Below are 284,267 nucleotides of genomic sequence, written 5' to 3'. Positions count from 1 at the left end.
ACTCCATCATTATCTCTGCTTTTTCCTCTTATCCATCTTATTTTCCCTCCTGCTCCACCCTGCTCCTTCACTTTCTTCTCTCAGTCTTTACTCCACTCCTCACATGGGTGAAAAATCCTGATGGAATAGGCAGGATGCTGCCAAAGAGGCAGGAGGAACTGGCAGAGGATAACTGGATGTACAGACAACTTCAGGCTGTCACAGTGCTGCCTGTCAGCAAGTGGCAGGGAAGCAGGGGCTGCATCTCATGGCAGGGTAGGAAAATGATGCTGTACCCATGAATCCCAGCCAAGGCTGCCAAGGCTGAACTGAAGAGCTTCAGAACACCCACGCTATCAAAGGGGTCCCACTGAATGATTCAGAAAGGCAAAAAGCTCTCAGGCTTGACAAATAAAACTGCACAGAGACATCCGTGAGAATTGACAAGGCTGAGTGCAGCGTCTGGAACTTCCCAAGGCTTTGCTTGCCCTGCTCCTGGGGCTCTGTGTGTGTCACCTCCCTGAAAACAGCGAGGCCCGTGTGAAGCAGGAGGCACAGGGCAGAATAAACATTTGTATAGAGAGTGACTCACACAGAAACAAAACCGTTCTTGCAATTGAAGCCCAGGAAAGCATCCTAAATCCCTTTGACTTAAGCATCTCAGGATACCCAGTGCAGGCTCGATAAGTGATCCATGCTGCTGACTGCAGGCACTGGGCTGCTCTGTGCATCCAGCCTGCTCAGTGCTCCAATAGAAAACTTGGAAAAAGCATCACAGCTTTCCATTGAGAGACTTCACATCTCGCTGAGAAGCACATTTACATTTTTAACCCCACTGACTGTTGACGTATTTGCTCTAATAGTGCTCTCAGACAGACCTGGGAAGCTCGGGGGCGCAGAGTGCTCCTGATTTCATGTGGATTGCTGAGGCTTTGAGCAGACATTTACCAGCAGCTGGGAGCTCGGAGATACAGCATCCATTCTTTCCTTTCACATTTGCCTACAGAGCTGTAAATGTCAAAGCCTTTCAAGTGCCCCTCAAACAAAACGAGTTAGTAAATCAGCAAATGTGGCACAGCACACACTCATGTGGTGCATGTTAAGCTACTGTACTTCATTCACTGCTTTATCCCATGGCTCCGTGAGAAACGGAGCTCGCCCAGGCGCCGAGATGCCTTAGTCATTTTGTTTGTTTTTTCACATGGCTACTGTTCTTGTTTTGTTTTTCTCCCAAAAGCTGCGTCAGATGTGCTTAGCATTCAACTCAACTCGATACATTGGATGAAAAGGCCATTTTCTCTTCACTGATGAAATATAATTGAGCCCACTTATAATGAACTCACATACCAAATAATGAAACTCCATTTGTGTGACCGGGGCTCTTTTCCGAACCCCACAATTCCCAGTCCCCTAAGGGAATGTTTTATGTGCTTTTCCACCAGTTTCACTGAGATCACAGTTTGGCACATCGGCTTTTTGCTTTGTTCTTTATTGTCTCTATACCAGAGAGAGGCAAGTTTGTAAAAAGAAAAGACAAAGAGTAGGAGCGGTTTAATTAGCAATCAGTGTTGTTTGAAAACCATCTCTTTAGCGCACAGTTTTTCCCAGTCCTGTGTTTTAGCATTCCACTTTGCTGCAGCTCGTGGTTTCCTGGGTGTCTTCTTCACCTTCAACCAGTTTTAAGCTATCTCCTGCAAATTCTGCAGGAAGCTGCCAGTTTTGGCACAGCCCTGCAATCTATTCCCTTGAAAGCTGTAAGGACCTTGTTGTAAAGGCTGTAAGGAGCAGGGCAGCACAAGGCAAACACTTGTATTGTGTCTCTGGGGCTCCCGCAGAGATAAAACTCTGCCTTTGGTTCAAATATGGGAAGATGTCCCCAACCTCCTTTATGTGCAAACATCATGGATAAGGAGGGTACTTAGCCAAAAAGTCTCTGTCTGACCTCATGAGTGTATCTGGAGAATGTCAGAGCTGCTGGCTGAAGATAAGGAAAGAGGGCTCAGCCTCAGACAGGGAAGATGTGGAAGGAAGGGTGGGCTACACTGTCTATACATGCTGGGTTTTAGGAAAAATAAATTTATTGTGCCTTTTTAAAAATCTGACTGGCTAAAGCCAGGCATTTCTTTTCCTCTGATATCTGCCCCAGGGGAACTGGTATGTGAGGAAACCAAACCAACTGAAACAGTCTTGGGTTTTAAAAGAAGTGATGTGAGTTTTCTAAGGCAACATTAACCTGGAAATTTGGAAATTTTTTTAAAAAATCACTAAGTTTGACCACACTGCTACTGTCTGTTGCCAGCTGAGCATTTCCATCAACAGAGTGGCTGATAATCCTGGGTAATCTGGGAGGGAGTTGCCACCAGAGCCCAGTGGTACAGCAGAGCCATGGGACTTTATCATGGGGTCATTTTGGGAGAGGTCCTGATATGTGGCTGTTTTCTGCCTTTGGTCTCACATAGGAATCGATCGGTTTGGTTTCATGCATGCTGTTTAAAATCAGCATCATCACCAGGTTTATTTGTCAGAACCTCATGTGAACATGATGTCCTGAGCAGCCTCACCTGGCACCTCAGCCCCACCTTGGGCCCTATTTAAGCTCAGCCCAAGGCCTTTTCCTGTGTCTGAGCTGTGCTGCAGTTTGGGTGTTGTCTGTGATTCCTGGGCTCTTGCTGTAAGTAGTTCTGAAAGGGGCATAATTTTTTTTAACTGTGAGCCAAAACTAGTAGATAATGATTTCTGTTATTATGTGGCACTTCATTCCTGCTCTGAGAGAGTCATTCTGGCACAGGCAGGGTCTCTGAACACTTTTGTGACTTGTCACCCTGCTTTCACCGATGAGTGACATTCCTAACCATCTAACTGGGGTTTTTTTTCTGTTATAAAATTTACTGTTGGCAAACAATGCTTTTGTAGACATTGACTTTAAATTCTGGAGTGAGCAAATAATTCTAGTTCATAGGAAAGTCCTCATCTTCCCAACTGAAGCACACACCTCTATGACTGACTCCTAGCTGTGGGTCTGGCTGGTGACAAACCACATCTGTCAGGCCAAAGGAGTGTCTGTTCCCCTGCTAAACCACCGTGCAGGCTGGGGAGAGCTGTTGTGAGTGTGTGCCAGCCTGAGAGTGGAATGGGAGACAGACAGAGGATGGGAGGTGTTTGGGAAGTCCTCCCTCTTCCTGGCTGTAGTCTGGGGAAGTGGGTGGCTGCTGGATGCTGTTTTTCCAACACCTGGGGCTCCAGCACTAGACAAGACTCTTCTGATTTGTTTTTCATGGGCTCCTTGGCTTTTCTGAAGTCTCATTTGATTCGTTCTGTGTCTAGCTGACCCCTCAATGTGCCGAGTTTCAGATAATGTTGAGGCAGCTCATGTCCCTTATTTATCACTCTCATCCTCCTTTGGGAGCTGCTGAGAGGCTGAACTAGGTGAATTAACACCCAGCTGAATTTGCTCTGCTGAGTGAATTATTCCTAATATCCATGGAAAGAACTTCTTGGAGGTGCTGCAGAGATGATGCAAATGGTGTACAAAACAGAGATGAAGACAGAGGCAAAGCCTGGCAGAGAGCTGTTACCTGGGAGCAATAATCCAGCAAGGTCTGTGCCTGGAGCTTCCTGGTTTCAGCTTCTTCCTACAGTTAAATAGAATTTCAGCGGAAATCCTGATGGCAGCTGGTCTGGATTTGGTGAAGGCTGGCCTTTTTAAAATCAGTGCTGAGCAGGATATCAGCTGCTACTGCAATCAGCAAAGAATTAAAGTGTGAGAGTGGATAAATATTGCTCATTCCTTAAAATGAATAAACTGGTGCTCTGGAGCCCCTGGGGCTGCAGACTGGTTCCCCTGCTGATGTGCAACCCCCTCGCTCTTCAGCAGGACCTGGAGTGGCAACTCTCACTTGAGTTTGAAAGAAAATTGCCCAGCACTTCAAACTGGGAGCTGAGAGTGAGGATGGAGGCTCTTGGTTGTGGCTGTGATGAAATTAATCCAGTCCTGAGGAGGATAAAGGGTTGCTTAGCAATACTTTAGCAGTGACTAACAATGCTCTACGAGGCTTTTACTGTTGACTAAGTCTTTAATAGTGGCTCAGTGGGCTTTTTAGTGGAATGTCTTTGCTATTTTTGTAATGGTCTCTCCTCTTGAGAAACTGTCAAACTCATCACGTATAATGAACAGCCAGCAGTCAGCAAGCATTTGATTGCTGCTCATGTGTTGATTTTTGGCCTGGCCTCATTAAGATTCCTTATCTCTACCTTCTCTTTCCCTGGGAGTTCTTAAATTAGCTACAGAGATTAGATTATTTAAGTGCTTTTCATACAAATGCCTCCTACTCTGTTTGTTTTTCCTATGACACCCCCATGTCCATGTGGAAGCTCATTTTAGGTCTTAAAGCTGAGATGTAAAATGGTCTGAACTAGTCCAGAGTCACACCTTGTAGAAAACTTTATCATTGTGTTCTGTAAAGCTTGTTAGCAGGGAAAGATGTATATTGTTCCACTTAATGACTTTTAAGAAAAGTTGCCTTCTTGATGGCAAGAGGCTGCTGCATGCCATATCAGTATATTAAAATAATTCTCATTAAAAGGTGAACTGAGGGCTAAGTGTTCTACTCATGGTTTTGGGGTTCAGTTGCACCACATAAATGCCTTTTCCTCTTTGCTGCTGAGGTATCTGAGTCATGGCTGTCACTGTAGCAAAAGTGTAGCAGTGCTTTGAGGAAAGGAAAACGCATTAAGGCTGAGGGCTGCATCTGGATCCTTTAAGAATTCCCCATGGCCATATCCATGCTTTGGAGTTGATGTTATCAGGGGAAGCAGTTAACAGCACAGTAATCCCCAGCAAAACACAGCTCCCATTTTAGCTGTGCTCAGAGACTACTGTGCAATGAGTGCTGCTGTGGGATTCCCTGTGCCTGTGATGAGCCCCCAGCACCAGAGCCAGAGCTCTTGGCTCCAGCTGCGAGCAGGGATCCCCCTCAGTCAGTGCTGAGGGCCGTGAAGGGCTCGTGGTTTCCAAATATTGGTGGCCAGTGTTGATCCAACAGCCAAATTGGAATTCTCACCTCAGGAGCTCTGCAGAGAGCAGCATCAGGGCTTTAGCAAACACACCAGGTGGGACACAACAGCCCTGCAGAGGGTGTGAAATTCTGAATAACTGTGTCTCTGCAGCCTTGTGAACATTCCACTGTTATAACATTGATTGCTGTGAGATGGGGTGAGTCTCTGCTCTTGTGAACACCAGAACAATTCCCAGGATTCTGGAGGATGCTGCCCCTCAGTCCTTTGGCTCCAGTCTGTGCAAATTGGGAATGAAGAAGAGAGAAGCTCAGCACATTAATGGCAGCTCCTGGTGCTTGCTGTGTTCTGAGATTTGCTTTTTAAATTATCACAGGAATTTATGTATCTGTCACTATTCAGCTTGGAACACTGCCATGGAGAGGGAGAAGGGCAATGGCCTTTGAAGTCAGAATTCATGTTTTGGTTGTTCCCAGCCCTAACATGGATATTACCCCAAAATCCAAAGCTTTCAGATTTGTCAGAAATTGATTGAAATCTGAATATTGACCACTAAACCCACGAGTTAACCACAGGAGTGCCCTGGATAAATGTCATCTTTGATCCTTTAACAATATTGTCAGAGCCTTGAGCACAGTAAAGAATTAGCAGTGACATTTCTGGTATCTGAGTCTCCTCAAGAGTCCTTCAGGCTTTTTAAAATTGGAAAGACATCTTCCAGGTTAGATTTAAACAAGACAATCACTTTACCACTAACCTCATAGGACTGTTACTTAATGATGTGTGCTTTGTGTATCAACACAGACATTTCACTTGTATTTTATTGCTGGTATTTTTATAAGGTATTTGTCTAGCTATCTGTGGGAATCCTTCAGCTCAGAGCTATTCCTGCATGTCTGTTTTTAGACAGTCTCATGAAATCAGTGTTTTGGTGCTTTCTTGGTGTGTGTAGTCTAATAAAATCCAGCATATTCATCTTTTCTGCTCACTTTTTCCAAGCCTGTCTTTCTCTGTGGCCTTCAGTGAGTACAGATGTCTGACACTGGAGGTTTATCTGAGGCTTTTCTAATACCCTGCTGTAGCTGACTGCAGTCATTCCACAATATTTATTACCTGAATGTAAGCCTTAGCAGCTGTGAGAGGAAGGGAAAGCCACACAATAACAACAGCATGTGTGAGACTTAGCACATTCCCACCAAGTGCAAACTTCCACTTTGGAAGAAGGATGAGGATTCCTCATAAAAGCAGATTTGGGCTCGGTTTCCCAGTATGAGCCTCCTGTGATAATCTGGGAAGCCTCACTTGGCAGGGCTCACTAACAGGGGTGTGTGCAGGCACGTCAAGTTCAAACTCCTTTTGGGTTCTGGGGCTTGTTTTTCTGTTTTCTGTGCCCTCCCTGGAAGTGTAAAGAGAAGAGAAAAGTCTGCACCTGGCACAGGGTAACAAAAGCATCCCTAACCTTTGGGGATTTCCTTGGGTGGGGTCACCAAACTGTTGGAAGCTGCTGAGGTTTAGCTAAGGGTGCCAGGCTCGCCTTAAGCTCTTTATTGACCCCCACATGAAAGGGTTGAGAGGCTGATTTTTAAATTAAAAGGGCTTTTCTCTGAAGTATTTGTAGGAAAGGCAAGAAAAGGCTCACAATCTTTCCAAGAGAAGCAGGCAGGTGAGGGAGGAAGAGTCAGGAATTCCCTCACAATCGAGCATTCATTTTTTTATGGGAATCTCCTAAGCACATAGAGGAACACTCTTCAGAGCAGGGGACTGGACACACAGGGAGGCATTTTAATCCCCCAAAGGTAGGAAAATGTGCCTGAGGTCTGTATTATTTGTCTAGGTTTTTATATTCCAGGTCCTGGCCAAGCTGTGCTTGTTTTGGAGCTGGCCCACGGGCTGTGCACGTCACGCACCTCTGTGCTGTGGCTCGGAGCATGGGCAGGAGCCTCCAAAAGCACATGGATGAATAGTTTGGATGGTTTTGTGAGCTGAATCATCTCACCCAGGGGTCAGACAGGCAAGGTGAAAGCAATGTGGTAGGAACAGTTGAGTTGGACCAGCATGAGCTGTGCGGGTGACACTGAGATGTTGAAGTGACTCAGGTACACCGTGACACCCTTAGAGACAAGTGCTGGAGCCAGAACAGAGGGAAAGGCTCAGACACCAAATATGCAGGTTCTGATTCAGACCAGGAGTCTGTGTGGGGCTCAGCTACTGAGAAGAAAACAACTCTACTGTGGCTGAAACCAGGAGAATATCCTCCTGCTCCTGTGGCTCGGCATTTGGGGCTTTGGGCTTTCTATGAGCTAAATGACTTCTGCTGCACACGGGGACTCCAGCAACTTGGTGTTACTGGTGTAAGTGGGGATTTGCCCTGGGAAGCAGACACCCCTCAGCCAGGCATCACTCATGTTGGCATCTTGGTCTTCTGACAGGTCTGACCCTCCATAACTGGGCCAATCATCAGCTCAGGGAAGGCAAGTGGAAGACTTCAGCAGGATTGAGCTCAATCTCTCAGCTGGCAACTTTCAGGAAATAGAAATTGCTAAGCCAGCTTTGCCATCATATTGTTGTGTCTGTAGCCTTTGAGGAGAGGGACACACACCTACTCCACAAACAGGGAAGTTACTGTAACAGTTTATAAAAGATCTATATAATAATGCCATTGTTTTGAAATTATTTTCTGAGTGTGCCCGAGTATCTTGTTTCAAAGGAACTTTATAAGAATTGGCTCATTGGATTCTTATTCATCAGCTATTGCCTTCACAGACAGGGCTTCTCTTTTTAAAAGAAAATATGGCCATTAACTAATGTCTTTACTTTTCTTTGATCTTTGCCAGCAATTTTTTTTTCTTGAATTTCTTGTGTAGTCGTTCTCCCATGTACAGCTTGTGGCATGCACACTTATTTGTTCTTCAACTGGTTCCCAATTAATTATCAGAGGCAGTTATAAAAATTTCCATCCAATATTATCAAAAGGCATTTTTTTAAAGAGCTGTAAAATCAGCCACACTGTTTCCTTTCATGTGGTTTGACTTTAACCTGCACTGCCCTGAAGGTAAGAGATGAGGAGATGAACTGCTCCCAAGTTCTGACGGGCATTTGCAGTCGGATGTTACCACAGAGCAGGAAGCACTTTGTCAATAATAAATCAGCTGTCCCAAGGAGGAAAAGCCTGACAGGGGCTTCAGTGGTGTTTTGTCTCCTTATTAGTACCTGCACAGTAGGACTGATGCCTGGTGTGGTGTTTTCTGAGGTGAGTCCAGTGTAAAAGCTCAGAGTGGATGGAAGCATTGGGGTGTGCTCAGCAGGCAGAGGGGTTGGTGGTGGAACATCCCCACATCCCCAGCACAACCATAGGGGAATGTGAGCTCCTATAACCTCCCTGCACACAAGGAAACATAACTGCACTTCACATCCTTGAAAACATGGCCAATATTTCCAAGTCTTCAGTAAAATATCTTGTTTGCTGACGACAGCTTTCTTAGTGCTTTTCCTGTGTAAGGATTATTTGGCTTTGTTTATATGCATGCTGTATCATCAGAATTAAACCTCTCCATCTGTGTAAGGAGCAAGTAATCTCAGGTCACTGCTCTGCTCTGGACATGTGTCGTGGCAATTGGATCCAGCCCTTCCATTCATAAACACTTGTCACCCTTCCTGCTCTGCCATTGGCATTCATACAGTTGCTGGGATGTTTCAGAAGCCTCTTCCATTTCTCTTGCTCTGACCACAGCAGGACCTGCCAGCACTTCATTTTTACTTTCCTGCTACCAACGCAGGTGACCATGGTTGATGAGGCATTCATGAAAACATGAGTTTTCATTAAATTCATGAAAACACCACCCAGAGACACTCCAGCATCCAGTGGAAAGCTGGAGTGCTAATGATTTCCTCCAGATGTGATAAACAGGATTTTATTGTCAAGAATTACACCTTTAGTGCCAAAGGTATTTTTTTAAGCAAGCAAAATAACCTGTGTCTCAGTGCTGTAGCACTATTTAGATTCTGATTTGTCCTACTAAGCAGGAATCAGGTTTTTGAAGAGCAGGAAAAGGGTGGCAGGCTGGTCATGTCACCTGGAGCTGCTGTGGCATCTTCATTAGAGCCCTGGTGGTATTAATTACCCAGAAACTCCATTTGTGGGCACTGACAGCTCAATCAGGAGGCATGCTGAACTGAGATGGACATTATAACACTTGCAGAGAAAATGGCTTCTGTGAGCTTGCTGCCCCAGGGACAGCAGAGGTTATGGGGCAGGGTGTGCTGATTACCTGCCATAAACCCTCCCCTCAGCTCTGCACTCCATCACCTGCTGCAATCTTGCCTGACTAATGATTATGGGTTTAGGCTTTAACCGTGCCATCTGCTCTGTGTGCAGATGGACACCTGCACTGGCCGCTGCTGGAGCAGGACCCACACTCAGGGATGGTTTCTGTTTCCTAAAATGCCTCACAAATTCCTCCTTTCTGTTTTGGTAGAAATGTCTCTCAGCAGATCTAAGATTTATCCAGTGACTATGACAGCTCAAGACTGTAGTTTACCAAGACCACTGAAAAGAGCATTGCTGTTTCCAAAATCTAAGTAACGTTAATGTTTCCATAAACACCACACAGCATTTCCTCACAGTTTAGAAACTGCAGCTGAATTATGGAGAGTGAAATTGTAACACAGGCTTACGTAGGTCATTAGCTATCAGGGCTTCCAGACTTCCCTTGTCTGGCTGAGATAGTATCTTGGCTTGAGCTGTAGTTATTGTCCCTCTGGGCAAAAAGACCTTGGGAGGTGAGGCTGGCTGAAGCTGCAAGGAACTTTCCTTTGCATTTCTTGTTAGGAGCTGGTGGATGGAAAATCTAAGTAGTAGGATAAAGGATTCCAGGGTGATGCTGACCCTGAGCCACAGGCTGAAGAGTCAGGGAGGGCAGATTGGGGTGATGTTTGTGTGGGAGACAGGATGAATGAAGGTGATGGGCTGTTTCACAGAAAATGAGTCAGAGCTGGGAGGAACCCATGGTCAGGAATGATGTTTGGAGCTGCAGGAGTCAGGGACACAAGTCTGTGATCTCATGCCTGGAAGGTGGTGCTCATATCTGATGGTGTAGAAGCATCAAAATGTGAGGCAGTGACCTGGGACTTGAGTCCAAGTGCCAACCTTACACCCAGAGATAAAGGTTTTCTTCCTGAAAGTAATGCAACAACCCAGATCTTTCTACTTTGCTGCTGTAACTTAAGGTGTTTTCTGGTGTATAAAAAAGCCAGTGTCTGAGCAGGCAATGGGAAGACTGTAACTTCATTGCTGAAGTGATGTACTGACATTCCCAGATGAAACCCACAGTTTTACAGCACAGTTGCATTTTAAATCCCATCCGCCTTGCATCCTGATTGTCACCATTTTTGTTACAGTGCTTGTGTCATGCTGAGCCCAGCAGCATCACCTCTGTGTCTGCTACTGGTCTGTGCTGAAGAGTTTTGTGGAGTCAGGGCATTTACACCCTTATTTTTAGGCCAAGCATCTAATTTTAGGTGTTTTACCACTTCAATGTATTTAAGTGTCTTCTACCTCTGCATATCTGCATAATGTAAGTTTGGTAACTCAGTAAAATGGACACCACCTACAGTCAAATTTAACAGCATTGAAATCAAATAGTAAAATAAGTTTTTCTGCTGAGAACCCTTAGCATCAGGGTGAGATAAAATTGTGCGCAGCATCTTACCTCCAAGTGGTGGGAGTGGATTAATCCATTCATTTTTGCATTGAATTCAACTGGAAGAACCTGTAGGATCTAGGCCTTGCTGTGGAGGACATGCTCTGTCTCTAGAGTCTGTATCAGCTACAATCACAGATTTGAGGATGTTCTCCCTGTCAAGGGCAGGGTATTTCAATTTCTGCCCTGTACAGAGCTGCCACAGTCAGTGCTGCCCTGTGCAGGTGTCAATAGTGACATTAGGCTGTGAGGTTTCCCTCGTTGCTGTATCTTCCTGAGGCAACCATTAAATTAACAGCTTCCTCTGAGGGAGCTGGAGGTTAAGAGGATGTCAATCCATAGAAAACATTTTCTTAATGTCAGCACAGAGCCTTTGTTGTCCCTTTTAGTCGCAGTGCCAGGACAGAAAGGTGTTTCTGCTCACAGGTGATCCCATCCCCAAACTGGTGTAACTGGTCAACACCCTTCCACTGATTCCTGTGGCTTTTGGGATCAGCCTTTGAGCATGGAACAGTTTGACCCTCCTGACTAATGCAGAAATCATGTTTGGGAAAGCTCTGTGTAGAGCTGATTCCATGCTGGTGTTTTTTGCCTGTGTTTATAGCTATTGAGCATTTTAATACTGGTAATTATTAAATAGGGTCACCTGGAAAGGCACAAGCACTCCAGCTCTTGCCAACAAACCACTTAAGCGCCTGCTTAGAGATAAGCACACACATTAAGGTAAATGAAGTTGCTTCTGGGCTTGGTGTTCAGCAGATGTTTACAGTTTCTGGATTAGGTAAAACTTGCTTGAAATCATCATCTTTTACTTTTAATGAGTGGAAATTAGTTTCTAGTAGGAGTATTAATTTTTATTAACAAAATATAAAACTCTTCCTGTGCTGAAAAACTAGATGGAATAAGGTAAAATTAGGTTAAAGCTTTTCCATGCAGATCCTTAGAACAATGCCATTCATTAGGAGGGAATGATGTAGGGAGAAGTTATTGCATGTGCACGTCAAAATACCTTGTTGGAACTTAAAATATCCAGGTTTAAAATTACAGAGCTGCTTTGGATGTTGCAAAACAATGTATGGAGAGACAATATCTCACTCTGAATCATACCTGACCTTATCCTGCTGGGAATACTGCAGGAGTGTGCAAAAGCTGAGATGGAGGGAGCTCCTGGGTTAGTGGATGTCCTAAAGAGAAAGTTAAATGGCAGAAAACATTCTGAATCCTGCTTCTCCCTTGGAACACCACTGCTGTGCTGAAATGTGTCAGCATCAAAACAGAGGAAAGATCCTTCCAGTGAAATCCAGCACAAATGAGCATTCCCACTGCACCCAATGGGAAACTTTATAACCTGGCCCTTCTCTTGATGGCTGTTTGATGTTTTCATAGGGGGGTGTCCCCAGTTGAGGCATGGACACTGTGTGCTGCCATGTCCCCTTGAGCAAAACTGAAAGAAAAAAAAAGTGGGAAAACAAATTATCATCAGATCTTGTGTGGGAATTATTTTGAACACTGAAGATGATAACCTGTCTTTTCGGGAGGCAGGCAGAGAAGGGGAGGGAGGGCAGTGAGTTGAGCAGCACTTGTGTTACAGGGTTCTGTAGGCTTTAAACCAGCTCATTAAAATCTTGGTTTGAGCTGTACCCACAGTGATGGAGGAAAGGGTCTGCCCTGCTCACACAGGCAGATGAGGATTTTCAGGACTAGAGCTGAAACATTTGGCAAGCGAGTGCACAGAGCTGAAGGTTACCTGTAGGCAGCTGCTGCTCAGCCTGGGGTGTTTTTATGGCTATTTAATTGCATGTTGCTCAGTGCTAAATGAGTGAGACTTACATGAACAACCACAGCAACCCAACTGCTGCTGCCTCTGAGATAAAGGATCTTATTTGAGAAACAAATGCTTAACTAATGGTACCCCAGGCCCTGTGCACTTTTAAAAGTCTGTACTTATCTCTGATAGGAAAGAAATGGTCTAGTTCTTAAAAATAAACCTAAAAGCATTTGAAGGATGTTTTTTCCCCCCTTCCATTTTTCTATTCTTTTCCCAGGTTGCAAAAATAACATGCAATAATGAAATGAAAACAAGCTGAGAGGTTACATTCAGTGGAGGAGGGAAGAGGTAGTCACAGACAGCTGGAGCATGTCTGGGCCAGTGTCTCAGCTCCTTTCTTTCTGCTCCTTCAATGCCCCTCCAAGAATGCAGACAATGCTGGCCATGACTGTTTCACATTTGATTTCCACACTTCAATCTGTGCTTGTTAAGTGAAACCCCATTGTCAGGCTGGCACCATCCACCCTCTGCCTCCTTGGGTGCCACTGCAGGGCCTGCTGGCCGGGCAAGGCTCCTGCTCAAATCCTGGTGAGGATCAGGGATGCAGAGAGCACTTTTCTGCTTTTGTGCCGCTTGTGGCATTGCAGCAAAAGCTTTTTGGGCTCCTCTTGCAGCCACATCCATGGATTGGCCTCATAAATCTTGGTCTGAGGGCAGACAGAGTGCTGCAGGGAAGGCATGAGGGTTTGGAGCTGCCCCAGGAGGGGTGGATCAATGGGGCTGGAGGCAGTCTCTGGGGAAGGGGCTGGGATAAACACTTGGCTAAGCAGGGCCTGGTCCTGCAAAGGGCTGATCCCCTGCCCTGCTCAGGGAGAAAGCAGGGATGGGGATGCTCTGGGCCTTGGTGAGGTCCCTGGGTGTGAGAGTGTTCACAGGGGTTCTTGGATGATGGAAGAGATGAGAATGTTGACTCCATGTTTCAGAAGGCTGATTTATTATTTTATGATATATATTAAAACTATACTAGAAAAATAGAAGAAAAAGTCTCATCAGAAAACTAGCTAAACTAAAAATTAAAAAAAAAAAAAATAACAAAAGCTTCTGTTTTGGACAGAGAGTCCAAGCCAGCTCACTGTGATGGGCCATTAATTAGAAACAACTCCATGAGACCAATCAGAGATGCACCTGTTGCATTCCACAGCAGCAGATAACCATTGTTTACATTTTGTTCCTGAGGCCTCTCAGCTTCTCAGGAGGAAAAATCCTAAAGAAAGGATTTTTCATTAAAAGATGTCTGCGACACCAGGGTGCTATGCTGGACCAGGACCATCGGGTCCAGAGTTTTGCTCAGTGTAGGCAAGAGAAATGTTGTGTGTTGGGAGCAAAGCAGGGCCTGAGTGACAAAGAATCCCTTCATATCCCCTGTAAAACACCAAGGAGGGCATGAAAATGATTAATATGATTAATAAGCTTAGGGGATTATAAAATGCAACAGCTGCCCAGGCCTTTGGGCTGCAGGCCCTTGTGGCCTTGCTGTGGTGCCATACCTGCCCCTGTGCAGTGTCACTTGTCACATCCTCACTGTGCCAGGGCTGCCACAGCAGGCAGAGCTCTGCCCCAAGCCCTTTGCAGCACCAGAGGGGAGAGGATGTGGCTGTGGTGCCACGGGTGTGATGCTGGAGCAGAGAAAGCCCTGGCAGTGTTTTGATTCCTCAGGTGTCCCACAGGAGGCCACTGCTGGGCTGCTGTTATGGAAACACTGTTATTTTTGGGGTTTTCCCGACCGGCTCCAAACAAAGGTTAAAAGGAAGAAAAGCCCTGAATGGTGGCATGCACAGAAGGTGAGATTTCCCTCAGCACAGCAAAACTTGTCATTAAATGACCCACCACAAGCCCTCCAAGGTGAGTGGGCTGCAGGAATGACAGGGCTGGAGATCAGTGCCATGCCTCATCCATTCCTCCTCCTGCACTGTCAGGGTGCTCCTGCCCAAGGCTCTGCCTGGAGCAGAGGTGCCACAGGCTGAATTGTGGTTATTTTTCACACCTCTCCTGCTGTTGGTGTCTGTGTGGCTGTGTTTACCTCAGAGCCAGCTCTGTGCAGGTTTGGATGGCTCTGGGTGTTACTGGCAGAGCAATGTTGACAGTCACAAGGAAGAGCAGAAAGGAAAATGTTCAGGTTCTGCTTTCTGTAATGCCAATAGCAAACTGTGTCATTTCCATAAAATTTTGCCAAGCCTTTAAATTCAGAAGCCCAGGCTATGCATGCAAAAGGTGAAATGGGGCTGAAGGGCCAAATAAAGGTTCATAAGATGATCTGAGGGCATGAACCACACGCTTCAGGGGTACTTCTGATCCCAATGTGAATTCATTCAGGACCTGTCCTGGCCCAGCCATGCCACTCTCCTGGCAATCCACCTTCCCAACCTGATTCTTATCTTTAAATGTGCAAATTGGAGCAGCTTCACAAAAATCTTCACAAACCCCAGAATTGCACAGAACACAGCCAAATTCAAGCTGGGTCCAGTGTTTGCAGGGTGAGGTGGCACCACTCACAACATGAAGATGTTTGCAGAGATTTGGGAAACCAGCGCAGGGAAAAGGAAACAGGACTCTAACCTAAGGGGCCCATCCCAACCAGGGAGCAGTAGCAGGATGGGCCAAGGAAGGGAAGTAACAGCAGGAGCAAATTGCACTGGGGCTCCCATGATGCTCAGGATATTAAAGGCAAAGCTGGCTTCCCACTGAAATGGAGACAAAAGCATTTTATCACTTTTATGACCTGCTGAGTGATTATTTATTTTTAAAAAAACCCAAAAAACAACAACCTCTTTAAAGAGTATTTTTGTTTCTTCATTTCCAACTTGGATGAACCCTCTTTTAAAAAATATATTTAATCTTCTTTATTCCATGTCCAAAAAAAGGATTTGAGGGTAAAGAAAATTAGTAGCTTGAATGTCATGAACTTATTAAAAAAAAAAGGAGATTTAAACATTTTTTTTACAGGGAAGACCAAATCATTGAAACTATATTTTACTAAGAATACCAGAAGAATAAGTTAGAACAGGTATGCAGCTTGTCATATAGTGTTTAAGGACAATGGGTGGCCTTTAAAATTTAAATTGCATACTTGAATGGAAAAAAAATTTCTTGTTATAAAACAGAAGATGTGGTAGGAAGTGGGAGACTATGCTGGTGGGACATTTAATGTGCAGCCTCAGTGAGCCCTGCAGAGAGCATGTGACCCACAATATTAACAAAAAAAAGTTGTTTTCTTTTCAAATGCATCATCCAGGTTGCTGCTCCCTTCCTGCCTCCTGCATGTGACACTCCTGGACTTGTCCCCCTGCCTGGTGGCACCCCTCCCCTGCCCTCAGCAGGATTTTGGGGTGGCTGAGCCCAGCTCTGGGGTGGGTGGGTGAAAAGCTTTGCTGGGTGCTCCGCTTGCCTGGCTCTTGTGCCTCCTCCTTGTCCCAGCACATCCCTGCCCCGGAGGGGTTTGCTATGGAGCCAGTTCCACCCTTTGTGCCAGCTGAGAGGCCTCTCCATGCTGGGGGAAGCCTCAGAAGAGCTTTTAGGAATAATTTGAATGTGCTTTGATCCAGCAGGTAGAACATTAGTGCTGCTGGAGCAGGCAATAGCTGGCTGCTGTGCTGGAGCCTTGGGGAGCAGAAGGGGCTCTTCTCTGCCAGGCTGGAATGGCTGTCCCTTGTTCCTCCCCTGTCCAGGGCTCAGGGAGGCCTTTAAAGGGATTGGATTGAGCACAGAAAGGGCAGGACCATGGTTCTGCTGGGGAGCATTCAAAGCCTTGGAGGAAAGGCTGAAATTCACCTTTTGTGGACTCTGACATGGCACTGCGTCCTTGCTGTGGTCACAGAGAGGGTGTTTACTCTTGGCTGCCAAAAGGCCACTGAGAACTGTCCTGTGCTTCTCCTGCCTTTGCTATCCCATGCTCCTGAGTGTCCTGACCCTGAGGAACCTCAGGGGACTTGGAAAGACACAGCCATCCCCTACAGGACACCTCCCGCACCACCACACTGGCACTGGCCATCACCACACACCAACCTTAGTTCTCATGCTGACAAATGCAGAGCAGGAAGGAAATTCAGGATGCCACAAACTGAAGGAAACCCCGGGCAGTGCAGAAGGAAGGTTATTAGGTTATTTCAATTTCTGCTTTATGCTGCTTTTTTCACTCTGGGCAAAGAGTGAGTTTGGGGTTGGTTATTTTTCCTGAATGCTGCCAAAGGCCCAGCAGACACACTGTGTTATTTACTAGGTCCCCATCAGGGCAGGGTATGTTTCATCCTTGTCCTTACTTCAGAGCCAGTTTTGTCTGGGGAGAGTATCTGTAACTCAGGGAATTGTTCATTTAAATACAGCAGCACTGGCTCTGCCTGGTAGGGTGGAATCTTTTTCCCAGTGAAAGCATCTTGGACCCACGTGTGTCTGTGCTCCTGACTTCAGGCTGTGCAGGGGAAGAAGAGCTGAATTTTTTTGTTTTTTGAGAACAGCACAGTCTGGGCTGTGATTCCTGGTTCAGTGTAGGAGACTCTACCAACACAGAGCATTGACAGCATTGTCCTGTGGTTGTTTTCCATTCTGGCATGCTAAAATGCAGCAAGACCCAGGGGGGTTTTTGTGGCACTTTCCATTTTTGATTTAGGGAATTTGAAAAATACTTGTCTTGAGGCTGAGCCTGAAGTTATGATCTTGGCATGTCCATACCATTAAATTCCCGTGGATAAAAGCAGAAACATCTGGATTCATGAGTGGATGTTGGCTAAATCCACCAGAAAAAGAAAAAAACCAAAACCCTTCAGGGGATCCTAGAGGGTTCTAGCCAGGATAAATAATACAACAAAACAAGAGTGCTATTAAGAGTAATTGTAATACTGAAGCTGAATTATAAGATGAGGGCCAAGCCCTTTACACAATCTGCTTTTCCAGCAAAGAGCCCTTCAATTTACACTTAACACACATGTGGCTGATGGAACAAAGGAAAAGTTGAAGGAAGATGAAAGGGGTGCAGAGATTATTCAGTCTTGCTGGTTTAGCTCCAGGCACATCGTTTAAATGAGTAGATGATCAGTTTCCAGTTTGTTTTAAATTTTTCTGGCAAGAAATTTTACGCTCTATCCCAAAGTTGGATGTGCTTAAAACTCTTGTGTTTTTATTTTAGGAGTCTACCATTTTTTTATTTCTGAAGGCAAGACTCTGGAAGTGCTCTGCAGGATGCACCTGAGTGCTGGGGCTGGAGGGGCAGCCCAGTTGTGTCACCAAGGGGGCCTTGGCCCTGTTCCCATCTCCATGGGAACCCTATGGGGGAACAGTTTCTCCCCTTCTCCCTCACCTCTGAGAGTCTGAGCCCTGCCATCCTGAACCATGTGCTGTACCTGAGTGTCACAGCACCCAGAGTCCATGGAAGTGACCAAAACTGTTGCGTCCCACACACTTGCCGCCTCTTTGGCTGCACCCTGCTGAACCAGCACTGCTTGCCTGGTTTAAAGCTAGTGGATGCAGAAAAGTTTGGACTCCTCTCCCCTTACATCTCCTTTTCAAGTTTGCAGGATTAGAACCTGCTGAACAGCACAGCCTCTGCCACCCAGCCCCTCCTTTGTGGGTCTCCTCCTTGCAGCAGGTCTCCAAAGCTGCCACCAGGCCCAGGCCGTGCAGGAAGTCTCCCTGTGATGGGGTGAGTGACACTCATGGCAGGGGAATAAAAAGTAAATTGCATGTTCCTGAAAATGCCCCTGGAACGTGAACTCTTCCCAAACATGACAGCCAGAGCTTCTTATGACCTGGACTTTGCCCATGCAGATCTTTCCCATCACCCTTGCCCATTCCTGGAAAACCTTGGATCTTTGCCTGCTCTGTCTTCAACCAGTGCATCTCAGGGTGAGTTACTTCATTATGGAATAAAATGCCCATTGGCCACTCCTTGTCCCATCCTCCTCCTCTGCTGTCCTGTTCTTCCTGTTGTCCATACCACAGCTGACCTGGGGGAGCTGATCTGTTGGTTCTGTCATGAAATATTACAAGGGGCCATGTAATATTGCGCCATATCACATGGCCCCATGTAATATTACACCATATCACATGGCCCCATGCTATATTACATGGCCCCATATAATATTACGCCATATCACATGGGGCCATGCTATATTACATGGGCCCATGTAATATTACACCATATCACATGGGGCCATGTAATATTACATGAGGCCATGTAATATTACGCCATATTACGTGGCCCCATGTAATATTACATAGCCCTACGTAATATTACGCCATATCTCATGGCCCTATGGAATATTACATGGCCCCATGTAATATTACGCCGCATCACATGGCCCCATGCTATATTACATTGCCCCATATAATATTATGCCATATCACATGGGGCCATGCTATATTATATGGGGCATGTAATATTACGCCATAACACATGGCCCCATGCCTTATCACATGGGGCCACTGTATATTACATAGGGCTGTGTAATATTACACCATATCACATAGGGCCATGTAATATTATGCCATATCACATGGCCCCATGTAATATTACATGGCCCTATGTAATATTACACCATATCTCTGGCCCCATGGAATATTACATTGCCCCATATAATATTACGCCATATCACATGGGACCATGCTATATTACATGGGGCGATGTAATATTACGCCATATCACATGGGGCCATGCTATATTCCATGGGGCCATGTAATATTATGCCATGTCACATTGCCCCATGTAATATTACATAGGGCCATGTAATATTGCGCCATATTACATGGGGCCTCGCTATATTACATGGGGCCATGTAATATTACTCCATGTCACATGGCCCCATGTAATATTACATGGGGCCAGGCTCAGGCTTTAGGTTGTCCTCCATGGAGATGTTTTTAAGCACTGCTTAACGCTCCCTGAAGGCTGCTGGGAGGCTCTGAATGGTGGCACACACATTTAGGGTGAGCAGAACTTGAAACATGACTGGGAATGCCAGTGATGCACAAATGATGACGTTTAGGCTGCCATATGTCCCACAGAGGGAATAATCTTGTTTACACTGCAAGGAGTGGGAGTTCAATCTGCCTTAAAATAGCCTCAATGTATCTAGGAAATCCATAAAAAGGATACACCAGCATTTCTTAGGACTTTATTTTCAGCAGCTCTTGTTATTTATTTTGCTGCCAACATCTGTCATTTCCTGCACTATTTCCCAGCACCCACAGGCTGTGTCTGAACTGAAAGCTGACAGGACCTAACACTAAATAATGGAGTGCTGCTTCCCTTCAGCATCTCGGCCATCAAAGTGAAACAGGGTAATGCTTCTGCTCATGGCTGTTGCAAAATATTTGCTTTAGATTAGCTGCTGTCCCTGCCACAGTCCACGTTGGCAGCTGTGTCCCTCCACTCAACTGGAAGGTCTGCTGGAACTGCAGGGCTCTGGGCTGGGGGAAAACAGTTTGAGGGATGAGGGATGGAGCAGAGCTAAATTTAGAAGCTGAGATAAGAAAATACCTGTATCTTCACAGTGCACTGTGGTTTTATTTTGGAGGCACAAAGCACACCTCGGTGTTGCAGGGCTGTTTGCAGATCGTACCAGCTCAAAGGAGGCTTGTGGGAAAAAAGGCTTTGATGTCTTCAGTAAACAAATAGCGGTGTTAAAAGATCTTCAGTTCTTGTTAGCATGCTGCAAACAGCTATGTTTGAAGAAAAATAAACATCCCAAGGTTGATGGAAGGGTAGGGAAGCCATAAAGTACTGCAGTGATCTCCTTGGTAAGAAGGCAGCAGCAATGACAATGAATTCTTTGTCCTTTTGGGTTAAAAAGAAAAGAATTAACTGTGTCAAGGCTCACCAGTTAGCCGGTTGGGCGTACATGCGTATAAAACCCTCTGGCTCAATCACTGCATTGAAACCACAAGAATAACATCAAGTGCCCTGGAAAACCAAGAGTAGGATTCCCCTGGAGATCCTTTTCCAGCTGTTGGGGTGAGGTGGAGAAGATGAACCTTTCCTTCAACCCCACTTTGATTCTGCCTCCTCAGGGCTTTTCCTGTTGCCACAGGGCCACCAGCCCCTCTGAGCTCCTGCAGCTGTGGGGCCTCATCCCAAAAACCTCACCAGTTTCATGCTGGGCAAAGAGGCAGTGTCCAGGAGGAGGCACCAGGTGTGTGTTGTAGCCTCAGTGAGGAGGATGAGGATCCCCCAGCCAGGTGCCCACCTGAGCTTTTACTGCTTTAAACTTGTTGTGCTTGTCCCACTGCATCACTTAAAGCATCCCTTTGGAAATGCAAAAAAATTAGGCAAAGGACCAACGAAAAGCACTAAATAATTATCACATTAACAACTAGCACAGCCTGAGGGATCCTAATTTTCCTTTATACTTTTTTAACAATCCAAATCAGGGTAAGAAAGTGAAAGTTTGGAGGTTCTCCGAGAAGGGAAGTCAAAAATCAGCAGGTCATGATAATAATCAATATGCCAATATTTACTGAAAATTGAAATCTTATCAACAGTCCCAAGGGAGCCCATTGCTCTAGTTTCATGTAATTCTGAGCATTTCTCTGTTTAAATATATTTCACAGAAAGTAGAAAATAGATAATTCAGACAGTTGACTTTTTAATGCCTCTGTAGGATCACTAACATCTTTGATAACACTTTTGTTCTGCCTAGCAAAGGTCCATTCTAAATGGGTCTGCTGAGACTGCATCCAAAGAACCAGAGCTTACATGAAAAAACACAGGAGAAAAGGCAAAAATCCAGGGGGAAAAAAAAAGCCTTATAATCCCAAAGGTAATGAAAATCCCTCTGGCAACTCCATGCAAGCTCTTCCTTTCCTTGTGAGCCTCTCCCTGCTGGGTTTGCAGGGAGGGTTTGTCACTAAGGCCGAGGCAGGGATGGCTCACAATAAACAGCAGCTCCTTAGAGACCGTAGCCATGGCATGCAGGAGCTGTTTACCTGGCACCACCAGCACTATTCTGTTTGTCCTCAGATGTTCCTACAGAAACAGGAGGTTTTACACTCTGGTAAATAATATTCCTTCACACCCAGAAATGTGTGGTTTTTTGGTTTTGTTTTTTTTTTTTTTTTTTTTCCAAATGTGCTGTTCTTCCCTGTCAGCTGCAGAAAGCCCATCCTGTGATTTCTGGATTGCTCTTTAACCAAGAGAAGAGACTGCTTCTCAGTGCAGAGGGACAGGACTTGCTGATTAGGACTTGCAGGATTAGAGCAGGGCCCCTCCCATTGCTGGAACACTGTTTCTCCCTACCTGCCGCAGCAAATATTTTGATTGCAGGATCCAATGCAATTGTATTCTTTATCACCTGCAATCCTATCCTCAAACTCATTCCAGACCCGTCAGCTGCAGCTGGGTGCTGCCATCAGCCAGGGTGACGCTGGGCACAGCCACGTGCCCCAGAGCAGATCCTGTTTCTCTTAAAGCAGACTGGAATGGGATAATTGTGCTCCAGGCCAAGCCTGTGTGCACAGTGGTGGCACCTCAGGCTGCTGAGATGACAATGTCCCCCTCTGCATGCTGGGGAAGGCAGGGTGACAAATTTAGTAGGAATTTTGTAATTAAACTCACACTTCTGAAGATCCCTTTATACCAAATTGATCCCGTCAGGAGGAATCCAGCACTGAGCTGATTTATGGTGGAGTGTGTTTGTTCAAATAATACCAGCCCCTTTTACCAAGCACTGTTTTATTTCTAGTTGAATTAAACACACAATCAGCAGGGCTTGCAGTTCTTAAATGTGCCTGTTCCTCAATGAAATTAATATTAATGTGTGTTCAGGGTGCAAGTCAGTAAAGTGACACATGGAAAATTGCACATTCTTGACTCAGCAAGGCAGCTTGGAGGATTACTTCATGGCCCTGAATGAGAGGATCAGCATGCCAGATGTGCTTGGTGCCTGACCCCTTTAGAGGCTCTGAAAGATCACACATCACTTTAAAATGTCATTTCATGCATGCAGCAGGAAGAAAGAGAGTCTGATCTTGCTTCATGTTACTGAGCTACCCGTTTAATTTTGTTAGGGTGCTGTGAATGTCTTAATTACATGAAGCAGAGCTCTGATCTCTGGTCTGGCTGTGTGTTTCCAATAGACACCCTGATGTCTTTTTCAGGGCCAGAGTGGGTAACAATCTGTGTTTTCTTGCTATTAATTATAAGCTGTATTTCATACTGACTTTGAATGCCTTGCAGTATAGCTGAAAAGCTTGAAGTCTTCCCTTCCAGTCAGGCACTGAATTCTGCTGAGTTGTTTTTTTCTTGAGACAAAAGCAGAAAATAAGAGCATAGAATTAATACCTTTTAAAATTGTGATTGTATTTCTAAGCCACAAAAGTCAGGTGGTAGCCAGACTCTCCTGCTATTGGCCCCATTCTCTGTGATAGACTTGAATGTCCTTTCTTTTTCCTTGCCTAACTGCTTGCTCCCAAAATCCTCCCCAAAAGAATCCAGAGAGTGATCCAGGTCTCTGTAATAATCACGTTCCCATAGCAAATTATATAATGGAATTTTGTACACTTGTATTTTTTCCTCTCCTCCAGTGCATTCCATGCACCTACGCAGTCACGCTAATTAGATCATGTAATAAACTTAAATGTGGCAAAAAATCTGTTCACAGGGGGTTGCAAGACAGCTGGACTTGGAAAGCAGCCAGTCATTAATTTTGTTTTGTTTGAGAAAACCTAAAGGATGTTATCTTACTGAAGATGAAGCAAACTTCATGTAGTAGGAGCTGTAGACAAATTATTTCATTTAAATAGTCCACAGTGAGTGAATCCTGATGTAAAGGTTTGCTTATACAAAAAAAAAAAATCTATGAGAGTTTAACAAAGTAATTAAAAATTAAACTAAAAAACTAAACTAATGTTAAGTTAGACTTGATTAGCTTAGTCAATTTTGAGTAATCAAAACTAAATGAATGCTCATCCATTATGTATACCTACAGAGGAGCTAAGTAGCAAGAACTTAACATTGAGCCTCAAGTGTCTTTTAAATAAAAAGAGGTGTCTGCATGAGAGATGCACCTCAATAATTATATTTTTTTATAGACTGTCTTAAACTGTGCATAATAGAGTAATCCCTGCATTTGTGGGAAATACAGGAGGGTGAAAGCAGGACCTGCTCTAAGACGCCACTTTACACTTGCACACTCATTTCTAGGGCAAGGAATAACTTTGAGTGCTTTGCCAGTTTGACAGCAGCATTTACTGGTAAAGGGATCAGCTCTGAGGTAGGAGTCACTTTCCTTATTTCAGTTCAGATGTCCAAAGTTTTGGCCACGGTAGTGCTGAATTGTGTTTAAGTCTGTAGCTTTATTTAACTGGTGCTTAAGTAGAAGCCCAGTGATTCTCCTGATGATCCAGGCAGACTGGGAGCATTCCAGGTGTCTGCACTTCTGCAGAGCTAACCCAGGCAGTGACAAGGAGCTGACACAGTAGGGAACACAGGGGAGAAGGAGCTGAGGCTGGCCAGTGGTGTCATGGTCCAGGAAACAATTAATTTTTTCAAAATACCATTAACAAAGCATGCGATAACTTCCAGCTATATTCCTGATCAACACTAGATGTTGCTGTGCTGCTGCTCATAGAAACTATACATTAGCAAGGTTTTAAATGGTATTTACTGCAATTTCCTCTTTCCTGTTTCTGTTAGTCACTATATCCTGACACTATATGCTGCGGAAGCAGCAACTTTAATTTACTTTGCCTTCAAAGTTTCAACTTTATTTGGATAATATCAAGTTTATGATTCCCCCTCGAATGCACATGTAAAACTTTACAAGATAAAGAGACTCTTCAAGTGACAACATGAAGCAACTCCTGTATGAATGTCAAATATTTACTTAACTCTGCTTCTGGATTTTTTGCAATCCAAGGGGAATGACATTGTTAACCGGACGATTCCGGGAACAGACTGACAGCTGCAAGGCCACGGAGGGAAGTTTGTTTATAAGGGGACAAAAAAAATATTAAAAATAATTGAAAAAAAAAGTTTAGTCCTGCTGGGTTTCAGGCTTTCTACTCCCACGTGTTTGAGTGGGAGAAAGGACAAATCTTGGGACGTTGATTTCCCCATGGCAACAGAAAACGGAAATTACTTTAACCCCATCTAGTGACAGATGACTCATTGCTCAGCCTGCTGCTATGTTCCAAGCACTAAAACAATACAGCTGCAAAGAAAAGGCCAGCCTGAATTATCTCATAGGCTGAGCACCAGGCTCGTGGGAGAGGGCAGTTCTCTGGCTGCCTTTCTGTCGAAGAAAGGCAGAGCTGGAGCCTTTTGGTTGTTGTTTTATTGTGTAAAGCAAACGTGCCCGTGTGCTCTCCAGCCCTGTGCTGCTGGAAGGCAAACCCAGGGTGTTCCCAGGATGAAGTGATGCAGCCTGGGATGAGCTGCTGATGGGTGTCCTATTGCTCAGTCCTGCTCACTCTGGATATCATGGAATGGTTTGGGTTGAAAGGGATCCTAAAAATCCTCCCATTCCAAGCACAACTGGACCAGGCTGCTCCAAGCTCCATCCAACCTGTCCCTGGCCACTTCCAGGGATGGGACAGCCGCAGCTCCCCTGGACAGCCTGGGCCTCACCATCCTCACAAAGAACCTTTTTCTAATACACAGTCTAAATCTCTGCTCTTTTGGTTTAAAACTGTTCCCCTTTGTCCCATCTTGCACCCAGGGATCTCACAGGACATGGCCATGCTTTCAGTTTAAATACAGCAATGACTTGTTCCCAAATGCAGCCTGGTGAGGGGACAGCAGGGATGAGCAGGGTTTCCAGGTCAAAAAGGTATCTGATGGCACAAGTGCATCCCGTATTGCTGGGGAAGTCATAACAAACTCCCCCAGAGTGTGCTGTAACAGTAATATTCATCTTTGAAAGCTTATTATGGGTGAAAGGCTGGTACCCTCTCCTCCTGCTGGTTTTCCCAAATCCTAGTAAGCATTCTGTAAGGCTCAGAAGTGAGGCTGGTAAGGCTTACTGAGCCTAAGGTTCATTTTGTGCACAAGATACTGCACCATTGCACAGGGAAGGTGTAATGCTACCCCTGAGATGATAGACTGAATAATTGGTCAGTTAACATCACTTCATTCACCACAAACTGGGATCAGACGTCACAGTGTTAGGAAATCCAGGATCCCAGGCAAACTGCAAGGTGGGATGGGATAAGTGAATCATTTTCTTTCTGGGAAGGACAGGCCGAACTGCTGGTACAATAGCTGAGACTTTACTCAATCTTATCATTTGTGTGCTGGTATGATTACCTTTCTCTTTCTAATGGCAGAAAATCAGGTCCCCAAGGTTCTGTTTGGACAGCATAACTAACAAAAAGAATATCTCCATTACCAGGTTGGTCTGGAAACCAAAATCTGCCTTAGTGGCACAAAAACTATCTTCCTGCAGGAATCAACACATACCCACGTGAGCTGCTGGCTAAACCCAGACCTTGACTGAGGGCTCCAGCAGCACATGCTATCTGTTTATCTGGGAACACCCTGGGGCTGGCTACAGCTGTCCCAAAGCCCTCATGGCAACAGCAGCTGGACAAGGCTGCTCAGGCCGGCACTGATTACTGGAGAATGAACCACCCCAGTTCTGCTGGGGAGGTGCTGCTGGGCTCCGAGGTGCTATCTCATTCTGATAAGATTTTCTTACAGTTCTGCTCAGTGCTCTCCTACAATGCAAAATATGCCCTCCCAAAACTGTAAGAGCCCTGTGAAAGTGCCAGCTGTGGGGAAGGAGAACCAGAGATCACTGAGTCCTACTCTTGAAACAGAAATTATGACTATTCCTATCTAAACTTACAGCAGCCTAGTAGAGCCAGAGAAAGATGCAGGAAATCAGATTAAATTGCACCTTTTGAGACTCCATCCATCAGCATTCTGGTTTAGAAGACCATGAGTTAGGACACTGAAGAAAAAGACTGTTCCTTTCAGAGAAGAAATGATTGCCAAAATGTCCATGTAGAAAATGAGAATAACAGTTCTAATATTGTTTTTTTTTTTCTGCTTTGGTGTTCCCTGAGCTTCTTTACCTAGAAAATTGCTATATTACCTGGAAAAAAAAATTTTTATATTTTGCTGCTTGAGGGGGAGGGAGCTAATTAAATTTGTAAAAGTGGAAAATAATGTTAAGAGGTCTTTGTAGGCCTGTGGTTCTGACTGCTGGTGTCAGCTTTACTGCCAATATGTGCAGATGGTAATGAATGAGCTACCATCAAGCTTCCTTTATTGTCCTAGGGCCTCACTCAGCTCATAAATGTCTTCACTGGTTATTATTTCCAGTTATTTAGTGTTCAGCTGGTGAGAGCAGCACTCCCATTGATGCTGCACCCCAAAGCACCAGAACAGGGTAAGTTATGGCAGTTTTTCAAGCAAGCCCTCTAACCCAGCTCAGAGGATGCGCTGCAGCAGGCACACTGAGCCAAGGTCAGTATTGAAACCAAGCCCTCCCCAGCTGAGCTGTTTGTACAGAATATCACTTTCTAGCAACAGCCTGGGCCCCTGGGACATGTGGGGCACCAGGCCAAGGCCAGGACAGCCCCAAGGGAGGGGGACAGAGTGCAGGGCTGCAGCTGTGCAAGAGGGATGGAAGGTGGTGGATGTCCCTGTGGGCTCCAGGACTTTTGGATAATGCATTTAGGCTTTCCACAGAACAGGCTGTGCAGAATTTTGCATAGCCAGAGGACGGCATTTCTTCTCACAAACAAGGATGTAATAGCCTTTTCTAGCATAAGAATATAAATGACTTTCCCTATAACAGCATTTGGAGCTGTGGGCAAGAGCAGTGTTGTCTCTCTGATTTACCAGCCTGACAGCCGTGCTGGGTTCAGCTCTTGTTTCTCTGTCCATAGAAACACTTCCTCTGCCTCTTTTAGCCTGCAAACCCTGCGGTGGCTTCTGGAAACCACAAACAACCGCTGTGCACTTTCTGTCAGTAATTCTTCGTTCCTACCAAGGGCTTCATCTTCCAGCTGTATGCGTATTCATGCTCTGCCTCACACCTCATCCCCAGGCAAAAGCAGCAGGATGAGCAGATCTCCTCTGCCAGGCTGGTGTAGATTGGGGTTGAAAGTCTCCATCTCCATTTTGCAAACTTTCTTCAACCCTGGCAGAATATTTTCATGCCTGTTAAGCCATAAGGCTCAGCTGTGCCTGGCTCTCTGGCCAGCCAACGCTCCCTCCTCAAGCAGCCTTCAAACCTCTCATGGAACCCCAAGGCTAGTTTCCCTATGACTAGGGACTCCAAGAAATACCACCCTTTTCCAATCCTCATCAGGGCAGAAAGAGTTTCTTTCATGGTATCTAATTCTCCTAAACATGTTCAAGTTTTCCTGCTAGAGGAAATTTCTGCTAATTTCCAAGCAGAGTTGCCTGTAAAAATTTCCCTCAATTTCAACACATTTTCCCTTGCACTGGGGCTATGGAAACAGCTGCAGGCTGCCAGCTTTCCTGGCTCACCTTCCCAGGAAGGCTGCAAATATGTGTTTCCTGGGACTACAATTCCCAGAAGACAATTTATCTTCCCCCAAACCAGGAGCCAAGGCTTGCTGGGTCTGTTGCATGTTTTGAAAGCCTTCCTCCTCCCATGAGTAAGGAAAGGATGAGCCTTCCTGCAGCAAACTGGGAGCAGGAGGGGAATGTAGGAGGGGGCAAAGCATCCTTCTCAGCACAGCTCCTACCATGTCACAGCTCTGTGCAGCTAGGGGAGAGCATCTGAGGTCAATGCCTGAGGGCACTGCTTCCACTTTCATAGAACTACAACACCCCAAGCAAAAGTGGTGATTAAAGGGCTGGCTGGTGTTAATTTAAGTGGTTTTGGGACTGCCTGAGAATGTTGGAAATGCCCTCCTCAGCTGTGTGTCTCCACTGAAGTAATATTTCAGCATGTCTGCTCTTAAGAGACCACAAAATCATTCCTTGTAGCCTCTGATCAGACACGTTTGTGGTTCCTCTGCAACGGTGATGCCAAACACCCCAGTGGCTTCTTCCTCCCAGGGCAACAGGCTTAGGAAAAATGTTTAAAGGAAGGACTGAACTCCATGGCCCCAAGCAATCTCAGTGCTGTTCCTTGTGATGTGACTCAGAACTGTACTTGGTCACTTTACGACTCTGAGTGTTGCTAATTAAAACCAGCCTTTGCCCAGGCTATCATTGCATGGGTGCTGTCTCCATCAGCTAAGTCATTAATAGTGACCCTAAACAACCCTGGTTGAATGGGGGGCTGTAATCTCCTGAAGGAATCCCTGGGTCTTTTGCAATCAGAAGGCAAAGGTGCTCCTTTTACAACATTCTTCTCAAGATTGCAAGCTTCTAACTTTGGAGTCACAAGCAGCCTCCCAAAAATCAGCAGAGTGTGTCTCTGGCAGGTTAAAAGGTCCAGGCTGGTGTTTGCAGTGCAGAAAGGCCAGGATGGGTTTTCAGCAAGCCAGAGGGGCTGGGTAAAGAGCAGCATCATGTGTTCAGTGCTTTAAAAATGCAGCAGGATTTGGGGTGAAAACATGAAAAAATCAGCCATGGTGTTTCACAAGGACACTTCTCCCCCTGCACAAGGCAGGATGACTCAGCTGCTCACTGATAGCAAGTTTGCTGAAACAAATACTGACCTTCAAACAGTCACTGTATATTATCACTGATACAAATACCAGCCTGAATACAATAAACCTAACCCTCGCCTTTTTTTTCCCCCCACTATTCTGTTTCCAGGTGATTTTTTGTTTAGATCTCTCCCAGGAGATCTCAGCATCCCTTTTCATCCTTACTGGAGCTTAAGGAGAGCTCTGTGAGTTCAGCCCATCAAAAGAAAAAGGAAATGGAAAAGAAAAGCCATTCAGAATAAAGATGAGACAACCTTCCCAATACTCAGATTGAAGCAATTCTGAAGAGTTTATAAGACATATCCCCGCTTGCCACCTGTTTGCACAAAAATCAGTATTTGGACACCTAAATATGCCACAACTGTCTTGCTCAGTGATTGTGGAGTGTGCTCCCTCCTCAGTTTGTTCCTAGGAAGAGCTGGCACTGTCTGTCCCATGGGAGAAGATGCTGTGAGCACCTGGCTCCCCTGGGACCAGACAGGCACCAGCGACAGCAGAAGAAAAGCAGAGCCATCCTGCCAAGATATTTTAGCAAATTTGAAACACCCCAGTGGTTCCATACCACAGGAGCACACTGTACTGGGTGTTCTGAGCCAGCACTTACAATCCTGAAGCACCTTTTCCTCAGCCTTCACTGTGCAGTCCCTCACTTGCCTGCTCCGTTCACCCACTTTTAAAGCAGTGTGAGTGTCCTAACAGCACAGATATACCACAAATGATGAAGAATGGCTCGCCAGGGTCCTAGCCTTGCCTAGTTTTCTGAAAACTGCAGAAGATTTTTTTCCTTTCCATTTAGCAAGCTTAGATGCAGGAATATTATACAATTTTTTTTCTCTGAGATAAAAAGTCACTCTTCCCACATTTAAAACAATAAGAATTGGACTACTTATTATAGAAGAAGAAGAAGAAGAAGAGCCATGAAGCACTTGCTGTTGGTCCTTCCGTGTAGCAGCAGTGACGTTGGAAGGAGGAAGCGCCTCGGAGCTGGAGCTGTGCCGGGTGATCCCGCGCTGCACCGCCGTGTCCTCGCCCGCTTATCTCCCCACTTCACCCACTCTGGGCCCTCTGTGGCCCAGAGCAGAGCTGCTGCCTCACAGGTCCTCTCTGGAGGGCTCCACAGACAGCTGTGTGCACAGCTGGCATCTCAGGTTTCCCATGGATTAATGCCCAAGCAGAGCATTCGCATCATTCCTGGAGGCTCCGCAGGGAGTTCAGCTCAGATCCAGGTAAGTGCTGGCTGCCAGGAGCAGGAGTTTGCTGGGGCTGCCTCAGTGGGGTACTCCTTGATGGCATGGTTGGTTTTGGGAATCCCACAGACAGCAGGAGAAAGTGCTGTGAAGTTGTCCTCTGCCTTGTTGGCTTGATTTCATGCCTGGCTCCAAAGCGTAGTTTTGCTTTAAATGGGGGAGGACCAGCACTGCCAGAGATAAGGGTGTTTGGATCTGGGATGGGCAGTTTGCTCACAGCAGCCCTTGGGTTGAGTCAATACCAACACTGACATGCAGCTGTGAATCACACCCAGCAGCAGCCTCTGCTCCCCTCAACCAACCTGGAGATGTTTGGTTATGGGGAGAACCCAAACATTTGGAAACATCTGGCATCCTTTGAAGCAGCTTTTCAGTTACACATTAATGCAAATTTCAAGTAAATGCTGGTCATTTGCATAAGGATCTGCCTGGACTTGACTCATTTATTTGAGTGTGACCCTCAAATAAATGCCAACCCCTTTAGGAGCACAGAAACCTCCAGTGTCCTCAGCTGGAGACCAAGGGATGTGAAGTAAATGCCAACTAAACCCCTCGAGTTCATGGCATCTACCTACATGCAGAAGAGCCAGAAAATTCCAGCAGTGATCTTCCTCTGGCCTCTCTGAAATAACTGGGTGTCCAGGTATGCATTAGGGACTGATAGAAAGTTACCCACAGACTGTTTAAAAAATAAAGTAAAAGCTAAGTGTTCCCATTCTGGGTGTGCTGCTGTTTGTGATCCTTACAATTAAATTTCTGAAGAACCGGTTCTGGGTCAGGTTCATGTTCCCTCAGTAAGTGTGGCAGAGGGTAAAATGGGAATCTGGCACTTCAGGGCCACTTTCATTTGAAGGTTTAATAAAGATTAACACCTCTGAGGCTGTGTGCCCCTGGCTGCTCAGTTTGTTACTGTTGTTCATGTTTTTGTTCATAATTGTCAGAAATCTACAGTGGAACACCGATTGGCAGCTAAGGGGGTGCAAAAACTGGGTGAAATGCAAAAATTGTCAAAGTTTTTTCTTTAACTTTTCTCTCTGCTTAAAGAGGACCTGATGGGTTAGCTGTGCAAATGGGTGATTCACTCTTATTGGTAATTACCCTTCTTAATTACTCCACAAGCTGATCCCAGCCCCATCTGTGTCCAGTTATTGCCTTCAGAAAGGTTCCACGTGAAGGCAGCTCATCCTGTGCTGTACACTTGGGTGTTTTAATCTGTTGAGCATGCTGAGATTGGGAATGCTCTGCTCTTGCCAGATTTATGGATGGAGTTAGAGGAGGGTGAGAATATCTCTCCAGCTGAGGTGTTTTGTGAGGGCTGTGCAGCCCTGTGCTGGTGAGTACAAACAAGAGAGAATGAGAAATGAATGACTGGACTCTGCTGGGGCTTTGTTTGTCAGGTTCTGTCTTACTTTCATTGTTTTGTGGAATTTATTTTTCACTTGTTCTTCCTTTTTCAGTTTTCACCCCATGGCAAAGCCTGGTTTTACATTTCTTATTTGAACTGTGCAAAACAGCTGGAAGCTGGGGAAAAGAGAGAGGAATAGAGAATTATGCTACTGGTTTTAGTGGAGGGCCTGAGCAAAGTGGGAGCAGAGTGCAATGAACTGGGGCTGATGGCAGCTTTGTGCTTGGTCTAAACCCTGGAAAGGCAGTGCTCAGTGTTTCTGATTGCCTTTTATGCATGTATGCTTGGCAAATAGGAAAATTACTTTTCTGAGACTAGCTTTATGCTTCCTGATGGATTTTAAGCAGGAAAAATAAAACCTTTCTTCATGGGCCTTGAGTTGGGGGTGGGATCTGCTCCATCCCATGTTCCCCTTCCCTGTGTGGTTTGGTGCCATGGTGTGTCCAGTGGGTTTTTCCAGCTCATGGTGTGTTAAAAGCCTCATGACTCATTCAAACCCATTTTTTTTTTTCCTATTGCAATCCATCCAATGGGCCACCACGTAAAAATCCTCTTTCCTGTGGCCTCCCTGCCCCTGGGCTCCCTGTAGACAGTGTGTGCAGCCTTGTGGGGGTCAGGGGGGTGGCTGGAGGGGACAGAGCTGTCCTGGCTGCCAAAACCCAAAAACCCATGGCCCCAGCATGGGGACTTCAGCAGAAACACTCACTGCTGAGTGTGTGAAGGAACAAGGGCTGGGAGATGCCTCTGCCTCCCCAAACTCCTCTGAGAGAGCCAACTTCTGATTTACAGGAGTCACAAGCTGGGAGGACACTAAAGCAGCAATAATCATTGATAAAACACTCCTTTTCCATCACTAGCAGGATTGAGCGCAGTTTTCTAACAAAATTTTGAACAGGAGGGTTTTGAAAGTTATAAGACAGCTCAGATACAAAAGAAAGCAAGTGAAAGCAGCTGCATTATTGACCTGTGGGTGAGAAGTGGCTGTCTCAGCAGGACTGTAGGAGAATTTTGAGCATTTGAGAGCAGAAGCAGCAACTCCCTTATCTTGTTTGACCATCTCTCTACCAGATGCAGTTGCAGTTTGTCCGGATATTTGTAAGTTTTTCAGCATGAATACCAGAATAAACTCTTCTGATCATCTAGTCTGACCTGCAGTGTCAGGCAAACCACAGGATTTATGGTTTCCTTGAACCAGTGTAGCCTTTGGAAAGAAAAAACCTCCTGTCTTTATTGAAAGTATTTTTAATGATGATGATTTTACTTTACCTGATGAAGGACTGGTTCAGTGTTTGGATTTGTGTCAAATTCAACATAGCCTGGATCAGATTCTGACATGCAGGTGACATTCAAGAAAGCATTTTCATTTCACAAGAGTAATTTTCCAACAGTATGAACAAGGATGTGAGGAACCTGGAAAGTGGAATATTGCAAAAGCATGCAAATAAGCTCATTCCTGTGATAATGAAATATTTAAGTGATTAGCTAATTCTGAGCATTTTAACAATGTGAGGGAACAAAGCTAGAGTTTAAATGAAAATATTCAAAACTAATACTCCCACTGCTTATAGGCACATGTAAGCTGACAGATTGTTTTAGGTGCAGAGCATAACTGGAATACACAGGGCTAACACCAAGCAAAAATAAGAATATAGGACAAAATGCAGCTGTGGAGACTTATGTGCGTTACAGAAAGAGATTTTGTCGTGCCTTCTCTGTATGGGATCAAATACAGTCAGAGCAGCAATGAAGAATAAAAGAGGTGTTTACTAAAGCAAATAAGGAAAATAAATTCACAGGAGAAAGAACATGGAATATTGTGAAAGAAGCAAACAGTAGCTCTGAGGATGATATATTTGCATATTTTTAACTAAAACAGAGGGGGAAGGAATAAAGGGGGAAGGTTGGAGCAGTGCTGGATCCAGAGACATGAGAGCAATGCAGAGTTGGTGTCATGCTGGGAAGCATGGGATAGCTCAGAAGCAAGGGAGATTTACACCAGATAAAACCAAAATTATGCAATGACTAGCACAATTCCTAACCCCCCTCCCCCTGCTTAAAACCTGATTTAAAAATAAAACATTAGGAGAAACTTCAATTCAGAAACTGTTGCTTTTAATGTAAACAAGGGAACATGGGAACACAGAGATATCAGATCAGGGGAAAATGACTCAGAGAACAGGCACATAAGTAGAGCAGTATTATATCCTTGATATTCAGGGGGCTGGAGCACCTCTGCTCTGGAGCCAGGCTGAAACACTTGGGGTGCTCTGCCTGGAGAGGAGAAGGCTCCAGTGAGACCATGGAGCCCTGTCCAGTGGCTAAAGAGGCTCCAAGAGAGATGGAGAGGGATGGTGGACAAGGGCATGGAGTCACAGGACAAGGGAGATTAGATTCACACTGACAGAGGGCATGTTCAGATTGGTTATTAGGGGAAAAAAAATCTCCCCTCTGAGGGTGGGGAGAACCTGGAACAGGCTGCCCAGGGAAGCTGAGGCTGCCCTGTCCATGGAAGTGTCCAAGGCCAGGTAGGATGGGGCTGGAGCAACCTGGGATAGTGGAATTTGTCCCTGCCCATGGCAGGGGTTGGAATTGGATGATCTTTATGGTCCCTTCCAACCCAAATCATTCTATTATTCCATGTCCAGACCAGATTATGAACTTTTATTAAAACAGGAAAAAATGCAGCTGATTAATTTCAGCCAGCCCAGCCCTACAAACAGTAAAACATTTGTTACAGAGGCATCAAGCAGCCTCACCTGTGGCTGATGTAGCCTCAGTTGGGCTGAGTCATGGGTGTAAATGCCAGGAAAGGGGGGTGGTGGTGGTTGTCTGCCTGAGGAGGTGATGGGGGCAGCAGGAAGCCTGGAGGCTGAAGAATGAACTCAGGGGATGAATGACCAGAGAGGCTGTGTGAAAGCAAAACCTTGTTGAGGAGGAAGGACTGGCTGAAACCTGGAAATAGTTTCTGGTGAAGAAATGGGCTGGTGAGTGGCAAAAGGGGAAGGAGGTGCCAGCTGAATGGTGATGGGGGTGACAGCAGCATGCCATGTCCTGTGGCTCCCAAGGATTCCCCAAAGCTGAGCTGGGGAATTGCTTTTGGGAAGTGTTGGAGCATTCCTGGGGCTTGAGCAGTGAGGGTGCCAGCTCTGGGGATCTGGGCTCTGCAGAGGAGCCCTGGTGCTGCACTGCTGACTGCCAGTCCTGAAAGGCAAAAAAAACAGAGCTGAGGAGGCATCAGAGGAGTCTGTGGCAGGCTGTGATGCTGCACTTTTGAGGATAGAAAGGTCACTCTGGGCACTGTTAGCAGGCAGCTTCTTTACCTCATGATATCCCATTAAACATGGGAAATTCTGAGATGTCACCTGATGTGACAGCACCCACACTGCTGGTGGGCACAGCCCCGATCTCAGCAGGGCAGGAAGTGCCCAAAGTGCTCACATTACAGGAAGCTAAAAATCTTTCAGCCTTGCGCCTAAGATCATTTATTTCCTCAAGAAAAATCCTGCATCCCAAAGTAATCCGCGAGGGGGTGTCTCAAGGGTTTTGTGAAAGAAGAGCTGTTCCCTCGCAATAACACAAGGAAAAGCCCGTGATGAGCATCACCCAGCACAGTGGGCAGGGTATGTCTGGTGCAGGCTGATTCACAAGAACAGAGAGTTTTGACATTGCTGAAAGACACAAAAAAAAGTGGTGCATACTGATGGCTGTCACAGGAAAGACCTGCTCCTTTCAGCGCCTTGCTGCTGCAAAATACACTTTTTGTAAGACAAAGGTCTCTTCTCAAGAGTTTGAATGGCTGTTCCTTAGCTATTGACAAGCCTGGAGTTAGCAAAATAGGATCTTCTTTCTTTTACGTAAGGTGATAAATATAAATGTCCTATGATAAATAGTCAATGGAATATAATAAGTTCTTACACAAGTAAATGTGTTTAATTTTGTTCCCAGACAACAGCGACAAAGGGATGTTGCACTGAATGACTCAAAGTGATAGAGTTTCAGTAGTGAGAGGAAATGAGATCTTGTTTCTGAAAGGGAAGAGAGAGGCTTTGTGAATGAAGAACAAATCTGAAAGGTGCTGCTTCTTCCCTCTGTTTATGGTCTAATATCAATACAGGGAATAACAGTGGAAGCTGCAGCTGGAGAGGGCACTAGGGGTCACCCCCGTCTTATCTATGTCATCTGGATTTAATTCTGAAGTAAGATAAATAACGTGACAGAAAACAAAGCCAAGCTATTCTGATTTCTTTTTCTTTCTTTCTTTTTTTTAATTGTGTGGGCCAGACAGCTTGCATTTAATTTCTTCATTTTCCCCTCCTGCCTGCCTTCTGTCTGTCTCTCCTTTAAAAGAAAGCCCCAGGAAGCCAGTGGGTTGCAGCCCAGGGAGGACGCTATGGATGCAGGGGACTTGCACCAAAATTCCCTCTGTGTGGGGGATTTATTTAGAGCAAAGGTCGGGCAATCACAAACACGAAGTCATTTGGGCAGAATCACAGAGCAGCCTTGGCATGTTCCTGCAAGCACGGCACAGCAAACTGATTGCAGCCATGAATGGCTCCCTTGTAGTCCAGAGAGCAACTCCTGACACGTTTTCCTCTGCCTGCCCCAAAATCCTGTGCCTGAAGATCTTTCTCTCCCCTTTTCTCCCCCCTCCACCAGACAAGTGTCCCTGACTTCTCATGCAACTGCACTTGATACCTGTATTTGGAGGATTTGGTGTCTGGGCTATGAAGAGAATTGCAAATTATCTTCTCTCAGATTTTTTTTAACCTTGTGTCTAGGAAGCAACCACTTCTGTCAGTTGAATCTGCTGTCTGAGTGTTGGAATTGTGCATTTTAAGGTGTGATGCAAGATGTCTAGGGAGGAAAAGTATTTCTTTATGGAGACAGATGATTTTTCTCAAGACAGACAGGCTTTCAGGCACACAAGATGTGATGAAGAGGCTGCACCCCCTACAAGCCTGCTTTTTTTAGCTCTAGTAATTGATGTTGCAAGATGTAGATCCCCTTTTCTCTTCAGATGAATTATGGTAAATTGTGGTGGGTTTTGTCATATGACGTGGCAGAAGTAGAAAGTTCATGAGAATTTAAGAACTGACCTGTCAACTTATTGAAAGAATCAGCTGCCAGGAGCTGGGAAACTACAAAACAGAACTTGTGTCTTGGAAAGTCCCTTTCCTGTAGATCCCTGGAGTCAGGAAGAGCTGCAGAGAGGCTTCCCCATGACCATGCCCTGCTTGTATGCTCCTTTCCTAGCACCAGTTATAATTCCCTGGGCATGACACCCTGGGTTGGGCGGTGTTTACCCTGCCCTGCCACACGAGAACAGAGGCACGTTCTTGGATGATCACAGGGATGATAAATCTGCTAGGAGTGCGCTACTGTAGGGGCTGTGCGAGGGCAGAACCAGACTTGCCACCCAAGCTGGGCTGGTGGCAGCACACACAGGACACCTCTGTCCCTGTCCCTGCCAGCTCCAGGCCTGGCCATCAGCTCCCTCCTAGCTCAGAGCTGGTTCAGGGTCAGTTCAGGTATCTGTGGGCTGCAGCAAAGCTATCACCCAAAGGTGGGGGAGAGCTCCTGCTCCCTATTTTAGGGTTTTATGTAACATCCAGCTTATATAAGCCTTTGTCTGTTAACAAAATGGGTGGAGCGTGTCTCGCTTGGATTCCTGCTAAAGAAACGCTCATTACTTAACGCTTACTCAAGTGCTCATTACATACTTTAAGAATAATTTACTCAGTTCCTTTCCTGTTGCTAATAATAACACGGCGACTTGACAACCTGCTATGGACAAATGATAAAACATGCAATTCTCCATTCAGTGCACTGCACCTTGGAATAAATGAGAAGCAGTGCTGTTCAGGTAGAGGAGGGGAAACTGAGGCATACCCCAGAGGTACTCAATGGGAGAATAAGGCATTCCCCAGAGGCAGAGAGTGGAACAATGAGGCATACTCAAACCCTGACCCGTGTATTGCTTTCTTCTTGCTGCCCCCTGGCAGGAGACAGTTTTAGGGTGCTGGTAGAAGAGGAAGGATGTTCTGGCCTTGCCAGGATGGTTTGGCCTGCAGGATGTGCCTGGGGACCCAGCACAATCCTTGTTGGTATCACAATCCTCCTCTTCAGGCTTCCACCCAGCATTGTTTCCCACGTGGAGGGAAAAGGGAGGGCTGGGCAGGCAGCAGCACTAAACTCTGCAGCCCATGTCCTCATCCCAAAGTTGATTTGGACCCCAGGGAAGTCCCACTGGTCTCTGTCATTAATTAAATACCTTTTCAATCCTGAGTTCTGTCCTCCAGTAGGAAAAGGTGGGCTGTATCCTGCTGTGTGGGAATGGTAAGGCATTAGAAGCTGTCAGATAATCAGACCCCGTGATAGAGAGGACCATGTAAATTGTTTTCAGAAGGACTTGTCGAGCTCACTCAAACCTGGCATTCACGTTCCTGCTGGGCTTTAAATAGAAAGAGAGAGTGTGTCTGAGCTCACACCATACGGAGCTGGTTTGCACTCTCTCCTTCCTCCAGATCCTGTGCTTCATCTACTGACGTGCTTGGCATTCCTTGAAGTTTTGTGAATTGCTGCAAAAAAACCCAGCCCTCCTTATTTTATTATTTTATTTTATTTTATTTTATTTTATTTTATTTTATTTTATTTTATTTTATTTTATTTTATTTTATTTTATTTTATTTTATTTTATTTTATTTTATTTTATTTTATTTTATTTTCCCCCTTCTTCTTCCCCCGTAAAGCCTTGCCTTTCTCCGCAGCCCTGTCCCTGTCCCTGCACCGCAGCTCGGGGCAGCTGCCCCACGGTGGCATCCAGGTATCTGCGGAACGATGCACCAGCGAGGAAAAGGGCGGGACAGCTTGGATTCGGGCATTTCCTGCAAAAAGCAAGTTTGTGATACCAGAAATACGTATTATTTTAGTTCTGAGGCACATTCCTGTCCCCTGAGGCTCTGAAGGGGTGATACAGAGGGGAGATGCGCTGCTGCAGGGAAAATCAAGCTAGAAGTGGTATCTCATGTATTATTCAATACATTTTTTTCTTCTCCTTTTTTTTTTTTTTTTTTTAGAGTTAAGTTTTTAATTAACCACTTTGATCCACACACCCCCCCCCCCCCCTCGCCGAGAGAAGGATAAAAGCCCCAAGCAAACCCAAACAGCAAGAGCATTGTTTGTGTTTCCATGGGAATTCTATGAGAGGAGAAGGGTGTGAAAGAAACCTGAAATATTCTGGCCAAATCTGATAAGGTTTGGATCCTGAGCAGTCCCCGGGGTTGTCTTGTAGCAACCAAAGTCCAGGGGTCCCAGAGTCCCCTGACTGTTATTGCTGCTGTGTCATGGGAGGTATTACACTGCTGAGGAATTTTGCCAGAAAAAACAGTTTTTATGGGAGAAGACAAGACTACAACTCCCAGGAGGCACCGTGACCCAGTCAGGCACTTGATGCTGAAGCGCCTTTAAACAAAACTTCCTCCCGTGCCTGTTCCCTCAGCGTTAGGAGGACAATAGTGGTCCTTGAAGGGAAGAGGAGGAAAAAAAGTACTTGACAATGTGATTTCTACAAGCAACCCTGCCTTTTCCTTTTGGAATACTGGTCTTATGGGACAAAACATAAAAATATTTTTTTTGTCTTAAGGAGCTTCAGAGTCAGTGTGCTGTGGGGCACAATAAACCTTTGCTCTGTATTCAGGACATCCTCAGCAGAGGCTGGGGACAGGGTGCAGGAGCAGGAGGCACGGTGGTGTCCCAAGCTGGAGCTTGGCCTTACACACAGCCAGAGTAAAACCTCATCTCACCAAGGGTGATACAGCTGATTCCTCCCTCCCCTGGGGCTCTGCAGGCTCCTTCCCAAATGTGATCCAGCTAGGGGAAAAAACAACTCTTTATTTTTCCCCTGGTTTCCCTCTGGTCCCCACGGCTTTGCAGAGGCACCAACATGACCCACACTTGGTGTCAGGGAGCCCCTGCATGGCTAAAGGGGAACCATAAGGAGGAAAAAGGACTTTTCAATGCCTGCAGGTATGAAAGGCACTCCAGGCTCCACCCTGGCATTTGATGGTTGGTTTTTTATTTTTCCATCTTTGATGTGTGGGTTGCTGTGAACAGTGTCAAGAGCACAGGGCTGGGGAATAGCCCATTATTGGTGGCACTGTGAATAGCACAGGGCTGGGGTTTGTGCTGGTGTAGCTGGGCTCATTTAACAAAGGAAAAAGCAAATGGATGATAAAAATCTCTATGGGTAAAACCCTCTATTTGGGTGACACCTGTGTTCAACATGTCAGACAGATTCCTGATGTGGCTCTGCTGACATCCTTCCCGCACTCCAACCCATTGGCAAAACTGCCTTTTGCCACAGAGGAAGGGGAGAGAGTTTTTCAGGTTGTGAAAAAAAGGTTTGAGAGGTTTGGAGAAGGTGATGTTTCTTTGTGCTGTCACATGTTCACTGCAGCCTGCTCTTTATTTGGCATTTATTTTCCCCCGCTTAAAGCCTTATCTTGTTTGGCATTTCTCTAATGTCCTGCAGATCTCTGCTCCTTCCCCTTCTCCATGTCTTGTGACGTCAAGTGGTGACCGAGATTGAAAACAATGTCCTTATTTTAAAAGAATGCTTTTTCTTTTCCTGCATTATCTTTCAGCTGGTGTATTGGGCTTGGTGTGCAGCAGCAAAAGCTTTTAGTTCACCAACAGCCCTTCTGCAGATGTCTCTTACACTTTTGGCCACCTTATTGGGCATGGAAGTGAAAAGTTTTAGGCAGAAGGAAAAAATATGAAGTACAAGTAAATAATAATAATAATAATAATAATAATAATAATAATAATAATAATAATAATAATAATAATAATAATAAAAAGATTGCTAATATGAGCACCTTGGTTTTACAGACTGCAGCAGCCTCAATCCCTGACTGTCAGCCTCATCTTAAATAAGAACACTTCACACCCCTGTGACGACACCAGGCATCCTCTAAGGGATGTGGGGAAGTTCCTGAAGAATGAAAAGCAGGTGGGAGAGAACCAAAGAAACTCCTGACAGATAATACTGTGCCTCTCAGAGCTCAAGACATTTTTTGAGGGTATGTGCCAAGTATCCATTTAATGAATTGCCTCTGGGACAGGGAAGGTTCTGGGAAGTGTAGAAAACCACTAATGGGACAGGGGCACAGACGGTGGTGCTTCTGCTCTGTTGTGGTGCTGCAGAGGGGGGAATTGTGAAAAGTAGAGGCCAAAATGCTAACCTACACTGGCTGCTCTCTTCTGCTACTGGTCTAGCCCTGCTCACTGCCAACATAAACCTACAGCAGGGAGATTAAATACACATTAAGTGAGCTAAGGTTTATGGATTTGGAAAGATTTGCCAGAAATCAGCCAGTCATGTAAAGGATGAACACTGAAATGAACTCTGGGCAGGAGGGAAGGGGTTGTCTGCAGAGAAAGTTGTGTTTCTCTGTGTCTGCTATGTCTCTGCTCTGTATCAACACACATGGAGATGTGTGCAGAGATGGGAGATGGCAGAGGTCCCTGCAGCCCGCTGTCCTCCTGCCCTGGGGAGCTGGGAGGTTTACAGAGGTGTGTCCAGAGTGATGGCAGAGATTGGGCATCCTGGGCAAGTGGGTGCCCTGAGGGATGCTCCCCTTGCTGTATCTCCACTCATTCCTATTCCATACATTTAGCATGAAACCTCTCTGCAGTGTGGGCTAATGTGCCTGTCTGGAACATGGCTCTGCCCTCTCTTTGGGGTGGAAATGGCAGTGATATAGGGCAACTTCGAATATTTCCCATTGCCTTGAAGTGTTCCACACCATCCTCCTCTCTTGCTTTGTTCTCTCCTGACACTGAATGCCACAAATATTTGTGCTTTTTCCTTGCTCAGTGCAGCCAGCCCTGCTGAGCCACCTTGACTCACAGCTGTCCACAGATGCCCAATGGGGCAGTGTGTGAGCCCAGCCCCATGAGCTGAAGGAAGCTGTGTTGCAATACCATTTGGGAACCCACCTTAGATTTCTAAGTTTCATTTTAGGTGTGAAGGACATCATTGACTCTGTTGTGTTAAGGTGTTGGTAAGCCAAGTCACAGTAAACCCAGAGTAAACGAGCTGAGCCACTGTGTTACAGGTGTGCCCATAAACAAGGCAGGGGCTGCTCTGGTGGAGAATGTGATGCCTCAATATTATTCTGCCAGAGTAGGAGACAGAGGCTGCTTCTGAACCAGCAGTCCTCAAAGTTGGGTTATTTATCTCATCTACATTTAAGGTCTGTGGTTCAGTTCTTTGTGATTTAAAGAAATAGAAACTAAAATAATTTAAGGAAGAAAAATATCCTAATAACCATGCCGAAGTCTTGCTGTAGATATAGAAGTGGGATCACTGAGTTTGCTGAAAGAAATCAAGATTTCCCTGTGCAGCCACAGCAGTGAGAGCTGCAGTGCTGAAGACAGATTTTGGGCGTTTCACCAGCACTCAGGGCTGGCTTAGAGCTGGAACCTGCTGGGAATTTCGCTTATCCGCATGTCAGTTCAATGCTTCTGCGACACAAAAATGTTCTCTCTCGCTAAAAAATCTCCTCCTTGCATATTAAAAAGGGCATAATGGAAGTAACATGGTAAATGCAGCGTGTGTAGGGGAGGACAGCTCGGATCCAAACACCACCGGACTGTAATTACTGGGCTGTCTTACGCTAAAAAAAAAATTAAAATCGCATGTGCAATTAATAATTGTTAATTTGTACAGTCTTTTTCAATCTGTTTCCCTGGCCAAACGCAGTTTCTCGGTGACGGTGGGGAACCTTGGCTTCTCCCTCCTGGAGTGTCCGGCCACGAAGGGGAGAACCGCGCTCCCTGTGGAAGCAGCACTCGGAGCGCGCAGCAATCTCAAATCCCCTCCACTAGCGGCAAAGTTGGGCTGAAATAACCGAGTTACTCCCTTTAGCTCACTCGGCGCCTCCCTGGGCTCTTCACACCCAGCCGGGGCGGAGCGGGGGTGCCCGTCCCTCCCTCTGAGCCGTGTCCCGGTCCGGGAGGGGCCGCGGTGCCCTCAGAGGAGGCGGGCGCGGGGCGGGCCCGGGGGGCCGGGCTTGGGCAGCGCGCCCAGGAGCCCAGCGGGCGGGGCCGGTGTGAGGAGGTTCCTTGGGCTGTTCGGAGCGGCTTCTCTGGCTGCTGGTGCCCCGCGAGAGGGACGGCGCCCGGCAGGCTCTGACGGCACCATGGGGCACCCGCGGCCGCGGGGGCCGGAGGTGGGTGCGGGCGGGCGCGGCCGCGGGGCTGCCCCGGAGCGGGCGCCAGGTCCGGGGCACTGCGGTGATTTCAGCGTCTGTTTTCAAGTGAATGCTTTGCCCGGGCTCTTTGCTGGGCAGAGTTTGTTGCGGGAAGGTGTTTGTCGTCTGTCGGACGCACTCGGGATGGTTTACGCGTTTTTCGTGCAGTGAAAATGGGTGGGTTTGGGTCGCTGCGGTCTGCGCTGTGTCAGGGCAGGACCGCGGGTTTGGGAAGCTCGGCGATGTGGTGAACTCCAGTGTCCCCGGCACTGGTGGAGCCGTGACCCTGCCACGTCCCTTCCGCACCGCGGTTCTTGGGTCATGGGAAAGCCCTGAGTTACTGAAGGTGCTGACACAACCCGTTCTGCCGAGCTGCTGGGTGGGTTTCTTGCAGTGAAAGCCTTTTCTGCCTGTTGCTGGTTTTCTTTCTTTGGCGTGATGCTCTCTAGAAATCTTCAGCCCCAAGGTGCCTCTGGACCGAGCTGGACCGTGGTTCAAGTCAGTGCAGCTCCGTTGGCTTTGGAAGCGGTCCCCGGGCTGAGCAGGCTCTCTGCACACGGAAGGACAGTGCCCATTGTGTGCCCTGGTCTGGTGCTCCCCACATCCCTCCTTTCAGTAAATCTGCACGGTGCCGCTCCAGTGAGGCTGTCTGGGGTCAGGCACCCGCAGTTGGACTGGGTGGATGAAGCTCTGCTGCTTTAGCGCTGGTGGAAGATGCTAAGTGTGGATGTCACGGCGAGGCCGGTGTGGCTGCTGGGACAAAAGCTCCCTGTTTGCCTACAGTGTTGTGTTTCGGGCTGCGAGGGCTAGGAGCTCTCTTTCGAGTGTCTTTAATCGCTCAAGAATTCGTGTTTTCCCTCCCGTGCTGTCTCTACTATTTGATAAGCGTGAGCTCATGCCAGAGGCTCGCAGGTAACCAGGGAACTTAATTTCCACCCACCTCATGATGCTCACAGGAGCGTTAGCCCTGTGACTTGGGTCTCATGGCCAAATCCTGCCCAGCTTAGCCCGAAGTTGGAAAGCTGTGAGTTTGAGTCTGTGGGTTCCGCTTCCTCAGGGTCACTGTTCCCCTGTGATGCTGAGCACTCCCCAGAGATGCTGGGATCCCCGATCCTGGCTCAGGGGGTTGCTGCAGAGTTCCCCCCAAAGTCCCCCCTGTGCACCTGCCCTTGCCTGCACCTGAAAGAGGCCCTTCCTCCTGTCCTTCTGCCATGAGGTAGCACCAAGCCTGTAAAATGAGGTTTTCTGCAGTGGGAAGGTGTGTCTGGCCTCTCCCAGGCCTGGGGTGCAGCACGTGGGTGACATCCCACGGTGTCCCCATTGCCCATCGTGGTGCCAGGCTTGCTTGGTGGGATTCTGGGCCCTGGATCTGCCCTTCCCTCTGGCTTGGTCAGAGCTCCCTGTGGGACAGGGCCAAGGTCAGATTCCCTCTGAAAATACCTGTTAAAATTTACAGAGATTGCTGTGGACTCTGCTTCAGCTGATTGAATTAAAGTTTATTGAGAGGTACAGCGATAGAATTTGGTTCTGCCAAGATTTAACTTTCCTAAGTAAAGAAGATTGAAGGGGTTCACTTACATACTCACTTGCGTTTTTAGTTTTATCTTGATATATATCACATCATCCTTTTCAGGATTATTGAAAATTAGTGTTGAGGCTCTGGTCTTCCTAGAAAAGATTCAATAACTTCAATTTTCCTGGAGGCCATGATGCGCTTCTTATTTTGAGAGGCTTGAACTCCCCCCCCAGAAAATGGTGTTGTTGACAGGTGTCTCCTGAGCTCTCACAGCTGATACCAGTCTGCTGGAATCAGAATTGCACGTTCTTTGAACTGCTGAAGATGCTGTTTCACGTGTGTGAATGAAATTATAAGTACTAGGTAGGTGATTGTTGCTGGTGAAATTAATCTTTCACAAAGCAGGCTATAATCTCATGGCTCTCCTAGACATTTTTATTGCTCTTTATAGTAACAAAGTGTAAAGGGTTGTGCCATTGTTATTCCTGTAAATTAGGAAGTGCTCTTTAGACTGCAGGTGTGTCTGTGGTGGAGGAGAGATGTTTTAAGGGAGTGGATTCTATCTCCAGCAGTGATTTGAGAAATCTCTTACGTGATTAAGTGAAATTTCAGCCAGCTGAACCTGGGTTTTACAGTTATTCCTTCTCTGAAAATGGATTTAAATCAGGTTATCAAACCTTCAGGGAAAGAAATTTCAGGGGAATGCACTTAAATGCTGGCACTACCACAAGTGTTATTCCTTTAAATGGCATAATAAGGAATATATCAGCTGCTAATGTTTATAGAGGCTTGTAGTTTTATCTTCTCCCTGTTTGTACCCTGTGAATATACCAAAGGGGAATCTCAGGGACTGAAATTGCTGGAGTTTTGCATCATGGTCTGTGAGGAGCAGCACCTTTCTGATGCCTTTGCTGCAAACAGGTAGTTCCTTAATTTCATTTTGGAGCAGCTATTTTGCAGCAAATTATTTAAAATAATAAATAATAATAGTTGTGCTTTAGTGAGAATTAGTGTTGGCTGGTGGCCCTAAATCTGTGTATAGGAGAGCTGAAAAAGCAATTTGATTTTCTTCTTGAGTGTTGGCACCTGGTCTTGGCTAAGGGTGAGGAAGGAGGAGGGCGAGAGCAAACCTCTACATGCCTTTTCCTCCTATTGTCTGACTGGCAATTATTTGATGATGTGTTTTCAACTTGCTCTCACATGCCCTGTACCCTGGGAGCTCCTGCAGGGACTGAGATTTGGTCATGATCATTTGCCTGACAGGAGTTGTGGCTTTGTCTTTTTTTATTTCCCTTCACAAAATCTTGGCCAGCCTTTTTTGTCTTTTTTTTTTTTTTTTTTTTGCCAAAAAAAGTGCTTTTTCAGTCCATATTTAGGTACTGCTTGCTGTGCTTCTTCTGCCCTCTGAGAGGTGGGATGTGTGTGCAGCCTGGCTTCTCTGCACCCACCTATGCAGGGCCAGACTTCAGCTCTGCTGAGCTGCAGGATAGAGATAGACATGTAGTGTCAATTCAATTTATTGTTTGTTTTAGATACATAAATAAGTTTCTAACTGATATTTAGCCAGGTGCACCTGCCCTGTCCCTCACTTCCATGGACTTGTGAGCATCTGATACATGTACATACATACCGGCTCTGTGTGTGCAGACACCCTGGAAGGCAGAAAGTTGTGGAGGGATGGATGGAAAAAGCTCAGTTTTCCCAGTTTTATTTACAAAATATTTGCCATGTTGCTCCCTCACTTGCTTGACACAGGGTGACCAGGGTGGCATCATGTGAGGGATGCTCCCCCTTACCCTGGCTTCTTTGGAGGGGGGGAACAAACGGGAGTGAAGTGTGGTTTTGAAGATCATTAATTTTATATTTATATATATTTTTTACTTTGGAATTCAGAGTTTTCTCTGTTTCCAAGTAGCAGTGGGAGCATCGTGTGCCATCACCACTGCCCCGAGCACTTTGCACATCCCTCGCTCCCCGTGCCCACACGCTGTGGTGGCATTTGGTGATTTCTGGATCCTTCAAGCAGATCGACACCGAAACCTGGGGGTTTACATAACAAAGTGGGAGTGGGGCTTGTGTCTGTCAGACAGCTCCAGCCCTCAGGCACCCATCTGCTGGTGTGGGGAGAGGGGGAGAAGCCGTCTGGTGGCTGCTGCTCCCACACTGGGGAGCTGCATCCCAAAGGAGCTGGGGTGGCACCAGGCAGAGAGGAAGGCACACACCCCAGAAGGGAGGCCAGTTTTGTCTCAGAGAATAAAAACTTCCATTTAAAAACACTTGTGGCTTGCACAGATCTAAATAGATTCAGATCAGGGCAATCTTGCTGAAAATGGGTCAGGGAAAGGGGATGGGGCAAGTGCCAGAGGATCTGCTGCTGCTGCAGTGAGTATGGTATCAGGTCAGCAAGGGTGACAGCCTGCCCAGGGCTTATTGCCAAAACAAAATGTGGGGTTTTAATATCAGGGTAATTACCTGACTTAGTCTTACTGGGCTGCTGTGCTTGCTTGGATGCCAGTAAAAGTGTCTGAGCATAGGGCTGGGTGGGAATAAACCCTGGCACTCAGGGTGTGCCCATCTGTGCCAAGTCTGCACTGAAACTGGTGTTGGCTGTTTCTGGTGTTTGTACTCTTTGGTTTTCTGTGATTTGTTTGCCCTTAAATCTTCCCTTTTGCTCCCTGGGGACACAGAGTGAACCATGTTGAGCTCCATCAAATCAAATGGTGTTGCATGGCCAGTAGGATTTGACAGCAAAATAGCCAGTTTGCATTAGTTACCTTAGTGTATAGCATTGTCCCTTCCTCCTCTATCCTGTTTTCTGTGGCAGAGGAGGAATAAATAAAATAAATGATCTTCTGTCCTAAGGAACTCAGTATTTAGGGAGAAATGCTGTAATAAAAAGGCAGGTGTAATAAAAAGGTGAATAGTGGTGGGGTGCACGTTTTTCAGTGGAGAAAGAGCAGTCCTCCACTGTTCACCCATGGAAAGTCTTTGGGAGAGGAGCTGCAGGACTGAGGATGAGAAACCCGATCAGTATTGGCAGATTGACTTGGCAGAAGGAGACTTTTCTGTCTGGGTGGGGGAGTCCTGTGCACACTTTACTGACAGCAGCAAGTATTCAGAATATTCATGGTGTTGAGATCTGTTTTCCTGGCTTGCACCTGCTGGTGAAGAAAGAATTCAAGTGCATTTCCTGGATTGCGTTTTCCAGGTCAGGCTGTGAGTGGGCCTGATTCCTGTTTTATGTTTTTCTTTCTGCCGGTGCAGTGAGCCCTCGTGTGCAGCCTTCACATGAGGGCTCTTTTTTGGTAGAGATAAGATGAACCTACTGATAAACACCCAGTGAGCTGGGGGCACTTTGCATCTTCTTCCCCAGGGCTGGGGAGGTGGTCCTGGCACAGAGGGTCCTCTCTTCTCTGGGCAAGTGTTGCAGAGCACAGAGACAAAAGGCAGTGCCAGGCAGACAATGTCCCACAGAGCAGGGCTCTGACAGCCTCTGTCCCAGCCTGTGCAAGTGGCTGATTCAGAGCCAGTTGCAGTTTCTGGTTGCCTGGCCATGCAAGAACCTGCTTCTTTTTCCCCTCCAGGATCTGCCAGTGCCGTGTCCTGGGGCTCTTCCTCGTCACTGGCGCTCACTCATCGCTGAACCATTTCCTAGAAACTTCTCCCATTCTACCAGCCAGACTTCTGGCAGGATTTTATTAATCAGAAATACTCATTTCTTGTTCTTCCTGCCTGTCTCTGTCCCACCCAGAAAACACCCACTGGTGAGCACAGAGCTCACTGCACTGCCTTGAGTCAGATGAACCTTCTCTCACCATCAGCGGGGCTGACTCCTGCTTGAAGCCCTCAGGCAGGGGGAAAATAAACCAGCAAGAGTAATTAATTGCACCTTTCAACACTTTCAGTAGCTGAGGTGTTGTGGCCATGGCAGGACCTCATAACTGTACCTCAGTACCCGGTTAAAGCCAACCTTGCTGTTGGGACTTTTATTTATTTAAAAAGTGTTCTGACTCCCAACCAGCTTTGAATGTGACACACAAGAGGTGGAATGATTGTGTGGTTTGCATTTATATTTTCTCTTTCAGTTCAAGTGAGATGCAGTTACAAGATGCAGTTGACTTCACATGAAGAACACAAGTTTGCCTTACTTGTGGTTCTCTTGGGTGCACTGGGAAGCACTGGTGGCTGCTGGGGTCTTCTGGGAAGCTCAGCTGTCCTTTCTCTGTCACAGTGAAAGGCTGCTGAAACCATTTAGAGAGCAGGCAGTGCATCACAGTCTTTTCAGAAAGAAGTACTTTGTTTTCTCATTTCTCTTTTGCTATTTATGTAGTCCCTGTGAGATGTTCTGAAGTATATTTTTCCATGACTGAGGTTTCCTGCAAATTGATTTTTTTTGTGTGTGTGTGTCCCACCCAGTGTTAAGTCTTACCAAGAAAGAATAGTAGATGACTCATGGTGGCTTTGAAATCTCCGTGGTTAGGCCTGATCCTGCAGAGTTTTGGCAGCAGTTATGGCAAGTGAGCCATTTTGTTCACCAGGAGAAAGATCTGGCAAGATGGGAACTGCTGTCTGAGCCTGTTTAGCCTTTTTTACTTCTCTCCCAAAACTATTGCGTTTCTTCCTGCCAAACACATTTTTTTTTTGGTTTTTTTTTTTTTTTGTACATGCAGAAAACTCTCTGCAAACACTTTTCTGGGCAGTGCTGCTCCAGAAGGTCATGGCAGCTGAAAGAAAAATAGCCTTTAATTTTTGCCTCATTGTGTGCTGAGGTCTGGAGGGTTAAGCTTGTAAGTCATAATATTAATGCTCTGATTTCCTCTAGGAATTTGTAGGGAAAATACTGTAAAGGAGTTTAAACAAGAAGAGAATGAACTGCAGGGTGTCTGCCTTGGCCAGACACCTGTTTTACTTGTAAGATACTGGAGGTCTGGGTGGGGGAGAGGGGGCAGCTGAGGCTTGATTTGAGCTCTGATATGAGCCTCATCTTTCCCTGCCTGCCATCACTGTTCTCCTGTGCAGGCTTGATCAAGGCATTGTTTCTCCCCTCTCTAGGAAAGTGGTTAAAAAAATTTGTCCACGGCATCTATTTTGTTCTAAGCAAGCTGTCAGTATTGTCAATGTATGTAAACGAGATATTTTGCATATATTTGCAGGTGTTTAGTTGTATTTAAGAAAGAAACATAAGGGAGCTATTCTGTTACTGCTTCATAACAGACAATTTCTTAATAAATTTGCCTGGATTTGATCTCAGTTTGAAACCTCAGCCAGCATTCCAGAATTGTTTGTGAAATCAGAACCCAATTACTGTAATTACTCATCCTTGATTCTGATGATGAATCAAACACTTCAAGGTATAGAAAAATTAACTTTTCACTGGCTTGAGTCCTGTTTCCTTGGTGCTGTTATGTTACCATGTAGGGTGTCCATGGCTGGTTTGCAAAGCCACCTGGAGCTCTCTGTGAAGTCCTGGGGACAGCATCACCTCTGCCCTCTGTGCTTGGTGTAATGGCTTCTCTTAAAGCCAACTGTTTTCTTCTTGTAAACAACATTCACAAATATTTTTCTTAGCTGGCCACAGAGAAGGAAAATGCAGTTCTTGTGAGCCCTTGGTGTTACTCTAAATCCACTGAAGAAGCTGTTTGGGGGTTTCTGGGTGTGAAAGGGAAGCTGAGGACTGATGGCTGCTCGTGTTGGTGCTGGCTGAGCTGAGGAAAAGCAGCTGTTCTTGGAAACGGGGATCAGGAGCACACATGCATCCTCCTGTTGTCACCTCTGTCACCTGCTGTTGCTGATTTTTTGGGAATGATGCCTGATTGTACAACAGCCTTTTAGTGCTGGGTGTCCCAGCTCGATGGTGGGAGCCACTGAGCACTGCAGCTTTAAGACTGGAAAATAACTGAAGTCAAATGAGGACAGAGACATCAGATTTTTGTGGAGCTTATCAGCCAGAATGCATCAAACACATTCAAAAGCGTTGCTAAATAAAACATTAAAAATCACTAGGGAGCTTCAGTTTGGAAAGGTGCAGAACCCAGGGTTGCAGGCAGGTGTACAGGAGCATTTTGGGGTCTGCACCACATCATGGGACTTTGCCCTTGTGGCTCCAGCCTGACAGTGGCAGTGCTTTCAGGGTGGTGCAGGGTCCTGTTTGGGCTGGGGAAGCAGCAGGATTCTGGCTGAGGAGCAGAGAGGAGCTGGGACATCCCCTTGCTGGGACAGCCTCGTGACCCCGAGGTGCTGCAGTTGCTCTCACACCCATTTACCAGAGGTGATCTTGTGCTTTGGTTTCTGGCAGCGTGTGCACAGTCAGCAAAAGCTTGGCACAGCTTCATGTTCAGCCTGAGCAGTCACAGGGTTCATTAATGCTGCCAGGAAGGATCGGCGTGGGATGGCACCTGTGTGGACCTGCATGTGGGTCCCAGCCCTGCACCCTGCACTTGGAGCTGCCTGCAAGAGGGACAGAAGCATCAGTGAAACTGTGGTGGTCACCCTGCAGTGGTTGTCCTCGAAGCTGGTGGTGTTTTGGGGAATCATCTGGGAGATGAGCCTGTGCCTTGCGCTCCCCAGGCAGGGGAGGGAGTTGGAGTTGGACTTGGCTGCTCACATGGGAACATTTGATTTCTGTGCTCTAGTGGGGACCACACTAACAGCAGGACTGTTTAGTGGGAGGGTTGCCTTCCTCCTCCATCATGGCCCTCTGCTCCTGCCAACCGTTTGGTTCTTCTTAAATGGAAATGGTTTTAAGATTTCCATTAGGGCAAACAGACTCCCAAAAGTCAAGACAATGGAAACAACATTTTATTAAAGTGCTAAACTTTTAACTAAACTATTAGTAAAAATGTATGGTCTAAATCTGCTACTCTTTGTTGCTGTGATACCCACAGGAATCCCTCGTTTCTTTGAGCAGGTCACAGAAAAGGTCAGCAAAATCACGTGTCTGTGGTTTCACATGGAAAAAAGCAGAAGGAAAAAGAAAAGTCATGTTCCCCCTTAATGAGAACAGTTCAATCAGCAGCAGGGTGGCAGCAGGAGCAGGGACATTGACCTCCTGACACGTACCTGTGCTCTTTGCTGTGATCCAGAGCTGCTGCCTGGAGCCAGTGCCCGTGCAGGGCTGAGATCCTGTTGCAGTCACTGAATCCCTCCCGAGCACAGGCTGCAGTGCTTTCCCTGGAATTGGCTTGGCTGGTAGGAGATATGTGAAGGTCTGTGTTTGCATTTATCAGCTGCCACCTAACCCACTGTGGGAGGGAGGGAAGGATGGATGGAGGTGTTGGGCTGCCTGCCAGCATGCCCGCTTGTCTCCGAGCTGCCGGAATTCCCTGCGGAAATGTGGCTTGGCAGGTGGCACTTGCTGGAGCACACGTGGCACTGGGAGATACCACAGTAGTGTTGGGTGATGCACAGGACATCAGCCTGTAGCTATCTATACATTCAGGTAGCAGAAATACCTGCTGTATTTGTGTGGTGTGTTCAGCTGTAGGTAAGAGCTGCAGCCGTGCGTATCATCCTGTGAGCACTGTGGTGGTCCCCGTTATCCCTGATTTCATGGAGATGGCCACTCTAATAGTCCTGTGCATTGCACCATCACTTTGGCTAGCTCCTTGCTTTTGGGATTTTACATAAAGCTTTTGTGAGCTCTGTCTTGTGCTAAGCTCTGTGTGTCTATCAGCACCCAGAAGTGCTTTGGCCTTCCTGCTGTTTGCTTTTTGCAGCAGGCAGTTTTCCAATCCCCTCTTTTCCATCAGCCCAGGACTCTATTGACCACTCTGTTGCATCTTGGGTGTGGGGTTTGGGGATGCTGAGATGGAGCCAATCCCCAGGGTGCTGTCACCTGGCTTTGCCTGCCTGCAGCAATAGTGCTGGTTTGTCTCTGGGGGTGTGTGACCAGGTTCCAGGGGATCTGGGCATCCCCTGTCCTGGTTTTCAGGGCTGTTATGTGCACTGCTCCTGGGTTTAGGGCTGCAGGGTGTTTCCCATGGGCCACATCAGGGAGTGCAGGGTTGGTGGTGATCCCTGAAGGATGCACAGCCACACAGAGGTGTGAGTGCTGTGCTTAAACACTCTTGTCCATGCCTGAGGAATCCAAAACAAGGTGATGAATTAATATGTGCAGGGCCAGCCTTAATTACCAATAAATACCTAATGATTGGCTTCCTGGGGAGGCTGCACTTCCTGTGGCAGCCCAGGGAGCAGGGATGGTGTGGATGGGCAGGGGGACATGGAGCCAGAGCAATCAGTACATCAGCATGAGATCAGGTGCTGCCCATCCGAGGATGTTTGTGTTTTCCCTCTACTGTTCTGTAAAGCAAATGAAATGAGTCCTTGGGAGGTGCCTGACGCTTGGGCTGGGCCTGGGTGTGGGGACAAACCAGCATGGAGGGGCTTTCTGGCTGAAGCTGTGGGTTAGTCTCCAGTGCCTTACCTCATCCTTTCCCTTAACCTGCCTGGCTTTTCTGTGTCCTTTCCTCCTACAAGTGGGAAAAATGAGGGATGGATGCTGCAGGGCCCTGTCCGGGGGCAGAACAGGCTCTGCCCAGTGTGGATAGTGCAGCAGGCACTTCCAAAGATGAACCTGTTGTTTCCAGCCTTGAAGCATCTCATGCCCTGTTACAAACAGGCTGTGTGGATTCCTGTGACTCTGCTGCTCCTGTGGGCAGGCTCGTGGCTTGGCAATAAACCTCACGTGGCAAGGACTGTGGAAATCAATAATGCAGAGCCAGGGAACTGTGCTGCAGGAAGCACCAATTGGTTCCTGCTTTTAGAGGTGTTGCTATTAAATTGGGTACTTTGTGGGAATAATTGTTTTGGAAACAGTATTTTAAAATGTTTTGGTTTTATCAGGATTGGGCTAAAGATAAGCAAATTAGGTCTGGATGATGTTTCAATGTGTCTATTGTTGATCTGGGTTTTTATTTAAGTTCTCTAGCTCCAGATCTTTCCAGGGTAGGAGCAATGCTTTGGTTCTTATTCAAGGGCTGTTTTGTGTGTTTTAAAAACAAACCCTAATCCTTTTGCACTGCCCCTGCAGTATGAGCATCCAGGAGGGCAGATTTTCTGGAGGTGTCTGCATTTGCTGTTGCTGGCTGTTGGCTCCTCTGGCTGTGTGTTTTCCATGTACTGAACTGAAGAATAGGATTAAGGCATTGCTGAGCATTTTTCAACCCTATTGTCTTTTAGTTTCATGGTTAGGGAGTGTAACATTCTACCTACAAGAGCCCTGTTGTTTTGATTAAATATTGAGGGGAAGATAAAATCAGTGTGTCTATTTTGCTTGGTGTGAGTATGGGGTTTTTTTCTGGGCTGGAAAAGCAGGATGCTCCTTGCAGGTGCTTGCAGGGATCCTGAGCACAGGGACACTTCCTAACTGTGGAAGTGGAGGGCTGACCCCTGCTCAGGGCTGTGGAAGGAAGGTGTGCCAGGGCGTAAATCTGGGGTGCTGACAAGCCCAGCTTCTCCTGGGGGAGGCAAATAACTCCTCAGAAATGGCTTTTATCAGGTGACAGTATTTCTCCAACACACAGTGGTCCAAAGATAATTTTAGGTTTAAAATAGGAAGAATTAGGAACTATTTACATGCCAGAGAGTCACCACCACTAGACAGAGCAAAAAAGCTGTTGAGGGCATCGTGCATGGGAATTCCTTGGAATTTCATTTGGGCTCTTGGTGCCCCTCTTGCACCCAGGCTCCTGGCAGCAGCAGGAGGAGAGAGAGAGAGAATTCATGCTTCGATTCTTTGGTTTTTTGTTTGTTTGTTTGTTTTCTGTTTATTGACCCCATTTCACTGCCCTGCTTTGGCCTGAGCCTGTCTGTTCTGCTCCAGGCAGCCTGGGAGGTTTTTGTGTGTTCCACCGTGGGCGCTGCCTGCGGGACACGAGTATGGGAACAGAGGTCACTTGTCACAGCCCTTGCCAAAAGGTCACTGTACTGGGAGAGATGTCATGAGAACAGGAATGAGATCATTTTCAGGGTTTCTCACCGTAGGGATAAGAGTTGATACAGAGCATCAAACCCTGGGAGGCATTAGCAGGAAATGTCTGTTTTTCCTGGATATATTTTCTCTTCTCTGCTTACCATTTTTTCCAAATTAAATTTTTCTGGGTTTCATAGCTCTTTGAGGTACTTTTCAGCATCAGAACATATTAAGGAGCTGTGATTGTCCAAGCTTGTTTCTGATCTGCCATGATAGAGAATAAACTTAGGCTGACCAAGTTTTAGGTAGTCTGTGCTATTACCAGCTGCATACATTTTCACATCAGGACGTCAGTGTCTTCAAACACAGAACTGTTCATGAATATTTACAAAAATATGTATTTTCTGCCTTCCAGTTTCCATGCCTTTAAAGCTGTACTTTTGTTATCCTGTGCAACAAGTAGAAAAAAATTTTCTTTAGTGAAGGCTGAAATGGTCATATGATCCCTGAAGTAATAACTTGGGGTTAAAGCATAACCAAAATGGCAAAGAGCAAGTAGATATTGGGCTTGCAAAGTTGCAGGATGGAGCTACAGGTTTGCAATATATTCACAAGGGCTCAGGGATTAATATAGTTAATTTCTGGTTTTTTAGCCATTGTCACTGCAGTTGAAATCTTGGCTGATTCTTGGTGAAGTCACTATTTCCAGTGTATATATTTTATTAGTTGAAGAGGTTTGGGGCCTGTGTGCTGTGGGGACAGTCTGGGACAGAAGGCAGAGAACTTAAGTGGTGCTTCAAGAGGAAGTAATTGATATGAGATTGGGCTGGACAAAAGGCAGTGCCAGCTGTCTTTATAGGGTTTGTAGTATGTAAAAATCTTCCCGTTTTCAATCATCTCCTTTTTTTTCCTTTTCTGTTCCAAGGTTTTCCTTTACTGCTGAGTCTTTTCATTGTGTTTTCCCTCTTGCTGCCTTTGCCCAGGCAGACTTTGAGCCGGAGGAAGCTGGAGCAGCACCTTCCCTCTGTTCAAACACAGGCTGCCACTCCAGCTCCTGCCTGCCCCCGCAGCAGGTTTGGGGTGCAACTGTTCCCCTGCCTCCTGCAAGCCCTGGGGGCTCTGCAAATCCCTCCTCAGGCAGTGCCCTGCCTTTGCCATTAGGGCTTTATCCCTAATCTCTGCTTTAAACCAGCAGTTAAACTGAAAGAGAGTAGGTTTAGATTAGATATTAGGAACAAATTCCTGCCTTTGAGGGTGCTGAGTCACAGGTTGCCCAGAGAAGCTGTGGATGCCCCATCCCTGGAAATGTTCAAGGCCAGGTTGGAAGGGGCTAGGAGGGACCTGGGATAATGGAAGATGTCCCTTCCTGTGGCTGGGGGTTAGAACTGGATGACCTTTCAGGTCCTTTCCAACCTAAACTGTTCTGTGATTCTAATTCAGAGCACTTCTCCCTTGTCCACCCTGTTCACAGCAACCTTCTGCAGGGTTGCAGTCTGCTGTGACATTTCTCTGCCTTCTCTCAGTATTGACACTGTTCTCACAGGTCAAATGCTTTAGGCCTGAGTTCTCCTGTGTTCTGCATCATCTCTTCCTTCCTGGCTCACAGGCAGTAGTCCTGTTTGTTCATCTTGGCACAGGTTTTGCATTTGTTCGGATTGCCGGTTCTTGACTCAGTCAGATCCTGGTTTTTCTCTTTTGGTTGTTTGGGTTTATTTTCCTTTAAAAAACATGCTGCTTATTTTCTATCTTGAATGGCAACAGCTGAATGCTGAAATGCAGCACTTATTTCTCAGAAGTTTCATCCTGTTATTTGCAGTCTGCTGCGATTTGCTGGTATCACTTGATACCAGTGTCAGAGGTTTATAATTCCCTTCTCTAGTCTGTCAGCAGTGTCAGCAGTGAGTGGCACTGGACAGACAGGGCCTTCTTGGTGCAGCCTGCCTGGTTTGTGGTAAAATCCTGGATATCCATGTCTGGTGCCTGTTTGCACCCAGCCTGTTGCAGATGAGCCCAGGCATTCCTCAGCTTGCCCGTGGGAATGCAGAGAGTGACCACATGGAAACTCTGCCCAAGAGGTTAAATAGCTCTTGTGGAGCAGGGCCCTGTAAGCAATTTGGCAAAGCTTTCAGAGGGGTGTGTATGTCCTGTCTTTGCAGCTGAGCCCAGTGCCATGTGGCCTGCCCAGCGTTGGGTTTGCCCTGTGTCCTGTGGCTCTGCAGCAGCCAGCTGTGACAGGGAGCCTGGCCCCTGCCCAGGTTTGTGGGGCAAGTCACATTTTCCTTCTCAACCCCAAAATTTGGCTCTAATCTTAATGGGGATAATCCTGCTGCTGAGACTGACTCAGGCCCACCTGAGTTTGGACCCTGCTTTATCACAGGATTTGTCTGTGCCAGCTGTGAAAACAGCTTTAGCTTTAAAAAAAAATAAATAATAAAATCCTGAGTTATGGAGCCCTGCTGCGGTCCCTTGGAAATAATCATTGCATACACTGGTTAATTGTTTATCCATTAACCAACTGTGTCAATTAATGTGACAAAGAACCCAGCTGTACCTGGCACAGTGGGGAGGAGAGGAGGAGGAGGAGGGAGGATGAGCATCTCCTCTCTCTGTTGGCTCCTCTCTGTTGCTCTTCCTGCAGCCCTGCTGATGTGGTATTTGTCTGCTGGTTTCCTTCATGTGTAATTGCTGGCATGGCACGTCCAGAGTGTGTTTGGGCTGGTGTTCTTTTTGACCGTGGAAAATTTCTTTTGGAAAGGACATTACATTTCCATGAAGTAAAAGCATCTTCTCATGGAGGAAAAAAATTTGTTTTGTTTCTAAATGTGAATGTACACAGAAATACAAAGCAAGATGCTACTTTATTTCCAGCTAGAAATATACAAAAAAATTCTTTGCATGAAGTACTGAGTGGGAAATAGGATTTTAATGTAGGTATGAGGGTAAAGTGAGGCTCTGGGCTCCCTCCTGCCATCCCCAGGGTTATTGGGAAAGCCTGGCAGCATGGCCTTCCTTGGGAATGCTGTTTATGTATGCCTGCTTTCCAGGGAGAAAATCAAACATCCAAAGCCAGTCTATATCAGGTGGAATGACTTCACTCCAAACAAATGAAAATGTACCTTCTGCTCACTGAATAATTGAAGTCCCTTGCAGTACCATTGTTAGAATGGGAAAAGTGTAAAGCTTCCAAGGGGGAGAGCTGGCTTTCCATGAGTGGTGACAGGGGAGGTGTGGGACAGTGCCAGTGCCAAATTCTGCTGCACAGAGAGTGCACGGGCTGGGTAGGGTAACATCAGTGGGGTGAGAACAGTTTGATAATTGAAACAAAATAAAGTATAGTAATAATTGTAACGAAAGGGGAATAACTGATGGAAATAAATGATGCATGATACAGCAATTTCTCACCACCCCCTGGCCAGTGCCCAGCCCCCAGCAGCAGTTGGCACCCCCCAGCCAATTTCCCCAGCTGATATCCTGGGAATGGTGCCCTGTGGAATGGAATGGGATTTCCCTTTGGCCAGTTTGGGTCAGCTTTCCTGGCCATGCTGCCCCACAGCTTTTTGTGCACCTCCTCATTGTCAGAGCCTTGAAAACTGGGAAGTCCTTGAATTAAGGGAAGCAGAACTTAGCAACAACTCAAACATCAGTGTGTTATCAACAGTCTTCTGGTCCTAAATCCAAAACACAGCACTGTACCAGCTTATAATAAAATTAACTCTGTCCCAGCTGAAACCAGGATGTTGCCCCAAAGTTCAGTGTATCGCTGGGAAAGGAGGTATCCACATGTGTGTTTATATTTGAATTGTTCATGCAGGGCTCTTGAAGTGGCCTGGGGGCCCAGTGATTCCCTAGTCTGGTCCTAAAACCTTCTGTGCTCTGGTGGCTGTCCCTGCCACTGGTGGAAGGTGACAGAGCTACCCAGGCCATTGGAGCCCTCACTCCCAAGATGAAACTGTTGCTTCTACATTTACTTTAGAATGAGAGAAGAGATTGACCCAGTTTTTCTTGATTCAAGTTCGTGTGCAAATGGATTCTTTTTTCTGAAGGCAGCTGCTTCTAGCATGTTTTCAGGCATACATGGTATCAGCCTTGTGTAATAATGAAATAATGGACTTGTTTCAAGAGGAAACAATAATAAAGAATGCTCTTTCAAAAGCAGCTAAACACATGATTTATTAAAATGTGAAATTATTTCCAAGTTACAGCATACCCAGCTCTTGTTGTGGAGCTCACACAAGAATAACGGCACAGTGTTCTTTGCAGAACTTAACATCAGAAATGTCACACTTTTTTGGAAAAATCATTCTTTAACACAATGTAAGAGCTTCCAGAAGGATAAATGGGCATCCTTGTATTGGCTTCTGTAAAATGTTGCCAGTTTGTCCCATCCATATTTTTTCAGGGTAGCTGTGACATTTATTGCAGAGCAGGACAAAGATTGAAGGGACTTTTTATCATCATTAGGGCGATGCCCAGGAGGAGCTGGAGCCTGGCTGTGTGCAAGGACCAGCAGCCAGCTCCACAGCCCCACAGTGAGATGCAGAGCCTAGAGGAGGAAGAGGAAGAGGGTTTGCCAATATTCACAAGCAGGAAAGGCTTGTGCTAGTGTCAGTGGCCATGCCTCATATGTCGATTTACTTTTGTTTCCTTATTATTTTTGGCTTCTTCCTTCCCTGTTTTTCTTGTGACTCAGGCTCCTGGAATGGATGGGTGGGAATAAAGATGGGAAGTGCTGTAGCCACCAGTGCCCAAACACCTCTAAGTGCCACTGCCTGAGTGCCCTGAGTGGGCTGCAGCCTTTTCCCTGGCTGTGTCCCCATCCCTAAGGGACAGTGGGCTGGTCCCCTGCCGCCACCCGGGATGTTGGAGGGGTGAGCACAGAAGATGTGGGATCCACCTTGTTGATCTCAAGCTTTCTGTGGGGATCAGGATGCTCCTGACCCTGGAGAGGAACCTTTAGAGCTGTAACTTTGGAGCCTGCTCAGAGGATGGAGCCGTGGGAGAGCACGAGGCACGCAGACACCACAGGCGGTTGTGTAAGGAGCATAGAAATAGAGGAAATCTTAATAATGCTGGGAGTTTTTAGCACTGCTTCACTCAAAGGAAGAACATGTAGCAAAAACTCCCACTGATTTTCTGAGTGAGCTTTTCCTTCATGTAGCCTGACCTGGGAAACGCTGCACCAGGTGAATTAAATCTGGGATTTGGCCAGCCAGTGATATAGCTGAATATTTGCTATTGGGTGTGTAGGGTAGGATAGTTGGGAAGAATGTGGGTAAGGGGATGGAAGGAAGATGTGTCCATGCATTTCCAGTGGTTTCCTTCAGCCCTGTGTTGCAGAGAAGGCGCTGACAGCTCTGCTCTCTCTCCGCAGCGCCCCGCGGCTCCTGAGCGCAGGCCCCTGAGATGTCTCTGAGAGCAGAAGGCCATGCAGCCACATCCACGCTGAAGAAGCTCGCTGCAGACATGAGCAACATCATCGAGAGCCTGGACACCAGGGAGCTCCATGTGGAGGGGGAGGAGGTGGACTCGGAGGTGCTCACTGACCCCAAAGGCACCGGTGAGTCGACTCCCCTGTGTCCTCATCCCATGTCCTGCCTGGCTTTTATCAACCTGTTGGCAGGGAGGCTACAGCCTCAGGGGTTTTACCAAGCCCAGCATTGACCCTGATTTAGAACCTGGAGGCTCTTAATACTTGAGCTTCTCAAGTCAAGTCCCTTCTGTGTAACCTTGTCTTTGAGCTCTCTTTAATAAAAATTGCTCTTTTGCTGGAAGTAATGCTGTATAAATCCTCCCATGTTAAAGCATTGCTGTTGGCTGCCTTTCATGCCCTGTTACCAGGCTGTTGAGCTAACAGATTTGTGGGTTTGTGCTCCTTGCAGTGTGCATTCCCTTCTCTGCCATCTACCACACCCATGGGTTCAAGGAGCCGGGCACGCAGACGTACCTCTCAGGATGTCCTGTCCGAGTGCGTGTGCTGGAAGTTGAACGCTTTACTTCCACTAAGAAGGTCAGAACTTCACAGATTTTGTTTGATTTCTGTAGAACTCTATTTAAAATGCTGCCTTAATTTTGTGCTTGCTTGTTCATGGGCTGAGGAAGCAGCAATGCCTGTGTCTCAGAAAGTGCTTAGGAGAGAAGGTTGTCTGTCTATTTATAAAACCTAATAAAGCAGAACAAGAAATTGTGAGAGACAATAATCCTTAAGTAAAGCTGAATAAAGGCTCTTTAGATGAGCAGCTGCAGGAAAATGGCTTATTTCAAAACTTGCATGCCATGTGGTGATGCTCTCCCCTGCAGGTACCAAGCCCCAATGTTTATACCATCGAGCTGACCCATGGAGAGTTTGTCTGGCACGTGAAAAGAAAGTTCAAGCACTTCCAAGAGTTTCACAGGGAGCTGCTGAGGTACAAAGCCTTCGTGCGCATCCCTATCCCCACCAGGAGGTGAGTGTGGACACAGCTTTGGGGGGTGTGATCTGTTAATTTAATGTCTTATCTATTTAACTTCATTGGTCCTATTTGCTTTGCTGTAAGGAGGAGAGGGAAGAAGAATTCAGTCTCCATGAATATTTAGCAGCTATGATAAAAATATTTAATCTATGTGTTCAGCAGCCATAATCTAAGTGATGCAAATATCTCTCTGCTGACGCAGAACACGTTGTCTCCTGGGTCATCAGCTTTTGAGCTGGATTTGCCTTGAACTTGGGGAAGGGTTATGATAATGCTAATGGAAATTGCTGGAGCTTTGTGGCTTTCTGACAGTGTGGGCAGGATGTGGGAGGCATGGGGGTCCCTGGCCAGGCTGGCCTTGGTGCTTGGGATGGCTGGAAATAGAAGAGGAACAGGAATATAGATGTGAAAAGAAGTGGTGAAGGAGAGTGAGAGCCTTCTGATGTAGAGAATTCTTGGGAACATTATAGGAAAGGTAAATTATGAGAGGTTAAGAGCTGGAAGAACGTAATGCCCTTAAAACAGGATGTGGACTCCTTTTCCTTATTGATACCAAAAGCTCACAAATCAAACTGATACTTCTGTGTTGTTGGTTTTAAGACACTTGGAGCACGCTGGCTTCTCGGATAGAAAAAATAAAGGCATTGCAGCAGAAGGGTTATTTATTGAGGCATACAGACACTTGCAGCACTGAGACTTGATGTTGGGGTGTGTTTTTCCTTGCAGTCACACAGTGAGAAGACAATCCATCAAAAGGGGAGAGCCGAGGCAAATGCCGAGTCTGCCACACACCGCAGAGAGCACGGTGCGGGAGGAGCACTTCTCCAGCAGGAGGGTAAGAGCCACCTCCCTGTGGGGGCCAGAGGGATGCTCTGAGGTGCAGAGAAGCCTGGCAGGTTGCTTGCAAAGCCACACACCATCAAAACCCTTGTTTGGTATCATTACAGTATTTTTCTTGACAAAGTTTGGCTGTACAAGTCCAGCTTTATTGCCAAATTCTCTGCTGCACAATGATGAGGGTGCTGCTCCTGGGGTTCATGTGGGCAGAGCTTTCCTCTGCAGTTGAGGAACACTGTGATGCTGGGAGTGGTGGTTCCCCTCCTCCCACCTGCTCTGATTTAAAGATAGACAAGGCAGTTTTCAGAGTCAAGTTGCGTGATGGAGGCAGCCCCGTGGCCATCAAAATCTGAGAGATTTCAGTGCCATCCCCCTCTGAAAGAAGAGATGACAGCCAGGCTATTGATGCTGAAGTGGGTAATTTTAGCCCAGGCACACGTGTTCTGTGTAACTTCATCAGATGTTAACAGATGGGCCCTTCCCTGGAGAGGGTGGATGTCTTCCTACCTCTTCATTGCAGCTTTGCTGCTCACAAGTTAAAAACTCCATGTTTGTTCAGGCTGTGCTTATCGTTCTCTTTCTGTTGCTCCCTCCCTCCTTCCCTCCCTGGGCTTTGTGCCACTGGAACTTCAAGGCCCAGAGGATTAAAGGATTGTGTCTTGTGGCTGTGCCATGCAGAAACCCTGCTGTTCACAGCTTCTCTGATGTGTGGAAAGTTTGAGGAGAGAGATGTGGGTTTAAAAGAGGAAGAAAACTGTTGTATAGATGCTTTTTATTTTTTAGCCAATGTTTCCTTTCAGTTTGCTTCATGTCCTGTAGGACTGTGCCCAGTTTCCCATGCCCAGACAGTCCAATTTTTTCTTTTCCCTTTTATCATGAGGATGGTAAGAGATTACTTCTCCCATAATGGTTTCTTCTCTTCTCCCTCCCTGGCTGGGAGGACAGGCCCAGCCACTGCTCTCTCTGTGTCCTTGGGACAGGACAGCATGGTCCCTGTGCCACTCACCCTGTGAACCTTTTGTTTTGGTTAAACAGGCTCTCTCAGTGCCTCTGAGCCTGTTTTCTCAGAAAGCTGATTCCTGTGGGCCAGAAACAATGGGGACTGATTTGGTATTTAAAATTGTTCTGAAACTTTAGCTCAGTCATAAAAGTTTACCTCCAAGGTGACCCTGCCACGGAGCAGGTCTGCTGGTGGAAGGTGCAAACACAGGACTATGAACAGTAAACAACCTGTTTATGGCCAACTGTTTATGGTGCTGAGCTATGATATCCTGTGAGCTCATAATAATGGATTTATTTATCCATTCAAACTGAAAAGTGGGTCTGATTTCTTGATTGCTTCCTAATTCCAGACAGTTGGGTTACAGGAATTTTCAAGAAAAACCTGCACATCCTATCTAAAGTTTCAACATTTTAATTGTAGAAACAGCTGGAGGACTACTTGACAAATATCCTGAAAATGCCAATGTACAGGAACTACCATGGAACAGTAAGTAGAAATTACTTTGCTTAATTGTCTAAAGAATATTCCCTTTACAAATGCTGAATTCATTGGAAGCAAACATGCAGCTTCTGCAAGAAACATTTTGCAGCTGTTTTGTGAGCATTTTGGCTTAGCTGATTTCTCCAACACAGATGTAATATGATTAAAACCAAAGGAATGACTCAGTGGTTGCTAGTATAGCACAGTGATAACCTCCTCAAGCTGGTTCAGTCCAGACAGCTGGCTGTACATGTATGATATAGTGAGATTCTGTTCAATTCTGCAGACTGTGTAAGATGATAAGTTACAGTTCTAAATACTTAAAAAATTGGAATACAAACCATATTTGTATTTGCTCCTTCAGTCTGGGCTTTGTGTGTGGTTCTGGGTGCAGATTTGTCTCGGGTTTCTATTCTGTGCAGTTTCCCTGGACATTAGTGATGTTGAGTTTGTGTGTGGGGGATACCCAGAGAGGTGAGTGTTTTGTCAGTTCCAAAGGCTTATTTAAAGTTGGCTTATTTCCCAAAGTCAACACTGTTTGAAATGAGGAGAGATGTCAAATCCAGCTTCAGGCTTATTTTAAGCAAAAATATTTCTTTCGAAATTCATCCTCGAATGTTTCTTCAGAAGTCCTCACCTGTCAGCTGCAGCTGTGACATCTCTTGGGGATGGTAATTTATTTCCCCTTTTTTTGGCTGCATAATGACTGTGTTACTTCATCTTTTGTGTTACCAGCAAAATCTGATGCACGCACTGAGTAGCTGCCAAGTTTGGTGACATTTCTGAGCACAGAGTGATAGCTGGGAACACCTGGTTTTCAAACAAGCCAAAAATACAGACTGAACTTTGGGTTTCTGCAGCAGCCACTTCTCTTCCACTTTGGCTGTTGTTAGAAATTCTTCTATTTTGCAGGATTTCCGTTGTGTAGAGATGTTGGGCAGCTCATAGCTGGATGTTGTATATAAAAACTTGAAAACTGTGCGTGCTCTATTGCAGAGCTCAGTGTTGAGCGCTGCTTATTCCATGGGACAAAGGGCCCATTGGGGTTGGCCATTGCTCTCTGGATGGCAAGAAATCTTCAGGCTGAGGCTGAGGAAGCTGCACTCCTTAGAGTGCTTCTTTAGGGGACAGGCTGTGGAGCTTAATTCCAAAGCAGTGAAGAGCTGCATGTGGAAAAGAGTCATCTTTTGTTCTAGAAGCAGGATTGGGATAACTTGGCAATTTTGATCAGTAGCATATGCAGAGCGGGGGAGAGTTATTTTACAGTGTGGATCCATCTTGTCACTTTTAGGCAGGCGTTGCCTTTTTGAAATATTTTGGAACATTTCTGCTCCTCTGAACGTGGGTGATGCTTTGGCCAGGCTGTGGTTTGAGACAAGGCTGCACAGTGGGGGCTGGGAGAGGAGATGGGCCAGCCCTGCCTTCCCAGCAGCTGTGGGGTGCTCCCTCCTGGGCTGAATCGCCCTTCTGTCCCCAGCCCCTGGAGCCAGATGTCCCTTTTGCACATAAATTCTCAGTTCATTGTTGGCTTTCACTGCATTTGGCCGCAGAGGAGTGTTCAGGGAGGATTTGCTGCCCATGGTGGTGGCGGCGCGGGTCCTGCAGGCGATGCTGGAAGAAAGCACAGGGAAGGAAGTGCTTCCTTTAAAACAGCACCCAAACCACCCCCACCATTCTCAGAGGAGACTGAAGTGGGAATTTCTGGCACTTTCCCTGCAACTGTATTTGTCCTCCTGAGAACAAAATGAGGGCTTTGCTCTTCCTGTAGTTGAGAAGCCTTTTGCTCGGATGCTGACAAATGCTGTAACTGTCTTAATCTTGGAGCACATTTGGACTTCTTTGTGTTCCTCTCATCAAATCCATGCACTGAGGACTTTTTTAAAATCAGGAACTCAGTTAAATCAGGCATGGAGTTGCAAAGGCAAGCTGAGACCTGCCTGGAGTGTAACCCTTGGTCATTGTGAAGAGCCTGCTTGGGTCAGTAGCATCTCTGAGGAGATGTTTTTTACATCTGAGCTGCACAATTTAATGAATTTGCTTTTTTACTTTTTTTATTTTGCTTTTGTGGTTAATTTATTATTTGCCAGTGAGAGCAAAGTGCTTTATACACTATCTGGAGGATGTGCCATGCACTAAGACAGTCAGGCCTGCCAGTCAGGCTTGTGGTTTTGCCCAAAGACCTGAAGTCACTGATTGGGTTAAGGATCAGGTCCACAGTGACTACATGGCATTGGAGAGGTTGTACATCATCTAGCTTTTTATATTTAATATTTTTTAAATGATTTGATTTTTGTGATTAAATCTCATGTCTTCTTATTTCCAAAACCTTTTTTATAGTACTTTTGGGCTGAAGTGCTTTAAGACAATTACTGTTTTGGGAATCTCGGTGTGTTAACTGTTCACACTTCTTTTTCTGAAAATTGGAAATTAGAGGAATATAGCCTCAAAATGTTGAGGCTTAATTGGATTCTGTTTAAAAATTTTAGTAATTGGATCTTTGCATTATTTTTGTGCAAGCTCCCATACTTGCAAAAGGAAAAGTAAGATTTGATTGGATTGTATGTGTGTAATGTTTTGCATGAACTTCAGAGAGAGTAAAAACCTCATCTTAAGTAGGAGCAGCTGAGAAGTGAGAGAGGCTGCTACTTTGCCTCTGATACAGTTGCAGATCCTTTGCTTGGATCTTTGTGGAGGTCCCCACCCAACCCATCAATATTTCAAGCTATTACACTTGAAATGCAGCACGTTTAGGGCTTTTTTTAATGTGTATTTTATATAAGCAATTTTTTCTTTGTGTAAGAAATTGTGCTGAACAATATAATTCTGGAGAGTGTGTAATTCCATGTTATTGCTAGTGACCAGTGCTAATCAGCTTTTGATGCATTTCTGAACCCACTAAATAAAGAACAAGGGTCATAATGAAAAAAATACAGCATGGAGAGGCTGAATCCTTTCTGAAATGAAGATGCTCTGTGAAATTTTGACTTGCATAAATCATGCATGCTCCACATTGCTGGCAGGACAGGATGGTTTGAACACCTTGCAGCTGGTTCTCCACCTTCCACAGCCTGTCCTCCTGCAGCCCATCACTGCTGTCTGCCACAACAATGTCACTGAAGCTGCATTCTCCTGGCCATACCTCATAGCACAACCATCCTGCTGCGGGTCTCTCTGAAACCAGAGTGGGATGCCAGATCCCAGGGAGGCAGCTGGGCAGCACAGGAATGCTGATGTGACCGAGATGAAAGCTCCTGCCTGCCTCTCCCAGCCTCTCTGTGAATGATGAGCACCTCAGATGAGACACTGTGACAGTAAAAATAGCTAATTGGAACAATTAATCATTCCATCAGATGTTTTGCTCTACACTTGGGAATTTTCCTTCTAACTGCAGGAATTTATTTAAGTTTTTTTTTTACAAACCAACGCTTGATCAATGTGTTGGATGGGCTCCTGTCACTGCTGTTCAAGAGACTGCTTGGCTGAAGATGAGGTGGCTGTGCTGCCAGACAATCTTTCTTTCTCTTTTATGTAGTGGTAGTTCTGTTTCTGCAAGAGGAAAAACCTCTTGGTTTTTCTTTTTGCTTCTTTGAGTACAATTATTTCTCTGCATGCAGTGCTCCTCAAATTCCTACCAGCTTTCTGGTTCCAGCCAGCATTTTCAAAGGGTTTTTACATTTCTGTGCTTTTTTTGTGTGTGTGCCCACTGTGAGAGACATGTCTGGGTTTCTGATTTGTCTGATATGAAATGCCATGAAGTTAAAATGGGATCCAGACAAAGAACTGGCCTGAAATTTTGCTTGGGACCTCTGATAAGGGCTTGGAGGATACACTGGATTTTTTCAGGCACTTCCCACCCTGCTCTGAGTGTTGCTGCAGAAACAGCTGAAACGTTCATTGGTCACACCTGGTGCTTTTCCAGAACGCTTTGGGAGAACAGAGAGAGCAAGATGGTTGGTAAAATAACATGGAATGACTTGTTCTAACCACTTGCTGAAAACAGGCTGAAATCACCTTAAAATCAAAGCATTAGGATTGAGTAGAGGTTACTTTATGTCCTTGAGATACTCAGAGGAAAGCAGCTGTGTATTTTGTTCTTCATGGCCTTGGCTGATATGAGAAGTCTGGGAGATCCCAGGAACAGCTGAGCATGAGGAGATGGAAGGATCTTCAGTTCTACTGCTGTTTTCTGGGAAAAAATGATGGTATTGGGAAGGGAGCCTGTGCTAACCTCATTGTAATGGCAAGACAGACTTTGACCCCAAATTTACTGATGCTTTTTGTTATACTTAGTGTCTGAAAATGTCTTTGAGACTTAGGGCTCCACCCATGTAATTCCTGTGCGAAACTGGATTTTGCTGATGGGGGCCCTGAGGCTGGTTTGCCAAAGAGAGATGACAGTGGCCCTTTCCTTGAGAAGAGAAAGCCTTTTCTTGGAGTTGCTGTGGGTACAGGTGGGCATATCCTGAAGCTGGTACTGAGGCTGCCTCCTGTCCCCACTCCAATCTGCAGCCCTAGCAGGGTTCATTGCCAAAATGTGCTGTTAGAGGTTCCCTCTGCCTGGCCAAGGGGACAGTGACACCTGCCCTGAGCACCCTTCTGCACTTGGCCACCTTGCTGTGCCAGTAAATTAGAAGTGCCTGGGTGCAGACAGGGTTCTGCTGTGTGACCCCTTTGCAGGGCTGTGCCTGCCCCAGCCCTGGCCTGCACAGGACACCCTGTGAGAATGTTTCTCCCTGCTGAAGGGGCCCAGAGCTAATAACCAGCAGACTGCCAGGAATGTCCTGCTGTGCCAAGAAAAGCCTGCTCAGTTGAAATTGCCCAGTGTCCTATTTTTAGAGGTGAGCGTAATCATGCTGAGCTTTCTCACCAGCTTTGCTCACTCTTATGTTTCCTGCAATCCTGCTGAAGCAGGAGGAGCCATGAGGAGGCAGGTTCCTGGACTTTGGGACTTGAACTTGCTCTCCTCCTGCCCCACTGTGGTTTTCCTGTGGAATTTTGGTTTTGGAGCCAGTTGGCAGTGATGTGTGTCCAGCACTGCCCTGCTGCAGTGGCCTTGGAGGATGCTCATGGGCTGTGGGGCTGAACCCTCCGGTGGTGTCTCCATGGGGTTGGGGACTTAAAGGGTGCTCCCTGCTCTGGGCATGTGTCCTCATTTCCTTTGCAGTCTTGCTTTGAGGGTCCCTGGAGGGAGGAGAGGATTCAGGTAGACAGCCAAGATCACACAGAGTCCTGAACAGTGTCAAACTTGAGTCTTTTTTCAGCCAAAAATCCAGGAGGGAGAATACCAGGGAGTCCCTGTGATGCATTTAAGTGTAATTGTCCTGAAATGTGTTCTCCAAAGTACATCTAAAATAAACAAACAGAAAACTCAACCAAAATACTTTCCTTGGTCTTCTTGGAGATGCTTAAGTGATGGTGGATAACATCTGCTCTGGATGTTCTGTAGGTGTTTATGGCTGGTCACATGGATGAAGCAAAAATTTTTGTGGATTTCAGGGTTATAAAGATGGGGGAATCTCTTTTTCTTTCCCAGATGGAGTTTGTTGGAGTAAGTCAGCTGTCATTCATCCACGACCTGGGACCGAAGGGCATGTGAGTTGTGAGCTGTCTTTGTGAGTTATGATTCACTAAGAGCATGGCTTTATACATAAATACTGTTAAAATTAATAGCTTTCCTTTCTCAGCACTAACTGACTGGGGAATATTTTGCCATCTAGATATGAAAAATTATTACTGTTCAGACAGAAATGCTACAATTTGGAGAAAGGTTTTTAAGAATGAGCTGCTTTACAAGACAGTGTTTACAGGGCTTCCATTTTTCCCTCCCTGTTGGGCCACTTAATTTTCTGCTTCCAGTGCTGTAAAACGGGACCCTGTGCTTCTTAAAACTCCATTATTTTCTTCTGGGGGAGGGTTATTTTTGCCCTTCATCCAGCTTTTAGGGCGCAGCACAGAGGCTGCTGGGGCACAGTTGCAGAGCCAGCCCTAGGCACAAGGGCTGGGGGTTGCAAAGCCCCCAGCAGCTCCAGGTGATGAGCCCCATGTCTCACCCTGCCCCTGTGTGTCCTTGCAGAGAAGGGTTCATCATGAAGCGCTCCGGGGGCCACCGCATTCCTGGCCTCAACTGCTGTGGCCAAGGGAGGATGTGCTACCGCTGGTCCAAAAGGTACTGCTGGGCTGCCACGGGGGGGATGTGCTCCCTGGCACACAGAAATCCCTGCTTGTCTCCTTCTCCCAAAAATCTGTGGGAGAGAGTCTTGCTGTTTTTACGAAAGCCGCAGATTTGCAGGTTGGAAGGGCCCGTGGGCTATTTCCCGCCTCACCCTTCCATCTGGTGGGGTTTTTTTTCTCCTTGGTGAGTTCACAGAAGGGACATGTTACTCCAGAGAAAACCTGGGATTTCCTAGAGTTGACAGAAATGACTGTGCCCAGCTTTCCCTGCTGTGGGAGCACAGGTGGCTCTGTGCCTCTGGGAGGGAATGTGGCTGGTGACCTGCCCCAGGCAGATTTCAGCCTGGCCTTCTGAGCTTCCCTTCCTCAATTTACAAAATGAAAATCAATTAATTGAAACACACTTTGGACTGCTTCAGGGCAGGATCAAATCAGGTGTGACCTGCAATGCTAAGGAGCTGTTTGGTGTAATTAACCATGGCATTAAATACATTTATGTATTGCCTCTTGCTGATTACTGCAGGTATTGAACCCCAGTGTTTTCTCCTGTTCCCTCCCTGCTGCAGACAGACATAATTTGCTGTTCCCATCCCTTTACCCTCTGTGTTAGGTCTCTGTGTTGCCTGGGGCTGCAGCACAGGGAGATGTGTGCTGTGGGGGAGTATCTGTGTTACCAGCCAGCCTCCAAAAAATGCAGGCTGTACTTCCTGGAGCATGCCCTTCCCAGGCATATCTCTCCATTTCAAAATCCAAACAGCCCATATCTGCCTTACAGCAACAATTTATTAGTTAATGGAGCTTACCCCAGGCATTATGCACCTTTGGATTTTAGCATCACCCATGGGCTGTCATTAGTTTTATCTTTAATAATGCTGTTTTCCAACAAAACCTTTCTGCATTCTTGTGAAGAAAAGGTTCTGTTTCTGCACAGTCTTTCCAACATTTCCTAATTTACGTTCACAGAAGATCTCTATAATGAGGGCACAAGATACAAAGATGTGATCTTCCTTCAGGTCAAATCATTAAATTGTCACCAATTATTTTTCTTTTTTATGGAAATATGCCTTTTCCTCTTGATACTCCTCTGTTAACCCTTTCTTGAGCTGTCCAGAGCTCAAGCTGTAGTGGGGCCAGCAGCACACCCAGCTCTGATGGATCTCCATTTTTCTTTAGAGCCTGGAAAGGGAGTAGGAGAAGTGTTTGAGTGGGATTGTGTACAGAATATCACAAGTGAGACACTAAATTCCCATCTTGGCCCACTGGGACTGATAGTTTATGCATCAATAAATAAGCAAATAATATTTCCCAGAGAGGGTTATTTAAAGGAAGGATTTTAGGAGATGGAGGAGGATGGTGGGGTGAAGCTGTGAGTAGGCACAGGCAGGGCTCCTCATGCCTGCGAAAACAGAAGGGAGAGTATTTGGAAATACATCCTGTGGGATGTTTAAGAGTGAAATTATGGGCCAAACAGAGAGGAGAGATATTTTGGCACCAAATGAGAGGTGATTCCAGGTTACTCTTTCAGGGCCCTGAAAGCAAGAAAAAAAATTACGGGATCTAATTAAAAAATATAGGAAATAGATGAGGAGCTGAGGCTGTTACTAAAGATACAGGAATGAACAGATTTTTGCAGTGTTTTGTGCTGCTTTGTGTGTTTCTGAGTGTGCAGAAGAATGAAAAGAAGGTCTGGTGATGGAGACCTGTGTGGGACAGAGGGGGCTGGTTACCCCAGCTACGCTGCAGGGGGAGAAAAAATTAGAAATGCCATTCACAGTAAAAAATGTGTTTTTTCCCAGAGTTGCCTTCAGGCTACAATATTTACGTAAAACCTGCCGGTCATCCCTCCTCGTGTGTTTCTAACAGGGTGCCTGTTGCTTGGCAATAAAAGCTTTCCAAAATGCCTTGTTCATATATTTTGATAGGAGTGAAAGTGATCCTACCATCAGAATTAATGTAAGAAATGTCAAATAACTCCCATATAGCATACAAGCTGAATAAAAATCAGGGATGGAGGAAGGCTTGTTGCAGCATGCTTCATGCTCAGAGGTTTATGACCAGGGAGGTTCTCGTGGGTTTTGTTTAACAAGGGAACCTGTATTTTTAAAGAATCTGTAAAAAGGAGTTATGTAATTAACTCTGAAAGTCCTACATTGAATTAAAACTCATTACCCAAGTTCATAAAATAGACACTTTTCTGCTTAGGAAAACCACCCCCAGTCTAGCTCCTGAGAATAATTTTTACCATTTAGTAGATTTCCCAGATAAATGATTTGCACGTGTTTTGAAGAAGTATTTTCCATTTTATTAGCTCTTTTCATGGCTCATGTTTTAAGGCCTGGCATGGGTGTGAAATCCAGGTGACATGGTTGCTGTGTCTGTACAGGTGGCTGGTGGTGAAGGACTCCTTCCTGATGTACATGAAGCCTGATTCAGGGGCCATTTCCTTTGTCCTGTTGGTTGATAAGGAATTCAACATCAAGATAGGCCAGAAAGAAACAGAAACTAAATACGGGTTGCAGATTGACAATCTCTCCAGGTAAGAAAACAACTTTGTTTATCCCTTTTAGTTTGCTCTTGCTTTTTAAGGAGAAATCGATGCTGCTCTGTAGGAGAGGTTAACAAGCCTGGGTGGCTGCTGCTGGTGTGCTCAGACCTGCTGGGAATTTGGCCCTAATGCTGATTATTTCCATGCCTTAATGAGGCATTTGCAGCTTCTGTTTGTCCATCCCTGTGGTTATTACTGGAGCCTGGGGGCATAGTGCATGCTGAGTTGCACAGTCTGGTTCAACAGCAATTGCTTAGGTAATTTTTTAGACTCTGTTCTCTTTAAGCTGCAAGAAGGGATGTTTTCTTCTGCATCCCAATGGAGTATTGCTCAAAAGACATGCTAGTGGGGGATAAAGAGATATTTAATGTTTTTATGTTAGTGCACAGTATAAATTCATCTCTTAAAAAATACAACATTGGCTGGCTCCAGCTCCAAGTTAAGCTGGTGCTAATAATTTAAACATGGGTGGGTTTTTCATGCTTGGCACTGCAATACTGTTAGTCACTCAGAGCAGCTCAGTGCTGTGCATTCTTTTGCAAACAAAGCAGCGACGTCCCTGCTTTTTGCGTAAATAAAACATGACTGGTACAGATGCATTTACCAACATGGACAGGCGGCGAGGAGCAGCCCAATTAAATGGAAATGGCTTCAGCCTGCTGCCCTGTGCTTCGTGTGTTCTCACAGGTCACTGATTCTGAAGTGTAACAGCTACAGACATGCCCAGTGGTGGAGGCAGGGCATAGACGAGTTCATCCGCAAGCACGGCAAGGACTTTCTGACGGAGCATCGCTTCGGCTCCTACGCGGCCGTGCAGGAGAACACCCTGGCCAAGTGGTGAGCACCTGCTACCTGCTGCCCTCAGCACCTCTCAGCAACACAGCTGCTAGCCTTTGGGAACTTGGGGACTGGTGATAATTAAAGAAGTTGCAAAAAAACATGAGGCTTTCTGCACCAGGGACGGAGTAGCAGTGCTGGTGGCAGGAGCTCTCAGTGTCACAGCTCATTGTGTTTTGCAAGTCAAGTTATGTTTAATTTCAAAGGTGTTGGGTATTTATCACTGTAAGGATAAAGAGAAGAAGAGGGAATCAACAAATGCAGATCTGGGTATAGTCAGGAGGGTGGGCTGGTCTTTATGCACACAGCAGCCCCTGAGAAATCATTCTGTCCCCAGTGTAACCTGACTGCACTAATCCATTCCCAGAAGTGCCTCAAAAACTGGATTCTAGCTGGAAGCAGACCAGTACTTTCCCTGCACCATCTGCCTTGCAACAACCTCTGCCTGAGTACTTTCCATAAATCAAAGGAAACACCATTCCATCATCCTTTCCTGAGAGACAAACTTGGCTTGCATGTCAAGCAGAACCCAGGAATATTGTGTGAAGTTGCCAGAAGTGCCAAGAGGCACTTAATATTCCCTTATTGTGCTATTTCATCAAGCTACTGATAGCAGCATAGAATTCTCCCTGCATATTGTCCTGATTCTGGAAATTGAATTGTGTTTGCTTTCGAGATGAGAACATAAATGTCATTAACACAGAAGCTCATCTCTCTTCAGCTGTGTACTTTGCTTAATGAAGGGGACGAGGCATAACTCTGCACTCTGTTTGCTTTTGCAGGTATGTCAATGCCAAGTGGTACTTTGAAGACGTTGCAAATGCCATGGAAGCTGCTAAGGAAGAAATTTTCATCACAGATTGGTGGTGAGCACTGCCACGTTTGGGTGTTGCCCAGCTGTCTCTCTGGGGACGCTCCTGACAATGCAGCACTGTTCAGAGCCCTACAGTATGGCAGCTAGCCCTGCAGCCAGATGGTTTGGCAGCACACCCAAACCTCTCCTTGTGTTGTATTCAAAGGCCTTTTCAGGAGGGCTGGCAGCAAAAGCACACGCTTCAGATCAACAGCTTGGTTGTCTCCCTCCACGGAAATGCCTGAAATCACACGGAGGCAGCACCTGAACTGCACATGGCGTGGCTTGAGGGGCTCCTCAGGAGTGTAAATAGCTGCAAGTCTGAGGGGCATGGGTGTCTTTCAGTGTATCAGGGAAGAAGGATGCTCAGCAGTGCTATGGGATCCCCTTTCAGCTCCTCCTCACTGCCTTGGGAGGCCTCATGCCAAGTGTGAGAGCATCTTGTGGTGTGTCCTTTTGGTCTGCTCTTAAATGGGCCAGATAAGAGAGGAGGGGAGGTTGGTCACCTTTTCTAGGCTGTGTGTCTGCCAAAGGACCTGCTCTGCCCACTTGTTCCCTAGTTTGTGTTTATGCAGTGCTCTGGTTCCTGTTTGTGTGAGGAAAAGGGTGCCCTCACAGACTGGGCAGAGTCTCCTGGCTGGGTGCTGGTTGTGGCTGCCCATGTCTTGCCTTTTCTGGAGGTTAATCTGCCTGAGCCAGCCTGGACCTTGGGCATGGGAGGCTTCCAAGACATGACTCAGATTTCCTGTTCACCTTAGGCACATCTCTGTGCTTCTCTTTCTCTGCCTCTGAAATGAACCTCTGGCTGCTTATCTGCTGCCTCTGGGAACTGAGAGACTTAGTTTCTAGGAGGAAATTATGAGAAAACTACATACCATGTTAGCTTTTGGTGGGGTAAATCTGTTTCCTGCCATGGCCACAGTTAAGCCTAATGTTCATGGATTCCCCCTATGCAACATAAGGTGGCAATTCAAGAACATCTCATTTCAGACCCATTGTCTCTTACTTAGTGTTTTATTCAGACAATTGTTAAACTATCATGGAATTCCAAAACTTACCTAAAATTTGATGTATAAGATAAAAATAGGATGTAGCAATATGCTTTATCCAAGCCCAAGTTGCAACGCTTGGTACAAAAGTAAAGGAATGAAATTCTGTCATCTTGCTGTGCACGAATTAGATGAGATTCCTTAACTATTTCTTGTAATCCTTAAAGCAGTAACATGTCCTGTTGAGAGATCCAATTTCTTTGTCTATGGGCAGCAAGGAAAATTCAGCACAAATCTGTTCGGTTCAGATAGCTCAGGTACCAGGAGAACTGAAATCCCAATCTTATTTATTTTTTGTGCCTGCATATTTCTTTCAGAAAATCCTTAGGGTTTTCTTTTGTTGCATCTTTCTTTCACAGATAGAGTCACAATTTCCTTATTTATACATCACTGTTCAACCTGGTCTCATGGGTTATTGAATGAAGATGAATCTGCTGGACATGTCCCCTGCCCTCTGTAATGCTCAGTTATTAAAGAACAAAGAGCAGGATATTGGAGAATGCATCACTCTGGGACATGAGCTTTCACATCCACTTTATTTAAACTTCAATTCCTTTGCTTCCCAAGTCGGTTATTTAGGCCAGTGCTTTGTTTGCAGGCTGCATGTGCTGTAGTTTTTATTCTCCTTTCTTAGGCTGAGCCCGGAAATCTTCATGAAGCGACCGGTGGTGGAAGGGAACCGCTGGCGGCTGGACTGCATCCTCAAGAGGAAAGCAGTAAGTGAGCTCCAGATGCACCCTGCACCTCCCATCCAGGGGGTCATACTGGGGCTGGAGCACTTCCTCCATTCATTTTGGTAGAGATGAGAGTTAAAGCCTCACATCAGATGGCCTTGGAAAACCACGTGTTTTGATTTGTTCCCCTCGTTTGGGTTTGGAAGAGCTCAGAGGCAGAAGGTTTGATCCTCTGATTGCCCCAGGTTTGGGTCACAGCCTTGCTTTACAACTGTCTCAGTTCCTGGTGGGGTCAAAGACCTGCTGCTATCCACGTGAGTTACGTAATTTAGAGGTTACAGGGAAGGCTGAGCACTTTGTTGTGTTTATGAGTGTGGGCTGTGCTCCAGCTGTTCACACACCCTGTGATAACACCGATAACACCGCTGCTAAAAAGAGCTTGCCCATATCAGCAGAGTCACAAGGTTTGTTCCCATTCCAAGGAACTTGGACCCTTGCTGTAGTAGAAGGGCAGAATTCCATGCTTTCCATAGACACGGACTTTAAACTAAAAAGGGGCAGGTTTAGATTAGCTATTAGGAAGAAATTCTTCCCTGTGAGGGCGGTGAGGCCCTGGCACAGGTTGCCTGGGAAATCGTGGCTGCCCCATCCCTGGAATTGTTCAAGGCTAGGTTGACTGGTACTTTGAGCAGCCTGGTCTAGTGGAAAGTGTCCCTGCTTATGGCTGGGGGGGGAACAAGATGATCTTGAAGTTCCCTTCCAGCCCAAACCATTCTGTGATTCTGTGACGTGCTGAAATAGTCTTTGACTCTTTCCCTTTTCAAGCCAGTTGTCATCACAGTCCTCACCCCTCCACATACCTAGATAAAAAATGAGAGCTTTGTGTCTGACTGCTGTTGGTTTGGAATTACTCTTGTTTTCTGGCAAAAATGAACTGGCCACAAGGCATCACTCACTCAAAGGAGGAATTTGGCTTCTTTTTGTCACACTGACATGGATTTTCTTATGACCATAAAAACATTGTGGTAAGGTGAGTGAGGTCAGTCACTGGAAGTGCTAGCTCTGTCACTTGTGGTGTTCCTTTGACTCAGCAGGGCAGTCAGCAAGCTGATGTCGTGGTGTAGGGGTGAGGCTATCCTGGCTATGTGGTGCAGCATTGCCTTGGACTCCCCTGGGTGCAGTGGAGAGCAGAATATCATCCACAATTTGGAGATTGCCTTAGCTCTTAGTAGCAGCTTTAAGGGAATATAAATTCAACAGGTTGTGGAAAGTTTAGGTTCCAAGTTTAAGCTGGCAAACTCTAGTGCAGGCTTTTAATCCATGCTAATTTATGGGAAGTGGAGGTGTCCCAGTGTGTGACCAGTATTTGCCAAGGTTTGGGAAGCACTTGGCACATTTGAACGTGCTTTAACAAAAGTTTTTAGAAACCCTGCCATGGATACAATGCTGGTCACAAAAAGCACCATGTTTTTAGCACTGCTCAGTGTGTTCCAGGAGCTTGTTCAGCTCTACCAGCAGAAAGAACCTCTTTACTGGTGTTGAGTTGGTGACATCCCCTTCAGGAGGGGGATGTCTGTGTCACCTCACTGGTCATGTCATCCTGCAGGGACATTGAACTGAGGGCAGCCCTCAGGGCAACACGAAGCAACAGAACACTGAACTTTAGAGGATGAACATGATTGTAGTGAATCGTGCTTGCAAAATCTATCTCACAGGGTGTGTAAAAGGAGCTGCTGTAGGGATGACCTGTGGATGGGCCTTGGCATAGCTCAGACAAAACAGCAAAACCCACACAAACCCAGGTACTGAGCCCTTCTCAGAAAGCTGGAGAGCTTTCCCAAGGTTATTCCAGGCTGTGGGGGTCCCCATGGAGCATCTGGAAGAACATAAGAACAAAGAACCTCAATCAGCATTTCCATCAGCAAACACAACACATTGCCTCTAGCTTTTCCTCCCTTTGGAAACAGACACTATTGATGTGCCTGTATTCAGTGTGTTCTTTTTTATTTCTGACAGCAACAAGGAGTGAGAATTTTTGTTATGCTGTACAAAGAGGTGGAGCTTGCCCTGGGGATCAACAGTGAGTACAGCAAGCGGACGCTCATGCACCTCCATCCAAACATCAAGGTAATTGCACAGGGCTGTGTGGATGGTGTTGCATTCTGTTGTTCTAGATGGCTGGTGCTGACCCCGGTGGATTTGGGTGGGAACTGCAAGTTCAGGAGTGTTTCCTACCATTGCAGTGTGTCTGACAAGGTACACCCATATGGTGATGCCACATCTGGCAATTTCATTTCTTTAGGTTCTAATGGAACATAAAATTGTTTCATTTAGATTTCCAAAGCAACTGTTTGCCTTAATTCACAAGAAGTGTTCTTCATGCGACAAGTTAATGGGGTGACATCAAATGGAAAATTACAAATTGAGAGTGTTGTCTCATTTCAGCATTTCTGCTCAAATGTGAATGATCAGAGTCAACACTGGGCATTAATGTTCCCATCACAGAAGAACAGCATTGCACTGTACTGTGCTGTTACACTGCTCTTATGGCACCAAGCAGAAAATCAGTTGTGACAGACAAACCAGTAGATAAGGCTAGATCCAGTCTCTTAGAGACACATACACCTTAATGAGCAGTAAGGTACTTGTTATGCCAGAATAATTGATTTTTTTTTCACTTGATCAATTGTCACAGGGAAGGGAAGCATCTGTTCATCATCTTTGTAGCGAAACTGGACAATACACATGAGCTGTGTCACAGGTTTTGGGAGCAGCCAGGTGAAACTTGGTAGCTTTTTCTCCAGGAGACTGATCTAGTGGCTCTAACATCATAAATAAAACCCTGAGCTTAGATACAGAAATTAGGGTTCCATAGATACTTGTCAAAAAAAAATTCCTAAACAAATGCCAAACAACTTGATTTTAAGTAGGGGGAAAAAACCACCCAACTTCTCATTTCTCTTGTGTGGTGGCAACAACCAAAGAAGTGACTCAGATCCCCAATATGTTGTTTTCTTTCAGAGCAGGCTCTGTGTTTGAAAGCTCAGCTATTACAGCTCAACTGAAGCAGTTTCTTTGACTATGGTCCTCTTATGGAGCTGTTGTAAGGGTGACCTATCCCAGCATCAGTAATCATTGCTGCTTGGGATTCCTGAAACCTGGGGAAACACCTGCCTGCCATATGCTGTGGGGAAAATGAGTAGCTTCTGCTAATTAAGCAGTGAATACATCCAGTAACAACTCCAGCATTTCCCCATCACCCCAAACAGCCCAAAAACTCTGCCCAGCTCTCTGCCTGGAAGGATTTAAATTTGACAGCGACGCTGAGCTCAAGTTCTGCTTTCCTCACAGGTGATGAGGCACCCAGACCATGTATCCTCCTCCGTGTACCTGTGGGCCCACCACGAGAAGCTGGTGATCGTGGACCAGTCTGTGGCATTCGTGGGTGGCATTGACCTGGCCTACGGGCGCTGGGACGACGACGAGCACCGCCTGACCGACGTGGGCAGCGTCAAACGCGCCTCCACCGCCGCCACCAAGTCACTGTCCACCGCCAACCTGGCTGTAAGTGGGTGCTGTGGTGGTGGGGAATGCAAACTGCCCCAAGAGCCAGGGGGTAGGAACCATGACAGCACCAACACACATGCAGCAGTTCAGCAGTGAAGACACAGGAGGGTGCAGGCATGGAGTTCCAACGTGCTTTAATGTAGGGCTATGCTGAAGGAGTCCAGGGGCCAAAGACAAAGGAGGGTCCAGGGTATAAAGAGACAAAGACAAAGGAGGGTCCAAGGTTTAAATAGACAAAGACAAAGGAGGGTCCAGGAAAAGAAGGGATGGAGAAGAGCATCATGGATGCAATGGTCTGAGGGCTCAGGATTGGTACACAGGGAAGGGACCCAAAGAAAATGCCAGGGTGAATTTGCGGGGTTACACAAACCAATGGGAAAACAGGGAAGGAAGAACTTACCAAATATTAACATACAAGGGTAAAAGGGTTAGGGAAGGCCAATGGGCCAGTGGGGAAGACAGAACTGGGATAAATTAACACTGAGATAAATTAACATAGTGCTGCATAGCATCATGGGAGAAGCCTCTTTCCTCACCCTATCCTATGGGGAATGCCTGGAGCCTATGTGCATCTCTCCAGGGTATTGTTGTTGTCTTCTCCCCAGTAAATTCCTGGGCCTGCACAAGCAGCGTCCAGCTTGTGGCCACGGTCAGCCGTGGCAGGTCTGGGGAGGGGTGAATGGGCTGTGTCCTCTTCTGAGCATGGAGTTGGGTTTTGGAGCTTTAATGACAAGTAAGTGGTGAGAGGAAGGATCTAAGCATCAAATGATTCTTTTGGTCTAGCTGCTGAGAAGCCCTTGCTAAGGCACAGATATGAGAGCTGGGTTTCCACTGGAGCTTGGAACAATAGCCACAATTTGAAGTCTGTGTTATTAAAATCATAGAATCTTAGAATGGTTTGGGTTGGAAGGGACCTTAAAGATCATTTTGTTCCTACCTCCATCATGGGCAGGGACACCTTCCACTAGACCAGGTTGCTCCATGTCCTCTCCAATCTGGCCTTGAACACGTCCAGGGATGGAGCATCCACAACTTCTCTGAGCAACCTCTCTTTTCTTACTCTTAGAAATGCAGAGTAAGGACTTAGAGAGTGCTCTGAAATGTTTGTTGTTTGAGCCCTCAGCAGCTGCCTTGTTTGCTGAGCTTTCTGCTAACCTGGATCTGTATGCAACCACGTCTCTAAAAATTTGAGAGGTCTAGGTTGATAAGAATTTCAAGGGGAGTAATAATCCAGAGTAAATTTATGGATCCAAATGCTGATATTACTAGGCTTTCCTGGTAAGTGCCTCCTCAGTACAGACTCTCCCCAGAAAGCAAGCCTAGTTCCCACTGAAGTGTGTCTGTCAAGAGCAAAACTTGGCTCGTGGTTGTTTCTGAGCTCTGATCTGCACGAGAATCTGTAAAGGGGAACCTCTCCATACCTGACCTGCAGCCATGTCTGGTGTCTTTTCAGGCTGCAGCAGAGTCGACTGAACGTGTCCCACTGCAGCCTCAAGGTCTGGCCCCAGAGAGCCACTTGTTTGAGAGAAATGCTGATGATGCCCCAGACACATCAAAGATGAAAGGAATAGGAAAACCCAGAAAGTTTTCAAGGTTCAGCATTTACAAGCACCTGCACAAGCACGGCATGCACCACTCTGACAGCGTCAGCAGCATCGACAGTGAGTCAAGTGAGTGATGCTCAGCTAAATAATGTATATAAAGGATGTGTGGAGGTGGTGGTGGGTGTTTGTGCACGTGCACATGATTTCTAGGGCAATGTGTTCTTTGTATGGAAGGAGAGTTGACAAGTTACCTAACTATCAGAATAATAGCTGTGTGTAGCCAACATGTAAATTTGTGTCACTGCAAAATAGAGAAGAAAGGTTTTATGTGTTTTTTTTTTTTATTTAGCTAATTAGCAATTTTCATGAGCCATCAGATGATGTGATACAATGTATGTGATTCTTAATGTTTGTATTGTTGAGAAAAGTGTTTGTTCCTGCAAGAGAGAATTGAATCTTTCATTTCTCAACTTGGATTTATTATAACAAGCAAATAATTTCTGAATGGGATTATCCCCTCTCACAGACTAGTGTTAAAAGCTAGGTTTTAAATAAGTTCACATAAATGGAAATATTCCAAATTTACCCACTTACTAGAGAGGAAAGTCTGTTCAACAGTTGAATATTTAAATGCAGCTTTTTATTTCCAACATTAAAGATAACTTCAGTGCAAAATTACAAGGATCAGCTTGGCAATTGTTCCAGAATGAAATCCTTCCTGAAAGTCCTTGGCTCCTGAAGATGGGGGAACTTGCTGGAATTTCCATCCCTCCCTGCTGGTCTTTCTCTTGCCTCTGGCTCCTCATGGGGGTCTTGGTTGCAGTCAGCTCAGGACACAGCCGTGCCTTTGTACTTCATGACATCTGTTTGGGTTAAAACCAGCTGGGTCCTGAATTAGGTCCTTTGCCTGGCAGCCACTTGCAGTTCCAGCAAACTGATGTCTGGTTTGAGTTCCTGTCAGCCAGGTGTCTTCAGACAGGAGCAGGCACCATGGTGCAGAGGTGGACGTGTGTTTGTGCCATGAATAGAGCATCTTGACTCTCTGCAGGTTACTCTGCCCCCACTAGGAGCCAGCCGAATCTAATCCAGAGTTTAAGGCCCCATCTGAAAATGTTCCATCACCACAGTGAATCCAAACAGGGGCTCGCTGAGCCTCGCGAGGGTAAGTGGAGGAAGGCAGAGCTGTGGACTCCTTCAGGCTTTAGCTGCTGATGTTTTTGCATTGTAACTATGGTAAGAGTGAGGCTGGGTGCCAGGATCAGCCTTTGCTGCTTGTTGTTCTCCCAGCATCCTTACCCCGCCTCTGTGGGCATCCTGGCAGAAGAGCCTTCTCCAGAATCTACAAATAAATAAGAATTAAAAACCCCAAAACAGCAAAACAATCCAAAATCAAACAAATGAGCAAACAAAAGATTTGCAATAAAGACAGCAGGGAACAGTTGCAGAAATAGTTCTGATTCTGGTATGTGATGATTTCAGCAGCTCTCATCCTGTAAAGGAAAGAGCTGTTACTGGAACTGGGAAGTTCTGTATTGGATATTTTTAAAGTAAGCCTCATGCAGGAAGACATGCAAACAGAGAGAGGAAGCAGCAGAGTGGCTGCTGCCAGTCCCGTGTTTGGACAAAGACTTGGGTCCCCTCTTTGTCTCCTAATTAAAAGCAAGGAAAGCACACTCAGTTGAGACAGGAGTTGAGGGGTTATGAGCACTGAGCTGTTCCCATCTCTGGACTGGTGTTTAAGGGCCTCTCCCAGTGTGGTACCCTTCCAAGATGCCTTTGGGTGCAGGAATGGAGTGAGGAGCAGTTCTTCAGCATCATCCTCTTACAAACACCTTCCTCTAAGGCATTAATTGCCAATTAGAGAATATTGGTTACAAAGTAGAGGCAGGCAACAAAGCATTTCCATGTCTGTGTGGAGACAATGTGCAGTCTCCCCCGTGGCCATTCATGCTCACTCATGAGTCACTGTGCAGTCATTAGAGCTTGTGTTGGCCTGCATCCCACACATTGCCATTCCACCCAGGCCTGTGGAGTCAGTGATTCCCCAGCTCCACCTGGACTCTCACTAGAGGCTGGAGCTTCCCAAGGCAGCTGTGGTGCAGACCTGCTGCATGGCATTTCTGGCATGGCTTGGCTCAGCTCGGCTTGGCAGGGTCACAGCAGTGCTGGCAGGGCTTGCTTTGTGTCCCCTGGTCTTGTGCTGCTGCCAGTGTGTGTTTTGTTGACTGTTTAAAGTTGTTTTTTCTGTGTACTGAGGGGTTTTGTGGTTACCTGGTGGTGTGGTTGGGTTAGGAGGAAGTTTCTGCTCATGGCATTGATGTATAATTATTGCATTAATATTTGGTGTCATGGATGAAGGCTGCTCTCACAGTCAGGAAATAACACCAGGTAACTGTTTATGGTCTAGGCCAACATTTTTGGATTTTTTTAAGAGCCTGGAAGAAGAGTTCACTGCACTTAAATATGTGCTCTGGAAAAGGGATCCTGTTAGGAGGGAATATCCCTGCATACAATATTTCAGACTGTTCTCAGTCAACACTAATTTGGAATTCAGGATCTATTTGTTCAACATGTGAAATTGTATCACAAATGACACTGCTATTTGGAAAAAACAAAATGATACTAAGAAAACCCACAATACTTCATGAGGGAACATGAACATCTCATTCTAGATAATAAATACTACTTCTATTAGAGGAGATGCACCCTGCTAGAGAGGCAAAATAATAAACTCTCTAGCAGAGAAGATAGAATTAGTTCACTATTAATGTAAAATACGTGAAGTAGATGATACAGATGATTTGCCATATGGGAATATTTAGATGTTATTGAACTGGGAAAGGCAAATGGTTATAGGATGATGTCGTCCAAGATAAAATTCAGCATCTGCTTTTCATTTCCATAACAGACTCCTATTTATAACCTCTTCTGATTATAGAAGAAATACTAAAATAGGGAAGAAAAAATGCTGACATATATCCCTTGAAAGTAACAGGAGGACTAGGGAGAAACCAGCTTCAGCTGCTTGGGACTGGCAGGTCCCAGCAGTGCTGTTCCATGGCTGTGGGTCTCTCACTGCTGTGTGCAATGGATGGCCATGACTTTGGAGCATGCTTTTGTTTTGTTTGCCTGCACAGATAAAGGATCCATCCGTAGCCTGAAGACAGGTGTTGGAGAGCTGCTTGGGGAAACCAGGTTCTGGCACGGAAAAGACTATTGCAACTTTGTCTTTAAAGACTGGGTTCAACTCGACAAGCCTTTTGCTGGTGAGTGGGAGTCTTTGCATTCCCCAAAGTTCCTTCTGTACCTTTTTGGTCTTAGATCTTATTTTTTCCTGCCTCCAAGCCAGAGGTAACAAGGCTGGTTTGGTTTGGTTGCTAAGAAAAAGCAGCAAAACTCCCTTTGAGGGAGTTCCCTTTGAGGGAAGTCATCCGCCTTGGGGGTGCTTGGTGCCCGAAACCTCACTGTGAGGAGGGGGATGCTGTGCTTTTCCACACTCATGTCCTTTGTCTGAGGAAGTTGAGCCATGCTCCCCTGTCCCCCAGACTTCATTGACAGGTACACCACGCCCAGGATGCCCTGGCACGACATCTCCTCCGTGGTGCACGGCCGAGCCGCGCGCGACGTCGCCCGGCACTTCATCCAGCGCTGGAACTTCACCAAGGTGGGTGTCCCCTCACTGCTGGGGGCACGGAGGTAAGCACAGCCTTGCCTCATCCCCCTGCAGGCATCTCTTTTATTTCCTTGTGTTGTTTGGTATGTTGCAAGCATTTTTTCTTTATCTGTTGCAAGCATTTTTTCTTTATCTGTTTCTTTCCCCCCTGTGCAGATTATGAAACCCAAATACCGGTCCCTGTCCTACCCATTCCTGTTGCCAAAATCTCAGCAAACTGCTCATGAGTTGAAGTATCAGGTGCCTGAGGCTGTTCCTGCCACAGTCCAGGTGGGTGTTGGTCTCCTGCTCACATACTGCTCAGAGGGCTTGTTCTGCATCCTCCCATGAAATTTGAATGCCTGACAGACCCTCTGCAGAACTTGAATTATAAGATGCAAAACTCTTGTCTAATTCAACTCACAGATTAGGTGATCAGATCCTCAAATGTAGTAAAATAAGGCAACACTTTTAGTAGAGAGGCATTAATTTATATCTCCACCTTTGAGGTAAGGGGACTAAAGTGTCTGCAAGTGGTGGGAACACTGTGACTTTGCACAGCTGTGTGGTTTAATGGTTTGTTTTCTGCTGCTCTTCCTCTAACACCTAACATTTGGGCTTTATGATTCAGGAAGGCCTTATGGGTTGAGGTTACCCAGTGAGTATTTATCTCAGATCTCAGAGCAATCTGCCAGGCCCTGGCGCCTCACTTAGACGGGTGGTGGTCAGTGAGAGCCCAGCATTAAGTGGAGCCTTGGGGCTGGAGTCTTGCTTTCTGCCTTGAGCTTCAGCTGCACTTTATTATGCAGCCCTACACCCCTGTGGGTCCTCTGCAGTTCCACAAATCAGCCCAGAGTCTGATTTGTGACAATCAGTCTCACAGTCAGAATTGTCAAGATACCTCTGTTTAAAAGCCCAGTTTGCTCTGTCAAGTGCACGTACTTGAATACTTGAATATTGCTGTTACCCAGCAGAAATAGGAACTTGTTGAAGAGTACAAAGTCAAAATAGTTATGCTGAAGTAGCAAAACCATTGTGTGTCTCTGTGGATGAAAGATGTATGAAGCAAGAGCAGTTAGACCAAAACCAGGAAAAATGCATGACTTTGCTCTTTGTAAGGAGTGGTCCACCCAGATGACAGCGCTGCTTGGGGAAGCTTAGTGAAATAAGATGCTTTTTTCTGGGTTTGTGGGTTGCCAGGGCATTGTCTGCTCCTCTCTGTGTGGTGTGAGGGATGGGCAGCACAGGGATCTTTTGTCAGGGTTCTGGGGTGTTTTACATCAGCCTCCAAAGCAAGGCTCCCAGCTTGCTGGGAAGTAGCCCCTTCAGGCATCATCCTGTTCCCTGTGGCTGTAAATGCCTCCCTGTCTGTGTCTGACTCCAGCTTTTTGGGAAATCTTGTTCTCATGGAATTGATGGGGCTTGTGTCCCCTGAGCACACTTCAACCACAAGATAAGCCGCAACTTCTAAATCACGGGGTTTGCTGTAGCAAAAAGTTAAGCTCTGCTGATTACAGAACTGGAAGCAGTTCCCAAAGGGGAAATTAAACTGAGAAGAACCTGGATGCAGCTTCTCTCCAGCCCAGCTGCAGAGCTGCTGGCTCAGGGCACCAGGCCGTGGGAGAGGAGGATGGAGCTCAGGCGGTGAGTGCGGAATCCGCAGGCTCCGGTGATGGGTGAGCACTTGGAAAACCAGCCTGGCCACCACATTGCTGAGGCATTGCAAACAACTGATACATCCAGGAAATAAGGGGCTGCTCTCAGTGATGCCATAAACAGCAAAAAGAGAGCAGGTTTGTCTTGTGAATTATTCATTTGAAACTACCTTGCTCATTTCTTATTTATGCATCTGTCAAAACAGCCCTGCATGTAGACAGATAAATAAACCTAGGTTATATTAGGCTGCAGATGGGTTGTTCTGAAATGTACCAACCTTCCCAGTATGAGGGAAAACTGGTGGGGAAGAGCATTTGTAGTGCCAAGTGTGGTGGAAGCAGGAGGGAGGCTCCTCTGCCCAGGCTGGGGCACCGTGTCTGGGTGCAGGTCTCCAGGCTGCTTCAGCTGGGTTATGATTTCTGGGTGACCTCCTCAAGCTCCAAGGCAGGGATTTGCAGGCACATAGTAAAATTTGGATGGTCTCCTCTCTAATAGCCACACTGGCCTGGTTTCCCTTTGTCCCACACAAGTGCCCTGAGCATCCCTGAAGTCCCACAGTGAATCCAAAAGTGACTCAGTCTCTCCTCCTGATGGAGGTTTCAGATTTGGCTGCTGTAGGAAGTGGAGATATGGGAGGACACCTGCAGCCTGGATCTGAACTCCCTCTCCTGGTTGTCTTTTTCTGGAGCTCCCAGGGGAGCATACCTGTGTGACTTCTCCTTTTCTGCAGGGACAGAAATATTAACATCTTGCCTGTCCAGTTTATTCATTTTGGAGAAGAGGGCACAGGTGTTTGCATCTCCTCTCAGTGGTATAATTCTGCACAGAAATAAGCAAATATCCTAAAATCTTTTACCAACTTTTTATCCAGAAAAACTACAGCAATATTCTTGTTCTCCTCAGTATTGAATCCTTTGGCTGGCCAGCAGCCAATCCCCTGTTATCTCCATTTGAGTACTGTGTAGGGATTTTATAGGCAGCAGTTACTGCCCCAAGGTAAAATCCAGCATCCCAGGACTGTCCTTGGCTGTGGGGTGATTGAGGAAAGCCTGGCTGTTGGATTTCTTGTTTCTGACCTTGTTTGCAAATCTGTCTTCAACTGTGGGCAGATCAGAGGAAGGGAAAACACAAAGGATCCTTGGGGATTGCAACGTTGCTGCAAGCCCAAACCATTGACCTGTCAGCAACAGATTCCAGCCTCATTGTACCATCTGGTTTTGCTCTCCTCTGTGAGAGGAGAGGAGTAGGAAAGCATTTCTGGGAGGACAGAGCACTGACAAGGGCTTTCCCCTGGGCAGGGAGGATGAATGCAGTGTGTGTGGGAAACACTGTGGAGGTACAGGCTGGGAAGGAGAAAAGGAGTCAGGCATGCTCTCCCATCCTCTTTCATTTGAACTTGCAATAAGCAACATGATTTTTGCAAGAGCACATTGATTTTTGCAAGAGTCAAATAGAGATCTGCCAAAGGCACTGCCCGATTTTTTTTCCACTATTCCATCTCTCAATTTCCACTCCAGAGTTTGCAGTTATCTGCCAAAGCCAGCATTGCAAAAGATGTGATGTGGTGAGGCAACTTCCCATTCCTGATGGAAATGCAATGAAAGTTTAATGCTCTGGCAGCAGCTGACGCCCTCACCTCTTTGAAGTCTGCGTGAGAGCCCTGCTTTGCTCAGGGTTTATGCACCAGCCCTCAGCAAACATCACATTTATTACCCTTGTATCAGTTAGAGAAGTTAAAGAGATGACAAGCTATTGAGAGGCTCAGGGGAGGGGAAGGGAGAGGCTGGAACATGGAGACTCCAGCTCTGGAAGGGAGGGGCTCTGCTGGGCAGCCTGTGGCCTTTTGTCCCCATGAAATAGTTTGGGTTTGAACCAGCTAACTTTAAATACCTTGGCAGGAAAGAGAGGTGTCCAGAAGTGTGAGGTGAAACATCATTGATAAGGGAAGGGCTGTGTATCACAGTTCCAGGTGTGGGTATGTGTGAGTGCCACAGCTTTGTCTCCATGGGATGTTGCCTTGGTGGCATTGCTGTCACAGACATCTTGTATGAAAAATCCTTTCCTTAGGATTTTTCCTCCTGAGAAGCTGGAGGCCTCAGGAACAAAATGTAAACAATGATTATCTGCTGCTGTGGAATGCAACAGGTGCATCTGGGATTGGTTTCATGTGGTTGTTTCTAATTAATGGCCAATCACAGTCAGCTGGCTTGGACTCTCTGAGACACAAGCCTTTGTTATCATTCTTTGCTATTCTATTCTTAGCCAGCCTTCTGATGAAATCCTTTCTTCTATTCTTTTAGTATAGTTCTAATATAATATACATCATAAAATAATAAATCAAGCCTTCTGAAACATGGAGTCAAATCCTCATCTCCTCCCTCATCCTCAGACCCCTGTGACACTGTCACGCATTGCCCTGTGGCTGCAGACCTGTTAAAAACAACTTTATTTTGAGGAAGTCCTAGATGAAACACCTTATACTCATTCTGTCTCATCCAACATTTTCTGACACCTTCTCTTCCCTTTGCAGGGGGATTTGAGGTTGTACCTGATGGGAGCTTTTTGGGTGGTGCTGTGCCAGCTTTTTGTAATTAGCCATGACACATTGTTGTGGGGTGAGGCAGAGGGATGGTGGCACTGTAATAGGGGCAGCCTGGGGTGTGGAGTGAGCTGGGTGCCAGTTATGTGGAGGGGTGAGGAGGAATGCAGGGAAGGGCAGGTGGATGATGGGATGATGCACTGGGAAGTCATGGTGCTGCAAAGGGATGGTCCTGAGTGATGGTTCTGTTGTGTTAACTAGCAAAAAGAAAAATTTAAAAAAATCAGATTTTGTGCACTAGAAAGCTACAATCTGCCACTTTCTGAAGTGCAGTTCCAGATTGCTCTGCTGCTGAGCTGCATATGGAATAATTAGCCTGCTTTCAACCCTGAAACACTGTTTTTTCTGTTCTTATTAATGCCAGTAACAGCTTATTAATGCCAGTGGTGGAATTTTGTTCAAGATCTCAGTCTGTTGTGGTGCTCAGTGTTGTTTCAGCAGTGCCCAGCTTGGGATGAGTGGGAACTCTCAGCCTTGGCTTTGTAAACAAAATGAGTGATTAAACCCCTTTGGCAATGATCAGCATGGGTTGCAGAGGTTTGTTCAGGCAAAGGGCAGCTGTTTGGCACTGCTAAAGGCTGTGACAGCCCTTGTATTCAGGTTCAACTCACTCCAACATTTGTGACCCCAACACTCAGCCGAGGACACTGCAGAGTGCACCCTCCTGTTGGCCAAGAGAGCAGCTGAGAGCTGCAGGGTCTGTTTATTACTGGGAAAAAGAGATGTGGGAGAATTCCTGTCCAGGTGAAGGAATTCGCTCAGGAGCCATCTGCTGTTTAACAGCCATGGCAGCACCAGAGATCCTCTGGAGATGAGAGGATTGGTCTGGTGGATTCCCAAGAGATCAGGATTTTGCTGGAACTGACACACACATTTCACAGATCCCCAGCCCCTGGGTCTTGTGCTGTGTGGGACTGTCCCTGAGTTGCAGTGTAATGGTTATATTGAGATATTTTAAGGCTATTGTTTCAATGTTTTTGTCTTGACAATGTTTAAAGAGAGAGGCTAATGGTGAGTAACTATTCTCCCAAGCACGTACTCTGCCAACACTTAATTAAAAACTACATTTCCATCTAGGAAAGCCTCCCTTGGGGTGGAGTGTGGCTGCCTCTTGACTCAAAGGGCAGGAGCAGGAGGTGCCACAGCACCTCTGGCTGGGGGGGACAGGATGCTGACTGCTGTGGGGCTTGCTCAGCCTGGCCCAGACCACAAAGGTTGTTTCTGATATTGGTTGGGCTCTCTTGCACAAAAACTGCAGGGTGGAGGGGCAGGGCATGCCCTGGCAATCCTGCAGGAATCTGCTTTAAAAGTGGATTTCCAGTAAAAACTAAGAAATAAATGTGGGCAGCTGAAGAAAAAAAAGAAATTAAAAGTTGTATCATCACAAATAGGATGGCTTGTGCAAGAATTTGGCAGAAGAAACAAATGACCTCAAGTGCTGAGGGCAAAGGCATGGCTGCATTATCAGACTGACTGTATGATTCTGTACAGCCTCCTTGGGGGAAAAACACCCTGCCCCAGCTGGAGAACAGCTTTGGAGTGCTGGGCAAATCACTGATGGGGATGTGCATCCCTAAAGCTTGGAAATTTAGGTTCTTTTAAAAGCAGTTTATGGTAAGACCTTAAGAAAGGGCAAGCATCTGGAGCTGCTCAGGTGGGAGAGCCCAGTAGTACAGCAGTGGAACAGGGCTCTTATGTTTTTAATCAAAACATTGCCAAGCATTAATAACATTTCTGCTGCCCTCTCTTACAATTACAGATGCTCTATAAATGTTGAACCTACTACCTAATTTAGTGACAGCCTGGCTGTGCCAGGGAAGAGCCTTGGCCCTGGGATGATTCAGGTGCCATGGTGCTGTCCTGGAGGGACAGAGCTGAAGGTGTCTCTCTCCTGCTCTCCAGGTGATCCGCTCTGCTGCTGACTGGTCTGCTGGCATCAAATACCACGAGGAGTCCATCCACAAAGCCTACATCAGCGTGATAGAGAACAGCAAGCACTACATCTACATAGAGGTCAGTGCCAGGGAGGGCAGGCAGGAGGGTCCTGATGCTCTCAGCATGGCTTGCAGCCACCAGCAGGGTGATTACTTCTTGAGGTTTGATCTTCAGTTTTTAGGCATTTAGACAGATCCTGTACCTTCAGTGGTTTTCAGGCCTGACTGATGGCTGTGTACCCTGACAGCCATCTGACCATGAGGTGGAAAAAAGTGGACCTCTCCTTTATAAGGCTCTTTGGAAAATTGCCAGCAGCTTTCATGGCCTGTGCAATAGTCTCCCTGTCCCCTCTGTGTCCCTTGTGCATGCCCACACCTCCCACTCACAGGGCAGCTCTTCATCCACACAGCCTTCAGCTGCAGCAATCTCTTGTGTCAGAGTGACACTCAGTGCTGGCTGAATGGAGATGCTTTTTCTCCTCTTTTTTTTTTCCCTTAGGCTTTTGTTAGGTTGCTCTTTACATGAACTTTCTAAAGAGTGTGATTAATAAGGACTAATTCATTCCTTGAGCAAGCATAGACACACACATCATTTAATAATAATTTAAAAAAGCCTACAATCCAACGGCACACAAACCCAGCTATCTTTGGTTGCTCTTGGTCTGAAATAAAGCATGCAAATACTTTGGGTTGGTTGCTGGCAGTGTCTGACAGTAGCTTCTCTTGCTTTTCCTGCAGAACCAGTTTTTCATTAGCTGTGCTGATGACAAAGTTGTCTGGAACAAGATCGGTGATGCGATTGCTCAGAGGATTCTTAAAGCTCACAGGTAACCTGTTCTTGATGAGGCACTGGAACTCTTCAGGTGCATTTCCATGCTGTGGTGCAAAAAAATAACCCCTCAGTGGCCACAGCTGGACAGTAGCTGTGCCAACACAGAACTGATGGGTTAAGCATCTGCATTTGCAGCAGTGAGACTCCCAAGTGGTTTCTTTGCATCTATAAAGTGATTTTCTGGACTTACCCCAATAGAAATGTATTTTTAACTGCAGAATTTGTTTAAAGACAAGTCTTTTGTGCACTGGTTCAGTGACACCTTTGCTCCATTGCCAATTTGCCTTGAGCTGGGTGGTCAGGCATTTTCATGGGTTGGAAGTGTGAACTGGGATTTGTGGTTTATTTAAATAATCTAGAGAGGAGCGGCTTCAAGCTGGGGAAGCAAACACATTTTGAGGATTTGACTGCAGGGTTCTGCTATTGTTTGAACAACTTTTTCTAGTACATGCTGCAGGGTGTTCACCACCTCCAGTCTTTGCAAGGGGACCGCTGTTTGTTCCTGGATGGATTGAATCCAACCATGCTTTAGACACTCCTTCAGCACGCCTAACCCTGTGCTAACATTAATGCCACAGGTTGTGGCTTGTCTTCACTTTGATCCTGGGCACCCTTGCTCAGGGTTGCTCCCCAGGAGTGTCTTTGAGACATACATTTCATAATATTAAACTGTACCCTGCTCCTGCTGGGCTGAAATGCAGGAAACTTTCTAAACTTTTCCCTTTCATCTCTCATGGGCTGTTTCACCACACACGGAGATGTTTTCATGCATGGATTATTTTTTCCATATTGTAGTTGTCCAGAACTCTGCAGGGCCTGCTTTTCCAGAGGTTCTTTCTCCAAGGTTGCAGGAATTCTGCTCTTTTTTGCACTTGAGCTTGGAAATTCCCACTTGGATAAAGGCATCCAACCTGAGACACCAGAGTGCAGGACGTGTCTGCAAGGCCACAGGAGCTGCCCTGGGCCAGGCTGTGTTCAGAGCACTGTGGATAGAAGAGCACTATTGCAACAGGGATGGCCAGGGTGTTATCTGCTGGGCCATTAACAACAGGGTGGAGTTGCCTGTAAGCTGTAGTGAGTAGCCCAAAAAATTGAAATTAGCTAAGGATGAAAAGGTGGGATGGATTTTCTCACCTATGGTAAATGAGGAGCAGTGCCAGTGCTGCTGGAAATGCTGTTGCTGTGTTTGTAGTGCAGCTTTGAAGCTCAGAGGCAGCTGGACAAAGCATCTTAGGGCACCTTCCAGTGCCTAAGGGGGCTGGAGGAGAGCTGGAGAGGGACTTTGGAAAAGGGCATGGGGTGATAGGACAAGGGAAATGGCTTTGAAGTAAAAGAGGATTAAATTGAGTATTGGGAAAAAATTCTTCCCTGTGAGGGTGGTGAGGGCTTGGCACAGGCTGCCCAAGAAGCTGAGGCTGCTCCATCCCTGGATGTTACAGTTTTCCCATTTTATAAACTTTATTTAATCTGTCATTCTGTCCAGATACTAAAAGTCTGTCACAAAAGGGGGTCACACGGATTCTTAGTGACCCATTTCCAGATACGATGCTCACTTCTGCATTACTCCAATTGTATGCCAGTATTGTGCTGGCTTAATGTTGGCAATTCCTAACTGAATATTAGGTTCAAAATCTGCATTACTGAAGATTTAAAAGTAAATTCAGACCTAAATGGTTTGTATCATAATGCTAATTTTCCAAACTGCCCCAGGATAACAGCATTTAATTATAAATTAAGGTCTGTAGTGAGCTTGTATACTTCTCACTCTTCTAGACTAAATATTTTCTACTGATGTTATTAATAATGTTCTTTTCTTGGTTTCCTCTTTTTTTCATGGATGGCTCTCTAGGCAGTTTAGTAAACACTGTCCTTATACAAACAAGCTGCTTTTTGGGGAATGCTTTTGTTGGTAGACCTTTCTCATGATACAAACAGACTTGGTTTCACAGTCTCTTGTGTTTGGGTAAGGCCTCATTAACTATTTCTGAGCTCTGCTGGTGAACCAGAGCCAGTCTGCAGTGCCCAGCACAGCTGGAAGGAAGCTTTGGTTGAAATGAGGCACACAGGTCCTCATTGTCTCCCTCCCAGCTCAGATGGGACCCCAGTGCTTCACAATTCCCACCCCCCTAAATTCACAGGCATGGCTTGCTGAGGAAGGAGTGCTGCTAGCAAAAACTGCAGACTGGCTCTTCCTCAGAGTGCTGCTGGAATGGTTTTGTGCTGATCAAACTGTGTTTGCCATCTAGTGGCAGCATCCTTCCATGGAGCATCATCCTCCTCATCCTCTTCCTTCTCCTGCAGGGCACAGAGCAGGGAATTCCCAGTGCCCAGGGGCACCTGGAAAGGGCTCTGAGAGCAGATGCACCTGGCATTTGTCAGCAGAGGAAACCCAAAGGGAGCTTTGAGAAAGTGTGTCATAATAGTAGCTTTTGTTCTGAATGGGGTCAGGATTAGGTTATTAGGATTAGTTTGGAGAACTCTGGAATGGAGATTTTTGGGTGCTGTGATGTATCAAGGATATATTTGCCTTCCCCTAGTGATCAGTGTTTTGCTTGTGCTCTGAACTTTTTTCACCTTTTGTGGAGACCTTTGTCCCGTTTGCACTCTCTCAATCTTGGGTTTCTGACTTCTGAAAAGCGGGAAGCAGTGGGAATGCTGGGTTAGCTTTTGGGTTTCTGTAAGCTTTGCTGTGCTCAGCCAGGCAGCTGTCCCCGCCAATCTGCACTAGGATCAGTGTGACTGGCCTATTGGGGTGCTCAAACAAACTTCTATAGTGGCAGATACAATCTGAAAAATCCTTAGCCTGCCCCTGAATTTCAGTAAAAATGTGTTTCTTTTCCTTTAGCTTCTTTTGTTGTTAGCTGTGAGTAAATGATTCCTTCTGCTCCTGAAGGAGCTCTCAGAGCAGCACTGATGGCAGGTGATGATTTCCTGGAAATGCACTCCACACTTTGCTCCCTTAAAATCTGTGTGGTGGCCTTGGATGGGAACCAGCTCAGTCATCTCAGGGGAAATGAGGCTGAGGGTAGTTCACCTGGTGTGAAGCTGTGCCTTGCCCAGGCTGACATTCCCCACGCTCTCTGTTCCAGGGAGAACCGGCGGTTCCGAGTGTACGTGGTGATCCCGCTGCTGCCCGGCTTCGAAGGGGACATCTCCACAGGAGGGGGCAACGCCCTGCAGGCCATCATGCACTTCAACTACAGGTACCTCACCAGCTGTCAGAGCCCCCTGCACACCCCCACTGCTGCAGGGGGTCCCCAAGCCCCCCCTGCCATCCGTGGGACCAGCAGGGACAGAGCTTTGGGCAGCCTGGTCTTGGGGAAGGTGTCCCTGCCCATGGCAGGGGCATGGAGCTAGATGAGCTTTAAGGCTCAACCAACCCAAGCCATTGTATGATTTGTTTTCTGTTGCTATGATATTTTCTGAAAAATCCTTTCCTTAGGATTTTTTCTCCTGAGAAGCTGAGAGGCATCAGAAACAAAATGTAAACAATGGTTATCTGCTGCTGTGGAATGCAACGGGTGCATCTGGGATTGGTCTCATGTGGTTGTTTCTAATTAATGGCCGATCACAGTCAGCTGGCTTGGACTCTCTGTCCGAGCCACAAACCTGTGTTATCATTCTTTGCTATTCTATTCTTAGCCAGCCTTCTGATGAAATCCTTTCTTCTATTCTTTTAGAATAGTTTTAATATAATATATATCATAAAATAATAAATCAAGCCTTCTGAAACATGGAGTCAAATCCTCATCTCTTCCCTCATCCTAAGACCCCTGTGAACACCGTCACATTTTCCACTTTGCTGATTAATCAGACTTGCTGACCAAGATTTATCTCCAAATCTGCCTTTTTGGTCAATACTTGGCCTGGCTCTGCCTGTTGGCCCCATGCAGGCAATGGCATCTTCCCCAGCTTGAGTCCCCTGCTGCAGGATGGATGTTTTGGGGGGGCACTTGCAGTCCAGCAGGTCTCATAGGAAGGACTGAGATGCAGTAGGGTGAGAAATGTAGAAGGCAAAATGGCCCAAGATGGTTTTACTGGAAAGCTGCTATGTTATGGTATGGCCAGGGCACAGTCAGTGTGCAGAGACTGCTGCAACCCTCAGAATGAAATTCCCCTTGTCTGCTGGCCTGCAGGGCTCCTGCTGCACCTCCAGGAGGCTGAGGGGCAGGGGACACAAGCAGGTGGAAAGTAGAACATGCCCCTGACCCTTCTGCCTGAGCTTCCTCCTGCAAGGGCAGCCAGAGGAGATTGCCCATGGGTTGGTTGGTTCTCAGTGGAATTCCAGCTGTGGCTTTTCCAGCCTGGCCATAATCACACCAACTCCCTGACCTGGTGCTCTGCACGTTTTCTTAACATGATTTCACACCCAGGCCTGGCACGGGGGGTAGCAGCCCTGCTTTTCACACATTTACAATCATTGCCACGTGCTCTGGAAGACAGAAGTGCTCCCCAGCTCCTCTGTAGGTTGGAATAAGCTCCTTTTGGAACATAAGCAGTAGTAACAGTCCTTTGGGAAAAGAAGCACCCTGTTTGAGAGGCAGCTGTGTTTGTGATTCACCCCACCCAGTTCTGCTCCAGCACAAGCTGCTGTCTGCAGCCACGGGGGTGCTCATGGCTGCCTACCTTCTTTCCAGGACCATGTGCCGAGGGGAAAACTCCATCCTGGGCCAGCTGAAGGCAGAGGGTAAGAATGTTATTCCTCTCCTCTGTGTTGTTTACTTTGGATGCTGCTGTTTGGAGGATGCATCTGTAACCCATCATGCAGCACGTGCTGCGGGCTCGTGGGGCTGAGCGCGACCTCCTCCTTGTCCGTCCTCCCATGGGGAGCTCTGCTGGGTCACACAGGCCATGGCCACTTGTCAGAATTCAGACCTGGCTACAGCCCTGATGCAGAGGAGGGGAGCACCCCAGGGAGGAGCCCAGCACAGTTGCAGCTGCTCAGGATTGTATTTGGAAAATGTCCTGAGCGGGGTCACGCTTCTGGAGCCATGGATCCCACACAGGGTTTGTTTCTGGCACTTGTCAGATGTGGAGAGGAAGAACCTGCCTAAGCAGGAGGCTGTTTCCTTGCCATGAGGAATCCTGCTGGAATTTGCTCTGCTGGGAATTGGAGCACTGTGAAAACCCACATATCACAAACACTGGGACCGTGCATAATGCCTCATTTGTTCTAGGTCCTGGTGTAAATCGGAACTGCACACAAGTGCATTAGGACACATTTGCCATACTGAGCATGGACAAAACACCTGCTTCCAGCCTCCTTTCTGCAGCATCTGCAGAAAAACAGTCTCATAGTCCACTTATTGTGCCGTGCCCAGGAGACTGGAGTAATTTCTCACCGAAGTGGGAGTCTCTGAGCAGGCAGTAGATCAGAGCAGCACAATGAGCTCACAAGCAAATTTTAAAATCTATTTTTTAAAAAAAACTCTTTCTTTTATCTGTTCATTTATAAGTTTTAAAAGTCAAAAGTGAACTGTTATTCATAGGGGTCTTCATGTAAACAAGGTCTTTTTTTTTTTCTCTTCCACCTCCCTCATGCCATCAATTTTCTTGTCTTATAATTTTCAGTTGGAGATAAGTGGATAAACTACATATCCTTCTGTGGCCTTCGGACATATGCAGAGCTGGAAGGAAAGCTGGTCACAGAGCTCATCTATGTGCACAGCAAACTGCTCATTGCTGATGACAACACAGTTATAATCGGTGAGCAGGGGCTCTCAGGAGGGGTTTGGGACACTGGGTTCTACCTGGATCAATCCCTTCCCATCCCCATGCACAGTGCAGGCTGCAGTGCCTTGGACTTTGCTGTATTGTCATTTCTTTCTTGAGAAATATTTTGCTGTTTTTAAAAAAAAAAACAAACCCAAAAACCAAACTCATAAATTCATCAAGAGGGAAGAAAGGATTCAGAGGGCTGTCATTTCATTTGTTTTTCTAAAATCTTTTAAATCTGTGTGTAACCGTGAAGAGAATCCCAGTGCAGGGAATATTGTCCATCTGTCTTGTATCAAACTCTGCTCTAGCAGGAAGACTTGTGAGACTTGTCATCTGTTCCTGAAAGAACAGAATGTGCTGTAAAATTTGGAAGGTTTGGACAACATGTGTCATGTGTCAGCTCCATTTCCTAAGAATGGGACAATATGCTATAGGGAGTAATAGATATCATTTCATCCTCTTCTCTTACCGTATTTATTATGAGAACATGAAGCAAAGACAAGAGAGTTCAGGCTCAGAGCTCTGCACTGCAGCAGAATTTCAGCCTGTTTCTTTAAAGAAGCCCTTTTTGAGCTGTTACATCAGCAATAAAAGCTTTGCCAAGGAATACCTTAATACCAGATTTTACAAGACTCAAAATACTCCCTCCCTTCAAAGCAGATGCCCTGTGGTGAGGTTTGCTCCTCTGTCACCTTCTCAGATCCTGTCCCCAGTGCACAGAGTGGCTCTGAGGTGGTTTGATATCACAGCACAAGCTGTGTTGTTCCAGCTGGGATGGTCTGGGGGGCCTGAGGCAGATCTTAGTTTTTATTTTCTGTACCTATAAGCTTGAGGGTAGATTTTTATACAGCCTGTGCATCTCTGCTGCCTGGTGAGGGGTTGGGAAGTCATCCCTTTTCCACATGAGAGAGAGGGCATGGAAATTAAGTGCTCATGGAGCTTCTGCGCTGGAGGAGGGGGTGAAAGGACAGAGAGGCACTTAGCTGGATTTTCCTCTGGAGGTGTTGGCTCCCCTGGAGTTAATCCAGTTCCTGGGGAGGCTCAATGGCTAACTGCAGCCTGGGGGTCTCTTACAGCTGTGTCTGGAGGTTTTTTATTGTTGTTTTGGTCCTTTCTGTGGATTAATGACCTCATTATGCCTATCCCTCCCTACATCTTGCTGTTCCCTTGGAGCCAACAGCTGCAAGCAAACAGTGTTCCCCCATGCCCTGCTTTCTGATGTCTGTCTGGGGGACAAAGCCTCAGCTGGTCTTGAGCAGATCCCTCTGAATGGCACAGCAACCTGGTCTAGTGGAAAGTTTCCCTGACCATGGCAGGGAGGTTAAAAGGAGAGCAGCTTGAAAGTCTTTTCCAAGCCAAAGCATTCTGTGATTTACCCAGAGAGCTCATCCAGCCTCAGGTCACTGGGTATCCAAACCAAATGCAGTTCAGACCTTTGAAAGATGTGTGGCTCCTTCAGCAGAAGCATCTGAGAAGTTGCAGAAAAAACAAATTTGGAAAATGTTGGCCTGGGCTTGGCTGTGATTTAATTTTCTTCCATTGAAGCCTACAAAAATTAGTTGGGTTTTTTTTCTCTCTCCCCCAGCTCCTCTCAGGGTCTGTGTTTCCATAAGGAAGCCCCTGGTTGATGCCTGGGCTTACCTAGAAACAGAGGCCAGACAAAGTTAAAAAGATAGAAGTGGATATATTTATTGAAGGGCCTTCAGGTACAGTAAGGGCAGACAAAGCCTCCCCAGGGGGCTACACCCAAAATGGACAATGGTCATGAGTTTCTCAGACAGATATAAATGTGGCCTATGGTATATAACCTCATTACCTGAATCTAATTATAGATTATAGATCTAATTATATGCCAATTTGCTCCCCACCCTGATTCACTTTGGTTTGTACTTTTTGGGGCCTGGGGCAGACGGTGTCCTTGGTTCTCAGGCTTAGAAGGATCTGACCAAAATGTGAAGAGAGCTTACTAACACTGTATACGGAGTTCAGAGTTACACACTAATGCAGTACAGGATCTGTAAAACACAACAGCTAAAACCTTAAATACAACAGCTAAAGCCTTCATGCATCAGGTTTGGGTTTCACCTGTGGGAGCCATGGATGTTCCCCACGGGGCCGGGTGGTGATGGAGGCTGTGCAGGAGCACCTGGAGCGGCAGTGACTCATTGCCCGTGCCTGTCGTGCCCTGCCCAGGCTCTGCCAACATCAACGACCGCAGCATGCTGGGCAAGAGGGACAGTGAGATGGCCGTCATCGTGCAGGACAGCGACACCGTGCCCTCGCTCATGGACGGCCAGGAGTTCCGCGCCGGCCGCTTCGCGCAGTCCCTGCGCCTGCGCTGCTTCAGGTGCGGCTGGGGGGACACAGCAGGGATGGGGGACAGGGGACAGGGGAGGGCTTGCTCAGGCCTCACCTGCCCCACAGCCCTTCTAACCAATGGGCTAACACTGCCTGCCCAAGCTCTGCTCGGCCTGCGCTTAGCCCAGGGTTTTGCTGCTGTTTCCTCACGCTGCTCCCCAGCTTACCAGCTTGATTTTACAAATTATTTTTGCTCTGAGATTTCAGTAGCAGAGCTCATAAACAAGTGGTATTTCCCCTCCAGATCCCGTTTGTGCACACTCTCAATCTTGGGTGGCAGTGTCACTTTTTAAAGGAAGCTTCTTTGCTGGGAGCAGCCATCTGGCCCACAACAAAGCCATTTTTAGTTGAAGGCCTTTTTCTTTTTTTTTTTTTCCCCACCCTGTTTCCCATCTGGACAGTTACTGCACAGAAGAAAAGGAGAAAATGAGGCAGCTTTAGAGCTGAGAGATTATCACAGAGCATGGAAGTGGGAGGGTGCTGGGAGCGCACAGGGTTTGGCAAGTCCCAAGGAAACTCCTTGTCTCCTGGCATTTATCAGGAGGGGAATGCCCAGTGCCTCAGCCTGTGTGAGCATCCATCCCTTTGTCTTCTCAGGGTTGTCCTTGGCGGCTCTGACCTCAACCCTGAACACCAGGATCCCGTCTGTGACAAATTCTTCAAGGAGGTGTGGATTGCCACAGCAGCTCGGAATGCCACCATCTTTGATAAAGTGAGGAGCACGGCAGCTTCCCCCTCCCTCCATCCCTCACAGGGGCAGCAGATGCCAATGGGAGCAGCAGCACAGGGAGGGCAAAGAGAGCAGGTCCAGTTCCTGGGGCAGGACTTTCAGAGATGTTTTGAAGGAATGAGTAGTGTCAGATGCAAGATCTGTGAACAGGAAACTGGAGCTGGTGAATTCTCAGTGTGACAGCACCCATGAAGGCAGCAGATCAGATTTCTCTGTGTTTGCATCAGCTGTAGCTCCAGTGAATGACCATGGTGTAGTTACTACTTGTAATTAGCCACAGTGTAACTGGAGTAGAAGCAAATTTTACTTCTGTCTTTTAATGAGCTTTTGCAGTGATTAGAAAAGGCCCTGAAGCTTCCTCTCTGCCTGCTCCAGCCTCATCCAGGGCAGGCACTTACCTCTTCCCTCCCTGTTCTCTGGGCTGTTCATTCAGTCACTCCCATCCTGGGGAATTTTCCAAGCACTGGAAACTTGGTTCTTTTTCAGGAACTCTGCATTGCTGCATTTCCCCTGCACTGACAGATGACTTCTGCTTTCTGTTCTGCTCAGGTGTTTCGATGCCTTCCCAGTGACCAGGTGAATAATTTAGCCCAACTGCGTGATTTCATCAGCAAGCCCAAATTAGCAACTGATGATCCTGTGAAAGCAGCAGAAGAATTGAAAAAGATTCGTGGGTTTTTAGTACAATTCCCCTTTCGTTTTCTGGAGGAAGAGTACTTGCTTCCCTCTGTTGGAACAAAGGAGTCCATGGTACCCATGGAGGTTTGGACTTAAGAAGATAAAGCAGACTGCTTTACCTTTTAAAGTCTTGTTCTCAGGAGAGAAGTTAATGAAAAATACGGGATTTTGGAATGTGAAAGAAGACTAAAAGCTTCTCCACCAAGGTAATGAGCCCTTCAGAAGGATTTTGGTGGAGGAACTTGAAGCAAATCAACACTAGCAGACAAGAGGAGCAGAAAAATTTGGAAATGGTGGCAGACAGAAGTTTAACTTCTGGAGGAGTTACTTCTTCAGGCATGTTCTGAGCATCTAAAGGATGCAGGCTGCTTCCTAGGACAGGAACTGACTCCCAGTCGATGTTGTCACCACTGCCAGCTGTATCCTGTGCTTGTGATCGTGCTGTGGTTGCACAGGAGGCCTGGGCTGCCTGTGCTGCTTCTCAGGCTTTGGGTGTCTGCACCTTGGCTCGCTGGAGCTCCCCATCTCACCCCTCCACATGCCATCAGAGCACACTGTGCAGCCCTGCCGCTGCTGGGAAGTGCCATTTGCTGCTGCCTTGGGCTGTCCTGCAGCTTTCTGAGTGTGTTTCACTTCTTAAAGGGAAACAGACTAACAATCCTGTATCAGAATCAGCATTTTGGTCTTTTCATCCCTTCAGGGGAAAAAATCCTCTTGCTATTGCAGCTGGAGCAATCAGCAGCCCTCAGGCTTGGCAGAAGGCAGTCTCTGGAGGTGCTGGAGATCACTGGAGCTTGCTGGCCTTTGCACACACAGCACATCAGCTTGGTCCCACTGAGTGTGACTGATTTCCTCAGGAAAAGATCAAGATTCCAACTCAAGCCTGAGGTGTGCAGAGCTGGGGGAAGCCAAGGCCCTGCATGTGACAGGACTGAGACTGGAGAGGCAGCGTGATCTGAACCAAGCTCTGCACTCTGTGCATTCATCTTGCAGCCTATGGGGAGATTTTAATTTCCATCCCTTTCCCCTTACTCAAAAGAAGGGAAGGGCCAGTAAGCTGACACCATGCTCAGACCAAGCTGATGTGTGGGTTTGTAGATGGGGTGAAGGCAAGGGGGAAGGGGGAGCAGATGACAAAGCCTTGTCTCTGCTCTGCTTTGTTACTGATCCAGCCACAGCCTTGAGTGCAGTCATGCAGGATGTGTCTTCCCAAGCAGAGTAAAGCTCAGCATGCACATTCCTGTTTCCCATTGCTGTTAGAAGCTTTCCAAAGCTCTTTTGCACCTCCCTGTACAGAGCAGTTCAGTCCAGCACCCTGGGAAAAACACTACAGTTCCTGGGTTAGGACCTGGCGTGGTGGGCACCAGCCTGGGTCTCAGCCCATGCTCCATCCTGCAGTGAGGCCTTGTCTCCCAATTCCATGTCCAGCTCCAGCCTGAGGTGTTCCTGGCAGCCTGCAGTGCTGTGTCAGCCACTGGGATAATGGAGCATTATGGAATGGAAACACTTCAGGAGAGTTGGATCTGGAGGAGTGGGAGGCTGAGCTCTTCTGCTGCCCCCATTCAGGCATCCATCCCTTCCCTCCCCAGGGTTATACTGTGCCCAACACTCCTTGGTCCAAAGGCCCAGTAAACTGGTATTTATTTTGTTTCACAGAAGCATTTATATTTTTTCTTTTCTACGTCTTCCAGCAGTTTTTTAACTGGAAAATAATCCCACTGGTCACCTACCTATGCCCAAAAGGTAGCTGGCATGACATTTCAGCTGATTGCCTTGTGTGTTCAGACCTGTAAATAGGCACCAGCTTATTCTGTCCCTGCTGCATCACCCAAATAGGGAACAAACCCCAGATGTTCTTCCAAATCTCAGCCCATTCCTGCAGCTTCCACTGTTTTACACTTGTGTTTTGTAGATGCAGTTGCCTCCTCTGCTCCTTTCTGGCATCTGTGGTCTGGTTCACCTTTGGGAAGTGCATGTGCAGCATTTTATGTGGTTGAGTCCAGGGGGTTGATGGTTTTACCTGGCATGCTGTAAGCACAGAAATATCTTCCCTTGACATTTTTCCTCTTCAAAAACCTGACCTGGGGTCACCCCCTGCAGAGCCAAAGCAATGTGTGCCCTGACCATTTCCAATCAGAAAGATCAAAGGTGTCCTGTGACTTCACATCAGTGCAGGGTTAGAGCTTTTCTCTCCTGATGTTTTTAGCTGTTTTAGTTGGACTGAAGCTGCTGACTTTAAACAATTACAGCCTGCCAGAGAATCCTTGTCAGTCACACAGGTCCATGTTCAGAGTCAGAAATTGTTCAACCCCACCACCTGCGCACTGAACCTTGAAGTGCAACACTCCTGTCACCTTCTAAGTGCTCTTATTCTCCTCCTCCTGATATTAGCAAAGGTTTTTATAATTGTTAAATTATCCTTACATGGTCTTTTAAAATGGTAGGTTGCTAATTGTTGGGGCTTTTAACTCCAGAGGTGTTAACTCCCCCTCTGCCAGGCTGCTTTGGGGAACAACCACTCAGGCTCTGCAATGCTCAGTAGCTGCTGGTCCCCAGTGACACAGCAGAGCCATGGAGGGACATGTAATTGAGTTATTTGGTGTGAGAAGGTGCTAATTAAGGAGGTCTTTCATTACTGAGGTAGCAGACAGGCCTGATGTTGGCTCTCTGTCTGGCAGGAGGTTCCCCTCTGTGGAAGCAGAGGCACTGTGCTGACCATCCCTGCCCTGTGTTGGTGCTAAATTCCTGATACCAGGAGTTTAGAGACATTCCAGTGCAAGCAGGGTGTGCAGCCTCAGCACAGTGAGGAGAGCCCAGCATCCCCAGGGGCTTGTGAGGCCATCAGGTTCCCTGTGGAAGCAGCACTGCTCACCCCAGACAGACAGACAGACAGACAGACAGGAGGGCTGGAGCCACTCCAGTGACGGCCCTGCTCACTCACAGCCCAGGCTGTGCTCTCTGGAGCTGCCTCCTGGGGTCCTGTGTGCTGCAGGTTTGTTTCTTACATTAAGAAGCCTGTGAGGTTGAACACCTTGAGAGAGTTGGTTTGTGCACCTGAACAATCACAGCTTCTTAGTCTGTCAAACCAGCTTGGGCCTCAGACTGGAGAGGGTCACCCACAGTACCCAGAGCTGGAACAGGAGATGAGGATCCAAGCACTGGCAACCCCAGAAACATCTGCTGTTTCGTGTGGCATTTATTTGTTACAACAGTAGGGAATGAGAAATTCTCCCAGGCTCAGACTTTATTTTGTAATTCAACCCGAGTAGAACACTTCTTTTCCCTTTAAATTATTCTTTAACGGGTATCATTTTGAGAACTCATGCTCCTTTCCTTAAATTTTAATGGTCTAATATTTTAAAATATGTGTTTTGTTGTATAGATATTGGACTGAATAAATGTTTCACTGTAAAGATAATGCATGATTTAAAAATGAGGGATAAAATGTCATTGTCTGCAAGAACTGTACTAAAAACAGTTTATAAGAGAACCACTCCATGGAAGAGGCAAAGTGCTCAGCTCAGTGTCTGTCTCTTGGTCTCAGTTTGTCCCCTGACTTGGTGAGCTGTGCTGCATTAAACCCCAAACACTCCATCTGCCTTTCTTTTGATCACAACGTGATTTTGCAATGCTGGTGCTGTCCCTGGGAGAAGCTCAGTGCAGGTGTTGCCTGGCTGGGACTCTCCCATGAATTATTTCCAATGAATATTTCCTTCCGGAGGGAGCATCCCTGTACAATCAAGTGCAGATGTGCTGTTGTTATTTCAGTGTAAGGAGCCTTGAACACTTGTGGCAGGGACACTCTGGGGGCTGTGTCTGGTCACAGAGCTGCATTTTGGGGACACTCCCATACAAGTGTGAGAGAGCTGTAGGATGATGCCATTTCCCTCTCCTGGGCCAGGCTGACCCCTCTCACCAGAGCCTTTCATGGTGTGGTGGCCAAGGGGAAGAAAAGCAGAGCAGGATATGAGCAGAGTGCCCCAGAGATGTGAACACACTGTCACAGCTCCTGGCACTCATTCTGCAAATGGATTCAGCCAAGCAGTGGCTGCTGCCCTGCTGGAGCCAGGAGCTCTGCAGGATCCTGCTTCAGGCCCAGAGTGGAACTGCATGGCAGTGAATCAAGGCCAGCCTGTGAATCTCAGTGTATCCAAGTGGAGCTGCCCCAGTCACCACACATCGACCACTGAATGCAATGATCCTCTTGGGGTGTCACTTTTTTTTCCCCCTGTTTTCCTTTCCCTGCCTGCTTTCTTGTTAGATTTTCCAGTACTTGTGGTTATTCTGTTTTTAACCTTCCAGTGTCTTCATAAAATCTCCTCTGTGTAAATAATTCCAACTTTCCTAGTCCTAACTCTAGGGAAATGAGAAAAGGTGGTCCAAAAGTGGTCCAAAAGTCACCATTTTGGGAATGTTTTGTTGTGTTTTGCAGGGTTCTTTTTTTTTTAAATTATGTCTCTAGCTAACCTAATCCACAAAAGGAGAGCTTCCACTTGGGGTGTGAGCGCAGGTCTCCGTGCATCCCTCCCTTGACTGTGCTGCTGTGATACAGAATATCCCTTCTGTGAAGGCCGCTGGAATTGAGTTTTGTATCCTTGTTCCTGCTAACCATGGCTTTCCTTTCCACTCTCTTTGTATCTGGTAAATGAATGTGTATTAATGGACTGAAAATACAACAGATCATCACATCAGAACGTTTGGCTTTGGTGTCTTTCTCCTTGTTTTGGGGGCCTCATCCTGCCTTGAGTTCTGTCCTTGTTCTGTATCAGCAGCCAAGACGTGAGGAGGAAAGGCCCAGAACAGCAATAAAAAAGGCTAGACTTGAGTCATTTGGGTTTTCCTGGGAGAGGGAAATTGCTGGGGTGAAACAGCATAGAAAGAAAATTGGACTTCTTAAATAGATTAAAAAGTCGTGGTTTAAAGGAGTTTTAATAATCCAGAAGCATTATGAAAGGCACAGACAAAAATGCTCTGTCTCCAAAATAAAATTAACTTGCCCCTGTCTATTTTAACTTCCAGTAAAGGAAATTCAGCAGAGAGAGAGAGAGAGGAAGAAGCAGCTGCCTGTTGTCCTCCAGGGGCAGAAGAGATTAATAAAGCATCAGTGGCATTTCCAAGCTCTCTTGCAAACTGAAAACATATTAACTTCTCCATTTCTTAGGTTTCATCTCCTTCCTCAGGTGCCAGAGGGCTCTCTGCATCTTCAGAACTTCCAAACCTAATCTGTGTCCTCGACAGACACAATAAACCAAGACAGCAGAGCCAGAGGGTGAGGCAGGGTTGGTAGGGGACATCAGGCACTGGTGAGTGCCACTCCTGAGTGACACTGTCGGCTTCTGCTGCCACTCCAGCATCCCCCTGCTGATATGTGCCTGCTGAATCCCACTTGGGGGCTCCTCAGGAGGAGACAGCAGCAGGCAGAGCAGTGTGGGAGCTGACACTCACTGCTGGGTGCACAGAGCAGAGCCCAGGGGCGCTGGGGGGCAGCAGGGTGGCTGTGGGGTCACACAGGGCAGCCACAGCTGAGGCTGCTGTGTCCTGCTGGCATTGCTTGGGTTCCCTGTTGGCTTTGCTTGGGTTCCCTGCCAGCAGCAGGAGAGCCCTGGGATCACAGCTGAGACTATCTTGGTGTGAAATTAATGTGAAACTGGAAGTTTCAGGAGCTCATAGTTTTGTAGGAATATCCTTTCCCTCCTCTCTGTGGTTGTCCTGGTTTTGGGGGGGATAGAGTTCATTTCCCTCAGTAGCTGGTGGGTTCTGTTTTGGATTCAAGCAGGGGCCCAGCCTGAGGGCACTGTTGCTGCTTTTGCTGTTTTCCCTCTCCTGCAGGACCTGCCTTCATTCACATCCATCCCTAAGAGCAGGAGCGAGTGCAGCCCGTGGCTGTGGCTGGCACTGGCCGGGGGGAGGCAGGATGGCAAAACTCGCCCTGCCATTGCCCTGCCCAGCCTGTTCCTGTTTGCTGCTGCAGGATTTGCAGCCTCGCTGATGGCTCCTTGTCCTGCACACACAGAGTGCCCTTGCCAGGGTGTTCAACAACCTCTTCTTCCCAGGGTGGATTTCTCCAGCCATGTTTTGTGCCGAGGCTGTTCCTGCCTCCTCCCACAGGTCAGATGTGGCCACAGGAGTCCCATGCCAGGGGCAGGATTCTCTCTCTCTCTCTTTCTCTCTCATGCACCCCCAGCACCCACACATCTGCTCTCTGGCCCTTCATTGGCATTTGTGCACCGAGCTCTCAATAACACATCAACTTTAGTGAGTGCCAGCCCTCTGCATGCATGGAATCACTAATATGCTGTAGTTATTTTTGTTCTGAGGAGGAAAGCAGGGAAGAAAGGAAAAAAGAAAAGGTTTTGTGAGCCAGGTCTAAGGGTACATGAAGAAACAGGTTTCTTCTCACTGCTAAAAATCAATTTATTTCAGTTTCTCTGCAATTGTGCCAGCTCTTCACACTTTCAAGTACGGCTCTGAAGCGCTGATGCAGTGGAGCAAAGGTTTGGAGAGCTTGAATCACAACAGCATTGTGAGTGAAATGCTGGATTTTGTTCTTATTGGAAAAATTAAAAGTGACAGCTTCAAAATTGGTTCCACTGCTTTGATTGATTAGACAGAATATTTAGCTCAAAATGATTATGGCACGATTTTCTACAGAGGCTCATGGCTGGGATGGAAATTAATTTGGAGAAAAGGGGAGGGGGAGTTGTTAAAAAGAAATTATTCTGCAAAGGAAACTGTTTATCCCTGGAATCTGAGATGAGTAATCTCTCCATATTCAGCCTGATCTCAATAATTAGATATTCTGTGAGTTCCTATTTGAGGACAAAGGGGGCACAGGGAGATGGTGTTAGTGAGGCTTCACAGGTGTGTATCCCCTGGAGGTGCTGCCAGTGCTGCTCAGTGCCCAGCAGATGCAGATGGCCTGTCTATGGGAATGTCCTGACTGGGAAACCTGCCCTGGGCAAGGTTGGTGTTCAGGGGAGCTGCAGGGCACCCACTGGGGAGCTGAGGGCCACTGGAGGTGCTGTGGGCACAAGGCAAGTTCAGGCAAGAGCTGGAGCCACCTCTCCAGCTGGAGAACCAGGGCCAAGCACAGCTTAAAGCAGACTCACACAAGGCTGCTCCAGTGTCTCCAGCTGCTCTCTTGCTCTGGATCCATCCTGGAATGGGAGGGGACACCTGGGAGGGAGGGGACAGGCAGGTTGGGCTGTCACCCAGGGAGACACCAATAGCAGAATCACAGAATGGTTTGGGTTGGAATGGACCTTAAAGCTCATCTTGTTCCACCCCCTGCCATGGGCAGGGATCGCTTCCACTATCCCAGGTCACTCCAAGCCCATCCAGCCTGGCCTGGGGCACTTCCAGTGCTGGGGCAGCCACAGCTTCTCTGGCTGCTGCACAGGGAAGAATTTTTCCCTGATATCCAGTCTAAACCTACTCTCAGTTAGAACAGATTCCCCCTTGTCCTGTAACTCCAGACCCTTTTAAAAAGTTCCTCTCCATCTTTCTTGCAGGCTCCCTTGTCAGGTACTGAAATGCCATAATTGGGTGACTCCAAAGCCGCCTCCTCTGCAGGCTGAACATTCCCAATTCTCTCAGCCTTATAGCAGTGGTGCTCCAAACCTCTGTCCCATCTCATGGCTCTGTCCTGCTGCTGGTGTCCTGCCTTTGGCATTTATCTGATTCATCCTTGTTCCTTGCACTGAACAGGCAGAAAAGTGTTTCTACTCTTTTCATTGGGTTATCTTCCTTATTCCATTCTTTATCAGACAAAGTCACATTAAAGGGCCCAGCCAAGCCCAGCAGACTCACAGGCTGGGCATTGTGCACATTGTGCATCCAAGACAGAAACAGAAAATGGGTCCTTCAGGAGAGGACTCAGGCTACTTGCCCAGCAATTTTAAATTTCAACTTGAAAAATAGGTTTGAGACTTTGGGTGGTGCTTTTTCATTTTTGGGTTTTTTTACATTTTAGGTTTTCACATTCAGACATGCTTCCTCTTGAAATAGGTACATGATTTATGAAATAAAATATAAAAGAACTGTAACTGCAGAAATATGAAGTGGGTACTGTATAAGGAAGTAATTTAAAGTAGAGTTAATGTTTTTCTTTATACAGAAAAGCTCCGTTTTGACCAGTATCAGATATGAAACAAGGAAACTCCAGAAGCAAAGACAGCTGTAGCCACAAGCCACAGCTGTAGCCACAGACCAGCACAGCACTTAGAGGATGTTTTTCCATGGGTGTCTCCTGTCTCATGCACAGTGAATCCTGGATAATCCCCACATGTCTTTTAGGACTATGTGTTGGCCAGCACATCCTGGCTGGAAAGAGTAACGCAGATGTAACCTGGGCATTTAATCCCATGTAGGAATTCAGGCTATGCTGGGGCCACGTTACAGCAGCCCCAAGGTCACTTTTAGGTAACAATCCACAATTTTCACAGATGGGTCACTCTTAGGCAACAATCCATGTGACTCTTCTTGGCCTGGCAGCCGTTCTGCCCAGGTGTGTGGGGGCACAGAGCCCATGGCTGAGGGATGCAGTGCCCACAGCTCCTGGGCTGAACCGATCTGCATCTTACAGGCACCACATGTTGTGAGCGACACGTTCATCTCCTCACCTGCACCTCCAGTTTGGGTCAAACCTGCCACCAAAACAATGCCGATTGCAGCTGGCGACACACCTGGAGCCCTGCAAGGAGGATTTCCCGTGGTGCTGCTTCCCGGGCTGCTGGGGAGCCTCTGCTCCGCCTCGCCCTGTCCTGCAGCGCTGCTCACCTCCATCCCCTGCAGCACCAGGCAGGAGCACCGGGAATCCTGGTGCTGCTCGGGCTCAGCACTGCTGGGGCCCGGTATTGCTCTGCTGCACAGCGATGGGTTAAACACACCTAAGGAAAAAGAAAAACAATCCCTTTTGGAGGGATTCCTTCCAGCGGCTCAAGCCCTCCCTGCAGCCGCGGGCTGGGTTCCTCTAGAGGGTGCTGCGGGCTCAGCCTGCGCTGCCCCGCAGGGATGCGGGGTTTGCGGGGAGCCTGCGAGCCCCATCCCGCTCTGCCCGCTCCCTGCAGCTCCCTGCAGCTCCCTGCAGCTCCCTGCACTCCCTGCAGATCCCTACAGATCCCTGCAGGTGCCCGCGGCCACAGCCCAGCTGCAGATAACCCACACAGCCCCGCCGGGCTCCCTGCTCCAGCCTGCTCCTGCGGGCTGTCCCCACCTCTGGCCTTGCTGCAGGTCAGCATCCCCCCTTCCTCTGAGCACGGCCACGCTGAGACATCTTTAAATGAAGCACTGCGTGTACCGTGACTGTTGGGGCTTAAATGCATTCCCTGCCTGCCCTGTCCTTCCCAGAAGGCTGCCCTGGCTCTCCAGTGACTCGCTGCAATGTGTATCTCCCCTTGGTTTCCTTGCAGACCATATCTGTACGACATCGATTGTACCGGCTAAGAATGCTTACAAACCTATTTCCTGCTGCAGGATGATCACATTATACACAATTACACACTCTAGGAATTTCTCCTGAGATCCAGCTGGGTACAGGCTGGAGTGGCGGAGGAGCCGGAGCGTGTGTGGAATAATGAATCACTCATTCAAGCTGACTCCAAGCTCTCGGGTTGTGCGAGCATGTGGTGAGCTGCACTAGCTGCTAACTGCCCCAAAAAAAGCCTGAATCACCTAAATCATCCCAAATTTGGTTTCCACTGGGTGTACACTTTCTGAGTCTTGCCACTTCATTATTATTATTTTTACCATACCAGGAAAGTTTGAGCAGAATTTATTCTGAATGTCTCAGCAGGAGAAATCTCCATGAGCTGAGACATGCTGTTCCAAACTGAGACTTTCTCAGCAGGAGCCAAATCCACGTCCACAAGGTTCCCACCCTCAGGAGAGACACAGGATTGCTTGTCCTGTTACTGGTGGTGATGGCAGCAGCAGCAGCACTGTGATGATGCATTTCCATTGCAGCTCCATGGGGCACCTTCCCAGGATCCTGGGATACCAAGGGATCCAAAACCTCAGCATTTCCCTGGCCTGGAAATCTCACAGTCTAAGATGGGACAGAGCTGCCTGGAAATCATGGAGATGTCATTGAGAAGGGCAGGGATGTCTCATGCAGAGTTTTTCTATAAACAAGGAAGCTGATGCTTTTCTTTGACCCACTGTTGGATCTGTCTGGGAAAGCCGTGTGCTGTAGTGCCACAGGAGGGACATGGAGATGACCATGATGAAGCCCCAGTGAGGAGCACAAAGCCCATCAAGCTGGGCTGGCTGTCCCTGAGAGCAGCACTGGCACAGCCTCAGTGCCAGGGCTGCAGTGTGGCACACTGCAACACCCAAAAACCTGACCCTCACCTTCCTCTTCCTCCTCCTGGCCAAGCTGCCCCAGGAGCAGCTCTCCTGCTCCACATGGTGAAACACCTCCCTGCACAGCACCACCTCCCTGGTATCCAGCTATGTTTTATCCACTGTTCCATCCTTATCTGCCAGCTCAAAAGGCTGCAGCATGTTTGTTAGCTAAAGATTTCCTTTTAGGGAGCTGGAGGCAGATTATCCTGGCTGTTTCTAACGATGTGTAATCTAAGCTGTCACCCACATTTCCAATATTTTACTCCTGCCAAGGCTACAGCAAGGCTGGAGTGGAGCTGAGGGGTTGGAGAGCCTTCCTCACGCTGGATGGATGGTGTCTTTGACCTGGGACCTCACCAATCCCATCACCTCCACCCTCAGGTCACCTAAACTTCAGTTTCTTTAACCCTCTCAGGGATCATACTCTATCGCTTTCCTAAAGTTACGACTTCCAGTTGTTTATTTTAAAATAAGAGCTAAAATTCATATATGGAGGTTCCCATCCCTGCAAAAGTACTGAATCTTGTGAGAGCTGGGAGAAAAATCAAGCAAAATGTCTCCACAGAAACACTTCAGACACACTGTTTGGAAGACCCACCCTTGCCAAGCAGGCTTGTGTACTCCCCTTTTGTTCATCATAACTTTTGTTTATGTCAACCTCTGCAAAGAGAATTTAGCAGAGGATTTATTGGCACACTGAATTTTTTTACAGTTTTCCAATGTGGCACATCCACCCACCTGAGTGTGTTTTAGAAAGTGCCCAGCCTCCTGTGGTAATCTGAAGGGACATTTCCCTTCAGTGCCACGTGAGATAATGTCACCTTGACCCCATATGTTTCTTTCTTCCTGGCTAAATGGCTGCTGCACTGGTGGTTTTGCTGTGCTTAATCTGAACTCAGTATAAGGCTGATGTGCTTGTTATGTTCTCACATTCCTTTATCTACAAAGCTGAAACAAAACCCAGGCAATTCTGTAAGGGCAAACACAACTGTTTTGCATGCCTGGAAGAAATTGTTGTCTTGCAGTTGTCTTACAGGTTTTTTCGTTATTTTAATGTGTAATCCCAGGCCAGCTGCATCTCAGCTCTAACACTGGATCAAGTTAGAGACCGAAAAGTAATGAAAAACCAGGCTGAAAGAGGGCCTGCGTGTTTCAGGAGCTCAAGTCCTATTTTTCACAAGCAACCTGGGCTTTTAGCAGCCTAATTGCCATTTACTAGCAGCTGGACTAGCTCTTAATGCTCAGTTTTGCAGAGGAAAAGGCTAATTCTCTTTCAGTGAACAGCGTGTGTCAGCCACAGCAAATGCAGAACTCAGCCTTGCTGTGTGTGTCATCTGGTGCTCCTGAGAGCTCACAAAGGGCTGAACCCACCACCTGCCTGTGCGGAGGATGGAGGATTTTCTGTCAGAATACGGCCAACTTGCTTCTTAAGATGTTGTGTAAAGCACTGAAAGCTTCTATAACAACTAAATAATTCAGAGAAATTTCGCAGAGAGGTCCCTTGTGGGGCTGCCAGCACCTCCCCTCTGTATTTTGGTGGGATGATTTGGTACAGAATGGCTTTATCCCCTCTGTCCAAGCATGTGGTGGAAGGGAACCAACAGGACACAGCTCACCACAACCACCTTTGGTCAAGTAGGATTTGAAAGTGGGCTGGACCACTGGTTCATTTTTACATCTCCCTTGGCAGGGACCAGGGGGGAGGATTCTTACTGTCAGGACAGGTTGGAGCTCTTCAGTATCCAAGGGCACAAAAGCACCTCCTGCCTTTGCCACTGCCCCAAGGCTTCCAGCTGACTCCTGGGCAAAGGCTGGGTTAGAGAAGCACCAGTAACAAAGCAGCAGTAACAGAGCAGAGCATGGAACAAACAATGTGCTTGGTATGTGCAGATGACTCAGCTTGCCAGAGCCCTCACTGAACGGGGCTGGAGCACCACTCTGACAGCAGTGATGGACAAAGAAGTCAGTCTTCAATCTCTGTCATCTGTGCTGTGCCCCTTCCCAGTCATCTCCGTGTGCTTTTGAGAAGCTTGTAACTCTTGGGGTGACAAAGGTCTTGGCAACCTCTGTGCAGGCTGCAGTACCGCATGTGCTAGGAGCCACAAACTGAGAAACACAACTTTCTGAGTTAATTAAATATATAATGACATTTTTTAAAAGTCTCTGTAATACTGTGGTTGCTTTGAGCCTGTAGGGGATAGAATTTCAAAGGAAATTTTCCGGCTTATCCCTCCCACTCAGAACTGGTGCACAGAGGAACTGGGTCTCAGTCATGTCTTTGTCGTTTGGGGTTGATGTGATTTTCTCACCAAGGTTCTCCTGAGTGTCCTGCCCATTCCCAGCTGATGGTTCCCTTGTAGTAACCTACTCATGAGAGCCCAGACTGCAGCTCAGATGTGGGCAGGGTTTCCCCCTGCTCTGAGGATCAGCCCACTCTTTTCTGCTTTCTGAAGATGGAGTCACTCCAGTGAACATGCAGAACGCCTTCATCAGATATTTTCAAAACCACACAGCTTCCTGCCTGGTGTTTTGGTAGTTATTCAGAAATCACATGTTAACACTAAAGTCATCAGCTTGTTTAAATGTACCCGTTTTATTTTGATCTATATATCCTTGTGCTGACAGGGTATATAGATCGCACAAGTGTGACAGTGCTTTTCCCATCTTGGATGCTCCTTCATTCCCAGGTTCCTGCTGACCAGGAGAAGGTCCCCTTGTCCCTTCCTGCTGGGTAGGGAGGGTACAGAGGTGTCAATCAGTGTATATAAAGTCTACAGGACCTCCTGGGCCCAATGCCAGCCTCCATCCACATCCCTGCAGAAGGCCTTCCATATATAAATCCAGACTCGAGTGCCTCCTCTCTGAGATGGTGAAGTGGTATTTTTGGGTGCTCTGGTTATGATTTTCTCTTTCAGCAAGTCTGAAAGCCCATGCCTTGATATTCTCCACCCATTTCCAAAGCGTACAGCATGTCTTACCTTTGGTGAATATTTGGGTGAGCTTTTTAAAGCTTTTCCTTGTTATGACATGACCTAGAACATACCCCTCCTTCTTTTATTTTTCTTTAAACCATTTTCATCTAATTCCAGGAGAAGTGCTTTCATAGACTGCCACATCTCCATGAAGGCATGAGGAAGTAAACACCTCTGAGCGAAGCCTCCCCAGAAAGGCAACAGCAGTTGGCTCAAACCCCGTCTTCCTACTCAAACCTCACACTTTACTCAGACGATTTCTTTGAGTTCCTTTAAGTACCTCCAGTTGTCTTCTGACTCGCTTCTGCTTTGGGCATTGATGATGAGTGGGAAGCCTGAAACACAAAGTCTATTCTGTAGTTTAACTCTTTTTAAATTAAATTAAATTTTATTTTATTTTACTTTATTTTGTTTTATTTATTTTATTTTATTTTATTTTATTTTATTTTATTTTATTTTATTTTATTTTATTTTATTTTATTTTATCTTATTTTATTTTATTTTATTTTATTTTATTTTATTTTATTTTATTTTATTTTATTTTATTTTATTTTATATGTGTGTGTGTGTAAAAGACTTACACCTTTTGCAGGGAAAAGTGGCAAGTACTCAACGTGCTCCCAACAAGGCAGAAGCATCATGTGTTTGTGGCCCTCTCTTTGCAGAACAACAAATTTCACAAGCCATGGTGAATACACTGATAATTTTTTTTTAAAAAAAGGGAAATCTGGAAAAATATATGTGCCCAGGAGGTTTAGGACTGTATTGCCTCCAGTCTCAGTGGTCTGAGAGAGCCGTGCATGCCTGGCTGCCACCAAAGCCCTGTGGGACCTTTGTTGTCAGCACATTTGCCAACTGCAGTTCGAGTTTTGTAACCCCTTTCCCGAGGAGAGATGTTGAACCCTACCCACACCTCAGGATAGATTATAATTTAAAAAAAAAACCCAAACCTCACTGTTCCTGAAATGTGTCTTAATTAACTCTCAGCAATTTGCATTTGACAAAAGATAGAAGCCAGTTTCTCTTGTTCTACTGATCTGTGCTTCATGCCAGATGGGGGTGGCTTCGGGTCAGGTGTTTCCCAGACCTGGGGCTGTCTTTGGGATGCAAGGCAACCCAGGAGAGAAAAGGGAAAGAGAGAAAATAAATACTGGTTGGCTTAGGGTAGCTCAGCTCCAGACTGAGCCACATTAAAAAAACCATATTGGGATGATAAATAATTTTGATAAAAGGCCCTTGACAAATGGAGCAGCTGTTCCACCCCGTGGATGGGGCTGTAAATCCAGTATTTATGGGCAGGGGCTCCCAAAGGACTTCCCTGCTGTGGCAGGTGGGTCCTGGGGAACGTCCCTATTCTGGCAGCTCATGCATTGTGGATCTTACACACACTAATATCATCCCTGAGATGCAGGCACAGAAAGGACAGATTAGTATTCCTCAGCAGGACTGTGGGGACATGGTTTGCTGGGGGCAAGGCCACGTTAAGGTTTTTGCAAGCAGTGCAAAAATGGGGTTTTGATTGGTTTCTAACCAGTCACAATTGGCACATTTTAAATTACTTTAAAAGACCTGACACCCTCCTGAAGAATAGGGTCGCCCTTTAATGTATTTTTTTTTCTTTGTAGAGGAGGCACAAAGGAAAGAGGTTAATTGACAAACCAAAGTCCTGCATCTCTAGTGTGCAGTGTTCCCAAATAGCAACATAAAAACATATTGCCAAAAGAACATGTTAAAGCCCTGATCCTACAGCCAGGCTGAGGGGAGAGACCTCAGCCCCTGCTGCATCTGCTGGTGAGGCACACACATTATCACATACAGCTCTGCTTTGGCCAAAACCTGAAATCTTACATTTAAATTTTAGCATTCTGGTAAATGCTACAGAGGCGCCTCAAAGGATGTGGGTGCTTGCTACCCTGGGGAAGCCTCCTTCAGCCCAGGCCAGACACAGAGCGAGTCTGAGCTGCACAAACCAGGCATGGGCACAGCAAACACTCCTGCTGGGGGTGCCTTCTAGGCTGGAGTGTCCGTGGTGCCTTTGGCCCACAGTGGCAGCTCTCAAGAGAAGACAAATGCAACAGAAGGAGCATAAAGAAAACCCTGTGCTGGTTCTCAGTGTCAGATATTTTGGGGAAGAACAGCACTCCTGGAGGATGGCTGTGGGTGAGTTAAGCTCCTGGAAGTGAACCATCCCCTGTCTCTCTCCCCGTGGTGCCCCAGGAATTTGCTGGTTTTTCAGTGCACCACTCTGTTCCCTGGTATGAATCTGTAGAGGAAGGGCTTCCCAAAGAGCTCTTGCTGATTTTCCATTTACTCCCCCATCACAGTGATTACAGAGGTTTGTACTTCACAATGCTTAAATAAGGGAGTGATGAACTATTTACAGGGGGTTTTTCTTTTGTATACAGCTATAGGAAAAATCCTGACAGCAGGGTTCACTCACATAGCCCTGCTCTACTCCAAGGATGCAATGGAAAAACACTTCTCTCCCTGGAGAGAAACCCACATCAGCAGGAGGACGAGCAACCAGTAAGTGATAATGAATCAGTTAAAGTGCATTTGAGATCAATAGATGTAGGTTAGGACACATGTAGCCAGTCATTTCTGAGTCTCTTTTAACACAGCTGCATGTTAGCCTAAACCCCAATTATTATGCATTTTACAGAGTATAAATTTTTCAGCATCTCTGTTCAGTTTGTTCAGTACTGTCTCACATGGGCTAAAAGTGGGGTAAACCAGCCTGGATTTGGAAAAATTGGGGCCACATGGTCACAGAATTATTGTGGAATAAATAATATGTTGGGGCCCAAATGTGCTTCCTTGTTTGCTTCATTCCTCTTCTTGATGATCTTTTGAAGAATGATCCAAAGCCCAAAGCACCTGAAGCTGTTGCTAACTGGGCAATGGCTTATGTGTCACTTAGATTTACTCATTCTACATACACCCCCTCACAATATAATTAACAGTGATGGCACTGTTAGATAATTAAATTTAGTTTCAGGCAGAGGTCAAATGACCTGGATAGTTTATATGAGGGCTCATGCCCTTCAATGAGTAAATCAAAAATTGTGATTTCAGGGTCCCCCACTCACTGCTGACAGCTGAGCTTTGGGTCATTAAGGTGCTCATTGCTCACCAAGGCCTTTGGGAAATATGGAATTTTCACATTTCCCCACTTCCCAAATGGAAATTAAATAGGAAAAACAATGGCCTGTCAGAGAATGATCCCAGTGTGTGGCAGAAGAAATGGCAATGGAGCTGATGAGGGATGTGGGGACTGAGCTGGGAGGGCTGTGTGCTTTTTCCATGGTTGCTGTTTAATGAAGGATGGGATGTGGTAACCTTATTTGTTTTATTATTTATTATTTATTTTATTAAATTCCTTTATTTGGCCTGGTGGTGCCCTGCCCGTGCTGCACCTCAGCCATAGCTGTGCCAGGGCTGGCTGGAGCTGCTGTGGCACAGCAGGCTCTGGCTGCCATGCCCAGGGGGCACCTGCCAGGTGGGAACTCAATCTTGTGCTGAAATGACTCACGGCAAAATATTTTGAGCCAGTTCAACTGAGTACTTTGTTTTGAGTCATGGTGACTGTAACTGCAAGGTTTGTTTAGATGCAGAAAAAAAAACCAGTGTACATAGAGACACAGATAGATAGGTAAATGTATAACTAAAAGAATAACATATTGGAAACAATTTTTTAATGGAAAAAGCTTCCTGCAAAAAATGACTGCTCAGTTTAAGCTTTTCCTGTAGCCTGGCTGGGTACAGCCCACATAGCACCCCTGGCATCTCCAGAGGTCACCGGGTGCTCATCTCCCCTCCAAGGCTCTGAATTTGCTCCTGGAAAGCAGCAGCCTGGAAACAGCAGCCCTCTCTGGGATTTCCCTGTCACTTCCCTCCATCATTTTATGCATTTCTTATTTCAGCGATAACAGGAGGATCCTCTACATTTTCCCCATCTCTATAGGCAGTGGATAAATCATAATTAAATCACAGCTTAGCTTGGGACTTGGCACTCGTGCTGAGGATCAGGGCAATCTGTCTATTTGCAGGATTAGACATACATAGATATATATATGCATATATTAATCCTTATGTTTTTCACAAATAATCCTGTGTATTCTTGGATGGAAAGTACATTAGAGCAAGCCAGCATCCTCTCTCATCCTGTTTGTTCCTCCCTTCTCTGCCTGAGAACAAAGACAGCAGGAGGAAGTCTCGCATTGGTTTGTTACCAGTTTCCAGGCAGTTTTGCTTCCAGCTCCCCAACTACAAGCGCAACATTGCAAACCCTGGGCTGGAACAGACACAGACAACATCTGGTCTAGAAAAACATCACCAAAGCTTGGGGACTTTGTTGAATTTAGCATTTTGATAAAATTTGTTTCTTTATATGTGAGTGAGGGCTATTGACTGTGCACGATATTAAGGAGGGATGATGTGCAGCTCGGGAAAAGGGGTTAAATCCAGGCAGGCTGCCGTCACTGCGGGTGATGTGCAGCCCCGTGCGACTCCCGCTACCTGCCACTTGGGCAGTTCATTACCCAAAAAAATCACATTCTGCTGCGCCCTCGCAGCCCTGCAGGCTGGAACAGACACAGCCAGCGCTGCAATCGGGATTCGTACGTGATAAGGCAGAGATGCAGTCCCCGGGGAGAGCCGAGGGCAGCGGCAGCACCAACCCTGCTGTTTCTAGGGAGGTTTCAGCAGCTCCTTCTGGCCCTTGGTCCATCCGTGTGCCTCAGTCCTGCCTGGTGAGGCTGCACCTCCCACATCAGCAGCCTCCCCACAACTGCACGGCCGTTTGTAATACCATTTATTATTACATTTTGGAGCACATCTCCAATCAGAGAGTGTAAGAAAATCCCATCCGCCTGCCAGTTGACTCATGTGTAGGGTTTCCGCTTCCCAGATCTGCATATTGTAAGCTCCTGACACAAGTTGATGTTGTAAGTACAGCTTCCATACGGCTCTCTCAAAGGCAACAGATTTTTTTATACATATATATTTATATACGGCACCTGGTTTGGCAGGAACCACATCCGAAAAGGGGAAATAAGGAAAACTAAAAGCTGACTCTACCTAGCTATTGCTGGCTTGGGAGGCGGTTTGGCCAATTCCAAACACAGCATCCATCCCTTATCCCTACTGAGGATCAGCCTGGGAGTTGGTAGGGCTGGGATGGCTCCCAAATGCCGAGGGAACAGGTCGACAACCGGTCAGCAAAGCCAGCTGTGACATCTGGATCCAGCTGCAGAAGGGCCGAATCTCCCTGAGCATCCCGAGGAACACCAAGCAGGTTCCTCCGGCCTTGGTGCTCCCATCTCCTGCCTGCAGGATTCGGGTTCAGCACCTGAAACTCGGCAGTTTTCCCACCGCACCTGACGGGCACCGCTGCCGGGCTCCTTGCGTGAGGGAATCCACGCGGCCTGGAGCCCTGCGCCTTTCCGCCCAGCCCCAGCCCGGATTCCGGGACCTTTCTGTCTCGGGAGGATCTGCGGGCTGAACGAGCCCGTTTGTGCACCCCGGCGGGTCCCGGCGCCCGTTCCCTCCGCGGGTGCGGCCGCCCCACACGCCGCGTCCCCCTCCGTGCCCTCGCTGGTCGCAGCCGCGGTGCCGGCGCAGCCCCCGCCCGCCCCTGAGGGGGCTCTGCCCGCCCCCGCGCGGCGCCGCCCCCTGGCGGCGGGTCGGGCGCCGCCCCCGCGGTGACAGACAGGGGCGGCGCGGGGCCGTGCGGGCGCGGTGCGGGGCGGGCGCGGCGATGCGCCGCCGCCGCCGCCATCCCGGCGCAGCCCGCGGCGAGCCCTGCCTGCCTGGCCGCCCCTAGGCAGCCGCGCTGCGGGCGGAAGGACAGGGGCGGCGGCGGCGGCTTCTCCTTCCCGGCGCCCCGCATGAGGAGAGGCGTTAAATAGCGCCAGCGCCGCGGCGGCCGCCACTGCCCGGTCGGTGGCGGCGGGGCCGCCTGGCCGGCGGCGGAAATATGGCGAGCGACTCCCCGGCGCGGAGCCTGGACGAGATAGACCTCTCGGCGCTGCGGGTGAGGCGCAGGGCCGGGGATGGCCGGGAGACATGCGGGAGCGGCACCCCTCCCATCCATCCATCCATCCATCTATCCATCCATCCATCCATCTATCCATCCATCCACCTATGCATGCATGCATGCATGCATCCATCCTTCTCCCGGTGGCGGGGAGATGGGGCTGGGGGTCCGCGGGGCTCGGTATGTGTGTCTGTGTGTGTGTGCAATGTGCGCCTGCACGTATGTAAATGCGGGTAAGATAACCGTGTGCGCGTGCATGTGCGCGCCCGCCGCCGCGCGCTCGTGTGCGCGCATCCACACGTGTGTGCATCCGCACATGTGTGCGCGTATCCGCGCGTGTGCGCATCCGCACATGTGTGTGTCTGTGTGTATGTCTGTGTGTGTGTGAGTGTGCCCGCCCCGCAGGTGTGTGCGTGTCCGTGTGTGCGTGTCCGTGTGCGCGCACCCGCGCAGCGCCGTGGGGACGCGGGTGCGGGCGGCCGGGCGGGTCCCCGCGGCGGGGAGCGGGGCCGGTCCCACCCGGACACCCCCGCGCTCCGATCCCCTCACCGTGGGCAGGCGGACACGCAGGGATGGCGGGGCCGAGCACCGCCGGGGTGCGGAGCTCAGCCCCAGATTCCGCTTTCCCCGCCCCGGCCCCGCAGCCTCTCTCCATCCCTTCTCTCCATCCCTTCTCTCCATCCCTTCTCTCCATCCCTTCTCTCCATCCCTTCTCTCCATCCCTTCTCTCCATCCCTTCTCTCCATCCCTCTCCCGCTGTGTCCCTTCGCGCTGCCTCCTCCTCGCACCCCCGGAAAATGAAGCCCAGCATGTACCCTTGAAATGTCAGCCTCGTCAGACGTGTCAGCCTCGGCGTGGGCTGTGGCCTGATGTCCCCCCCGGTCCATTTCTCTTGTAACTTTCTTCCTTTTCCCCGTCTTTCTGGCCGTAAGAACGGCTCGATGGAAACGAGCATGGGGAGTCATTGAGAGAAACAGCATTTATGCGGGAGGCAGCAGCCAGGCTGCTCCACACAGCCCGCTGCATAGGCAAATAAAATCAAGCAGAATCTGCTGAACACTTGAACAAGTGTATTTTTAGAAATATTATTTGCTTCAGTGCAAGGGAAAAAAAAAGAGAAGTCTATCTTTATTCACTTGCCCTACTTTCTTTCTGGTGAGTTTCTGGTTGATTAATAGTGTAAATGATTGCTCAGCAATACACAGTGTAGATGAGACTGGAATGGGGGAACCATCTGCCTTAAAAACAGACTTGGAGCTGGTTTCCCCTCTTAGGTGGAAGGTGCCTTGGGAGGAAGGTTGCTGAAGCTGGTAAGCTGGTGGAGTTAATCCAGGAGAACAGTATAATTTGGGAGAGAGGGAGCCCTCCCCTTCTTCCCCACCTTTTGGTTGTTTTTTTTTTTTAAATTTTAATTTTTTGTTTAACATCTGTGCTGGGAAGTGTATTTGAACTAGGATATAATGTCTTTTTAAAACCATATCCACACGTGCTTAGGTTTTTTGTTTTTTTTTTTTTTTTTTTTTTTTTTTTTTTCTTTTTCCCCGTCCTGTTTGTGGCTTTTTAATAGCAATGCACAGCAGCCACAGTCGGGGTTTTGTTTTCGCTTTAGGAGGAAATGTATATTGCCTCCCTCCCCCTGAGACGCAGCAGCAGCAGCGCCTGGCTGATGAGCAAAGCAGTGCTGGCATTTCAGGGTAACCGGAGACAAGGGGGACCTAAAAACCCTGACTGTCACCAGGGTGGGACAGCAAAACCCTGACTGTCACCAGGGTGGGACAGCAAAACCCTGCTCTCTGCCCAGCAGTGTCCACTCTGCCAGCACGGAGCTGCTGCCGCCACTCAGCCCTCTGCCCCCTCTCATGGGGACAGACCTGCTCTGGCACTTTCCTGTAAATGATGAGGGATGTGGTGGTTTGCAAGCCAGACAAGAATAGGAGCTTAATTTGCCAAGGAATAGATCTCCTTCTAAACTGAGCTCCTCCAGCACTTAGAATAATTGTTAGAGGTCGTAAATTCAGCAGATTTAGGGCACGAGGCGTGAATCATTCCGTGGGGTCTGAATCAGAAATCGATAGTAAATTTGCTGCCTGAGCACAAAACATGGCAGGGAGGAGTAATTCCCCAAGCCTTGCAAAATTTTTATGTATTAGAAAAGAGGTGTCACATTGCAGTGGGTTTGTGGAAGGGTCTGGGTGGAGGAAATGTTGCTCTTGACCCGCCTGTGTGTTTAAAGGGGTGAGAGGTGCCTCTGTGAAATGCTGGGAGCAGGTAGTGACTCAAAAACCTGGCGATTTGTTCCCAGCAGCGGGGAAAGGAAGCGCTCAGGACACTTTATCTCTGTGAGTTTGAGTCACTGAAATGTTCCAGGAAGCTGAGATGAGCCACAGGCAAATGTGTGTGAGAAAGGTGGGCTGCCAGCTTGCCCAGTGCCTTGCTTTGGCTTGCCTCCTGCTGTCCCAGGGAAGGGAGCTGTATCTGCAGGATGGCTCTTGGAGGCTGAGCGCTAGCAGAACCCTGCACACCATCATTCAGTTCAGTTTGCCACTGCCCACGGGCTTGTGGGGTGGGATTTACAGATCTGGGCTGGAAGGTGACATAGGAGGTGGCAGGAGTTCTGGTTTTTGCCACGCTGTGGAGTTTATTTTGGCCACGCAGTCGGGCTCCAGTGCAGCAGTGCATCTGCTTGATGTGCTGGAGGCTGGGCAGGAACAAAGCACTGAATTCTGATTAAAATGCACGGCCTGGTGCACTTGGGGTTGGCTCCTGCCTTCCCTGTGACGTGCTTCTATCCATCACTGGGCACCATGCTCATTGCCCTGGTACCCAGGAGTGCCCCTGTGTGTGCCAGGATAGGGAGGATTCTCAAAACACAGATCTTCCAGTGGTGGTGCTGGTAATGGGGATCGTTAATGTTGCAGAAAAATGTAATTTAAAACAATGAGGCCAGCAAACAGGTAGCACTGCATATTATACTGACAAGAGATAAACTACATTATAATGTTCTTTTGTATGGGCAAGGTGATATTTTTGCTAGTCCACTCAGCATGTTTAATAGCCAGATGACCTGGCAGTGTTATTAACAGAATAATGATTAACATGGGGATTCACACAGGCTGTTGACAGGCATGTTGGAGAAGCAGATTTTTGCAATAAAATGAAAAAGTGTGAGAAGGGATGCAGTGGGCCATGGTCTGTGGTGGGAAATGCACAGCTCATCCCAAAAGGAGAGAGCAGAAAGATGGGGCTGGGTTCGGTGGTTTTTCCCCCCCTTTTTTCATCTCAGCAAATGCAAGAGCCTGTCATCTCTTGCTGAAGGCAGTGGCCTTGATCCTTCTCAAATATTCAGGTCAGTAGCTTTTCCCGTGCTGCATCCATCTGCAGGGCTGGGCCTCTGGCTGATGCTCTCAGAGCAGTGGTGCTGGGCTCTTCTGCAGTAGCTGCCACAGCTGGATTCATCCCAGTTGCTTTGCAAGGTGTGTGGGAGTTACAAAAGATCTCAGGGAGGAAAAACCTTTCCCAGGGAGCTGATAACCCCTGGGCTGGGTCTGGCTTGGGGCCAGCAATCCCCCTGCTCACAGCTGCTGCTCGTCTTGCAGGCAGGGGCTCGCCCTGGGCAGAGGGCACCAGGCTCAGCTGGGATGTGCAGCTGGGCTGGGGGTTTCCTGCAAGGCAGGGAGTTTAAAAAGAGCCTTTTGGGGAAGAAGCAATTGTTTTCTTCATGTACCTGGACGTTGCTTTTGTTTTGAGCTCATTAACGAACGCCAGGCTTTTGTTGTTTGCTTCAGCAAAGTGCTGACCGTGCACTCTTTGGAAACTGTATCCTAAAATCGTTTATTGTTTTGAAAAAGCCTGGCCTTTAATGCTCAGGCTTGGAGGGGAGACAGCAAAGAATTTAAGGAGCCGGTGAGTATTAGCTGTTGCTGGGAAGAATTGGATGAAACCCAAAAATGTCACTACTCTTCCTTTAGCCTGCTTTGTGTAGAAGTGAAGTTTCAGTGGCCCTTTGTTTGCATTAGTTGATCACTGTCAATGAAGATAAAAGCTGACATGTTAAAAACCCACAAAACTCAAGCATTCTGGCATTGTCCTGTTTCTAGAACTTTGTCAGTTTATGGCATATTTCAGCATCATTAAAGATTTAGGAGAAGCTCTATTGTGGGATAAGCACTGCAAGCCACCACTCAGGAGCATTACTCTGGCAACATTATTTTAGGTTTCTTCTTCCAGCACATTTAAAAAAAAATTCTGTAGCTCAACAGAATTTGGGCAGCTTTTGGAAAGGTCACCTTCCTAAATAGAAAGAGGAACAAACTTGACTGGAGATGACTTCTAGAGAGTAAAAGAAAAAAGACATGAAAAGCTTATTTTGCTGTATTTTACATGATAATGCTATATTTGCAAATAACTTTGCAAATTAATATCTAATTTAAAATTAAAATAGTTTAACATTTATTTTGCAAATAACTTTGCAAAATTTGGGGCAGATGTTCAACAAATGAAAATATATATTCACAGTTCCTGAGGAAAGACACTCTCAAGAGTATTCCATCAGGAACTTAATCTGTCCTCTTCCAGTGTCATTCAGTGCACATGTAAGCTATGGAGCATGACAGCATCCATGTGCTTTGTCTGTTTTGGAGTCCTTTGAGTTCTAAACCATAAAACTGCAGCAGAATACTGGTCCTGAATCACAGAATCACGGAATGGTTTGGGTTTGAAGTGACCTCAGAGCTCATTTAGTTTTAAACCCCTTCCCTTAGCCCAGGCTGCTCCAAGCACTGTCCGGTCTGGCCTTGAACAATTCCAGGGATGAGGCATCCACAGCTCCTCTGGGTTTTATGTTGCAGTGCATTTCTACCCTCTGAGAAAATAATTTATTCCTAACATCTAATCCAAATCGTTCCTCTAATTTAAATCTTCCCAAAGGGATGGCAATGTCCAACTCCATTCCTTGAGCCGTTGGTGCAAATGTATCCTCTGTGCACCTGTGCATGTTCTTGTGTGTGCTCATGCAAAGTTACCATGGAAAAGGGTCTGTCTTCTGTCACATCTTTCTCTGGGGTTGATTGTGTTCTTTTCTCTGCCCTTTGGAGTTGTGCAGCCCAGCTGCTGCTCTTCTGCTGTTACTCTTCAGCACTGGTCTTCCTTATCTTTGCAGTTCTTCCACAGCACAGCAGTGTATGGTGTGTTTGAGGGCATGGAGAATTCTCTGTTCTCACTGATGTTCTTTTGCTGGGCAGCCATAAAAATTAATAATTTGGAGTGAATTTATGGCAAAATGTATGCTTGAGCGGGCTGAAGTTTGAGCACAAGCACTTTGTTGAATCAAGCCTTGAAGCAACAAAGAGCATTTGGCTGGTGTGCATATTTAAAATAAAGGGTCTGTTTTTAATGCATGTGACAAGGAGGAGTTAGAGGAGGTTTTTAACCTTGCTACCTGAAGGTAGTTTTTTATATGCCAGGCTTGTAGCTGTAGTGGTACAGCCTGTATGAGGTGAGGGATGAGTTTCCATTTGATCTGTGTGTGAATCCCCATGGATGAATCACCCAGCTGTGGGAGAGGTGTCCTTGGAAATCATAATTCGTGTGAGGCCAGGTCAGGGGAGAGCTCCTGGGCTCAGGCTCTGAGCTGCTCCCTGCACCCCCTTCCTGACTCCTCCTGATGCACCCTCACCCCTGGCAAGGGCAATTACAGACACCAGTGGGGGTTCTGTGGCTCTGACCTGCAGGCCAAGGACAGGCTATTGATCCCTGTCTCAATTCTTCATGCCTCATCTGTAAAGGGGCAGAATCCTGCTAGATGTCCCGTGCTTCCCCAGGGAAAGCTACCAGCAGCCAAAAGGGTACATGGTGTGGAGAAATACCTTTGGCAAAAGCTCTTGTGCCTTGGGGTGTGGAGGATGGTTGAGGGTTCAGGACCTTCCACCTGAAGGCAGCTGGCTGCCAGGGGAGCACACACATTGTTTTCCCTTGCTGCAAACTACAGAAAAGACCAGGAGCCTGATGGAGTGAAGGACTGACCTGCATCTGCTCTCCCAGGATTTGGCTGATCCTTTCTCCCTGCTGGTGGCCTTTTTGGCCCTGACTACCCTGCAGGTGTAGAGCCTTTCTGTTTGCTGATGCTCAGGTGCCTTCTTTGCTACCTTTCACACAGCCATTAAAGCGGGATGCAGGTTAAAACCCACAAGCCTAAGTCATTTTTTAGCTCCATTGGGTGAGAGGGTGTGTTTCCCGCTTAGAAAGCCAGCAGCTTTAATTTCCTTCTCCCCAGCCCCCTTCCTCTGTCCGGTTTTGTCACTTTGCACTGTGGCTCCACATTGAAAGTGATGGCCAGTCTGCTCTGGGCACAGAAAGACAATTTATGTAAGTGAGATTTGATGTTTTCCATGTAAATTGTTTATGATTTCTAAAGGAGCTGTGGCCAAGGAACGCGGTCCTTGGGAAACGGATACTCCCCCTCTCCCTGTGCTCCTCCTCCATGGCTGTTTGTGGATGAGCCCTGCAAAGGGCTGAGCATCCCCTTCCTGCCCTGGGATGAGGATGCCCAGCACATCAGCCCCCAGCCCTGGGGAGCTCCTGCAATGGCTCATTAGAGAAAGGAGAGGAAAAGCCACCAAGGTTGGAAAGCACTGATAAGAACTTTAGTTGGCACTCAGTTCTATCTTTCTGCACGCTTGATTTTTATTTTGTAATGGCCAATCAGAAAACATTTCCCTTTGATCCAGAATGTCACTTTTCAGTGCTGCTTTGCTGCAGTGCTTGCCAGAAGTTCAAGGTTGTGTGTTGGTAATAAATGATGGCAATCAGACAGGCAGCACTGGAATGGCCAGGCTGGATAGCAGCTCCTGCTTCCATCCAAGGGAGCCAGCAGCCTGTCCTGCCCCACACTCAGAAACTGAGTTACCCTGGCCAGCAGAAAGTGTTCCCTTTGCTCTGCTCTGCCACAGGAGCCTTGTCAGATATTCATGGCTTTGTGCAAACAGCATCCACTGCCAGTCAGTGAGGAGCCACCTGTGCAGGTGACACTGTCCCGTCCTTCCTATGGTTGCAGTCTGGTGAAAACAGCCCTACCCTGTGGCAGGCACCTATTTGTGCTGCTGTGAGCAGTGAGCTGCTCCTCTGAGCAAAGCCTGAGCAGTGCAAGCTCAACATCCTCCTGGTTCTGAGGCTCCTGCTGCAGCGAGGGTGGGTGTTTCTGCTTGCCTGAGTGCACGTGTGGTTTTCAGCCTCACACTGCACACAACCTTTTGTTACAGATTTTGCTTGTTCCCTCCAGCACAGTGGCATTTCAGGGTGCAGAAAGTGTTGCTTTCAGAACAGCAAATGGTTCCGAAAGCAGCTCTCTTTAAAAGCCAGGGATATTGCCTCACGTGCATATTTCTTTATAAGCTAACAAGAAAAGTAAAAAATTTACATGGCTGACAGTTTCCCCTCCCCTTCCTTTTAAAAATTCCCTTTTCTCCTGATTTTGAAACTCAGCAGGAAAAAGCCTACTGCCAGCTGAGTCATGTGTTCAGTGCATGACAGAAGTGACTGTTTGGGATCATGCCCTGAATCTGCTGGATGGTGACTTTAGGATGGATTGGAGGTGGTAGAGCCTTTGCTGAGGAAAAGATCTCACAGCTTGAGCCTAATAAAATGTGTCTAATAACTGCTGTAGCATGCTATAGAAATACAAGAGATCAAAGCTTCAGAGGCATTTATTTTCATAATTTGTGGGTCAGATCCTTGCAGGACTAATTGGGTGCTGTTTGATGTCCAGGCAACAATAGAAATCTCCCTGTACATCGGAATATATTTGTCTCTTCCTCTTTCTTTCATACCAAAGCATAAAAGCTTAGTGTGATTTTGAGATAAACTGGCAAAAGGGGAAGAGCAGACCTCACTGCAGTATTAGGAGGATAGTGAGGCACTGGGACAAGTGCCCAGAGAAATGGCAGATGATCCATGCATGGAAGTGTTCAAGGCCAGGTTGGATGGAGCTTGGAGCAGCCTGGTTTAGTGGGTGGCATCTCTGCCCATGGTGAAGGATGGCTTAAGGGTCCCTTCCAACCCAAACCATTCTATGCTTCTATTACGCTGGGGCCATACAGCTGATTCAGTGGCCAAAACAACGTGTCTGCTTACCAGATGTTGATTGTTTAATTACCATCAGTGCTTCAGGAGCACTAAGCCTCATGGCTGTTGCCTACCAGGCTGCTGCTCCCCAAAACATGAGCCAGGATGAAACCAGAGGATGAGTTTGGTGGTGCAGCTCAGTGTGCTCCCCAGCTGTGGCTCTCCAGTTGTGAATCTCTGGTGGTGTCTCAGCACCGTGGGTGGTCACCCCAAAACACAGCAGGTCAGAAATGCTTTGGGCTTTGCAGGGCACTTACAAAGGTCTTGTATTTATATGTATTAAAAGAAATTGTACAAATATAAATAAAAATAAGCGTGGGTCTAACTGTTCCCTCTTGAGTGGAACAGGACAGCACAGCTTGTCCTTGTGCCTGGCAAATAGACCTTCTTCAAAACAGGCCAGAATTTTCCAGGCTACTCACTCAGATGGGAGATGCCAAAACAGTCATGAAACATGGCTGGAAAGGAAGGTGCAGTGCTCTTAAACTTGTGGGTTTGTGTTTTATATTCCCACTGAATACTCAGGATAGGTGTTTGGGGAAGGGGATTCTCTCAGGTGTCTGCAGATATCACCATTTGAGGAGGAAAGAAAGATGGGTGTGCAAGGCAGATGTTTCTGGAGAAGAACCAGAGGCCAAAGGAACAAAATGAAAAGGACTTTAAATGCATTTTCTAGCCATGCAGACAGGCTGTCTTCAGTGCAATAAATCTTCAGCCTTTATATATTGATTAGCTTCAGTAAATAGTGTGATGACTCTGCTCTTCCCATCGCTATTCTGTGGAGATCGGTGTGTTAGTATGGCTGAAGAGGCTATAAAAGCTAAATGGGATTCCAGTAGTGAGAGCCGTTTACAAATGCACTCCAAAGTGATCCTCACAGCCAGTGGGACTGTGTTGGACTGCTGTAAATGTAAACAGAATGCTCCACTGGTGACCAGGCTCCTAATGGCCGTGTTTTCTAATGGGCAAAGCTCTTCTCTGAGCCAAGTGTCCTCCAGTGCCTGTGCCCTGCCCTGGCAGGGATGCTGTCTGCCCCTGGTCCCTGGCTGGGCACCTGTCATGGACACATTGTGAAGAGGAGAGGCTGAAATATGGGGATCCCTGGCTAGAAAACAGAAAATGGCTGAAAATGCCCCTTTTTGCACCAGCCATGTAAAAATTTCTTCAGTATTTGTATGATGCTGGGCATAATTTGAAGCGATTTTGCTTGTTAAGCTTTGCTCCTGCTCTTGGAGCCAGGTATGTGATGTGGCAGCCTGAAGGTGGTTGTGTTTGAGCTCTGGGCAAGCCCCAGATCCCTGAGCATTTGCTACAAAAAAGCATGGACAGAGCAGGAAGATGGCAGGAGCAGCATCTCATTGTCCTTGTGGAGGATGGATGGATGGATGGATGGATGGATGGATGGATGGATGGATGGATGGATGGATGGATGGATGGATGGATGGATGGAGAGCTGCTTTACCTGTTGCCATAGCTGGAAGCCCATCCAGAAGATTTCCATAGGCATCTCCCTGTTTTGTGACTGTCTGTAACAACACCCTGGTGAAAGAGCTCTTCCAGAGGTGGTTTGGACCATGAGCCGAAATCCCAGGTTGCTCTGGAGACAGCTGAAGGAAAGATAGGATGGAGCAGTTACAAAATTACCATAACAATGCACCTTTAATTCAGCTTGAAGGAAATAATTGAAGACTAGTTGTCACTTACGTTTGTGACCTCTGCCGGGATGACTCACACTGCAATATAATATGAGTCACTTGTTAATGATGGCCTGTTAAGGAGAAAGTGCCAAATCCCTGTAACTTCTTCTGTAAAAGCCAGGATGGGTGTTCAGGATATTATTGCCTAGAAGTAACTGATACTCAGGAGCACTGAACACCTTGAGGTGGCTCTGGGTGACTCCGGTGTGAAAAGGCAAAGGTCCTGAGCAGAAATGCTGCTTCTTCTTTGGCCTTGGTTTGAAAGAGCCACAGAACACGGTGTAGCTCTCCTCCCCAGTGCTGCCTTGACATGCCCAAGGGTGGGGACCCTGATAGCTTTCCTTCCTGCCAGATGGCCCAGCTGGCCAGAGGGCAAGTGCCTGCTGGTGGGACAGAGGCTGGGAGGGAGGGAAGGCGGGTAGTGGGTGCTCAGCTGTGCATAGATCTTTTATTTATATGTATTATGTCTTCATGCTCTTCTCTACAGAGCATGGGGAGGGAGGTCTTGGAGGCATCATGGCTGTTGGGAGAACGTGAAGGGAGCACTAAAACACTCTGTGGGAAGGTCCCTGGGGTAGCACTGATGTAGAGACCTGGGGGAGGAAGGTGAGGAGCTGCAGCCTCTGGTGCCATGCAGGGAGGGCTTGGCCAGGCACAGCTTCCCCCTGAACTCCTCGTCTCTGACGTGTGAGAGAAGTTTTTTATGGCCTCAGGAACTCGCGGTGCTCCTGCAGCAATTGACTTGAGCACTCACTTGTTAATCATCTACCAGCTGTATTAAATGCTTCCTCTTACCGAGCTAGTGTTTTTCCTCAATAAATGAGATTTCACAATCCACAGAAGAAGTGAGGGACTGGTGTGGAGATGCTTGTGACCAGGGGTAGGAGCTCACCAAGAAGTGACCAGCTCCTGTGCTTGGGAGGGGGTTTCTCAATTGACAGAAGAATGATTTTGTCTGTAGTCAGGAAATTCTGTGAAGTGCTGACACCAGAAGTTAGCTTGGAAAAGGGAGTATTTTCCCCTTGATCTCATAATTGTAGAGAAGCATGGAAAAAGGTCTTCTGGAAAGACCATAATCCAAAGGGCAAATAGAAGACTTCAAGTAGCTTATTGAAAATTCAGAAGAAAAAATGGAGATAAATGTGTGAGGCTCTGCCTGCTTTCTTCCCCGAGTGATAAAACAGAGATCCCTGAGCTGCTTGTGCCATGCTTTCATCCTGCAGGTGAGAAGCTGCCTTCCCTCTCTTCTGCCACCTGCTCCAAGGTGTATCTTGCCCTCTGGGCTTTGCCTGGTGGCAGTCCAGAAGGACTGGTGCCCATACAGGATCCTGCTGCCTTAGATAGCACCAGTGTGGGCACAAGGAGGCAGGAGGGTGGTGGTGAGGGGCTGTGGAGGAATGGACCTGAAGGAAGAGAAATTTACTCTTGGATGTAAATTTCAAGGCAGTCTAAGGCAAGCAAAGGACATTGAATGTACGTGTTGGTTGCATGGCAGAAAATTGTGTTTAGGACCTTAGGAATAGCTCTCTGTGAGGGGTGGGGGAATGAGACTTCCTGAAGAGAAGCTGCCAGCACAGTGGAACCCAGATCTTGAGCACATCTGTGTTTTGTCTTGCTCGTTTGATAACGATCACCCACTTCTTTATCAGTTCCTGCTTTAGCATAGTGTTCCTGCTGCTGTGGGAGCTCTCATCATGCCTCTTGAATAGGCAGAAGTTCATCATCTGATGGAACTGGAGGCACACCTTGCAGGTGGGCAGACCAAACCCCCCAAAAATGGAGCAGTGTGGTTGACCAGCGAGACGGGGCAGAAGTTCAGAGGTGAAGCTGGTTTCTCAAGGCCCTTTCACCATAAATGGTGGGTTTGTTTTTGCCTGTTGATGTGACCTCTTTGTGCTGCTGGTGTACAGCAAAGTGCCTGCACAGATGAAATGTCCTCGAGAGAAGATGCAAAAGCTCTGCTCATTATCAGAAACGAGTGAAACTGCTCCAAGCTAATATGGCTGCCTAAAAATAGAAGTGGTGTTAGGGGGAAGGGCTGTCTTCTGTGTTCATTTGCCCTTGATTTTCATGACATTTTGCTGCTCTATATTGTGTGTCTTGTTCAGGAGACTGCGTGTCCTGGTCACACTGAAGTAATTCACAAGAATGTGTGCTTGTGTCAAAAAAACATCCTGAGGAGTCTGAAGAGCTTGTTGGGGGTTTATCAGTTAACTGGCAGAATGCAGTTATTCAGGTTTATTCCCTCATCCTCCTGCCCCTCTTGTGTCCCTTGCTGTGATCTTGAAGCCTTTCCTGAAGGAGTGGGAGGCCTGAAGAGGGGGATGTGACTGACAGTGAGGCTCTGGGATGGGTGCTGTGAGGTGGTGGTTGCACAGGCCATCCATCATGTGCAAACCTTGCCAGAGAGGACACTCATACCTCAGCTGAAGGTTGCAGCATCTACTTTGCAGTTAAGCGAAAAAAAAAAAAAAAAAGGAGAAAAAAATTACTTATGAGACTTAATTACTGAGTTATTGTTATTCAGTATTTAAAGCCCAAGTTTCATAACTGCCTTGTGATATCAGCATTCATGTTCTTTGTCAGTATTATGCAAGCAGCTCACCTTGTGATCATGGAATACTGAAAAGTGCTTTCTAATGCTCACCCTCGTTCCTCAACGAGTCCATAAAACCTCTTCTGCTTTCCATTAATTATGGAACAATGGAGCATTTTCCTCTTAAAGGGAGCTGAGCCTTTTTTGTTTTTTCTTCAAGTTCTTGAGCCAGCTGCTCCTCTGAGACATGTCTGTTCCAGAGTGGACATATCTCCCGTCCTTCACTGCATTGTCTTTTGCCACTGGGGAGAAAGCAGGAGGTTTGTGGGCCAATCTTAGGGGCAGAGGTCTTGCTCTGCTGAAGCAGTTCCAGCTGGTGCTTCGCTGTTTCTGGCACTGCTGTGGTTGGTGTGATCTGCCTTCAAGGTTAACTGAGGCAGCTGGGAAAGATGGGAGCAGGTCCAATGGGGATAACTCCATTTCCTTCCCAAAAGAGCTGAAATACTGGCTTGCTTGTTGATATTCAGTTGTTTTCCAAGTGAGAGTTTGTTTAAAACCAGAAGAAGCCTTTCTGGCCCCAGCAGGAGCCGTGCTGTGAGACCCTGGCACTGCAGCTCTGGTTTCACCTGTGCCAGGTCTGGATTTTCCCCACCTTCCAGATTTTGCAGAACACTGAGAGCAGACCTCTAGTTTTCCTGCTGATCAGTCCAGTTCTGCCACTCAGTGGCATCCAGAGAAAGGCTGGGACAGGGAGGGTTGTCCTGTTCTGTGGGGGTTGCCTGTGAGGTGGTTCTGCAGGTGGCTCTCCAGAGGTGGTGGGGTCTTGTGATGTTCTTGGGAGAGTCTTGAATGATTTCCTTGACTTAAGAGATGCAAAATTTAATCTTCCCTCTGAGCTTTCTCGAGAAAAAGGAAATGATTGTTTTTTCCCTTCCCTGTAGGGGGAAAGGGTTCAGATGTTTCTCTGAGCCCAGATGTGGAGTGCTGAAGGGGATGTGTGCTCTCTGGCCAGTGCTGCTTCTCCATCCTCCAGACTTTTCCTCAGGTGCACATCTGGAGATCCATAACTCTTTTCACATGCTAATGAGGGCTTTACAGATAAGATCCCCTGTGAGGAAAGGAATGCTAGGACAGTCTCATAGCAGGGGAAATCAAGGTGAGGAGTGGTCAAACATCTTCCTTAGATTCACTCATGAGCCGTGCAGCCCCAGCAGAGCTCAGAGTAGAAGTCAGACCCTTTGGCCTTTCATCCCGTGTTGTGGCCATTAAACTCTGCTCTCCTAAGATTAGATACCCTGTGGTTTTACTGTCTGCAAGCCTCGATGAGCAAATTCCTTTGGATAAATGCTTTTCTTGTACACTTGCCAACACTGAGTGATGTTTGGGACATGAGGGAAGGGAAATAACTTGCAGGCGTCAATTTTCAGGAGATGAATCAGATGAAGAGATGATACCTAACAGGTCTGAGCTGTTGGAGTGGCTCAGTGGTGAGGATCACATTCTGTGTCTCTGGTTTAGACTAAGTGATATGGGAAACCCAGGGTGCAGCTGTACTGCCAGCAGCTTACCATGAATTTGAATATTGCTGAACACTATCCATTCATGGATATTGCTGGACAATTGGATATTGCTGAACAATATCCAGTTCCTCTGGGTCTCTGGCAGGATGAGAAATGGCACTGGAGTTTGAGCCTTGGAATGGGTGCTAAAGGGATTGGAGTTGCATACTTGGTGTTACCCTGACCAAAAAGTCCATCCTGGCTTTGCATCACTTGCAGTCTGGGAAAGCTGATAGTTGAGGTGGTTTTCCTGCATAATGAATATTCCTTTTCAACACAGGTCTTCAGAGAAGGATTGCAAAAGCATCTTGGTGTTGTGGTAGTTTGTGTTTCTTGCTGCAGCGTGAGGCTGTAAGGTGGACCACAGCTCAGCTGAGCACATGCTGCCTTTGGCTTTCAATGAATCTGCAGCATCTCCCCTCCCTTCAGACCAGAGAGACAGTGATGGGCCAGCTGGGTCTGCAGAGAGGGATGAGGTGAAGCTTTCTGAGCATTTAGGGTGGCCTGGCAGAGTTTGTTGTGCTGTTTATTTTGCTTTCTGTGGGGTTGTGTTGTCGCTGAAACACGTGGGTTTGATTTCTGGTTATGAGCATCCTTATCTGCCTCTGTAGCCATTAGCTCTCTGTCTTGCCCATGTGGGAAGCTGTGAGCTGCTTCATCCGATAAGGCTTCTCTTATCTCTTCTGCTCTTTATTGTGTAGAATTGAAATTACTCTAGGAACTATAAAAAAGAGGATGAGCCTGGGAATTGCAGCTGAGGAGTTGTGTTTCTCTTCCCTGCACAGACCAACGAGATGTCAATAGAAAGTTTGAATGTCTCCAAGCATCAGCCAAAGCTGAGTTCTTGGTCATGTGTTATGTTAAGAGCAAAACATATGTCCTGAGATTTCCTTCCCTTACTTTGTGCAGCACCATCACAACACCACGTTTGGCCTTCTAAACTCATCAGCCTGCTTGTGAAATATTCAGTAAAGCTGAGTTTGCATCACTGTCAGTGGGCTGCATCTTTTTGGAGTGACTTTGATCTTGCTTTTACTCCGTGCTGAGTAATTTACAGCCCTCTCCCTCTGCGAGTCTGGCCCTTGCAGGCTCTCTTGTTTCTCCTAATCATCGTAAGCATTTAAGTGGTATTAGAGCTGCTTATCCCCGTCTTGTTCTCTTGTAGAGTCATTAACACCTCTGCAAAGAAAGTGTCAAACTGTAGTAAAGTCAGCTGGTGGCACTTGGCAGTGGTTTGAGTGGTTCCAGAGGGAGCAGGGGGCTGAGCAGGGTGTTTGGGAGGGATGCTGGTGGTGGGTTCACCCTTGGGAGGTGGTGTTCCCCTTCAGCCTGGGGTCAGGGCTCCTTTCTGGGTATGACAACAGGCACCTCAAGCTTTTGTTGAATTCTTCCCCCACCCCAATTCCCTAGAGCCCAGAAACATCCATCTCTCTATGTTTGCTGTGCCTCGTTCAAGGGCATGTCTCTAATGATGTCAGCGTTTTTCTTTTCTGTTCTGTTACCTTTACAAAGAGATGTTCAGGGGTGATCCCAGCAGGAAGTCATACAAGAAAACCCAGAGCTGGTTTTGCTCTTCACCTTGTCTGTGTTCCTGTGCCACAGTGGTCTGATCTGCCTCATGGCCATGGAGAAGTCCCACTCATTGCTTGGTCCTTGGAGCCAGTTGAGCTCTTCACTAATTAATGGGAGATTGTCATGCCTTATGTTAGGCTGGCAGGAAAAATTAATGGGGGTGAATAATAGCACAAGATACATGGGAATCAACGTTTTTCTCCTTGGAGGCTGTAGATGTAATCCACTTAATATTCTGTGGAACACAAGATTAATATTCTTCAGCATAATATATTTGAGGGCTTTTCTTTTTAGTTTGCTGGCAGAGGCATTGCTGCATTGCTAAAGCTGAGGGCAGGGGATTGGGAGGGGGGGGAAGGATGCTGACCCAACTTCCAGAGGATTCAGAAACAGAGAAATCTGGCTAGAGGAGATTAAACTTCTTCCTGGCTAGCAGGACTTCTATGCAAAAAATGTGTCTCACACTGGGACAGCCCCTGTTGAAAGCTGGTAGGGTGTCTTTCAACTCTCTGGATGCCTGAATTATTGGGGAACAGATCTGATTTGCTTGGACTGTGTGGTGTGACTCTGCTGGTGGGCTCCCAGTGCAAAGCTGGTGCCTGCAGAGTGTGGAAACCAGCCCCAGCCTTGCACTTGTCCTCCTTCACAACAGAGTTTTGCCATGATTTAAACTCATAGAGCTGCTAAGCTTCATAGAGGTTCCTTTAAAATAATAATAAAGCAAAGCCCCTGTTCTTTTTCTTTCACAGGATGGAAAGAATGCAGTGGGTTGCCAAGCTTAAAGAGGAGTAGATACAGCAGAAATAAATAAATAAATGAAGACCATTTATTTAAAGTTGATTAATCTGATATGTTCGTAGTTTTCTAAAATAAAATCTAGCCCCAGAGAGTTTAGCAAATCAAATAACAATAACGGCAGTTAATTTAGAAGCAGTTACTAATGTTTCTCATCCCCTTTTCAGATCCTTAAACACTCATGATTAATATCACATCTTATGACTGTGGGCCAGATCCTCGTGGGGATGTGCACTGTGTCTCTTGGGATGAAGGAGGTGGGTTTGAAGAGCTGACCCCATTTCTGAGTATGGGAAGGACTGAAGGGCTCAGAGGAGTGGCTGGTGGTTGTTGGCACCTTGTGCCTCCAGGAGGAATAGTTCTGATTTTTCAGTTGAAATTCCAATTATTATGGGCTTCCCCACCTGCTTTGTTTTCCTGTCTTGTACTGGTCTTCAGCAGGTCCCTGTGGTCTTACAGAGCTTGCTTAGCTGCTGTGTGTGTGTTTATATTAACGATTCCAGCCTGCTTGTGTGAACTAATAAAAAATGGTGGAGCTCTGCAAGAAGCCAGATAATGTCACAGCTGGTTCCAGGGACCAGAGCTAGCTCCCAAGGCAGGGAGGTGTCACAGGGCTCCAGTTTGACCTGTGGGTCAAATAAAGCAAAATATGGTGGTTGTGTTTATGGGACATCAAGGTGATTTGCAAAGCAAAACCTGCACATCCTCCTGGGGTGTCTGGGAGAATGGTCCCTCACCTTGTCTCATCTAATGCAGATATCAAATGAGCTAAACTAAATAATCTGTGTGCCCCTGCCGAGTTTAGTAGTTCAAGACATTGGGGTTTGAAATAAAAAGCATCTCCTTCAATTTCTGAGTGTGTTTCACAATGTAGGAAGCCACCAAGAGATACAGAAGACTTGCTATAGGAAATACTTCACACCCTGGCAAAAAAAAAAATCTTGCTAATCACTTCAGCAACTGTGGACCAACCCTGATTTTAGGCTTTTTTTGGGCATGGATCAGGTAGGAGCATGATTTTTGCTGTGGAACCTTGTTTTACACCCAGTTTGAGTGTCTATCATAACCAACCTTTTGGACTTCCTGCTGGGTCATTTCACAGCCTGTGAAATGTAGGAAAAAAGGTGAGAAGCCTTCCTTTCCCCTTCCCCACATCTTGTTAACTCTTGGGTGAGCCACGTATTTCTAAATTGAAACATGCAAATTAGTACAAATTTGATAATATTTTAGATAATTCTGCTGATTTGTCAAGACAATTCAATGTAAAAGTTTATAATACAAGGTTTTGGCATCTTGTTGATATAGTTGTGGAGTTTGGGATTTTTCTACAGTCTATGCTGCAGAGTTCTGCTGAGTAATTTAAAGTGATTTGTTCCCCATATTGTCCTGGCTTGAAACTGCTGCCACTGGGGAGTTATCTGCATTTCTTGCTAGCCAGCCCTTGTAGAGCCAAGTGTGAGCAGCTGATGACAAGTGACAGGCTGTGGGTAAACTCCTTGAAAAGCACAAAACCAGCAGATAACTCCATCTCCAGATGATCTGTGAAAACTGGGCTGATGTGAGAAACTGAATCCAGCAGGGGAGGTGGTGTTTCTCCAGACATGTGTACAGGGACAGGAAAATATTGAAAAGTAATGGCAGCTGCTTTAATCTGGGATTCGGGGATTTCTGGAATGCTTGCCTACACGCCTGGCTGTGTGTTGGTTGTTGCACAGATCCCTGCTGTTGAAGGCTGTAGTCCTTGGGTTGTTGATGCTGCAGTCCTTTCATCCCTGACGAGATTTCTGATAACTGAAAAATGGGCATAAGAGGTGCAAAACCATCCTAGTTTAAGAAAGCAAAAGGTTTTAAGATCGCTTTTCTTTTCTTGCTCCAAAATGCATCTGGGAGTGAGACGTTCTCCCGTTTTAAGCCATCCCTCTGGGCACAACTCTCACTGCAAGGAGGGAGCAAGGCTGTCATTTCTTGGCAAAGGTGGTCCCAGATGGTGACCCCAGCCCTCCTGTGAGGGCTGCAGGAGCTGGAGTGTCCTGCAGTGCCTCAGGAAGGTGCAGACTGGCTTCTGTCACCCCTGCCGACAATGCCACAAGCGTGTCCTGCTGTTGGAGACTGAATGTTTGTTTGCCTGTGTGTGAGAGGGTGCTCCCTTCTCTTGGCACGAGCTTGGCAGCAGTTGTGCTTTACACAGTGCATCTCCAGGAGTGGGATGTCAAGGGGCTGCAGTTCCCAAAACAGCTGCCTTGGTAAGTGATTAAACCAACTCCTCCAAGAGCCCATAAACCTTTGATAGCATTCAGTGGCAGGTAACGACTTCAGCTTGATGCAAACATTTGCTGGCCAAGGTTGAAACTCTCTTTCTCAGAGGGGTGAGATCTAAACATTTAGGAATAATATCTTACTGGTCTGAAACTACATGAATGACTTCCAGTGAGGAGAGCATCCAGCTGCTGTGCTCTAATTGATGTCTGCATCTGAAGAAGTGTGGTACAATAGTGGTAGTGACTTCAGATCTTCTGGGGGCTATAGATGTGATTTATAATTGGCACTGCAGCTTTTTAGAGACACTGAGCTCAGCCAAGCCTTTTATATATTGCCTTGTTGGAGTTGTGTGCTTGAATTAGGCATATGTTGAAGGGGTTGATGGCGCTGAGGCTGCATTCATCTAGCAAGGCATTGAAAACCTTGGGGTTCACTTAGCTTTTGCTGATGCTTCTGGTGCGATTGGCTTCTGGCTCTCCTGGGTGAACAGTCTGCTGTGAAACTGGGAGGTGGGCTTGTCATACAGCTGCAAACAATTCATGGAGTCTGTCCTGGTGATGTATGGAATGTGCTGTGGAGCTTTAAAGGGGTGAGAGGAATGGCTGCTTTGGAGGGAAATTAACTTCAAATGAAGGATAAGTACAGTTGTGTTGTCTTGAGGGTTATTGAATATCTCAGCATTTCCTTACCGTGCTGAGGCTCATGGAGGCCAAATGTTCATTTTCATTAGCCTCAAGTCAAAACTCGCTGCCTTTTACTCAAATGACATCAGGAGAGATGAACTCACCTTGTTGTGAAGGAGTGTCAACAACTCTCCATGCTTTTGAAGGAGTGGGAAGGAGGCTTGGACCTTTGTTTTGATTAATGTAAATGTGTAGCTTGTGGGTGGCTTTTCCTTGGCCTGGACTGCTCTGACATGCTGGAGGAAGGTTAATTTATATATGTCATTGTTGTCCTCTCCTGGTATCACTAGTGCATCTTGGTCTGTGGGACCCACCATTTGCAGTGCTGTAACTGCATCATTCTGGTTGGAGAAAACCAATTTTTTTCCAGGTCAGTATATATGTGTTCCTTACAGGCTTAGAGCTCCCACATTTCATATTTATGGAGAGGGTACAGAATGGCTGCTTTTTCTTTTGACGTGCTAGAAAGGAGAAACTAGGTCAGAAGAACTCTAATTTTGTGTGTGCAGGTTTGAGTCTGTGAGCAGGAAATCTGGAATACTCAGTTTATTGTAGCTGCAGTGGCTTGGCCTCTGCAGAACCAAATGGGAATGAACTGTCTATGTGCATAAGGGATTTTGTATTTTTCTTCCCTAAGCACTGGTGTTGGCTATTCCTCTGCTGGCTGGGGGCTACAAATCTACACTTACATCCTAAATTGAACAGGTAATAGTTGAAGAAGTAATACAGTTTTATTGACTGAAAAGCCCAATGTGGTGATTAGTTCTTATTTAATTTTGCTGCTGCCAGCTATTGGCAGGTCTTAACATTCTGGAAAGGAAAGAGACGCTCACATGGTGGCTGGAGCTTTATTGCAGTGAGAAGCTGGAGAGGAGACTGCTGGAGACCTGGGAGAGAGAGTGGATTTATGGTTCAGGAAGGGGGAATGGACAGAGCACAGATGTGGCTCTCAGTGGGGCCTGGAAGAGCATCTCCTGGTGAGATGCTGCACAGGATGGTTCAAATAGATTTGTAAACAGCCTTCTCAGCTGTCCAGGGGAGAAATTTCTGTTAATAACTTTCCTTCTGTTAATAACTTTGCCTTGAGAGCAGTTTTTCTTACGCTGCGTAGTAATGCTGTTTCTTGACTAACATCTTCTTTTAAGCTACGGAGCTGGGTGTTTGGGGGTGAGGGAGGACAAACTGCTTCTCCAAAACGAAAACAAAGCCCTTGGGGAGTTCATTATTACCCTTCCAAGTGGAGCAGCTTGTATTGCTTGAGTGGGCAGGAGGTGCAGTGGTAGATGGCATTGATGATAGCTTGTTTTGTGAGTCTCTGGATGGGTGGGCGAAGGAGGGGAAGGTACCAGAGCTAGCAGGAGAAGGCGTGAGATTAAACAATCCCTGTGAGGGCTGAGGAACATCCAGGAGTCCAGCATGGTTCTGCTCCATTGCTTGGCTTTTATCTCAGAAATACCTGTGCAGCCTTTTGAGGTTTTTTGCACTGCTTTAATTAATGGGCAGCCTTAGGGCTATGTCTGTGTGATTGAAACTTGAAAAAGTCATGTCCCCAGCATCTTTTTTAGAAAGTTGCCAGTGACTCAGTATTTTGTTGCCTTGGCCTCTGCCTTCCTGCTTTGTTTGCTGCTGTATTAGCAATCCTCTGCTGGCTTGTGCAGTCCATCTTCACATTACTCACAGGGCTGTTAACTAGAAGTGCCTTGGAGATGGAGACAGCCAGCTGATTACTAAAAAGCAGCTGTGTCTTCAAGTGCTCTTCAAACCCCTCTGTTTTTCTGTGAACTGAGTGTCATTTGGGGTAACTTCCCCAAGGTAATCCAGACCTTGTTTTGTCACACAAGTGCTTCAGTTCCTGCTGTAGAAGCCAGTGCAGAAAGTGCTGCAGAAGGAGTGAAATTATGCCCCTTCAGAAGGAATAGCAGGGGAATTTGTAGAGCTTGGGGTTACTGGGGTCCTGATGGCTGGGAGATTTATGGATGTTTACAGAGTTTCTAAAGCTTCCTGCTAATATGAGAGGTGGCTTCACAGAGTATGGCCCAGCCAGCATTTGGCCTTGGGGAAATGGAATCTGGGCAGGTGTACAGTGTGAGAACAAAAGGCTTCATCCTTGTACTCATCCCTGGCAGTGGTGCTTTGCATAATCAGGAATGTTACTCTGACGACAGGTTTTGCCTATTGAGCTCTACTGCTGAAAGGCTTTTCTGTCTCCCCTGCACTCCTTGCAAAACCTTTCTCACATTCTCAATCAATGATCTTTCTCTTCTGGTTGGAGCTTGGTTGGGTTGGAAAACTCAACTTTCTCCAGGCAATTGACACCTCAAGACAACCCCTTGGGTTGGCAGTGCTGCCATGCCAAGCTGTGTGGTGCCAGGTGGGATTATGGTTTTCCTGGGCTGTCTGGGCATTGCCATTAGTTTACAAGAGCCAGCTTTTTGGGATGAATGGCCCTCTGGTGCTTCCCAGTGCCAAAATTTCTCTTTGTAACTCCCAGGAGTTGCCTAGGCAGAGGCACCTGCCCACAGACAGAGCTCCCTGGGTCTCGTGTTGAGGGTGATGAGTAAATGGCTTTGTAAGCCTGCTTTGTTTTTTGTGGGATCTCCTGTTGAGGCTGTTTTATGATGGAGATGTAAGGCAGAGGCTCACAATATCCTGATGCTTGGGAGCATTAGTGCATAGGCTTTATATTTTGGTGGAGGTTAAAAAAACTCTTCTGATGCCGCAGAGCTGCTTTAGCTGATTGGAGCCTGGGGACACTCCTCTGTTACTGACCCGTAACTCTGCTGCCTCTGGTTACACACTGCTTTTTCCTTCTCTAGGGTTGTAACATTTGCTTAATGACTGGGTAGCTCCATGATTTTTGGCTGGAAGTTGTCATTAGCTGCTAGAATTGGGGGACTAAGTGCACAATGATTGCAGAGGCTCCAATCTCTGATTTCCCCTCTCGCGCATCCACAGCAATTGTGGTTTAATTGATGCGCCCCTGGGTTCCCCTCTCCTGAGCATCTTTCCACTGTCTCCTCATGTAACCCTTCCTGTTACATCCCCTTTGTGTGGGCTAGAAGAGAGAAAATTGAGTCTCCTGCAAGGAAAACAAGCAGATTTGGTGTACAGGCTGTGGGTAAATATTTCTCATGTTCATGGACACTTGCATAGTGGTATTTAAAGATGGCTAACTTGTGTTCTGCTCACCATAGCCAACACTGATACACACCTGCAGGCCTTGGCCCTCGGGTGACTTAGCCCTGGGTGTGGATACTGCTCTCTGAATTGTCTCCTCAAGAAAAGTGTTGGCTGTTTTGTGCCTTGGACTTGTTGGGACATTGTGGTGTGGGCAAGGACATCTCTCAGCTTTAGTTCTGTGGGTTAGGCAGAAGGAAAGGAGCAGTTTTAACCAGGAACCTGCCAGCCCCACTGTGTGCTCCATGCTGATAAGTCTTCAAAAGGGAGGCCTGTTTTGTTACTGAAATTTGAATGTATCCTGCTTTATCACCCACACACAGAAGTCCCTTTTCTGATAATGCACCAGTTTCAAATGCACTGTTTACTGAAATAAAGTGGCCTTTTTTGTCCTTACCCATGATATTGCTGGAAAGGATGATGCCTCTGTGTTCTTCTGTGTCTCAGACTGGTTTTAGCCACTGAGACGTTTGTGCCACTGATTTTCTTGAGAGATTAGGAGAAACATAACAATTTCCCACTTGAATTTGAGCCTGTCCAGGCTTTACTCGTGGCAGCATGGCCATACCCTGGCACAAGAGGCAGTTCCAGGCATGTCCCAACCCATCTCTGCCTGGAGGAGCCCTGGGTCTGCAGGTACTGCTCTGAAACATTTCCCATCCCATGGGCAGATGAAAAGTCCTGTTGAGTGTTTTGTTGCTTTACAGAGAGAATGCTTTATGGAGAGCCTGAGTTTCTGTGTTTTCTGGCACAAGCTCTGAGTAGCAGGGAGGAGGGAGGGACCCTACCTTAGTTAAAGGCATCTTGGCAAAGTCCTGGTGCTGCTACAGCTGTAAAAATCCTTTTCTAGTTAGAGTGAGGCTAATGTAGAGCTGAGAATTATTTGTGGGTTTGTCTCAGATGCTATCTCTCTCCTCCCTGTTTTAAACAATGCACCTTCTTTGCCTAAACTAACAGCTCACCTCATTTTTTCCTTTTATTTGTGGGCTTGTCATTCAGTGCAGCTGTCTGCAGTTACACGAGGTAGTACACAGTACCTCTTACTTGTGTGCTTACACAGTAGCTCTTGTGCAGGCATTCTGGGGTGTGGGAGGAATGGGTTGCAGCAGCCTTATCACCTGTGTGTCCCTCCTGCACTGAGGAGAGGCCATCAGCAGGCTGGGAGCAGCTGTGTGGGATGAGCCTTGCAGCCACCCCCAGCCAAGAGCTGCTGTGAGCCCTGATCTGCAGCACAGGCTATATTTGGTCTGAGATTATTCCCTGCTTGGCGTGGATTGGTCCTGGTTGGGGCTCTGCAGGGTGGATTTCTTTTTCCCCTGGCTAACATCACCCATGCTGTGTGCCTCTCTCTTTTTTCTCCCTCCCTGTCCTCTCCAGCCTGCCCGAGCTGCTCTGGTCCCTCCTGCAGCCTCAGCAGGGGCTTGGTGGGATGTGCAGGGACAGCCTATTCCCCAGCAGCCATTAAGATGCAAATCTCCTTTCTGTGCATCAGTCGGTCCAGGGGAGGCCAGTGGGAAGCAGGGCTTTTTTTTTTTTTTCCTGGAAAGGCCATTAATAGCATATTATCCCTGTTTCTTGGGGAGAAGCTTTTCCCTTTAGCTGCCTGCTGGATGGGAGGAGGGCAGTGGGTCTGGGAGGAGGGATCCAGCCCCCTGTGCTCCCTGACAGTGCTGGGGCTCCCAGTGTGCTGGCTGTGCTGAGGTGGCAGCAGTCAGGGGAGCAGTGTCACTCCTGGCTGTGCTGAGAGATGCCCAGTTGCCTTGGCAATGCTTCTGGAAAAATGCAGGGAGAAAACAGGATGGAGAGGAGGGGACATTGCAGCAGGGAAACTGCCTGACTGGTGGGAGACAGGAGTGGAACTTGTGGGTGATGTGAGCTATGGGGAAAAGCCCTCCTGGCACAGAGCTACCCTGGGCACAGTGACAGCAGAGGCAGTTGTGGATAGCATCCCAAACAAGTGATGGATGGACTCAGGCAAAGCTATTGGAGCTACAAATGTGACATTTACACACATAAGACCAGAGAACCTGGGATGGTGGGATGGGGTGCTCTTGAGTTTTAGGATTTGTAGAAAGAGGCTGGAAAGCATGTTGCAAAGAGGAATTCTTTTTATCAGAAATGGCCAGCTGCATCCCCGCATGTTTCTCCAAACCTCCTAAGCGTATGCCCTAGGCACGGCTTTCTTCTGCCATAATCTCCTAGTGAATATTCAAAAATAGATATACTTGTAGCACTGGAAAAGCCTCTTTCAGAGTTGTTTCAGCACTGCAGAGAACAACCCTTAGGAAAGAAACTCGAAAAATAAACAGCAGCTGCTGCCATGTTTCCCTGTCCCCACCTCCTCACCCACTGTGGAAACCCGGTGTCAGTTCCCTTTCCCATCCATTCCTGGCATTTCCCTGCCTGGTACCAAGGCAGCAAAACCCACAGGCTATCTACAGCCAGCTGAGATGCTGCATGCTGGAAACCTGTTGTGCTGCAGCTTCACCTGTGTCTGGCCCAAGAGTGTGGAGGCAGGTGTGTTTGTACATGTATGGTCTCCTCCAGCACAGCTTCCCTGCCCTTTGCTGCAGATTGTCCTGCTGAATCTGAGTGTTGTTCCCACCCTGGAGTACCCCAGGGTTTCCCAGGCAGCCTGAGGAAGCTGCTGATAGATGATGGAGGAGCAGGCAGAGGGGGGATGTGGCATTTCTGGATGATCAGAGTCATTATGTCACCGTGTCACGGAGCTGTGCCAAACCCCGGCTGCTCCACAGCAGCTCCTCGAGTTCCTGGCTGGGTGGAAAGCTGCCCCAGCCATATCAGGACTCAGATTGATTTACTTTTGTGGCCCTGTTAACTGGATGAACCTTGCTTCTCAGCTTCTCACAAAGATCCAGTGTTTGACTTTTGGACCCAGCAGCATCTTGAGTTCCTGCAGCTTCGTAATGAATGAACCCTCTGTGTCTGTAGTGGGGTGGTGGGTGTCCATCTCCTCTCTCCTCAGGAGTGCTGCTGGCTGATCCTCCTTGGGAGGCATCCCTGGGAGCTGGTATCCCTGGGTTCAATGGGATGCCAAGTCATTCAGCAGCTCAAGTAAACCCAGCAGGGAGGATGAGGATGGGTGGTGGTGTGGGAGGCAAGGTCACACACAGACCCCTGGGATGTCAGGATGCCTCCGCATCTGCAGCTTCCAGGGGGATTGTGCTCTCCAAAATTGGAGTGATGAGTACAGGAAAAGGAGGAGGAGCAGAAGGGAAAAACGCACCTAGAGGAGAAAATAGCAGCAATGGTTATTCTTTCTTGCTTTCTTGCTTTCTTGCTTTCTTTCTTTCTTGCTTTCTTGCTTGCTTTCTTGCTTTCTGTCTTTCCCCACCCTCCCTCTTATCTCACTGCTCCTATCATCTTTGGGCTGTGCTGGTGGGTGCACGAGTGTGTGTGACTGCACTTCCCCTGGCTGGGCACATGCCAAGTGCAGGGGGTGTGGGAACAGGGTTTCCTGCTTTGTTGCCACCTTTACAAGGTGTTGTGTCCTCATATATGGCATTGCCTTGGAGCTGCTTATCTCAGCTGGCAAACTGGGATGTCAATAGCCAAGATGCACCAAACCAAAAATGGCCTTTAGACCAAGTAACACTAATGGTGCTGACCTCAGGAACAGACCTGGAAACCCCTGCTTTGAGCCCCAGAATGGCATCCTGCCAGTTGGCTTGTTTTATTCCAAAGCTGATGCATAAGAAAATCTAACTTTTAACAGCAAATGTTTGCTGTTGCATTTAAAGCTTGCCCTGAGTGTTCATAGATGGAGCAGATGACAGTCAAATGGATGGATGCTCACTCACAGGCACCTGCCTGGCATCTCCCAGGCCAGGTGCTGGAGGTGGGCAGCACCTGGCAGCTCTGTGCTGCCCAGAGTGCTGGGGCTGCCCACACAGGGCTGGCACCTGGACAGTGCCACACTTGTGCTCATTGTCCCTGTAATTCCCATCTCTGGTCTGCCTGAAAACCTTAAACCACTCAAAACCCTTGTCAGAGAAATGCTGATCTTCATCAAACATTTATTTTTTCAGAAGTCTATAAATATTGCTTATTTAACATTCTTTCTCTTTTCTCCTAGGATCCTGCAGGAATCTTTGAACTGGTTGAGCTCGTTGGCAATGGCACCTACGGGCAGGTCTATAAGGTAAGAGCTCCTGCTGAAGTGATGCTGTTTGCCTTGGCTGGGTGTTGAACACGGAGCATCCCAGCACATCACCTTGACTAGGTTTGACCATTTCAAACCTGACAAGAAACCTTGCTGAACTCTGACCCTTTGGTCCTGTGTGCAAGCACCGTGCAGCATACACAGCTCTTACAATAAGGAATTCACATTAGCTCTGAAACTGCCACAAGAAAATGAATTGCTTTTTATTCTCCCCCTTTCCCCCCAGTTGCTTTTATTGATTAGATGATGAGGAGGGAGTGAGAAGTCTGTGCTTTAATAGCTAAATCTCGATCTCGTCTGAGAGCTGAGTTTACGGCTGCAATAGGCTGCCAAATGAGTTTGCTACAGTCTAGTGCTCTGCTTGCACACAGGCTGGTTGCCATCCTTTCCACTGGCAGCAACCTGCTACAGGATTAAAAACACTATTAAAATGTTTTTATTAAGGTGCCTGTTACAGTCAGTAGGATTGCTTTAAGTTTTTCTAAACATCTAGAAGCAGCAATCCACATGAGAATAGTGAAGGGACTGTGGAGAGCAGGATTTTTAAAACATGAACTTCTTTACAAGAATATTTAAAATGCCCTTCTCCTGTATTGTATCACCTGTCCCAAACACTTCTTAGCTTGGGGGATTTCCAGATGTTGTTATCTTGGTGGGGTCTTTTTATGGACTGTTCTTGTGCATTTGGGGTGGGATTGAATTATTTCAAAGTCTGGGGTTATCTGTGTTTATATGTGGTGAGGAGTTGTTTCTTGTCATGGTTGCTTGAGGAATTTGCCAACTTTTATGGTTCTGCTGGGAGTCAGTACCTCCCCTGGGCCTCATTCTCCAAGGAACTCCCGTGTGTGTGTGTGTGTGGGCACAAGTGCTGTGTACACGTGTACTCATGCGTGTGTGGGCACACAGAGAGCCTGTTTACCCGTCATGCCCATGTTTCACTTTGACTACAGAAAAGAATATACTCATGTGCTCCTACTCTGTGGTTTTGGAGACACAGCTCTTGCTTGTCATGCTCTGAAAGCCAGCGGGCTGCCCCTGCTGCAGAGAATGGTGTTCAAAGAGCCAAAATTCCCCCATCCTCCTGCTGCTGTAGACTAATCCTGTCAGTAGAAGGATCAAGGGATTGAAGCGAACCGAAGATGAACTGGAACTTCTGGAGTTTTAAATGTGCGAATGTTTGAACTGAAACAGATTTTTTTAAAAAAATAACAAAAACAAAAGAAAAACCGGCCCACCCCAAAGCTGTAGTTATCAAGGTTGTATTCCAGGGAGCCTTCCCCTCTGGTATTCATTGTTTTCCCACCATGTGCTCCCTGCCACAGGAGCTCCCTTCTGAACTGTTTTTATTCTCAGCTGCTAAAATAACGGTGGAAGGTGACCTAATTTTAACTGGTTCATATTTCTAACAATCCATGGAAACTATGTGCCTGTAACAGCCTTTTCAAAGCGTCGTGTGTTTTTGTGGAGAGCAAAAAAGGGAAATAAGCTGGTGCTGCTGGTTGTGCGGCTCAGCTGATCGGGTTTCCTCTTGCTGGGTTCAGTTCTTTCTGTGTGTTACCTCAAAGGGGAAAAAAACCGCCCAGAAACGTCCCAAGTGTAGGCTGAACGTTTCTGTGTTCCTTTTCCCCGTGCTGTACAAGAGGAAAATCCTCCTGCTAACTGTTTTTAACGTGCTGGAGTGGCTGGATTGTCCTCGGTGTGATTCACGTGGTGCCGGTGCCAGACGGGACGGTGACGGGGGTGGAGGGGAAAACGCTGCTGTCCAAACCAAATTAGTAACTATTGAGGTATGAGCTCAGGCTAAGCCTGACTCCACAGCTCCCTTAAACTGGAGTCCTGGAGTAGCACACGGCTCTATAAACAAAAGGAGACTTTGATATAAAACATACATAACTGTTTATGGTGTCCCACCCTAAAACCCAGTGTGGAAATAAGATCTCTGCCATTCTTTTTCTCCAGATACCACTGCTGTATTTATCTCTTGCAGCAAAACAAATGGATCAACTTTCAAGACACACAGACCTTCTGGCTCCATTCTAAATCAGCCCTTAGAAGTGATCCATACCTAGGAGCAGTGTCCTCTGTAATTAGATGGTTGTTCCATTGCCATTTCCAAGCCCTTCTCAGGCAGGGCTGGACTATTCACAGAATCATTTAGTTTGGAAAAGGTCTTTAAGCTTGAGTCCAGACAATAACCCAGCACTGCCAAGCCCACCATGTCCCTAAGTGCCACAGCTACCCATCTGTTGAGTCCCTGCAGGGATGGTGACCCACCCCTGTGTGCTGTGTTACCTGAGGTGCACCTTTGCTCCCCTCCTAGAGGCTGCTGCACCTCTGGTTGGGTTTTTGGGTTCTGGTGCTGGCTGCCAGCCCGAGCTCTGCAGGTCCAGCCCCTGTGCTCTCAGCCAGGAGCAGTCACCTGGTGAGCATCACCCCCCTTCTCATGGCTGGTCCCTCTCTGGAGCGAGAAAAGCAACTTTGCTGTTGGAAAGAGGCAGAAGTGAGATGTTTATTCCAGGCAGGGGATGATGTGCTGCAGCCTTGATGTTTCCCCTGGAAAATCTGATACAGCAGCAATGTCTGACCCTGCTTCATGGCCACGTTTGTGCTGGAGACTGCAGGTGTCCTGGTGAGAACCAGCTGGCCTGCCCAGGACCTGGGGGGGAAACGTGCAAGGTGCAAACTTCCCATTGATCCCATGGGATAAAGGGCATGGTTATGTTCTTACAGCTGGACGATCTCACAGGTTGAGGAGCCTGAGAAGTGTCTGGGGGTACCACAGCAACAGGAGCCCTCAGAGAGCAGGGATTCATGGAGCCTCAGCATCTGCTGTGTTGGAGAGGCGGGGAGCCCCTGGCACAGCACAGCACATGCCTTCTCCTTGCTGGTGGGAGGACAGCTGTGTTGGCCAAGCCTGGAGCACCCTGAGAGCTCCCACAAGGAGGGCACCACTGCCAGAGCCTGAGCACTGGGGTGCAGCTGCTGCTGCTTTGATCCTGCTTTCTGAGTCATGGTCTGAAGATCCCTTTCAGGTGGTTCACTGTGCTCCTGTGAATCAAAGCCTTGTTTTCTGAGCCTTGTGCTTGAGGCAAAGGCCATGGGTTCTGTTTGACCTCGGTATTTTCAAGTAAAGGTCTTCCTTTGCTCAGAGCAGCAGGTTAAAATATCCCTTTGGTTCTTCCCAGTGACACCTGGGCACTGCAGGAGCCCTCAGCACAGACCTGCTCTGCTCTCACTTCTCTAACCCCAACCACAAGCTCCTCACTCTGGAAAAATGCAGAGAGAAATACATTCCTTGTTCGCTGCTTAACAATCTCCTGTGAATAGCTCAATTTTTATTTTAATGAGGGACTGCACTGGTGATGATTTATCTCTCTAATTGAATCGGAAGCTTTTCTTTATTTTCTAATAATCCTGCATCTGATGTTACAGATTGTAAACTGGTTTTGATGAAAGACTGAGAACTTGCTAGCTGCTGTGCCAGACATTGTTGCAGTAGTGAATTTTTGTGTCCTTGGATTTTATTTTTGTTATAGGTATTTAAGGAAATGACTATCAGGAATACAATGAGTTGGACTTGGGGAATTAAGCCTTTGCCTCACTGGTTTTTAGCTGATGGCTGAAAGCAACTCTAAACACAAAACTCACTAGGACTCTTCAGAGCATTATCTAAACTGTGAGGAAATGCTCCTTTTATGTCCCAGAACATTATTATTGCTGTTTATTTCTACTCTGCATGGGAGCAAACAAATACTCCTTAGAATACAGTGTGTGCTTAGATTGCCTGGATAGATCAGGGCCATAACCAGTGGGGTGTCCAGCACCAATAAAGAGAGGAGTTCAAAGGAAAAGGACACTGGGCTACTCAGAAATACCTGCCCAGTAGATGGGTGCAAAGCTTGGGGACACATCCACTTACTGTGCATTGGGTAAGTGGAAAACCAGAGCAATTCCTTCAGTGTTTTTATGGACTTAGCTATGGCCCATGGATGGTGTCAGCCAGGAAGGATTTTGATGCAAACCTTCACAGTAGTGAGAAAAAGAATCAGGAAATAGATGAGATGTAACCTTTGTACCTCTCATCTTGTGTGTTTTACAATGTGGAAGTAAATGATGTTGAGATTACAAATTCACGTGCTCCTTCTCCACTGTGCCAGGAGGACAGTGGTCATTAATGCCAAGTGCTGCTTCGCCTGGTTCCCTGGGATGTGGCTCTCCATTTGCAGCTCCAGCAAGGTTTTATTTTACAGGGCACAAGATAGAGTATGTGGGCACCTCTGTAACTGCACAATAACTATTGATTGTTTAATTATCTGGTAAATGCCATATAATCAGCGAGCTATTACCCAGCAATAGTCTGTGCTCTAATTTAGAGCGTGTGGGATCCACGTGCCGCCCGTGTCAGCTGTGCCCATCCAAGGAGCTGCTTTACCATCCCCACCTGATGGGGCATGGCAGGGAATCACCCAGGGCAGGTGGAGCACCTCTGCAGCCCTCTGCCAGTCCAAGTGAGGCAGATGTTTGAAGGGAATGTGGGGTTTGTAATTGCTTTTTGTTGTCTCTCTGTCTGGAGTACAATACACATGGGAAAAGATTGAAGAAATGCATCCCAGAGTCTTTAGTCAGGACTTATTTATTGCCCAGCTGGTTTTTGCCAGAAGTCAGGGCTAATCTACCTGGAGGCAAATGCCCAGGTTTGACCTGGTAGGTGGAGATGTTGAGGTGTGTGGGTATTAGAAAGTGAGTAAAATATTTGAAATCCAAGTCACCTGTTGCTGTAGAGCTGGGACAATTTGGTTGCTGAGACAAGCCTGTGTTTGATAGTGTTGTCTTGGAGTTTGCAGGTGCCAGAGGAGGGATAATGCATGTTCTGCACTCCTGGGTGCTTTTTGTGCACTCCATGCACAGTGGCATCCTTCCTCCTGGCATCCCCAGGCATTCCCCCAGTGCAGGCTGGTGGGGTAGCAGATAAATATCTTAAAGAAAGACTATTAGAAGACTCCTTTTTCCTTTAACTTATTTTTGAGAAAACAGAGTGGAGTCTGTGCCATGTTTAACTTGCCTGACATCTGTCTCAGTCTGGCTGCTGCTGATCAAGTGCTGGGCCTTTGCATGTGCCCTGGTGAGAACAGAAACTCTCCAGGTTCCTGGGTCATTAATAGGAGTTCAGATAATTAGCCTGAGTGAAGAATGACAGTAATTGTTTTTAATCATCAGTTGGTTTATTGTCTCCCTCTCTGAAAGGCTGATGGTCAATAGCTCGATAATTAATCACTGCTGCTTTACCCGTGTGGAAGAAGCCACCATGCTGCACACAATTAATATTTCCTGGGGATTGTTGCTGTAAAGAATTAACTGTAGTTTACATACACAGCTTTTATAGCTGCAGACTGACTGCTGTGCCTTGCTTGAGAGGCCAGGCTGAATGTGTGCACACCAGTGCCTGCAGAGCAGGATGTGCTGCCACACACCCTTGTCCCAACACCTGGCCTGATGTGCTGGTCCTGAGCACACCCAGGGCACCTGCTGCCCCCACTCACAGGCTGCTGAAGGAATTCAGAGCCCCATCATCCTGCAGTCTAAACAAGCAGCTCTAAGCCTAGACAGCTGTTGCATTTGAGGGAGCACTGTGAGCATTTCTCTTTTCCCACCTTCGTGTTTATGAAATGAACTGTGATGTTGCAAGGTTGGGTGTGACTTGGGCATTGGTGGTTCTAGTGTTGTATCCTCAGCTTTGGGTCTTTGTTTTTATGTTTTCAAGCTCTTCAGAGGCTGCTTTTGGTGCAGGCTGAGTGTAACCACACGTGTGTGAATGTGTGTAGCCATCCCTCCTCATGCTCTTGTGGTCCCTCTGGTTTGGGAAACTTCTGGCCTTCCCCATGGTTTGGTGCAGCTCTCAGAGCCTGCTCCAGGGGACTGAGGCAGGGAAGCACTTTGTGTCTGCCCACCCTGCCCTGTCCCAGGCTCTTCCTTCATTGGGATGGTTTTGGTGTTGGCTGGAACGCTCACACGCACATCCACACACAGACCCTTGTGGGCAGGCCCTGGCTGCTCATCACCTTCAAGGTCAGGGACGGCCTGAGTGTGGAATGGATTTACAAGACTTACAAGCTGCTTTATAATCCTTCTGTATGACAAGCACAGTATTAAATATTAAGCCATTGTTTCTGCTGGGATGGCTCTGTGTGCCGGCAGAGAGGGTGCTGTGTGGGGATGCTCACCAGGGCTGGGGTCTCCATTGCTTCCATTGCTGGGCTTTTACCAGCTCTTTCTGGGTTGCAGGAAGGCGCTGGGGTGGAGTACTGGTGTGTGATAACTCCTGCAGCCTTATCAGAAGGAAAATGGGCAACCTCAATGCATCAGCTTCCCCACGATGTTATAGTAGCTCTGGAGCAGAAGGTCCTTTCCATGCTGACTCAAATGGAGTGTGTGTGTTTCTGAAATGCAGATTTGTTTTTGCCATGCAGGCAAGGAAGTCTGAACTGAAAAATGCTTAAAATGATGCTTCATTCTTATTAAAAAAAAAAAAAAAAAAAAGGCAAAAGCTTTGTTACCAGAGCAACTGGTACATCTTGTGCTGCTTCATTTCTCTGAAACACAGAGCGAGCCCTCAGCCCTCCCCTCCCCCCGACAAGAAACCAGCCCCCACACACCTACACACCAATATGTCACATTAGCTTTGCTGCTTTCTGAATAATGTAAGGGAAAGGTGCTTTTTCAGTCCTGGAGAATGCAGGTTATAAAAGGTGATTAAAAATGTCTGTATTGCTTCCCTTTAAATCTCTGCTCCCTTTCCCTCCCTGCTGAGTTTGTGAAGGGAAAGGGCAGGGTGAAGGTCAGGAGCAGGCTGATGTGTCTGTGGAGTGACATTTGTCCACTCTGCCTTGCATTGCTGGGTGCTCTCATTTTATAAATACTGCACAGCTTTGCAGGACAAAAAAAAAAAAATATTTGCAGTATCTTAGGGTTAGAAAAGCTGCTTTTGAGAATGCCAAGTAAAGTCAGTGGTGCTGCAGAGCGTGGGGAATGTGGTCCTTGGGCCTGCAGTGCCATTTGTGTGGGTGCCAGGCATGGATGGGGACAGAGGGAGAGCCCCCTCCTTGGCGTGTGGCATTGCAAGGTGCTCTCTGCAAGCAGCTGCTGTGCTGATCGTAGCAGCAAGCCCCATGTCCATCCAGTGCCACATCCCCCTGCCCAGAGGAATGCCTGGGCTGGGAACTCAGCCTTGGCTTTTGTCACATCTTCTGTGGGGGCACCGAGAGTGAGAGGTGAGGGTGCAGTGTGTGAGGGAGGTGTTTAGGAAAGAGCCAGCTTTCAGAACTGGGGTTACTGTGTGTGAAAGCAGAACTCTCTGTTTTGGGAGGGGTGGCTTCTCCTCTGCTGAAGCTCCCACTGCTCTGCTCACTGTAGTATCTTACCAGCAGTGCTCTACAAGGGTGTGGCTGTGGCTGGTGGGTGCTGTAAGGCTTGGGTGGGCTACAAAACACGTTTGCTTTTGGGTTATAGCCCTCTAATGGGAACCCTGGGCTGCAGGGCACAGGTGAGGAGCTTCTTGCTCTCAGCAGAAGCTGGTACCTGCTGTTTTTTGCAGTTGTAAGCTTGGATGTTGTATTTAGGAGGTAACAGGCTCTTGTAGTGAATTGGAGCCTGTGCAGTGCACAGGGAGCTGGGGACCAGGACCTCACTGCTGTGGATTCTCCAGTGACCTTTGCTAAGTGCCTCCTCTCTTCTCCTTTCCCATCTTCCTTTCCCATCCCTGTCCTTACCCCATTCCCAATATAATCAGAAACAGAGCAATGCTGGGGTGGTTTGGGGGGCAGAGCTGGGAGCTGCTGGGTGGCACCAGCATTGGAAATCCATCTCTGAGGCCATGGGGAGGCTGAGTGCCTCTGCACCAGCATTTCGGGAACGAAATGCTGAGAGCAAGGCTGATTCCCAGAGGAGCAAGTGGAGCAGCTGCTGCTAGGTCAGCTGAGGAAAACAACCGAGAGAAGCACTGAAAAATAGGTTTTGGAGCTGGGAGGTGTTTTGTTCCTCCCAGCTCTGGAGGTGCCACTCTCAGCTAGGAAGACACTTTTTAGAGAAGGGGATGGGAGGAGCAGCAAGCTGTAAACGCTGGTCCAGGCTGTGGATTTGAAGCTTTTGCAAATGCTGTGGTGTTTGTCTTCAGAGACGTTTCTCGCTTGTCACTTTTTTGTGTCACTCCCAAGTTTTGATGCAGCTTGACTCATGGCTGACCCTGAGGACTGGGAGGCAAGTGATGCCTACAGGGAGCTGGCTGGAGCTCTGCAGCTCCTCCTGCTTCTGCTTTGAAGGCTCACTGCAGAGAGAATGGTGCCTCTCTTCAAATCTGCTCTTTATTCTTAGGTTTACCTGGGAAGCCCTTTACACTAATTACCTAAAGATGGAAAGTGCCAAGCAAACACAGCCTGCTTCCAAATGTTGTGGGATTTTTTTTTCCCTCTTCTTGCATAAGAATGGCAGATTGGTGTAAATTTTTTTTGTTTTGTTTTGTTTAAGTCTTCATATTTTTTGCGTGTCTTTAGGTGTCTTAAATTCTTGTGTTGAAATGTGCACAAGGCAGTGTGTGGCTAGAAACCCAGCTCCACCCTCCCATGCCCTTGTCTCCAGCCCATCTCAGCCTGTGTGTAGGTGGTTGGGAAGGTCAATTTGGGCTGGAGAGGGATGTAGGGGAACCTGAGCCTTTGTTAGCACCAGCTGAGGTGATCCAGCCCAGAGAGTCCTGTCAGGTGCCACAGCCTCCTCTCCCTGTGCCCAGGGCTCATCTTTGGGTGTAGAGCATCCACATTCACCTGTCTTGGGCTGGGCTCCACACCTGGGCACTGATGTCCCACTCCTTGATGGAATTCTCTGACTTCCCTCCCCAAGCTTTTTGTGCTCTCCACTGGAGCAGGGCAGTGCTTTTAAAGTATAGGTAAATGCTCCTTTTTCTTTTTTTTTTTTCTGATGATGGTGTAAGGACCAGGGCATTGGGCTGGTGGGGCTTTGTGCCTGCATTCAGGTCAGTGTCTTGTGTGGCAGTGTTGATTTGCATTTAAAAAGCCCCAAACTTATGGTGGCTGTTGTTGAGGAAAGGTTGAATGTGTCAGCCTCAATGACAAAGGAAACAGAGGTAAGCAGATGTGCTGGGAGAAATGAACATCTCTCCTGCTCTGATATCTGGGCCAGCAGAGTGAGATGGGGACAGGGAGCCATTTTATCCTTCCAGCTTAACTCTGTTCTTCTTGCTTTGCATCCCCTTTTGGAAAAGATGGGAGGTTTCTATCATATCTTGCAGTTTATAACTCTTTATGCCAATACTTTCCTTGATGTTGTAATTTCTCCCTGAGCAAAGCCATTATTTGAGGATAAGATGCCTCATTCAGTAACTTGAGCATTCACAAGTCTCCAGCAACCTCCCCTGTCCCCACCTGGGACATAAAAAGAGTTGGAAGCTCTCACAGACCACACGAAAGGCTAGAAATGCATCTTTGTTTTCCAGAGGTAGAAATTCAATATGAGCAGTCATCAGGGCTAAGGAAAAATTGCAGATTCCACTGGACTTGCCATTAGTCTCTTGTTTTTTTTAGAGCAGTTGTGGCTGTAGTTGAAGTGGGCAGCACCAGTGGAAATTCCTTTGCATTCCTGGACTTCAGAGATTTTCCCTTTCACACTTTTATTCAGCAGGTCCAGGATCAAGGCCAAACCTTTTCTACGTAACTGATAGAAAGACAGCCAGTTCAGCAGAATTTCTGTAAATAGCCTGTTCCAGATGAGTTGTGAATTGTGCATGTGAATGCCAATAAGGCTAACACTGGGGGTAGTTTGCCAAAGAAGATGGAAACCTTGTGTTAGAGAAGCAGGCTTCTGAAACACAATGTCAGATCACATTTTTGGACTCTGCAGACACATTGTTTGCTGTAGTCATGAAACTGCCCAAAATGCAGAAGAGTTTTGATCCATGGCACTGAAGGACAGCATCCAGGGGGTGAGTCCTGGTCACACAGAAAACACTCAGCATCAGCTGAAAATCCTGCAGCAGCCCAGCAGTGAGCTGGGCCCTTGAAAGAACTCCTCCAGTATTTTTAATGGTTTTTTTAATTGTCAAAAGCCAGCATGTGTTGGGATAGCCTAGCAGGCAGTTTGCCAAAGGGCTCACAGAGAGCACAGTTTTGGGCTATGCCATGTGTTGCACACATCTTTTCATTAAAAATCCTTTCCTTAGGATTTTTCCCTTCTGAGAAGCTGGGAGGCCTCAGGAACAAAATGCAAACAATGGTTATCTGCTGCTGTGGAATGCAACAGGTGCATCTGTGATTGATCTCGTGTGGATGTTTGTAATTAATGGCAAATCATGGCAGAGCTGGCTCTCTCTCTGTCCGAGCCACAGACCTTTGTTGATTCTTTTCTATTCTAGCCTTCTGAGATGAAACTTTTCCTTCTATTCTTTAGTATAGTTTTAATCTAATATATATCATAAAATAATAAATCAAGCCTTCTGAAACCTGGAGTCAGATCTACGTCTCTTCCCTCATCCTAAGACCCCTGTGACCACTGTCACAGCCGTGTGTCTGAGATCACTCTTCTTCCTCCAAATCACAGAATCACAGAATCACAGAAGTTCAAGACTGGAAGAGACCTATAAGATCATCAAGTCCAGTCGATGTTCTAACTGTTCACTAGATCATGGCAGCAAGTGCCACATCCAGTCTTTTTTTGAATTCTTCAAATCTGTCATCTTTCTTCTAGAAAGAGCCCTAAATGTGTGTTACAGTGCCTGGGGTTGTGTTTAGAGGACTCTGCACATCAGCAGATGGATTTAAACCCAGTGGGGGCAGTGTGTGAGCCCCTGGCAGTGCAATGTGCCTGCCTGTGAGGGTGCAAGAAGCCCCAGCCAGCTGTGAGAGCATCCCTCATCCCTGGGTAGGGGATGCAGCTCCTGGAACAACCACAGCAATGTGTGCCTTTGCCTCTGCTGGTCACTGCCTGCACACTATTCCAGGGCTAGGGAATGTTCCTTGGGCTTGGGGAGCCCACAGCTGAGCTGGCATGGGGAGAAATCCAGTGGCAGGCAGCAGCAAACGCTCTTGAAAGCTCCAGCAGATGCTCCCAGTATTGAGTTTTCTTCTTCCCTCACTGGTGACTGTCTACAACCTGTTTGGGAAGGCACTTGAGAAGAAATAAGGTAATTACATAATTGAATAACAGGTGTGAGAGTGGCATTCTGAGCACAGCAGCAGTGAGGAGGAGCTGGGGCTGTGGGACGTGACTTGTCTTGCACGGCACAGATTAATCACATCAGCTCCTGGGAGACAGGTCTGCCAGAGAGGTGCTTGTGCTGGATGCACTGTTCATACCACTCAACTTAGGCTGTGTACAAGAGCTAATAAAAACAGGGGGAGAGAATTCCAGCAGAAGGGATCAATAACTTGAAAGCATTTTAATTCAGAACTGGAAAAATGAGAGAGGTTATGGGCAAGAAGAGTGTGTTAATAAAGGAAAATGAGTATTTGTTACTGCTGGTGTGAAATGAGATAATTTAAGAGATGTTCTAGGTGCCTTTTGTCACAGTTAATGCCTTTTGTTAGGTTTCCAAGCAAAATGGAGCCTGCGACTTTCAATTTCAGGGTTCTCAGATGATCAAAATACCGTGGGGCAGCTTGATCATCTCATGCTTTACTGGAATGAGGTCATCAATAACTTTTGCCTGGGTGTGATTTACACAGTTGTCAGTGTCTGGATTGCCATAATATGTCTCTGCCCAGGAAAAATGCTGCATTTGGAGGGGGAGAAAAAACCAACAAAACAGAAGCTCTCTGGGTAGTTGGTTCACTGCTAATAATGGATACAGAAAAGTGATTACTTGTGATCCATTCAAACAAAAAGGCTCAGCCTCTAAAGCTGGAGGCACAGAAGCTGTTACAAGGTCAAGCAGTGTCCTTTAAGGAGAAATAGGTGGCAAATACTGTCAGTGGCAGATAACACATCTGCAGCATCGTGAGAAGTACATCTGAAATTAAGATTAAAGGTGCTTTGCACTCATATGGAGAGGGGGAAAAGAGAAGATAGAGATGAAATCAGAAAAAAGAGGATTAGCTTTTGGCGGGTGACAGGCAATAGCTCTGGCCAGGGAGAGATTTAAGCAGCAAAGTGCTCAGTAACGCAGGGAATTATCAAAGGTTTCTGCATCTGCTTCCAACTGATGGTCTTCAAGAGCCCCAAATTCTTTGTGTTTGAACCTCTCTCTCACCCCAAGCCTGTGTGTGTGTGTGCACATGCAAAATCTCATCTGCAGCCCCATATGTCAAGCTGGGAATGCAAAGCCCAGAGGCCCTGGTCATTCTCACTTGCAGGAGTCTGCTTTAATTTTAGATGCCTTATTTACATTGAGGAAAAGGGGACCTGACCTGTAGCTATGGAGGCAGACCTCGTTCTTTGATTGACTTACGCTGTGGGTCAGGGCACCAAGAGTTTCTGAAAATGAAGTCCTTGTGTCTGGGCAGATGTTTTCAAGTCTCTGCTTTCCTAAATGGGGCTGGGAAGCTTTGCTGAAGGTCCTGCAGGAGAAAGTGGATCTGTTGACTGATGGGTAGGAGGTAAAATTAGCTTATTTGAGGTGTTGAAGAGGGTGGCACTAAGTTTTGTCAGTCACGATGCTGTGAAATCCTAATATTTGAAGATCAGTTTTGGCTGTGACCTCTTTGAGAAGTAGAAATACTTTGACCCTTAATAACTATGGTATGGCAGTGGCTTCACGGGTGGGAAATTTGGATTTGTGTTCCCAAAGGAAAACACGTTCCCTGAAGCAGAAGGAATAAGATCCAAGGCATCAAATGTGCTTCTCCTGCACCTTGGGAAAACACCACAGCCCGCCAAAACCTATGAGGTTTTCATTCACATTGGACCTCTTGGTGCAAATCTTGTTTTTGCAAAAACTTTAAAATGTCTGGAGTTTATTCCATTGTGGGGAAAAAAGAGTGTGTTTGCAGATCTCAGACATTTAGGAGAATGTTGTTGGTTTCCTGGTGGTGGTCAGTGGTGTCCAGGGCTGCTGGTCTGCAGTTCTGCTTGTTTCCTCTGTGGCAAGATGCTCACTGACATCCAGATTATCAGGTCCATAAATACCCAGGCATCTGGGAGCCCTTCCTGGTGTCTGGTCTGTAGCTGACCTTTCATTTTGCTGGCAGAAAACGAAGATAAGCCTTGAGATCAGCAGACTGCAGTGGAGGTTGCACATCCATGCTGTCAGATAGAAATAGAAACAGAAACTGGAAAGGGGAAATATCATATCTGTTAAAGATCATCTGTGTGCTATTAATGTACCAGTGACCAGGCCTCTCCCTGAGCTTGTGAGAGCTTTACCTGCTTTAAAAAGTTGTGTCTGAACTACAACAACCTCCCAAGTTTGTGTCCTTCTTGTACATATGTGGACCTTGCCTCCTCCATTTTCTCATGTGTCTTATCAAAGGAGCATAGTGTTTAATCCAAGGCAAGTCTCAGAAGAATAAACTGCTTTGGTTTTCATAGTCTGGTGCAAAATTCTTTCTGCATTTCTTGGCACTTGGTTATTAATGAGGCGTTTGTTCTGTTTGCTTGAAAACCTCCCAGCAGCCAGCACGTGTGTGCTATGCAAATTATTTGTGGTTTGGTTAAATACTGTTTTACTAGGAAGGGGAATAACTGAAATTAGTAGAGGAAAAATAAGTAATATTAACCCTCTGTGGGCTGTTCCCTTGTTCATTGTTTTGGTGATTTGGCTCTTGAACTGAGTGTGCCACTGTTGTAAATGGCAATTTGGGATGTGGGCTTGAATAGTCACATACCCCTGAGTGCTTATTTTGTGTGGCAGTGGGCCAAAAAACTGCCAGCGTCCTAATTAACACACTTTTTCAATGGACAATATTAATATTCATACTATTATAATGTAAAATGAGTAATTTGAATAGACAGAATACCTTGCACTCTCTTGCTCTCTTGTGGATTAACCTACAAAAGGCCACTGGCACTCATCCTTTCAGGCCTTAATGGGTACAAAGGCTTCTAATAAAACTGTTTGGAGCAGAGGTTCCTAGAAATGTGTAGCAGATATAGTGCATGTGGTAGGGATGGTGATAATTTGTTAGAGTGGTGAAGGGAAACGTGAAGGGAAATGGTTTTGTAATAGATGAGCACCTCCAAATGATGGAGGAGAGAGGCAGCTCTCGGGGGTGACTGGCCCCACAACATCCATCTGAATGGTGTCAGCCTGGCAGCAGTGATGCAGGAGTCCCTCAGCTGAGCTGGTGCTCAGAGGAAAACAGCACTGAGGGGGAGGAAGCAGATATATGTCTGACTGGAAAACAAAGGACTCGCAAGGCTGGTTTGTTTTATTGATGCCCACCATTAGAGGCTACCACAAGATCTACTGCCGAGTGTAGAAAAAGGAATGGAAGTGCAGAGAATGCTGTGAAAGAAAAGGGAAAGCAGGTGCAACTGAAGCAGGAAACATTGGATTTAGCCAAGAGGTTGAGCTGTGAGGGTTGTGGGGTGTGTTTGGGTAAGCCCAAGTCAGTTACTGGAGGATCCAGGTTACTCCATCCTCCTGAGATATGTGCCTTGTATCTGCACAAACCATCCTCTGCCTCTCCCAAGGTCTGACTGACCTTGAGTCCTCAAAGAAGAACTGGCTTTGGGGTCACTATTGAGGGAAACTGCTGCTGAAAAAGCCAGACAGGTCTGAGCACATCTTCAGCGCTCAGTGCAGAGAAGGCTGTCAGCTGGGGGAATCAGCTTTGCAGATGCTCCATCCTCTAAAGAACCCTTGCTGGTGCAAAGGAAGCCTTGGTAGCTGCAGGTTTGGCTGTGGTCCCTGCAGGTCTTGGGGTCCTGCAGAGAAGCTGCTCTGTCTTCAGCAGCAGAGGAGAAAACCTGTGTGAGTGCAGAATTGATGACAACAGATTTGAGTGGCTTGGTGTAGGAACAAGATCACTTTTAGAAGCATCAGGGGAGACTTTGAAGAATGGATGAAAGGGAGCTGGGTGAGCAGGCAGCTGTGGACACAGATTACCTGGACCCAGGGTAGTTTTTGGTGGCGTCACACACAATCTGTGCATTCCCAGGGCCTGGCACTGCTCGTGGTCTCTTATGGAGGATGCAGACACACCTTAGAGCTCAACAAGCCAAAGGCATCTGTGAGGAACAGCATTTTCAGCAGAGGAAGGTGACTCTGTAGTGCCACAGGGTTCAGTGTTGAAACTGATTTAGTTCATTTTGTGTATGGGTAGCTTTGGCTTCTGAATGAAAACTTAACCATGGAAATTGTAGCTGCTCAGTCAGAGCTGCAAACCCCTTTCTGCAAAGCCTGGCCTGATTCTGCTCTGGTGCCTGTCTGTGGCCCGTACAAGTTGCTGGAATGGGGCAAACCACTTTTCCTGAAGGTTACTCATCAGCTCCTCTGCCGGCATCCAAGATGGGCAGACCAGGCTGAGTTACCCAGCTGACTTTGGGTGCTGCCTTCTGCCTGGGGGTAGGACCTGAAGCCTTTGTGTGTGCCTGCCCAGGATCATCCCTTGACTGGTCAAAGATGGGTGGCATCCCCTCTTCTCAAACAACTTCAAATACCTCTGTCTATGGTGTGTTCAGGATGAGCTCTTACCTTTGGTACCACCTGTGGGCTCTTCCCATAACTTGGGATTTGGTACATCCCATGTAAACCCTGAACATGGGTGATTTACACTCCATTGCACTTTCAAACCCAGCACGTTTGTGCATCCAACCAACACCAATAGCCACATTAGCTGTCACTTGATGCATCGTGTTCCAGTGGAGCACATCCCCATCTTCATTAAATAATCATCCTGAGAAATGGACTCATAGCCCAAAGATCTGCACTGAGCTCTGGTATCTGGAGAGCAGCTCTGTCTGTGGGTCTGTTCCCATCAACTTCTGGGCAGGCGCATTCCCTTAGATATCAGCAGGACTGCCACTTAGTCTTCCTTACTCTGTTAACTCAGTTTAATATTAATTATTATAGATCTTACTTTATTTTTTTAAAGTGAAAGGGGACAAGAAGTATGTTTTCAGGCTGTGACAGAGATTGCTTGAGTCCGTAAACAAAGGACCCACTGGAAAAGTTGGGGATATCCCATTAGCTGGGAGCTCATGGAAAAACTAGAAGCTTTTAGAGCCCAAGTTATTGTTGTGAATTAAAACCTGATTTGTTATTGCAGCATTACGTGAACTAGCAAACCTCCTACGAGGAGTTTGTGATTTAATCATGCAAAATAAAAGTCCACATCCCAGATGCTTCTCCATGGGGGCTGTGGGGGCTGGCTGGGGCTGGCAGGCTCCCTGTCAGCCCTGGCTTTCACCCTCTGCAGCTCCCTTCCTTGAAGATATTTTGGTGAGCAGTGAAACCGCCAGCGAGGCAAGAAAAAAAAACCCCAAAGAAAGGAGAGAGGAATAATAATACATGTAATACTGAAGGCAGCTGGGAGGGGAGGGGAGCAGGGCCGAGTGGTGCAGAGCTATGAGTCACAGGCAGCTCGGCTCCCGTGCGGGCGCAATCCCGCAGCATCGCTGCTGCCAGCCTTGCCGTGGGGCTGCCCTGCTTCCACAGCCCTCATCCTCCTCCCCGCTCCTCTCCAGCCCCGTGTGTCCCACCATGGGCGCTGGGGATGCTCATGCCCGTGCCCTTTGCTTCGCTGAGCTCCAGGAATGGGAATTGTGTCTGCAGCGAGGTGCCCGGTGCTGGTGGCACTGCTGGGCATCCTCCTGCTGGGCACAGGCTCTGCTCAGCTGAGCTCCCTCGCTGCTGCTTCCATCTGCCCGTGTCTTTGCTGCCAGAGTTCATAGAAGTACCGAAATCCATTTTCCTGCCCACACTTGCTTGTCCTTAGGTGTCCTCTTTTCGTGGAGTGGTTTCATTTAATTGATTATTTTTCGGAACTTTTGGGAAGAAGCCTCAGAGAAGGCCTTAAAATAGAGAAATCATGTAAGTTTAAATATTTTTGAGGAAGGCTGGGAAAATATTGTGCAGCCTGCTCTGTGACCTTTCCATGTCTCCTAGGAGGCTGAGATCAACTTATTTTTGAATAATCCCCCATTTGCATTGAAAATATGGAAAAACTCATTTGTATAGCTGCATGTTTTGCTTCAGGGTGAACAGAAGTCTCAAATGTACTGAGTGGTGGCAAGCCAGGGCTGATGCCAGGAGGGTGCGTCCATCAGAACACCAAGGCACAGAGTATGATTTTTTTATTTTTATTCAATCTCACAAGAAGGCTGCAGTTAGCCAGGCCAGGCTTAAGGTCAGGCTCAGCTCCGCCTAAAAGCTCTCATGGTATTTTGTTCAGTTGAGCTTTAGAGGGTTTATTGCTTCATTTTTTAGCCTCAAGCCAGAAATTGTTTTCCCCCTTTTTTGCAGGAAGGATGTTTTCTCACAGATCCTTTGCTTTGCTGATGACGGAAGGAAATTCTTCTGAGCCAAAATATTCAAATCATGGTTTCCTTCTAAAAAAAATAATATCCCTTTTTCTTTGTTTTTTTTTTTCCTCTCCACTGTAAAATGTGTGTATAACACAATACCTGTCTGGGAAATGTGCTGTATTTTTAAGCTTTGGTTCCCATTCTGGGGTTTTACTTTGTTTTTAACACGTCTTTGCAGCATGAGCTGCTGCTGTTCCAGCTAGCTCTGCTCACTCCACATGGAGACACATTTAATGAGAGGTCTTCCAAGGCTCCCCTTCCTGAGCCACATGCCCTTTCCTGCCCTGGCCCGAGGTGAAGCCTGGAGGAGCCTGGAGTGCCCTTTGTGGGGGCAGCTGGTGGTGCTGAGGTGACAGTGCCCTCCATGGCAGCTGGAGCAGAGCTGTCAGCCAGCAGCCCGAGAGGAGCACAGGAATGAACTCTGCATTTCCTAATTACTGTTGTTTGGGCAGGTTGTTCTGAAGGGCCTGTAACTGATCTCTGCTGCGGTGGCTTTGGCGAGGGGTGGCTCACTCCAGCCTCGCCTGGTGCAGCATTCTCAGCCTTTGTCAGGGCACTGTTCCTTGCTAATTTTCTGTAATGGTGGAGGTTCTTCAAGCTGGGACTGAGCAGGCAGTGAGAGCTGCAGTGGAGGAATCTGTGTGTTCATCCATCCTCCCTTGCCCCCCTGGCTGCCCCAGGCAGTGCAGGTAGCAGAGATGCTGTTCTGGAATGGCCACACTGATGTCAGGACACACATATTGTTTTGAACAGAATGAGGTATCTGCTTACAAAGCAAATGACTTCTCGTGGTTAGGTTGAGATCCTCACAAATTTGCAAATTCTGGGCTGTGTAGAGATGAGGCACCCAGCTTGCTTGGTGTTGCAGTGAGGAGAGGAGATCACCTCTGTGGTTATTTAAGGATAAATCAATCAGTGCTCAATCTCATCCATATTTGTTCCTAATGTGTTTATTTACGTGCTCAGCCCAGGCATATGAACATCCCTTTTAAAATCAAGGGGGAGAGAAGATGCTCCAATCAAAATGGAAAAATTACTTTCTGCAGCATTTTATCTTAAATCCAGTCTCAGTTATTGCTCCAGGACTAGCTGGGTGTGATGAAGAGCCAGGAGCCAGCAGATTACTTCCAATTCTTTTTTTTCTTTTTTTTTTTTTTTTTTTCCCTGAGGAGACAGAGGAGGGGGAAAAGCTGTCAGGGTTCTTACACCAAGAGGGAAGGGAGGGATAAGAGGGGAGCCCCAAGGGGTTTGCTGGTGCCAGGGTGGAGGCACAGGGTCCCAACCCTGCACCTTGGGGCCACATCCTGCCCTGTCAGAGGGTTCCTTCAGAGGGATGCATGGTGGCAGGACACCTTGAGACAGGCAGCTGAGTCATAACTGCAGCCAGGGGATGCTTGGGGAGCAGGGCCCATCACCCTGGTGCCCCCAGAGCATCCCTGCAGGGCTTCACATGGGCCCCAACATCACCTCCAGCAATTAAGTTTTTCTTCATTCCCCTCATCTTTCAGTTCTGAAGCAGCATTTACATTCATATCCATTTTTTTCCCTGGCTGCTGCTGCATTTTGTGCCGGGGGAACCTTTTTGGAGAATGCCTTTGACAGAAATGTGTTTTCTTATCCCTTGAAGCTGAAAGCCATAAAGAAAGAATGAGTTTAATGAACAGACCTTGCCGAATCACCACCTTGAAGCTCTGGCTGCTCATGTGAATCAAAACTGGCTGAAAGTAGGTCATATAGTAAAAATGAATTAGGCTTACTTCACATTTTATTGACTCTGCCAGTTTTTCATTCATAAAGGCCTATAGTTTGGAATGTATCTTGTCTTTTTAATGCTAGGCTGAGGTAAAAGGGGAGAGCACTGTTCCTATTCCCTCCCTTTTGCCTTGCATGTTTCTGGTGGTTGATTTTATGATGGCTGGACTTTCTCTTTCCCGTTTATTTATTCTTTTGTTCTCCTGCACTCAAGAACTACTTAAATGATGACCATAATATGTTCACAAGTGGGAATTCAGGCTGGTCCCAGAAGCTTGTGTAACACCTGAATTAGTCTTAAAGCTTCTGAGAAGGGTTGAAGGGGTGAAGTGGTGGTGGGGGCAGAGGGGTTACACTGGCATCTTCTCCATGGGCCTGGGCAGCAGGATGGCACAGGGAGGGGTCAGTCCTCTGCTTCCAGCCTCTGCCCCTGTGAGAAATCCTGGATTTTGGGGTGGTTGGAGCTACCTCACCGTCGGGCAGATGATGGGCTCCACCTGTTAATTCATTCAGTGATGCTCAGCTGCATCTTTGGCAGCGTATTGGGATCAAACTTTTAATTTTGGTGTAAATCCTTCAAGTGTCAGTGGTTCCACTGCTAGTCCATCCATCCCTGCTCGTGATTAATTAGTCTCACTCATAAATGGTGCTCTTTATTTCCCATTGGTCTTTGTCTGTTTTCAGTTTGGAGTCATTTCGTCTTGTGGTCTTGGTCTGCCATTTTCTGCCTCTGTCTGGAATTGTGATTTTTCCTGAAGTTTCTGCTGGAGTTAAACACTCTGGTCTTGACTTTACAAGAAGCTGGGAGAAAGGGGATGGAGAGAAGGCAGAAACATTGCAGTGGTGGGATCCCTGACTCTGTGCATGCAGTGTTCATTTAAAAGACATTTTTTAAGGGAGACACACAATACACAGCACTGAGATCTTGTCTTTGGGATTTCTGTTGCGGCTAGTGGCAAAACAGGGAATGAGGGCAGCTTCTGTAATGATGGATGATTTTTTTTCCTGCCTTCCTGTCTCTGTTGCCTACTCTAGATGGCACATACTTTAAGGAGGTGAAAAATCCCTACTGTTAAATTAGGATTTGTTTTGCACCCTTTTCTCTGCAATTACAGCTAACTGCTTTGATCTCAGCTGAAGACCTTTATCCAATGACAGAATATAAATCTTCTCTACCTGTGGTTTCATAACTTAAAGAAATACAGCCAGAAAGTGTCTGGGTAGGAAGAGAAAGTCCCTGCTGGCAGCGCTGTACCAGCTGACTGGGGAGGGCACAGCAGATAGTACAAGTACCCTCTGTCCTTATAATTACTGCTGGACAATCCACACATTACCTAAAATCCCAGCTTGAAAAAATTAAACCATTTAATCTTGTGTAATACAATGTGAGACATAGATGAAGGCCTGTAAGTAAGCCACTATTCTACTCCAGAAAAGACCTTCATTGACTATTATGTGAACAATAAATCTTCCATTTTCTGTTAAGAAACAGTAATTACAGAATCTTCAGCTGCGATGGGTATCTCCTGCTGACAATAAAAGTCTGTCCTCTAGCACATCATCAGTATCTTGGTGATGGATGCTGTGGACTACACTGTAAAGATAATATAAAATACTGTCTGTAGTATGTGCTGGCAGCCCCTTTTTTAAGCCTTGTGAGTACAGATTGGGAAGGTGCTCTGTGTATCCAGGAACACTTCTTGTTTGTCACACTTTCTGTTTTTACCAGTTCCAGGATATTTTTGCTGTTTGGCTCGGTTGCTAGCAAGGAGCTCCAGGGAGGTAAGCTCTGGTTTTTGGTAGGTAGGAAGCTGCCTCAGCACACATGGCAGAGAGAGATGACCTCTTTCACTGCTTCACCAGCAGAATCGAAGTGGAAAGCTGAGTGGATCAATGGAGCCATAATCCAGTTTCCCAGGGTGGAACTGGGTCACGGGAGGCATGGGCTGTGGCCAGGAACCTGCCTGTGGGTGCAGCTCCAGCACTCAGGGACACCTCAAGGACACATCCAGCTGCTGTTCCATTCAATCTGATGGACACTGGCTGCCCCACAACAGGTATTGGTATGGGAAGCAGGCGAGGGGATCAAAAGGAATTGTTTTCTGTATCTGTGACGGTGTTCACAGGGGTCTTGTGTTTAGGGAAGAGATGAGGATCTGACTCTATGTTTCAGAAGGCTTAATTTATTATTTTATGATATATATTACATTAAAACTATATTAAAAGAACAGAAGAAAAGGTTTCATCTCAGAAGGCTGGCTAAGCTAAGAACAGAAAGGAATGAATAACAAAGGCAGCTGTCCCAGACTCTCTGTCCAAGCCAGCTGACTGTGATTGGCCATTAATCAGAAACAACCACATGAGACCAATCCCAGATGCACCCGTTGCATTCCACAGCAGCAGATAACCATTGTTTACATTTTGTTCCTGAGGCTTCTCAGCTTCTCAGGAGGAAAAATCCTAAGGAAAGGATTTTCATAAAAAGATGATGTGACATGTATCCATCATCATTAGGCTGATGTGGACGCTGCTGGAAGGCAAACGTGGAGTCTCTGGCTCAGGATCTACAGCTGGAGGCAGCTCTGCTGCCCAGGCTGTCCCTGGAAGGTTCTGCTGCACCTTGTCATGACTAGGGGATCTTGCTAACAGGGGATCTTGGCTCCACATATCACAGACCCAGCAGGACCATGGAGCTCCTGATAGAAACCCTTGTGATGAGTTGGGCAGAAATGGATGAATAATTGTGATGAGGTCAACATGGAAAAGGAAATGTTGCCAAAACCTTGCAAAGTGCACATTTTAAAATACACTCCTCAGCACTAGCTTGATGCCCACCAGGCTTTGGCTCTGCTTCCAGGCCATCCATAGCCACTGAGGGCTCTCTGCCTTTAAAGGTGGATTCCATTTTTGTGGTGTTGAGGAAGACAAGTGCTAGATGGACTCTGAGCTATTTTTAGTTCTCAGACTGTTTCTTGAGAAAATATTTCTTAAAAAGAGTTGCAATCTTATTAAATGGCAGTACATCTAAATTTACTGACAATTTTGAGATTTTTTTAGTTTATTTCTTTTTTCGTGGCCTGATGTTTTATAGTCTTGCAGGAGTTGGGTGGCAGCAGAGACTTGGCCTCTGTTTTGGAGAATGCTCAGGTAGATCTGGTTTTCCAGGAGTCATTACAGAGCCTCTTTGATTCCCCTGGAATTCAGAGTGAATCAGGGTCAGGGTGTCAGGTTGTTGCCTGCTTTGGCTGTCATGTCACAGCACAGAATTCTTCCATGCAGGGTTCACATGATTGAGCCTTGAAATGCCCCAATAAATGTTGGGAGGTTTGTGTGTGCCTCCATCAGTGCTGCTGGGGGCTTTGGCCAAGTCCTAGCTGGGGTTCTTTTGAAAAGACTTCAATTAGACAAGCAGGTGCTGTGCTCTGACCCTCAATTTTCTCTCTTCTCTTCCGTCTCCCAATCTGTTCTTAAACCATTGTGCATCAGGCATGTGAGAAGCACAATAATAGTTTGAAGACAGCATTAAATAGACAAATAGCCAACTTTCATCTTTAGTAGCTTCATTTCTTTTCTCCCCTTTCCCTCCTGTAATGTACTGTTTCTCTGTTATTCCTTTTTTCCCCCATTTCCTCATTTATTTATATCTTTCCCTGCCTGAAATTGCCCTAGTTACAGCTGTCACATCCTCACTTGGTGGTGGTCTGATTTGGCAGCCCTGTTCCCTCGTAAAACTTAGAGACAAATGACGGCGTTTAACTCGCGGCATCCTCTGGATGCTCTGCACTGTCACAACAAGATTAGAGCAATTCACATAAAACTAGAAAACCCAGCTGTCTCCTAGGAGGAAAGTCTATTCCTCCATTCCTTCACAGGGTGTGAAGATGGAGCAGTTTTTTGTGGAGAGCTGCAGGCCCTGTGGTTGCATTTCTGTGCTGCATCCTCCATTGTTAGTGGTGGTTTCATGGTGTTCTCTGTCCACCCTCTGCTTCTTTTCTGAACTTGGAGTCAAATGGGCACCATTTCATTGCTGATGGTTTAAATCCCAGGCTGAGGCATGTTGTTCCTTGGAAATGAGCAGAAATAACTCGCTGAGATGACTGCCTAAATAGTTCACTCTTGGAGGAGCGTTCTTTGTGCACTCTCTGAAGCAGTGATGAGGAAGGAAGCAGAATGCTTCTCCTGCACAGCAGCACGTTGAAAACATCTCCACTTCTTTTTCAGTGGCACAAACAGATTTTGCAGGCCATCCTAATGTTCTTCTACCTCCTGTCCAGTGACTGATGTGATCCATTTCAGATTATACACTATTTTTCTTCCCATCAGGAGCAAAAATTGGCCTTGCCTTGTGGCTGGTGACAGAGGAGCTCCTGGCATTTCCTGGGGTGACTCATCTCTCGCCATGTTGACACATTTGGAATGACTTTGAACTCTGTGGTGCTTTGGTAATTAATTTGGCATCTCCCTGAAAGGGCTTTCAACAGTGACTCCTTGTGACTTCTTTTGCTGCGTAAGTCATTGAGGAACTTTGTGGAAAGGGGAACTTTTTTGGGTTTCCTTGGTGCAGGATTAGTCAGATAACACCCAGTGTGCTACAGCCTGCAAAGGATCAGAGGTGTGTGGTCAAGGCACAGGACTGAGGAGCTGAATGTTTCTGCTGTGAGAGTGGTTTTGGTGTTTTCAGGGCTGTCGACCTTTCTGTGCCTCCCTTGGCTCATCAGTACCATCAGCCCAATGGGGACATTCCTCACTTTGTTGCAGTTCTTGGGTAACTGATGCCAAAACCGCATTTTCTACCCAGTCCTTCTGACTCCCTAGGGCATGCTGAATGGGTTTGTCAGCCTTGTGAAGTTCAGGGAGGGTCTTTGGTGTAGTCTGTGGGTTTGGAGAGGGGTCATGGAGAACCAGGTCCTGTGCTGCAGGAGGGCTCCCCAGGCACGAATCTCGGTTTTTTGACCAAATATCTGGGACCTAGCTGTGATCTTCACAGACTGACTTTTGTACAGATGGTTTGATAAGAGCCTCAGCTGTGCCACTATGAAAAAGCTGGGATTTTTACAAAGGCTGCTGTTCATGGAAATAATGTAAAAATTTCATTTGTTGTCAATACATGAAAGCCCACGCTGAAGATGAAAACTCATCTTACAAACTGCTCTCTAAATTATACCCATGTGGTGTTTGGAACATTCTGCTCAACCCTTTTAATTAAAGACTAAACTCTATGAGACAATTGCTTTGCATCCCTCCCCTCATCCCCCTTTGCTTTTTTGGCTGTTTCCTTAAAACATATTCCCTCTGTTGGGAGGAATGACTGAATTCTGTTGCTCCTTCTTCTCCCAAATGTTCCAAAGGTATGTTCTTTCTGAGTGTATGCAGTGGGATGGGCTTGCTGTAGGACCAGCAGGACTTGTGGTAACTATTTTACAGTGAGCAGCAAAGCCCAGTGGATACCACACTCTGACCCCAACCTGTGGGTAAGTTGCCATGGCCAGATAATGTGTCACCCAAAAAGCCTTGGCTGTTACACACCCTGCTTTCCTGCTTTTACTGGCAAAGTGGTCCCATGGAGAACTGATGGTCACCTCGGGGATGGCCATCACAGCATTTTAGTGCCCTGTTGTGCCTCTTTGGTGAGCGTCACTTTTTGTGGCTTCTTTTGCCTTCCCATCTGTGATGTGGGGTTGTGAGTGGTGTTGTACATCCTGGTGCTCCTGCAAGTGCTGTCAGTGCTGGGAAAGCAGTCAGAGGCTTGATGTGTCAGGTCAGCTGAGCTCAGCCTAGCGTGATTGTGACACCTAAATAAACAGCATTTTACCCAGTCAGCTCTGCTCTTCCTGCCTGCTTTGAGAACAGCCAGAGGTGGGGTCGCTGAGAGCAAAAAGGCAGCAGGGATGTGAAGAGATGAGTGAGGGGCTTCTCTGATAGACAAGTGACCATCACAGAAGGGCCTGGTGCTGGACCTTGCATGTTGCTGTTGTCTGTGGCCTGTGCAAGGAGCAAGGCTCTCTCTATAATCTGTTCTTGTTCTTCTTTATCTCTTAATGTCTATTTTCTTCTTGATACCTTGTGAATAAATGGCATCAGTCCTGGGATTAAAGTTCAGATAAGAATCTGCTGTAAGATTGAGACCATTTTCTCTTGTGAAGGCTGTGCATCTACACTAAATGGCTTAGGAGTCAGGGAGCAAACGACTAATGAAAAAATTGCTCTCATGAACCACTGTGTTCTCACACCCTGTTATAGGAGAATCCCAGAGTGTGTTCAGTGGTGTATTTGCAAGAAATAGATGGGCAGAAGGGACTGTAAGTGGGACAGGTGCTCTTATATCACACAGAAGGAGAGAGCAATCTCATTCTTGCTGTTCAGAGGAGCAGAATGCACCTATATCACAGCAGCAAATTGAAAAGTCGTGGGTAGAAGATTAGGTTTACTAGCTGTAGAATGCCTCCTGGAATTCAGATAGAGCTGTGCCATTAATAGAGCATTAAAATTTGATAGCTCTTGGCTTTGCTGGAAGTCTGAATTTACAGCTAGTTACTGGGGTGTGCTGTGGACCTGGAGGAGGTGGTGGAGGTTGACCATGGTGGCTGATGGATTGTCCACCAGCATTTCTGTGCTGTGGCCCTGCTCCCTCCTGTGGGTCAGCCCCAGCTCCTGGGTGGTTGTGATCTGTGGTGGCCCTGCCTTGGACAGGGCTTGCACCAGATGGAGATCACCTCTAAGCCATATTCAAAAGCCACATTCAAAAAAGTCAGGATGCTGTTTTTGTCTGTGAGGAACTGGCTGAGCTGAGCAAGTCTTGGTTTAGCTGTGCTTCTTTCTGACTGTCCCCACATGTGAAGTGAGGTGACATCCCCACCAAGAGGCAGATTAATGTGTGATTTCTGCACCATCAGTACCGGGATGTGGTGCATGTTCCTTTTGCCTGTGCACAGTGGCTAATCACTGGGAACCAAGGGAACATCCCACTGAGCACCATCACCTTGTCTGGCAGCATTCCTGGTTCAGGGCCCTGGTGTTTCCCAGGCAGGCAGGGCTGGGCTGGGACCAGCAGGGCTGGCTGGGCACCCTGCATGCCTGAGCACAGCACACATCATCCCCACTGCTCCCTTCACAAGGTTTATTATTTTTAGAGCAAGCAGGAGATGGGAATGTGCTGAGCTGGCTCATAAGACCTGCCAAAAAAAGAACATCTTTCAGGGCTTTAACTTCCATCCCCGTGTCGACAGAAGAGCAATCTACCTGGAATTGATAAGTGGTATAGCTTGGAGTCAGTAAGACTTTTGTAGCACCTCCATAAGGTATGAAATCTATTACATGACTGTTGGAGGAAATCTGTCAGGATAAACATTAGGGTTTAAAAATAAGCGGGTGTTTTGCACCCAGAAAAATTTAATGACTGGATTTTTAATGCTAGTGCTAAGAAAGACCAAGGTGTTTTGTGGGACGAATCATGGCAGCCCCTGTATGCACTGGGGCTGTTGGTGCTCATGGCATGCTGTTAGGCCCACAGCCCTCTGGATGGGAAAAGCAGTGAAAAACGCCAGAATCCTGGTGCAAGGACAGGCAGAGCTGCTGGCACTGACATCCATGGGGTCAGGCTTTTTTCCATCTGTACTTCCCCAGTTTCATGAGTTAAACTCTTGAGTTGCTTCATGAGTTCGTTAGTGATCCTCTGCAGCTTTCCGCGGGCTGTGATGCCCTGAGGTGGTCCCAGTCCCTCTGGGCAGTGTGGGCTCCTGGGGACACCCTGGCTGTGGGGCTTGCCCCTGTCCCAGCGTGTGCCACAGCCCAGCAGCAACTGCAGAGCAGTTTGTGTGGCGGGAGGAATGCGAGGCTCCCATGACGTGCACCTTCAAATATGCTCCTTTATTCTGGGCCCTTGCAGCCAGCAGATAAACCCGTGACTTATAGGGTAAAGACAAACAGCACAAGCACACCCTTGAGTTATCTTGGGTGACATTATTACTGTGATGAAGTGCCTTGCAAGGACGTTATCACGTTGTTTTGCTCCATTATAAGGTCAGCAATTGAGGGCTGAGTCAAGGAGGGATATGGCGTTTTTGTTTTGCACAGTGAGCTTGATAGGGATAACTCGTTTTTTTCCCAGACTGATAAACTGCATTAAAAGTTTTCAAGACCTGTAAAATTAGGAGTAAACTTAAACTGTATGGAGTAGAGATAGCTTTTTTTATTTAAATCTTTTTGTGAAACTAGTCAGCAAAGCATTTATAAGTAGTGTTGGCTGTAGCTTCAGTGAGCCAGGGGCAGAAGAGCCCCAGGTTTGTAGTGAGAGGTAATGTCTTTTATTAGAACAGCAGTTTTTAGCCAGCCTGGAGGAGCTGCCTGAGCCTTGGGGCATGCTCAGCCCTTTCCTCAGCCTGGGAAAAGACGATGAAAATATTTTCAGCAGTCTGTTGACCGTGTTAGGCAGGATTTAAATCAGCTTCCTGGCGCAGTGATTCAGGTAGGGTGGGAAAGGCTGGTCCATCTCCATGCAGAATGGGTGGGATTTGTCTGCTGCCATAAGGAGATCCAAGATCCATGGGTCAATGGCTGATGTGAAACCCACTGAGATCGACTGGGAGGCATTAGGGATCACTTGTGTTTGGGGCCAGAGCCCAGGCAGCCTTATTTATGTCCCCCTCCAGCTGCTCCCACAGAAGACAACTTGCAGGTGTCCTTGGGAGCGGGAGGGCTGGCTCAGCCAGCTCAGCTTTCTCCTTGGCTATCAGTGCTTTGCTTCCATAAGTGAATGTTTTCTGCCAGAAAAATGTTCCCAGCTATATTTTTTTTTTTCCCCACTGGCTTTATTGAAACACTGTGCCTTTCTTCTCCTGGTGTCCCAGCTGGTGCCTGCCCTTCCTTTGGTGCATACCAAGTCCTCCCTTCATCACGGAGAGGGGATGCCCAGACTCTCTTGCTCAAAACTGATTTACATTAGGGAAAAAAAACAACAAAACTTTTGTGCAAGTTAAAAGTTTGTTTTCCATGGGGAGGCTTGGATTTATTTTCATAGTATCTTGGCAGTTTGGGGGATATTTATTTTCTTTTGTTATGGGGTTTTTAAACCATCTTTACTTGGTGCCAGCCTGGAATTGAGCATGGAAGCAATGATGTGCTTTTCAGCTGAATTTCCCAAAGAAATGAAGCTGTGCCAATGGCATGCTTATCAGTGAGTCTCTTCTGTCTCCCAGTCAGGGAAATTTCCAACCTCCCAGCTCATCCCAGCAGATGTAGCAAGAGTAGAGGTCCCTGGGACCAGTGAGAGTCCCTGAGACAGGTAATTGGAATAAGGAAGAGACCCTCCATGCTGCTGAGGGAACAGCTGCAAACCCTGACATTACTGAGCATCCACGAGTTTATATTTATGAGTGGCAAAAAATAGTTTTGATAAACTGCAGCGCTTGTTTCTCTTCTCCTTTTTTTAATGAACAGAATGGCTCGTTTATACAAGATGCTTAAAGGGCCTTGTGTGCACCACTTATTTAATGGCCTGTAGTGGAGCCTTCCTGGGAAAGTGACCTAGTTCAAGTCCCCTGAGGCTACTGCAATAAAAATGATTATGAATAAAACTGCTCTTATCACCATATGGCAGTTTCAGGCACTGCACATCCAGAGTCTGCAGCGGTTTTGTCCAGAAATGGTGAGCTTTTTCTTAAATAAATCTCTCCAGCAAAGGCAGCAGAGGAGGGGTTGCCATTATTATTGGTGCTGTTCCCTGTGAACCAGCAGCAAAATCCTCGGTGGCTGGAGAGGGGAGGATGGGTTTTGTTCTGCAGGCTGCCCTGGATAATGTGCTTTGGGGAGCTGAAATCCTCCCATGGAACAGAATCCGTTCTGCAGGTGCAGAGCACTTTACTTTTTCCTTATAAGCCCAAGCAGAGATTTAATTGCTGCTCTTCAGAAGTGCAAAACAAGAGAATGTAATAATTAGAGCTGTCAGGGTGTCCTTTCTTTCATGCTGATGCTGACATTAGCTGGTTTAAAGCCTATTTTTAACCTCTGCAACATTGAAGACTGACTGTGTATTTTCAGTCTGACTTTATTTGTTTCAAAGTTTGTAAATTTTAAGTAGTGTAAACTGGAAGAGGTGAGGAAAAACTGGATGAAAAAAGGAAAGAAAGAGGAAAACCAAACCAAATAGAATGAAAAATGCATTGGTAAATTATGTTCATCTTACAGTGAGTTTTTTTTCTTTCTATGATCCTGCAAAATTCCTTCTAACTGGAAGTTGAAAAATCTCAAAGCATAAAACCACAAGTGCCTGGTAAGATAAATATTGTGTTTAATGTACCTTCAGACAGTGCCCTGGATACAGCAGGCAGCACGGGGACTGTTTTTCTTCTTCAGTAGTCATGGCTTTATCCAGCTTCATCCCTGACTCCTCTGGGGTTACCCTGATGAGCCAACAGCAACAATAGGAAACCATGATGTGCTGATTTAGCATTTTGCATATATTGTATATAGGTATGTAACTCTGAGTGGATATCTATGTACATGGATTAAAAAAAAAAAATTAAAAATATGTATAGTAAGTGTTAAAAGTGAGCCACTGCTCCCCTACAGCTTTTCTGGGGCAATGGGGATCCACTGTTTTTTTTGGAGGCTTACAAAAGGCTGAGCTGGTGGAGATGCCCCCATGCAGGGCACTGAGGACTTTGCCGTGTTGTACTAAAGGGTCTCTCCTTATCCTGGAGGAATGAACCAAAAGGACACAGTGAAACTGGGATTTCTTGGGATGTCAGAAAGGTCACAGTCCTCTGGTGCTGGTTAAATACCCCATTTAAAGTGAGTCAGGGATGGAAGAAGAGCAGTGTGGTTGTGTGGTCTCAGTCTTGCTAAATTAGTGCCAGAATGGGATGTTCAGACAATCTCACCACATGGCTTCCCATATATGTTCTCATATATTTTTCTCTGTCTGGCATTTAACTATCATTTTTTTTGGTACCTGGCAGTGCTGCCAGCAGTGACTGGGGGCTGTAGGGAGAGGTGGGGATGGTTGCGTGGTGAAGGAGTCCTCTTGGATCCATCTGATGGTGGCATGAACTTTGTCACATTGCTGATTAGGCACTGATATCTTGTGGCTGTAGCTGGACAGTCCCAGTGAAGGCAGTGGATCTCTGCAGAGGCACGTGTTACTCCCCTGTTGTTACAGGAGAGCTTAGAACGTGGTGTTGGCAATGGATTTTTTGTGTATTTTTGGTGTTTCTTGGCATGGATGGCTCATTCCTTGCTTGCCCTCTCGGTTCCTTGCAGATGGATTATCATGCCACTGATGCTGGCCTCTTGTCATGCAAGGTATTGACATCCAAAATACAGATTTCTAATCCTAAAATTACAGCCTGCTCCTTCATAACGTGAAATCAGTTAGTTAACCTCCAGATAGTTCCCCAGCCCCTCGTTAGTCACTTTGCACTATTGAACTCTGAGGCATTGAAGCACAAATGTTACACACACCCCCTGGCTCTGAACCCGCCGGCCCCACGTGAGGATGGAGTGGCAAAGGATGGAGCTTTCCAGCTCCAGTGGGCTCAGTGCTGCCCTGGGGAGTTGGTGTCCTCACCTTTCCCCCTCAAAGCCTCTTGGGGTGCATTGTGACACCCAGTGATCCTGATTTTCCTCTTACACTGGGGAAAGTGAGATACTGGAATTGCTGGGAATCACTGATTAAATCTGACCTGGGTACTGGAGTTGAAAGCTTCTTCCCATAAGGCTGGTTCAGCTGTAGTTTGTGTTCTGTAACCAGAGTTCAGCCAGAACCTGGCTCCCTCCATAATGAGCTCAGTTACTTGCCCATTGTGAGTGCCATGGTTCTAGAAGCTCTTGAGTTTTGGTTGGTTTTGTGATTAACTTTTCCTGAAAGATCAAGCCAGGACTGTGCTGTTAAGATTACTGATCTGTTTTATCCCTCCCCCAGTAATCAGGAATGAAATGGGCATTTCTGCCAGCACCAGAAGTAATAAACCTGGTTTCCGTTGTATTTATGTCTCTTGGTTGATTGAGTACTTCCCTAATTAAATTAGGATTCTATTATGTCTGCTTATACCTATAGTCTCTCACTCCCATTACTTTTTTGGCAACACTGAGGCTGCTATAATTGACTGGAGAAAGGGGCCAGCAGGATTAAAAGCTGTTGGAGATAAACCTTGTGAAAGGCTGCATCCAGCATCCTTTGCCACCCAGCTGCCTGTTGCCATGAAGTTGGTAGAAAATAATTATCTTTGATGTCTTTGAAGTTAGCTAATAGTGTTAAAGCTCCCAAGTGCACACGTGCATGCACCCATGTGAGTCAAATCCCAGCTTTTCCTGGGGAAGCTGGGATAAAATGGAGGAGGAATGGTATCTTTTCAATCCAAGCTGATGGTTTTGCTCTGGAAGGTGAGGAATAGGTGTGGCCAGCATGTTAAAGGGTGGTTTGGCAGGCGTGGATGAGTTGTACACCTGTGCCACGGTAGCACAGTGTGAGAGGGAGAAATGGGCTTGCAAGTGAGCACTGAGGGGGTTTTGTGTAAGCAACAGCTCTTCCCAAATGTTTCTGTTCACAGAAAACCAGGCTGTGCCTAGAAAATCACGTACCAGAGTGCTGGGGTAACTCTTACTGGTTTTGGGACAGGTGGGAGATGGTTGGGTCTGTCTGAAAGTGTTTCTCCTGGAGTGCCACAGTGCAGACATCAGTAGGAATAAATAGAGTGGAATACCTCTGGAAGGCTCACGGCCCTCATTCCTGCCTGGGAAGGGGTGACATTACACCCTCTGAACAGGAGACCCTCCAGGCTTTGTCTTTCCACACAGGAACCCTGCAAGATCCTGGAACTGCATTTCAGGAGCACTGCAAGAGCTTTCCATTCAGTGTACCCCAGACGTGGCAGTGGGACCTCTGTCCTGTGGCAAGGTTGAGAAGACAAGTTAGTAGGTTGAAAGGTGGTGGTGAAATCTTCCTCCATATGTTATGAAAATCATGGAATGATGGGAATCCTTGCTGGAAATCCGTCTTTAGGCTGAAATGTTTGTGTCAGGTTTAGTAGTGTAGAAAATATGTGAAAATAGAGGCTTTGCATGGCAGATACCCTTTCGTGAATAATTACGCGGCAGCAGAGCTCAATTAACAGTTTTTTTTAAAAAAGAAACAAAGCAAATTTGCAGAAACACAACCTTAGGACTGCAGTAAAAAAGGGAGTTACCTGAGAAACATCAATCTTTATGTTTGTCTATATGACAAGAAGGGGGAAATGCTGAATACTGGTGTGACAGCACAGCCAGGTCTTAGAAAAGTAATTACATAAATGTTCTCAGCCCACCTTCCCACCTTTTTTTGCCCTTTTTAAAAAATATGTAAATTCTTTTAGAACATGGAACAATTTTGCAGGCTTGGAATTGCCATTTATTCATTTTCCAGTAACTAAATTAGATGTACTTCTGCTTTTCTGAATTAGCCTGTTTCATTTTCCATGCTTTTAGGTGCTTTTAGCTCTAATTTGTGTGGTGTCCAGGTACCACAGTCAGAGAAGAATGGGTGGGGGAAGGAGAAAAGGAGAAACCCTCCCATCAGTCCTGTCCTTGCACCTTCTCCAGATGAAGCTGTGGGGTCAGTGGCTTTTTAACAAGTCCTCCAACTTCTTTTTCAGAGGGATGCCAGGTACCAGGGGGGATAGCTGGTATCAGCTGGATGCCTTGCCAGGACTGAAGTTAAACCTTACCAGAACTGTTGTTGAAATGAAACAGGGAAAAGCAGAATGTGAAAAACAGAGGAAAATGGAAAGAATGAAAATAAAGGAGTAAGAGGAAGGAGGCAGTAGGGGCTCGTAGGACTTGGATAAGCTGCTGTCAGACGATGCTGCAGAAAGCCTGAACTTGTATTTTTAGGGACACTTGGGTTTATACTTTACTGTAAATAATGGGTTTGGGGGGCAAGAAGAGAAATGACTGTTCTTCCTGCAATCTGCCCCACTAGGCTTTGTTTCACTTCTGCTTTCCTTCCTTGGAACCACAGCATTTGCAGAGTGAGAGGTGCTGGCATCCTCCCACCCATCGCTCCTGGGGCTTGCCCCAGCACAGCAGAGAATTTCCAGGTGGCACAGGAGCCAGGGAACCACCCTGTACCACCCACCTCCTGGAAATCTGCTTTGCCCACTCATTCAATAACAATTTATCACCTCTTGCCATCCAGGATCAAGTTTGCTGTATGTTGGAAGATTTCCCCTAAGTGTTTGTATTTCTAGTGGCTCTGGGCTCAGAGCAGAAGAGCAAGGGCTGGTAATCTAATTTGCATGAAATCATTGAGTAAAACAGGATGCTTTTGGAAAGACAGGTGTATTTTTGACCTGTTCACTGAGCTTTCAGAAAGAGGAAATGATTTGAGATTTCCTCAAAGGGATTTCAAGCTGTCCAGGAATTTCAGGGGAGACCAAGAATCTGCTTTTCTGTTGTCACATGGGGTGTTTCTCACTTCTTCTTTCTGCCTTGTATTTTCACAGAAATGGGACACATTTGTGCTAAATCACAACACTGTGCATCACTGATAGTTCAGGCAGGGTTTATGAGCACTTTTAAAAGACTCTTCCCCCATCATCATTTAAGACAGAGAATGACTTTTATTTATCATCAGCAGGATGGGAAAGGACCATGGTTTTGTAGCACATTAATAGGCTGCTACAGATGGTGTCCTGAGCAGGTCTAAGGAGCTTTTCCCAGGCTGCAAGTGCTGCTGAAATCTCTCACTCTTAACAAGTGTCCTCCACAGCCACAAAACCCAACTTGCAGTCAGGGGACAGCTTGGCTTGCCCATCATTCAGGGCAACTAGTGGTGACTGATCTCCTTGCATGGCTTTACATCACATCAGGGCAGTTTATCCCCTCTATATCTACATTTATCTTCAGGGTGGGTTTTATTTGCTGAATTCCATTTCTTCCTGGTCCAGCACATAAGTGCTTTGAGAGCCTGAGAAGACAAGGAAAAATACTGCAACAGAAATTTATGGGGTGCTTGTGCATGAAAAGGAACAAGATTTATTGGATTCTCTGGTTCTTCTTGATCTGGAAAGTACTGGGAACAGCAGCCTTCAGGGAATACTTCAGCTCAGCTCTTTCAGAGACAGGAATTTGGAGATCTGGAGAAGGGAAACAAAATGTTAAAAGCTTAAAAAAGATAAATGGAAAAAAAGAGACTTGTAGCACAGGTACCTAATCCAGTTGAGACATTTGTGTCAGAAGTTTTGATGATGGCTCATTCTTTTGTCTGAAATTACTCATCTTCCTCCTTTGTTTGAAGCACTGGAGGTTCATGGGTTGTAGGCAGCAAGGATGAGTTGTGGCTTCTGCAGTCACCTCCTGTGCCATCCTGGTGCTGCTGCCAGTGACTTCCCATTCACATCACTACTGTGAGCATTAATCACAGTTCTTCACTTGCAGTTAAATAGCCAGGGTGGGTTTCAGTGGCCTTGCAGGCTCCCTAGAGTGAGCTTGGTTGGAGGCACCATCTAGAGAAGTGATGCTGGGATCAGCAAACCTGCTTAGGTTTTCCATCTCAAGACTGATGCTCCAGTGGCCCTTGGGTCTGGCTCTGGGTGCAGCTCTGCAGCACTTGTGACAGAAATCTTCCACCCATTTCCCTGTGCTGCCCTTTCCATGTTAGTGATGCATCTTCCCCTTCAGCCAGCACTGCCCTTTGTGATACAAAACAAGCTCTTCTCCTGAGGAGCTTTTTTGTTCAAAGGGATCTGTGTGTGCTTTTGTGAGGTGAGGAAAGGAACATCTTTCCTCTCTGGAGAGGACCCAGGTGGCAGACATGCACCCAGGAGAAGAACAGCCCAAAACAGAGACACATGCAGAGGTTTAAGTTCATGGCCCCCTCATGCCTTTGCTGTAAACATCCTCTGCTCCTCACAGTGCTGCTCCTGTGTGAGCAAATGCTGCCCTGGCTTTCCTTTATCCTCTGGGAGTCTCCCAGGTTCACCTCTTGCAGAATATGAGGAGCACCAGGACATCTCTGCCTCATCTCAGCCCATCACCTGCATCATTTGGGACAGGAACAAATGGCTTCAAGCTGCATCAGGAGAAGTTTAGATTGGCTATTAGGAAAAATTTCCTCACAGAAAGAGTTGTCAGGCACTGGAACAGGCTGCCTAAGGAAGCAGTTGAGTCACCAGCCCTTAGGGATTTAAAGGATGAGTAGATGTGGTGCTCGGGGATGTGGTTTAGTGCTGGACTTGGCAGTGAAAGGTTTACAGTTGGGCTCGTTCATCTTAAAGGTCTTTTCCAACCTAAACGATTCTGTGATTACTGAAACAGCAACATCAACAACAAAAGAAGAGCCAAGCACATCTTGTAGCTCCCTCTGGGAAATGTGGTGTCCGTGGAAATGTTAGAAACTGAATCCCAGGGTGGTATTTCTGCAGCCGGTGTGTCCTGCTGAGCTGCAGCTGCGGGAGGGATGAGAAATACCAGGCAATCTGATTTCAGTTTTCTGCTCCAAAGGCAAAGGAGCAGGTTACATTTATGATGGCATTTGTACAGAAAAACGCATCTGTCCTAGGGCTTTGTGTTGTTTTTTGGGCATTAGGAAAGGGGTTGATCTTTTGCTCTCACAGGCTGCTCGTTTCCCCTCTGATGCTGGTCAGAAATTGGGTGATAGTAACTGAATTTTATCTTTTACCCTTCACATTTAAGGAAACCTTCCTCTGTTCTCTCAAATGCTGGCAGCTCAGTGTGTGCTGATTGGAAACAGTCAGTGCTGCACTGGCAGAGCTGGCTGAGGCCAGGGTTGAAGCTGCAGAAGCCTGAGTCATCTCGTGAAGCAGATCAGCTTTTAATTACAATTTCTAGTGCACTTTTTAAGCAGTCTTGTGGAAATGCTGTGCAGAAGCATTTGAATTAAAAATGTAAAGACATTTTGTTGACTTTTTTTTTTCTTGTTAAGTTTTCTGGGAAAACAAAAGCCCTTTGCTTTAGAAAAAAATAATTAAGAATTTATAGACCGCTGTTGTTTGAAGGTGTGAATGCAGGGTATGGCTGTGTGAGGAACAATTCCTGATATTCTCTAACATGTCTCTACACTTAGGCAAGGCTTTGGAGGCTTTTTGCAATATGGCATCACCCACTGCATCATCATTATGGGGTAATTAGTATTATTTTGCCCAGTTTACCGGGGGATAGCATTGAACAGCAAAGAGCCCAGACTCTCACCCAAGGCTGAGAGCACTTGGTGGGGATCCAGGAATAGCACCCAGCTGTTTGCCTTGGCCTTGGCCTTGCATCCCAGGAAATTGTCTCACACCACACAGCACTGGCTGTGCTTTCCAATCCTTTCTTGGAGTTTAAGACTCCACAGTGCACTTTAAAATCTGCATTAACTCAGTCAAGGCTCCAATGTAAAGGAAGTTTATACAGCCTGGTACGTGTATACCAAAACTTACCCCTGAATGTGAGTGTTTGGAGGATTGGGCAAACTGACAGGTTGGGGTTTCTTTCCCTGGAAAAATACAGGGAGGTCGTTCCCTGCTCTTGCATGTTAGTGGCTTCTACAAATGATCTTTGCCCAGGTGAACAGTCCCTGAATACCAAACAGCATAACCAAACCAGCATTTTGTCTGACAGCCAGCTCTTACTGAGGGGAAAGACCTTGAATATGAAGGAGCTTTTTAATATGAATCTGCCTGTAACTATTGGTGACATTGCTCCTACTGAGAAAGGGCTAACAGCCTGCGGTGGGCTGGGAGGAGTGGCATGTTGTCCTGGCTCTAGGGAATGGGATTTCTGGGTGGCCTGAGCTGCCTTTAGGTAGGAGCAGGATGCAGCTGGTCCCGGCTGATGCTTCTAAAGCTGTACCTTACCAATTTCTTTCTCTTAGTACAGCTGAAATTGCGGGTTTGTGGCGTGACTCAGTGCAGTGCCTGGCCTTGGTTCCTTCCTGGCGTGCCTGCAGCATGGCATAGTCCGTGTGGATTAGCTGTGGATGAGATCTCACACTGAGCTTTTCAGATTTCCACTAAGATCTTTATCCACTGGAATAAAAGGCCATCACCCCCTGCCCATATGTGTTCTCCCTGCAAAGCTGCAGGCAGCCTTCCTGAGCTGCCCACGTTCCTGCAGGCAGCTTTTTGGGCTGCTTTGAGAGCTTTTTTGTCTGCTTTGTTTCGCTTTGCAAATAACTGTGAGTAAAATCCATAGCCTTCAGTCGGTTCCTTCAAACTGTACAGCATTGATTTGTGTCTGTACATGTTATTGCTCTCTAATGGCTGCAGAGCCCTCCTGCCTTGGTAACCACATCAGGCAGTGGCTGCAGTCCTGAATTGCCAAATAGTGACTGCTGTGCCGGTGCTGGGCTCCTCCCTCCTGTCCCCAAGTGCTGAAGGTGGCAGGGACACATGGTCCTTTCTGGCTTCCTCCCACTCATTCCTGAGCTGTACTGTTCCCATGCAATCCCTGGTACTGGCTTAACCTTCCCCTGCTAATCCCAAGTCCTCCTCCTCCTCTTCTGCCTGCTTTCAAATCCCTGGCTAAAGCCCCTCTCTGCTGTGCTGCCTTGTGGAAAGGCTGGATGGGGGGCTGTGTGCAGGGCTGGGGAGGGTCTTCTGCTTTGTGGGGTCTTTTAGGGCTCACTCCTTTCCTGGAGGAGCCCTTGCACCCCAGTTTATTTAGCAGAGAAATGAGGAGCAGTGAGGAGCCCTGGGTGTCCTGGGAGAAGGCTCCTTTGGCATGCAAGGGTGCCCAGTGGTGGCATCAGGTCTGTTTTGGAGCAACCTGGCTGCCTTACTGCTTCACAGAAAAGCTTTTCCTTGCCAGTGTGAGGGTAGGAAATTCCTGTTTGGGAGAGGAGACTGGGAGATGGAGAAGCTGTAGGAGCAGAGCAGTTTAATCAGCCGATCGACACTGTTGATCCCAACCCACAGGACTGGCTTAGAGGGTGAGCCACAGAGGGGCTGTTCTGCAGCACAGTCAGAAATCCTATCTTTCTCCCAGACAAAGCAGAGAGTGCCCATGTGACACACACAAAGCAAACACAAGGGTGAAGGGGTCTGCATGTCATTCATCAGCCTCCCCTTTCCAATAAGCAGTTCTGAAATTTTGCTGCTCAATACCTGACTTGCTTGAAACATTAGACAACATGAAAGCTTTGATGCCTCCCTGTGCAGCCAGATTAGTATGTTTATCACAGAGGATTGCTCTAGGCATGGCTGGGTCTTTTAAATCAGTAAAACACAGCACTGCAAAACGTTTATTGACTCCTGACAGTAAGTGACTCAGGGTTGGATGGGATGGACAATAAGTTGTCAAGGCTGCTCAAGGCAGACAAAGAGCCTGGAGGCAAGTCTGGATGAAAGGGAGTGTGATGTCCATCTGCCTTCAGCTGTGTGAGGTCTAAAATTGATATTTGAGCTGACATAGATAGAGAAATGTGCAACACAGGGTCTGCAGTATCTTGAGTTACAAAACCATTGGGATTAGGGGAGCACCTCAGCCCTCCACAGAAGAAGATCTGGGGTATTTATGTCATTCTTACACTCATTTTCCTCATGCTATGACCTCAGTCACCCAAGAGATACAAGTGAGACTTTCTGGCAGCTGTGGCATTTTCTCCTAAGCCCCATAAAGTATAAGTACCTTTATCAGCTTGTTCTTGTTCCTCCTGCCACCCTGAGACAGGGCCTTGGAGTCAGCTCAGGATTGATGAATGAGTGAAGCCTGAGTGTGTGAATTGGCTCAGGTGCCAGTCAGCCCTGCCACGTGGGCAGGAATCAAGGGGCTTAGATCTGTGCTGACCCAAGGGTCTGCAGGACTGGAAAGGCTCAAAGAGGGAGGCAGTGGAAGGGTTGGAAGGATGGCTTGCTAAGAAAGTGGTTCAGGGTGACTGGATGTGAATCCTGGCTCATGTTCAGCTGTTACCAACATTGGGACTGGACCTCAGAAGTCCCCAAATTTCTGCTGGATTCGGAGTGTTAGGGTTGGTGCACAAATGAAACCTGGTGGATTTGTGTTTAGGCTCCTTTCTACAAGCAGAGAGTCGTGGAGCAGGTGGGGCTGACAGAGATAAGAGCCTGTTTGATAACCTCTGCTGAGGTGTCCAGAGAGATCCATGGTGGGATCTCATCCTGGGCCATCGTGTCTGCAGACAAACAGGGCCATGGGGGGCAACTGTGCTGTGCTGTGAGCTGAGATAAAAGAGCACTGCCCTGCTGGAGTGAAACACGGAGAAAAGAAACACGGAGAAAGAAACACGGGGAACAGGACAAACATGTCAGGGAGAGCAGGCTGGGCTGCTCAGCCAGCTGTGGTGATCCATGGGAACATGGACACGCTTGGTTTGTGCCATTGGCAAGTCAATGAAATGCAGTGGAACCCCTTCATGAAAACCCATTGACAGCCATAGACTTAAACTTCCTGAATTAAATGGTTGGGAAAACACCACAAATATTGGGCTTTCCTTCTTACTCAGTTTTCTTTACACAGCCACAACAAAAATCACAAAACCCTCAAGCAGCTTTGGATAACAGATGCCTCTGTGTTACCTGGCTCCCCTGTTGCTGTCTCCTGCCACCAGTGCTGTCCATCCCTGCTGCCAGAGAGGATGCCAAGCACTCAGGTTCACAGAAGGTGGTTCTCCCTTGCTGTTGTTGGTTGAAAAATCACCTTGCACTTCACATGCCAACTCCAAAATTGGATCTTGCTACTATGAAACTCGAGCCGAAGTCAAGCAGATGGCAGTGCAGAGGTGTTTCCAGAAAATCCCATTTCCATCACTGTGTAGTGTTTTTTCCAGAAGGGCCATTTTTAAAACTCGGTTTGCAAGACAGTTACTGATTTGGGGAGTGGCTTAAAGAGCAGGTGACAGTTCAGATGTTGAAAAGCAGCTGTTTAATGTGAGGCACAAATAAATGGGGTACCAAACACCTGAGAAGGCTGAGGGGTACCTGTGTCCTTCAGTGTTCTGGGATGGATTGTCATGGGAGGCAGCAGCACACATTTGCAGGCACTAAGCCCTGTCTGCTCTGCAGCAGGGAGCAGGTTAGGAACAATCTCTTTTGAAGGTAATTGTTTTTCTTACAAGTACAGAAGACATAGCAGCAGCTGCCAGAGCACACGGTGTTGTAGAGACCATGCTGGTGCCCCTGAGCTCTGGACGCAGCAGCTCGTTCGCATGCTGAGCTTTTGGTCTGAAGTCATGAGCAGCTCCAGTCATTAAATTAAATCCCTGATGCCCTGGGATGCCTTTTCCTGTGTCCTGCACAGAGCCTGCTTCATCTGTGATGGGAGCTGGTGCCTGAAGCTGCTGGGCTCGTGCTGGAGTTTGAATGTTGGAGCTGAAGTGGTTCTGACTCCAATAAAGCCAAGGTGACCTGGGTCCAGGTAGAAATGGGTTGCAGACAGCAAAAATGTGTGGAGATGGGGATCTGTGTGGCATTGTGCAGGTGTGACAGCTCCTGCTGCAGCCCAGGCCTGGCCAGGTGTCCCATGTCAGTGGGACAGTGCTCTGGGGTAGGTGCCAGCTGTGGGCCTGGAGCCTGGCTCCTTCTTGGGCCACCCTTGAGAGCCAAGGATCTCTTTGGGAATGCTGGCTGATCCAGGCAGTGCTCCCTGCACGCTCACTGCTTCCCACTGGGAGGAAACCTGGTGCTGCTGTCAGGACATGGCCTCTGTGCAAGGGTGCCTTGTGGGTCTCCTCAAGGCAGATTTAATTTTAGTTGTGAGCTCTGCAGCATTGAATAGGCAGTGAGTGAAACAGAAGCACAGTGGGGGTGTTAAGGGTGGTAATAACATGGCTGTCATGAACTAATGCTGCTGGGAACAGGCTGTGCTGCCTCCTTTTAGCTGTGAAAATGTGCACTTGCAGAGGAGCTGGGGCAAAGGGAGGACAGGCTGTGTGGCAGGGGAAGGAGCACCCCAAGGCCTGGCTGCTGCCCTCCTTGGCAGAGACTCGTGTGGAATGCCCCATGATGGATCTGGGGATGCTGGGGAAGGGGGCAAAGGGAGGACAGGCTGTGTGGCAGGGGAAGGAGCACCCCAAGGCCTGGCTGCTGCCCTCCTTGCTGCTCCCCATGGCAGAGACCCATGGGGAGTGCCCCATGATGGATCTGGGGATGGTGGGCAAGGGGGCAAAGCTCACAGAGGGCCTGGGGAGGCTGCATGGGGTTCAGTGGTAAATGGTGTCATCTCTTTCCTTCATCCCACTGATATGCTCTTGAATCCTGCAGCCTTCAGTGTGGGATCAACTCAGTGAATATTGCCCTGAGACTGCTTGTCCTTCCAGTTTTTCTTATATATACATTGCTCTTTGTCAGGAACATCTCTCCTTAGGCCTTTGGTGCCTCAGGTTTCCATAGGCTGCTCCTAAAACCCGCTATTGGGGTAATCTTTTGTCTGTTGATGATCTCCATCTCTCTCTGCTCCCTGCTGTGGTGTTCAGCCCACTCCTCTTCCAGCCCAGACCTGCTCCTGTTGAGGCTTTGACCTCCCTTTCCCAGAGCAGTGTTCATGACAAATGCAGAAACACCTTGAAATCTGCTCTGCTGCAGGGTTTGCTGTGACCATGAAGAGCAGACCTTCAAAAGCTGCATCTTCAAACACTTGTGGGCAGAATCTGTCACGGTCCTTGGTGTGACCATGGAGGAGATGCACAGCCTGACTTCCCAGTGGGCTGGTGCTGAGTGGTGCCACAGAGAGGGGGGACAGGCTTTACAACCAGTGTTCTTCCCTGGGTGGAAATTAGAAATGGGGCAGGCCATATCTAAAAGTCGGTTTTAGGAACCATCTGCAGAAGCTTCTGGAAGAATTCAGCTCTCTGATGCTGATTTTGGACTATTTAAGGCAATGGTTTTATCCATGGAAGAGGGAAACCTGGTTCTTCCTGAGCTGGAGGTGGAAGTCTCCAGCCTCATTTGAGCTACAGGAGAGATAGAGGATGGAATGAGCACAAGCACTCACCTGAGAGATGTGTTTCCATTATATAGGGAATATAAAACTGTAGTCTTGCTCACCTATAGGCTGTAGTGCATGTTATTTCTGGAGATGAATAATGTGCTAATTTAACAATTTCGTTTGTTAATCTAATAATCCTGCCTTTTCTTAACGTCAGAGCTATTGTGGAGCTGCACTAATGGAATTGCAGCTCTCAGAGCTGCAGGGTCCTGATCAGAGCTTGGATTGATACAGAGGGCTGGAAAACACTTCAGTCCAAAGGCCAGCTCTGTTGGGTCAGCACAGAGCATTAGCTTGGCCCTGTGCAATTAGAGGCGTCTGTGCTGGGAGCAGATTTAGGCTTTTCCAAGGGGAAGCTCTGATTGTTCAGTCCAAACTGAAGTATTAATAAAAATGCCCAGCTTAGCAGCAAAAAAGAAAAAAAAAATCCATTTTGTTTAGTTTCTCTTTGAGTTTTTTGAATGTTTTTCAATATTTGCTCTCTGAAGCCTTGCAAAAGATGACAGTTGTAAGGGGAGGATTGGCCATGAGTGAAATTTGTGTTTTTCCCTCCCAGTGAAAGGTCTTCTCCCCAGATATAGCCCAAAGGAAGGTAGCATGTTGGGCAGAGGTGAAAATCTGTCCTCAAGTGAGCAACCAGTGTTCTGAGAGCTCAGGAGTGAGAGGAGAGCCTATCCTGGCCACCAAGTGAGATGTCAAACACCGGATGCAGCTTTTTTTTGGTTTTCATAGGTTTTCCATTTCTTGGAGTTTCAGGTGTGTCATGTTTATTGGAGGATGCCATTTGCAGAGTGTTGGAAGCCTGGAGAAACGGGCTGTTTTAAGTGGGGTTTGCCCCAGGTGGAAAGGAACTGCAACAAGTCAGATGTGTTCCTTTGGTGCTTCGAGGCAGTGGGATCACTCTGAAGATCTGCAAATCTGTTTGTGGGACAGGAAATGATGGAGAGATGGAAGGAAGGACACTGCCATTGTGGCCAGCTCCTGCTGTAGTAAAGCAGAGAGATGGGGCTGAACCCCTGGGCAGAGTGAGGGCTTGGTCTCCAGCCCCAGTGGCTTGAAATCCCACTCCTATACTGGAGTTAAATGCAGGCAGCAACAATAAGGTTTGGCCCATGATGGTTCTGTTTTAATCAAAGAGATATGTTACTCTTTGTTAAAATAAACATTTTCCCCATCCTGTTACACGACTCAGTTTTTCTTATGCTGGCCTCCAGTGTTTAACTGCCTTCTCAGATACATGGATTTATTTCAGATGTATTTGAAGAGATCTGTAAACCAAGTGCAAAGCTTGGGTACGTCATTTTTAGCCAGCTTGTTTTGGAGATTGCTGAATTTTCACACTAAAATAAGCCTATTTTTTACATCAGTAAGTATTTTAGCCCCTCAGACTAGCTGGAGAGGGGATTTTGGCACCCTCAAGATTGTTTTCAATGGGAAACCAAGTACATAAATGTGCCTGTACTCTGTAAAAGCTGAGAATAAATCATGCCAGGTGCTATAAAATGGTCTAATGTACAGCAGGATGGCAGCTCAGCTTCACAGCTCCTGTCGGAAGGCAAAGCTCCTTCTCCCAGGAAAAATTGGATGCAGTTTTCAGTGCATTAGTGCTGAAGTGCCTGCATGCTAAAAATCTTGGATTGAGTCCCTGGATTGCCTTGAACTACAGGAAAAGAACTGGCAGACCTAGACCATGAGGCTGTGAGAGGTTCTGGCCCATCCCAGGAGATCTTAACTGCAGAAGGTCTTGGATGCTGAAGCAGAATCTGGAGGAGATGGGACTCAGCAGTGGACACCTTGACTATTGTGTGTGCAGAAGTGGGGCTGGGCAAAGAGTTTTTTGTAGCATTTAGCAAAAATTATATGTGGACACAGAAAAGTGAGCTGGTGACTTCTAACCTGGTAAAATGTCTGGTGAGATTGTTCTAGGAAGAGCAGGCAGGGTGTGGTGATGCTGAGGATGTGCTGGGTTTGGAGGCAGGGGTTGGACAGTAGAATGGGTGATGGTTGGGCTGCTGGCACCAGGCTCAGTATTTTAACTGCAACAGAAATGAAATTGAAGAAATTTATTTGGGAGGATTCTCTTCAGCCAAAGTAGTGATATTTGGAATTTTATGAGAGTTTTTGTTGTTTGTCTCACTGAGATTTCTGTGTGAGACACAGTGTTCCTCAGTGGGGAGGGCTGACACTGTGGCCTGGTCCCAGCAGGGCTGTGCATGTTGAAATTTCAGCAGTGCCTTGCAAGATCCCACTCATTTGAATATTTACATGCAGCACTACTAAGAGCTGTGCAAAATGGTTGGATTTTAAGTGTTTTGCTGTAAAACATCAGGCATACAACATGGTTACTCCATTGCAGAGGGGATTTTGTGTGCATGGGGCATTGGTGCATGTCCAGGCTGGGAAGTGTAAGAGATGTTGCTCTGCCTGGCAGAAGGACGTGGGAGCTCTGCATTTCCCAGCAAAGTGACAATTCTGTCGTGTCCCACTGGCTGCAGCAGGTGGTGGGTCATTTATTTTGTGGGATGAATAAAAGCCGACAGCACGAGTTAAGTAAATATGATGGAATACATTTCTGGGTACAGAAACTGCAGGTTTTGCTTAGAGGTGAAATTCATGCTTGTGCAAGGAAAATTTTAAAAAGCAACAATCAATCATCCTCTTTCTGTCCTTAAAATGTGGGCTTCAGTTTTGGGCCAGGATATGCAGTTGTTTTCTACAAAGGCTGGTATTGAGGCCAGGGTTTATTTATTTAGTAAACATAATGCCTGAATGCACCAATTGATGTTTAAAAGCATTTACCAATGTTCTGATTGTGTGCTGGTCCATTACACTTTATGGAGTGTGAGGACCACAACCTTTGAAGAAAAAATTTGTGGTGCTTGCTTCATTTGTAGAAATTAGTCTTAATACTTGACATTATCAAGTTAGTGATAGTTGATATAACATTTTGAGAGTAATTAGGAGCATGAGTTTATGCTCAGATGGATGTTCAATTAAAAACTATGGCAGCTTTGAAGATCATGCTTGAATAATCCTGAGGCTGAAATGTGGGTTTGTACCCAAGTGAACCTTGACAGCAAATCTGGAGAGGGGGAAATGCTTTAGTAGCTCAGTTTTCCTGCTGTATGTTTTATGCCATTGTAGCCCTCTCCCATGCCCATCGGGGCACCAGAGTGGAGGACTTTTGAAAAAGTAGAGATTTTCTGTTGAACTACAACACTTCTTGCCTGTTTTGAGCCACATCTTTGGTGTCGAGGAGGCAGAGTTGAGTAAGGGAGCAGGAGTAGGGCTCAGTCTTAATGTGGTTTTTGGATAGGTGGTGGCTGATGGTGTGCAATGTTTAAAGGGAAAAAAACACTGCTGTGGTGATGGTTTAAAGGAAAAAACCAACAAGTTTTGGTGGGTGGAGGACACACAGGAGGTAGAAGCATCACAACAGAGCTTTTTGGTGCTTCTCTTGTATTGATACGTCAGTACTCTTTTGTAGCTTCCTTGCAGCAGTACAGATTAACACTGGACAAATTAACACTTGACATTAATTAATTCCCAATTTCAGCTTGTCTTGGCTTTGGCAGAGATGGTTCCACTTCCTGATCCAACTGATAATTTGGAGAGACTGCAGGGGCATGGGTGCTTCTGGACTTGCTTCCAGGCTTTGGGCACAGGCACTGGAATCTGCATGGCCAGGGTGCCAGAGGTGGCTGATGCTGTCAGAGGGGTTTATTGCTGCCATGGCATCTTTTAATGGGTACAGGTTGGATGTTGATTTATTTCCTCTGTTGCATCTCTCACTTCCAGTTCTTGGTGTCTTCCACCAGCCTGTCTGTATCTTTATTGCAAATTCAAGGACATCTGCAGTAGGGTAGAAATCAGCTGGGTTTTCTAAACTGTTTATGAAGGTTTCACAGCAAGTCTCAGTGCTGAGCAGTAGGTTGAATTAAAGGGGATGGTTGACTGCTGAGGAGATGCCTGTTTTCCCTGGATGGCTTCATCTGCCAGGGTGAAGCTCTGCAATCCATTATTGTGAACAAACTATAGAAAAAGCAAACCTTTGCTACAATATCCCAGGGTGAGCACTTACTGGTTCTACTCCACCTGATTTTTGCGTGACTAAGTGCCCCTCATGGCTTACATTAACATATGTTTCCAAGTGGTTTATTTTGTTTTGGTAAATGTTTACACGATATTAAGTTCTTACCATTGTCTGTAAATGTTTGGGAGGTGTGCAAGGAGGCAGCAGATTCCTGGGAGGAGGATGCTGTGAGCATACAGGGATCCCTTTCCCCTTGGCTGGTACTGAGGGAAGCAGGAGCACTTCACCACAGCAAAGCTGGGGCATTTCCTTAAAATACAAAATGAGGTGGTGGTGCATCACATGAAGGAGGTATAACTCCTAAATCATGGTTTGAAATGCTCCAGCTTGCTTCCCCCTCCTCCTCCTCCAGCTCGTGGGAGATGGAGATGCCATGGTCCAAGTGTTTACCCTGCTGGTGCTCTGTGGGCTTTAATTAAAGTGTCAGTACACTGGGCAAGCCAGCAAGGACAAATTTAGGAAGAGGAGGATTTGTTTCTGCAGATCATGCTGTCTAAATAGATGGTGTCTCCTGACATGCCCCTCCTTCCCCACAGCCACATCCAGGGGATGCTTCAGCTACAGCCTGGGCTGCTGGGCTGCGCTTGCTTTCATTACTTTTTGTGTTGCACACTCTTTAAAGTAAAGCTCTTTTTCCTCTGCTAGAACATGGGCTTGCTCGGGACATATAAATTGTGTTAATAAATGAGCGAGGAGCCCTGGTGGGTGAATTGGCTTCCTGGTGAAGTCATAAATTTGGAGAGGATGATGCTGCCTTGCTCCACAGCCGGCGCGTGGGTTTGCTTCCCAGCGCCGTGCCTGGAGACCTCAGGGACCAGGGAGAGGTTCCCATGTCTGGTAATTCAGGATTCCTGAGCTGAGGTGGTGTGAAAGACCATCTCCAGTCTGCAGGAGGGATGGGAGACCTGACACACACCCCAGCTCATCAACACACACACTGCTGTGGGGGCAGGAGGAGCCTCCAATTCAGGAAAAGCTTCTATTTTTCCCTGTTTCTGCCACTCTGCAGCTTGATCCCTCTTTGTCTCTGCTGCTGGTTCTGTCCTTGGTGTGTTAATTATCAATTAAGACACCAAGGACAGGGCAGGAGCTGCCACTGCCTCTGTGTCTTCCACACCGTATCTCACAAGATGGGGCCTTGGGCAGCTCCACAGTAAATAGGGATGCAAACTGGAAAATAGGGATGCTTCCCTTTGCCTCCTGTGAGAACCAGCATTTGCTGCCTTTCCTGGAGGAAAATCATCTTTTCCTCAGGCTGCCTGGTTTGGAAGCAGAGCACATGTCCTGCAGTTGGGGGTGGGAATGATTTGATACGAGCAATTTGGATGTGATGTTGGGTGATCAGTTTCTCAGGAAAGGAGGAAAGGCTGGGAATTGACTTGCTTGATAGCAGTTGTGTTGGTTTTAAGGCCTCATAAATAGTTGGAGCTCTTTTATATTTTCACCGTCTCTCCCAGGCATTTTCCCATTAGGATTAATGTAGTCGAGCACTGTGCAACAAACAGTTCATTGCAGTGATTTGCTGGTTTTTTCAGTGGCTGAAAATTGTAAAAACCTCTCTAGCCCGCTCACCAAGTCTTTCTGTAAAGAGATAAATTACTGGGCAGGGTGAATATGGTGCCCTGCAGGGCAGGGGTCCCTGGTGTGTGCCCAGGGAGCTGGGATGGAACCCAGGTGTGCTGAAGGCAGTGTGGGTACCCCAGCCAGCACATTCCCATCCTCTCAGCTCCAGCAGCCCATTTCCAGCAGAGTCATGCTCTGTGCTCAGCAGAGGCCCCAAGCTGGTTCTTTGTGCATGGCTGAGCATTAAAGGGTATTTCCAGCACTTGTTTGCCAGGAAAACACAGCACTGAAGGCCCTGTACTAATTAATTGTAGTGGCAGGAGGAAGGGGAGGGAATTGCTTTCTCATCATGGCTGCTGTGAAGATGCTCTTGAAAAAGCAACAAATAATGCATGGATGCTGCCAGGGCGAGGAGATTGTTTAAGGATATTGTTCACTGCGAGGAAAACATTGTCACTGAGCAAAACCAAACAAATTTCTCCCTTTTCTTTTGCAGGGTCGTCATGTTAAAACAGGCCAGCTTGCTGCTATTAAGGTTATGGACGTCACCGGGGTAATGTATCCTCCTCCTTCTGCATCCTTAAATTACAGATAAGAGGGGAAAGGGGATGGGGTGTGACAATGTGTGGGGGTGGGTGGAAGACTGATGTTTCCTGGGATGTAAATTGACTTTGTCTTAATAGGATATGTGCCATTAGGAGGTTTTAGTTTTAATAAATATGTGAGGAAAAAATACATCTGGAAGAGTTTTGGAAATTAAGTACTTCATGCTGAAGCAAAGCAGCATCCAGTTCCAGCAGTGGCTCTTTTAAACACCCTACTAAATTCTGGAAAAGATCATAGAATGATTTGGGTTGGAAGGGACCTTAAAGATAATCCAATTCCAATCCCTGCCTTGGGACACCTTCCATTGTCCCAAACTGCTCCAAGCCCCATCCAACCGGGCCTTGGACATTTGTGGGGATGGGACAGCCACAGCTTCTCTGGGCAACCTGTGCCAGGGCCTCACCACCCTCACAGGGAAGAATTTTTTCCCAATATCCCATTTAACCCTGCCCCCTGTCCGTTTAAAGCCATTCCCTCTTGTCCTATTGTACATGATTTTGTCAAAAGTAGCAACAGGATCGTGTATTCATATCTCCTTTCTGTTTCTCTGCATGTGTGATTATCACTGAAGAGCTTTTGTTCACCAAAAATATGTTGCAATTATTGTAATGAATAACTTCACGAGGCAAGTTGAATAATTCCTGTGCATCCTACTGATAAAGAGGAAAAAACCCACACCACCCTGGTCTCAAATGTGGCGCTTTTGAAACTTGTGTCAGACTGAGTACCGAGAATTTACAAATCAATAAATTAATAACAAAATTATAGGGAAAGGACGCTTTCACCATTTCCCAGTTGCCGCAAAAGAAAAAATTATTTAAAAACAGAGATACATTTTGGAGCATGACATGAAGATGCTTTTTTCTTGAGTATTTTTTTCCTAAGTGCAGTACTATCCCTCCCAAAGTTCCTGCACTGGAAACAATGCCAGGCTTGGGAGTAAGAATGTGTTTTGTTATGTTTTGTCTTTTTTTTTTTTTTTTTTGGACTGGAATAACACCTTTCAAAATTAGGACTAGATCACAATCTACCCACCTTAACTTTTGAGTTATTGTTTTGGTAGCTTACAGGAGCTCAGTACATGCAGAAATGACTCTCTGTGAGAGCAGTCAGCTGGCCTTGGGAATCTGTTTTGAAATACCTTAGATGTTGTGGTGTGGTATTAATATCTATGGGACCTTGATCCAGGTTATTTTTGGTGCTAACAGGTGAAATGGTGTGTGGAAATCAGTCTGTAAATGTGAATGAGATTTGTTCCTGTTTACTTGTAGTATGTACAAGTGCCATTTATCTTGTTCTCGTGGGAAGCAGGCTCCAAGGGAATAGGCAAACTCACCAAGCATAAACCCATGGCATAAATAGCAGTGAAATTCCCATGGGATGAAGCCTGATGCTAGAATGAATTTTAGCTGAGAAATCAAAATATTACTCTGAGGCCAAACACAAGCTTAGATTTAAATCCACCTTTAATTCAGTTGTTTTAAAATGCTTCCAAGGAAAGATATTGGAGAAAAGGAGCAACCTGATCTGGTGGAAGGTGTCATTGCCCATTTGGGGGGGTTTAACTAGGTGATCTTTAAGGTCTCTTCCAACCCCCAACCCTGATGATTCTGTGTTCAGTGAGCTCCCAGACAGCATTTCATCCTGGCCACGTGCTTCGTGCTAAACCCCAACAGGCTCCTGACAATCATGCTTTGTTTAACTCATCTCTGCTCTTACTTATTATCTGTTTGGGAAGATTGCAGAATAGAGGTCCTCACATTGCAGCACTTCATCAGTTTGGGCAGCTGCTCTCTCTGAGTTAAGGTTCAGATCCATTGTCCAGGGCTGGTCCTGCTGTGTGCTGCATGACCCACATCCAGCAGTGGATGTCACAGAATCAGCTGATGGAGGCAAAGTGAGGCAGCAGAGCCTGGCCTGTGACTTTTGTTGGATTTGGGATTGGAGTAGTTGCAGCAGCTTGCTGTGATGATTCCATTTCCATCCCTACCTCTCTGGATTTGTTGAGGATGATCGTTCTCAGTAGTCCTGCTTGGAACAGGAGTTTGGGCTGGAGCCCCTGAGCCTGGCCATGCAGACATGTCCTCAGGTGCCATCCACAGATCTTGTGCTTAGGAGGCTTTTTCCACCCATTTTGAGTTCTTCAACGTGAAGATGGAGTCAAAATAAAACTTTAAACCAAGTGTTCCTCTGGCTTGCCTCCATTTCTTCCTAGAGAGCCAGGCATGAATGGAGGGATGACTGAAAAGCTGGATGGGTGCTCAGAGCTGGAGGGATTTTGTGCTGAGCACTGCTCCCAGCACTGTTGAGCATCCAGCTGCTTTTTAGGGCTTCAATTAATAGAATCATCTCTGATAACCTTCATGTTATGTGCCCTGGTTTCCTGGACAAATGAAAACAAGCAAAGTTGTGTTGACTGCTTGAAGAGAGGTGATAAAGGTTCTTCCAGAATAGTCCCCTGGTTTCCTTTGTAATGTTTGAGCCTGTTCCTCCTCCTCTTTGGTGCTTATACCCTCCCTGTTCTTACCAAAAATAAAACTGGAGGTTGTTTATGCAAGCTCCATCCAGATATTTCTCGTACTTTTTCCTCCTGTCTTCACCTTTGCTGTTGTTCCCTGGATGGTATTTTGGGAAGAGAGATGTGTTTCTGTCTGTGTTAGGTGACACCTGGTCAGGGGGCACTGCTCCTCAGGAAAAGCTGCTCCTGCAGCTCTGCTGCTCTCTGGGTCCTTGTCCTTTGCCCATTTGTAAAACTAAGGTCAGGAGAGGCAGGTGAGGGACACAGGGGAATAAAGGAGAATAAAGAACAAGCAGCCCTTCTGGTCCTTTATACCAAAGCTGGCTGACATCAAGGTGCTGAGTGCTTCCTGTGCAAATACAGGGGGCTGGAATTCAGTCAGCTTAAAATAAAACCAGGGCACCTTTGGTGGGTGTGAGAACAAAGAGGTGGGACATCAAAACAGGTATTATTGTGGCTCCTCTGCCTCTGCTGCTTCAGCTAAAGCCACTCTGCAGGTGGGACAGAAAGGAGTTGGGACAGCTTGGAATGGTGCTTGTCACCAGGACTGAGTTATCCTGATGGAGTTTGTGGGCAGGCAGCCCCTGCCTGTTCCCCATGTGGTGCCACCCCACCACCAGCAACTCCTGGTATCTCCAGAGGTCTTCAGGAGTGATGTGCCAGAGAGCTGGGAGCCCAGCAGCCCTTCTGCTGTGCAGTGGTTTGTAGAAAAACACCTCTGGTGTGTCTGTGAGGGTTGTTAATGCATCACTGGGGTAACACAGGTATGGTTGAGCCTCCCAGCAACATGAGTCTCCAGAGCAGCTCACAGAATCCACTGCAAAGTGGCTGTAAAAAATGGTGCAAAAAACCCCCTGGGATGCCAGTCAGGAATGGGGTGCTTGGAAGTTCACCCATGTGCAAAGACAGCTCAGACCCTGTGAAGTGCAGTCTCCTAATGCCTCTGGTTTTGTCTTTCTTTTCTTTTCACCTCATCCCAGGATGAAGAGGAAGAGATCAAACAAGAAATTAACATGCTGAAGAAGTATTCTCATCACCGAAATATTGCTACGTATTATGGTGCTTTTATTAAAAAGAACCCACCAGGAATGGATGATCAGCTCTGGGTAAGTTGCTTTCTTTTCTTTAAAATAACTGGGATTTAATAGAGATTTTTTACTCTGAATTGTCCTCTTACCAGCACCCAGCTTACACAGAACCCCTTATTTTGCATTCATCATCTTCAAAGCCATGGCTTTGATCAGGCTCTTGCTGCACTGCAAAACACATCTCCATTTTGCCATCAAATCTTTGCAGGCTGATTGTAAACCCATTTTTATTCTGAAGTGTCATTAGCAATATCTTTATTACAATAGTCATGTTGGAAATCATTCCATCTTCTGGCAGCTGGAGGGAGCTGGGAACATCTCTAGGAAGATGGAGGTTGAGGGTGATTCCTGCCAGCTCTTGGTGGTGCCTCTTGTAATTCACATTTCATGGAGCCTGTGCAGGCAGATAAAGAGGAGGGGACAGTGAGGGGAGGTCAGGGGCATCTGTGGCTGCTCAGCCACTTTGGTGGAGATGCTGATGTTGCTGAAGGGCATCGAGCTGCTCTGCATCTCCACAAATCCTCATCTGCCTCCTCCTGCTGCTTCCCTTGTCGGGGCCTTCTTGGTTATTAATTCAGCATTCCCAGCGCAGGGAGGATGGAGTTTGAATCTGCTCCATCCCTGGGGAGAGACAGAGCATCAGAGCCCACTCCCACAGCAGCAGCTGGTGCTCAGGGCAGGGCAGTGGCACCACGAGTCAGGGCTCTGGTCGTTGCTGTAAAATTAATTAAAGTTGTTGTGCTTGGCTGTGCTGGTTGGAGTCTCTGGAGCAGCAGCCTGCAGTGCCTCTGGCCATCAGAGCAGCAGGGTAGGACCCTGCTTTCCTTGGAGGTCTCTTGGAGAGAAGGCTGTGTTATCAGTACAAGGACTTGGCTGTTGTGGTTGAAAAAGTCTTTATTTCCTCACAGAGTTGTAAATCCAGTAAATTCTGCCTTACCCATGTGAGGGGGTTTTTAAGTCTGTGCCCAGTGTTGGGATGGTGGAGGCATTCCTGGGAAAGCTCCCCAGCCCTGGAGGAGAGGTGTGCAGGTGCCACTGTGTTAAATAGCTGTTGTTTCAGGATCTGATTGAATTAGGGCTCCTGTGAACTCTATCAGTCTTTGCCTCACAGATAAAGGCTTGTTTATTTTTCATTGGCTCTTTGTTGGAATAAAACGGTTTCTGATAATGCCCAAGTAATTCTTTTTATCGACACTCGGGAGGCTGATACGGAAATAAAAAATAGGGAACTCTTTCAGAGGAGATCAAAATCTCTCAGAAACGTGGCAGGCTTCCGACATGAGGTATTGTCAGTGCTGCTGCTCCATTCCACAGCAGCCACTTGCCCTGAAAGATGAGCTGAAGCTCACTGAACAACCCTGTTTCCAGAAATTAGGGAGCTGTGCAGGCGGTGTTATAGCAGATGCATCACAAATATGCTGTGTTAGGCAAAAAAAAAAAAAGGAAGCAAAAGTCATAGGGACAACCTTTATGGACCATTTTAAAAAGAAATTTAAAAATATGAGGTCGGTTTATTCTTGTGTTGGATAATGTGTTGCATTCTGGGGTGCTGTGGGTTTCAGGAGGGTTTGTGTATCTCTAGCTGAGGTGAGGGGGTCCTGATCTGGTGCAAGGGAAGAGGGTGAGGGTGGGCTGCAGAAACTGGGGAAGTTCCCAGGGATGTGAGGATCCAGATAATCAGTAAACTGCTGCTTCTCAGAGTTAAACTCAATAAATTCCCCTTGCTCTTCTCAAATCTGAGTTATGGGATACCAGGCTGTGCATAACCCAGAGAGGTTGTTGAGATATTTTGGGGTGGGTGATTTTTAAATGGTGGCAGATGAAGCCTTCATTTAGAAGTGAATTTAGCATTCATTTTAGAGCTGGATGTGGGAGGTGACCCCATCCCAAAGGACCCCTTCCCTGAGCACTGCTGGAAGCTGCAGGCACTGTGACCCCCATACCCTGTGCCCCTGTGCAGGGTCGTGGAGGTGCCACTCAGCTGGACACTTGTCACCTGCCCTTGCTGTCCCCTGTGCCCTGAGGCCATGGACAGAGCAGGCCCAGGGGCTGTGCAGAGTGTGGGGGCTGAGCAAAGGCTGGCACAACCCAGAGCCCACCCAGGGCAGGGCAGAGCCCGCATGGTCCCCAGGGCCAGCGCTCGCTCCGATGGATGGGCTGCCATGGCAACCCTGCCCGCAGCTGCATCTGTCACCAAGGGGGACAAATTGCTAATAGGCAGGCTGCCAGATAGCCACGTGGTGGGGTGGCCTCTGGGGTGTCCTCTGCAGCAGATAATCTGGGCCAGTGTGGGGGAGAAAGGAGTGGGGGTGATGTGGGAGCAGCCCCTGGGGCAGGGTGGCACTGCTGCAGCTGTGCAGTGCTCAGGGCTGGGATTGTGTGCTTGCAATGTGTTTTTTTCACTCTGTTGAGCTCTAGGGGCCCATTGAATTGCTTTAGGGTGATGTGAACGGAGTCACACCAGGGATCTGCAGAGCAGAAATGGGGGCAGCAAGGCTCTGTTGAAAATTGAGCATGAGTTGTCAAAGCACTGGGTTACACCTGTGCAGCTCTGAGCAAGATTGCTCTTAATCTGTTTATATACCCTGAAAAATATTTTTGGGCAGTTGCTGATTCTTTGCATGACAGAAATTAGATCATGAAGCATTTGAGAGGGGTCAGTTTTCGGTTGAGCTGTATCTCTCTTTAGTCTCTCCAAGCTCTGCAGTCCCAGGGGAGTGAGAGAGGATCAGGGCTGCTCCTCTGGCCCCTGAGCAAGAGCTCAGGGTTACTAGAGCAGATTTCTTCTGCTGTCTGGCAGAGTAATCCAGCACTATTTAACTCTCACTGCTCTTCAGAGCAATGTCAGTGCTGTAAACACTGCAGGACTGTGAGCGCAGCTCCTTCTGCTGCCATCCCTAACCCAAAGACACCAGCCTGCTCAGGATCCCTGGTGTCAGCTGCCTCCCCCAGGGGCATGGCTTGTTTGGCTGGGCTTGACATCCAGGGAGATGCAGGCAAGTCATTTATTGAGGAATTTGTGTGAGAGCACTTGGATGCTGCAGTTGGAGAGGAGAGAGCAAAGCAGTGCTGGCCCCCTGCTCCCACCCCAGCACCAACAGAAACAGTGAAAACCTGGCCTTGTCTCACTGCTGAATATTTTAGTTGCTGCTAAACACCAGTTTGATTGCTATTTCTGTTTCTGAAAGGGGCATCAGCTTTTCTGCTGATCCCCCAAGGGAAGGTCTCTGTGTTTTTAATGCTTCATCCCTGCCTCAGGTGCCACAGTGTGGGGCATGAGGGACTCCTTTGCATGGGAGCCAGGCTGAGGGGTGGGATGAGGAATTTGAGTGGCCTGGTCTTATGGGACCATGTTGCACCCAGGTCCTGCTTACACACACAGCAGAAGGATTGATTTCCAGCAGCATTTAGCCTGAGGGTGTTGTGTACTTTTTTCTGTAACTTCAAAGAAGTCAAATTGTTTCTGAGCTGAGGCATAGGGACACAGGAGTATTTGTCTTGTGTAGGAAAATATTTAATTTGGGGAGTTCCTCTGGACAAGCTGGAGCAGTTCACTGCAGGATGAATTGGCATTGGTGTTCTGGAGATGCTCAGGTTTGAGCTCTTCCAGGTAATACCCAGCAGTGATTGGAACAGAGGTCTTGCCATTCCCAAACTGAGTAAGTAGTGGTTGATTTGAAAACTGAAAAGGCTCTTTAAACAAAAAATTCATGAGACAGCAGGACACAGAGATATACAGCTGCAGCTTCTGAATTTGCCTTGCTTATGAAGTTTGCTGTCACTCTGGTATGAAGAGCTAAGTAAATGCTAAATGAACTGTATTTAAATATACTTCTTCAATAAATGTCCTTGCAAATTAAATTTCAGAAGATGATCTTACCTTTAGCCCATCTTGATGATAATTTTAATTATAGTTAATATAAATTCAATATGCGTTTCCAGTTTATTGTCTTACTCCATCATGGCTTCATCCCTTAAGAAAATTGGTGATGATGCAGGTGTGTGAGGGCAAAGCACTCACCCAGAGCTATGAGATTTGTGAGAAAGTATTTCAGTATCTAAGTGCCCTTTGAAGCCTTTTCTGAGTGTATTAAGTTCTGCCCTAAAATCAGCAGGAACTTATGCTCATTTTAATTTTTCTCCTGTAAGACTGTTGGTTTCCAGCCTAAACATACCCATAGTGTTCATAAATTGATATTGTGGTAGTAACTTCATTGTTCTTCTCCCTCTCTGGTGCTTATCTGTCCTTGGTCAAAGCCAAGTAAGGTATAGTCTGCTCAAGTGTTTTATTTAGCCTGAAGGTTTATGGCAGTCCTGTGTCTGGATTTTATGATCATTATAATTTATGATAGTCCTAAATCACTGCATTTGTGCAGTTTGGTCAGGAGTAACCCTTCTGCTGTTTTAATTCTCTTCTTGGCCTGTGCTTTTAATCATGATGTCACTTGCTTGGAGAACGTTAAATGCCATATAAGCCTCATGTGATAAGAAACTTGAAACATGCACATTGAAGAATCTGGCAAGGGAATGTCTTCAAGTAGGAAGCAGATCTAATTGGAAAACATGGTTTCACATCAGAGAGGAAGGCACTTGCCCAGGCCTTGGAGGAGGCTTGTTGCACACAGGGGCTGTGCTCACTTTCTGGAGCACGCTGATGGCTCCTGCACTCCCTGGGGTCTGCGAAATCCCAGGGAGGCAGACTCACATCCCGTGCTATTTTTGTAATTTTTATTTCACAGTTGTACAAGGAAGATTAAGTTTGGGCAGGGTTAGATCATTACATTTCTGTATTTGATATTCTAAAATTTTGGAAGTGGTACAAGTGGCCAGTCATGGTGGAACCAGCCTGAGCAGTAGGACAGCAGCTCTCTCCTGGGAAATCTGACACTGCTTGGTAACCTTCCTCTCAAAGGAGGTTTCCTGCTCAAAAACATGGTCAGAACCAAAGTTTGTCTGGTTAAATAAAAAATAAAAATTGAAAAGTACACCTGGTTTCTAAATCATAGGAAGCTTTCAAATATCTGCCTCGGTGCCTTTGTATTTTCAGGTTTGAAGAACTTGCATGCAAGAGGCAGAGTTTTGTTTTATTGCTGTTGGCACTAACATTGATCAGAAGTACAAAGTAGGGCATGTAGGGGTAGGGTTTGAGATTCTGATCTCCTCCACTGATTTTCAGCACTGGATTGATTCCTGTTTATTGCTCCCAATCTTCTGGAGGGCCACAAGCCTCTCAAGCCTTTCAAGCCTTTTACTGTTTCATTTTCTCTCAAACCCCAAATGGATTGCAAGCTGATAGGTCCAGGATGATGTTCCAATGGCTCTGTTAGCACCATAGTGTCCCCACAGAAGCAGTGCCAATGTCAGGATGCTGCTGCTGGTGTCACTGCACAACATTTATGTCATTAATGCCATTCCTGTTCCCTCTGCAGCTGGTGATGGAGTTCTGCGGCGCGGGCTCCGTCACCGACCTCATCAAGAACACCAAGGGGAACACCTTGAAGGAGGAGTGGATTGCCTACATCTGCAGAGAGATTTTGCGGGTACATGTCCAGGGGAGCTGGGTGTTGTTGGGAAGGTGGCAGTTGAGGGCTCAGGGGACACAGGAAGCCTTTGGCTCCGCAGATTTCGTGGATGCTGTGCTACCATGGGCTGGAGCCTCTGCGCTGCCAGCAGGCGTGAATGATTCATGTGCCTGTATGATGCATAATAAATAAGCCCTGCTTAATGCCCTTTAGCTCTGTTAGTTGCCTGAATTTTAACCCTCTTTTTCCTTCAACAAAAATATAATCTCCTATTAGTATTTAAAGGGCAAAGATTTATTTACGTTTGAATTACGTTTGTAGTTAGCAGAAAGGTGAGGACTAATAAAGTCTGTGGAAAGAAGAATCTTCATGATTAAAAAGCATCCTATGTTTTATTAAATCCACATATCTGATTTTAATGAGGATGCTGCAGCTTTTATACTCACAGTATAAATGTTTGACTGAGATGTCTTAAAATGGGCCATGCCAGAGTTTCATGTACTGGGAACTGGCAGCTTCAGCAAAGACTTTCCTGCAGTTTGCATTGCTGAGCTTAGAGGATGGGGTTGTAATGGTTGCCCTACATTAAAATCTATTGCTGTGTGAGCCAAAGATTTGTTCAAGAGGAAGCAGGAATATTTGGCATGTGAAGGAAATCTGCACAAGAGCTATCAAGTGATAGGATGAGAGGAAAACTCCTCAAGTCACACTAGGGGAGATTTAGGAAAAATTTCTTCATCAAAGGGGTTGTTAAGCATTGGAACAGGCTGTCCAGGAAAGGATGGATCCCCATCCCTGGGGGGATTTAAAAGCGTGGCTGTGCCACTTAGGGACATGGTTTTGTGGTGGCCTTGGCAGCTGTCAGGGTTATGGTTGGACTCTGTGGTCTTAAAGGTCTTTTCCAACCTGAACAATTGTTTGATTCTATGAATGAAAATGAGGCAGAATGACCATTCCAAATGGATGTGCCTAACACTGAGCCTGCCATGGGTGTCCAGAGGTGACACAGCATTTCTGCATTGACCCTGAATGCCCCTGCCCACACCACAGTGATGTGCAGGAGGTGCTGGTGCTGTAACTCATCAGCTTTTGAATGGACACTGCTTTCAGTGCCAGGAGGGCACAGTTACATGGGCTTATTTTTAGTGTATGAGCTCCATGAGCCTGCTCCTTAAAATAGTCCTGGCAGTGAGTCAAAAGCCAGCCTCTGACTCATGTCCCAGGGCCAGCATTGGGTGTCACCTACTGCATTTTGGCCACGCATTGGGATGGTGGTGGGTGACCTCTGTGGGGTGTGGGGTGAGGAAAGGCTCCCAGCTTCACACTGCAGAATGTGGCTCAGCCTTGGTTCAGACAGTGGTGGACAGTTGGAATTCTAACACGAGGCTCAATCCCACGTTGTTAAAGGATTTATTGAAATCCTGTGGAATTTTTGTTTTGCCTCAAATGCTGAAAGGTGCCTGTAATCAAGTATAATATGGCTAAAAAAAGGACTCCTATACAGATATAATCTGTTCCACAGTTTTCCCAAGGTAACGAGCATAAAATTACTAATAGCTACCAGAAACGATAGCTGAAATCCTTTTCTTCCTCAAATATGAATGTTTAATGTGAAATGCAAACCTAGTGCAAAATTAGTTTTTGAAGTAATCCATATTTTTCCTAAGCTGGCAATCTGGGTGGATTTTGCTTTAAAACTGAAATAATAAATGAATGAAATAAAAATGTGGGTTGCAAAAAGAAATTAATGAGCTAATAAACCAGCACAACAGCAAAGCTAGTTTACCTTTAGCCTTTGAGACAGGCTTTTCACTTGAGCTATATCTCTATTAGGGATATGTGCAAGTTATAATATTTGTATTTGCATGGTAGCTTTTTTAATATGAATTTCTCAGTGTACTGAAATCCAGTTTATTGGACCGATATAACAAGAGAATTGTTTTCTTCAGTTTCTGGATGATGGAAATGGAAAAGGGGGACAAACCCATTCTATTATTTCTGCCACAGAAATGGCTCCCTGAGGCAAGGGAGCACATGGAGGAAATCATGTCTGGAGTGATAGAAGAATTTGGGTTATTACAGGTTCCTGCTGGAATGGGAAAGATTGGGTTAAAACCCCACAGAATGGGCAGGCTCCTCGCCAGGCCTGTCCTCCCAGCATGGGACATGGGACAGTGTTTGGAGCCTGTGATAAACAAAAACATTCTCAAGTGCTTAACTCCAACTGTGAACCTTTCATTTCTGGAGCATAATTGGTTGAGGAGGAATGTCAGAAAATAACATACTTTGAACTTGGAGTCCTCTAACCTTTCTCTGAATTCTCCAGGGCTTGAGTCATCTACACCAGCACAAAGTAATTCACCGAGACATCAAGGGACAGAACGTGTTGCTGACAGAAAATGCAGAAGTGAAACTAGGTAAGAGTGGGTTAGAGCTCCTGGAAACTGCAGGTGGGCTGGCTGGGGAGAAGCAGCAAAACTGGCTTGTGCATGACCTGAAGAAAGAGGATGGGTACCAAGAGCTCCTCTCTGGGCTTTGTTATGTTGGCTTTGATGCATGACCTTGGGTGTTGACCAAGTGCTGTGCCTCACACTGCCAGGGGTTGATGGCCAGGTTCTGCTTGCAGAGATGCACCTGCAGTGGTGTTTCTGCTCAGACAGCTCTGCCACCAGGTACAGGTTAAGCAACCAACACCAATTTTTCATGCCCTGGATTGAAAATTGCCCTGTGATCACCACCAGATGTTGTCAGTGGCTGTTCCCCCACAGCTGCATAGCAGTGTCCTGGAGAATAATCCATTTTCAGTTTAGCATGACATCATCCAGACTCCCTTTCCAGCTAACCTGATGGAGGGGTTGAATTTGCAAGAACTGCTCTGAATTTTGTGCACCCTGTTAGTCACCCTGGAGAGGAGCAGGCATTGGTGTGGAGATCATATGGAAGGCAGCAGATCAGTGGAGATTGTGTCTTCACATCCTCACTTGTCCAATATTGATGTTATTGAGGCTGTCTTTGCACAATTAATTTATGTTGGTAATGGAAGAGCCCTCACCCTGGCCAGGTGTGGTGCAAGTCTGGTTTTCCTGTGCCTCCTCTCTCCCTCTACAGCAGAATAAACCCCTGGCTTAACAGATGGCACCACCAGCCCATTGGACTTTATGCTGGTGAGGATTCCTCTCCAAGGGGAAATTCTCCAGGGCAAATCTCTAGCCATTGTGTTGTGCAAAGTGCAGTTAGTGGACCATAGAGTTTTCTCTCATTGGTTTGATTTCATCATTTTTTGCTTCATTTTGCAGCTCTCTGCTTGACATTTCTCATTGGCCTTTGTCCTTGGTCCTTAGCTCCTTAAGTCTTTTGCATTTCTGCCATTTGCAGCAAGAATTTAGGTAGAAAAATGAGGCTTCCACCAGTATTTGGCAGGCTTCAATTCAAATGAGCAAGCACAGAACAAAGGCTGCTGCTTATTCATGTAGCTAACCCTGTTTCTCATTAGTATGAGGAGCTGTGATTTCTTTTCATTGCCTCCTGGCAAGGAGGAGAAGGCACAGGGTTTTGTACAAAACCTGGACATCAGATGATGAGGTCTGTCCTTGGCTGACCTCTGTTGATGCCAGCAGAGATCAAACAGGAATGTCTTCAGCCACGTCCCCCTTTCCTGGCTGTGCAGAGCTGTTCTGAATGAGCACGATGTTTTACATGGAGCAGAGCATTGCTCAGGTTTGTCCCTGACCTTGCCATGCCCTGCTGTGTCCCTGCTGCAGTGGATTTTGGTGTCAGTGCCCAGCTGGACAGGACTGTGGGCAGGCGGAACACCTTCATTGGCACGCCTTACTGGATGGCCCCCGAGGTCATCGCCTGCGACGAGAACCCCGATGCCACCTACGACTTCAAGGTACCTCAACCAGCCTCTCCCTGCTCGGGGAATCTTTGCAGCACTGAACAACACATTGGCAGGCAGCACAGGCTCCTCCTGCTTTCTGGCTGTGGGATTTTGGGATGCCAGTTCAGGTCCAACCTGAATCTTGGTTGTGCTGCTCACGTATCCAAATTTACTGTGAGGAGTCTTTCCCCGTGTGGAGAAAGTGTCAGACTCAGGCTTCCTACCTGCTACTCTGCTTTTTGGTGCTGTGTATTCAAATACTCCAGTCAAACAGGCTGTATTTGCTCTGTTTACTCTGGAGAGGAGTCAGGTCAGGTTTAGAAAGGGTAAAATCACATCCTCTGGCCTGCAGGCTGATATTCACAGGGAGATGTGAAGGCTGCCACACAATCAGACGTTTAGGGGGCTGACCTACTTTTCACATGTCTCTCCAGCCTGTTTGAAGTTTATTTTTGGATCAGTGGCAGCACAATATCGCTGCTAAGTTATAATGTGGCACAGAGCCCTGTGCCATGCAGCAGATCCACAGGAAGGTTAGGAGTCCCACCTGCCCATTCAAACTACAGTGAGGTCTGATGTTTAAAGCAGAGAGAGCTTATTATAGTTTATCTATTATAGTTTATCCTGTTTCTGCCTTACTACAAGTTTCTGGCCACACATCTGTAGAAATATCCCTCGGTTTTTTGTCGCTTGGTTTTTTGAAGTGTCCCAGAACTTGAATTTCCAGCTCCAAACCTCCTAAGGTCCACTGAGTGTGTCCAGAGAGGAGGGCAGGGCATTGCCCCATGAACCCTGGGGGGGAAGCTCAGGCACATGTGAAGCTTTCTGTACTTCTGTTCATGTGCCTGCTGAGAGGTCACTTCACAAGGTGATGTTTAAAAAGGACTTTGAGACCCTCTGGTGTGAGCTGCTTTCTAAAAGTAGAGCACTCCAATGTAGCAGAGCCACAGCCCACCATTGTGATACAATTTTGGCTGCAATTACTGATTATTCAGGGAAATATTTGAGAAATGAATGATTTTAAAGAAGTCAAATGATGCTTTTCTCTTGCAGCCATTTAAGTGCATCAGTCAACTTTTGAACTGAGGCTTTTCCAGAGAGCAGCTCTCCAGTCTGAGTTCAGACTCTGGGTTGCAGAAATTGTTAATGATGGGGACACGTAGAAATAGTTTAATCTCCAATTACTTATTACTCTTTGATTAAGCAATTACAACAAGCATTTCCTCAGCTCTTCTGAGGGCAGTGCTTCATGACAGGGCTGCACCCTGCACTGGCCGCTCTCACTTCTCCACCAACAGCTGCCTGTGCAATACTCTCATTAATCACAGCTTTTTGTCATTATTTCTTTTTAAAAGGACTGATATCTTCATAGGCTACTTCTACCCTCTGAAATCCCTGAGGATTTTCCTCCTGCCAGAATAACTGGGGCACTTAATATGCCATGGGCTGCTGCACAGGCTGCGGGAGCAGAATCCCTCTATTGTCCCCGAGGATCAGATGCTCACAGCGAGCCTCTGAAGTTGGCTCTGGCCGTTTTCCCGTGGCTGGGGGTGTGGAACAGGAGCTGATTGCTGCTGACATGCTCCTTGCAGGGTGCTTTCAGAGCTCCTGGTGGTGTGGGAGCCGCTGGACATTAGTCCATACCCCGGATCACAGCCTTGCACCTGATGCTCCTGCTTTGAAGTAGGGTGGGGAGGATGTAAATTATAATTATTTCTTTTAAAAGGGATGCAAATCAGATGCTCTCAGGTTTGGCTGACTGGCTTAAAATACTGAATGCAAAAAAATGAGATTTATAGGGTGAGAAAAGCAATCCTCACAGGCTTAATCTCTTGGACAAAAAGCCTCTGATCTCACTGTTTTCTTAGCCAGAAAGAGATGGCTGTGTAATCTATGGAAGGAGGCAGTAAATACCTCCTCACATAAATAAACCACTTTAAAAAAGAACAAATAGAACCCCCCCTGCCATTGTTGAGGTTATTTGTTGTTTTTTTCCCCAGCCAGTCTTCCTTTTTTCTTTAGAGATATCTTGTCAATAAGCTTAGAATCAAAAGGAGGAGGAGAAGGGAGCCTGCTTCCCTTCCCAAGTCAAGGCAATGCAAATACATTAGCACAGCATCCCTTTGCTGGATGGACTGAAAGGCTTTTCAGTCTTAAAAATAAAAAAACATAAAAAAAAAATCCTGAATTCCAGATCATTATAGAATGTGTGCTTCCCGCTGAGCTTTCTGCTTTCTCTGGGAGACTTAGAGAGATGATAATCCCTTTCTGTGTTCCTCCAGCTTTAAGATCACTTGGCATCTTGCATATAACACTGGGCACCTCAATATGGAAAGACACATTAGGAATTTGGAAGGAGTTCAGTGGCAACCCAGAGGGAAGGGGTCATGTGTGCTGAATCATGTGGAAAGACTGTGATAATTAAGTATGCAGCAGAAATCCCAGCTGACCAGAAACAAAGGATGGATGAGACTGTGCTGTGAAAGGGCTGAAAATAATATTTGAGAGAGAATTTTTAAGCAGGTGCAAAGATGTGTAGCAAGGACAGCATTTGTTGAGGGAGAACTTGAGCTAAAAATGAGGAAAAGTGCCCTGGAATTGGAAATCCAAGTTGCCTTTCCTGGAGGGTGTATGTGAAAAGGTGATTGTGGCTCCTGGAGCTCTCTCTAGCTCTGGCTGGGCTTTTGGGACTCTGTACTGGGAAAAACAACCTGTCTGGGATTTATTCACTAAATGGTGGGTTTAGCGGCTTGAGGCAGTTTAGAAAGAGCAGCTCTTAAAGTGGAGAGGAGAAAAGTGAAGTGGGACTTCGGGGACGTGGCAGAAAGCAGGGCAAGGGAGAGCTGGACATACAAGAGGAAGGTGGAAGGCAGAGTCCATCCCTTCCAGCCTTGGTGGAAGCACCAGCACTGGTCTGAGTCGTGTTCCCAGTCCAGCAGATGGGTTGTGCTCATTTTCTCTCACTGGGCACGTCCAGCCTCTGCCTCCTGCACTGCCAGGAGAGCAAATCCATCCCCTGGGCTCATTGCCAGGGCTGGGAGTGCAGCCAGAGCTCAGGAGTGATGGTGGGGTGGGGAGGAGCATGGAGGACAGGGAGCTGGGGATTTGGGTGATCCTGCTGGCAAGGGAGAGGATGGAAGGAGGAGTGTTAGAGGCATGAAATCAGATTTTCCCAGATAGGTGCATTGTCTCTGCTCTGACCCTTCAGGAGACTCAGGGCTGAGCAAGGCTTGGGAGCAGGGTAAATAAATGTGTGCATCCCTCCTTGCACTGGCAATGTCCCTCTGCTTTCTTCCACAGAGTGACCTGTGGTCTCTGGGGATAACAGCCATCGAGATGGCCGAAGGTGCTCCCCGTGAGTAGTCATGGCTCTCTTCTTTACCACTGGGTTGTAAAGGCTGGGCTTTGCTGAGCACCAGCCAGAGCTCAGCTCTGGGCAAGGAACACCACCCCAAGGATTTCCCTGGGATTGCTGAGCTGGAGCTCACAGCACCCATGGGGACAAAGCTGCCAGGGAGCAGGGTGGGCAGGGAGCAAAGGCACCTGTGTGACACCTGATACATCCTGGGGCACTCTGGGACGTGGTTTCCTCAAATAAAACACTGATGAAGAAGGGATGGAGAACTGGAAGCAGTAAAACACCTCAGAGCTGGTGTGGCACTAATAGTGACACACTGGGTTCACCTGGGTGCAGCTGCACAGGTCACACTGCCACAGTTTCAGCGTTGTCCTCAGGCTGTCCTTGCTGGAAAATGGAAGTAAATAAAGCACAGGATTGTGCAATGTGGTGTGGCTGTCCCATGCTCTGGCCCACTGATGTCAGCACCTGGCAGGTGCTGAGGACCTGGAGCTGCAGGAGCAGAGATGTCCCCAGCCAGCCCCTGCAGTGACCCTGGCGGTGCTGGGGACACTCAGAGCCCTGAGATGGGGACACCAGACCCTGAACTCAGAACCTTGGGATGGGAACACCAGACCCTGAACTCAGAACCTTGGGATGGGAACACCAGACCCTGAACTCAGAGCCCTTGATTGGGGACACCAGACCCTGAACTCAGAACCTTGGGATGGGAACACCAGACCCTGAACTCAGAGCCCTTGGTTGGGGACACCAGACCCTGAACTCAGAGCCCTTGGTTGGGGACACCAGACCCTGAACTCAGAGCCCTGGGATGGGAACACCAGACCCTGAACTCAGAGCCCTTGGTTGGGGACACCAGACCCTGAACTCACAGCCCTGGGATGGAGACATCAGCCCTCACCTGAGCCGCAGGGCTGGGGGTGTCTCTGGGGGCTTGTTGCTGCTCTCATCCTGCCACAATGATCTGGCAGCCTCAGAGGAAGCTGTGATCTCCCAGTTGGATGTGTGTGCTGTATTTAATGCCTCTCTTTACAAATTGCAGCTCTGTGTGACATGCATCCCATGAGAGCCCTGTTCCTCATCCCCCGCAACCCGGCCCCGAGGTTGAAATCAAAGAAGTGGTGAGTTTCTTTCTCCATCTTTAGGGACTGTAAAAACATTGCTGGAGCAGTCTTTTTCTGCAGCTGGGCACGCTGGGGACATGGTGTTGATATTTATTTATTTAGTTTTGGGGGTTGGTGATGGTCTCCGGCATCATGCTGGTGAGTGCAGGTTTGGGTTTTGGTCTTCCATGGAGAGGAAATTTGTTCTGAAGGATCCACAATGGCATGGAGGCCTTCCTTGGCATGCAGAGAGAGCAGCGCCCTCACCCTGCCATCTCACAGTGCAGAATTGGCTTTTCCTGGGCAGTTTGTGCAGCCTGAAGTCTGATGACACTTTGCTTGGCTCCCATTTCATTCCAGTCAGGTTCCGTTCTCAAGTGGAAACATGTATCCAGGCCAAAGAAAAAAAAAAGAGGATGGTTTATCTTGAAGGCCCAGGAATGCAGAGATTTGTACTTTGTTTGGGCTTTATTTTAAAATTTTTCAGGAAAAGAGACATCACTGTTTTGGAAAAAAAAAAAGCCAAAAAGGAAAGAAAGTGAGGCGTGCCAATAAAAACCCACTGGAAAAATATTCCTGAAGCCCAGCCAGATGTTGTTTTGTTACTGTATGTTCTGTATTGATGGAAGTGGAGTCCTTAAAAACACTTGTCTTTGGTTTGTGCTGTTTTCCTGCCCCAGTTCAGCAGTGGTTTAGTCAGGAAAGATCTGCCACATGTTGGAGAGACAGCACTGCCCCCTGTTCCCAGATGGGCTGAGCTCACAAAGGGAAGCTTTGCCTTAATCCTTTAAATTTTGCTTAATATCTTATTGATTGCACACCCGTAAAAAGGAGAAGAGCCCATGGTATGTACTGATGACAATTGGAGCAACAGCAGCAAATATTTTATTGCTGACAGAGAAGTGAGAGGGACTTGGAGCTCTCTGCGTTGGATGCATGGTGTTAGGTTTTTAGGACCAGCCTAAAAACTCACCCAGGCTTTGGCAGGAGGCATCTCAGGTTGGTCAGCCTGATCATCAGCTGCTCCAGTACCAAACCAGGAGCAGAGGGACCATTCCCAGCTGGCTCTGCAGAGGGTTGTCAGATATTCTTGCTCTCTTTGCATGACCTTTTGAGGATACAATTAGTCAGCTGAGAAAATAGTGTAGGTGCTTGTTTTCTGCCAGATCACCAGTCTGCTCCTTTGTTATCCTCACTCCTACAGCACAAAGATGATTGTGAGACTTGAGAGTTTATTTTTCATACAAAAGTGCTGTTTATTCAGCAAAGACTCCCTCAGCCTCCAGGCAGAGGGGAGCTGATGAAAGCAGATTTTGAGCAGGATGTTTCCCCATGTCCTTAAGGTAAAAACAGAGCTGGGATGGAATTTGTGTTTTAATCCTTACCCTGCAAGGTGGCATGTTCCTGGGCACCCCCTTGCCACACTCATCTGGCAGCTGTGCCAGGTTTGCACATCCTGTGGGGTCTGCTCAGAGCTGTGCCAGGGGTGGCATCCTGGGTGCTTTGATGGAAAATCTCCTGGAAAGCCACAGTGTAATGAAACTCCAGCTTCAAGAGCAGCTTGGTGCTCACCTGGCCTCTGCTCCCCTTCCATGATCAAGCAGGCATCCCTGGTGTCCATCACAGCTGGGACATGTGCACCTCAGGTAGCTCAGAGCTCTGTTCATCCTCCAAGCTGTCATTGCAGTGGAAAGCTCCAAAGGATCCCGAGAAAGCTCCACCAGCTCCTTGAAAGCAAATTTTTGCAGCATTTTCAGTGTGGCACTGGGCAGATTCGCTGTCCTTGGCTCATTTCTCAGCTGGAGGTTTTTGAGCTTTGCTGGGATGAATCCTGGAATTCTGCAGGCCCATCCCAGGAAGAGAGGAGATGTTTGACCAGGCTTTTGGGCTTTCACAAGCACAGGTCACAAGAGCAAAGCAAAATGGAGAAAGGTTCAACTTGAGTTTGTCCTTGCTTTTGTGCACAGCAGCACATAAATAAAAGCACACTACATGGGCAGACAATCTTTTTCCTTGCATGTAAAAGTAGTGCAGGGACTCTAGCCCCTCTGAGGGTAAGTCAGGAAAGCCAAGAGAACACTGGTATGGGAGCCTGCCCTCAATTAAAAATTGCAGAGAGGAAAATAATTTTGTTGCTTGCTAAATCCTCAAACTAGCTTTTGAAGCAGTGCTGTATTCCAATGAAATTAAAGTCTTCGGTGTATCGTTTTCTTTCCCAATTAAAGGCAGCCAGCAATGAAGTTTTATTTTCCTCTTCCCCTGGTTGCAGGCAAAATGAACTCAAACTTTAGTGATTTTGTTCCCATAAACCTTCTCTAGCCCTGCATTGTAAAAGACATGAAACCTCTTTGTTAATGAGGTGATATTTGCACTGTGGTACCACTTTTCATCCAAGCAGCTGCAAAAGCTTTGCAAACATTGATTTAAGCTTTACAAAGCCCAGGAGCTGGAGGAATGTGTGTGCTTCAGGAAGGTGGGCTGCCCTGGGCCTGGGAGGGGATGAAATGTGTGGTGGAATCCTCCTGGATCAGAGCCAGGGAGAAACCCTTGGTCCTCAGCTCCAGTGGGGGCTGAACCGTGCCCCTGGACAGGCTGGCTTTGAGAGAGGAAGATTTTGGGAAATGCAGCAGCCTGAGCTGGAAAATGGATGGGAAATCCCTGTCCATAGCTGCTCAGGTGTCTTAGGGCATCACAGGCACTGGGACCCCCATCCCATCACTTCCAGAAGGATAATTTTTCAGCTACTTCGCCTGTATTCTACTTGCACATGCTCTGGACCACACATCCAGGATGGAGTCTCTCCAGCTTCACACCAGCAAGGGAGAATCGTATTTTAAAAGTGATTTTTTTTTTTTTTTGAGCATCACAATGATTGTGCCTTCTGGGTACACTGATACACTGTGTTTCTCAAGGCAAGGTGGGGAAGGCAGATTTGCTCATTAGCAGAGCTGGAGGGAAGATTTAATTGGATCCAGTAGCATATTTTATTTTTGCATCTCCATTTGTATGGATTAGCACTTGAAAGATAAATCACTTTTAGTCTGACAGTTTAAAAGTAAAATCCCTGAAAGCTTATTGTTTTGCTTCTAATGCAATTCTGTAGTATCTGTTGGCTTCTGACATTAATTTATATTCATTTTCTTATTTGCTAAAGCAACATAGACTACAGTAGCCTGTCAACATTTTCCTTTCTTGTAAATCCCTGTTCTCTTGAGTTTATAATGTGGTGAAATTAGTTCCAGGAAAACTTTGGATATGCATCACTTGAGACTAAGACAAATTTATTTATTAAAGATTTGGCTGAAACCATTTTAGCTGAGATTGAATGTGACTTTGTGGGCAGAGAGGAAGGCAGGGCTCTGTTCCCATCTCTATAAGAAGAGCCTGTTCCAGTCTCCCAGGCCCCCTGTCCCAATCTGTTGGATCAGGGGCTCTGGGGCTTGCTGGCCCCCCAGCCCTGGTGGGTTGTGATGCTGCTGAGAGAGCAGGGAAGGGCTGCAGGCAACAGCATCACCCAAAAGTTGCCTAAGCTCTACCAAGCCCTGCAATGTTGACACTTAAATCTAAAAAAAAAAATTAACCTAGCTTGTCCCACTCAGCTTCACAAAGATTCATCTCTTGAAACACTGCCCGGGGTTATAAAATATGAGAAACAATCCACTCAGGCATTGTGCTTATATCTGTGTGTGTTATATCTCGTTTCTACCTGCAGTTTCACAGGTTCAGAGGGGAGAGAGCAGGAACACTGCCTTGCCTTTTCTTGGGTGCCATTGGTGACATCTTGCTTTGGTGATTCTCTGGTCATACTGATGGTTCCCAGCTTTCTGGGATAACGAGCGAGACCTGGGAAAAATCATCTCAAACTTTCTAACATGAGAATCAATATATTTACCTATTATTTCTGTACCTTCCTTCCCTGTTCTTGACCAGGTCTAAGAAGTTTCAGTCCTTCATTGAGAGCTGCCTAGTGAAGAACCACAGCCAGAGACCAACCACGGAGCAGCTGATGAAGCACCCCTTCATCCGGGACCAGCCCAACGAGAGGCAGGTCCGCATCCAGCTCAAGGACCACATCGACAGGACTAAAAAGAAACGAGGAGAGAAAGGTCAGTGGACAAGAGAGAAGGGTCATTGGAGAAGAAGCAACACTCTGAGCAATCCTTAACCTCTGCCACGTGCTCAGATATGCCTGCCTGGGCAATCTGTGACCTCTGCCACGTGCTTGGGGATCCCTGGTGCAGACCAGGGCACGTCCAGGCAGGTGAAGCTTATGGGTAAAAGAGGGAAGACAAAAAGGATTGGGTTGCCCAGTACTAGTTCCCCTTACTCAGATGGCTGAAATTGTTTGCAATCTTGTTAAATTCTATAGGTGTGAGCCTTCATGTGGTTTTGGGGACTGATTGTTTTGTTGGGTTTGATTCCTCTCAGTCGTTGAAATGAAAATAAATACCTGTAACTAAACAATGCGTGTTCATGCAAAGCAGACAGGTGACTGTCATTAGAGTTAATCAGTGTTTTTAAATATTTTTTTTTGCCTAATGAAAAATGATGCCATTTTTTAGGCCAGGTGGTAATTTCCACATGGAACATCCAAGCCTTGATTCATTAAAGCGTGTGTATAAAATTTACGTTTGCATAGATCCGTGCTGGCGTGTGGGAGGGTGAAGCTGCTAAGCTGAATTTTCCCCAGCTCACGTATTTCATGCCAAGTGTGTTGATCTACGTGACATCCCTGCAGCACCAGCGATGAGCAGAGCTGTGCAAACCAACATCCAGATAAGACCCTTGCCCCAAAGCAATTCCGCTGACTAGGAATAACCCATTAAACTGAATGTTTTCAGTGAACTCTCCAGGCCCTATCAAAGTCCTCTGCAAGAAAGATCAGATAGCAGAAGAAACTTGTTAAAGTATTCAGCTGCTTGTGAACTGAATTTTAATTTGAAAGCTCATTTGTAGGATCCAGCAAATTAATATGTTGCTATTTCTCTTCTTATTGGTAGCGGAATTAATTTTTCATGAGTACCTTCCAGCCCCTTGTAATAGATTTCACTACAATCAAAACAATAAAATGGGATCCCAGTGAAGTATTAAATGTGTTTAGTCTGGCAAATGAAGGTTGGACCCTAGAGATGGAGAGTAATTGGATAAATGCAAGCCTTTCTTTGACTATAATTCCCTTCATCCGATAAAGATGATATCCCAGCAGAAATTGCAGTATGTAACACAACATTGCAGTGAGCTTTTATGTGGATATCTTCATTGCCTGGAAATTACATGGATTTGCATAGGAAGAGCATATGTTTATGGAAAGAGGAGCTGGTGCCTTCAGAGCCTTGGTTAAATCCCACCTTCCTATGGCTGTGGCTCCACTGGCTGGTGATGCACCTCCTGTTGCAGAACCTGAAGAAGGGGGTCACTCACTGTCATATGGGGATAAATTCTTATTTTGTAGACACCCCCATCTTTACATCAAGGGGCTGTGGTTGTCAGGGCTGTTGCCCACTGTGCTGGTGCTTCCCTGCCCTTGTGGCCCCCATAAAACCACAAAATGCAGAGCAGTAATGCTGCTTATTCTTGGTTATGCAAGGTAAAGAGAATTGGCTGTTCTGCCTTTAGAGCTCTGGGGTTTTCAGCCACTGGAAAAACAAATGAGTCCAGCAAAGGGCACTGATGAGCAATTCTGTTCCTAGATGAGACAGAGTACGAGTACAGTGGAAGTGAGGAGGAGGAGGAGGAAAACGACTCTGGAGAGCCAAGGTAAGAATCAGCATTTCATTTGTGCCCTTACATCCCTTGAGCTGTGCATAAAATCAGCTTGGAGCATGGGCTCATATGAACTGGAAATGAAAAAAGGACATTCTGAGCACAGAGTCCTGTTCCCTGGCAGAACAGAGGGAATTCTTGCTGCTGGGTGGTGCGTGGGTATGAACTGATGCTCTGGAGCACCTTAACCAAAAGCTGGGGAAGAAAAACCCCATTGCCTGTTGGATCTGCAGCACAACATGGTGCTGTCATGGGAATACGGATATTGAGATGTGGAAAAATGTGAGGTGAAATTTAAAAATTCTTCAAAATATGGTTCCTTACATCCAAGTGTAACTAACTCCCAGTTTCCATGTAATTTTTCACCATGAAACCTCCCAGGTGCTGCTGCAAGCACCGTGGGGCTGGAACTTTCTTTGCTGACATTTTTCAGAGCTGTTGTAATTAGTATCAGGTTATTCCATTATTTCTCCGAGATAATGTAGTATTTTAATAGCTGGCAGTGATTCATGCTAAATGTGCTTTGTGCACAGCTAAATATAGTGCGTGCCAGCCACTGCAGCACCAGAGGCTTTGGTTAGAAACTTAATGTAAAGGAAACCTTGCCCTTTCCAGTGAGTAAATGACCGATGAGCCATGAGCAAAGCTCTGTCACCTTGCAGGTCCCCATCCCTCCACCCCTGCTGCCCTGATGTTGGCAGGGGGTTATTTACAAATCACAAATGGAATGGGACTGCTGGGGAATGTGCCTTGAGCTCTTTTATTTTTCAGCATTAGTTTCTTTACATGATTATGACAATGGGAAGATGCCAGCCGCTCACATCTCAGGCAGCAGACTAAGAATTTGATGTTACAACTTACTTTATAAGTTTTTTGGCCAATTACACAAAGCAAAAGCATATTGACAGTAGTTCTATTTAATCACCATAAGCACACATACCTTTGGTTAAAACAATGCTTGCTTACTTTGAATACAATACCTGCTTGTAAGCCTTAAAACACAACGCACAGAGCTCCATCAACCTTCCTAATATCTTGCTGGATAAACTTTTCTGTAGCTTAGAGAGTTACTCTAGACAAGCGTTAATACACAGACCGTTGTTCTATGCGTTAATTCACAGATCTTTTCTACAGTTTAAATAATTTTTCTGCTGACCTATCTCATAGCTGCTACTTAGCTCTGCCCACAGTTCTACTGTATCTAAAGCCAGCCTTTTGCAGCTTTCCCAAAACCCTCTATTTTTGCGGATTCCCACAGTGCCCAATCTCTCTCGGGTGCTTGGATGCTGTTGGGATGGGAGTGGGACCACGCTGGGAAACCACACAGGTGCAACAGCTTCGAGGCTGCAGGGAGGGGATCTCTAACACTTCTCCTGCGTGCAGCTCCATCCTGAACCTGCCCGGGGAGTCGACGCTGCGGCGGGATTTCCTGCGGCTGCAGCTGGCCAACAAGGAGCGCTCGGAGGCGCTGCGGCGGCAGCAGCTGGAGCAGCAGCAGCGCGAGAACGAGGAGCACAAGCGGCAGCTCCTGGCCGAGCGGCAGAAGCGCATCGAGGAGCAGAAGGAGCAGAGGAGGAGGCTGGAGGAGGTAACTGGCCAGGGCTGAGCTGGCTGTGGGTGTGGAGCAGCAGAATTTCTGGTGGCGGGTCTCTTGGCCTCCTTGAGCCAGGTCTCATAAGTTGTTGGAGGTGTATTACTCACCCAAGATAGCTCAGCTACCTTTGGAGGTATAAAATCAGCAGGATGGCTTCTGTCGTCTTCTGTCGCAGTGTTGGAAACACTAAAGTGTAATAAAAGGCAGAATAACAAATAGAGAAAAACCGAGCCAGGTGCAAGAGGTTCTTGCTCCTGGTAAAACACCTCACAAAAGCGATTAGTTTCTTTGCTCGCTTCTTTTTTTAGTAAATTGACTTTTTGGCTCCTGTCCAATTAGCTGTCCTTAAGTCTGAGGTGAAGTCCCCTAAGCCTGTGAAATGGCTCTTTCACCTAACCAAGGAGAGAAACTTCTGAGCTTCTTTCTTTTTTGAGGGGACAAAGGAGAGTTTTGTCACTCTGTCAACAAGGGGCACATTCCTGTAACTGTTCTCAGGTGGTTTAAGGTTATGTGCTGACCTCTCCAGTCAGTAATCCCAAACATTTTGTCACAATGGTCGAGCCCCATCCTTTTGGTGTAGCCTCCTCCAGCCACTCTCCCCACCATAGCCAAGTGTTGCCAACTTTTGTGAAGGTAATAGAACTAGTTTGCTATGAATAAATCCTTGGAATTCTAAACCTAAAGGGGTCCCTGGAAGTATTGAACTACTAACTACAGAGTTAGCCCATGACTGGGGTGACAGCTGTGTTCAGTCGAGGTGTGCAATCCAGCATCTGTCAAGTTCATTATCATTATTTGCTCCTGTGGACTGTTACAGTGGAAAAGGAGCTGAAAAGCTCAATTTGCCCTGTCCCTGGATCCATGTGCCATTTGTGTCCTATTTAATCCATAATTTCAATTTCAGTCTTACAGTCCCTGCCAATTACAATTTCTCTTGCAGGGGAGGGGCAGATGCCTGCCTGACTTGTGCAATGATCCATATGTGCCCTGAAGGATAAGATTTCATTACCCTTGTCTTTACATACCAGCCACAAATGCAGTCAGTCTTAAAATTATCCACCCCATTTAAAATCCAGCTGCAGGATTTGACCTCGTGACTTTGGGTGTCCCTGAGCTGCTCAGCCTGGCCATGTGCTCTGGAGGCAGTGCTTGCTTTTGTTTTAGCTCCTGGTTCTTGTATTGAAGAAATTAATCAAAAAATAAAGGGGCTTTTCCCCATCTCTTGGGGGTTTTGATGGGGTTTTTCAAAAAGGCACCCATAGCCTTGCTCTGAACTCAGCCAAGTGACTCATTGAAGGGTTCATATGTTGAGGATCATTAAACTAGCTTTCTCAAGAGGTCACCAATATGTCTGATAAAAGGGTTTGCAGTAAATGGAGTGTTAGACAATCCACCCCCTTTATCTGTACTGGGTAATGCCTCAGGCCAGGGGCACAGACAGGAAGGAATTTCAGGCAGCTGATGGTGATGATGGTGATGGTATGGCCCCTCTTCGAGGTGGTCCTCTGAGCCCCTCCAGGGCAAAAATCAACACAGGCAAATCCCAGGCAAAGCATTTTTTCAGTCTGGTAAATATGTAGGTCTGTTGTAGTGTTCAATACTTGTAGGTCAAGGTTTGCTAGAGCCCTGCACCCATCCCAAGGCAGGCAAGCTGCTTTGGGAGAGGACAAGGCTTGCACACAGATGCACCCCAAAATCCCCTGCCCCAGTGGGTGTTTGTGAGGACTGCTGTAAGGGAGCTTGGTTCTGCCTTTGTCTCAGCCTGTTTGCTGCAAGCAGTACAGGAGCAGAACAACAGCAGAATAAAAGCAGACACCAGATTAACTGCAATCCTGTAATGAATACAATGCTTGCTGCTGTATTAATATGTTCTCACAGAAGAAAATTGTTCTCTTTGCTGCTTCCCAGGCAGGTTTTGAATGGAGGACTAATCCCTTTGCTAAGCAGGAGAGCTCTGCCCTGAGCTACAGAGTTGCTGCCTTGCTGGGCTGGGCTGTGCTCAGTCCCCTGGGCTCTGCCAGTTCCCTTCTGTCCCCAGGTCATTAAAAGTCACCATAGCCAGGATTTAAACCCAATGCCTTTTCTAATGGCTTGGAACAGCCCCTTCACCCACTGCCTTCTTCCCAGCTGGCTCACAGCTTTTGGACCTCAGGTGAAAGGGGGATGTGCTGGAGCAAAGCTGGCCAAGAGGTGTTTGGAAGCTCCTGCCATGTCAGGGGAGTGGGGAAAGGCAGGGGGCTGTGGCTGAAGAGCATCCTCTGCCCCCTTGATGTGATCTGTCCCATGGGTTCAGCCAGGATCAGGGCAGATGCTGGGGCCAGCTGGCAGCTGTGATAGCCCCAGCATCTTCTCAAGTGCCCATTTCCTCAGGTCCATCTGGCCAGGCTTAGCCTCACCTGCATCCAGCCAGAGCAAAATGAGCTCTGCTCTCTATTAGACACGGTTTGCGTGGCGAGCGAGGAGCAGCTGAGTTGCTATGGTGAGGATTAAAGCTGGAGTCCTTGAAAGAGGCACAGCCCTTCTGTTGCAAACGTGGTGGGTTGTGGCAGTGGTGGGGACAGATGCTCCCCAGCATGGCTGGCTGTGGCTTTGCCAGCTGCAAGGTGCCCCGAATCTGCAAAACCAGAAAATCTGCAAGGGCAGAGATTAGCAAATGAAGTTTCATGGCTGCTGCAGGGATGTAGTTTGGATATAGTTTGGTCTTTGCCCTTGCTGGGTATTTTGGGGTGGGAAGCCTCTGATGGGAAGCCACCAGCAGCTGTCACAGTTGTGCTGAGTGTGGTGTGGCTGTCCTGAGGCTCCCAGCACACTGCATGGCTGTGGAGGGATGCTCCAGCCAGGCTGCTGCTGTTGGGCCTCTCTGCTTTTTCCTACACCAGCTTTGCACTAGCTTTCATCAATAGCTTTCTTGGCCAGGGATTTATTTTGGTTAATGGGAGCAGGATTTCTTCCATGCTACTTTATGGTCTGACTAAGATGGGGTGTGCCTCCAGCAGGCAGCAGTGGTACCAACAGATCTCTGGGGGAACAGACCAGTGGAAGACTCAGATTACTGTGTTTTCAAAATAAATTTGACCTTTAAAACACATCCCGGCAGAGCAGCCGGGACAAATAAACCCTTGGAGCTGGTGGCTTTTGGGTCTCCCAAGTCAGCCTGTTCAAGCTGCCAAACATATTACTGTGTTTACAGAAAGAGCTTCTACTCATCATAAGATGCTGTGGAGGTGTCCAGGCTGAGGGAGTGAGTTGGCATTTGGGACCAAGTGCAGCTCCAAAGGGATTGATGTAGAGGGATGCCAAGCTCAGAAATACCTGGAGTTAATTTGTACTGGAGATGAACAGCAAAAGAGTTGAAGAAAGGCCTTAGTGGGATAACTGGCCCATTCCCCCATCAGTGCAGACCTTCAGGAGGTTTGTTTAGTGGTTTTTCAGTGTCTTTAAATACTGGCAGGGGCAGAGCTCCTACCCTTTCTCGTGTCTCAAAATGAAAGAATCACATTTTTTTCTGTCACCTTGATCTTCCTTAATGGGGATTTCTGAACCTCTCACAAAGCACCTCCCACGTTAGGGCTTTTTTGGGGAAATCCACCATCTCCTGATGTTGCTGTGACAATAACATCAAATGCATATAGTAAAAAGTCAAGTGAGGAGTCTTCTGGAAGGTCTTTATGGCCTTCCTGGTGCCCTGCAGACCTTGCTGCCATCCTTTGCGTGTCTCCTTGCATCTGTTGGACACTTGGGTCTCCTTTTTCAGGAGCTGACCAATTTCCTTCTCTGAGGCTGAATCTTCTTCCAGGCAGTCAAAGAGATTTAGATTTGCAGCTGTCTTTAATTGCAGTGGAAGTAAAAATGCCCAAGCCAGCTTTGAAACCGGGGCTTTCATGGGAGCAGAGTTGCAGCTTTGTTTTCCCTCGCACAGAAAGTTGGTCTCATGAATTCAAAATGTGCACCAGAACTAACCCTCAAATTAGGAAATTAAATATCAATAGATCCAACAGCACTGCAGAAAATGTTTGTGTCATGCAGAAGGGTGAATAGGCTTGAATATATTTTAATTTTTCCCTATATATACATATATTAGATATATATAGTTCCCTAATCAGCCTTCCATTTGTTGCTGGCACAGAATGAGCCTTGATGCACTGGTTTAACCACCAAAACTCCAGCTGAGCTGTAGGAATAACACATCCTGGGGTCAGGAGCTTTGGGGATCCTGCAAGACAAATCTCTGTGCAGACCCCTTGGCAGCAGTGGTCAGATGGAGTCAGAGAGTGCTTTACATAACCTCATTTTTCTGCCAAATTGTGGATTTTTCTCCATTCTAGATATAAAATGAAGGTCAGATCATTACAGGGAATGTACCAGGCAGATCTAAGCATCTTGCTGTTTTCATTTGAGGTTCCAGTTAGTGCACTTACAGAGCTGGATGTTCAAGGGATAAAAAATTGCTGAAGCTCCTGTAAATGTTAACCAGCAGAGCACCATTGACTGGAAGCTCTTATAAAGCAATAAAAAAAAAAAAAATCAGCAGTTAGTTGTAGGTAAATTTAGGTTATCTAAAATGGTGGTTTGTTATTTTCTTCTGCATGTGCAGTTGTCCTATAGCTTGTAGGAACCTTGTCACTAAGATGACAGCCCCCTCATAGGTGTGGGGTCCATGGGGACCCTGCAGTGGTCCCAGCAGCATTCCTGCACCCATTTCCAGGGAGAGCTGGGTTACAGCAGCCCCTGTAGTACAGGTAGGAGCTAAACCTCATGTCCCTCTCATTTTTCTTTGGTCAGGAAGCATGTAGGGCTCATAGTTCCTGAAGCATGAGATTCCTCCTGCGTGGGGCATCCCTGCATGGTGATCCTGAGCAAAAGCTCTGCAGTGGTTCAGAGCAAATCAGATCCCTGCTTGCCATGGTGGGAAATTCTGACCCAGATTCTCTACCAGTGGGAAACACCTCTCCATGCTCCAGTGCTTGGTGTGTCAGAAAAGATGATGTTCCAGCCACAGTCACTCTTTCCCTGGTGGCTCAGATAAATGAGCCTGTCACAACAACGCAGCCACCTAGAATATTTGTTTTCATTTGTCACTTGGAATTCCCCTTCCACTTCTTTCCTGGCTCATGCTGGTGTTTGGGAGCAGCAAGCCAGGGTTTCCAGGAGCTTCTTCTTGCCGGTGTCAGTGCCTCTCTGAGCTCACAGGGTTCAAGGGGCAGCTGCAGCTCCCTCATTGCTCATAGCCCAGGATGTGTCTGATCTGGCAAAGTGAGCTCGCTCTTTGAAGTCCTTGTTTCATGCCAGGCCTCCAAGGGCCTCCCCACCAGAGGTTTTGCCTTTGTGTGTCTCCTCTCATCAATATTTAAAACCTGTCATATCTGGTGCAGTGCAAATAAGATCCCGTTCTGGCTTACAAGCAGCTACATATAGCTTTACCTGCAGAGTTATATAAATGCAGCCCTAATTAATTGGTGCTCTTGCCTTGCATGAATAATGGATCTGGATGGTGTAAATACACACAGTAGTTTAAGGCTTGGAGAAATGTGGGAAGTGTGCTCTTGCAGTGGGAGAGGGAGGTCAGAAAACAGGGAGAAAAGGAGGCAATGAAAAGAAAGAAAGATCTTTGAATCTTTGATTGGTTTTTTGGGGTTTTTGGGATTTTTTTGTTTTGTTTGTTGGTTTTGTTTTGGTTTTTTTTTGTTTTTGTTTGTTTGTTTTGTTGGGGTTTTTTGTTTGTTTATTTGTTTTTTGGGTTTTTTGGGGGGGGTTTGGGGGGGGTTTTGTTTCTACATGCACTTGTTTTCAGCTGCATCTCCCTGATCCAAATCCCTCTTTCAAAAATGGTCCATATCATCCTGATACTGGGTAGACTGGGGTTTTGCCCACTGCAGTGCCAGCTCCTCTCCAGATGTTTGCCAGCTGCTGCAGCGGGGCCATACAGGGAAGGCAGCTGATTCAGCCCTGCTCTTCTGGGCTGCAGTGTTCAGCTGAAGGTGCTGGTAATGCCACAAATGGTGACAAGTGACCTGCTTATAATGTGACCTGACAAATGTGCTGTGGAGCTGCAGGCAGTGCTGCTCTGCTGGCCTCCATAAATGTGTGTGTTGGATCCTGCTCAGAGCCTCAGCCCCAAGAGCCTGCCTGCAGCAGGGTGCAGGGGGCCTTGGAGCATCCAAAAGAGCATCAGGCCTGGCTTTGAAGGAAAGTGGTCCCTGTGGGTCTCAGTTCTCATTCCTGTAGTTAAATATGCTTTTAGAAGGCTGCTGGTGAGGTGCTGCCTGGAAGGAAAGGGGCCAGAAGTGGGGCAAGCTCACTGGGGCATGTGGTACCCAGGAAGGATGAGAAAATTGCTTTTGCCTCCTTGTTTGGAAGGATTTGGATTTGTTCACCTACCAGATTTGAAATGAAGCCCGTTTGGGTGATTTTTATTTAAGAAATAGCTGTGATATTCAGGGCCTTGCCTCCTGCCAGCCAAGCCCAGCCTACACAAGCATTATGTGCCTTATTCAGCAGTGTGATAGTTTAACTAAAAAAGCCAGCCGTTAAAACCCACCCCAAAACCAGTGTGGCACAACTGGGACTGGAAGCTCAGGGTAATTTATTCAACACATTAGTCTGAAGATGTGTGCTTCAGAGGTCATGGGAGCAGTGACCAGCACCTGAGGACATCAGGGAGCACTGGTGAGGCCAAGAAATCCAGTAAACCACCAGGATGCTGCAGAGTGCTTGTGTCCTGGTGGTGAGCCCTCTGCAGTTTCTAGTGCAGAGTCCCAAAAGCTGCACCCAGGCCCACGTTCCCCTGTTGCCAGTGGGGACAGGAGTGCACACAGAGCAGCACATGCATCCCCTGCCCATGTGGGCAGTGCCAGGGACTGTGCCTGCAGCTGGCAGGTTATTTCAGGTTGGAGGCAGTTTTTCCTTCCCTGAGGCAAGTGGAGCAGCTCTGATAAATATTGCTATAGGTGGCACTAAAGCTGTGCTGCAGCTCAAGGAAATCATTGGAGTCCATGTGGATGTTACCTGTGGGTGAGGAGGCAGCAACAGGACAGGCAGTGGCTCCTAATGGAAATGCTGGGGTCTTTAAATGTTTGTTACAACAGCTGTAGATAGATTTATCTCCATGGATATCTATCTGTAAAGATATCCTTGGATGTGTATCTCCACAGAGACAAAAATATATAGAATATGGAGGAAAATACAGTATCTCTATAGGTATCTACAGATTGATACAGATTTTAAATCAGTCTGTGCAGTGCAGGTTCCTGCAGAGCAGCAGTTTCACACGGAGGCATCTTGGCCTCTGCAGTGCTCAGCCAGCTCTTCAGCTGCTGGCTCCAGCCCTCCCCACGGTTTAGAGAACGCATGGCAGTGCCAGCTTCTCCAGTGACACATTGCCATGCACTGCTCAGCCACCGTGTGTCGGCAAGGGAGGGGAAAAAATACAGGAAAAAAAAGAAGGAGAAAGAAGGGCCAGGTTTCTGCTGCAGCGGGTGCCTTCCCGCTGCCGTGTGGTTGCACCAAGGAGATGATGGGGATGATGGAGTCAGGGCAGGCAGCTCCAGAGCCAGTCCCGGCATTGGAGTGCCCTCTGCCGATGCTGCATGCGGTGCTGCATGTGTGCTGCAGTGAGGGGCTGCCCTGGCCAGCAGCCTGTGCAGCACTGCAGCACTCTGCTGCCAGCCCCTGCTCCCAGCGTGGTTTAGGAGGAGTTAGGCTGGGTTAAAAGCAGGTGTGTGGGAGCTGCAGGTGTGCCCAGGGTGACTCACAGCAGGCTGTGGGTTGTCATCACCCCAACACTCCCTGTCAGCAAAGGTGCTGCAGAGTGGAGCAGGCAGGGATGCACCCAGGAGGAGTGGGACAGGCAGGACCTGACAATAGCAAGGGAAGTCCCATCCTGCTCATTTGGTGCTTCAAAAAGGAAAAACCCTTGGATTTTGAGTCTTCCTTGTTGGTTTCTGGTCTCAGCAAACATAAAGAGGAATGCATTTCCCTCTCAGTAGGCAGTAAGTCCCCTGGCTCTGTCCCTGATCCAGGGACAGAGGCAATGGGTTCATGTAGCTCCCAGCTGTCCAAGGCTTCATTAACCTCCTGGTTGGCCATGTTGGGACATGGGGACCATGCACTGCCCCCATGGCTTCATCTGCAGGTGGGAGATAAAATGATCTAGTTCTGGCCAGGAGGATGCTGTGGGCTCTCCACAGCCAGTGCCAAGCACCAGAGTGTGTGAGGATGGAGTGGCATCAAGGAGTCCCTGTACCACCCAATGATCTCCTTGGATGGGTGGGAGCCCTCTGGGTGTGTGGGCAAGGTGACACCCCAAAAACAATGACAAAAAGGACTTTGAGCTCCTGGGGAGAGGGATGGGGATGCTGACCTGAGCCTCCTGCCCCCCACAGCAACAGAGGCGGGAGAAGGAGCTGCGGAAGCAGCAGGAGCGGGAGCAGCGCCGGCACTACGAGGAGCAGATGCGGCGCGAGGAGGAGCGGCGGCGCGCCGAGCACGAGCAGGTACCGGGCTGGGAGCACGCCTTCCTCTGCCTCTCATCACAGATCTTCCTGTAAACACTCCTTTTTTACCACTTGAGAGCAAATTGCTTAATTGTTAACACTGCGTGCGTCGCTTTCACTGCTGTTTATTTCTGTGTGGATCCACTTGCTGGCCCACAGATGTGAAGGCACTTGGTGCAGGTTTTCCATGCCCGCTTGTTCTTGGGGTCAGGTTTTTTGTTATTCTTGAGTAATGTTTGCCATTCCCCAGCAGTTTCCATTCTTGTAGAGTGGTGGACACCCTGGGCTCTTTGGGCAGGGATGGAGGGTGCCAGGGCTGATTGATCAGATCACTTGGGCGGGGTGGATGTGGGTGCCCACCTCATTCTCCTTCCTCCCCGGAAATACTGGCTCTTTTACCTTCTCTCTCTTTTTCCTTTGATCCTTGCTGCCCATGCCTCCAGGAGTACATCAGGCGACAGTTAGAGGAGGAGCAGAGGCAGTTAGAGATCCTGCAGCAGCAGTTGTTGCAGGAGCAGGCGCTACTTCTGGTAAATGGGAGGCCACAGCCACGCTTGCCGCTTGCTGCCCGTGTCGTGTCCGCATGCACCCGTGTGCCCCAGTGCCTCCTGGCATGCCCAGACATGGGGGACGCCGCTGTCACCACCCTCCCTGGAGCCTCCTGTCCTGCTCCATGGCTGCAGCATGCCTGGATGCCCTGTTCTGCCTGGGGCTGGCTGCCCTCATGGTGCATGGCTCTCATCGCATCCCTCCGCAGCATTGGTGTGTTTGTGTGTGTGTGTGTGTGCTCCTGAGAGGAGCAGCCCTGGTTGCTGCTGTGGAGTTTTGGAGGCTGTTTGCAGCATGTTGGGATGTGTTCCAGCTGTTGTGTGCCTGCATCCATCAAACCCACCCTGCCATGCTGTTCTTCATGTTCTAAGTGAGGGCTTTTGTTTCAATTTCCTCGCAGGAACACTGTCTGTTCCCTTGTGTGCTGTTTGCATTCTTGATGTCCTCTTTTTTATTTAATTTGAGTTTGAGTTATCCTTTTTACTGCTGGTAGCTGTTACTCTTACTGCATTTTCTTTTAATCTACAGGGTTGTTTGTTTGGGTTTTTTTTGTCTTGCTATTTTATTTAGGAAAAAATCCAAAGCCCTCACAGAAACCATTACCTTTTAAAAGGACTTCGCAAAATTATTTACTCCTTTAAACTCATAGAGCTATAGGGATTCAGAAAGATCACACAGTTGGCTTTGCAGTCTGACTCTTCTCAGGATCAATTAATTGGTCCTACAGAGGAGTTGGCTTCAGTTGAGTTTTGTCTGACCATAATATCATGAAATGGTTTGGGTTGGAAGGGACATTAAAGACAGTCTCTTTCCAACCCCCTGCCATGGGCAGGGACACCTTCCACTAGACCAGGTTACTCTGAGCCCCATCTTGACCAGGTGATGCTTGGCACATCATTGAATTGATCCTTCTTTTCTCTATCCAGAAAAACTTGGGCAAAGTCAGTGGTAACTGCTAAGCAAACCTCAGCCCTCAGTGGGTTTTGCAGGGTTTCCCTGACAAGGCAGCACTCACATCCCCCATTCCTCCCAAACGGGGCAGAGCATCACCGGCAGAGTCACAACTCTGAATTTGCTGGCTCTGCTGTCTCTCCTTGGGGATTCTTTACAGCTCAGTCCCCAGCGTCTTCCAAATCAGCGAGCTCTGCCAGAAAACAGCCTTTCAGCTGCTCAGGCCCCATTGTTGACCCAAACAGATAAATCTGCAGGTTGCAGGCTGGCTGGGCACCGTGTGACTGTGTTTCTCCTGGGCAGGAGTACAAGCGCAAGCAGCTGGAGGAGCAGCGGCAGGCGGAGAGGCTGCAGAGGCAGCTCCAGCAGGAGAGGGACTACCTGGTGTCCCTGCAGCAGCAGCAGCAGCAGCAGAGGCAGGACCAGAGGCCAGCAGAGAAGAAACCCCTGTACCATTACAAAGAAGGGATAAATGCCAGCGAGAAGCCAGCGTGGGCCAAGGAGGTAAGGGAGAGCAGGGAGGATGGTGATGCTCGTGTGCATCTGCAGGGCTGGGTCTGAAATGCACTCAGCAGGTTGTGCTGCACAGGGTGGGGACCCAGGAGATGCCATCAGCTGTGCTAGGAGCACTCCCAGCTCGGTGCAGTCTGTGTTTGTACAAACAGGGGAGGTTTTTCCATGAGTGCATGTGAGAAGGAGAGTGAATCCCTCCTGGAGGGGTTCAGCCTGTCTGGGGGCTTGTGGACATAAAATCATATAATTCAATTAAGGGCTTGGAATGGACCTTGAAGATCACCTCCTCATTCTCCTTCCTGCCATGTCCACAAGTCTGCAGGGTCAGGGGTGAATGCAGAGGGTGATGGTTGTGAGGTTCTTTGCTGAGCCCTAATTCTGCATAGGCAGGGGTTGGACAGCTTTTCCCCAGGCTCAGGGCTGTATCCCTTGGGGTTGCTCTTTCCTGATTTTTTTCTCTCAGGCAAAAAGAGAGGATTGTAATACTTGTGAGATCTTGAATATTAATTATTGCTAGTCTGAATAGTCTTGAAAAGATTAAGACATGCATTGTCTGCAGTGCAGATTCAGAACCATTTGCAAACTCTTTCTCCTTAATCTCTTTGTGGTGACTCCAGTAAGACTGGTGCCTGCTCTTGCTATTAATTTTTCTAAAATTCCATCATCATTCTCCAGCCCTTTTTAGTGTAAGAAGAGGTTTGATGAGTGGGATTGCAGATGAGGTGTTCCAGATGTGCTGAGCTGCCTCTGATGAGAGAGGCTTCCACCTGGGTGGTTCCTCTGCAGCTCTGGGCAGAACTGGGTCACTCTTGTCCATCTGCTGGGAGGCTGAGAGTAGGTAGTGGGTAGGGAAAAGGGAATAAACTCTGTCTTTTATTGCCTGGTTTTAAGTAAACCCTCTAGAACCTTGTTGAAGTGCTTCTGGCACTGTCTGCAAAACTTCAGCAAAGATATGTAAAAAAGAATATTATTTTTTTATCTGAGGTGAAGGAGAAGAGTGCTGGATTTAGCTTTCCCTTTCAAACACAAAGGCCCATTTCTTCTGTTTCATGGGGCTGGCATCGTTTTGATGCTGTCCCTGGAAGCAGGACATTGGGAACTGCACAGTGTTAATAAGAGCAGCAGAACATGGCCTCTTCCCCTTTGCCAAAATCATAGGGAAGATGAGGTTTCCTGTTGTTGGGGAACTTCTCCAGCTTCCACCAATTAGCTCTCCAAACCATTTATTCCTTACCTGTGTCACTCTGTCTGGTTTCTAATTAAATGCTCCAAGCTGTGGCATCTTTCTGCTGTTGGGAGCAGTAGTTTGATGTACTGCCTCAGCAAAGCCCCCTTGGGAATCTCCCAGAATGACTCCTCTTGCCTCCATCCTGTTTTATCTTCTGTTTAGTCCTACTTTTAACACAATTCAGGTACTTTGCTGCATATATTGAAGGCCCACCTTTGCTGGCTCCACAGATAGATTTGTGCTGATACTTAATGAGCCCACCATGGTTTTTGTTACAGTTTAGCAATTTCCATACCCAGCCCATGCATGCTAATTTAACAGAAATATTGAGACTTTGTTTTCCTGTGGGAACAATGAAAAGACAAGTCTGGTGCTCAGCCTACAGTTTCTGGAGGCTGTGCAAAGCTTATTTGGATACTTCCTGAGGATTTTGCATTACATCCCATACTGCCCTTGTTTTTACGCTTTTTTGGTATCAAGTCTTCTCTTGTAGGAGCTTGATCACCATGGCTGAGCCCTCCTCATGCTGTGCCTGTCTTTGCTTTTCACACCTCTCCTTTATGCACACATTTTCCCACCCCACTGGTTTTCACAGGGTGACCTCAAGACCCTGCAGGAGTGGGATGAAGCATCAGAGTGAGGCTGTGAGACTCACCCTGTGGTCATGTCCCTGCATCCCCTGGTTAAGGGGTTGGCCTGTTGGTGATGACAAAGCTCTGGGTGAGGATCCAGCCTGTGCTGCATCTCTCACAGCTTCCCCAGAGCACAGACAAGGATTTCTCTTGATGCTGAATGAAACAGTCTGAGCAGATAGTCCTGCCAAAACGCATGGATGCACACTCCCTTCTGCTGCCCCTTCTACTCATCTTCTGGTTACCCAGGGTTATGCACTGAAAGCTAACTTGGGATGTAGCTTGGATGCTGTCCCAGACATGTCCTGTTTTTCCAGGCACATCTCTTATAATTATGGACTGTTTGGGCTTTTTTGGAGATCATGTTGGGACCCTCTGGTGATCCAGCCAGGGATGTGGCATTAGCACTCTGAGCTGTGGTCCTGTAATTAGCAGCTCCCTTTGTTACTGACTTTTCTGTTATGGATCAGTATTTGCTGAACAAGGTGTTGCAGATAGCCAGGTACAGCTTGGTCAGCTGAAGGATGGATTTGGGCAGGAATATACCACACGTGATTGTGCAGAAAGGAGGGGACAAGTTTCCACATTTTCCACATGGTGGCTGGACCCCATGGTGCTTTCCCACTGTTCAGAGCTTCCCTGAGAGAACTCAGGGCTCAGCTGTGCATCATGAGCTGTTCTGTTCTCTGCAGCAGCCAACACCCACAATCAGCTCCTCCTTCAGTCCCCGTGGCTTTTATCCTGCTCTCACTTTGAAGTGATGTATTAAGACATTAGCAATCTTCTACTGGGACTGCACAGACACTGCTAAGGATGTTTCCTGTTTGGGGAACCATGAGTTCAGTTAGAGATGGTCTGTACTGGAGCAATGATGAACATCTGAAGGATTTTGCTGCTTTTTCCCCCTTTCTGCCTAACAGTGGAATCAGTAGGGCCCCACCAAGCACAGCTGGAGAATAGCAAAAGCATCTTTTGCTGTGCTGGTCCCACAAGCTGCAAGTGAGGAGATACTGGCAGTGGGAAATCAAGCACCTTTCTCCTTCCCAGTACCCAGACATCCCAATTTGATCCCTCTCCTGCCTTCTCCTGCACACCAGCTTGGAGATCCTCCACAATCAGCTGCACCTTGGAGCCTGGTGTTGTGCTGGGAGCAGCTGGGGCGCAGCGGCTCCGTCTCCGCCTGTCGCTGTCTGCCAGCGTTTGGCTGAGGAGGAGATGGACTGGAGCAGCCGTGACCCAGCACTCAGGCTGCTGCTCACTTTTCAGAGGCAGTTCTCCTTCCCACCCTGCTCCTCTTCTCATCCCTTTGTCTCCTTGGGCACTGCTGAGCAGAGCTTTGCACGGCCTCTGCTTGCTGGTGGGTCTGGGGAAGTTGTGGTGACCTTCTAGGACACAGCAGTAGCCCAGGCTACTTAAACTGAAGAAACAGTCCATAACACAAATTTCTTACCTAGATTTAACTCTGTCTCGTGCTCGGTCTCTGAAAAGGATTAATTTTTATTCATATAATGGTTTTTTTTGTTTCATGAGTATTTATTTAAAGAAGAGCTGTGGTTCTTTCCAAGCAAACCTGTTGTCAAGATTGCCTTTTACTGTGGCATCATCCACAGTGGAACCGAGACACGCTAGGGGTATTTAACACTTTCATGACACATAAATAAAATACACATCAGATCCCGAGGTATCAAAAATTCTGCATAGCATATTCTGCCTGAATATCAATGCACAGCCTAGCTGCAGGATGGCACGGCTGGGTGAGCTGAAACCACCGTGTTCCCATCAAGGGGAGCTGAAAGCAGTGGGCTTGGGGTTGATGTTCTCTCTCAGTAAAAGAGGTTTTTCCCCTCCCATACATGACAAGGTGCCAGACTCAGTAAATTCAGATCAAAGCCAACATTTTTCTGACTGCCATGTTTATTCTTTTATTCAGATCAAACAAAACTACCCGTTGTGGTGTTTATAACAGTGAAGGAAAATGGTTCCCTTGCTCAAAGATCCATTTGAGAAGAAGCAAGAGCTTCTCGGGAGTATTCTTCTAGGAACATCTCTCTGAGGCGTGCTGCCTTTTCTTCATGTTTTCTTTTTAGTTTCTTTATTTTTTCCATTTCATATTCAGAAATTAATGAAGCATATAAATCCAAGCATTTTCATGCCTTTAAAATGCATTTATTGCACAGTTTGATGGAAATCTTGGATTCCATGATCACAGAATCACTTAGGTTGGGAAACACCTTCAAGATCATCAAGTCCAGCCTGTGAGTGATCACCACCTTGGTTAAGCAATAGATATGCTATGCCTGAGGAGAAAGGAGGTTTCTGTATGTTCATGCCTACCCTGGATCCCGTTGGAATGGGTTTTTGGGCTCTGACTGTCCCGGTGTCGCGCAGGTGGAGGAGCGCTCGCGGCTCAACCGGCAGAGCTCGCCGGCCATGCCCCACAAGGTGGCCAACAGGATTTCTGACCCCAACCTGCCTCCTCGCTCCGAGTCCTTCAGCATCAGCGGCGTGCAGCCAGCCCGGACGCCGCCCCTGCTCCGGCCCGTGGACCCGCAGGTAACGGTGCTCCCCCCTGCCAGGGTGCTGGGGGTGCTGGTAAGGAGACAAGGAGTGATGGATGGCGGGGAAATAGCAGCTGGCACCCTGGATTCTCAGCCTTAAGCATGTTCATGAGTAAGAGCAGCATCTGCATGCATGAGTGTGTTCCTCTTGTCACCTCCATGTGTTAGCAACATCACGCTGGTTTGTACCTTCCTTTGAAGCATCACGTACTGGTTACTGCTAGAAACAAGCTGGAGGACCAGGAGGAGCTGCTGCTCTGGGCCAGTGCAGCTGTTGCTCTGATCCTCTTTGGATCTGGTTTATGTAAAGGCCTAAAACCACAGAGCCTGGTACAAAAGACCCGGGATGCTTTGATGCTGAGGATCATCAGAAAGAGGTTTTGCTTTCTTTGCCGCTTTGATTCAAGGTTTTGTTTTGGTTTTCCATTGAGTTGACATCAGTCACAAACACATCTGGAGAGGGCATAGATCACCATGACTGTCACAGAGGAGGGGCATTGTTATTTTAGAAGTTTCTCCCAGCCATGAGATCCGCAAGAACTCTGCCACCAAAAGCTGTAGGAGTGTCAGTGCTGGCTCTGGTCCAGCCACTGGAATTGCTCCTACAGATCCACAGACTCCAGCAGGGATTTCAGAGGGAAATACAAAGCCTTTGCTCCAGGTTCAGCTGGGCTTTCTATGGAATATGTGCCAACTAAGTGCCAGCCACGTGTGGCACCTCCAGAACAGAGCCAGCCTTAAACAAAAATGTGCAGCAAAGCCCTGAAACATACTTTTTTTGTATGCAATTGGAAAGTGGGCAAAACCCCACTTCACTGTCATCCCTCTGACTGACCAAATAATTTTCAGTGACTTTCTTGGTGTCCCGTACCATCAGCAGCTACAGAGACTTTTGTTTGGCAATAAAATACCCATGAAAGAGTTGCTTGAAGCCCAGAGCCCCGTGTCAGTGTGTGTGTGCATACTCCTGTACCCTTGAGACATGGACACATACAGAGATCTGTATGTAGAAATTTCAAATAAAAGTCACAACCCTGTTGTATCAAAGGAGTGCAGCTTCACAGAGTCCTGGGAAGGAGCTCTGATTTCACAAACTGTAACCTTGTGATTTTCTCACATTTCCCAGAACAGATGTCATTATTCCTTAAACTTGCAACCTGTAGGGCTAATCCTTTGGAGCCACCAAGACCTATAGAAGCTCATGCCTCAAGATATTTTTTAAGCCATCTATGCCTCAGAATTCCTGATGATTTTTTTAATCAGTTATTATTTATTATCGTTTCCTTCTTTTTGTTTTTTCATTTTTAACATGGAAAATCCATGCCAAACCTCATTAGTACAACCACGGAGGTGCAGGTGTAGGAGCTGGACTTTGGGCCAGCAGCAGCAGAGCCTGGGGCGGGCACGGCGTGTGCGGGAGTGTGATTTTTAACAGATCTTGCCTTGAAGTGATGTAAGTCAGAAGTTCCTGAAATCAAGGCAGTGCTGATCTCAGACCAAGGGGGCTTTTCAGTGCATCCAAAGTGCTAATCAAAATAAATTTTTTTTAAATCAAATTTTAAAATTTTTTTAATTCCTTTTTTTATTTTTTTTTAGCCTCCATTTTGACTGATAGTTCTGTTTTGACTTGGTGCTTAGATTCCACATCTGGTCACTGTGAAATCCCAAGGAAGCTCCTTGTCTGGGTCTCAGTCACTGCATGAACAGCCTGCAAAGGGACTGGCTGGGTTTCAGGAGGCTCTGACGGTGACCTCTCACCGCACTGAGATGCCAAGGCAGAACTCGGACCCCACCTCAGAAAACCCTCCTCTGCCCCCTCGCATTGAAAAGTTTGACCGAAGTTCTTGGTTACGGCAGGAGGAAGACATTCCACCAAAGGTAACACAACCACTCCTCACTTTCAGCACCTCAGAGCTGAGTCCCTCTGGCAAAGCAGAGTGGGCAGGACTGAGCCCACCCTGAGGCTCTGCAGCAGGGGCTGACCCACCCAGGGGCTGCATTTCCTCAGGACATGCTGGGAGCTGCTCTTGGCTGCAAAATAGCTGCAAAACAGCACTGCCCTCCAGCAAAGAAAGTTCTAGAGCTCAGACAGAGGCCAAAACAAATTAATCTCTTCTCTCCCTTGGATAAAAAACAACCTTCTGCTTAAATAGAATTATAGGAACATAAAATTTGTCATACTCAATAAGACAGGTCCTTTTTAGTCCAGTACCGTGCCTCCAGTTGCAATCAATATTGATGGAAGACTTGTAAGGGCTCCAGCAGCTTTATACATTCATTGACATTTTGGCAGTGTCTGGCAGTACCTCTTTAATTAGGATTCTTCTGGACCAGTATTTCGATTGTGTTGTTTATACACCTTCACTTGGGAAGAATTATAACTTGGCTATTAAAGCTGCCCTTACAGTGAATCAGTGCTCAGCCCGGAGGATTTTTACAGAGGAGAAATTATTATAAATTGATTAGTGACAGGGAGGCAGTATTTGTCCCTGATTGAGAGGCAATTTTTCTGTGTATTTACAAAGTGAGTAACTTGCCTTTTGAAGAGCAAAGTCACAGTCACCAGGTAAGCCTCCCTGTGCAGGGGATCTGTGGTGGTGTCATGGGTGTTGATAATGCTCCTGTTTCTGCTGTCACCAAGCAAGAGGGGACATCAGTGCTCTGCTGAAGGCAGCAGCAAGCCAACAGCTCCTGGAACTGTGTGTGTCCTTGGCTCCTCCATCGTGCAGGGGGGTGGCTGCCTGGTTTTAACCTAATTAAGAAAAAGCCCTGCAATTTAATGTTGGCTTTTGCCATGAGTCCTTGAGAAGGACACTCGGCCGCAGCGATGCCCTGCGTGGTGAGACCATGGCTGCTGGGAGAAAAGCTGTTTCTCCAGCACTCTGCAGTGTTTTCCCCCTTGGCTGAGGGAAGATGGATGCTGGAAGGGATCCACCAGATCACATTTAGGGCTGGTGTGTTGGCAGTTCCACCCCAGAGGAGCCTGACTGCACACTGGGCTGCCCAAGGTGTGTTTGGGGTGTTTGGAGGCAGGAGAGAAAGGACTGCCCTGAGAGGCAGGACAGGCTGTCTCCGTGGTCCAGGGTCTTGTTTCTGCCAGTGCTTGTGGCTGGATGCTTCAGAGGAAGGTGAAAAACTCCCCAAGTCCTGACTGCAGAGTACCCTACCTGGAGGGGAGACTGCTTTGTGCTGGGACAAGCTGCAGCTGGTGATGCTGCAGTCCAGACTCTCTAAATCTTCTCTTATGTTACCTAATGGAACCGTGTGTTTATTCTTAAAAAAGCCAAGCCTAATCCTTTTTCTTGCTAATCCTGACAAGCCCTTGGCCTTTCTGTTAACTGGTGCAAGGTATTGAACCAGGTGAGTATTGTCTTGCCTCTGCACATCACTGAGGTGCTGGAGTCACTGCACCTGTGACCATGCAGTGATGCCTGAGCTCCCACGGGATGGGGCAGAGTTCAGGGTCACCTGTCACTGCCCCTCTAGGCTGTGGTTGGCTTTGGATGCTCGTGCTGAGCCCTTCTGCCAGCAGCAAGGTTTTGGCAGTGGCATCTGAGGCTCAGTGAAGGTCACAGTGTCTAATCCCAGTGTTAGGTGGGTCAGTCTGGGTCTTCCCACTGTCAACCCTCTTGTTTGTCCACCAGTCAACACCTTTTGTCTGCTGGCATGTGTCATATCTGAGCTAGATAGAAAACCTCTGTTGTGGCTGTAGAAATGCACTTCAGTCTGAATTTTACCTTAAAAATTACTTGTATGAGTTTTGTTAGATTTAAATTATATATATGTGTGTGTATATATGTGCATACATTTCTTCTAGATGTAAGTGCCTTTTTTGGTGGTAGCCAGGCTGCTCTGGGGGCTCCTGTGCCAGGAGCATCCCTGATACCACCTTTGCTGCTTGCTGCTGCCTCACACTCCAGTGATCCCTTCTAAAAGCTGAGAGCCTTGTCTTTTATAATTGCCCTAAATACTGCCTTTCTCTCAGTGGGAAATCAGTTGTAAATCAGCCTTGAGGCAGAGCTGGAAGGTGATCTGTGATGGCTCAGGTAGGTGACTGCAGATGTCTCCATTCTTTTCCAGGTGCCTCAAAGAACCACTTCCATATCCCCTGCCCTGGCAAGGAAGAACTCCCCGGGCAATGGCAGCGCCCTGGGGCCACGGCTGGGCTCCCAGCCCATCAGGGCAAGGTGAGGGCATGCAGGGAATGGAGAGGATGGGCAGTGTGGAGGTTCCAGTTGTGGGTTTCTCTGGGTCTGGATTGAAGGCACTTAAAACAGTGATTTGTGTTTGGACTCAGGTGTTTATTATTTCTTATCAGTAAAACAGTCTCACTGCTGTGAGTTTGGCAGCTTGTCATTACAAGACACAAAATGGCCAACAATCTCTTGTTAGAAGGTCTTTTAAGACTAAACTGTCCAATTAAGAACTGACACCTAGATTATTTTCCCTTTTAACCCAATAACTGATTCCAAAAAGCTGCAATGGGGACTTTTCTGCCCAATTACCAAATGCCACCCAAACCCATGGAGAAGAAGGAAGAAGAAGCATGAAGAAGAAACCCAGGACAACACGCTGTGCCCTCCATCTTGCTTCTATCCACAACATACTAAAAATCCCAAAACCTAAATTTCTCACCAACTGACACACCTACACTACTCTCTGTAATCTATTTCACTTTTTGGACTTTTGTGGATACCAGTCTATCTTGAAGTCTGGGAAACTTTCTCCATGAATGAGGGTCAAAGTCAGTGCTGCCCTGGGGGTCAGGGCACCCCAGAGCAGACAGAGAAATATTCCCAATGCCCTGGGTTTCCACAGGGCAGGAGTAACCCTGGTGTGCCACTGCTGCACTGCCTGGCATTGCCCAGCTGGGAGCACAGACAGGGGCTGGGTCCAGCCCTGCTTTAGCTGACTGAACACCATCTGCAAGGCTTCTCTTGTGCCTGGGATGAATTTTTGCATCCAACAGTGATTTGTACTGACAAGGCTTGGAGCTTCCCTGGAGGCTTTGCTCCCTTCCTGAATGAATTCCTGGGCATTGCAGGGTTTGGAGGTGGATGCTGCATCTGCTGCTGTGGAGGCAAACAGGAGTTTGGGTGCTCCCCTTGCTGGATTTAGGTCCTGGTTCTCACCTCCTGCATGTCAGTGGGTCCCTGTAAGCCAGTGGGGAGGTCTCAGGGTACATTCCATACATTTCTTATGCATCAGAGTGGTTTTTCACAGATAATGACTGAGGAATGTGCTGCAGGACAGACACTCATGCAGCCAGCTGAGATCTTCTCTAGATGTTGATCAAGGATTAAATTCTTTCAGCTTCCCAGGACTGGGCCTTCACCTCAGGCAGATCCAGCTCTGGGAAGGTGCAGTGCCACTGCTGTGGCCCCATCCCTGCCGTGCCACAGCTGTCCCTGGGCATGTCTAAAACGAGCAGGGAGGCTGACAGGCTCTGCTCAGAGCTGGATGTTAAAAACACAGCTTAGTCATGCGAGAGCTTGTCTGTGATTCACAGAACAGACCTCAGACAGGCAGATCCTGGGAGAAATGCAAGTTCCAATTAGCCTTGCGTGAGGGAGCTCCTTGGCTGCTTCCTCCTGCCTTGTCCTCAGAGGGGGAGGTCAAAAAGTGACTGTGGGGATGTTCATGGGGTGTGCTGTCACCAGTGTGAGCAATGCCTCCCTTTCCAGCTCACTGCCCCTCTGCTTCAGCAAACTCACAGCCCCGAATCACTGCCAGGGACAGCAGCAGGAGGAAGAGAATTTTTTGGGTTTTTTGTTGTTCTTTTTTTTTTAATTAGAGAAAAAGCATATCATGGTTTGTTGCTCTTCTTTGCCAAAAGCTGAAACATTTTGAATTCTTGAAAATGTTGCTATTTTAATTAGCTGTTGCTTGAAGGACAGTTTAAAATGCAGAGGGATATTGGACTGCGTAATCTTTATAAGTGATGGTATTGAAAGTAAAAGGGATAATGGAAAGCTAGGATTCAAATTGAAGGTTGCCCAGTGTTTCCTAATCCTCAGCCTGCTTGGTGCAGGTAAACACATCAGTTGCCAAAATTTTCAAATATACTTCATTAGTTAATTTAGCTAAGGATTTCAGCCATAGAGCCTGAGCTGGAGGCCTTCAGTTTGATGAAAATTGGAAATTATTAGGATGCTACCACATGTCCCTTAAACTTAAGTTGTCATTGAAATTATTTTATACTTTATTTCTCTCACACTAATGTAATATTTTTCCTTTTTCCCCATTTCTTCTATTGGTTCTTGGTTTTCCCCATGCATAAATACAAATATTAGAAAAATATCTCATCTTTTATTTGTCACCCTGTTGTGACAAATGAGGGAATATTTACTATACATTTTAAAGAGGCCTTTGAATAAGATCACTTCCAGAAACACTGTATAAAACCAAATTGCCTAACTCTGCATGAACATCTCTTCTGATGTCATTTCAATGCCAAATAAGAATTAATTTCCTAAAGGCATCTGATACCCAGAGAGATATTAGTCACTCCTTGTGTATCAAGGGCACTTTTTATTCTAGATTTATCTGTGTTCACAAGGGTGAGAGAAATCAAGGAGGAAAAGTGGATATCTGATGCAAGTTTGAAGTGAAGCCATGAAAATTTGGGACTGTGAATTAAGTGGTACAAGAGATCTGCAGCCTTGCTGCAAATTGGAGATCCTTGCTTTGCTGAAGTCTTTGTCTAACGGCACATCACAAATTCCTGCATTTATGAAGAATTTTGGTGGCTAATTAGGTAACTCCAGCTTTGCAAATCTACAGATCAAGAGCAAGGAATCTTTTAATGGTTGCCAAATTTTATAAAATAAGAGCAGAGAGCTACTCCGGGCAATTTTTTTTTGTTGTTGTGGTCATAGAGCACCCAAAGTTGGTGATCTCAGCCCTGTCTCCTCCAGCTGAGGAGGACTCTGGGGGCCTTTGCAGCCACCCCTGTCAGTGTGGGCAGGGTCTAGAGCCCTGGGGTGGGTGGGTGGGTGTGTGTGACCCTGGCTGATGGTGCCCCTCTGTTCTGCCCTCCTGCAGCAACCCAGACCTGAGGAGGACAGAGACCATCGTGGAGAGCCCCTTGCAGAGGACCAGCAGTGGCAGCTCCTCCAGCTCCAGCACTCCCAGCTCCCAGCCCAGCTCCCAGGGTGGGTCCCAGCCTGGCTCCCAGGCTGGCTCCAGCGAGCGCAACAGAGTCAGAGGTGAGCTTGGGCACGTCCCTCAGCCCCAGACACACTTTGGGAGGGCAAGAGACGTGTGATCTCATGCTTGTTTTCTAAAAAACTTAAAAATCAAAGGATCCATCATTTCTGATGTGCTTTTGTGACCTGCTGGCCTCCATGCAGACAGAGTTGCCAACAGCCCCATTTCCCTGGAGGCTGATGTAAGATGGCCACAGCATCTCACTGCCAAGTAGCCCTGGCAGAAGGAGATGGGAGTTATGCTTTAGGGTAAACAGAGAAAACAAGCAGTGTGCTTCCTGTCTTCATCCACTCAGGTGCACCTCTCCTGATGTGGTTTCTTTGGGACTGTGTTTCACTTTTAATTGATATATATTTTTTTTTTGAGGGGCTTCATCTTTGTGCCGGAGATAGAATCAGAGGAGTGACATGACCTATAAGAAGCTTTCTCTCAAGTGCTTTCACCAGGCAGCCGTGCTGACATGAGATTTATGTGTGTAGCCAAATTGTTCCCTCTCACCCTAGAGCCCCTCTTAAAGATATTCCATTCCCCTGTTTGATGGCAGTGGAGTAGTAGAGTTGCCACAGCTCCTACACCCACTCATCTGCATTCTGGCACAGCCCCACAATTCCATTCCCCAGGGCTGAAGAGCTTTAAGACAAATGCTGCCTCCATGCCTTGAATATTTTATGACTTGGCCGTAAGATGATGGTGTCTGTTGTTGAAACCATCAGTCCTCTAGGTACTCAATAAAAGGAGTTTGTAACCCATTGTCATTTCAGGTTTGGTTTTGCTTTTACTAATGAGGAATCCTGTGACAAATATTGTCCTAGCGATGTCAGATGCTGCAGAGCTTTTCATTTATCATATGCCCTGCTCTTCTGCAAAGTAAATTTGTTTCTTTAGTAGGGAAGGAGCAGTAACTCTGTGAGAGGGCTGTTGGTGGAGGATGGGCAGGATTATGGCTTCTCTTGGTCTCTTGGTGGAGAAGCAGAAAGGAGCAGGAGGGTTTTTCAAGACAGTAGAAGCAAAGTGATGCTGAGGCCCCTGTTCCCACCTGTCCCAGGTGACAGGATGTAGTGATGGATTTTGGCAGCATTTTAATTCCCACTCTCTCCTCCTGCCTTTCACCAGGGAATGCCAAGCCCGAAGGGTCCCCTGTGCTCTCCCATGAGCCCGCCAAGGTCAAGCAGGAGGACAACAGGGACGTGACACGACCGAGCCGACCCGCTGTGAGTGCTCAATTCCTTCCCATGGGAATGCTGCCAGCTGGCTCGGCCGCGTTTCCCTTCGGTGCGGCGGCACAACCGCGGGGACCCCAAAAACGAGGCTAGCACTGCTGCTGCTCCAGCTGAGAGACTGGACAGCAGCAGTACAGCAAGAGCCCCTGGGAGATTTGAATGCTTAAGAGAGTGCATGAGTTTTTACCAGGAGCCCAAGCCTAGGGGAAAGCACTTAAGCCCGTGTTTCCAGGCGAAGCAGGCGCTTAAGGGCTTTGCTAGCTTGGGCGCGGCGGTGGCCGATGGCACATGGTTGTGTTCCGTGCTGCATGTCCCCCGCAGCACCCGCCCAGGGATGCTCTGCTCGTGAAGGCTGGGGAACCAACCAGCCCCCGACAGCCTTCCCAGCTTAAAACCCCACCTGGTAGTGGTCTCTGTACAATCCCCTTCTATTATTCTGAGCAAAATCTCATCCGAAGTGTTTCCTCCTGGTTTAATGCTGTTGACATTTGTGTCTTAAAACTGCAGAGTCGGCCTAAAAACTATATGAATTTCTACTGTTTCTCTATTTTAATGTGTATTAATGTTTTGTTGATGATGTTTTTTTTCTCTACACTCCACAGCGTTGAGCTAACAATTCTAATTTTATTTCTAACCTGCTTGCCCTTCCTCTGGCTTTTTCCTGTCCCGATCTGTTTCCTCTGATGCTGATTATTCTTCCTTTACCCACAGAGCTATAAGAAAGCTATAGATGAGGTTAGTGATATCTTTTCTCAGTGGGTCATGCCTGTGCAAGGTTGACTAGTTAGTGCTTAATTCCGAGCTGGGTTTTCTTGGTGCCGTTGATAAAGGTGGCGATGCGATCTCGGGTCGGACGGGAGAGCGAACCGGTGCCGTTCCGGTGTCGGGAGGGGACAGCACTGCTGGTGTGCTCTGCTCAGCCCTGGGCTGCCCAAAACCTGCTGGCCACGCCACTTGCATGGAGGCCAGGGCAGAGGCATCCCAGTGCACGCGTGGGGGAGCAGGTGGTGCTGCTGCTGTTGGAAGGAGAAGGAGCCAGAGCGGAGGTTTCTCGTGCCGGTGGAGGAGGTCGGGCAGCCTGGACCCCTCACCACATTCTGCTCTCAGCCACAGCCCCTGGCCACCTGCTGATTTCAGTGGGACCATCAAGTGCTTTTTGAAATGTGTTCTAAGCCTAATTCAAAACAAGGCACTTTAAAAACAGGAGTGGGTTGTTCATTCTCATGGACCAGCATCCACTGCAAAGCCTGTCAGCAGAGCCATCTCGGATGTTGATGGCAGTGCTGGTCCTCATTCATCCTCTTAAAAATGAGAGTCCTCAAGTACACCTTTTTCACTTAGGATAATATTTTAAATGTGCATCTGGCAGTGGTGCATGTTTAAACATTCATGGGACAAGACCCAGCATTCCTGATTTAACATTTAACTTGCCTCACACACGCATCGCTGTGCACACTGCAGATACTGGTAACTGCAGGGCTGTAGCAGAAAGCACTGGTTTCAGCAGCCTCTTTCCTCTAAAAATAGAAGATATGAAAGAAGGAAGATGTGCTGGTTAGTTAACTTGTTCTTTTGGATAAAATATGAGCAATACATTTTGTTTAATGAGGTGCTTTGTTAAGAAAAAAAGCACATAAATCAGTGTCTAAATAGGCAGCATGTGTGCTAAATTCAAGCTCAAGGAGCAGTGTGATTTTGGAAACCAATCTGACTTGATTCCAGCAAATATTAAATCTAAAGAAGGCTTTGTAATTAAAAGTAATTAAAGAGCACCGACACTGCTGACTTATGTATTATGTCACCTTCAGTAATAACACTTGGAACATGTGTGGAACTACAGAGCACTTTCTCTCTGGTTGTCAGATTGTTTTTGGTCCAGGAGCAATTTGGTGAAGCTGTTTAATCCTACAAAGTGCTCATTACTTAAACAAAATTATAGCATCAAAGAATTAACCATCCCGAGGCAAAGCTTTAACTAGGAAATATGAGTTATCTGATGATATTGTCTGGGAGTATTACTGTTCTTATAACTTTCAAATTAGTTATAAAAAGTAATTAAGCTGATTTTTAAAGTACCTGACTGTCTTCTAGTGATGGCCAAAAAAGGCTGATAGGGTGCCTTGAAGCATATTAGAAGTGGAAGGTGTAAAAAAGAAATAATTTTCACAGTCCAGTGCTGTGACAGGGAGGAGATCAGTGCTAGTCCTGCACTGCAGAAGTCCAGCTGCAGTTTTAAGAGGCTCTTACACAGTCCTAAAATCCCTTTTAAAGTGCGAGGCTCTAATTCAATTCAAAGGCAAGTGCTCAATAAAGAGCATGTTTGATACTCTAAATGGAAAGCATTGTTAAGCTGCTCAAATTGTCACTGATTCGTATTTAGGATAAGAAGCAGTCGTATCATAGAAGCTGCTACAGCACTAATTAAAATAATTAGTTGTCGTGACTGCAGATTTGACTCTATTTCAATCTCAAACATGTTGGCATCGAAAAGGAGCTCTTGAAATACCACAATCTCTCTTTAATCATGGTAAAGAGCCTTTCTTTAAAGGTACAGAGACCATTTGGAGGGACACAGAACTACAGAATCAGAGAATGGTTTGGGTTGGAAGGGACCTTAAAGTTCATCTTGTTCCACCCCACCCAGTCCATAAACCGGGACGCCTTCCACTATCCCAGGTTGCTGCAAGCCTCATCCATCCTGGCCTTGAACATTTCCAGGGATAGGGCAGCCACAGCTTCCCTGAGCCACCTGTGCCAGGGCCTCACCACAGCCTGAATAAGGAATTTCTTCCCAATATCTAATCTAAACCTACTCTCTGTCAGTTTGAAGCCATTCCCCTTTGTCCTGTCACTCCATACCCTTGTCCAAAGTCCCTCTCCAACTCTACTGGAGCCTCTTTAGGTGCTGGAAAATGCTCTGAGGTCTCCCTGTGGGACTTTCTCTTCTTCAGGCTGAACAACCCATATAAAACCCATCACAGATACCCGCTGTGAAACAGAGATTGACAAATCAAAAAAAAAAACAAAACAAAAAAAAGCCTTTTTTGGGATGCTTATACTTCTGGGTCTGATGCAAAGCTCTCCAACTCTCCAAAATCCAGGGGAGTCTCTCTGTCAGAGCCTGGGCAGGGCAGACCTGGGAGCAGAATGTGTGGCTGTCACCGGTGGGAGCCCGCCGGGAGGCGTGGGTCATCAGAAACCAAAGCACAGATTGCTTACAAAACATTCCTCCCTCACCATTAAAAACCAAACTGGGTTTGCATCTCAGCCGTAGAGCTTCTCCATCCTTCTCTTCATGTGTCGACAGGATAGGTTTTAGGAGCTCCTTTTGCCACAATAATTAATATTGCCGTAGTCGCCCTGCTGGAACGGTAAACTGGAAATGCAGTAAATGAGAGTATGGCCGTAAGACAATTGTGGAATTTAGTCTTTTTCAATGAGTTTCTTTCTCCCTGATCCTTTATCTCTGACCGAATGCACTGATGCCTACCTCGGTCACTAATATAGGGAGAAATGGTAAGACTGACAATTGCAATGCTTTGTTCGTCATGTGCATGTCTTGTGCAACAGAGTTCTCTAACCCATTCTAATTCGAGCTCTCATGCTTTTCTGCCCTACTGCTTCCCCCTGCATTGCTATAAAAGCATGTAAGATAACAAAAAGTCTCTTTTCTACACGGTGCCTGCCATGTTCCTTGTTTTGAAATAGCAGTGTCTATTTTATATGACTGTCGGGTCTGAGACCTCATCAAAGTCATGGTAAACTGAAAAATTATGACTAGGCTTTGGAACTGCTCCTATCTTTTTTCTTGTTTCGAGGCTTTTTGGTTGGTTTTTTTTTTGGTTTTTTAGTTTCTTTCTCCCTTAGCTTGTAGGCTGCCACATTTCACATAAAGTGCTTAATGGGTCCCGCTGAGGGATTTTTTTTTTTTAATTATTATTATTTTTGATCGTATGGCTGACTCAGAGCTGTGACTCCAAAGTCTGGCTGAGCTGGGCGCTTCTCCTCGTGCTCCTCACCGCCTCTCGGCAGCCGCCCGACAGCAGAGACTCACCATGGAAGCAGCTCTTGACGTGGGGATTGCACCACTCCATGGGAGATGCTGTCATTGCTTCCTTCCCAAATGCATTTATTACAGAATAAATACCATTACGGGGTCTCTTTTGAGAAGTTTGAAAGAAGAGAAAACCCTGCAGGAGAAATTCTCCGAGCCAATCTTTGAAGTGACGTTGTTTTCCAGTTTACTATGATGGTGACTGAACTTCACCTTTTCCAACAAATATAATTTTGTCGTGTATATACATATAAGTGTGTGTATATATATGCACATACACGTTCCAAAGAGAAAAAGAAGAGGTTGGCTATTGACTTTTCAGTGAGCGTAAATCAGTTTTGTTTTGTTTAATAAATGCTACATGCTACAAACATTGTCCTACGTTTGTCTCATGTTTGTAACGACTCTGTAAAGCTATTTCTCGTTGCTCGTGCTGTTAGCATTGGCTTTTGGAGAGATGTGTGTGACCTTCTCCTCGCTCTGAGTGTAACAGCCGTCGCCTCCTTGTTTCCTTGCCCCCATCCCCTTTAGGACCTGACGGCTTTAGCCAAAGAGCTGAGGGAGCTGCGCATCGAGGAAACCAACCGGCCCCTGAAGAAGGTGACAGACTATTCCTCCTCCAGCGAGGAGTCGGAGAGCAGCGAGGAGGAGGAGGAGGATGGGGAGAACGAGACGCACGACGGGACCGTGCCTGTCAGTGACATCCCACGGCTCATGTGAGCAGCGCTTTCTTTTGGGGGGGCAAGCCATGAAAGCCCAGTGTGTGTTTTTATGGAGGTGGAATCCCAGTGTGTCCTGGCCTGGAGGAGAAACCCTGGTGTGTCCTGGCCTGGAGGAGCAGTAGCTGTGATAAGGGACATGGCCAAAGCGTGTCCATGTTTGGTGGCTGGCACTGGGAATGGCCTCATGGTTGCAAGGGATGATGTACTCACATGAGTGCTTTTCCTGTTCCAAACTAGAGAGAATTAATGGGGAAAACTGAGCTATTTCTGCTGCGTATTCAGTGAATGTTGGCGCAAAGCTGATGGAGCTATACCTGCTGATGAGCCAGGCAGGTTTTTGGCCAGAGTGGGCACAGCTGACCTCATCCACACCGTGGGTCGTGCCCATGGGATGGATGTGTTAAATTCTGCCTGCTCTTGAGCCTGGTCTTGCCCCAAATTAAGCCATGCTTAAGTGTCAGTACTTGGTGTCCTGCCCAGTGCCAACTGGTAGAGCCAGGATTACAATAATCCTGAATCTTTGTCTTGGATTTCTGCCCTTGGCACAGTCAGTCGTGGTGGGTTGAAGTGGTGAAATGAAGAGATCAGCAGACTGTTGTGTCCCATGGGACATTTGTGCTTTTGAGTCTCTCCAGATCAGGGCAGCACAGCTTCAACACTCACAGGGAGCTGTTGCCATTCAGAGAGAGTTCCTGGAATATCTCTGCTCAGGTTTCCCACCCAGTGCTTTGCAGAGGCATTTCTGGAGGGCTCTGCCTGGCAGCAGGATCTGAATCCTGCCCCTCTGAATTCACAGAGGAGCTGTAGGAAAGTTTCAGGGGATTATTTGTGTTTTAATCAGTTCATTTCCATTTTTCCTGCTAAATGAGTTGTAGTTGACACAGGCATACCTGGCTTCAGGAACATGGTTTAGCAGTGAACATGATGGTGCTGGGTGAATGGTTGGACTCAAGGAATTTAGAGTCCTTTTCCTCTAAAGCTAAACAATTCTTTGATTCTCTGATTCATGGGGCATGGAGCAGCACAGAAGCCCTCTAAGTGGCAGGGAGACCATGTCTCCTTGGGTCCATGTTATTCAGAGTGCCAAGCTCCTGGGTTGAAGCTTCCTTCCAGCAGAAGAATTAAAATCAGAGCTCTTGAGTTGGTTGGAGCAGGTCAGGAGGCAGAGGGATGGCTCTGAACGTGCAGCAGTGGGATGGGCAGTCAGGCGTGCCAGAAGGGGCCTCAAGCTGCTCATGGCAGAGGAGTTTGATCAGGAGTGGTTAATTTGTGCTGACATCCTTCTTCAGACACCTTGGGTTTGACACAGCACTTCCCAGTGGATGAATATCCCACTGGATGCCTTGCAGCCACATGTGTGGGATGACAGCAGTGAGCTGGATGCCCCCAGCCCCTGCCAGCCCAATGCCACATGTCCCATAATGTCCTGTCTCCCTTGTGTCCCAGAGATGCAGGAGTGTCTGCAGGCAGAGCTGCACTGCCCCATGTCTGGGGAAAAGGAGAGCAAATCCTCTGACTTAAACCCTTATTTCTCAAAAGGGACCTTAGCTCGAGTTCAGCCTCGATGTACTTTGGTGTTTTTTTCTAACAGAGATTTATTTTCCTGTGTTTAGTGTTTGTCATTGGAAAGTGGGACCAAGAGAGATAATTTTGTCTTCTGCTGCACCGTCTGACTGATCTTTGTGTAACCCTTGTTTAAACTTCCCTGGGTATCCTCCCTGAGCACTTGGCTGCTCTTCATTCCAGCTCTATCCTGCTGCAGGATAAACCAACCTATCAATTTTTGCTCTGTGTCCCAGTGGATAGGAGGGATTGTTTATTCCATCCACCTCTGGAGATATCATTTCTCCATCTGAAAACTCTGATGACTCCCCTCAGCTCCCTCTCCTTGAGCTGTGCCAGCCAGCTCTTGCCCATGGCCAGGGAATTCTTGCAGGATGACATGGAAACTGTGCACTGATGAAATTTGGGACCCCAGGGCTGCCTCAGCCATTCATTCACTGGCTGTACAGTCTCAAAATTAACATAACCTCCTCTGGCCCTGTTCTCTTATTTTAAAGATATAATAACTGTGCTATTTTCTCATCCTTTGGTGAAAAGCTAAAGGGAGGTGTTAGCTCCCCTCATGGAAGGTGCTGTAGGGAATCTGGTGGGCTGCTGTGTGGAGTGCCTTTGTGATACCCATCCAGTTGTAGGTTTGATTGGATGCAGGCAAGGATCCAGTCCCACCTCGGGGTCTCCCCAGGGCTCAGGTCCCACCCTGGACCAGTAACCCCATGATTAATCCAGGTTGTTATGGCTTTTCACCGACCAGGCTCCCTCACCAGCCTCGGGGCTTGTTGGTGTGCACAGGAGTTCCAGGTTGTATTGCCTCACACTGCTGGAAGCAATTGGTCTGTGAGGGTTTTAAATGCAGAGTAACAGGTCTGATCATCCAGGGGTGTTGGTTGTTTGCTTGTGGATTTGTTCCAGTTATATTTAAGCAGCCAGGCTGCCAAGTGAAGTAATGGGAGCAGCTCAGCACCTGTGACAGTCAGTCTTAGGCAGTACTAAAATTTAATAAATTCCAGTCTCCTTCTTCAAATAGAATCATGGAGATTTCAAGGTGAAACCACAGGTTAGGGCTGAATTTTCACTGGGAAACAGCAGAAAGCTACAGGACACAACTTGTCCTGCTCACATCTTCTCCAGACCCCATCCCCTCCCTTGTTATTTGCCATCAGATGATCTGGTGTTTCCTTTTCAGGGGTTGAGATGGGAATTAAAGGGAGTAAATTTTGGTTTTCTGCAGCTTTTTTAGGTAGGAAAAAATTATATAAAGTAGAGCAGGAGTGCCACTTCTTGTTGCCTGTTCATCGGTGCTCCTCTCAGGACACCTTGGGATAAGGAAGAGAATGGTCTCTCTCTTTGGTATCTGTTCTTTATCAACCTGACCCTGGCCCTGTATTTCTGGCAGCATCTATCATTTCCCATAAATCTAAATGGATACATTTTTCTAACTTTTCTTCCTGTGAGATACAGAGCCTTACCCTCATTGAAATAATACTGCACCAGAGGATTTTTCACCTGGTTTAACAAAGGAATATTCACCATTAATGCTTTTCCCCTCTGTCCCCAGCCCCACAGGAATTCCTGGAAGCAACGAGCCGTACAACCTGGGCATGGTGACAACCCACGGGCTCGAGACTTCCCACGCAGATACGTTTAGCAATATTTCAAGGGAAGGGACTTTGATGGTGAGGGAGGTAAGTTGTAAAACAAACACTTCCATGGAGCATCTTCAGGAGGTTTTGCCCATGTAAGCACAAAAACTAACAGTGCTGTGTGTCCGGAACACAAAATGAGGAGTAAATTGTGCTCGTTAGTGCAATTTACACTCGGAGCAAATGTGACAAGTGCAAATGTTTCTCAGAACTACAAACAGCAGTGAATGGCAGTGCCAGGGCACGGCGGGGAGGAGGCTCCTGCAAAGGCTCTGCTGTAACCCCACCATTGCTCCGGGCAGCTGGAGTTACCTTCCATCTACAGCGTTCAGGGAATTCACTTGGAACTGGCCCAAAGTCTGCCTTCTTCTTCCCAGCCTCTGCCACTTGGGACTGATAGAGCCGTGCAGTGTTTGTAGAGGGTTTGGGGGCTTTCAGCAGAGGCTGGTGCTGTGGGAGGCACTGGGCATCCCAGAGGGATGTGAGCCCCCATCCCAGGGCTGTGGGAGGCACTGGGCATCCCAGAGGGATGTGAGCCCCCATCCCAGGGCTGTGGAGGTGAGGCTGTGCTGGGAGCAGGGCTGAGGGGTGGTTCTGCAGCAGTGAGGCAGAGCAGGCACCTGCAGTGGCTGTGGAAGATCTCCCTCGGTGTTTCTCGACTTGCCAGCTGCTGGAACGTTCTGGTGATGCTGGTGGAAGTGCAGATGGGGAGCTGGACCTCTGGTGAGAGAGCAGGAGGTCCTCATGGTTATGGAACAGGGGAGTGGCTCTGCCACCAGCACATCAGGGAGGTGGAAGAGGAGAAGGAAGGAAGGGAGCTTGGAGTCTGCAATTGTAGGGGAGGGATGTTTAGATCACACAAGACTTGAGCTGCATTTTAATTCTTAATTCCATTTATCTAATGTATTCACATATGAATGAAAAATATAAATGCAAGTTTGAAAGAGAGGAATGAGTTAGCAAAAGAAGTTACAGGATGTTTGTTGCCTTTCTCCATTAGTTTTGGAGGGGTTATAATACAGTCCACCCCATCCCTCAGTGGGATGGAGCTGTTCAGAGCAGGGATCCCCACAGCTCTGCACACCCCTAAATCAGGGAGGGTGCTGTGGGTGAGTGGGAGAACAAGGCCCTGTGTAACAGGCAGTTGTTCCTGAAATGAGCTTGTGTTCAGCATCACAACAGTAAAGCCTGTGCTGTGCCAGCAGGGCTGGATGGGAATTGGGATGAGAATTGGGATGCAGAATGGTTTGAAAGGCATGGGCAAGAGAAGCAGCTGGAAAACCTCACTGGGAGGAGAAAGCATGATAAGAAATCCAAACTGCAGCCTTGTGCTGGGTGCTTACTGTTTTCCCCTCACACCATAACCATCAGAGGATGAGCTCACAGAGGTCAGAGGGCTTTGGGAAAAGAGCTTTTCACTCTTTGGTGGAATGGCAAGGTGTGGTCAAAGGTGATGGTAATGAGCAATCAAAAGATAAATGTCATCAGGACTAGTCAGGCTTGGTGAGCCCAGTTAAAGTTACCACAAATCCCAGTAAATGGGTAAATCTCTGTAACAATGTCATTGATGTGCTCCAGGTAGGTGAGATCCATCAAAATGGCAAAATAAATTAGGAAGGGAGAAACTTCCCAGTGCCTGCCTTGCACAGGGAGGGGATGGAAAGGAAGGGGAACAACCCTGTGGAAACCCAAGGAACCTCCTGTGCAGGGCGAGCTGCTGGTGGTTCTGCCCCTCCCGCCCTGCTGCTGCTGTTCACTGCTGGTTTGGGTCACAGAAACATGGACAGGGCTGTGCTGGCACTTGCAGTCAGGCTGCTCTTTGCCATAGCTGTGCAAAGCTGTCCAGGCTAGGGCTGGCTGAGGGCTCAGTGTCACCAGTGGCTGTGTGGGAGGAGAGCTGGCCATGGGGTTTGCACCCATGGGGGCAAGCACAGAATCTGCCCTGAGTTCCTCATCTCCAACCAACAGTGACCAGGCCTCTCTCGCTGTTTCGTGGCTAATTACTCTGCACTGACTTTGTCATTAATCCTGTCTAATTCTCTGGAGTGGGGGGGTTGGTTTGCTGCTTGCCAGGCTGCATGGGGATGGAACAGAGAGGGTCCTTCTCCTGCGCTTGCTCTGGGAGCCGCGGGACTGCCGACAACTTCGTTTGGTTTGGATTTTTCCCCTTCTATTTTCTCTTCCCTCCCCCCTCCCTTCTCTTTCTTCCTCATGCCTTGTGTCTCTGCAGACCTCTGGTGAAAAAAAGCGTTCTGGCCACGCAGCCAGCAATGGCTTTGCAGGTCACATCAACCTGCCTGACCTGGTGCAGCAAAGCCACTCGCCGGCGGGCACGCCGACCGAGGCCCTGGGGCGAGTCTCCACGCATGCGCAGGACATGGACTCGGTGCCTGAAGTACGTGCTGGGGGGCTCCTCTCTCTCCTTTGCACTGCTTGTAAATCAAGGATTAACATCTCTGCCCCCTGATGGGCTCTCCTGCTTTCCTCCCTGCCTTTCTTGGCTCTTCCCTCGCTCTGTTTCTGGTCCCCGTGGGTGAGCGTAGTGGAAATGCGAGGGAATCGGATGGGTTACTGCTATAGGGGTCTGTGGCTGATGGGAGAAGGATTTATTAGGTCTTTCAAGCCCACTAGCTGGAGTTCTGGTGGTGTGACACCAGTGCTGCCAACTGGTAAGAAAGCCCCATTTTTTTCTGACACTTGGATATAAAAGGAAGTGGTGAGAGCCAGTGATGCCATTAGCTTCAACTGGGCCCAGCTTCCATCTGTGCCACCTCTGATAATTGTCATGGCTGAAAAGTTACCAAAAACCAAAGCCAGCAAAATTCCACATTGTTCTTCAGAGTAGAAGAAGCCTGCACACTTCTAAAATCATGTGTTTCCTGTCATGGCAAAATGTTTCTCTCTGGTAGGTGTTTTATGGGCACATGACTGAACACTAAAATTGAATAAAGTGTAAAAAGCCTTAGTACAAGATGTGACAAATAAACCAAGGGAATTGATGTGTCCAGCTTACCATCCTTAGCTGTGGGAGCCAAACAGTTCATTTTTCCCATGAGAACTCAACCCATTTGGTGCTAATTAAGCTATTGTATTTAATGTTGTTGTTTCATTTGGTAGGTTGTACATCAAAAGTTCTGCCATCCTATGTTCTTTCATAGAAATGGTGTTCTCACTCTATGGTGTACTTTTACGAGCAGTATAAAAATAAAAATTTCTTGGAATTGGGCATTGATAAAACGTAAGAACAGATGGTGCCTGACTTGACCTCAAGTTTTTATCTGTTTCCTCATTGGCATAAAAAACAGGAATGAGAGAGTCGATCCTGAAAGTAACACCTTCCACAGTCATCCTGGGGCTGAAATGCAGCCTAGGATTGAGTTTAAATGTATTCATTTACAGAATATCAACCAAAAAGATCTTCTCCATTTCTAAAATTGTATTTTTAGAGTTGACTGAGCAGGGAGTGGGTGTGAGTGGAAACTTAGGGATTTTGTTCAAGGGTTCCCAGGTGACTCATGCAAGCACGACTTCAGCCTGCAGCTTGATGCTCTTTGTAAGCCACCACACAGGTTTATAGGCTGTTGAACAGGACCTGGGGGAAGATGAAGTCTTAATATTTAAATATCAGCCTTGGATGCTATTAAAATGTCATCTTCTGAGGAGAATAACTGCATCTGAGCAAGGAAAAATGCTCGGTGCATTGGGATGAGGGGTTTCTTTGTAATATATTTGCTGGAAAGCACCTGGCTCTCAGCTGGAAGTCCCTGCAAAATCTGAAATCTTCTCTTCCTTAAATTGCCATTGTTTTATGGAAAAGACATTCAGCACAGGGAAAGAATCTGTGTATTTCTTGGATAGGAGACAAGCACAAAGCAGAGGTATCTGTGCCCACAGCCTTCCCTGCTGCAGGCTGTTAACTCCTTCAGTTACCCTCTTCTGCTTAGAAATCCATCCTGTTTCTATGGAAACAGCCAGGCTGTCAGGGAACAGGGCTGGGAGGGAAGCAGGATGCACAGCCTGATTTTGGCATGGATGCTGGCTCACCCATGGATGCCAGCCCCAAAGTGCTGGGAAAAGTCACGAGCCACGAAGCTGCTCCTACACGTGGTTTGTTGTGCCCTTGAATCACTTTATGGTTCACCGGAGGACAGGCACAGCCTGGTTTCAGTGGGGATGTGCCAGGGTGGTGGTGGTGTTCCCCATGGCACATCTCCCCGGGCAGGAATGTCACACAGGGACAGGGAGCAGCCTGGGCTGGGTGACTGGGTGAAAGCTGAGGAAGATTTATTTCACAAGAAGGACAATGAATGTCCCAGAGGAGAAAAACGCGAGCTGTAGTGGTGCTGCAGAGTGAGCTGGGTTTGCTGCTGCTGCAGCTCTAAACTGAGCTCATCCATAAAGCATGTCCTGGGTAAATGCAGGAGTAGGGAGGATAAGCTGCTCAAAGAAGGGGAAATTCACGTCCCTTTGACTCCAAAGACAAGGATTTCCTTTTGCTTGGAAGGAGGTCTTAGCCTCGTTTTCTGCCTTAAAGCAATGGTTTTAAAAAGAAAGCAGTGTGACACTGCAGTTTGTTCATCCCCAGATTCCCTCAGCATAGTATTGGCTCTGACATTTCCTGCCATACCTTCAGGTTAAGTTTTGTTAACTTAGAAATGCCCCTTTCTGCAGTCCCACTTGAAATGCTGGGGATAATTTAAAAAGCTGTGCCAGCTGCCCCAGGCCTCACAGGGACTCCCAGCACCACCTCAGCAGGAATGGGAAAGTGGGAAAAGCAAACCCTCACCTGCCTGATGTCCCAGAGAAGGTTTAAGGCATGTGTGTGACATGCAGAGAAGTTACCAGGTGGATTGATGATCTTAAAGGTCTGCTCCAGTCTAAATGATTCTGTGATGGATTTTACCTGCCTTGGCTTCTGCCTCTGGCCCTGTGGCTTCTCTGCTGGCTGTCCTCATGGCTGTGCTTCTGCCTGTGAGGGGAGAGCGGAGCCAGGCCCTGCTCCTCCCGTTTTCTGTCGCTCACAAACACTCAGAAATCCAATTTAATATTTGCTTCTGATTAGTTATGGGGAGGAGGAGCAGATGTTCACAGAGGGCTCAAAAAGGGCACTGCAGAGGCAGGCACCATTTGCTAATTAGAAAGTCTTAGATGTACACAGGTGTTATTTCTATGCACTGAGCCCTCTCTTGCTGTTCATTTTCTAGTATGGTATGGGAAGTAGCACCAAAGCCTCTTTCACCCCCTTTGTGGACACCAGAGTGTATCAGACCTCACCTACTGATGAAGATGAAGATGAGGATGAAGAGTCATCTGCTAATCGTAAGAGCCAATGAGGCCAGTTTGAGATGGGAGGGAGAGCATGTCAAGGAGCCTGAATAACCCCAGTGAACTTCTCACATTTCAATGACTCCAGACATCCAGACATAGCTGGTGTGTGTGTCCTTGCCCTCTCCAGCTCCCATCCAACTTCTTCTCCTCTCCAGCAAAATGCCCCCAGAAAGATCTGGGAGGAAACAGGGAGCAGCAGAAATCCACCCTACAGTCTGCTTGGGCAAACTAATACCTTGTAACACAGCGATGACTCCTCCATGGAGAAATAAACCAAATATTGTCATTCTATCCCAAAACAGAGGTGATAGAGCGTTTAACCCATCACCCCTCCCTGTGTTGCCTTTCCAGCCCTGTTCACCAGCGAGCTGCTGAGGCAGGAGCAGGCCAAGCTGAACGAGGCGCGCAAGATCTCGGTGGTGAACGTGAACCCCACCAACATCCGCCCGCACAGCGACACCCCCGAGATCCGCAAGTACAAGAAGCGCTTCAACTCCGAGATCCTCTGTGCTGCTCTCTGGGGTAGGCCCTGGGCACTCCCTGTGGCTCCCAGGGGCTGGGAATGGGTGGGAATGTGTGGGAATGTGCCCCTGCCTCCGCTTGGCCCCTTCTCTGTGGTGGTGTTCGCAGGGGTTCCAGGAAGAGGGAAGAGATGAGGATCTGACTCCATGTTTCAGAAGGCTGATTTTTTTATTTTATGATATATATATATTATATTAAAACTATACTAAAAGAATAGAAGACAGAATTTCATCAGAAGGCTAGCAAGCAAGGAGAAAGAACGGAATGATAACAAAATCCTGTGACTGGCCAGACAGTCCGGACAGCTGGGCTGTGATTGGCCATTAATTAGAAACAACCACATGAGACCAATCCCAGATGCACCTGTTGCATTCCACAGCAGCAGATAATCATTGTTTACATTTTGTTCCTGAGGCCTCTCAGCTTCTCAGGAGGAAAAATCCTAGCAAAGGGATTTTTCAGAAAATATCGTGGCTACACTTCTCCGTGCCCCAAGGGTCGCATCCCCTGCGCTGTAGAGTGACCCTTCCTGTCCCTGGATCGGTCACACTTCTGGTGGCAGCAGAGACGAGCTCGGGGTGTTGTCCTTGGCTCCTGGCACCCATGGCTCTCTGTTCTCTTCTCCAGGTGTGAATCTGCTGGTGGGCACGGAGAATGGCCTGATGCTGCTGGACCGCAGCGGGCAGGGCAAGGTCTACAACCTCATCAACCGGCGGCGCTTCCAGCAGATGGACGTCCTGGAGGGCCTCAACGTCCTCGTGACAATATCAGGTGCTCTCTCGTGCTTTCACCCCGTCACTCACCTGCTGGGCCTTGTGCAAGCCCTGAGTGGCTCCAGCTCAGACAGAACCTGCTCACTGGTGTCAGAGGGAAGCTCCCAGGGGAGCTGGACCTGGTTTATTCTGGAATCAAATCAGTTTAATCTGCTTTCAGCAGTTTGCTTCCTTCACCTGCTGACTGCACTTCATCTCCAGTCTCTTTGAGCAGGGAAGGGGAGGTGCAGGATGCAGGCAGGTGGCCCAGCAGAGGAGGCAGTCACAGCTTGAGGGGACAGAGAGCTCTGCTTGGGTCTGTTTGGCTCTGGCTGAGGGAGCTGTAATCCATGGCTTTAGATTTCCAGTTCACACCACAGATGTGCTTGGGCTGTCCCAAGCATTGTGAGGGCCACAGGCTTTTCACCATCTCTGTGTTTAGCTGGGAGCTCCAGAGTGCTCATATGAGGTTCATGGGGTGATTTCTGGCAAAAAACCCCAAACCCTCTGTAGTCCAGTCTCTGAGGAGAGCATCCAGCATCCTCCTGCAGAGCAGCCTGAGGAGCACATGGGTGACAGCCAGGGCAGAGCCTTCTCCTGCTGATACCTGTCCAACAAAGCTCACAGAGGGCAGCAAGAGAAGTGCTCATGAGGAAATTGTTTGATAGCATCCTTCTGTTTCCTTTCTGGCCTCGCTCTGCATTCACCTGCAAATTCCTGCTCGCCCCATCCAGCCAGAGCTCCAAACTCACTGCTCCATCCTTTACCTGCTCTGCAGCTCCTCTGTGGTTTTGGGATCCAGCTGTAGGGATGAGGGGTTTAGTACAGCTGGAATGGGAATAGCACCAAACTCCAGGATGAAGCTGAGAATGAGTCCTGGGGATTTGAGGAAACCTGTGAGCAGACAGGGTCTGTCCTTTGGGTCTCATCTCACCAGGCTCAGTGTGAGCTCTGTCCTGTCCCTGGCTCATGGGGGCTCTGCAGCCACAGGGATTCTGCAGCCACAGGGGTTTTGCAGCCCTGTCACAGCCATCCAAGAGCAGGCAGCAGTGCAGAAACTTGGCAGCCCCTCAGCATTGCAGAGCCCAGGCTTGCTGGCTAACAGCAGTGCCTGTCGCAGGCCAAGGAGCTCCTGCCTCATCTCCAGGGTGGAATTAATGTTGTATGAAGGAGAGGGAACGAAAGAAACCCAGTAGCTGAGTGGTTGGATAAGCTTTGAGCTGTAGGAGCTTTGGGATCACTGCCCCACTGAGCCCCACTATCCCTCTGTGAACACTGATTTATAGGAAAAGGAATATTTCCAGCCTGTGGGAATCAAAAGCCTACCTTTTCCATTGTCTGCCTGCAGCCTGCAAGACAGAGCTCTGGGCTTCACTTCCCATATATTTCTTCCCAAGGAAAAATCCCAAAACAACTAAATTATTATTTTCAGTTACTATTTATATTACTTTTATCATGAAATGGCCTTAAATTCTATCATCTTGTGACTGAAAATAAGCACTGAAACCTCAGGATGGTCCATGCAAGCATGCTCTGCTCTGACAGGGACATTTGCTTTGCCAACAGGAAAGAAGAACAAGCTGCGTGTGTACTACCTGTCCTGGCTGAGAAACAGGATTTTACACAACGACCCTGAGGTGGAGAAGAAGCAGGGCTGGATCACAGTTGGGGACCTGGAGGGATGCATCCACTACAAAGTTGGTGAGTGGAAATAAATGTCTGAAGAGATGTGGTTTTGTTCTCTGGCCTTAGGTCTGACCTGACAATTTGATATTAAAAGACCATAGCCAGGAGTAAATTTGGAATTCATCTTTATGCATTAGGTGGGCTCTATGTAATGAGAATCAACAGAGGGATGGCCTGAGAAGCTGTTCTGGAGATTTGTAGGAAGAAAGTGAATGTTTCTAAAATTGGGTTTGTTTTAATTTTAGTGAAATATGAAAGAATCAAGTTCTTGGTGATTGCCTTAAAGAACGCTGTAGAGATCTACGCTTGGGCTCCTAAACCATATCACAAGTTTATGGCATTTAAGGTATGTTTGTCTTTTATACTCTGTAATTGTAAATACATGATGTTTCTGTACTCTGCAGAGCAGAAAAGCATCTTGCTTATGTAGCTGAGCTGCTCAGGATGCCTGGCAGGCATGGGAGATGGGATCCTGAAAAGATTGGAAATGTTCTGCTTGCAGCCAACAATGAAGTGTTATTATTAGTTTATGCTAGCAGGCTTTACTTGAGGAATTTTCAGAAAGCTGATGTAATGCACATGAATAAAACTGAGTTGGGGATTTTGGTGAGTTTTTTTTTGTGAGGTTTTTGTGTTTGGTGGGTTTTTTTCCCTCTAATTTTTAACATACAGTACAAAAATAGGTTGGCATGATTTTCTGTTTTCATTTTGCAAGGTCCTCTCCCCTTCTGCAATTTGGATTCTGTTTCAAGACAAAAAGTTTGGGAGAGTGACCCACTCTTTCTCTTTTCTCCTCTCTTTTCACCTGCCTTGGTTTCCTCAGTGAGACCTTCCTCCTCTCCAACCTGTCAGTGGGTATTTTGTGCTTATTCCTTCAGAGCACTTTGCATCCCAAGCTCTGTGCAGAGAAGAGTCACAAGGGCAATGCCTTGTGGAGATGTTCATGCTGAGTAATCTCATTTTACATCTTTCCAACACACATGGACTTATGCAGTATTAGGTCACATTTGGTTTTTCTGAACAGAAGCCAGAGTAAATGGGTTCAGTGACATGGAGAGCTCAGCAGCATCAAATGCTCTGGGATCCAGCTTCCCACAGGTGTTTGTGTCACTATCCTGAGCACCCAAGCCATGGTGCTTGATCTGGACCTGGCTGGGGTTGGTCCCAGCCTTGCTGCAGCAGGTTAGATGGAGCAGGGAAAGTAGGTCTGTGCTAAACTGGCTCATTTCAGCTGCCCAAAGCAGAGCAGTGATCCCTGCCAACACAGGAGGTGGGTGGTCACAGATCTCTGCTGAGAGAGACTGAACACACACTCATGTAAAATTGAGCTGTCTCCTTCCTTCAGAGACCAAATCCTTGTGTTGGCCTCAGGCTGCTGTGAGAGAGAGCTGGGCTTGGCAAGGGTGGGCACTTATCTGCTGGGATGACTGAATACCCTCTGAGGGGAACAGAGAGGCAGCAGTATAAATAACCATGTATTTAGTAGGAAACACAGTCAAACAAATATGATTTCAAAAGCATATCAGGCTGCTGCAATGGGGATTTGCTGGTTTTCTGTGATGCTCATGGAAGGGATTATAAAAGTCTTTTGCAGATCTCCAGCACAAGCCGTTGCTCGTGGATCTCACTGTAGAGGAAGGTCAGAGGCTGAAGGTCATCTTTGGATCCCACACTGGTTTCCATGTGATTGATGTAGATTCTGGGAACTCCTATGATATCTATATACCATCTCACGTGAGTACAGGGCAGTGCTGCTGCCTGAGGAGGGGCCACCAGTGGGGTTTGGGGGGCTCCCAGGGGCTCCCAGTGGGGACCAGTGATGGTGTGACATTCCCCAGTGCTGCACTCACTTAAAGAGGGCTCAGGGCTCTCACATACTTCATGCTCATCTGCACAGGCTGTTTCTGTCCTCGTGCAGGAGCAGTGAAGTTTAAAGCAAAGGTTTTTTACGTCCCACAAAAAGGACAATCTGTCTGTACACTGCATGGAGCAGTAATGGAGTTCTCTGTAGGATTTTCTTGTTGGGTCATGTAAACTCCATCTATGCTGTTGGCCCACAGTGAACTGGTCAAGGAGAAACTGTGTCACTAAACAAATGTAGGAATTGTTGAATCTGATCCAAGCAACAGTCTCCTCTGTGAGAGCTAGCAAGAGCAGAGGGAGAAATACTGGGGCAGTTTGGGATGGTTTTGTGTTGTCTTAGCTATGGAAGGGCAGACATGGGTGGAAAGTCAATGCAGCTGCCCTTGGAACTAGAGGGTGATTGCTAAAAAGTAGGATATTTCCTCCCTAGGGCTGCCTGTAAAATTCTGAGTTGATTTACCTTGATTTGAACTGGTGATGGATTCATTGGCTCAGTCACTTACTTGTGCTGCAGCCAAGTGTCAGCCATCAGTCTTGGGGGCGTGTATGTTGTGATCTGTCTGTAATTGCTGAACCAGTTTATCCTTGCTGTGTCAGACTGCTTTGATGCTGGGGTAAACATGACAGTCTATTCCCCTTCAGGCTTATCTCTGAAACCCATTCCTGTGTGGGGAATGCAGGGAGGGCTTTGTTCTTGGGCTGGTTTGGGCTTTTTCCTGCAGTGCTCTGCTGCCTTCCCCTTTTTCCATTCAGGGTAATTGTGACTCTCAGGGTCTGTGTTCCTGCAGATTCAGGGCAATATCACTCCTCACGCCATTGTCATCCTGCCCAAGACGGACGGGATGGAGATGCTGGTGTGCTACGAGGACGAGGGTGTCTACGTCAACACCTACGGGCGGATCACTAAGGACGTGGTGCTCCAGTGGGGAGAAATGCCTACTTCCGTGGGTAGGTCACCCTTCCTCTCCACCTGCTTAAAACACAAGCCACAGGCGAGATGAGGAGTTGTGAATGCGGGGATGGAGTCATTTGGGATGAAGGGGATTTCCCTCAGGCAGCCATGAGATGCGATTACTTAATTTGTCCGGTTTGGTCCTCCATAATAAAAACAAGCAATTTCTTGAAGATTTGAACTTTTTGAGTATAAGATAAATGTGAGATAATGCAACCTGTTGCACTGTGTTGAGTGGAGGGGGGCTGAGTATGGAGATGGGAGCCCTTGAATTGCTCTTCTGGCTCTGCTGTTGCTCAGCTCCACAACCCGTGGAGGCAAAACACTGCCCAGCTCCTCACCTTGTGAAACCGGAAAAAGTGATGCTGCTTCTGTTTAAATTTCTCAGCAATTCCTGGATGAAAAGTGCTCTTAAAGGGCTGCTGTCCCTGCAGGCCATCAGAGCTCTGCCATTGATCTGCTTAGGCTTTGAGTAACAGCTTATGAGAGCTTTTCTGCTCATTGCATAATATTTAACTCAGCACAAGTTGTAACACCTGCCAAACGCTTCCTTTTGACAGCCTACATTCATTCCAATCAAATAATGGGCTGGGGAGAGAAAGCGATTGAAATCCGGTCAGTGGAGACAGGACATTTGGATGGAGTATTTATGCACAAGAGAGCTCAAAGGTTAAAGTTTCTATGTGAAAGAAATGATAAGGTAAGTCCACTTCAAAGCTTCTATCTGTGCTGCGAGCTACAAGGAGCTTTTAGAGCTTAGGTCTGGTTTGTCTTGAGATTAATAATTAATCTGAAGGTTCTGTTTAATAAGCTGTGCCCTTAAGCCTATTCCCAGTTAATTTTCTCCAGTGGATGGAGACCTCAGCCTGCAAGATCTCTTCTCCATCTAGCTGAGATCTGCGTTGACTTGGCTTGACTTTCTCCCAGTTCTTTCATTGAACATTAAATTGAGGCTGCCAAGTGAACTCTGAAAGTGGAATATTAGCAAGGGTGTGTAAGTGACCCTGATTTGAGCTCTGATGCAGAAACATTTTGATGCATCTTTCGATTTAAATTATTTTCCTCTCACAGCCTCATCCATTTCTGTGGACAGCAGTGATAAATGCTGCTCTGGAGGGTCTCCAGAGTTGCACGGCTGTCATGCAGATGCCCCCTGCCACAGGTGTTGCAAGAGGGGCAGGGAATGAGGAGAAATTGCTGGAGGAAAAGGCATTTTTGTGTGGAAGAGATGCTTGACTGCCAAGGTCTTTCTGCAGGTGGTGTTCCCTCCCCTCACAAGGTGTCACTAAGACAAGTCAGGACCAAGCAGCAGGGAGATCTTTCATAATGGACATGATCACAAAACCAGTGAAGAAGCCAGTTGCTGTGTCCCCAGAGCAGGATTTAATAATGTGCAGTAAATGAGCTTTGAGGCCATGATCACTGTAGTGAACAGCTGCTCATTAGCCGAGCTCTGCCCTTCCTGGGGCATGGAGGTAGGCTGAGGCTCTGCAGGAAAATGTGTCCTAACTTTGCAGTTGAGTATGTTATGAGAAGCTGTCCAAGAAGCTGCATTTGAGTTCATTTTAGTATAATCTCATTCTAACCAAGCTGGAAAAAACACCGTGATCTTTTTAAAATCCTGGAACCAGCTGATCACTGATGGGTTTGAAATACTAAGCTCAGATGGTTCTCTTTCTGGAGAACTGATTAAACTGGTAAGATTAAATAATTTTTGGTTTTATTAAGGACAGAGGCTTTAGATAGTTCCCTTCAATATTTGCAAATTATAACTCATTAATTTTTTAATCCCCTTGGAATCAAATGCTGGTGGATCGTTCCAGAAGCACCAAAATCCCAGTTCTTCATACAGAATCCTGATATGTTTGTGCACTTTGAGCATGTTGAAGGGAAGTAGTTTTTTCTGGGCTTTACTTTCAGGAATAGCTGAAATACCAGGACTCACTTTTCCCAAAAAAAGCCATTTCAGACTGAGGCAGATATCGACCAAATGGTAAATGTTTAGCAAGATCCAAACCACTGACAGCAGTTCTTTGTTAGTACTTCATAATAAATGATGCTGTGGCAGTAAAATGTGATAAACCTGGTATTTTCAAGGCATTCCAAACTCTTTGGTAGCGAGGGAGAAGGAGGTTTAATTACTGCATTTACTAATGAGTGGCTCAATTTAATCCCAGTCTGGCATGGGTTAGCTCCATCCCCTGAGTATTAATAGGTGGTTTTTTCCTTCCAAACAGGTATTTTTTGCATCGGTGAGATCCGGAGGAAGCAGCCAAGTGTTTTTCATGACCCTCAACAGAAACTCCATGATGAACTGGTAACAGAGGAGCACTTGGCACTCACCGCCATGGCATTATTTCTAATTTAAAGGACATTAAACACGTGGACTAACACTGTAGAGGCAGGTGGAGGGCGCCGAGGAACCCCCTGCCCACGCTCCCCCGGCGCCGCCAGCCCCGGGGCAGGGACTGCAGCCAGGGATGGACTTTTCACGCTTGGAACCCCCCGAGGTCTCCTGATTACGCTGTGTTATAGTGGGTTATGAGTTTTCCTTTATTTTATTTTATTTTTTAGTTTTACTTTTTCTTTGTCCCCTACTTTGTAAGAACGGGGAAAGAAACAGTGTCAAAAAGTCTGTTTTTAATTCTGTCTGCCTGCTAGCATCAAATATATAGTATGTTGTAAAGTTACCAATTAAATCTGGTGAGAGACAGCACAATAAATGTACCTTTTATCTTTGTGATGAAGGCCATAACCATATAGCTGGGTAATTTTAGAAATCTTTTGCCTTCACCAACATTTACATGTTGCTTTTGGCAGCAACGGCTTAACGGATTTTTAAAGAAGAGAAAAAATAATAGGTTTTTTTCCCCTCTTTTGGGAAATGGATTTTAAATGGCTAAACTACTAGCCTTAGACTAATAAAAATCAGCTACCATTTTTGTCAAGTCTGTCAATCCATATTTCTATATGGATCTTCACATAATGGTGTGTCTTGATAGGGACAGAGGTGCCATTTCTTGTTGCTCCAGAGGTGCCCGCCTGCCCTGGGGCTTGGCCACGGGCACCGGGACAGGGGATCAGAGGAGGAGAGGACAGAGGAGCGGTCAGAGGAGCCCTGTGCTCGCCCCTGAGGGGGATTTGTGACCACAGAGGCTCCTGGGATGCTGTGGGCACCGGACCCTGCTGCTGAAGGTTGTGGGTGTTCATTCCCCCCAGTCCAGAGCCGGGCACTGGCGTGCAGGAGCAGCCGGCACAGGGATGGGGACCGTGGAACAGGCTGCCTGTCCCCCATGTTCTGGATTGGGCTTGTAAAGAGCTTAAAAAAGTATATATATGTGTGGTTTCTTCGGCCAAGGGTCTGAATCTACTCGTTTTCCACCCCCTCACTCCCTAGGAATTACCCAACATACAGTGAAAGACAACATCTGTGCCGAACCGTGTGTGTGTGTTTAGTTCAGGTTGAATCGTGTCCTTATAAACCTTGCTCAGTTGATTTCTGTTCTCAGTGCGTATCTGGGGTTTTCTTTCTCAGTAGCTGCAAGCATGGCCGCCTGTGGTGTTGGGGTGTCGCATAACAAGGTCTGTGTTGCTGGTTTTAACCTACCTCGTTTCGGTTGGGGTTTGTTTTTTGGTTTGGTTTGGTTTTATTTTTTTTCCGTTCCGCTGTCGATCACAGCGCTGTTACCTCCAGCGACATATAGAGAGCTTAACTGGCAATCTTGGTGTACTCAGTAACGATGGCTTTATTAAAAAATGATTAAATCAACAGGACTTGGTCAAACTTGAATCTTTATCGAGGGTAAGAGGTGATGTGGGCTGGCGGGGATGGGATGGGCCGGGCCACCCTCACCTGAGGCGTTCTGTGGGCACGGTGTCAGGGTTTGGTACCGCAGGGATTGCCAGCAGTGGGACTCCCAGGATGTGGAGTTCAGGGAAAAACAGGTGGGATGTGCTTTGTGGTGCCTTCTTTGAGCACCAGACACCTTCCTGTTGGGCTGGTGCAGCCTGGAGAGTGTAGGGTTGGCCACAGGATCAAATACTGGTATTCAAATCCCATCACAAACACTGATTGCCACCAGCTCTTTGTATTTTCATTGTGGTTAAAATAAAAATCAAATAAAGCCCAGAGCTTTTATTGTGTTGCAAACTGATAACTGTTTTGGGGTGTTTTTTGTTCTACTTCAAGTGACAAATGCACAGCTTTGGATGATTTTTGTTATTATGGGTTTTTGCATACAGTGATGAAATAGCAGGCAGTCATTGAGTTTAAACGACTCAGGTGGTTTGTGAATGTATTTTTTTAAATCTCAGAATAATTTGAAACAAAAATCACAGAAGCCAATATTACCATAGTCTTGTCTATGGCATGTGTGTATGGAGATAACACAGAGCAAATGCTTTTCTGGTGCCAACCACAATAAAACACAAAACTTCACCATTAAGCCATGCCTTTTATGTTTGGGAAAATAAAACCTGGGGTGCTGGAGGACGTGGAGGTAAAGGGGATTTTCAGGGCTCCCAGTCACAATGCTCTTTGTCTGGAGACTCTTGGGAAGGTGGTTTTGGAACAGGATGAGTGCAGGGAGATGGGACATGTCCTTTGTGATGCTGCCCAGCAGTGAGCAGTGGCCAAGGGATGTCTTGATGGACCATCACCATCTGAAAACTCCTCTTCTACAAAATCAACCCATGGTTACTATAAAGACATTTCCCCTCCAAATGTTACTAACTTTGATTTGCTTTTCTTTTGCTGAAAGTAAAATGTGCTTATGGTTGATTAATGCCCTCAGAAACTACTTATTAGTAGTGTTTAAAGAAATAAAACCTGCAGCTCATTTTAAAATCCTGTTTCTGGGACTTTTTGCCCAGGAAAGGAAATTTATTCAGCTGTGCAGTGCCACAGGAGGAAAAAGCAGTAATGTCTGTCGCTTGAGCCTGTTGCAGATTCAATTATTTACAGAGTTGCTATGAAATTGTATAACTTCAAGGATGAGTCATGGTAAATGGAAGAAAAGCCCTGAGAGCTGGCATGAGGCCATGCAAGGGCCATGGTTGGCTCCACCACCCTGAGGAGATGCTGGGTACCTCTGCCAGGGGAAGGATGCTCAGAGGTAAGGCTGTAGCAGCTACTTGTGAGAACTGAATCTTTTCAAACCTGTCTCAGCATTATTACCAAATGGCTTTTTTCTTGTTGTGAGATGGTTTGGGGGTTGACACTACATATTTTGGGATAGAACAGGGATGCCTGAGGTGACCCTGGCCCCAGCCCCAGAGCTGGACTGGTTGCTGGAAATGGTTGAAGTTAAACTGCAGATCATTGTCTCAATGTGAGCCCACTTTAAGGTCTTTTCCTGCTCGTGCACAATTTGATGCTCTGTAATTGGGGCCAGCATGGGCATCATGCAGGCCAGCAGGGACTGAACCTGCCTGTTCCAAAGGTGTGAGTGGAGCTCCATGTCTCACCCTGCCTGTGTCCGGGCTAAGCCACCCACCTGGCAGGGCTCTGAGCAGATCCAGCAGAGATTCCTCAGCAATCAGGATGCATTTCCTGGCACAGGACATCTGCCACAGCCACTGCTGCCCTGCAGCATCCTGCCCTGCCCTGTGGGACCTGCAGCTGGAGAGCTTTGCTGGGTTTGCTCCCCAGTTTTTCTCTTCTGGGAGATGCTGCAGCACCCAGAGCTGGGCGTGGGAAGGGGCTCATTAACCTCTGGTATCTTTACAGCAGTGCTGTAAATGCACCAAATTCTCTCTCCTAAATGGGTTTTATCAGCCGCAGCTGCTGTCTCTCATGTAGCCTCAGCAGTGCTGCCTGCCCCAGCTGATGTGCTTAGAGAGGAGAAATGAAAGAGCATAATTTTGGTTTTGTGCCAGACACTGATGTGCTACATCAGCCTCTCTTTGAGAGCCCATGTCTTACAGACCAGATCTACCTTTTTTCCTTTGTTTTGTTTTGGTTTATGGCATACTTTTCCTTTTTTTTAACATCAAAGCTGTCTCTGAATGACCCAGAGCAATAAAATGGATGTGCAAATTGCCCCAGCACCTGGGTATAGCCTCACAGCCCCTCTGGAATCTTTTAATTCCTTCCACTGAGGTGACAAGCATGCTCAGCTGTTCCAAAGCAGAGCCCCTCCATAAAATTAAGCCCAGTGCTTTTATCACACATAGTTAGATTATCAACACCACCAATTACTCTACACACAACACAGAGCAGGCAATAAGCGTGGCAATGCTGTCTAACATTATGCACAGTTCTTGCACTTTATTATTTAACTAAAGCGTTAGCAATAATGCAGACCCTGCTGTTTGCCCATCACCTAAACACTGCCTGGCCAGGCTCTCCAGCCATGGGATGGGTCAGTGTTGCTTTGGGCTGTGCTGTGCCACTCTCTGCACCCTCTGGAGTGTGATCACAGCTGGCTGTCAGGTGTGCAAGAGATTTGATGGTAAGTCATTGACCCTGGTGGAGCCAGGCCTGCTTCTTTATCCTGTAGGAACACTCTGCTTCTCTCTACCAAGCTAACAATCAGCCCCTTTGGAAAGTGATTGCAGTGAGAGGAAGATTTACACACCAACCTTTCCCATCCATGAGCCTTGAGACCAGACTAAAGCTGGCCTCTGCTACTCACCACATCCACATCCAGCCCCGTGTTCAGAGAATCACCAAGTCTGGAGTCTGTTAGTACCACTGAGAGTTCAGTATGTTAAACACTAAATTCCCTGGGGTCAAGCTGAGGAGGAGTGTGTGTCACAGCCCAGCTGGCACCTCCTCAGAGGCAGAGGTGAGGCAGCCTTGGCACTGGGTTGCAGCATCTTGCCTGGCAGGGAGGGTAAGGGGGCCCAGGGAGGGGTGGGAAAAGCCCGGGATTACTCCATGCCTTTTGCCAGCAGACCTGGCCAAGGGATACGTGTGCCTGTGGGGCCTCCATCCTTTGGCATCCAAAGCTTCCATGAAGTGGAAGGGCTGCTCCTGGGGAGGTGAGCGATGCTCACCCAGCCTCCCAGCACTGTCCAGCTGCTCCACACCCCATCCCCAGGAAGCTGGATTCCAGGAGGGCTCTGCTCTAAGCAGCAGTGGGCAGGACATGGAAAGGCCACCCTGCTCATGCCTTGTTGGTGGCCTTTGATCCCTCCGCTGGGAAGAATAGGGAGGGAAAGCTCTTTGTGCCAGGCACCTGCAACGGGATGGGGACCCCTGAGGGGGACATGTGTGCTGGCAGGGTTTTCACGGTGCCTGAAGGTTTGGTCTTGGGTCAGGGCCCCCATTTGTTTTCTGATTCAAGCCTTAGCAGCCTGGTAATTGTCAAATCCTGACAGTCCCATTGTGAAGGTATTTAACTGCAATGCAAAGAAACTGCTTGTAAATGCCTGGGTATCCACACACAGCGAGCAAACAAACACCATTGGCAAAGATTTCAGCAGGAAGGACAAATATTGGGGAAAACTAAAAAGCTCAGCCTGGGGGCCCTTCCTGTCACATCTACACCAGCCCTAGAGGGGAATGCAGGTGCTGTGGCTGGAATCAAAGCCTGCTTAATGTAATGAACTTTCCTCTCCCAGTTAAAGTTTTACCTTTCTGGAGACCAGTGCAAAGATTAGTGGTCTTACACTCATCTTTGTTGTTTTTTCTCTTGCTCTTCCTCTGTAGAAAGTACATTTTGTGCCCATGTGAAGCCTGGCTGACTGAGAGCATCATCCAATGAGTGCTGTAGCTTGGCTGCTGAACCCATCAGGGGCTGATCTGGAAGATAATGACTTTAATCAGCATTAATCACCTTCCCGGCTGACTCAGGCTTTGGCACGGTCTGCTGCCGCTAAGGATGCCACTGTACCCCCCCACCCGGCCCTGCAGCTCCTCTCTCTGACCATGTCAAGGACAGCAAATCCCAAGCCCGAGCAAGACCAGCTCAGACCAGCTTGTGCAGATGTGCAAAGTTCGTGAAAGCCAAGTGAGCTAACGCAAAAATATTTGGCAGCATCAGAAGTATTTGGCAGCATTGGCAGTATTACCCAGAATCCACAATATTTGACAGCACAGCCATCAGCTGGTGGTGCTGAAAGGTTCACTGTTCACACCACTGTAGGATTTTTAATGAAAGCCTCCTTTAATGTAATATTCTGGGTAATTTTGTTGTGTTCTATATCCATATACACACAGAGCTATCTCTGATAGCATCAGAGCTGCCTGCTGAGGGGGCTCTGTGTATGCAGGTGTCTGTGTATGGATACACAGAGAGACCTGTATACATCTGTGTTTATATGTGGCTCTCTCTGTGGTATACACACATGAATATATTTTAAAGCAGGTGCTAACTGCTATTAAAATAAAAGTCTTAGTCATTTTCTAGCTGCTTTGCTACATGTGCTGGAGAGATTTCTTGTCCCTGATTCAGCAAGAGGATTGGGATGTGACATGCATGCCCAGCACAAAAGCTGAGGTGGGTGTTGAGCATCTCAAAACAGGCTCAAGCCCCTGGCACGTCACATTCCAACTGTTCAGCTGAGGGACAGCCCCAAATCATTTGAATTTTCCAGATCCACTCTATGTCTTTACAGGTCTCTCATTGTTTCGTGTGTGTCCCAAACACGGGGATTGGTGGTGGCTGCTTGAGCTGAGCGGTGGCCAAATAATGCGTGGAAGACTTGGGTTTCTCATTAACTCCAGAGTTGATATAGTCCCATCTCTCCAAGCACCAGCCCATTTTCCTGCCTCCATCCCAGCTCTGCTGTCCAAGCCCTCACCTTGCTCTGCAGCCCAGGACAGTGACTGTTCCCAGGAGGAGAGCGGAGGAGCTGCGGGGTGGATGACAAAAGGAAGATGCAGACAGAGAAGGTAATCATGGCTTGCTGGTATTCTTGCACTAGACTTTCCAGTGAAATGATCAGAATTTCTGCAGGACCCCAGACCTGAGCAACCCGTTGCCAAAACTGAAACCAATAAAAAAAAAGTCCCCTCTAATTAATTGCGCACAGGGGCAAAGGGGGAAAGGGCCAAGGGCCTGTTTTTAAGAGCGCTGTTCGCTTACGGGATAACTTTAACTGTGATGGGAAGAAAAATGCTTTAAGCAGGGCTGCTGAAAAACACCCTTTTGGTGTTTTCTTCCTAGCTGTTTTACTCCAGGGATAGGGATGGGGAATGAGACCCTGCTGCTGCTTCTTGCACCTCTGTACTGGGCAGAGCTTTGGCTCCCATGAGCTCCAGGGCGAGGATGGGCAGCACAGCAGGGAGAGCTGGACTGTCATTGTGGGGCAACACCACTCTGCCCTGGGGGCCTGATCTCCCCTGTCCCCATGGGCTTTCCTTCTCCTTTGGAGCAAGCCAAGCACCTGTGCTGCTGCAGCAGCATCCCTGGATGCCACTGTCCCAGCCAACTGGGCAGCAGGGTCCCCTGGGACATGGGTGGGATGCAGCCCTCCCCCAGTTCTGGCACTGCTGGGACAGTATGATGAGGTTGTTGTTTGCTTCCAGCACCTCACGGGAACATTGATCCTCTCTGTCTTCACTGCGGTGTTGGGCTTCTTCCAGTATGGCTACAGCCTGGGGGTCATTAATGCCCCCCAGAAGGTAAGTTGAGCCCCTCAAGCTGTGCATGGCCAAGGAAGTATGGCTTCAGGGCAGCCAGGGCCAGTTTGTCCCTTGCAGAAGCCCTCAGGAAGACTCTGTCCCTTCCCAGGCAGTTTCTCCCACAGAACAGGGGACAGGGCAGTGGGCTGAGAACAACCAGGACCCTCTGCTGGCACTTCCCCAGGGAAAGAAGTGGGGTTCTGCATGTAATGGAGCTGTCCCCACTGCAACACAGTCCCTGTGCCTGAGCCAAGGGACTGCACCCCTCCACCAAATCCAGTGCCAAATCCAAACAGCAGCTCAGCCCAGCCCCAGGAGGGGGATGCTTTGTGCCTGCCCTCGTGGCCCCTCCCCGCTGCGGTCTGCGTGTTATGGAGCTGGGGGACCCCAGGATTTTACCCCTGCAGAGCCTGCAATGCAAATCCTTTTCTGAGGCAGAAAAAAATCCAAACAGGGGTTGGGGTGGTTATAGATCTCAGCTGATGGCATTTTTCTTCTTTACCTGTCACAGGTTATAGAAGCACACTACGCGCGCGTGCTGGGCATTGTCTCCCCGGACAGATACGCTGCCAATGCCTCTGGGGAGGATGGCACAGAGGGCACACTCCCACCCCTAGCTGACACCAGCGAGGACCTTGCTGCCTCCCCACACATCCTGACCATGTACTGGTCCCTGTCCGTGTCCGTGTTCGCCATCGGTGGCATGGTCTCCTCCTTCACCGTGGGCTGGATCGGCGACCGGCTCGGGAGGTGAGAGGCTCCTGTGTGCTCTGACTCTGGGCCACAGCACAAACCCTTCTCATTGATTTTTTCTCATAGAACCATTTCCACCCTGTAGAAATATCATTTGTGTTATTTTCAGCAATTTAGGAAAAAAAGGAAAAATAACCCTCGAACTTCCAAAATGCTGTTTAAACCATCACAGAGGTTGGGCTTTTCATAATCCTCAGTTACAATTCAGACATTTTATTGCAACTTGAGCATTTCAGAGAGCAGCTGATGAGCAGCCTTGATTAAGCTCTGAATTCCCCCTTCTCTTTCCATGGCAAAAGGAAGAGAAGGACATCTGCATGGTATTTGCACAGGATGTAAAGTATCATTTATAATATAATTTTAACTACTCTGATTGTACCCCGGTCCCTGTATTTTGCAGTGCCTGCTATCATTGTTTTTCCCCTGTAGTACTGATTGACTTCACAGCTCCTCTTGTGTGTTGCAATGGCTGCTTTGGCTGAGTGAGGTGCCAGAGGAGCTGTGCTGCTGCTGCCTTGCAGAGTGAAAGCCATGCTGGTGGTGAATGTCCTCTCCATTGCTGGGAACCTCCTCATGGGGCTGGCGAAATTTGGGCCATCCCACATCCTCATCATCTCCGGGAGAGCGGTCACGGGGCTGTACTGTGGTGAGTCCAGGCTGAAAGCAGCTCCCTGCTAGCGTGTCCAGGGCTGCAGTTCAGAGTTTCCCAGATTTTTCAATCCTTTTCTTAGTTCAGAAGGGCTTTCACAGCTGGGAATTTTCCTCTTCTCCCTATGTCTGCCATTCTTGATCTAGGATCTTTCCCAGAAGTGATTGGGTTGGCTCTATCATATCTTCATATTACACATCCTGAAAGGAGCAGGTCGCTCTGCATCTCAAGGATAGGTTTTGCTGGTGGCTGCTGCAAGAGCACACCACAAGCCAGGCTGGTTAACATGTTCCTAGACAGAGACCACAGGACCACTGTACATTGAGAGGATATAGCCAGCAAATAATTGGGAATTACATTAGAATTAGCTTGGAAATAACAGCTCTTTATACTGTTACTGGTATGCAAATACAATACTCCACTCTGAGGTTTCAAGGCAAGTTTTAAGAAGGATCTTTACCCTGTGATAACTTCAGCAGATAATTCCTGCCCCGTGCTCTGATGTGTGTGTTCAAGTAAAAGGCTTCCCAGTTTGGGGCTGTGAATGCAGGGACATCCCAGCACCTTCCCAGCGTGCAGGTGGTTCCCAGCCAGGCATGAGGGGCTTGGTGGGGTGTGGGGTGCAGCACACAGGCTCCATCCTCCTTTGCCATTTGGGAAGTGCTTTCTGCTGTTGCTGAGCTGTGTCTGGAAGAGGTGACAGCCACGTGTGCTCGGTGCAGGGCTCTCCTCTGGACTCGTGCCCATGTATGTCAGCGAGGTCTCTCCCACGGCCCTTCGAGGAGCGCTGGGGACGCTGCACCAGCTCGCAATCGTCACGGGCATCCTCTTCAGCCAGGTAAGCAGGAAAACACACACATCCAGAGAGGCTGCTTCAGAGAATAGGAAGACCATAGTGATATACTGGGCTATTGTTCACCATTCCACCCCAAAACTGAAGGAGTGTGCAAAACAATCTGTTTTAATGGGGTTAAATCCCTGCCTTCAGTAAGAGGTGTCTCTACAAAGACAACTTCACAAGAAATAAAAAAAATACTTCTGCAAACAATTTCTCCTCTCCCTGAAGAATTTTTTTCAGCACCTCATCAGTGTCAGGCTGGATCCTGAGCATTAGACCCCTGATAATCAGGTTCTCAAAAATGGCTTCATCAGGCAAGTAGGGAGCCCAAAGCCCTCATCAGCATTGCCCACCATGGCATAAGTCCCAGCTACACAAAGGTGGGCACATAAATGTACATCCAAAAAACCAGTTGGAATTTGCTTCCAGTTTTCCCTCAGCTTGTCACTTCAAAACACCATAGTGGTCAATTGCTTTCTCTTTTTAGTGTGCAAAATGATCCATTCAAATATGCCTCAATTATTCCAGATCCTTGGACTAGACTTTCTTCTGGGCAATGACGAGATGTGGCCCCTGCTCCTTGGTCTGTCTGGTGTGGCTGCCCTGCTGCAGTTCTTCCTGCTCTTACTGTGCCCTGAGAGCCCCCGATACCTTTACATCAAACTGGGAAAGGTGGAGGAAGCTAAAAAAAGTAAGAAAGACATTCTGAGCTTGTCTAGAGTTGTTTTTATACTTTACATAGTACAACAGAGAAGGAAAAGCCTCACATGTGGCTGAGGACTCACATGTGACTGTGGTTGCCCCATTTCAAGCTCAGAGCTGCTGAGATACAAACTAGCTCTGGATCAGAAACTATTGAGGTTTTTGCATGGGACTAAGCAGCACTGCTGAGGGATGAGGCTTGAGTGATCTCAGGGCTGTTGCAGAGCTGATGTGCTGCTGCCCCTGACTGAGCAGATGCACCCTGGATTCTTGGCTTACCTTGAGTTTTGCCTAAAGAGATTCTTGTCCTTACATATACAACTTACCTACCACTGAAAATAAAATGTCAATCTTTTTTTTTTTCCCTAAGATTTGAAAAGGCTTAGAGGAAACTGTGATCCAATGAAAGAGATTGAAGAGATGGAAAAGGAAAAGCAAGAAGCTGCTAGTGAAAAGAAAGTCTCCATAAGCCAGCTTTTCACCTCTTCCAAGTACAGGCAGGCTGTCATCGTGGCGCTGATGGTGCAAATATCCCAGCAGTTCTCGGGAATCAATGCGGTGAGTCTCCCCAAAGTGTCTGTCTCTCAAGAGATCCATGCTGAGCATGAAAAGGCAGCTCTGGCTCCATCCAAGCCATGCAGGGATGGAAGAAGGCTTTCCCATGGTCACAGTGGGCTCCTGGGTCCCTGCCAAGCAGGGGGGGAGAAGGGTGGGAGGGAGTCCAGCACAAAAGCAGCTGGCACAGCAGGCCCGTGCTGAGCCCTCCCATGACCCTCCCCTACCCAAGTCTGTCAGCAGTTTGCTCTCTTTAATGACATCATGCTCACCCCAGAATCACTATTTTATAGCCATTTTTAACTAAACAACTTTTGCATCACCTCCTGGAATACCAGAAATCCATTTGACACCCAGCAGCATTAAGGAGCACACAGGGATGCCCAGCCTACCTGGCTCCAGGCCATGCCCATCCCATCCACCAGGCACCCTTTACCTTCTGCCCTTAACTTTCACTAGAAAGGAATCACCTTATTCTTGGAGAGAAGAAAGAAATGGGAGCCATTGCAATGAGAATATTTTAAAATTAATGTAAAACTTGGTCATAGTAAGATATTTGTCTTGAGTGCTCAGTGCTGGTGATCTTGATTTTAAAGATTAAACAGACTAGACCGAAGAAAACAGATTTAATGTGCAAATGCAGTAGTTCAAGAGGAGAATTTCAACAGGATTTTTAACTCCCTCAGGCTCCTATGAAATTTTCAGCTTTATTCATTATAACAAGGCATTAAAAGTTGAAAAATTAATCATAATTAAATTGCGCCACATCTCAGCCAAGCAAGTGCAACTCTTCCCTCATGTGAACAAAAAGTTTCAACAGCCTTGTTGCCTAATCCTTCATCCTGATGTATTCTGATAGATCTTTTACTACTCCACAAACATTTTCGAGAGAGCTGGAGTTGACCAACCAGTTTATGCAACCATCGGTGTCGGAGTGGTGAACACGGTCTTCACTGTTATCTCTGTAAGTAAACACTTCTGCCCCCTGGACTACAAAGACACATTAGGTACAACGTGGTTTTGAAACATGATTTTATCCTGGAGCTGGGATTTGCAGTGTTGCAGGACTGACCCTGGGAAAAATCATTCCCTGGGAAAGTTGAATTTGAAAATTCAAGCCTTGACATAGAGCATGTGGCTATTGATCCACACTGCTAAATGCCTCGTGAGTGGAAACTGCACCACTCTGTTCAGGGCAGCTCTAAAAACTCTGCATTTCCCCCTAAAGGAAAAGTTGCCCTTGAGACTGCAATTCTGCAGGTCCTATTTCCCCAGGAAGCAGGCTCTGATGGGGAAGTCACCAGCTCCCAATCTGCACTTACCTGTTATCTTTCAAACTGTTTTCTGTATGTACATAGCAGCTGCACGAGTGATATCCAAAGGCTATTCCACAGCAATAAAAGTAATCCAGCACCTATCCTCATCCTATCTACACAGGGCTCTGCAGCAATAAAAGGATGGTTCTGTTTCCACAGACCTCCCCCTCATTTGTTTCTCTCTTGAGAGAATTAACACAATTCCTATCAGCTGGCAATAAGTTTTATAATGTGGCCATTAATATAAGATCAGGAAATGCCAGGCCTATTTCCCTCATATCTCTTTAGAGATTTAGGGAGTAAAGAACTTTCACCAACATGATGCAGGACTGGCTGCAAGGCAGAAATACACAGCTCCAAGAGATTTAGGACAAGGAGACAATTTTAAACTGAAAGAGAGGAGGATTTGATTAGATATTAGAAATTCTTGTCTGTAAGGGTGGTGAGGCACTGGCACAGGTTTCTTAGAGAGGTTGTGGATGCCCCATCCCTGAACTGTCCATGACCAGGCTTGGTCTTGTGGAAGGTGTCCCTGCCTATGACAGGGGGTTGAAATTGGATGATCTTTAAGGTCCCTTCCAACCTAAACCATGTGTACTCCAGTATGTGTGAGAGAGGACATCTTAGAGTAAACCTGCCTTAGAGAAAGTCAATTGTAGGCCCCATGAGGAGAAATTATATTTATTGTGAAATGAGGCCCAGAGGTGTGCAGCTGGAAGAAGCCTTTCTTCAGCATGGAGGGTGCCCTCCAGCTCAATCCCCAGGGCTGTGGTACCAACAGCCTTGGGCATTTGCTCTCTGCTTCTTTTGTCCACGAGCACTTAAAAATTACCTGCTTTTGTCAATAAATGACAGACCCCGATCAAAAGGCAGAAGTGCTGACAGCTGGGTGGACCTTGGCAAGGGGAGAAGGGAGCAGAGACTCATCCTCTGCAACTTCACATGTCAGCACATGAACAGCCCTCAGCAACAGAGACGGTCTCTGGGAAGTGCAAATCATGGCTGTAATGGCAGCAAAGGGGGGGCTGCTGGCCACAGGTGTCCTTTCAAGCAGAGGGGAAGGAGCAGGCAGCCTAACCTGCTGCAGGGTTAGGCCAGGACACCTGCACAGTCCTCTGGAGGCACCTACAGCTCCCTGTCGGGTGAGGTGTCTGGTACGGACTTATGTATCTGTCAAAAGCTGGGTGACATGGCTGGAGTCCACCAAGAGGAGCTGAGAAGGAGCAAACTAAGCTTTGTGACTACCAGCGAAGCAAAAAAAGTCTGGGAGTGATTGGAGGAAAAATCCTGACTGCAGCTGCTACACAACTATCCCTGCCTTAGGACAGGCAAGGTGCAATGGCCCGTGATGTGACCTGAATTGTGCTACATTCTGAAGCCTGATTTCAAACTAATGCAAACCTAGTAAGTTTTTAGTTCCTGGAAGAAAAAAAGAAAAGGGAGAGAGAAAGTCCATAGTCAGCAATGTGTAGGAGCAGTGGGAAGTCCTGAGAGCTTGGAAATGCATGGGCTCTGATTGTGTATGCCTTTGCCTTGCCCTTGGCAGGGTGAAAGCTCAGTCAGGCTCCCCAGCAGCTGCCAGCAGAGTTTCTGACACTTGGAAACCAGCACATAAATCTGTACCACTAGAGCTAAAAGAGCAAAAGAACAAAAGAGCAAAAATGTGGCAGCGGTAACAGGATGGTTATTGCCAATGGACCTGATCCTGAGAGTGGTGGTGCTGGACACTGAGCTCCTGCATGTGTTTCTACAGGTCTTTCTGGTGGAGAAGGCAGGCAGGAGGTCCCTGTTCCTGGCAGGTTTGATGGGCATGTTAGTCAGTGCCGTGGCCATGACAGTCGGGCTTGTGCTCCTGGTAAGGATTTCTCTCCAATTTTTCTCCCTGGTTTGAAAACAAGAGAAGATCCCATCAAAATCAGTCTAAACTATTGCTGCAAGTCCCGTCAAGATGAAAAAGCAAATGAGGGGTGGCCTCCTTTGCTGGACACCCTAGTTATTAAAGGGTGCCATTCTGCCACATTTTGCTGAGCTGCAGGCAAGGAGAGGGCTCAAAGTAACAGCTGAGCTGATGGCTGTGAACTCCTCCAGGCAGCAATGCTGGCACCACATGCCCAGCCAGCACCTGGCACAAGAGTTTAAAACATTAATTATTCATGTCCAGTCCCCCTTTGTCAGAATAGAAAGAAATTTATGAAAAACAAACCTAAACAAAGCAATTAGTGATAATTAATGAGAGTTACTTGGGGACTATAACACCAACCTCTTGCAGAGCAAGTTTGCCTGGATGAGCTATGTCAGCATGGTCGCAATCTTCCTCTTCGTCATCTTCTTCGAAGTGGGGCCTGGGCCCATCCCCTGGTTTATCGTAGCCGAGCTGTTCAGCCAGGGCCCGCGCCCTGCCGCCATCGCTGTCGCCGGCTTCTGCAACTGGGCCTGCAACTTCATTGTGGGAATGTGCTTCCAGTACATAGCAGTAAGAAATCCCTTAGCCCATACAAATAAACAACTGACCCCATGTGAATGTGCCTCCCAGATTTCCATCCCCTAGCCTGGCTGGGCACACCTCAGCCAGCTGGGTAGGAAGGGGAAGCCATGCCTGTGGTGCTGATGGTGGTCTCCCTGTTCTCCCTTTCCCACTGCAGGATCTGTGTGGACCATACGTGTTTGCAATCTTCGCGGGTCTGCTCCTCATCTTTTTCCTGTTTGCACACTTCAAAGTGCCGGAGACGAAGGGAAAGTCCTTTGAGGAGATTGCAGCCGTGTTCCGCCGCAAGAAGCTCTCAGCCAAAGCCATGACTGAGCTGCAAGACCTGCGACGCAGCGAGGAGGCATAGACATCCCATGCACCCAGAAAGGAGGGACTGGGCGTGCACCTCCTTCAGGCACCATGGGAAGAATGTTGGGCAAAAGTCTCATTTCACAAAAACCTTGCAGCTGGCAGACCAGGAGGACCCATCCATCGGATTCCTTCTGGCTGCTGCAGTTCACACCTCTCAGCCACAGGTGCTAACCTGGAATTTTACTCTGAGACACTTGGGACAACTGGGCTGCAGGAAGATCTAGGGAAAGGACAGGAGGAGTATGATACATGTCCATCTCAATGCCCTGCTGGAACAGCCCAGTGGGACAGTGATCTTACCAGACAGGATTGAGCAGGGCTGTCTCTTAGCTGAAATGAAGGAAAGAGGGGCTGGCTAAGGCTGCAGCCTCATGTTTTCACTTTTTTATCCCCATCTCTCTGCTTCATTCTGCTGAGTGACATGGTGCCTTTAAAATCCAACTGCTCATGCAATTGTGCCACCAGCACACAGCACTCATCACCCCCGGTGCTAAGGAAAACAGGTGGAGCAAACACCCCCTTACTCTTGCTTCCGCAGAGGAAGACGGTGGATCCCACCTGAACTGGTTGGGATGTACTTTCCTTGCTTTTCTATCTGTGCATTATGGAAACGCTGTCTGATCTCATAAGGATTTCTCAGTTGCAGTATTTTTTTTGAGAATCTCAGAAACTGGCTGGGCTGATGGGCACTTCCTACATTTCAGCCATACTATTTAGCTCACTCTCTCATCCCAGGAAGCCTCTCCTCTCCCCCTTCTCACTGCTACAGCACAAGGCACAGCACAACACTGACCACACAAAAGGCCTGGCACTCTTGGCCTCCATGTGAGGAGACTCGAGCCCTGCTGCCACCTCTTCCATGGTGTGAACATTGCCAGGGCACCTCCTTCCCCATCTGCACCTTCCTTCCCTTCCTTTCACACAGTGCCCAAGACCCACAGGCTCCCGGTCCAGCCAAGGGCTCAGGCTGCTCATAGAGCAACAATTAATGACGACCCAAAGAAGAAATGGGTATTGGAAGGTTGACTGGCAGGTGCCACTTACCTAAACCCCATTTTGCATCACTTAGCATTTGGCTGGCTGGGTGTGCTTCAGCCAAGATAGTGTGCGAGCAGGAGGTCATGCTGTTTCCATAGCCTTGTTTTTACTCCTTTTGCTCTTTATGAGACATTTTTATGTGTCACAATCAAACTCCAAGGATTTTTCTTCCTTTTTTGGGGGCATATTTTGGAACCATTGTAAAAGCCTGCTCTCTGCTTGACTTTTAAGATTTGCATGTTCCTTGTTGTGATACCAGGTTACTTTTTGGCAACTTTCTCAGGGTAGAAACCCATTATTTATTTAGAGATGAAACACCAGCATCACTTGGTCACTGTGTGCTCACCACAGCTGCTAGTGAAGCAGTGGCCAAAATGTAACAGAGGATTGAGCATAATGAAAAGCACAAAACAGATGGGCTGAGAAAGATCACACTGCTGCTGTAGGTTTGGTTTTAGGGGAGGTTCATGCTCCTTTCCACGTGCCTGAACTTTTTTTCCTTTGTAGACCTTACTGTCTTGGTATTAACCTTACAGCACACTCTGGTCACTTCCAAGTGATGGGAAGAGCAGCTACAGGTCCACTGGCAGAAATGCCTGGCCCTGGTGTGTGCACTGAAGCAGTAAGATTGCACCAAAGGCTTTGCTGGAGTGACTGCTGGGATTTAACTGGAGGAGAACTGGGTCAGTGCTGTCATGTGCTGCAGTGGTGGGTGACCTGGGTCTGACACGGGGCATGCAGGGCTGCAGGAACCAGAGCTCAGCTAGGGAGGAGAAGGGAGCAGCAGAGCTGGGGCACAGGTCGGTGTGGAGCTGTCCATCTGTGTGCTGCACACAGGTCTCCCCAGGTGAGACCAACAGCAGGCTCAGAAGCTCTCCACTGGCTGTGTTCACTGTATGTTAAATATAATGAATTATCTGAATGTACAAAAAGGAGAAAAAAGAGGACTCTTGCTATCAGCATTGTTATCTAGGTATGTTAGATAAAAGATGAACAACATCTATGTCATGTGATGGCTTGTGCTGCTGTTTTTCCCCCTCTGTACATCTCAGACATACATCCAGTGTCAGATGGGAGCTATTTTCCTCGCAGGACACATTTGCTCCACAGGTGGTAAAAGCTGTGCAAGCCCTCAGCTAAATCCCTTTCAAACAGGTGGTCCAGAGGTGAGCCTTGGGGTTGGAGGCAGCCCTGGAGCTGGTGGCAGCTGCCTTTGGGCTGGGATGGACCCTGACTGGAGGGGTGCCAGTGTCTGGCCCAGCTGTCCACACTGCCCCCTTCACCCCACTGTGAAGCACCTCTGCTTGCAAGTGCTGGTGCAGCCTAAAACCTGGCACTGGGGCCTCTGTAGGCACAAGGGGCAGGAGGAGCATTTGGGGAGAAGTGAGGTTCAAAGCACATTTGCTGCTGCTCTGAGGGCCCAGCCAGCCTGGGTTCCCTGTGGTCATATGGGGGTACAAAATTATTTCCTAAACTTCTGCTAAGTTTTGTCCTGTTGTGTGGGGGGCGTCGGTGACTCTCCCAGCAGCTCAGCAGTGAGGGGCCTTACTGATCAACACTGAGCAGTCAGTCCTGGTTTTCCTGTGTCACTGGTGAACGACAGTAGAAAGCCCAGCCCAGTTCTGTAGCACAGCACATAAATCAGTTTAACAAAGCCCACAGCATTAACATTGCCCACAGCTACAACACTGAACTTCCCAGAAGAGCTGCCTGGGGGTCCAGAGGCACCTAAGGAAACTGGAGTTTCAGGCCGTGTTTCCTTGCAGCAGCTGCCATGTGGAAGGTAAGGGAGTTTTCTCCTTCCAGCCTGGGACAGGATGAGCAGAGTAAGGCATTGCTGGCCCTTTGTCCTCCCCATGGCTGCAGTGAAGGATCAAGCTGGGCTTTACTACCACAAGAGCACTTTAGTCATATGCCAGCACAGGACGGGGTCATTAGAGTTAGTTAAATCTGATGATATGTTTACTTTTGTCTCGTCCCATCAGGCTGATAATTAGGACTGTACACTTTATCTGTCCTTGCTACATGCAAGTTCCAGTTAAAACTTGTTCTTGAGACACAGCTTGTTGAATCATTATTTTTATCTCTCACCATTACAGTTTTACTAAGCTGCTAATCATTAAGAAAATCTAAAAGACCAAGTCAAACTTATTAGCTAAATGGTCATTGCATTTTAGTAACATGCTAAATATGTTCTCATACCATGCCTGGCTAATAATGCAATATAATTAATAATCCCTGAGAAAGCATCTTGTCAGCAAGAGCTTTGACAGTGTTTTCCTAATGTGCTGAGACAACAGCCATTAGGACTTTTCTGTTGTGCCAACGGTATCTAGTCTCCCACTCTCTAGGCTTAATTTTAAAATTAGTTTGACTTCCCTAATTCAATAAACTCAGGACATTTGGCCCCATTAACGCTCTCCACACTAATTTATCACAGGTTTTTCTGCCTCACTTCAACTTGTTTTTCATCACTGAGAAGAACTACCCTCCATCTCTGGAGTCAAACAGCTGATAATGATGAAGCTAACCCAAGTACTAGGTATGCAGGGACAAAGTCTTTGAGGTATGATGAACTTTCTGAGGTGTTCAATGTCCTTATCTTTCACTGGAAATCTATGGGAGCTGAGGAATTTCAAGGTAGGATATCAGGTCTGGATCCAGCAGAATGTGTAAGCATCAGATAAAATTTAAGGTAAATGAGTGTGCTCAAGTATTTCACTAAATCCTGAAGCAACAGTGGCAAATTTCACCCAGAGGCACAGCCTGAGTAGCTGTGCTGAAAGGGAAGAAATCTCCTCCCCAGCATTGGGGCAATAAATCCTGGCTGCAGATCAGCAGTCCTTAAATTTTACAGGCTGTAGATACAACTGCAGACCCAAGGCTTGGGTAGTATCCTGTGTTTTGCCTCCCTGCACTCTGTTCAGGAGAGAGAGCAGCTCTGTGATTCTGGAAAAGTTCAGGCCCCCGCAGGTCAGGGTGGAATATCACTGCTGCAGCACTGTTGCAGGCCCAGGAGGAGGGAACAGCTGGAGTTACTTTGTGCTTTCCTTCTTCCCTGTGGGGAAGTTACAATTACAGCGGTTCCTGCTAGCTCACAGTGTCACCGTGCTGTCACTGCTTGTCCCTGATCCCCAGGGTGTGCCCAGGGTGATTCCCTGGGTATTCCATGGGAATGGAATACATGGCTCAGCACAGGAAGCAGACAGTGAACGCCAGGACTAAAGCAGTGCCCGGAGCAAAGTGGGTGCCTATGGCAAGGGCACTACAGAGCATCCCTGACCCCATTCCTGCAACACAGGCACACTGTACCTGGGAGCTCTGAGGGCCTGCTGAGCGGGGCACTGCCCTGTGGTGGGGAATCACTGACCCACAGCTTCTCTCAGGTCCTCCTGCTCAAGGCTGTGCCCACAAGCCAGCCTGAACCCTCACCCCACCAGCCAGGACACAGTGGGATCCCAGGAAAGTCAGCTCAGCAGCTGAAACAGGGACACTGCTCAGGTTGGAACAGGGCTGTTTACACCACTCTGCTCATGACCTGGTATTTCTAATCGTGTGACCTGACCCCACTGCCCAGAGGTGTAAACACCTCCTCCTGCCTTCCATGAGCTGCCTGGAAACAGGTGGGATGTTTCTGAAAACAAGGTGGGATGTTAACCCAGCACTGGCTGACATGCATTTTCTCAAGGCTGGGCTTTGATGAGGTGCTTTAGGGCATCAGACACTTCTCCAGGACATAACTGAGAATGGACACAACTCACTCAGTTCAAATCTTCCTGAATTTTTCTAGTCCCTTTTCACTTCTTAAGGACACAGGTAACAGAAGAAAAACTTGATAA

General features: G+C 47.2%; 3 protein-coding genes across 8 annotated transcripts; all 3 read left to right on the top strand.

Moving 5' to 3' along the window:
• Nucleotides 1–42,861: 42,861 nt before the first annotated feature.
• On the top strand, nucleotides 42,862–105,278 carry PLD1 (phospholipase D1). 2 transcript variants are annotated; one of them, XM_059478867.1, is made up of 27 exons: nucleotides 42,862–42,968; nucleotides 59,790–59,975; nucleotides 60,298–60,425; nucleotides 60,716–60,861; nucleotides 61,594–61,702; nucleotides 63,128–63,193; nucleotides 68,721–68,779; nucleotides 69,261–69,353; nucleotides 71,742–71,894; nucleotides 72,591–72,740; nucleotides 73,523–73,606; nucleotides 75,277–75,358; nucleotides 77,333–77,443; nucleotides 78,668–78,880; nucleotides 80,337–80,553; nucleotides 81,476–81,589; nucleotides 83,565–83,693; nucleotides 83,973–84,091; nucleotides 84,257–84,370; nucleotides 90,237–90,347; nucleotides 91,007–91,095; nucleotides 94,190–94,303; nucleotides 95,738–95,787; nucleotides 96,672–96,806; nucleotides 99,012–99,165; nucleotides 99,774–99,888; nucleotides 100,456–105,278. In XM_059478867.1, the coding sequence occupies exons 2-27, from the start codon at nucleotides 59,822–59,824 to the stop codon at nucleotides 100,678–100,680; spliced, it is 3,234 nt and encodes a 1,077-aa protein (XP_059334850.1). In that variant the 5' UTR covers nucleotides 42,862–42,968; nucleotides 59,790–59,821; the 3' UTR covers nucleotides 100,681–105,278. The 2 variants fall into 2 exon arrangements, with proteins under 2 accessions (XP_059334850.1, XP_059334851.1); XM_059478868.1 differs by lacking the exon at nucleotides 81,476–81,589.
• A 14,443-nt stretch (nucleotides 105,279–119,721) lies between these two features.
• On the top strand, nucleotides 119,722–266,499 carry TNIK (TRAF2 and NCK interacting kinase). Of its 5 annotated transcripts, XM_059479755.1 has the most exons (34): nucleotides 119,722–119,934; nucleotides 146,430–146,495; nucleotides 194,798–194,854; nucleotides 198,406–198,531; nucleotides 203,943–204,053; nucleotides 206,362–206,452; nucleotides 207,797–207,927; nucleotides 211,216–211,270; nucleotides 212,316–212,394; nucleotides 216,307–216,482; nucleotides 218,067–218,133; nucleotides 219,523–219,727; nucleotides 228,115–228,225; nucleotides 228,669–228,755; nucleotides 230,029–230,229; nucleotides 234,487–234,651; nucleotides 236,295–236,534; nucleotides 238,737–238,843; nucleotides 241,701–241,864; nucleotides 242,979–243,076; nucleotides 243,797–243,820; nucleotides 246,593–246,601; nucleotides 247,671–247,855; nucleotides 250,980–251,106; nucleotides 253,295–253,459; nucleotides 256,269–256,383; nucleotides 256,744–256,914; nucleotides 257,542–257,685; nucleotides 259,233–259,367; nucleotides 259,598–259,698; nucleotides 260,937–261,086; nucleotides 262,004–262,163; nucleotides 262,728–262,867; nucleotides 264,405–266,499. In XM_059479755.1, exons 1-34 carry the CDS (start codon nucleotides 119,878–119,880, stop codon nucleotides 264,486–264,488), a joined length of 4,104 nt encoding a protein of 1,367 aa, XP_059335738.1. In that variant the 5' UTR covers nucleotides 119,722–119,877; the 3' UTR covers nucleotides 264,489–266,499. The 5 variants fall into 5 exon arrangements, with proteins under 5 accessions (XP_059335738.1, XP_059335734.1, XP_059335735.1 ...); XM_059479751.1 differs by lacking the exons at nucleotides 243,797–243,820; nucleotides 246,593–246,601; XM_059479752.1 differs by lacking the exons at nucleotides 228,669–228,755; nucleotides 243,797–243,820; nucleotides 246,593–246,601.
• A 4,390-nt stretch (nucleotides 266,500–270,889) lies between these two features.
• On the top strand, nucleotides 270,890–280,019 carry SLC2A2 (solute carrier family 2 member 2). Its single transcript, XM_059479211.1, has 11 exons — nucleotides 270,890–271,006; nucleotides 271,643–271,738; nucleotides 272,250–272,488; nucleotides 273,013–273,137; nucleotides 273,863–273,978; nucleotides 274,507–274,669; nucleotides 275,051–275,238; nucleotides 276,095–276,199; nucleotides 278,305–278,406; nucleotides 278,821–279,024; nucleotides 279,194–280,019. The coding sequence occupies exons 1-11, from the start codon at nucleotides 270,992–270,994 to the stop codon at nucleotides 279,383–279,385; spliced, it is 1,545 nt and encodes a 514-aa protein (XP_059335194.1). The 5' UTR covers nucleotides 270,890–270,991; the 3' UTR covers nucleotides 279,386–280,019.
• The last annotated feature ends 4,248 nt before the right edge of the window (nucleotides 280,020–284,267 follow it).

This window comes from Ammospiza nelsoni, chromosome 10 (assembly GCF_027579445.1).
Source record: "Ammospiza nelsoni isolate bAmmNel1 chromosome 10, bAmmNel1.pri, whole genome shotgun sequence".
In the NCBI taxonomy this organism is placed as follows: Eukaryota; Metazoa; Chordata; class Aves; order Passeriformes; family Passerellidae; genus Ammospiza; species Ammospiza nelsoni.
The sequence above is the reverse complement of the archived record's forward strand: the minus strand, read 5'-3'. Positions and strand labels throughout refer to the sequence as shown.

What these genes read in the sequence shown, in the direction of transcription:
- PLD1 (XM_059478867.1), top strand. Translation starts at nt 59,822, where the DNA reads ATGTCTCTGAGAGCAGAAGGCCATGCAGCCACATCCACGCTGAAGAAG. An exon ending in AGCACTTCTCCAGCAGGAGG is followed by an intron (nt 61,703 to 63,127) that starts GTAAGAGCCACC and finishes TTTTAATTGTAG; the next exon opens with AAACAGCTGGAGGACTACTT. An exon ending in CTGTTCCTGCCACAGTCCAG is followed by an intron (nt 84,371 to 90,236) that starts GTGGGTGTTGGT and finishes CCTGCTCTCCAG; the next exon opens with GTGATCCGCTCTGCTGCTGA.
- TNIK (XM_059479755.1), top strand. Translation starts at nt 119,878, where the DNA reads ATGGCGAGCGACTCCCCGGCGCGGAGCCTGGACGAGATAGACCTCTCG. An exon ending in CCTACGGGCAGGTCTATAAG is followed by an intron (nt 146,496 to 194,797) that starts GTAAGAGCTCCT and finishes TTTCTTTTGCAG; the next exon opens with GGTCGTCATGTTAAAACAGG. An exon ending in CGTCCTCGTGACAATATCAG is followed by an intron (nt 257,686 to 259,232) that starts GTGCTCTCTCGT and finishes CTTTGCCAACAG; the next exon opens with GAAAGAAGAACAAGCTGCGT.
- SLC2A2 (XM_059479211.1), top strand. An exon ending in CGGGCATCCTCTTCAGCCAG is followed by an intron (nt 273,979 to 274,506) that starts GTAAGCAGGAAA and finishes CAATTATTCCAG; the next exon opens with ATCCTTGGACTAGACTTTCT. An exon ending in TGTGCTTCCAGTACATAGCA is followed by an intron (nt 279,025 to 279,193) that starts GTAAGAAATCCC and finishes TTCCCACTGCAG; the next exon opens with GATCTGTGTGGACCATACGT.